Genomic DNA, 288,358 nt, shown 5'->3' with positions numbered 1-288,358 from the left:
AGAAATGTTCTTCTAACCAGAAGAGACACAAGGACTGTCACATGATCAAATCCTTATGATGGACAGTATACAAATCTGTCCTAAGATATAAGAAAGGAGTAATAGCTAGCAACATTAGCAATTTATTCAGTGGTTACCTAGGTCACTTACACTCTATTATTCAACATATGTGTTTTAAGCACTTACTCTACAGCAGGCTCTATGCTAAGTTCTGTGGTTGAAGCAATGAATAAGACAGAAACTATTCTTGTTTTTGTAGAACCTACATTTGGGCAGGGTGGGGGGTAGTGAGGGAGAGTGGAGCAGTGGGAATAGATAGTAATCAATTGAATAAATGAGCAAGATGACTTGAAATAGGATAGTGGTGAGCAAATAGATTTGATTGCTATGATAGCAACCCCAAATCACATTAGTTTATACAAGATAAAAAGTTTATCTTTAATCATATAACAGCTCAGACATGAGGAATCCAGAGAACAGGTGTGATTGTTCCACAGCTTCAGGAACACTGGTTCCTTCCCTCCTGTTGCTCTGTCATCTTTAGGCATTTCACTCATCTGCTTAGTTAATGATGGAATAATCACTTCAATCTTCTAGCTAGTCTGAAAGAACGGGCATATCCTTCTCTTTACGAGTAAGGCTCAGAGCAGCAAAAACGGCTTCTGTTCACTTCTCATTGGCCAAATGTTATCACGTGGTGATATCACCTGTCAGGATGCTTGGGAAATGTAGGTACAGCCATTCCTTAGTAAAAAACACAAAGTTCTATTACCTCAGAAGAAAGAAACAGTAGATACTGAGAAATAACTAGCAACACTTTTCACAGGTAAAATAAGTAACACAAAGGGTATATCAGTCAGATTAGTCTGAATGATGCAACAGTAACAAACAGCCCCCAAATCCTAGCGGCTTAAGATTTACTGTTGCTCACATGGCGCAATGGTAAAGAATCCACCTACCAAGGCAGAAGATGCAAGGGACTCGGGTTCAATCCCTGGGTCAGGAAGATCCCCTGGAGTAGGAAATGGCAACCCATTCCAGTACTCTTGCCTGGAAAATCTCATGGACAAAAGAGCCTGGCGGGCTACAGTCCACAGGGTCACAAAGAGTCAGACATGACTGAACACACATATACTCATGCTGCCCTGCAGATTCAGAGGACAAATGGGTCTCTTCTCATCACCATCATGAAGAAATTCATCTTACACATGCCAGTTACCAGGCCAGGGAGAAACAGATCTCTGGAAGGTCTTTCATTGGCAATTAACTGCTCAGAATAACTGAGATCATTTTTTGCCCACACTTCCTTGGCCAGAACTAGGGGCATGTTCCTACCTAACAATAAGGAAACAAGAGTATCACCCTAATGAGTCCACAGAAGGAGAAAGAATTAAAATATGTGGTAAATACTGCTCACTACCTGTAAGGGTAATGGGACACAGTAACTTGAATAGGGGGTTTACTGTAAATAGTCCCCAAACCCTTTCTGAGCAGTTACTGGAACTGAGGCTTGAATGTTAACAGGTCATAAACATTTGAAAAATCTGTAAAAAAGTATAATTTTATTTTTTAACTCACCATGGTTGCTATGTAGAGGGGTGAAAAAAAAGAAGTAAGATCAGAAGCTTTTAATTTTAATCAGGTCCCATTTGTTTACTTTTGCTTTTATTTCCAATATTCTGGGAGGTGGATCATAGAGGATCCTGCTGTGGTTTATGTCAGAGAGTGTTTTGCCTATGTTTTCCTCTAGCAGCTTAATAGTTTCTGGTCTTACATTTAGATCTTTAATCCATTTTGAGTTTATTTTTGTGTATGGTGTAGAAAGTGTTCTAGTCTCATTCTTTTACAAGTGGTTGACCAGTTTTCCCAGAACCACTTGTTAAAGAAATTGTCTTCTCTCCATTGTATATTCTTGCCTCTTTTGTTGAAGATAAGGTGTCCATAGGTGCAGTTCCATTGATCTATATTTCTGTCTTTTTGCCAGTACCATACTGTTTTGATGACTGTGGCTTTGTAGTAGAGACTGAAGTCAGGCAGGTTGATTCCTCCAGTTCCATTCTTCTTTCTCAAGATTGCTTTGGTTATTCAAGATTTTTTGTATTTCCATACAAATTGTGAAATTATTTGTTCTAGTTCTGTGAAAAATACCATTGGTAGCTTGATAGGGATTATACTGAATCTATAGATTGCTTTGGGTAGTATACTCATTTTCACTATATTGATTCTTCTGATCCATGAACAAGGTATATTTCTCCATCTATTTGTGTCTTCTTTGATTTCTTTCACCAGTGTTTTATAGTTTTCTGTATATAGGTCTTTAGTTTCTTTAGGTAGATATATTCCTAAGTATTTTATTCTTTTCATTGCAATGGTGAATGGAATTGTTTCCTTAATTTCTCTTTCTGTTTTCTCATTTTTAGTGTATAGACATGCAAGGGATTTCTGTGTGTTAATTTTATATCCTGCAACTTTACTATATTCATTGATTAGCTCTGGTAATTTTCTGGTGGAGTCTTTAGGGTTTTCTATGTAGAGGATCATGTCATCTGCAAACAGTGAGAGTTTTACTTCCTATTTTCCAATCTGGATTCCTTTTATTCATTTTTCTGCTCTGATTGCTGTGGCCAAAACTTCCAAAACTATGTTGAACAGTAGTGGTGAGAGTGGGCACCCTTGTCTTGTTCCTGACTTTAGGGGAAATTCTTTCTATTTTTCACCATTGAGGATAATGTTTGCTGAGGGTTTGCCATATATTCTGCACAACAAAGGAAACTATAAGCAAGGTGAAAAGACAGCCTTCAGAATGGGAGAAAATAATAGCAAATGAAGCAACGGACAAAGAATTAATCTCAAAAATATACAAGCAACTCCTGCAGCTCAATTCCAGAAAAATAAAAGACCCAATCAAAAAGTGGGCCAAAGAACTAAACAGACATTTCTCCAAAGAAGACATACAGATGGCTAACAAACACATGAAAAGATGCTCAACATCACTCATTATCAGAGAAATGCAAATCAAAACCACAATTTCACGCCAGTCAGAATGGCTGCTATCCAAAAGTCTACAAGCAATAAATGCTGGAGAGGGTGTGGAGAAAAGGGAACCCTCTTACATTGTTGGTGGGAATGCAAACTAGGACAGCCACTATAGAGAACAGTGTGGAGATTCCTTAAAAAACTCAAAATAGAACTGCCATATGACCCAGCAATCCCACTGCTGGGCATATACACTGAGGAAGCCAGAATCAAAAGAGATACATGTACCCCAATGTTCATTGCAGCACTATTTATAATAGCCAGGAGATGGAGGCAACCTGGATGTCTATCAGCAGATGAATGGATAAGAAAGCCATGGTACATATACACAATGGAGTATTAATCAGCCATTAAAAAGAATGCATTTGAATCAGTTCTAATGAGGTGGATGAAACTGGAGCCTATTATACAGAGTGAAGTAAGCCAGAAAGAAAAACACCAATGCAATATGCTGCTGCTGCTCCTAAGTCGCTTCAGTTGTGTCTGACTCTGTGTGACCCCATAGATGGCAGCCCACCAGGCTCCACCGTCCCTGGGATTCTCCAGGCAAGAACACTGGAGTGGGTTGCCATTTCTTTCTCCAATGCATGAAAGTGAAAAGTGAAAGTGAAGTCGCTCAGTTGTGTCCAACCCTCAGTGACCCCATGGACTGCAGCCTTCCAGGCTCCTCCATCCATGGGATTTTCCAGGCAAGAGTACTGGAGTGGGGTGCCATTTCCTTCTCCACCAATACAGTATACTAATGCGTATATATGGAATTCAGAAAGAAAGTAATGATAATCCTGTATACAAGACAGCAAAAGAGACACAGATGTATTGAACAGTCTTTTGGACTCTGTGGGAGAGGGCGAGGGTGGGATGATATGGGAGAATGGCATTAAAACATGTAAAATATCATATGCGAAACAAATTGCCAGTCCAGGTTTGAGGCATGATACAGGGTGCTCGGGGCTGGTGTACTGGGAAGACCCAGAGGGAAGGGATGGGGAGGGATATGGGAGGGGGGTTCAGGATGGGGAACACATGTACACTCATGGCAGATTCAAGTCAATGTATGGCAAAACCAATACAATATTGTAAATTAAAATTAATTAATTAATTAATTAAAAATAAATAAAAATTTAAAAAATAACTACTGAAAAAAAAAAAAAAAGCAGTAAGATCAGTTGACAGTGTTTATCATCTCAAATGGGCTTCCTAGGTGGTGCTCGTGGTAAAGAATTCACCTGCCAATGCAGGAGACATAAGAGACTCAGGTGTGATCCCTGGGCCAGGAAGACCCCCTGGAGAAGGGAATGGCCACCAGATCAGTATTCTTGCCTGGAGAATCCTATGGACAAAAGACCCTGGTCAGCTACAGACCACAGCATCATGAAGAGCTGGACACGACTGAAGCAACTTGGCACACACGCGTGCATCACCTCAAAGCAAACTTAATAGGTAAAAATTATTACCATCCCAGTTTAAGAGATGAACAGGAGCAGAGAGGATTTAAACAATTTACCCCAAAGCACACAGCTAGTAAGCACCAGAACTTAACAGCACACAATGTGACTCAGAAGTGAAGCTTGTAACTGATAAGTTATACTGACTGTCCCAGTCCTTGAGGTTGACCTTCTTGATTGGAGGACAGTAGGTTTGGGATTAGCTAACTAGAGTATGGCCTAAACTGGGGGGGTGGGTACACAGGAATGTGAGAAAGGAGCCCATTAGGGCTGCATAGCAACATGGGGTTGTCAAGAGATGTCTCAAAAAGCAGGTTGACTGTGAGTGCATGTCTGTCAAGCGGAGAGGGAGTAGAGGATGCAGTTTCTCAGTGCAGCGAACAGCATGTGCAAATGATCACAGCCATGAAACGCAGCTGGAGAGAAAGGGATATAGACAGGCTGTGACAGGGATGGGATCTGTGGTTTTATTCACCACAATAATGAAGAAACTCATCAATTATTCAAATTTCTTTCTGATTACAACCTCTATCACAAAGTGCTCCTTTTTACTATAGCAAAAAGTTTTACTGCAGCAAAGCCAGCTTCCAGAGTATTTCTGGAGATTTGCGGTGTAAACAGTAACACAGATCCACTGGGGCAATGAGAATGAAGCAGGGGCTGGAAGAGAATTTGACTCCGTCTTGAGCAGAAAGAAAACAACCCAGAAGTAACACACAAGAACCTGTGAGCCCACTATGTGTCCTTCAGCCTTATTAACTATTGCTTCTGGCTTGTACAGTGAGACTGTGAAAGAAACCCATAGTTGTAATCATCCGACTTGGGGAATCCCTGGACAAGAGCAAAGGGGGAGCCCTCTTGGAATATAAGCAGATGCCACCGGCATCAGAGGAATCTGGCAGAATACAGGGACCCTAATAAGCTTACCCTGGCCTCCAAGACTCTGAGGGAAATTGCATCCAGCTCATAATCTGACAATATTTCCACCGCACTCCCCAGTCTTCACTGCACTGCACCCTTGTGGGCCTTCTTATGACTCCTCGATGTTTCCCACGCATCCCCTTCTCAGTGCCTTTGTCCTTGGCTTCCTCTTCCACCGAAATTAGCACCTCTGACATTGTTCCTTAGTTTACTATCTTCATTATACTTACCACTGCTTGATATTACCGTGTATATTTATTTTCCTGTTTGCCTCCCAATGGAATATAATCTTGATGAAGACACGTGCTGTGCCTCATTGCTCAGTTGTGTCCGACTCTTTGTGATCCCATGGACTGTAGCCCACCAGGCTCTTTTGTCCATAGGGATTCTCCAGGCAAGAATACTGGATTGGTTTGCTATGCCCTCCTCTAGGGAATCTTCCCAACCCCGGGATTGAACCCAAGTCTCCCACATTGCAGGCAGATTCTTTACCAACTGAGCTACCAGGGAAGCCCGAGAATACAGGAGTGGGTAGCCTATCCCTTCTCCAGAGGAGCTTCCTGACCCAGGAATTGAACCAAGGTCTCTTGCATTGCAGGAGGATTCTTCACCAGCTGAGCCACCAGGGAAGCCACTGCCTAGGCTTTTTAACTATTATCTCACAAAGATTTAGAACAGAATCTATCACATAAACAGTGTTCATTACATATTTGTGAATGGATGATGGTTAGAATCAAGTGGCAGAAACAGGTAAGTGCAGGGGCTTGATCATAAGGGAACATAAAGACAACCCAGGTACTGACACGGGGGGTAAAAATAGAAACTTAAATTAAGTCAAAGAAATGGAATGTCACTTAGTGTCTGGCTGAGGCACCTTCTGTGGATTTTACATGGAGCTCAGAGTCGGGCCAAGCCCTGAGAGGGGCCTGAGAGTCCCCTGGATTGGAGACGTGTGGGTGTAAGGTAGATGACTATGATTTTCCCTTTGTAGATCTTCCTGAACTCAATTCACTTTCATCTGAAACCGTTAGGGGCTGGTGCCAAAATCTACCTCCAGTGTCCAAATCGTCTCCTATAGAGGTCTTCCTTCTGGTTTTAGAGCTTGGTGATATGAGACGACTGTGATCATAAACATCAGAGAAACAGAAGCCGGGGTAGCTGGCAGCATCCCTCAGTGCGTCATTCTGCCCACAGCCTGCGGTCTGCTAAGAGCCTGTCGGCCAGTTTGCTGTTCCCTTGGCAGGCCCAATTATCTCCATATCACAGCAACAAGCGTCCGGACCACATACCTCGACAAGCGCCACAGCTCATTAGGATGATTACACACTCCAGAGGTTGCCCCATGGCGGCTCAAGTCTGTGAGATAGACTGGAGCCACCCTTGGCTGTCTGAGGTCTCCACTCCAGGACTTCCACCACCCTTATCCCACACAACAGAGGAACAACTATATGAAAATGGATTTCGGTTGTAAAATCACCAACAAGCACTGTGTTTGAAAGGGCTCTGGATTTGGGGGGCCAAGATTTGAGATCTGGCCCTTCCTCTGCCTGGGATGGACTGTGTGACCTAAGGTGAGTTATTGAAGATCTCTGGGCTTGCTTTCTCCTCCATTAAGTGAGGCCAAGGGTGCCTGCCTTACCTCCCCAAGTTGTTATGAAGACTACTTGTGAAACTTGGTTTATTCTGTTGATTATCATTTGTGGTTATTTGCAGGAGGATGGGGCAAGGGAGGTCAATGGGCTGCTATTTGCCTTTCCTTAGGAATCCAAACTTATTACATAACACTTTCCTCTCAAGAATAATGCCTCCTCATTAGAGACTTTCAGATTTAAATTCAAAGCAATTTATACCAGTTGTTAATAAAAGCATTGACCACTGATCCAGCTTCCCTCTTTCAAACCGAATTTCTTTTCACCCTTTACACAAACCTTCATTCTCGTGTTAGATAGATGATAGGATAAGGTTATTACACTAATGCATGGATATTAAATATGCTGTCTTCACTTAGCACATGTGTATTTTCATAGAACTTTTTAACATTATCTAAGAAATGGTGTTAAACTTAGACTTTCAAGCGCAATGATCTATGATTGGGCATCTGAAAGTATAATATCTTTATTCCTCAAAGTAAACACAATTTCATTGACAACAACCCTCCAAAAAATTTCCCTGCCATACTTTCTGCCATTAGGCTCAGAGTCTCAGGTTTCTCTTTCTTCATTACCCACCCTAGTTCAGATAGGAAGATCTGAAAAGTCAACCTCAGAGGAGAGAGGACAAACTTGGTTATTCATTAGGTCAAGAAGGCTATTAAAATTAGGATGCCTAATTATTTTCCAAAGTCATCTTCACTTCCTGACTGCCATTTACTCCTTGTCTGCTTTCCAAAACCCAGTCTTGGACCTTACCGATCCTGGAAACATGTCCTATGGAGAGGAAAGAAGGGGAAAAAACAACCCATGTTGATCACATGTCCCATGTCCTGGAAACATGGGATAGATGCTGGCCTGGGAGTCACATAACCTAGTTTGGAAGCTTGGTTCTGCCACTTTCTTGACCTTGTCAAAGTCATTGACCCACCATCACACTCTGCCCTCCCCTTTTCTGAGCTTCAATTCCCTCACTACACAATGAGCAGGTTCAAGGAGGTGATGTCCAGACCTCCTCCAGTACCATGATTCAATACATTGTCCATTGATTTCATTTCAATTAATCTCAATTCAATCCAATTTGTTATATTTCAATTCAATTATTTCCATTTAGTTTAGTAATTCTATTTCATTCAGTTACAGTCATTTCAAATAAACTAAATTCCACTGACTCCAACTGGATCCATGATTTCCTGGCGTCCTTAGCAATTTCTAAGGCTTGAAAACCTAGGACTGAGATGAGGGGCATGGAAGGGTAGGCAGAAATTTGTCCATGGCCCCCATCCAAGTCTGAGTTACCACTGGAATGAATGCCTTTGGATCTTAGAGAAGAAAGCACAAAGCACTGGAAAGAATGTACCATTAGGAATGCAATGTGGCCTTGTGTGGCCCATGGGGTCCAGCACCCATAATGGGAAATGGATGAGTGAATGAGTGCCCATGGACATGAACATAAAAGCCCTTCTTTTCTCCAGACCTGGCTTTCTATGAGACCTTGGCCAAGTCACACCACCTCCTAAGCCTCATGAGACAGGTGAAGGTGCCACACTGGGCAGCCCGGATCTGAAGCCCAGGCCTGGAACTCTGAGTCCTCCCACGCCCTCCTGGCTAAGCTCAGAGTGTACCTTCAAGGCGGAGGGCTGGGAGAACAATGCGGAGAAATTGGCTCTGGCTGCTTCCCCAAGGGCAGAGCAGCAGGCGAGCAGGTGGAGCCCTGATTGCAAGGCCTGTGATGAGCCTAGAAGGGCTGATTAGCTCCAGCTTCTTAAATCAAGTGGCTCCAAAATCCCCCCGGTGCGCACCTCCCTCCCCTCCCCCCCCTCAGCTCCTGTCCCCAGAACTGCATCTTCTGCTTCACGTAGCAGCCACCCTCCTTAATCTGATTTTCTCCTTTGTTTTTCCTTAAGTGTCTTGGGATTTTAGAAGTTAGAAAAGAAAGAAGACAAATGTCTTGGGCCTACTCCTGATGGAGTTCTCTGATCTTCATCACATCTTCATGACCGTCCCCAGGAGATGGTGTTATTACCACTCCCAGTTTATGGATGACACAACCAAGGCTAAGGGAGGGAAGCCACTAACCCAGTGTCACATAGCCAGTAACTGCTAAACCTGAAAGTCAGAGGAGACGTCATTAGGCACAGCTGGGTAGCAGGTATGCCACGGATGCCAGCTCTCTTCCCTACCAGGGTCAGTCCCTCGTGTGCCCTGTGAGACCTCAAACTTCCATCGACTCCCAGGGCCTCTGGATTCTGGTCAGCCTGCCATCTGGGTTCTCTCCCAGGACTGGAAGCTGATCTGTCATTCTGAGCTACAGCCAGCTCATCTCAGGAAGCAGGGTCCCGTTTTGAGGCCTGGTCCATCTTGCTGAGGTTGAGGCCATGCACCATTTGGTCAGTAGTTAGGCTAACTCCCAAGTCTACTGTGGTGAGAGTCGAGTGAGCAAGGCCCTGAGTCAAACTGAACAGAAGGTGGGGTCAGTAGGCAGACTTTTCTCCAGAACTCCCAGAATCTTTACATCCCCAGGCATCCATTTGCAAGGGCAGTGCCTAAGGGATTCGTACCTTTCTCCCACCACAATACATCAAGTCAGAGCCTCTCCCCTTAAAGTTTTTATATCTCTGCAACAGAGGATGGGGTGCTCAAGGGTTAATCAGATAACCCCATCCATCCCAGAGCTACTCACTTTGTTATCTCTTCTTGGTAATTTGATTCTCTAAGCAAGTTAAACAAATTTAAGTCACTTAGAGAGGAAAGAAGGGGAAAAAACAACCCATGTTGATCACATTGGTACACAGAACAACCTTCTGTGGTGGTTCTCAAACCTGAGTGTGTATAAGAAGCCCCTGGGGTGACTTTGGAAAAGGCTAACCTGAAGACTCTTCCAGAGATTCCCACTTATCCCTGTGTTCTTTTATTTTCACTCATCGAGTACCGTTCTAGCAGCTGGAGGTATAGCAGCAAAAAGCCCCTACCCTTATGGAGTTTTCTGCTAAGTCGCTTCAGTCATGTCCGACTCTGTGACCCCATAGATGGAAGCACACCAAGCTCCGCCGTCCCTGGGATTCTCCAGGCAAGAACACTGGAGTGGGTTGCCATTTCCTTCTCCAATGCATGAACATGAAAAGTGAAAGTGAAGTCGCTCAGTCGTGTCGGACTCCTGGCGACCCCAAGAACTGCAGCCTACCAGGCTTCTCCGTCTATGGGATTTTCCAGGCAAGAGCACTGGAGTGGGCTGCCATTGCCTTCTTTACTTATGGAGTTTAGCAGAAAGGAATGGAGAAAACAGACAATAAGAAAATTTGTAAGTATACTATGCATCACGTAGCAAAAGTTTTACGGAAATATGGAGCAAAATAAGCAGTGAAGAGACTCTAATAGGAGGAGATCTAGGGACTGTACTTTAAACAGGTGCTTTGGGGAGTTCTAATCTGGGAATCTAACGGACACTGAAAAACATAGCCTTACTCTGTCAAAATATTTAGATGGGATTTCATTTAATGCTCACACAAATTAAGATGGTTATTGTTATTATTATCCACACTTAATAGATGGGAAGACTGAGGTTCAAAGAAAATGGAAATTTGCTGAAGTCATCACTGATAAGAAGTAGAGCCTGACTTCAGAGCCTGCTCTGTTCCAACACAGCACGTTAAAAATTAGTGAAAACTGCAAACAGATGCCTGATACAGAGGGGCATCATCTGCATTATTCCCAGTGTTGTCAAACCTTCCATGCTTGCAAAGCACAGTCTCATCCTCTGTCTCTTTTGAGGTTCACAACTCCAAGAAGGACAGTGTGGCCCCTCCTTCCTCTGTACCCCAGCCATGCAGACGTACAGTCTCAGGAACTTCCAGCTCCTTCCCCAAGTCCCTCAGATGTACATCTGCCCTGGAATTGGGAATAGTGTCACTGACAAACTCGGGGAGACCCTTGCATACCTAAGTGCCCAAATGGGCCTTTGGTCTTTCTTTATTCCCCTGGGTTACCCAAACTATACACCTGGCTGTTGGTATTGGTTTCCTGAAGCCCAGACGGCTTCATCTACCTCCCTACTGGCTCAGCCCCTCCCCTGAACAAACAGCAGATAGACGATGTCTGCCAACAGCAACAGTAAATATAACAATAATGAACAGGACAGTGGTTGCCACACAGTAAGCACTCAGAAAGGACTTCCCAAGTGGTGCAAGTGGTAAAGAACCTGCCTGCCAGTGCAGGAGACACAAGGGTTCAACCCCTGGGTTGGTAAGATCCCCTGGGAGAGGGCATGGCAACCCATTCCAGTATTCTTGCCTGGAGAATCCCATGACAGAGGAGCCTGGCAGGCTACGTAGGGTCGCATAGAATTTAACATGACTGAAGCAAGAGAGCTACCCCTTGCTCAAGGTCAGGGGCACCAGTGGGAGGAGCGACCCCATGTCCAAGGAGCAGCAGCTGCACAGGCACAGGAGGGCCGAGAGGAGCTACTCCACATTCAAGGTCAGGAGGGGCGGCCGTGAGGAGATATCCCTCGTCCAAGGTAAGACGTAGTGGCTGCACTTTGCTGGAGGAGCCATGAAGAGATACCCCATGTCCAAGGTAAGAGAAACCCAAGTAAGATGGTAGGCTTTACGAGAGGGCATCAGAGGGCAGACACACTGAAACCATACTCACAGAAAACTAGCCAATCTGATCACAAGGACCACAGCCTTGTCTAACTCGGTGAAACTAAGCCATGCCCTGTGGGACCACCCAAGATGGGCGGGTCATGGTGGAGAGGTCTGACAGAATGTGGTCCACTGGAGAAGGGAATGGCAAACCACTTCAGTATTCTTGCCTTGAGAACTCCATGAACAGTATGAAAAGGCAAAATGATAGGATACTGAAAGAGGAACTCCCCAGGTCGTTAGGTGCCCAATATGCTACTGGAGATCAGTGGAGAAATAACTCCAGAAAGAATGAAGGGATGGAGCCAAAGCAAAAACAATACCCAGCTGTGGATGTGACTGGTGATAGAAGCAAGGTCCGATGCTGTAAAGAGCAATATTGCATAGGAACCTGGAATGTCAGGTCCATGAATCAAGGCAAATTGGAAGTGGTCAAATAAGAGAGGGCAAGAGTGAACGTCGACATTCTAGGAATCAGGAAACTAAAATGGACTGGAATGGGTGAATTTACCTCAGATGACCATTGTATCTACTATTGTGTGCAGGAATCCCTTAGAAGAAATGGAGTAGCCATCATGGTCAACAAAAGAGTCCAAAATGCAGTACTTAGATGCAGTCTCAAAAATGACAGAATGATCTCTGTTCATTTCCAAGGCAAACCATTCAACGTCACAGTAATCCAAGCCTATGCCCCAAACAGTAACGCTGAAGAAGCTGAAGTTGAATGGTTCTATGAAGACCTACAAGACCTTTTAGAACTAACACCAAAAAAAGATGTCCTTTTCATGATAGGGGACTGGAAAGCAAAAGTAAGAAGTCAAGAAACACCTGGGGTAACAAGCAAATTTGGCCTTGGAATGCGGAATGAAGCAGGGCAAAAGCTAATAGAGTTTTGCCAAGAGAATGCACTGGTCATAGCAAACACCCTCTTCCAACAACACAAGAGAAGACGCTACACATGGACATCACCAGATGGTCAACACCGAAATCAGATTGATTATATTCTTTGCAGCCAAAGATGGAAAAGCTCTATACAGTCAGCAAAAACAAGACCGGGAGCTAACTGTGTCTCAGATCATGAACTCCTTATTGCCAAATTCAGACTTAAATTGAAGAAAGTAGGGAAAACGACAAGACCATTCAGGTATGACCTAAATCAAATCCCTTATGATTATACAGTGGAAGTGAGAAATAGATTTATGGGACTAGATCTGATAGACAGAGTGCCTGATGAACTGTGGATGGAGGTTCGTGACATTGTACAGGAGACAGGAATCAAGACCATCCCCATGGAAAAGAAATACAAAAATCAAAAAGGCTGTCTGGGGAGGCCTTACAAATAGCTGTGAAAAGAAGAGAAGCAAAAAGCAAAGGAGAAAAAGAAAGATACAAGCATCTGCATGCAGAGGTCCAAAGAATAGCACAGAGAGATAAGAAAGCCTTTCTCAGGAATCAATGCAAAGAAATAGAGGAAAACGACAGAATGGCAAAGACTAGAGATCTCTTCAAGAAAATTAGAGATATCAAGGGAACATTTCATGCAAAGATGGGCTCAATAAAGGACAGAAATGGTTGGATCTAACAGAAGCAGAAGATATTACGAAGAGGTGGCAGGAATACATAGAAGAACTGTACAAAAAGATCTTCATGCCCCAGATAATCATGATGATGTGATCACTCACCTAGAGCCAGACATCCTGGAATGTGAAGTCAAGTGGGCCTTAGGAAGCATCACTAGGAACAAAGCTAGTGGAGGTGATGGAATTCCAGTGGAGCTGTTTCAAATCCTGACAGATGATGCTGTGAAAGTGCTGCACTCAATATGCAGGAAATTTGGAAAACTCAGCAGTGGCCACAGGACTGGAAAATGTCAGTTGTCATTCCAATCCCAAAGAAAGGCAATGCCAAAGAATGCTCAGACTACCACACAATTGCACTCATCTCACATGCGAGTAAAGTAATGCTCAAAATTCTCCAAGCCAGGCTTCAGCAATACGTGAACCATGAACTTCCAGATGTTCAAGCGGGTTTTAGAAAAGGCAGAAGAACTGGAGATCAAATTGCCAACATCTGCTGGATCATTGAAAAAGCAAGAGAGTTCCAGAAAAATATCTATTTCTGCTTTATTGACTATGCCAAAGCCTTTGACTGTGTGGATCACAATAAGCTGTGGAAAATTCTGAAAAGATGGGCATACCAGACCACGTGACCTGCCTCTTGAGAAACCTATATGCAAGTCAGGAAGCAACAGTTAGAACTGGACGTGGAACAACAGACTGGTTCCAAATAGGAAAAGGAGTACATCAAGGCTGTATATTGTCACCCCGCTTATTTAACTTCTATGCAGAGTACATCATGAGAAACGCTGGGCTGGTAGAAGCACAAGCTGGAATCAAGATTGCCGGGAGAAATATCAATAACCTGAGATATGCAGATGACACCACCCTTATGGCAGAAAGTGAAGAGGAACTAAAAAGCCTTTTGATGAAAGTGAAAGAAGAGAATGAAAAAGTTGGCTTAAAGCTCAACATTCAGAAAACAAAGATCATGGCATCTGGTCCCATCACTCCATAGGAAATAGATGGGGAAACAGTGGAAACAGTGTCAGACTTTATTTTTGGGGGCTCCAAAATCACTGCAGATGGTGACTGCAGCCATGAAATTAAAAGACGCTTACTCCTTGGAAGGAAAGTTATGACCAACCTAGATAGCATATTGAAAAGCGGAGACATTACTTTGCCAACAAAGGTCTGTCTAGTCAAGGCTATGGTTTTTCCTGTGGTCATGTATGGATGTGAGAGCTGGACTGTGAAGAAGGCTGAGCACTGAAGAATTGATGCTTTTGAACTGTGGTGTTGGAGAAGACTCTTGAGAGTCCCTTGGACTGCACGGAGATCCAACCAGTCCATTCTCAAGGAGATCAACCCTGGGATTTCTTTGGAAGGAATGATGCTAAAGCTGAAACTCCAGTACTTTGGCCACCTCATGCAAAGAGTTGACTCATTGGAAAAGACTCTGATGCTGGGAGGGATTGGGGGCAGGAGGAGAAGGGGACAACAGAGGATGAGATGGCTGGATGGCATCACCAACTCGATGGACATGAGTTTAAGTGAACTCTGGGAGATGGTGATGGACAGGGAGGCCTGGCATGCTGCGATTCACGAGGTCACAGAGTCGGACACGACTGAGCGACTGAACTGAACTGAACTGATGTTTGATCAGTGCTTACTATGTTCCCAGTGTCAAGTTAGGCACTTTTTAAATTTAATTCTCACAACAGTCCTATGAGAGAGGTACTATTTTTTATTATGCTATTTCACATAAGAGTGAACTGAAACTTGGAAAGGTCAAGTTATTCGCTCAGGTTCACAAAGCTAGGAAATAGTCAAGTTTGCATTTGAACCCGTGTCTGTCTCATTCCAATACTCACGTTCTCGACCATGAACTATTATCAGGAAACTAGATTATATGATCATAATCTGCTCCCTGATCAGTTTCGCCCATCACCACTGCCTGGAAAACTCTGCAGCACTACAGGATACGCTAGATTAGCTGTCTTGAATAACAGAGCTGACTCAGAGCAAGACTGGGCTTTCTCCACCACGATGGCCTTTGTTTATACTTCAGACTCTCAGAAAGTTCATTTTTAGGCCAACCATATAACCAATGAGTGCCCCCTGGCCCTGACCCCATCAGCGCCTTCAGTCTCCTCATCAACCTGGTCTGTTGCCCCAGCACAGCTCACAGCTGACCCGATTGATGGTGGTTTGTAACAAAAATCTTTAAAACTCCAGCCTCTGAGAGGCAGATCCATGTTCTGACCCCTTGAATCTGAGTAAGCTTATGACTACTTTGACAAAGACAGTAGGAAGAAGTATTGCCATGTGATTTCTGAGGTTAGATCATAAAAAGGCACACAGCTTCATTCATTCTTGGAGCCCCAAGGAACACATAAGAAGTTCAAATACCTAGAGGCCATCATGTTGTGCCCAACCTACACCGAGAGTTAAATGCAGGCACTCTGGCCAACACTTTCAGATGGAGCCCAGCCTTCAAGTCATCCCAGCCCAGGTGCTAAACAAAAATCTTCAGACTTTCCGAATCTTCTCAGATGAGATACTGGACATTGTGAACCAAAGAAAAGGCATCTTCACTGTGCCGCGCCAACTTCCTTATCGAAAGACTCCACAAACATAATGCAGTGGCCGTTGCTTTATGTTACTAAGCTTTGGGGTGGCATGCTGCACAGCAGCGGATAGCTGGAACTGTCTCAGGCCGAGCCCAGGAGTGTAGTATAATAGTCAAGTGTACTGGCTCTGAAACCACAGAGAGCTGGGTTTGGATTCCAGGTTCTGCCATTTTCTAGACTAGGTGAGTTACTGCAGGCCCTTGAGCTTTACTCCTCCTGCCTGAAAAACAGTAATAATGATAACATTTCAACTCAAGGACTATTCTGAGGATTAAATGAGACGGTGTATGGAATACCTCACTGTCCAGTAGGTAGCAAGAACTCTGTAAATGTTGGCTCTGATTGTGTTTACTGTCTTATTAACTGCAGTTAATGATGTTAATACTTTATGGATGAGGAAATCAAAACTGAGAAGAGAAATGACTTCCCAAAGGTCACAACACTGATCAGACTTTCTAATCCCATGTCCAGAGCTTTAAAGCCTTGCTACCACAGACACAGCCCGCTTCAGGTGGAGCCAAATGATTTCCGAGGGGCCTGGGAGGTGAGAAAAACACCACTGATCTTTGAAGCAGCAGGAGGCACCAGAAGAGACATGGAAGAACTTCTCTCTCTGGGTCCCCAACTTCATAAAGCCCCAAGCATGACATTAGAGGGACGTCTTCCAAATGTATTCTCAAATCAGCTTCCCTCTAAAGCAAAGCTAAAAAAAGATGGGCACTCTAACGCCATCCCCTCACATGCCGGTAAGAAGCTTATTTGGCCCAGTGTGTGGCCACCTTCTGAGCTGAGTGGACAGGGCCTGCCGCTGGGAGTTATCTCTGGGAGCTCTGGGGGTGAGTGAGTCACTGGGATGATGGGGAGAGGAGGCAGGGGAGGAGCAGGGAGCCAGCTCAGGTGGCTGTGCATGAACAGGAACTCCTGCAGGGGTGAGGTGTGGGGTGAGGCAAGGAGACGCACAGGGTGGGTCCACATTTCAGAAACTAGAGGTTGTGAATTTGAGAGTTGGAAGAAGGCAAAGCGTTTTGTCCAAATTGCAGCATATTATAAATGAGAAAACTTGTAGGAACAGGGACAGAGGAAGTTTATAGCACTGAAAGACCACCTACACGAACTGGTTTTAAAAAAGATTCCTTAGTAGCCCAACCACGTATTCCCTGGGGGCTTCCCAGGGTGTGCTAGTGGTAAAGAACCCGCCTGCCAATGCAAGAGACGTAAGTGATATGGGTTCCATCCCACATAAGGAAGATCTCCTGGAGAAGGACATGGCAACCCACTCCAGTATTCTTACCTGGAAAATCCCATGGACAGAAGAGCCTGGAAGGCTACAGTCCAGGGGATCACAAAGAATTGGACACAACTAAAGTGACTTCAGCATGCATGCACACATATACTGCCTGGTGTAGGGGATGCAGGTGGAACCTCTTTTTTACAGATGAGAAAACTGAAGTTCTAGAGAAAAAGCCTCACACTGGCATTCACACAAGTTAGCTTGGAAGCTAAACTTAGAGCCTAGTCTTTTGATCATGGATTTCATCTACTTTAACCCCATATACCTTCCCTCCTCCATAAAACTGGAGTGAGATATTAACCAGCCCACTACTTTACTGCCCAGAAATTCACAAGGCGAGAGGATCTTTCTTCTGTAATTACAGGGGATGTGTCAGTTATCAGAGAATTAGAGACACAGATGTCTGTTGAGAATGGGAAGGGGAAAAAAAAAAACACACAGACACAAAAAAGGTGTGAAAATTAAATAGAAAAGATGAAGTTTTAAATTGGAAAGGATCACCTTTTGTAGAAGAAGAAACCAAAGCACAGAAGAGTAAAATGACGTTCCAGCTGGTGGAAGGTATAAAGCTGCGCAAAGTAAAGGGCAAGGCCTTAGGGTACCCAAAGGTCCGGATTCCCCTCCCGGGCTGGACCTGTGCCAGCCGAGCATCCTCAGGTAGAGCGTTGAAACTGCAGCGCCTCTATTTCCCCATGTGCATGATGAGAGTAAAAATAACCTCCTCATGTGGCTGCTCTGAGGACTGAACATAAAACAGCCTAGCAAGTGGGAGGTCTTCCACAACTCTTCTTCGTAAAGGAAGGACGCAAGACTCCAAACTTTCTGCTGAATGCAGAAGAATTGATGCTTATGAATTGTGGTGCTGGAGAAGACTCTTGAGAGTCTCTTGGACTGCAAGGAGATCCAACCAGTCCATCCTAAAGGAGATCAGTCCTGGGTGTTCATTGGAAGGAATGATGCTAAAGCTGAAACTCCAATACTTTGGCCACCTGATGCAGAGAGCTCACTCATTTGAAAAGACCCTGAAGCTGGGAAAGATTGAGGGCAGGAGGAGAAGGGGACGATAGAGGATGAGATGGCTGGATGGCATCACCAACATAATGGACATGGGTTTGGGTAGACTCCAGGAGTTGGCGATGGACAGGGAGGCCTGGTGTACTGTGGTTCATGGGGTCACAAACAGTCGGACATGACTGAGCAAGTGAACTGAACTGAATTGAAGACTCCAAACAGTATTCCTTAGTCCCAGGTTTTGTTAAAAAAAAGAGAGAGAGAGAGAGAGAATATCTAACAGTCTTGCTAGACCTCTATTCTCATCTTTATTTTTTTTTGATTTCTCTTCTGAAACCTTTATTTTTTTTTAGTTTTTTATTTTTTAAATTTTAAAATCTTTAATTCTTACATGCGTTCCCAAACATGAACTCCCCTCCCACCTTCCCCCCCCCCCCCACAACATCTCTCTGGGTCATCCCCATGCACCAGCCCCAAGCATGCTGCACCCTGCGTCAGACATAGACTGGCGATTCAATTCTTACATGATAGTATACATGTTAGAATGCCATTCTCCCAAATCATCCCACCCTCTCCCTCTCCCTCTGAGTCCAAAAGTCCGTTATACACATCTGTGTCTTTTTTCCTGTCTTGCATACAGGGTCGTAATTGCCATCTTCCTAGTGGCTACCAACTGGAGTAGTCACTGAGCTCACAATCTGCTCCTCCCCAACTTTGGGGATGTCCTTCATACACAGAGAGGGGCCCCTGGTGACCATTCCTTGTTGTCTCGTCCTGGCCCCACGTCATAGCTAACTGGCCCAGAGGTGAGCCCTACAGATAAGTCAGGTCAGTCGGGGGTCTCTCTGGAACTTTCACACCAATCCCTCATCTCCGGTGGGGGTCATGGAACACGAGCGGTAAGAACCACAGGAAGCCACCGTGTTCTGAGCCTCAGAAGGGAAGCCAGGGAGAATGGAAGTGGCCGACAGGAGAGTCACCAGGAGAGAGGCGACGTGGCTGGCGGAGCCACCTTCCAGCTGTGCTTGTGACCCACATATGCCCCTCACCCGAGGCTTGTGAGATGCCCCTGTGTTGTTCCAGGTGAATCAGTCTCTTGCCCAAGTATTTCTGCACACTGGATTGAACTGGGCGATGATTAAGGCTTCCTCAGTCCTTAGCCAGTTGTGATTCTTGAATGTGGACTGAATACCTACAGTATTCTCATCCTGGGACTCCAAGAATTAAGAACAAAGGAGCCTTTCAAGATCCCCAGATATTCAATTACGCCCATGCATGCATGCCCAGTCACTCAGTCGTGTCCAACTCTTTGTGACCCTATGAACTGTAGCTCACTAGGCTCCTCTGTCCATGGGGTTCTCCAGCAAGAATACTGGAGTGGGTTGCCATCTCCTCCTCCAGGAGATCTTCCTGACCCAGGGGTCAAACCAGCATCTCCTACATCTCTTGCATTGGGAGGCAGATTTTTTACCAGTGAGCCACCTGGGAAACTGCACTCCAATAAATAATAATAATAATAATAATAATAATAATAATAATAATAATAAAAACAGAGATAATAACCCTGAGATGAGGAATTTATAATTGAGCTTTCATAGCCACCTCCTTTTGACTGAGCTTCCAATCTTAAAATTAAGAGCATAAATAATACACCTCTTTACCATAGAGACTTATCAGACCCCTACTTGGAGGCATTAATTCTTTTTGCCATTTTTATAGACGTTTTAAGATGTGCTGTTCCTTCTTGACTTAAATCTCCATCTTCTTCAGGGAGACCAACCCTGGAAGAATCTGTCCTATCCCCACCCCTAGGTCAATCTCAAGCCTTCAAGTAAGAGTTTCAAGTTCTGAGGTGCTGATGCCTCCCTTGACCCTTAAGTCAACGAGTCCTCTTCCTGAAGCAGGAGGTCAGTTGGACCCACACTGTCAATGCACTCCTAAAACTGCCCACTGGGCTTGCCTGTGGGAAATCCTGCCACCCGACTCACTTGAACGGTGTTTCCAGCACCAGTGGTGAGTCAGTCTGGACACATCATGGGAGATGAGATCAGAAATGTAAAATACATGAGCCATGGCCCCCAGCAGGTCCCCACATGGGCAAAAGGAAGCCTCAGAAACAAGCAGTGGCAACCTTCCAGGGAATATACTATATTCCAGGTAGGCACAAAGTTATCTGAGGAAAGAAAGAGAGAAGTCGCTCAGTTGTGTCCGACTCTTTGTGGCCCCATGGACTGTAGCCCACCAGGCTCCTCCATCCATGGATTTCTCCAGGCAAGAATACTGGAGTGGGTTGCCATTTCCTTCTCCAGGGGATCTTCCCGACCCAGGGATCAAACCTGGGTCTCCCACATTGTAGGCAGATGCTTTACCGTCTGAGCCACCAGGGAAGTCCTGAGGAAAGGGAACAGCAATTGCCTCCAGGAGTTCTGAGAGGGCTTGCTTCCCAGAGGACACAGGAGCTGAGTCTTCAATCAGCTTGACCCCTTTGCAGGTCTGGAACCTGGGCAAGTGACCTCTGGCATGTCAGTTTCCTCCTCTGTAAAATGGGACAATAATATCTCCCCCACAGGTTTGTTGTGTGGCTTAAGTGAATTAACCCATGTAAAGTACTTGTAGTGGTTCTTGACACAAAGTAGCCAAGCTCATTAGCTGTTAACATTGAAGGGTTAGTGTGAGCGTGTCAGAGAGACACGCAGGGGAAGATGTTATAGACAGAGAGGAGAACACCTTATGCTTGGAGTCTAGCAAGTTATCTCTGGTGGTTGGAAAGTCAGTGTGTGGGGCTATCAGGAGCTGAGCTAACTTTTTCAATGAGGGGTCAGAAGGTAAGTATTTCAAGCTTTGTAGCACAAGAGAGAGTGTCCTCAACTCTTCAAGCAACCTTCGCAAGGAAAAAGGCTAACAGTGCCACATTTTGCTTCTGCAAAGGTAGAAGCCATTCTTTGCTCAAGGTAGACACAGGCTGTGGGCTGCATTTGGCCCACAGGCCGTGGTTTGCCAGCCTCTGCTCCAGGAGAAGGCCAGAGGCCAGGCTGGCAAGGCTCTCGTGGGCCTAAGGAGCCTGGGTTTCCCCAGGCAGGGGAGAGGTGAAGGGCTTAAACGAGGGACTTCGAGATCAGATTTGCTTGTGGCAACAGCAGTGAGGAGAATGGGTCAGGGCAAAGAGGGAAGTTTGACAGTCCAATTAGAAAATTACTGTGATTGCAGTGGAAGTGATATTTGTGCAGGGGCCATGGGGATAAAGAGGCTGCGATATTTGGAGGCAACACGAACATAACTGGCTGTCTAGTTTCAGGTGCTAAGAGGAAAAGAGAGGCAGAGCACTCAGGGTATCTGTGCATTCGGTGACAGATCAGCCTCTACTTAGAGAGGAAGAGAGTATCCCATCCCCGGAAGCATTCAGACAGAGCACAGATTCCTGCCTGACAGCTGTTCTGTAAACAGAAATGATGGAGACAGCAACAGATAGTCTCTCCTCGCCCTAAGAGTCCCTGACTCGATGCTTCTGAGGTCGTCTTTATCAATCTAACGGGAGAGAGCGATTTGTTTAGTCAATGAAGGATATAGACAAACTTCACTCTTCAATACAAATCACCTTAATTTTGCAGAAAGCTGTCTATTTTCTACAGCACTCACATCCATTATCTCTCTGAGGGGCCTGGGAAAGGACTATGAAACCTGAAAAATGCTAGACAAACATGAGATTGTATTATTATCATTATTATGTTACAAACACACTTCAACTGAATAAAAGAACTCTCTACTTTATTTCAGATTTAGCGCAGTTACTCTGCCTTTGGTCCAGTGAGTTATTTATTTCTATACCTGTTTCATCTCTTGGACAACACTTGGGACATAGTAATAATCAAAAGATGTTTGTCAAATCTTAACAATATGTCAAGAGCCAATTCAAAAAGCATTTGATCGGCACAGCCTTCTCCTATCACTGCAGGGAAGGCAAAACAGCCCCAGTGCTAGCTGCAGTTCCAATAGCAGCATCATTAATAATAACACTCACCATTTATCAGGATTCCCTGTGGGAGACACTGGTCAGGGCTTTGCAGACACTCTCAATTAAGGCTCTCAAGAACCGAATGATAAACCCTATGGTGGTGCCCATTTTACAGATGAGACGAGAAAATCAAGGCTCAGAAACAGCCATCGGCTTGCGCAAATTCATCAGGGTTAGAACTGTGCTTCCAAACACAGGTTGGTGTTAATGACCTAGATTTCCTCATGGACACAGGGAAGCATCTTTGTACATATTTATTTTAGGAGGGAGGGACTTGGGCTGCTCTGTGTGCCAAGACTGGTCATAAGGTTTTTTGTTGTAACTGCCTCTCCGTCTCAGGGTCTCTCTGGGAAACAAGCCTCTTGGCTGCAGACTCTCAGGCGGAAACCGCAGCGTCTGGTTCCCTGGGTCCAGCCGCCAATGCGGCTGCCGGCCAGCAGAGGGCAGCTGCGGGAAGCCGTCCAAGGACAGCCTCCGCCCGCATTAGAGCTAATTAAGCCGCGAGAGGCAAGAGGCAAGTGCATTTCTGCCTGATGAAAGCAAACAGATCTACTCCTGGGCTGAGCAGAGCAGGGATATCAGCGGGGAGGGACGTTTATCGGCTTCCAAGAAGCCGGCTAGATGGTGCCATGGTGGCTGCCTGCGACGGAACACTGGCTCTTGGGAACCAGACTTGGGGGCTTCCCTCAAGCCCCTCCTCTCTCGGACAGGACAATAAGAATCTGGCCCAGGGCTAGAGATGTTGTGAAGCTGACTGGGTGGCTGGGGCCAAAGGAGCAGACGGTTTGCGGCAGAAAAGCCAACCCAGACGTGCCAAGAGATACACGGGGATGCGTCAAGTGTGTGTTTACAAAGCAGTGAAACACACAGACGCTTAGGGAGACCAACGGTTGCTCCCGACTTTAAGACATAAAACTGGAACAATCCAGGTCACGGTGGTGGGTTGGGTTATGTGTGCACTGAATATGCATACAAGGTGTGTACACTCAAAATGTGTATGGGTGGAGCACATACACCTGCCGAGTAAATAAACTGCGCGTCCACTGATGCAGATGGAGAGTGGGGCAGGCGGCTGCACTGGTTTGAATTCAGATGGCCTGAATTCCAGTACCAGCCCTACCACAAATCCGTGCAACCTCGAGCAAGGGATAAACCATTCTGAACCTTGTTGCCTCCTTCACGAAATGGACCCCAGCTGGTTATGGAAACCATACAGTTTGGAAGCTCACTCAGAAGTTGGGGGACTAGATCAAGTTCCCCAAGGAAGACTGGGACTGCCCCTCCCCCATGTCTTTTACCAAGTCACCAACCTTAGAGGATGCAAAGGAGGTGACCCAGTCCACATTCCTGTCCCCAGATCAATACCCCAGGGATGTGCTCATCTATCCAGCAGTGTGGGAAACTGTTAAGTCAATCAGTCTGTGATTTTCCCCCTTTGAGTACAATCATGCTACATAAGTAATTCCTTGTTCCGTGCTCCTTTGCCACTTAACTTTAGCACAGAGAATAAGCATCTCATAAACATCTCTTTACAGGGCCACAGAGTGTTTCCTTATATGGATATCTGTACCCTTTCTGGTTGCCATTTGGTCCTCCCTACCACACCCCCGCCCCTCCTTTGGTTACTATAAATAACGCTCGGGGGGTGAGGGGAATCTTTGTGCATAGAACTTCTCTCTATTTTGGGGAATCTTCATTTGGAAAAAAAAAATGCCAAAATTAAATTACTAAAATTAAATCATATTTTGAGACTCATCATGTACATTGCCAAACTGTTTTCCAAAACGGCTGCCCTAGTTTACGCAGCTACCAGCAATGCATGAGCGGATCTCTTTCAGCCCACTCTCCAAAGCACTGGCCATCCTCCTCTTTCTTTGTTGAAACATTGTTAATTCAGGAGGCAAAAAGTGTTATCTCCTGGTTTTAATAAGCGTATCTTTGATTGTTAGAATGAACATGTTCTGCTTGTGTTTGTATGTGCTCCCTCTTTTGAGAATTGTCTCTTGGTGCCCTCTGCTCACTTATCGGCTGGGGTCTTAGTGAATTTAATTGATCTGCATGCACTCTTTCCTTAATAAAGATAGTAATCCTCTGTCATATTTGCTGTGGGCATTTTCTCCCAGTTTGCTTTATGTCTTTTCCTCTGTCGTCTCCTCTATCACTTCTAAGCTTAGACAGCCACCCTGTCCTCCAGAGACTTGATAAATATTCATTTCTAATTCCTGATGTTTTTTTCTCCTAGTATGACTTGGTTCTATAAGCTTGAGATGCCATGTGCCCATAAATCTATGATTTCGCGCTTCCTCAATGACCACGTACAGCCCTGGGTTATCTTCCAAGGCACAGGCTCCATAGTGTGCCTGAACCCACCCTCATCCTTCAGATTATGAGCTCCGTGAGGGCAGGGCTATGTCTGTCTCGCTCCCCCTGAATCCTGGGAGCCCAGCACGATGCCAGGCGCATAGTGGGCAAGCACTGGAGTGCCCAGTCATCTCCCTGAGAATGTGCTCAGGTTCTGGCCCCACATCCAGGCATGCAGAATGGGTGACCACAGGCGTGAGACCACTGAGGACAGCAGGGAGAGCATCCCCAGAAGAAAGGAGAGCAGCAACCGAGTTAAAGAGGTGGAGGACCACGGCATGGAGGAGACAGCTCCTCTCTGAGTTTACCAGCAGCACAGGCATGTGAAGCCTTAGCAGAGCCTGTGGCTGGAGGTGTAAGCTGGACCCAACAGATAAAAGGCTTTGAAAGCCAATTCTGGAGTTTTACCCATGGAAGTCCCATTTTCCACGGTGCAGCCAGAGTGATCTTCACAAAAGGCACATCTGATCATGTCACTCCTCTGCCTCACACTCTGCAAAGGCTTCCCCTGGCCTTTAGAGGACAGTTGAGAATCTTGTAATAGTCTGCAGGGTCCTATCTTTCCCACTCAGGGTACCATCCACCATCCTTCCTTTGCTCATCATACCAACCCCCACTCCATTCTTCAGCGCTGCCAAGCCAGTCCCATCGCCAGGCCTCCGTGACTGCTGTTTCTGGTCCTGTGGACCCTCTCCCCGCAGTGTTCCACACAGCTGCTTCCTTCGGCTACTGGGGTCGGAGTGCATATATCCAGTGTCGCTCACGCTCGTATCCCTTACCTTATCTCATCTCATCCCCTGGTTTTACTGTCTTCACGTAACTCAGCACTATCTAAACGATCTTCTTTGCTATCTTCCTGTTCATTTTATGTCTCCCCTTCTTGAACATAAAGCTCAGGAGGGCAAAACAACCTTTCCTGTCTACTTCCCTACTATCATTCCCCTGAGTAGCAGTGCCTGCAACGCACAGCAGGTGATGGGTAAATTTTGTCTGATTGTAGTATTAAGTCAACTCATGGGCAGCTGGAGCTCCTGGGAGGGTGTGTGTGTGAGTGTGAGTAGGATCAGGCATGTGTTTCAGAAAGACAGCCCTCCTGGCGTGGTGGAGAATGGTCTGGACTGGAGAAACTGGGGTAAGGAGACCAAATGAGGTGACATTCAGTTCAGTTCAGTTCAGTCGCTCAGTCATATCCGACTCTTTGCGACCCCATGAATTGCAGCACGCCAGGCCTCCCTGTCCATCACCAACTCCTGGAGTTCACTCAGACTCACGTCCATCGAGTAGGTGATGCCATCCAGCCATCTCATCCTCTGTCGTCCCCTTCTCCTCCAGCCCCCAATCCCTCCAGGCATCAGACTCTTTTCCAATGAGTCAACTCTTCACATGAGGTGGCCAAAGTACTGGAGTTTCAGCTTTAGCATCATTCCTTCCAAGGAACACCCAGGACTGATCTCCCTTATAATGGACTGGTTGGATCTCCTGGCAGTCCAAGGGACTCTCAAGAGTCTCCTCCAACACCCCAGGTCAAAAGCATCAATTCTTTGGCGCTCAGCTTTCTTCACAGTCCAACTCTCACATCCATACATGACCACTGGAAAAACCGTAGCCTTGACTAGACATTAAAATGACCTATATTAGAAACTTTTCTGAAAAAAAGATTTGATCCAAGGATAGCTAGACACGGAAGTGTGTTCTGCAGTTAATATTGGGAAGGGAAAAAAATCTGCACTCTGCAGTCACTGAAACAAATAAAAACAGCCCTCATTGTAGCTAACATTTAATACTGTTCATCTCATGATAGTGTCATCATCATTCAAAGCGACCAGTGGAGCAGACTGCTGTTTCCATTTGGCAGATGAAAACACTGAAGCTCAAGCAAGTTAACTCGGGGACCCTGAGTAGCTCCTGAGCCGTGGCTGTGGGCAGGAACCAAGGTCCTGAAGCTTGGCCCTGGGCTCTGCCTGCCGAGTGTTGGGGTGCCACGATTTCCCCACAGTGCACTCTCTCCACAGAACGGTGTGGTGGCTAAAATCCTGCCTCAGAGTTAATGAGACAGATGAAAAATCTCCCCTGGCCTTGGGGCCTGGAGCAGAGACCAGTGCCCCTTCCTTCCTTAAGAGAGTTAAAACATCACGAGTCGGGGAGGAGGCCATTTGCCGCCACATTAACAGTAAATGTCATTTACTCCAGTGATATCTCCATATCAGACTTTTTTATTTTTTCCTCCCCCGTGGGTGAAATTACAACAAAATAGAGCAGAGAACAAGGGAAGATGAGATAAACAAGGGTCAGAAAGAGACGGGGAGTGATGGCGCCGTTCTAGGAGGCAGACAGGCTGAGAGACCCAGATCGCCTTATCCCCTCCAAGCTGGAGCCAGCCACATCCTTCCCGAGGTAGCAATCACCAGTGGGTCATCAGGGAACAGAGGACAGGCTCAGTGGAGAAATCGCTGGATGCAGAAGCAGCAGCAGTTGGGAGAAGGGTCCGGAATGTCTTATGAATCTCCTGAATGGACTAGCTCCCCCACCCCGATTTGGCACGTTCAAAACTTACAAACTGTGCCAATGCTAGCTGCTTCCTGGAGCTGGCATAGGTCACACTAATCTCTTTAATCTTGAGCCTGTACCTACCGGTCATGTTTCTCTGGATGAGGAGAAAGAAGTGGCAGGCAGTAAGTCTCCCAGACCTGTGCCTGCCCTTGAGTGTGCAGAGCCAGGCAGGGGGTGGGGTGGCGCACAGATGATGGGGCCCATCTTAGTGGCTCCAAAACAGGTTAGATCAGCACCTCCCACCTTTTGGGTCTTTCCAGGCATTTGCATCCAAGTGCAACTGGCAGCCACTGGATAAGCCTTAAATGCTGACAGGGTCCCAAGAATAACACAATTATTTAGAGACAGTGTAGATAGGGGAATAAAGCTTGAGGAAATGAGGGCCCATAGCCCAGCCTCCCAGAGTATACCAACCAAGGAATCAGTCTGGACAAGAGCTACCAGTCAACTGATTCTTTTCTCCTTCCTTTCCTCCTTCCTTCTATTTTTTCACTCACTCATCGCTTCCTCTTCTTTTTCTCTGCCTCTTTCTCTTGCCTTTCCCTGGATCTGAATCCACATGTTCAGATCTTTCTCCTGCATTAACAAAACTGAATTCTGCCTTTACCACGCAGTTCCAGACATACTGCCTACAACTATTCTAAAAGAAATCGAATGGCTTCCTTTGGACTGTTGAGGGTATTACTGCCCATAGGTAAAACAGAGGCATCGCTTTAAGGTAGAAGTGTGTGTGTGTGTGTGTGTGTGTGTGTGTGTGTGTGTGTGTGGCAGCTCCTCAGAGAAAAGACGGGAAAAGGCAGAGAGAGCACCCGTCAAACTCACCCCTCCCTTCAGGAAATTGACGTCAGCTCGCAGTACACCGGGGGTGGAGCTAGTACTACCCTCAGGGGCTGCCCAGTCTGGAACAGGAGCTGCCAGCTGCCAGGATGTTGTGGGTGGGGTAACAGAGAGGAGAAGAGGACACACAGCAAAAGCAGTGCTCTTGGTATTATTTCTTAGAGTGGTTGAAGCCGTTCAGGCCCAAAAGGGCACGTGGAAAGCTCTGTGCAAGGAGAAAAGAGGAGGGTGAAATTCAAGAAGGCTTCCTGGCCATAGACCCAGGAGGGACCTGAAGGGCCCAGAGCTGGGTGGTAGGTGGTTTAGTCGCTCAGTCGTATCCGACTCTTACAACCCCGTGGATGGTAGCCCTCCAGGCTCCTCTGCCCATGGAATTTTCCAGGCAAGAATACTGGAGTGGGTTGCCATTTCCGTCTCCAGGGAATCTTACTGACCCAGGAATCAAACCCAGGTCTCCCACATTGCAGGCAGATTCTTTACCAACTGAGCTACGAGGGAAGCCAGTCAGGGCAGGGCTAGGACATATCCAGGTACGTACATGTATGTGTTTGTTGGGAAAAAGTGTTAGCTATTCAGAAACCACGTGTAGATGCCCGTCCTCAGACTTTCCTAGAAGGAAGACTCTTGGGAAGATCTGGATTCACTGAGAGCAACAGCTGTTGAAAGTGCAGATCAGAGAAGCAGAGGGCAAGAGGGCCAAAATCCGAGAAAAAGATGCTGCAAAGTACAGGTCTGATTATTACTCCGACACAGTGAAACTGACAGAGCAAGAGCTGATGGCCACTGAGAAGAAAGTCAGCCGTAACACACAAAGTCCAAGAGGAAGGGTGCACCACGGTGGTCGCAAGGGGAGCACCGGGTTCAGCCAGGAGGCAGATGGACTTGAAACAAACAGGGACAAGAGCCTTTATTGTGGTTTCCATGGGGAGGAATGGGTGAGGCAGGAACACCACGTTTAGGATTGCCCAGTTTACATATTCCAGCGGGCTCTAAGGCTCTAAGGAGCTGTCCTTTGTTACCTGGTACCTGTCCTTTGGGTGATTATGGCAGGAAAATAGTGGCCTAGAAAGCAAGGGTCAAATAAACGCTGTGGCTGGGGGTGGGGTGGGAGGGCTCTGTGTTGGGCTGTCGCATATGAAAGATGCACTTACAGGCAGGTGCTTTTCTATCTCTGGGAATTAAAGGCAGCCCTTCCAGAGTCAGCAAGGCCTCAAAATGTCAAAGCATCAAAAATACTAAAAAGGTGTGATCAATACAGACATTAAGTTCCTAAGGGTGAAAGTCTAAGTGGGGTGGGGGTGGGGAAAAAGCAAAGATGCACACACGGGTAAGCCGAGAAGACACAGACCCGAGGAGATGAATATGCCTGTGAGTGGGAGCTTCGGGGTGTCAAGGAAAGCTGCTGCTGCTGCTGCTAAGTCGCTTCAGTCGTGTCCGACTCCGTGTGACCCCATAGATGGCAGCTCACCAGGCTCCCCCGTCCCTGGGAATCTCCAGGCAAGAATACTGGGAGTGGGTGACCATTTCCTTCTCCAATGCATGCAGGCATGATAAGTCGCTTCAGTCGTGTCCAACTCTGTGCAACCCCATGGACAGCAGCCCACCAGGCTCCTCTGTCCACGGGATTCTCTAGGCAAGAATACTGGAGTGGGTGGCCATTTCTTTCCCCATTCAAGGAAAGAGCACGAGATAAAGAAAGACAGAGACAGAGGTGTCCTAACACAGGAATGGAGCATCCGAGAAAGAACAGATTAGAAACACTTAGGAAGATTTACTGCCTGGCATGGAAATCCCTCCTTGATTCAACAAGCATTGGTCATGTATGTTTTCAGAGTTGGATGTGAGGAGAGGCTGGTGTTATGACATATGAGACTGGCCTAAGATACCCCATTAACATTTAGATGTGATGTCTATATTCTAGTCCAGTGCACAGTTTTCAAATGTTTATGAGCCATGGAATCTTTTCTCTAATAGAGAGCTTATACAGAAGTCTAGTACATAAAAAGATGAGAAAGGACCCTGGCTGAAGATGAGGATCAGGGCCCTACCATCCCAGCCCCTCTCAGGCCCCACAGCGGACCCCTGGTCCCTTTATCTAAAGTGCAGAACTTTCCTGAGCATAGTTTGAAAACCTCTGCTCTGGGGCAGGAGTACTCATACTGACTAGAGCCAAATGTAGGAACAAGTTTGAGATGAACTGCAGGGCTGACATGCCTTCTCTTTTTGGATGGGGGTAGGGTATGGAGGGGTACCTTTAAAGAGGCCTCACTCTGGACAGAATGCACAGACCTGTACTTGGAGTACAGGGAAGAGGTTGAGAGAATGAGCTATCTCAGTCTTAGGGATGTGGGTTTGAAACGCACTTCTGATCCTTGGACTAATCATAAGAACCTTCTTGGCCTCAGTTTCTTAATCCACAGAGTAGGATACATAACATATATCCTAAAGCATCAGGATTAAACCAGAAAACGTACTTACTAGAGTGTTTACTTGGTAGTAACTTTTCAGTAATGCAGACTGTTATGATCATCCTCATTAGTATTATTCCCCAAAGGAACTAAGTAATTCATACTGGGTTGACCTCAATAAGACGTTTCTAGCTCCCAAGGCTGTACAAAAATAGAATAGGATATCTGATGGTGGCAAGTTGCCCAATTTGGGAGATGTTTAAGGAGGGGTTCAAGGCTACTTCCCAGGGATACTGCCAAGTGGACTAATTGATAAAATGAGGGGTAGGTGTTCAAAGGGGCTTACATGGTGGTGCTAGTGGTAAAGAACCTGCTTGCCAGTTCAGGAGAACATAAGAGACGTGGATCTGATCCCTGGGTCTGGAAGATTCCTAGAGGAGGGCATGGCAACCCACTGCAGGATTCTTGCATGGAGAACCCCATGGACAGAGAATCCTGGCAAGCTACAGTCGATAGGGTCACGCAAAGTCAGACATGACTGAAGCAGCTTAGCATGTACACACGCGGGGGTACATGGGTCTATTCTAGTTGAGAATCCAAATATTGTGGCTCCATAAATCTAATCCCACTTAGTTTTAAGATCTTTTGAAACCAAGATTTCATCAGTGTCCAGTTTGATGACCCACAGGGAGGCTGAAGGTGGGAAAATGGGGAAGGCTGGTGGAGTAGGGGTCAGTTCAGAATTCTATCAGTCCCACCCTCTACAGGGCTCTACAAGGCTCTCCAATCACTCAGGTGGATGCAACCTCCTGAAATATTAACAGGTTCTAGGCAATTGCTGCTTCCCAATGCAATTAGAACCTAATTTGGGGAAGTATGTTTTTCTGAAGAGGTTCATTAGCCAAACACAACCCCCAACTCTGCAGTTCAGGAAAGATGGATGGGTCCAATATGTAGGCACTTGGCTGATGCCCTGGGAGCAAAGGCAGATGCATTAAACTAGATGGAAACACAGATCACCTTCCATCTTTGGAGCAGCAAGTTATTGACAGCCTCCCCCATCTTAAGGTCCACTCCCCCAGCACACGAGAGCCTTCAGGAAGGCACGGGGCTGCTGCCACCCCCCACCCCCACCGCCACCACATAATCCAAACATTCACGAGGGCCTTAGAGGTCTTCAGTTAAGCAAACTCTAACCTTAGGAAAGGGCCCCCCTCCCAAAGACTTTGCCCATGTGGCTTGAGCACACAACAGGGGTGGGAGAGCCCACCCTGACTCCTGCCCAGGACACTCATGCTTTTCTGATCATAGAAAGTATCACCTGAGACATACTTCCCAGACCAGTAGGGTCATCCCCAAGTGAAGCTCTGTGATGAGTCAAAAACCAGAACAGCTTTCTAGTATTTTCCCTTCAGCTAGTTTGATATCGTCCTCTGGCTTCTCAAGAGAAAACACCCTCAATGCATTCCGATCTATTTGATTCTACCTAACTTCATGGGAAATAGATGGGAAACAGTGGAAACAGTGTCAGACTTTATTTTGGGGGGCTCCAAAATCACTGCAGATGGTTATTGCAGCCATGAAATTAAAAGACGCTTACTCTTTGGAAGGAAAATTATAACCAACCTAGACAGCATATTAAAAAGCAGAGATGTTATTTTGCCAACAAAGGTCCGTCTACTCAAGGCTATGGTTTTTCCAGTAGTCATGTATGGATGTGAGAGTTGGACTATGAAGAAACCCGAGCACTGAAGAATTGATGCTTTTGACGTGTGGTGTTGGAGAAGACTCTTGAGAGTCCCTTGGACTGCAAGGAGATCCAACCAGTCCATTCTAAAGGAAATCAGTCCTGGGTGTTCATTGGAAGGAGTGATGCTGAAGCTGAAACTCCAATACTTTGGCCATCTCATGCGAAGAGTTGACTCACTGGAAAAGACCCTGATGCTGGGAGAGATTGGGGGCAGGAAGAGAAGGGGACGACAGAGGATGAGATGGCTAGATGGTATCACCTACTCAATGGACATGAGTTTGAGTGAACTCCAGGAGTTGGTGATGGACAGGGAGGCCTGGTGTGCTGCAATTCATGAGGTCGCAAAGAGTTGGACATGACTGAGCGACTGAACTGAACTGAACAGACACCTATCCTTCTGGTTCTATGTGCCACCACCTGCTTTGAACACTCTCCTTTTAGAAGTCTCCTAAAGTATGGTTCCCCCAGTTGGGAAGTCAGGTGTCACCTGACAATCACAGAAAACAGCTGGCCTCATTCTTCCTCCATTCTGAACATTATACGATTATTCCTCATATACCATTTCCTGAGTGTCACTGTGTGCTAGACAGTATATGCGACATGTTTTAGTTCTTAATGCTACTCTGGTTCAGTTCAGTTCAGTCCAGTCGCTCAGTCATGTCTGATTCTTTGCAACCCCATGAACCATAGCATGCCAGGCCTCCCTGTCCATCACCAACTCCCGGAGTTCACCCAGACTCACGTCCATCGAGTCAGTGATGTCATCCAGACATCTCATCTTCAGTCGTCTCCTTCTCCTCCTGCCCCCAATCCCTCCCAGCATCAGAGTCTTTTCCAATGAGTCAACTCTTCTCATGAGGTGGCCAAAGTACTGGAGTTTCAGCTTTAGCATCATTCCTTCCAAAGAAATCCCAGGGCTGATCTTCAGAATGGACTGGTTGGATCTCCTTGCAGTCCAAGGGACTCTCAAGAGTCTTCTCCAACACCACAGTTCAAAAGCATCAATTCTTCAGTGCTCAGCCTTCTTCACAGTCCAACTCTCACATCCATACATGACCACAGGAAAATCCATACCCTTGACTAGACAGACCTTAGTTGGCAAAGTAATGTCTCCACTTTTCAATATGCTATCTAGGTTGGTCATAACTTTTCTTCCAAGGAGTAAGCATCTTTTAATTTCATGGCTGCAGTCACCATCTGCAGTGATTTTGGAGCCCAAAAAATAAAGTCTGACACTGTTTCCACTGTTTCTCCATCTATTTCCCATGAAGTGATGGGACCAGATGCCATGATCTTCGTTTTCTGAATGTTGAGCTTTAAGCCAACTATTTCACTCTCCTCTTTCACTTTCATCAAGAGGTTTTTTAGTTCCTCTTCACTTTCTGCCATAAGGGTGGTGTCATCTGCATATCTGAGGTTATTGATATTTCTCCTGGCAATCTTGATTCCAGCTTGTGCTTCTTCCAGCCCAGCGTTTCTCTTGATGTACTCTGCATATAAGTTAAATAAGCAGGGTGACAATATACAGTCTTGACATACTCCTTTTCCTATTTGGAGCCAATCTGTTGTTCCATGTCCAGTTCTAACTGTTGCTTCCTGACCTGCATACAGATTTCTCAAGAGGCAGGTCAGGTGGTCTGGTATTCCCATCTCTTGAAGAATTTTCCACAGTTTATTGTGATATGGAATAATTAAATAATTTTTCTGAGACCAAACCACTCTCTTTAACGTAGGATTTGAATCTAGGACTCCTTTTTAGCTACCAATCCATTCTGCCCTTGTCTGAGGTCAACTGCTGTTATTTTATGTGTATAATATTTTACACTTTGTACGAGTGTTTTTTCTTATTTTTTTCTTGTGGAAGGAACACTTAATATGAAATGTACCCTTTTAATAAATTTTTAAATGAACAATATGATACTGTTGCTCCCACATACAATGTTGTACAGTAGATCTCTTGAATTTGTTTACCTTCCTCAACTGAAATTTTATGCCCATTGATTAACAACTCCCATATCCCCTTTCTTCCAGTTCCTGGTGACCAGCATCCCACTCTTTGGTTTTATGAATGTTACTACTGTAGATACCTCACGTCGGTGGAATCACATAGTATTTGTCTCTGTATGACTGACTCATTTCACTTAACATAGTGCTCTCAAAGTGCAATCATATTGTGACACATTACAGAATCTCCTTTTCTTTAAAGGTTGAATAGTATTCCTTCATATGCATAAATCATGTTTTCTTGAGTCAGCTGTTTGTCAATGGACATTTAGATTGTTTCCACACCTTGGCTATGGTGAATAGTTCTGTGACAAAGACAGAGTGCTATCTCTTCAAGATCCTGATTTCAATCATTTTGCATAAATACTCAGAAGTGGATCTGCTGGATCATGAGGTAAGTAACAATCAAGGAAACGCAAATCAAAACCAAAATGAGATATTACCTCACACCTGTCAGAATGCTATTAACAGAAAAATAAAAGACAAGTGTTTGCGAGGATGTGGAGAAAAGGGAACTCATACACAGTTGGGGGGAATGCCAAATGGAGCAGCTGCTGTGGAAAACAGCACAGAGGTTCCTCAATTAATTAAACAGAACTACCATATACAAAACATTTTCACATGAAAATGATTTTATTCTCAAAAGGATGTTATACTTCTAGCCCTCTAAAACCTCAGTGTCTATTCTACATGAGATGCTCACAAGTCAGGTACACCTCATTTGATACTACATTTTTAACTTAAAAATTCGTAAGTAGAAGATAGAAATTTATGCACCCTTTAAATCTCACTTTGTTAAGAGTTGACCCATAAAGAAGACTGAGTGCCAAAGAACTGATACTTTCAAACTGTGGTGCTGGAGAAGATTCTTGAGAATCCCTTGGATAGCAAGGAGCTCAAACCAGTCAATCCTAAAAGAAAATCAATCCTGAATATTCACTGGAAGGACTGATGCTGACACTGAAGCTCCAGTACTTTGGCCACTAAGTGCGAAGAGCTGACTCACTGGAAAAGACCTTGATGCTAGGAAAGATTGAGGGCAGGACCAGAAGGCAACAACAGAAGATGAAACGTTTGGATGGCATCACCGACTCAATGGACATGAGTTTGAGCAAACTCCAGGAGAGAGTGAAGGACAGGGAAGCCTGGCGTGCTGCAGGCCATGGGGTTGCAAAGAGTTGGACACGACTTAGTGACTGAACAACAACTGATTATCCCACTGGTTGACGCGATTTTAAGTCATTATTTTGTCATCAAGTGTGTCTGCAGTATTTATGCATCTGACCAGCATCCCTTCTGTGTCGTCAACCAAACCATGCTCGTATGAATTGACAAGCACCAGGTCAAGGATGGAAATGTGTAACTTGCCCTGGTAGGTTACACTGGCATTTCAGCCAGTAACTAATACGCATAGTTATCATCTAGTCTAGCAGTTTCCAAACCATGATGACCTTGAGAATCAATTGGAGATCACTGTGATCACCAGATTTCACCCAAAGCCTCCCAGAGTATCTGAGGACAGGGCTCAGTATTTTGTGTTAATACATTGATGTAACTCCTCTGGAGATTCCAGTCATCTCTTGGGTTTATTTACCACTGATCTCATCCACATTTTTCTAACTCATCCAGAAGGTGTAAGGAGAAACTTGACCAAATTCTTTGCAGAAATCAAGAGATGTCATATTTGGAGTTCTATAATCTGAGATTCCATAATAAGAGAAAAATTAGGTTATTTTAATATGTAACTTAATTTTGGTAGAAATTCAAATTATTTTACAATACTTGATGGAGTTCAGGCTTAATTTTTTGTATATTAACCGATGGGAATTATAATATGTTTAATTGAAATCAGTGATTAATTCATGTTTATCTAGCACTGCACTTAATTTTACTAAGGAAAAATAAGAAACCTAAGAGAAGCTAAGTGACTTTCCCAAGGTCATGAAGTGAGTCAGTACAGAGTCTAAACTCTATCCAAATCGCCTGATTTGAGCTCATTTCTCTTTCCTTTACATCATGCTGTATCTCAAATTTATACTCGGCTTTGAAATTCATTGTGGTTTTGTTTGATTTACTGCATATCAGATGGCCTTCCTTATTCAATTTTGCTTTTGCTGATGTAAAAGTGAATTTGCATTCACTGAGAACATGCCAACTAATGGCAGAATGAAAAGGAGGGTAAAGAAAGGGAGTATCCTAACAATATTCCAAAGGCAATAAAGTCAAATTCAAATTTAAATATTCTGGAAGACAGACCACAAAGGTAACGTTAAATTCAAAATATGAGAGGATAGTGGAAAGTGTTCTGGATCACAGATCTTGTTTCGTGACTGAATAAATCAATACACTTTTTATAAGAATCCAGGTTGTGGGAATCTTATGAACCTCACTTTACTATAGAAAAGTATATTTCTAATAAGATAAAAGATTATTTTCTTCATTTTTATAAATAAAAATTAATGATTCTATGCATATGTTTTATTTTTTTTTTAGTTTTTATTTTTTAAATTTTAAAATCTTTAATTCTTACATGCATTCCCAAACATGAACCCCCCTCCCACCTCCCTCCCCATAACATCTTTCTGGGTCATCCCCATGCACCAGCCCCAAGCATGCTGCATCCTGCGTCAGACATAGACTGGCGATTCAATTCACATGATAGTATACATGTTAGAATGTCATTCTCCCAAATCATCCCACCCTCTCCGTCTCCCTCTGAGTCCAAAAGTCCGTTATACACATCTGTGTCTCTTTCCCTGTCTTGCATACAGGGTCGTCATTGCCATCTTCCTAAATTCCATATATATGTGTTAGTATACTGTATTGGTGTTTTTCTTTCTGGCTTACTTCACTCTGTATAATTGGCTCCAGTTTCATCCATCTCATCAGAACTGATTCAAATGAATTCTTTTTAACAGCTGAATAATACTCCATTGTGTATATGTACCACAGCTTTCTTATCCATTCATCTGCTGATGGACATCTAGGTTGTTTCCATGTCCTGGCTATTATAAACAGTGCTGCGATGAACATTGGGGTACATGTGTCTCTTTCAATTCTGGTTTCCTCGGTGTGTATGCCCAGAAGTGGGATTGCTGGGTCATAAGGTAGTTCTATTTGCAATTTTTTAAGGAATCTCCACACTGTTTTCCATAGTGGCTGTACTAGTTTGCATTCCCACCAACAGTGTAGGAGGGTTCCCTTTTCTCCACACCCTCTCCAGCATTTATTGCTTGCAGATTTTTGGATCCCAAACAGAAGTAATAAGAAAAGGTCACAATGTTAAGGAAAAAAGGAGGCCCACTTACATCATTGGACAAAACATTTCAATATAAAATCAGAAAAGATTTGAAAAAAATCAAGCAAACATTTAATGTATTCATAACTACTGTAACAGTGATGGTAATCCCAACAAGTAGTCATTGAATCTTTGCTCTGTATCTGACCCTAGGCAAAGCTCTTTTTATATATTTTTAGTCTTTATACCACATCTTGGAAGCAGGTTTGGGTTCCATCTTACAGACGGAGAAAAATACTTAAACTGTAAATGTTATATGGCACTCTGGGGTGAGACCACATTTATTTTGATTTGAGATTCAACTTAAAAATATATAAAGGAATAACTAAGCTGAATATCCAAATAAAGAGACAATGTGTGCCTGTTTTTAATGAACTAATTTAGGATGGTCTGGCTCTATGTATATGTATGCCTTGTTTTTCCCTGAGATTACCAAAAGAGCTCACTGATGGAAAGTTTAACTTTTGAGTGCACATAAAAAATATTACTAATGCTGAAATATGGCAGCATTTCCCTATATGACACTACAAATAGCTTGAATGACTTTGCTTCACCAAAACCCACCCTCATATTGAATTTTGGCATTCTGTGTATACAGCTGTAAAATTATTCTGAAATTATTCACTGTATCAGCAAATCTTGGCATATAAATGTGCTTTAGTTTTTGCCAGATTGAAAAAACTGACATGCCACCCTTTGGGGCACATTCTTTCTCACTACCTGTCTCCATTAACCATTGCAGGGAGGAGATGGCTAACATTTACTGAATGTTAAGTGCTCAGTGTTAAGCACTGGGCAGGAATGGACACCTTTTGTCCTGATCACAACCCTACAAGTCAGAGCACCAGTCTCTCTCTTTGACAGGAGAAGGCAAGTGTTCAGAAAGGACAAAATGTTTGTCCAAAGGCACACAACGGGCGAGAAGTAGCATCAGGACTGGAACCCCATCGCTCAGGCTCATTCACCTGTTGCAAGCTGCTTCCCAAAGGCGAGGTGAAAGCACAGAAAAATCGTGCAGGGTACTGAGGACCACACAGCAAGTACATGGTGGAGTTGGGGTCTTTGCAATATTGATATTTCTTTTTACTCAGGAGGGCTAGATGAGTTTTAATTGAAATAATGAGACCCTGAGTAAACTCCAATACTTTGGCCACCCATGCAAAGAGCTGACTCATTGGAAAAGACTCTGATGCTGGGAGGGATTGGGGGCAGGAGGAGAAGGGGACAACAAAGGATGAGATGTTTGGATGGCATCACTGACTCGATGGACATGAGTTTGAGTGAACTCGGGGAGTTGATGATGGACATGGAGGCCTGGCGTGCTGTGATTCATGGGGTCGCAAAGAGTCGGACAAGACTGAGTGACCAAACTGAACTAAACTGAACTGAGTACACTGCTTTTTGAAGTACAAATACCAGGGCGAGACAGTATCAATTACATGGCCCCTTTCCAGATCATTTCAGAAAGTGAATTTCTTGGCCCACCTCTGGGAACCTATAGGCAGGGAACAATGAGTACAGCGTTCAATGTATGGATCTCTGGGGAACTAATTTATGTAGGCGCTGGGGAAATGCCCAGAAGATCTGCAAATAAATCAGGCAGCATCCATGTAGTCAGAGTTCTGGTCACTGAGGCTAATGAGCCAGGCCTCTGTGCTCCCTCCCTTCCTTATCTACTCCAACAAGACAGGCTAAGCTGACCACAGGACAGACAGGAAAGAAGAAAAGCCAGGAAACAGAGGCCAAAGAGAGGGTGTTCCTTCCGGGCACGTCTAGTTGTCCCCGTTCACCATGCGGGCTGCTGTTTCCCTGGTCCTCATGATACACTCCAACTCCTTATCTCACACGTGGCTCACTGCACTGCCTTCCTGCACTGCTTTAGTCACCATCCCTCCAATCAGCTCTCTTGACCAGACCAGTAGCCAGAATAAAGCTAATCGTCAGGGAAATGCACACCAAAACCACAAAGAGATCTCACCTCATACCTGTCAGAATGGCTATCTTCAAAAAGAATACAAGCAACCAGTGCTGGTGAGGGTGTGGGGTAAAAGGCAGTAAGCTGGTGCAGACACCGTGAGAAACAGTAGGGAGGTTTCTTTAAAAAAAAAAAAAAAAAAAAAGGAAAAATAGAACCACCACGTATTCAGTCTTTGCGAGTCAGTGCAAGTGCAACTCTTTGTGACCCTATGGACTGTAGCCTGCTAAGCTCCTTTGCCCATGAGATTCTCCAGGCAAGGAATACTGGAGTGGGTTGCCATGCCTTTCTTCATGGGATCTTCCCAAACCAGGGATTGAACCAGTTTCTCCTGTATCTCTTGCACTGCAGGCAGATTCTTTACCCACTGAGCCACCTTGGAAGCCTACAACTACCATAAGATCCAGACCAAGTGAAGTCGCTCAGTCATCGACTCTTTGTGACCCCGTGGACTGTAGCCTACCACACTCCACTCCTCCATCCATGGGATTTTCCAGGTAAGAGTACTGGAGTGGATTGCCATTTCCTTCTCCAGAGGACCTTCCCAACCCAGGGATCGAACCCGGGTCTCCTACATTGTAGGCAGACGCTTTACCATCTGAGCCACAAGGGAAGTCCTACAACTACCATGCAACCCAGCTATTCTATTTCTTGGTTTATGTACATGAACAAAAAAACAAAAGAAGCAACTCAAAAAGATACATGCACCCCAATGTCCAAGGCAGCATTATTTGCAGTTGCCAAAATGCTGAAGCAACCTAAGTGTTTATCAGATGGTAAAGTGTCTGCGTGCAATGCGGGAGACCCGGGTTCAATTCTCGTGTCAGGAAGATCTCCTGGAGAAGGAAATGGCAATCCACTCCAGCACTCTTGCCTGGAAAACCCCATGGATGGAGGAGCCTGATAGGCTACAGTCCATGGGGTTGCAAAGAGTCGGACACGACTGAGCAACTTCACTTTCACTTTTCAAGAGTTTATCAATACATGAATGCATAAAGATGCGGTGCACACACACAGTGGAACATCACTCACCCACAAAAAGAATAAAATTCTGCCATTTGCAGCAACAGGAATGGGCTTGGAAGGCATTTTGCTAAGTGAAATAAGTCAGAAAGATAAAGATGCCAAACAGTGTTTGGTACCGTTTACATATGAGTTTTAAAAATACAATGAACTACTGAGTGTGACAAGAAAGAAGCAGACTCACAGACATGAAGAGCTAACTAGTGGTTAGCAGCGGGAGAGGGAAGGGGCGAGGGTAGTGTAGGGGCAGGGGCTTAAGAGGTACGAACTACTAGGTATAAGTAAACTACAAGGATATACGGTACAACATGGAATATAGCCACTGTTTTATAACTACAGGTGTAACGTAAGCTCTAAAAACTGTGGATCACCACCCTGTACCCCTGTACTCTGTGTGCGTGTTAAGTCACTTCAGTCGTGTCCGACTCTTTGTGACCCCACAGACTGTAGTTCACCAGGCCCCTTTGTCCGTGGGATTCTCCAGGCAAGAATGCTGGAGTGGGTTCTCATGCCCTTCTCCAGGGGATCGTCCCGTCAAGGATCAAACTCACATCTCTTATGTCTCTTGCATTGGCAGGGGGGTCCTTTACCACTAGCACCACCTAGGAAACCCATAGCTTATATATATTATACAGCAACTATACGTCAAGTGGCGGATTCATGTTGATGTGTGGCAAAACCAATACAATATTGTAAAGTAAAAATAATAATTAAAAAAAAGAGTCTCCAAAACTCATGTCAGAATCTGTCCCTCTCTTGCCCTAAACCTTTCTAACCCCCATGGCCCACAGGATAAATTCAGCATGGCACTTTAGATCCTGCTCTATCTGCTCCCGACGAGCTCTTCCCTGTATGTTCTTTCCCAAAGGTTGTCTCCACTCATCAGGGCTGGGATTAGGAAGAGGCACAAAACTGAAGGGGACTTCAAAATGTTCAATAATCATGATAACAAGTACTTTAATATAAAAATTTAAAAAAAATCATAGTTAAATAAATCCATGATGAGCAAATAGCGAAAGTTTAAATAAAAAGTGCTGTACAAAGCCATATTGTAGCCTGAGGCAAGAGGAAAAATCACTAATACCGATTCAGTTTTTATTTAAATTTTTTATGTTTTCTTCATTATGGATTTTTTCCATTGATTTTTATTTTTCTTAACTATTAATATTAAATATAAATTCTAGCCCTGTCTGTTAGATCTAAAATGTGACAGTGTCAAATTACAAAAGGCCTAGAAGAGCATGCAAAAAAGGTGTATTTAAGATTCTCTTTGGCCATTAGAGAGAGTTAGAATTTGGAGGAGGAGGATGCAATAATTTAGCCTGTCAGATAATTCTAGAAATAAAGAACTGGTCTGAAAGGACTGTGGTAAGGAGAGATCATTATTTGGCTTTTGCCGTAATTTTTCACTATTTCATGCCAATACTCTAGGAGTCTTAGTTACATATCTTTGCCCTTCACTGTATATGTGAGGAAGAATCAAGTGACTGGTGAGCAGAAACTGGAAACAATGGCTGAAGCAGAACCAGGGTTTTCTGACTCTTCATTTAATCATTAATTTATTCATTCAATAAATCAAATATTAAGTGCTTTGAAGTATGGTTGCCAGATAAAATACTGACTGTCCAGTTAAATTTGAATTTCAGGTAAAACTTAATTTTTAGTTTAAGTATGTCCCAAATATTGCATGGGGCAAACTTAAACTAAAAAAAGGATGGGAAATGTGTCTGAAATTCAAAATTAACTGAGCATCTTACATTTTCATTCATTAAATCTGATAACCTCACTAAAAGGCTACTGTGTTCCAGGAACTATATATACCAGGAGCGGAAGACATAAAGGAAAATGAAATACACTCAGATGTCATCTTTGCGGCACTTACAATGACTGAGGCAAGTATTAATCAAACTACTGCACAGATGACCCAAGATAGTGTATTGTGACAATTTTTTACTGAAGGAAAATTTTAGTGTTTGATCATGAGACCTAACCTAGACTGGGGCACTAGTCAAAGCTTTTCTAAAAAAGATATATGTGAGCTGAGATCTCAGGGTTAGGTAGCATTTAACTAGATAAACAGAACTGGAGAAGAACTTTGGAGGGAAAAGAATCAGTATGTGTGAAAGGATCTTGAAGAAGGAGGTTTGCTAAAAGAATGGAGAGAAAGCAGTGTTGCTGGACCTCAGAGGCAGAGGGTGATAGTGACTAGAGGCTGAGTTGGTGGGGAGGGGCCAGGATGAACAGGACCCGGTAGTTCAAGCTCAGATGCCAAGCTTTCTGTGGATAAATGCAATCACTGGGGAATTATAAGCTAAAGACTGAGATGATTAGAATTGCATTTTCCTGAGCATATATCATGATGTTGAAGCTGAATAATACTTTGGCCACCTGATGCAAAGAACTGACTCACTGAAAAGACCCTGATGCTGGGAAAGATTGAAGGCGGGAGGAAAGGGGGATGACAGAAGATGAGATGGTTGGATGGCACCACCGATTCATTGGACATGAGTTTGAGCAAGCTCCAGGAGTTGGTGATGGACAGGGAAGCCTGGTGTGTTGCAGTCCATGGGGTCTCAAAGAGTCAGACACGACTGAGTGACTGAAATGAACTGAACAGAGAATATATCTGGAGAGAACCATAATTCAAAAACATCCATGGACCCCAATGTTCACAGCAGTACTATTTAGCAAGATACGGAAGCAACCTGAGTGTTCATTGATAGACGAATGGATAAAGGAGTTGTGGTATATATATACAGTGGAATACTACTCAGCCATAAAAATAATGAAATAATGCCCATTTGCAGTGGCTTGGATGGACCTAGAGATTATCATAAGAACAGATGCACAAGCTGGATTTAGAAAAGGCAGAGGAACCAGAGATCAGATTGCCAGCATACGCTGGATCATAGAAAAATGAAGGGAATTACAATAAAAATATATATACTTTTGCTTCATGGACTATGCTAAAGCCTTTGACTGTGCGGATCACACAAACTGTGGAAAATTCTTAAAGAGACAGGAACACCAGGCCACCTTACCTGCCTTCTAAGAAATCTGTATGCAGGTCAGGAAGCAACAGTTAGAACTGGACATGGAACAGTGGACTGGTTCAAAACTGGGAAAGGAGTACGTCAAGGCTGTATATTGTCATCTTGCTTATTTAATTTACACGTAGAGTGCATCATGAGAAACACTGGGCTAGATGAATCACAAGCTGGAGTCAAGATTGCCAGGAGAAATATCAATAACCTCAGATATGCAGATGACACCACCCTTAAGGTAGAAAGTGAAGAGGAACTAAAGAGCCTCTTGATGAAAGTGAAAGAGTCGAGAGTGAAAAAGCTAGCTTACAGCTCAACATTCAAAAAACGAAGATCATCGCATCTGGTCCTATCACTTCATGGCAAATAGATGGAGAAAATGTAGAAAACAGTGTCAGATTTCATTTTCTTGAGCTCCAAAATCGCTGCAGATGGTGACTGCAGCCATGAAATTAAAAGACACTTGTTCCTTGGAAGAAGAGCCATGTCAAACCTAGATAGTGTTTTAAAAAGCAGAGACATCACTTTGTACAGACAAAGCTATGTTTTTTCCAGTAGTCATGTATGGATGTGATTCAGCCATAAAGAAGGCTGAATGCCACAGAATTGATGCTTTCAAACTGTGGTGCTGGAGAAGACTCCTGAGAGTTCCTTGAAACCAGTCCATCCTAAAGGAAATCAACCCAGTCCCTTGGATAACAAGGAGATCAAACCAGTACATCCTAAAGGAAATCAACACTGAATATTCATTGGAGGGACTGCTGATAATGATGAAGCTCCAATACTTTGGCCACCAGATACAAAGAGCTAACTCATTGGAAAAGGCCCTGATGCTGGGAAATATTGAGGGTAAGAGGAGAAGAGGGAGACAGAGGATGAGATGGTTGGATGGCATCGTTGATTCAATGGACATGAGTTTGAGGAAACTCAGGAAGACAGTGATGGACAGCAAAGCCTGGCATGCTGCTGTCCACAGGGTCACAAACAGTCAGACATGACTTGGCGACTGAACAGCAACAGAGATTATCATATACTAAGTCAAATAAGTCAGACAGAGAAAGACAGCCATCACATGACATCACTTACACGTGAGACCTAAAAAAAGCACAATACAAGTGCACTTATTGACAAAACAGAAATAGACTCACTGATACAGAAAACAAATTTATGATTACCGAAGGAAAAAGGGAGTGAGGGACAAATAAGTTTAGGATGAACATATACATGATGCTATACATAAAATAGATAACCAACAAGGACCTACTGTATAGCACAGAGAACTGTATTCAGTATCTTGTAATAACCTAAAATGGAAAAGAATCTGAGGGAGACCTGGGTTCGATTCCTGGGGCGGGAAGATCCCCTGGAGAAGGAAATGGCAATCCACTCCAGCACTCTTGCCTGGAAAATCCCATGGACAGAGGAGCCTGATAGGCTACAGTCCATGGGGTCGCAAAGAGTCTGAATCACTCTGCTATACATTTGAAACTAATACATATTTTTAAGTAGTTTTATTTACTATTTTTGACTGTGCTAGGTCTTCCTTGCTGTGCAGGCTCTTCTCTAGTTCTGGTGAGCAGGGGCTACTTACTCTCTGGTCGTGGTGTGAGGGATTCTCACTGCAGCGGCTTCTCGTGGCGGAGCACCGGCTCGAGGACGCATGGGCTCAGTAGTCGTGGCTCCAGAGCACAAACTCCATAGTTGCGGTGCAAAGGCTCAGTGCTGCGCAGCGTGTGGGATCTTCTCGGATCGGGGATTGAAACGGTGTCTCCTGCGCTGGCCGGCAGAGACCTGTTAGGGACCTCTATAGCAAAGCAGGCTTCCCAGGCGGTGCAGTGGTAAAGAATCTGCCCACCAAGGCAAGTGATGCAGGAGCTGTAGGTTTGATCCCTCGGCCTAGAAAGATCCTCTGGAGGAGGAAATGGGAAGCCACTCCAGTATTCCTGCCTGGAAACTTCCATGGACAGAGGAGCCTGGTGGACTATATAGTCCATGAGATTGTCAAGACACCACTGAGTGACTGCATGCGCACACAGCAATGCAGGGAAGAAACGACGGTGCTCCGGGACAAGATGCTGACCAAGGGTTAGAGAGAGATCTGAATGCCGTGTCCTCCCAGTTACCTTAGACTGTCAGATGAGTGAGGGTGACATTAGCAATCATGAAAATGGAAAGCAAAGGAGAGATGCAAAAGATATTATACAAGCAAAATTGACGGGACTTGTTCAATAAGTGCTTCTTGATTGATTGAATAGAAATTAGTGTCTGATGCCTTCTATGGGGAGGAAAAAAAGCACCCACATTATGCGACTGTTTAAAAATCGCTCCTTTATGTTCTCCCAGCTCTTTTAATGTCATCAAATGTCACCTCTTCTGATTGTGTGCATGTAACACTACATGTTATTAATCCTGCAGGTAGCAGGATGTGTAATTAAGCATATATGCATGGTGACTAACAATTAAGCACACGTTTCTTGTGGTGTGTGCCCTGGAGGATGCCTCCTGGTGTGCGTAATTATGCACGTGTCAGGTGACATGAAGTCACAACTCATTTTGAACAAGCTAAGGTCTCCACTCCTACCTCAGCCTGTTAATTGGTATTAATCTACTTCTTTTAGGAAAAAACATCTTTGGTCATTGAGCTTGCTCGACTCTGAGGCATGAGTTACAGAAACATCCATGAATATCAAAAAGAAAGCTCTATTTTCTTTCGACATATATGCAATTGACATACATCAGTCATCCAAAAGAGAATACTGGGGGTAAATTCCAAACAACATTCTACGTATAATAACATGCTTTTAGAATCAACAGAATGATACAGGTTCCCCATAGTCCATCCTATCAACAAAAGGCAGCCAGATATGGGGAGAGAACATGTTCTGTAGTTCTGAATGATCTTCAGACAGATCTCACGCCACTCTGTCTACCAACGGAGCTCAATTTGTCTGCCCAGAAGTAGTTTTTGAGATCAGATAGATTGAGCTCACAGAGAAGGCAATGGCACCCCACTCCAGTACTCTTGCCTGGAAAATCCCATGGATGGAGGAGCCTGGTAGGCTGCAGTCCATGGGGTCACTAAGTTGGACATGACTGAGTGACTCCACTTTCACCTTTCGCTTTCATGCATTGGAGAAGGAAATGGCAACCCACTCCAGTGTTCTTGCCTGGAGAATCCCAGGGACGGGGGAGCCTGGTGGGCTGCCGTCTATGGGGTCGCACAGAGTTGGACACGACTGAAGCGACTTAGCAGCAGCAGGTTGAGCTCAAGCCCCACATTGCCACTTACTAACTTCAGTGGACAAGTTTTTTTTACCTTCTTTAAGCCTAGGTTTTCTCAATTCCAAAAAGAAAATAATAATATAATGATATCATGGTCAAAGTTATTAGGATCAAATGGGATTGCATCAGAAGGCTTTGTACAGAGTAAGACAACATTTGTTAATTATGTAAATTTCACATACATTTTCTTACTTAACCCTCATCACAATTCCAGACATAATATTAATAAGTATTATTATTACAAATGAGAATGCTGAGGTGCAGAGAGGTCAGCAGTATCATGCAGCTATTAGGAAATAGAGAAACTCAAGCCTAGTTATGTCTGATGTAAAAATCCTATGAATGCTATATGGCACACTTTCTTCTTTGGGTTACAAGAAAATTTTTGCCTTATTGATAGTCATTATACACACACATTTAACTTTTGAGCCTGCTAAAAGCACTCATTGAAGAAAATAGAACATAAAAGTTAACAGTATAAGCTTAGGAACCAGAGACTTTAATCAGAGTTCTAGATCCATTACTCATTACTGATATAACCTTAGCAAGTTGTTTACCCTGAGTTCTTAGTTTCTTCATCTGGAATAGGGGGCTATTAATATCTTAATCATAGTGTTACTGAGATGTTTAAATGTAAATTTATATATAACAGTAACCACAAAACCTGGCACTTAGCATGTTCTCAATGGGAGCTGTCCTTCTAATTTTTCTTCTTCTTCACCTTTGTAGTCCCTCAGCATCAAACACCTTTGCATGTACAAAGCAGGACCTCAGTAACTGCGTGTAGAGTCGAGTTGGTTTGTACTAAAACCATCAGATCTGGAGTTGGAGTTTTGTAGCTCGAAACTCTATGAACAGTGGACTGGGCTTCTAGATCAAGAAGGCTTGTTGCTATCTCACCAATCTGCCAGAAAGGAGATGAAGGAAGAGGAAAAGACCCAGATTCCTGGATCTCCCAGCCCCAACCTGCTCCCCCTCATCCCAGTCTGGTGATTCCACTACAAAGCTACTAGCATTACACAAACACTGTCTGTCTCATACACTCAGCTATCATGTCAGCAGAGAGACATGGGGCATCAGGGTGACAGGAGGCTGTCATGAGGCTGAAAGGTTTTCTGTCTGTTCAGGAGAAAGATTTTGCTAGTGTAGGGAGAAGAAGAACACAGTTGATTTCACACCTTTGTTTGAAATGATCTTCATTCTTATGCTAAAGATGGAAGAACTGAGGGAGCTGGCGAAAGGAAAGAAGCTTGGCCATCTCACCCAGTGGCACCACCAGATCCACTGAGATGGATGAGAAGATTAGCTCCAGCCACGATCCCCCCGACCACTCATTCAGAAGATGATGACTTTCCCAGTACACTCTGGGGAGCCCTATGCTTGCTGATGACCCTGACCTGCTGGACAGAAGGCTGACAAAGCAAGTTCTCTCTCTGATTTCAGGAAACACCTAGAACCTCCCTCTTTCCCCATCATCTGCCCCCACTTCATGCTGAGTCTACATGTCTTCTGCCTCTGCTGCTCGATGTCTTAGTTCGGTCTTCCTTTCAGTGGCACTGGACACTGCCCATCTGTGAACTTGGTCCCAGACCCACTGTCCGGTGCCCTCTACTCCTACACACTTTGTGTTGGATGCTTTATGCAGAAGTACAACTTTTCTGCCCACATCTAGTACTTTAGCCTAGAAGGGATACACCCCACAAACACCCTGCAGAAAAGATGCTAATCTGAATGGTAGAATCTGACATTCTTTGGGCCTCATTTTTCTGGTGGGTCAGGTCACGGTTTTAAAAGATGAGGTACATCTGAATTTATGCTCATTCTGTACTATGGATCCCCACCTTTCTGAGTGAATTAGTGGGCAGCCCTCTTCACCCAAGAGCCCACTTGGGTAAGTGGACTCAAAGTCTGTTCTGTAGACTCTACCATCTATGTTCATATGTGTAGGAAATACTTCAGTTTATGACAGTAACCTTGTATACCAGTACCACTTACTGAAGATGCTTGGCATTTGGAGAGAGCCATATGGGCCCAGATGTTTAAGCATAAAGTCTGTATATTTTTTCTCCATTTCTCTTGTGAGCACAGTTCCCTCTTCAAAAAGTCCCAGAGAGATTATCATGAGACCTCCAGTCCCTACCCTAAATACTCTGTAGATGTGCCAATCTAGCTTTGGAGCCCTAGGGCTCATTTGGCTGGTCCTTAGGCAAATCAGATGGACACACAATACATGGACCTTTACCTTGCAATTATTTCATTTGATCTGGCATCTTGGTTAGTCATGCATGCAGATAACCATACTATCAAAGACAGAGATTTACGTATACAATTTACGTGGAAGTCGGGGTTGAAAGAGATGACAATACTGGGAAAGTCTCTTCAGATTCCAAGAATGTCAAAAACTTTATTCAATAAATAATGACTAATTTTCCATTAGGGACCAAGAACAATATTATGTACCAGGACTCAGCATGAACAAGGCATAGACAGCCCCTGCTCTAACAAGCCTCCAGGCTAATGCAAAATAGGTGAGTAAACAGAATCTGATCTGCCCAAGTGCCACTTAGGCACACACAAAGCCATGGCATTAAGGAAGGTATATTTGACTCCTCAAGGGTGAGTGCAAATGACATGATCCTCTACATAGAAAACCCTAAAGACTCCACCAGAAAATTACTAGAGCTAATCAATGAATATAGTAAAGTTGCAGGATATAAAATCAACACACAGAAATCCCTTGCATTCCTATACACTAATAATGAGAAAGTAGAAAAAGAAATTAAGGAAACAATTCCATTCACCATTGCAACGAAAAGAATAAAATACTTAGGAATATATCTGCCTAAAGAAACTAAAGACCTGTATATAGAAAACTATAAAACACTGGTGAAAGAAATCAAAGAGGACACTAATAGATGGAGAAATATACCATGTTCATGGATCAGAAGAATCAATATAGTGAAAATGAGTATACTACCCAAAGCAATCTATAGATTTAATGCAATCCCTATCAAGCTACCAGTGGTATTTTCCACAGAGCTAGAACAAATAATTTCACAATTTGTATGGAAATACAAAAAACCTCGAATAGCCAAAACAATCTTGAGAAAGAAGAACAGAACTGGAGGAATCAACCTTTCTGACTTCAGGCTCTACTACAAAGCCACAGTCATCAAGACATTATGGTACTGGCACAAAGACAGAAATATAGATCAATGGAACAAAATAGAAAGCCCAGAGATAAATCCACACACTTATGGACACCTTATCTTCAACAAAGGAGGCAAAAATATACAATGGATTAAAGACAATCTCTTTAACAAGTGGTGCTGGGAAAAATGGTCAACCACTTGTAAAAGAATGAAACTAGAACACTTTCTAACAAAAATAAACTCAAAATGGATTAAAGATCTAAACCTAAGACCAGAAACTATAAAACTACTAGAAGAGAACATAGGCAAAACACTCTCCGACATAAATCACAGCAGGATCCTCTATGACCCACCTCCCAGAATATTGGAAATAAAAGCAAAAATAAACAAATGGGATCTAATTCAAATTAAAAGCTTCTGCACAACAAAGGGAACTATAAGCAAGGTGAAAAGACAGCCTTAAGAATGGGAGAAAATAATAGCAAATGGAGCAACTGACAAACAACTAATCTCAAAAATATACAAGCAACTCCTGCAGCTCAATTCCAGAAAAATAAACGACCCAATCAAAAGATGGGCCAAAGAACTAAATAGACATTTCTCCATAGAAGACATACGGATGGCTAACAAACACATGAAAAGATGCTCAACATCACTCATTATCAGAGAAATGCAAATCAAGACCACAATGAGGTACCACTTCACACCAGTCAGAATGGCTGCCATCCAAAAGTCTACAAGCAATAAACGCTGGAGAGGGTGTGGAGAAAAGGGAACCCTCTTACACTGTTGGTGGGAATGAAAATTAGGACAGCCACTATGGAGAACAGTGTGGAGATTCCTTTAAAAACTGGAAATAGAACTGCGTTATAACCCAGCAATCCCACTGCTGGGCATACACACCGAGGAAACCAGAATTGAAAGAGATACGTGTACCCCAATGTTCATCGCAGCACTGTTTATAATAGCCAGGACATGGAAGCAACCTAGATGTCCATCAGCAGATGAATGGATAAGAAAGTTGTGGTACATATACACAATGGAGTATTACTCAGCCATTAAAAAGAATACATTTGAATCAGTTCTAATGAGGTGGACGAAACTGGAGCCAATTATACAGAGTGAAGTAAGCCAGAAAAAAAAATAAAAAACACCAATACAGTATACTAACACATATATATGGAAATTAGAAAGATGGCAATGATAACCCTGTATGTGAGACAGCAAAAGAGACACAGATGTAGAGAACAGTCTTTTGGACTCTGTGGGAGAGGGAGAGGGTGGGATGATTTGGGAGAATGGCATTGAAACATGTATAATATCATATAAGAAATGAATCACCAGTCTAGGTTCGATGCAGGATACAGGATGCTTGGGGCTGGTGCACTGGGATGACCCAGAGAGATGGTATGGGGAGGGAGGTGGGAGGGCGGTTCAGGGTTGGGAATACATGTACACCTGTGGCGGATTCATGATGATGTATGGCAAAACCAATACAGTATTGAAAGTAAAATAAAATAAAATCTGAAGAAAAAAAAGAAATGTTAGGGAGGCAGACAGGAACTCCAGTGAGAAGCGGGTAGCGTATGCAAAGGCAATGAGCCGACAGTGAATACGGCAGGCGGGAGGACCACATGGAGGCCCCGTCTGGGCGTGACGGGATGGAACAGAGGATGGGTAAGCAGCGCGCAGCGGTGTGCGCGGTCTCCAGAATGAGACCACTGGAGGGGAAAGCCCGGCTCTCTTCCTTCCTCCCTGGGGCTGTGCTACAGGTCCCTACCTTCTCTGAGCCTCAGCTTCCTCATGTGTACAATGGGGATCAGAGCAGTCCCTATCTCATTAGGATGATGCAAGGATCCAAGGAGTTACTGCAGACACTGTGGCTAGAACCCTCTCTGGCGTAGAGAAGGTGTTGAACACAATGGTGGCTAGACTCCATGGACAGAGAAGCAGACAGGAGCGGTTAGAAGCCTTCTGGGAGATGAGGGTGGTAGAGCTCAGATCCCCAGGGGCTTTGTTGGTTGTGCTAAGAAATAATGCCTGCACTCTGACCACAAAGAGCTGGTCGTCTGGAAGGGAAAAGACCATTATAACAGAGTGAGATAAATGTTGTAATATGGAGACAGGGTGGGTGGTGACGGGAAAGCTCAAAGAAAGGGCTCTAACCTCGTCTGAGGGGCCCAAGTAAGGGTTCTCAGAGTGGATGGTGGTGGGGTGAGGTCCAGAGGGCCAGGATTTTTGATGGAGGGATAATCTGTGATGGGAGGGAGGCTGAGCTCAGAAATACCCTGCAGGCAGATGCCATCTCCAGAAACAAATGCATATTCTAGCCCAGAAATTCTCAATATCCGGAAGTGGAAAGAGAGAAAGCCCCAAGCCCCTCCACTTCCTGTTTGCCAGGCAGCTTTGTCTCGGAGCACATTCACAGGCTCCCCAACTTGCTCTTCACCCCTTCCTGAAAGGTGACTCCTGAAGTCTCCCTTTGACAGAGAGGGCTCTGCCAAGTCAACTGATTTGCCCAGGATCATAAAGGTAAGTCGTGGAGCTGAGCTGTGAAGCCAGTCGTCCCTCTGACTTTGATGCCTGGACACTTCACCATTAAATTCAAATATTTAAACTTCAGGTTAGATGCTTCCCCGAGAAGTTTTATCCTCAGGAGACAAAGGAGTAAATGCTCCAGAAAAGAACCCAGGGGAGTCCATGAAACCAAGAGTCCTTGTAAAGCTCAAGTCTAGACACGCAGGGCCAGGCGTGTGCACCAGTGTGTGTGTGTGTGACCGTGCACCCGGGTGGGTGCACCAGTGTGTGTGTGTGTGACCGCACACCCGGGTGGGTGCACCAGTGTGTGTGTGTGTGACCGGCACCCGTGTGTGTGCACCAGTGTGTGTGTGTGTGACCGCGCACCCGGGTGGGTGCACCAGTGTGTGTGTGTGTGACCGGCACCCGGGTGGGTGTGTGTGCACAGGCTTCCTTACCAAAACCGTGTTCTCTTTGCTAGTGGTCGACCTTATTTAATAAATTAAGAAAGCTTGGTAGACAGGCAAACGGACTTACATATATATGCAGATGAGCAAACCTGGGGAAGGAGGGATAAAGCCATCCCAATAACCCTGGTGGTTGACGCTAATAAAACAGCTCTGTTGGAATAATGCAGTGCCTGAGAGATGGGGTGTAATATGGCTAAATGCTTTTACAGTTCCCCATTAAAGCAAGTGGATGGAAATTCATAAAATATTGATAGCATTTGAAATGTGTTCATTCATAGCTCTGCCCAGAATCTCAAGTGGTGGCTAGCCCAGGCAAAAACAGCATGCCCCAAGTAGCACAGCTCAGCACTCAAGTATGTGGGGTGTTATCTGGCCAACTGAGCCTGCAATGGGAGCGCTGTAGGGGGCAGAAGGAAGGGGCAGTGGGGTAGCACTCCACATTTTCCAGTTTCTGTGCCAAGCAAAAAAGTATAGACAACTCTGTCCTTAGGGCATGAGAAAAGCCTTGAGGCGAAATTATGTAGCCAGCTCAGCAAAATCAACAGGTGTGCAAACAGACTCATCATTGTTGTAACGCTGCTTCCCCGACTCCAACCAAGTAGCAGGAGCGAGGGTTTGAACCCACTACCCAGCTCCTGGCTGCAGCTGACGGTTCCAGGAGTGATCTGGCCAAATAAAGCCAATCCGGGATTTTTCTTGAAAAAGCTTAAATGGTGCTCCAGGGAGCTAGTCTGTCTTTGTTGATAAAGCTGAGTTGCTTGGTCACAAACCACTTCCAACCTTGCTTCACTGATAAGGATAAAGCCTTCCAAAAGAACAAAACCTGCACAAAGAGAAAAGCTGAAGCAAAGATGGAAACACCTTATGAGGTTCAAACCCTTGGTTTTATCATCCCATGGAAGCAACAGAAACATTACTCCAGCTGCAAAAGACAGGAACAAAAAAGAAAAACCTCCCAAATTTTCCCTAAGCAAATCTGACTTCCAGAAAATATCACCTTCCAACCCATTTTACCTTTCATCAATCATGGAATAATTAATAACTATATGTAATGTTTATTGATCATTTTCCCATGAACTGGATACTTTGCTAAATTTCTTAAGGATTTTTTTTCATTGACTCCTCAGAGCAATCTTATGAACTTGCTAATACTGCCATTTCTGTTTTACAGATGAAGCAATAGAGACTCTGAAAGGGGACACAGCTGATTTCTTGTTTATTAAATGGCAGGGTCAGGAGCCAACTAAGGATAAGTTTGATGCCAATGCAGTGTTCTTCGCCAGTCTACTCTACTTCCTTCCAAAAATGCTCCTAAAAATCTAGATTGACCATCCCAGAGTGGCATTTAACTATTATCTGGGTCTTGCCTCCCTTGAGCAGTTAGTTACTCCAAGTTCTGTGAAGCTTCACTCCCAAATACATTGTCACTGTCCCCGATACTTTCCCTGTCCTAGGTTGGGTCCTTACCACCCCTCAACTGGGGTGGGGCCACCTAATTATCTCTCAGATCTCAGTCTTTGTCAAAGAAAACCTGTCCTCCACTTTGTAAGTTTTCGTTTTGTTAAGTGCTGCTCTAATTGTGCTATTCCCTTGTAGAAAATCCTCAAGAAAACACATTTTATAACAGGCCAAAGTCAAATTACTTCATGAGACCATCAGTACTTTTCCTCAGTTCAGTTCAGTTCAGTTCATTCACTCAGTCACATCCGACTCTGCAACCCCATGGGCTGGAGCATGCCAGGCTTCCCTGTCCATCACCAACTCCTGGAGTTTACTCAAACTCATCTCCATTGAGTCAGTGATGCCATCCAACCATCTCATACTCTGTCGTCCCCTTCTCCGGCCTTCAGTTTTTCCCAACATCAGGGTCTTTCCAAATGAGCCAGTTCTTTGCATCAGGTGGCCAAAGTATTGGAGTTTTAGCTTCAGTATCAGTCCTTCCAATGAATATTCAGGATTGATTTCCTTTGGGATGGACTGGTTGGATCTCCTTGCAGTTCTCCTTCTATTTGCCATGAAGTGATGGGACCAGATATCATGATCTTAGTTTTCTGAATGTTGAGTTTTAAGCCAATTTTTTCACTCTCCTCTTTCATTTTCATCAAGAGGCTCTTTAGTTTTTCTTCACTTTCTGCCATAAGGGTGGTGTCATCTGCATATCTGAGGTTATTGATATTTCTCCTGGCAATCTTGATTCCAGCTTGCACTTCATCCAGCCCAGCATTTCTCATGATGTAGTCTGCGTATAAGTTAAATAAGCAGGGTGACAACATACAGCCTTGACGTACTCCTTTCCCAATTTGGAACCAGTCTGTTGTTTCATGCCCATTTCTAACTGTTGCTTCTTGACCTGCATACAGATTTCTCAGGAGGCAGATCAGGTGGTCTGGTATTTCCATCTCTTTCAGAATTTTCCACAGTTTGCTGTGATCCACACAATCAAAGGCTTTGATATAGTCAATAAAACAGAAGTAGATGTTTTTCTGGAATTCTCTTGCTTTTCTGATGATCCAATGGGTTGGCAATTTGATCTCTTGTTCCTCTACCTTTTCTAAATCCAGCTTGAATATCTGGAAGTTTATGGTTCATGAACTGTTTAAGCCTGGCTTGGAGAATTTTGAGCATTACTTTGCTAGAATGTGAGATGAGTGCAATTATGCAGTAGTTTGAACATTCTTTGGCATTGCCCTTCTTTGGGACTGGAATGAAAACTGACCTTTTCCAGTCCTGAGGCCATGCTGAGTCTTCCATATTTGCTGGCATATTGAGTGCAGCACTTTCACAGCATCATCTTTCAGGATTTGAAATAGCTCAACTGGGATTCCATCACCTCCACTAGCTTTGTTCATAGTGATGCTTCCTAAGGCCCACTTGACTTCACATTCCAGGATGTCTGGCTCTAGTGAGTGATCACACCACTGTGATTATCTGGGTCATGAAGATCTTTTTTGTTCAGTTCTTCTGCCACCTCTTCTTAATATCTTCTGCTTCTGTTAGGTCCCTACCATTTCTTTCCTTTATTGAGCCCATCTTTGCATGAAACGTTCCCTTGGTGTCTCTAATTTTCTTGAAGAGATCCCTAGTCTTTCCTATTCTATTGTTTTTCTCTATTTTTTTTTGCATTGATCCCTGAGGAAGGCTTTCTTATCTCTCCTTGCTATTCTTTGGAACTCTGCATTCAAATGGGTATATTTTTCCTTTTCTCCTTTGCTTTTGGCTTCTCTTCTTTTCACAGCTATTTTTAAGGCCTCCTCAGACAACCATTTTGCCTTTTTGCATTTCTTTTTCTTGGGGATGGTCTTGATCCCTGCCTCCCATACAATGTCATGAACCTTCGTCCTTAGTTCTTCAGGCACTCTGCCTATCAGATCTAATCCCTTGAATCTATTTTTCACTTCCACTGTATAATTGTAAGGGATTTAATTTGGTCATACCTGAATGGTCTAGTGGTTTTCCCTACTTTCTTCAAGTTAAGTCTGAATTTGGCAATAAGGAGTTCATGATCTGAGCCACAGTCAGCTCCTGGTCTTGTTTTTGCTGCCTGCATAGAGCTTCTCCATCTTTGGCTGCAAAGAATATAATCAGTCTGATTTCAGTATTGACCATCTGGTGATGTCCATGTGTAGAGTCTTCTTTTGTGTTGTTGGAAGAGGGTGTTTGCTATGACCAGTGCATTCTGTTGGGAAAACTCCATTAGCCTTTGCCCTGCTTCATTCTGTACTCCAAGGCCAAATATGCCTGTTAATCTAGGTGTTTCTTGACTTCCTACTTTTGCATTCCAGTCCCCTATAATGAAAAGGACATCTTTTTTGAGTGTTAGTTCTAGAAGGTCTTGTAGGTCTTCATAGAACTGTTCAACTTCAGCTTCTTCAGCATTACTGGTCGGGGCATAGACCTGGATTACTGTAATATCAAATGGTTTGCCTTGGAAACGAACAGTGATCATTCTGTCGTTTTTGAGACTGCATCCAAGTACTGCATTTCGGATTCTTTTGTGGACTATGATGGCTACTCCGTTTCTTCTAAGGGATTCCTGCCCACAGTAGTAGATGTTCACATTTCATATTTTGACTCTAACCCACCTCTCAAGACTAATTTCCACCAAGTCCCCATGACATTCCTTTTTCTCCATCCAAACTGGAAGAAGTTCTCATTCCTAACATGCACTGTTCTTGCCACTCGGCCTGTCCTCTTCTCTTTCTCCAGCAGAGCTGATCTTTTCACATGATCACACATTTTCTGAGGTGCAGTTCTAGAGCTAAAACCCAGGTATCCTGACACCTAACATCTACTCCCCATGGTTATTCATTTAATATTTTTCCCACATATATTCTTTAAAAGCATTCAGCTGTTTTGATTTGTAAGTCTGTGCTTCTCCCTTTGGGGATGAAGGCATTGAAGATCTCTGTTAGATGCACACGAAAAGATGCTCAACATCACTAATTATTAGAGAAATGCAAACTGAAACTACAATGGAGTATTACTTCACACCTGTCAACAAAAATCTGCAAACAATAAATGCTGAAGAGGGTGTGGAGAAAAGGGAACCTTCTGCACTGTCGGTGGGAATGTAGACTCGTGGAGCCACTATGGAGAACGGTATGTTAGTTCCTTAAAAAAGCAAACACAGAGCTGCTATATGATCCAGCAATCCCACTCCAGACATATCTCAGAAGAAAATCGTGATTTGAAAAGAAACATATACCCCACTGTTCACTGCAGCAGTATTTACAATAGCCAGGAAACATGGAAACAACCTAAATGTCCATTGACAAAGGAATGGATAAAGAAGACGTGGTACGTATATACAAAGGAATATTACTCAGCCAAATAAAATACTGAAATAATGCCATTTGTAGTGACATGGGTGAAGCTAGAGACTGTCATACTGAGTGAAGTCACCCAGTGAAAAACAAAACCCATATAATATCACTTATGTGTGGAATCTAAAAAAAATTGGTACAAATGAACTTATTTACAAGACGGTAATAGAGTCACAGACGTAAAAAACAAAACTTATGGTTACCAACAGGGAAGAAGGAGGAGGGACAAACTGGGAGACTGCGATTGACATTTACACACTGCTGAAACAGATGACTAATAAGAACCTACTCTTTATCACAGGGAACTCTACTCAGTACTGTGTAATGATCTATATGGGAACAGAGTCTAAAAGAGAGTCAATATATACATATTTTATATATATATATACAATTGATTCATGCTATGTAGCAGAAACACAACATTGTAAATCAACTACACACCAATAAAAATTTAAAAAGATAAATTTCAAAAATTTAAAGAGCAGAATCTGATTACAAAAATAAAAGCTTGTGCTCTGAAATCTTGAAAAAGAAAAAGGTCTCGTTAGCATACAGCCCCTGGGAACACAGACAACACTTGTTTAACCCACAAGATCACACTTCGTCACATACATAAGCGTCATATACTGGCACTTTTAAAGATTTCAGGATGATGTGATATAGGATATATACATTTTAACGTGTATAATATTCTGGCAACTTCCGGAAGTACCAGCATTTATGACATGCCCTAGGAAGGGTTCAGGGATAGTCACAGGGCGTAAGTAATCTGGAGGGATTAAAACCAGATGAAGGCACATTAGCTCCTTTGTCTTTCGTGCAATCACTCCACAGACAAAACAACTACCAGGGTGGACGTTTTCTTAAAGGATTTCTAGCTTCCCTTTCTATCCAGCATGAAACTCCCCTTCATAGGTATCTGCAAGCTGTTAGCCCACTCTCTCCTACACCTTTCCCAAAACAGACAGACCTCTGTGCCTGTGTCCCACACGGCAGTAGCAAGGCCCAGTGGGTCCGCAGATACAGAGACAAAACTGACTTCCCAGCAGCTCCAACCATTGGTCTCATTCTGCCTCTGAGATCCACCGAATGAGCCCTTTCTTCCCCACTGCTGTATTTTTTTTTAAAGACATTTGAACATGGCTCCTGTACAATTACATTTGAACCATGAGCCTGTCTTGTTCTCTGTGGGCACTCTCAACATGAGTTTCTCTCACCCAGGACCTAGCACTCCGACACGGAGGCCTTTCTCGGACTGATGACCACTAAAGTGGAGTAAACGTGCTAACCTACAAGATCCTCGGCAGACAATGTTTTGTGAAGCTGTGGCCTCCTGGAGGTCAGAGCAGGGATATTTTAGCTTCTGAAGACTTAATTGGGTTTTCCTAATGGCTTGAATTTCCAGTGGACAGAGATAGTGGAAACTAATGCAAGGAAAGAGGATTTCAATCAAAAATTTGATAGACTCACCTGCCAGCTTCAGTCCCAGATGGTGTGTTACACCCAGGTGCCTTGCCATTGATATCATAATCAGGCCCCCGGCTGAGTTAGCCAGGAGGTGGTTTCTACATCTAATGCAACCATAATTAAATCCTATTTCATCTTGAGGAGCACTGTTTGCTCGAAAGGCTCTCATAAAGCAAAAATTCTTTGAGGTTTCTGTTAAACTGGGTCACTTTAACCAACGCAACCTTGAGGAAGTCACCTCACCTCTCTGAGCCTCAGTTTCCTCATCTGCAAAGGGCAGTGATAACATCCGTCCTGCTTACTTGCTAGAGAGAGTCCTTGCTGCCCATGTACCCTTTAAGGCTTCCTCGTGACCATCGCTTTGACCTCCAAAATGGGTCTATTACATCATTTTCGTAAAAGAGTCTCCCCCGATTTCCTGAATTCCCAAACTTGAGTATGGTCTCACTGAGGTGCCCCCATGGCTTCCTGGAACTTGGAACTGTGTGCTCAAGTCTGAGTTCTCTTCAGGACTGTAAGTAAATCCCTCCTGTCTCCGGCGCTGGCCACTGCGTCTCTGTGTCTGGTGCCCAGTGAATGACACTCACATATTTACTGAAAGAGTGAATATCCTTTAAAACTGATAAAAGCACAAAAACACAAATGTAGAGGGATGAGCATGATATTCATCTGTAAATGCATATGTGTAATGGATGCTTTTAGTGAAATTTTTCAAAATAAGAAAGATTATCACTAGATCTTTACCTGGAGAATTCTGACTGTATAGTCCATGGGGTCACAAAGAGTTGGACATGACTAAGCAACTTTCACTTACAAAAGAAATGACACCTTCTGGTCTTCTACCTGTGAAGTCAATCCAGGCTCTGATAGCCAGAGGTCTCAATGCGAGCATTTAAGGAGCCCCTTTAATTGTAAGGGTGAGGAGTCTCAAAGGAGACTAAAGTTGGGATATTCATACACAGATGATGTACATTAAAGTACTCTGAAAGGTGGAATGGTAATGGGTGGCAGCATAATTTGTTGAATACTAATCGATTCAATGGACATGAGTTTGGGTAGACTCTGGGAGAAGGGGACGACCGAGGATGAGATGGCTGGATGGCATCACGGACTCAATGGACGTGAGTCTGAGTGAACTCCGGGAGATGGTGATGGACAGGGAGGCCTGGCGTGCTGCGATTCATGGGGTCGCAAAGAGTCGGACGCGACTGAACTGAACTGAACTGGGAGTTGGTAATGGACAGGGAGGTCTGGTGTGCTGCAGTTCACGGGGTCGCAAAGAGTCGGACACGACTGAGTGACTAAACTGAACTGAACTGAACTGAGCATTACTTGGGCAACAAATCCTTTCCACCACACCTCTTCCTCCTCAGTGTCAGCCACAGAGACGAGTCTCATCCTGGTCTCATCTCATTACAGCTGAATGCAGGTACAATGAGATCTGCTAGCCTGTGCCATTTACTAATATCTCTCATCTCCTGGGCTTCTTTGCCACAAGGTAATGGATAACCTTGGGAACCTGATGGATGCTCAAATATGTGCAACCTAGAAGTGCAGGTGAATTAGTGACTGAAGGGCCCCTAAACCACTGGAAGGATAAACACCTCCGTTGTTGTCCTTGGTCTGACAGTTGTGAGGTTCATTTCAAGATTTTTCAAGAGTTCCTAGTGAACTGGAGCATCAAGCTTTGGAAGCAGTAGCCAACTTAATTCCAAAACTGGACTGGTTTTCTCTGCACTCCTAATGACTTCCCAGTGCCTTACTCCTGATCACTGGGGTCGTCACCTGCAAGCAAGCGGTCATCTCAGGCCTGCTTTTAACGGCAGTCAAGGGCTTCCCTAGGGGCTAAGATGGTAAAGAATCTGCCTGCAATGCAGGAGACCCGGGTTTGATCCTTGGGTCGAGAAGATGCCCTGGAGAAGGGATTGGCTACCCACTCCCATATTCTTGCCTGTAAAATCCCATGAACGGAGGAGCCTGGTGGGCTACAGTCCATGGGACTGCAAAGAGCTGGACATGACTGAGTGGCTGAGCATGCACACACATTATCCTGCAAAATGAATCGTGTTACAGGTGAGCTTTTTGTGACTAGCTTCTGTTTTAGAGGTTCCTCTATGTATGTAGCAATATTTTGTTCATATTGGGGCTGAATAATATTTCATTATATGGATATACCATGTTTTATTAACCTATTCCCTGTGGATGGGAGTTTGTTTCTGCCTTTTAACTATTATGATACTGTTGCTCTAAATATTGACCCACAAGTAAGTTTCTATGTGGATATATGTTTTCATTTCTCTTGGATATTTACTGAGAAAAGTAATTGTTAGATTATGTGGTAATTCTGAGTTTAACTTTTATTTTCCACAGCATATCCTTATCAGCAATTTTTTTCTTACTGTACCTTGCCTAGACCTTGTCCTGTTGATATCTGTCACTCACGCAATGACTTGCATCTTAAAAGCATAACAATGTTTTTAAATGTAATAGAAGCTACAAAAGATAAATAATATCTTTTTGGAGAAAATAAGTGTAAATTTTGACACGTCAACATTATCAAGTGGGCATGAAGACGCACTAGCAAGGTTGATGCTACCTTTATCACACGGGGAGACAAATCTGGAGCTCTCGCGATAACAAAAAGGAAAGCAGGAGGGAAGGTAGAAAGAAGAGCGTTCCAAAAGGGAGTCCTAGGAAACGGGAGCGAGCAGACTGCTGGATACTGGCTGATGTGATTTCTCTGAATTTTTCTGTAAAATAGAGCATACATTCACATACTAGGACTAGATTGTTTCCATCATGACGACACTGGTGGTTGCTGATTATGTGGAAGGGGTTAAATTGTACACTAAGTGTGAAGCAGTATGAGACAGGAGCAAAATCCATGCAGGCTCTAAGAGGCAGAGAGATGACAAAGGTGAGCGCTGCTCTCTGCGGCGCATCTCACTCCTATCTTGAGTTGGCAGATACCTGAGCGAGGGCTTCGGAGTTCTTCACACCATGGTGTTCCTCACAAGGCAGGGAGTCCTCAAGGGGGTTTCTGGGGTGTTATCTATGCGTCTATGTTTGCTGCCGTCAGTTTCTTGATCAGATTTGCCAGTGGCTTATTTTACTGATATTTTTTCAAAGCACCAACTTTTGGATTTACTTATTAAAGTTTTCTATTCCATTAACTTGGAGAAGGCAATGGCACCCCACTCCAGTACTCTTGCCTGGAAAATCCCATGGTCGGAGGAGCCTGGTAGGCTGCAGTCCATGGGGTCGCAAAGAGTCGGACACGACTGAGAGACTTCACTTTCACTTTTCACTTTCACGCATTGGAGAAGGAAATGGCAACCCACTCCAGTGTTCTTGCCTGGAGAATCCCAGGGATGGGGGAGCCTGGTGGGCTGCCGTCTATGGGGTCGCACAGAGTCGGACACGACTGAAGCGACTTAGCAGCAGCAGCAGAAGCATTCCATTAACTCCTACCTTCCTCCTAATTTCTTTCAGTTTACTTTGCTCAAGTTTTTCCTAGCTTTATTGATTTGGGTATTTTATTCATTTGTTTTCATCTTTTACATTTTATTTATATTTTTATGACTTTTTTCCTCTGACAGACATTTCTTTTTATTTCATAGATTTTACATGCTATATTTTCATTATTATTATTTTAAAATAATTTTATAATTGCATTTTACTTTCCCCAAGATATTTTTAGTAACAGTTAAAAATATTCCTCTACCAGAGAAAACTTTTTACAATTTTTTATAGGTTCTTCTTTCATTAAATATCCTCATAAATGTTTGTTATTCCTATTCTTTGGACTTTATTGAGGGGCGTGTGTGTCTGTGTGTGTTTGTCTGTGTGTGTGTGTGTGTTTGTATGTGTATCCCAAAATATGGACAACTGAATGAGTTGTCAATTCAGTATACACATTTGAAAATAATCTGTATTCTCAATTACTAAGATTCAAAAATCTATTTTATTCATTGTGCTATTTAGGCCTTTTGAATTCTATCAAATCTTGTCCACTTCATTGTCTTGAGTTGAGCCAAGAATGTTAGCTATCGCCCTGAGATTCTATTCTTTATTATATCTCCCGTCTTGGCTGTGGCTTTGTATGCATGAATATAAATAATGACTCTATCTTCATTGGACTTTATAAAATTTAACATTATAAGTATTTTCTATCTCCTTTAAATATCATTGGTATCAATTAACAGTAACCAACATCCCAGGATGTTTGCCCAGGGACTTCCCAGGATGTGAAACTTTCAATGTTAAAAAAAAAAAGAAAGTCCAAACAAACGGGACACACCTGGTCACACTATCTTGATCCTGCCTTTTCTGATATGAATATTATGAACCTTAATTTAATTTTATTATTTATTTATTGAGACACAGTTTGCATACCAAATAACTTACCCATTTAAAGTTCTAGAATTCAATGGTTTCTGGTGTGTTTCACAGAGTTGAGCAACCATCAAGGCAAAGAATTATCAATCAAAAGGACCGAGGTTGGTAGATGCTATAACATGAGTGAGTCTTGACAACATTATGTTCAGTGCATAAAGGCAGTCACAAAAGAGGACATCTGTATGATTCCACTGATATGAAACAGGTTAGGAAAATCTATGAATAGAAAGTAGAGAAGTGGTTGCCTGAACTAGGAGTATTGAAAAAAATGGGAGTTGGCTGCTAATGGGTATGGGTTTCTTTTGGGGATAAGGAAAATATCCTCTGATTTATTTTCATTTTGCTGGTATGTATTTTCTGACCCTTTTATTTTTAACCTATGTTTTATAGTTTAAGGGTTTATATATGTGTATGTGTGTGTGTGTATATAAATATATATATATAATTTTTATAACAGTATATAGAACTTTTTTGTTAGAGAATCTGATTGTTTTAAACAGGAGAATTAAGCTCATTGCATTTATTAATATGCTTTTTTATATTTGCCCTCTGACATATTGTTTTATGTTGTATTTATAAATATACAACTACTTTTTATACAAACGGTCCTTCATAATGTGGTCTCTTCTCTTTATTTCTATCTTTACATCAACACTTTTATATAAGACTTCCAGTATCCATCTGATACCTCATTTGGGAAAGAATCCACCTGCAATGCAGGAGACCCTGGTTCCATTCCTGGGTTGGGAAGATCGCCTGGAGAAGGGAAAGGCTACCCACTCCAGTATTCAGGCCTGGAGGATTCCATGGATGGGACAGTCCATGGCGTCGCCAAGAGTCGGATGCCTGAACGACCTTCACCTTCACTTTCATCCACATTTGTGTGTGTGAGTGCTCAGTCATGTCCGACTCTTTGTGACCCCATGGACTGTAGCCCACCAGGCCCCTCTGTCCATGGGATTCTCCAGGCAAGAATACTGGAGTGGGTTGCTGTTTCCTACTCCAGGGGATCTTCCTGACCCAGGGATCAAACCCAAGAGATCAAATCCCTTGTGTCTCCTGTACTGACAGGCCAATTCTTCGCCACTGAGCCACCTGGGAAGCCCCAGTATCCACCTATTGGCTTGCTTCTGTAAATAATACTGAAATTTGCTAGTACCTTTCTTTACCACCTTCTATCCCAGGAATTGATTTGGAGCAATATCCTTTTATTTCTAGTTAATACCTCTAAAGTAATCATAAGCTGAATCCATCCTTTTGATGCTTTCCCCCTTTTAAAATGTAGTAGCTCTATTCCTACAATTTCAGTGCTATAGATGTTGTAGCCTGCGCCTTCTCCCTGTAACATCATTCATATGTAGTTCTACAGGTAGATATATATTTAGCGCTCCCCACCGGGCCTTACGTCAATGTCTCTCCAGTCATTTTCACTCACTTGTAGTTTAACTCAGTAAAGGCTCCTGGGAACAATATTTTCTGAGTTCTCGCTGTTGATAGCCATTTGTCTGCAGTCTTTATATGTGAATGTAAGTTTGGCTGGATTTATAATATATGACTCATGTTTTCTTTCCTTGAGTATCTTAAATATGTCACTCTATTGTCTCTGGATATAAAGTGTTGCTGTCAAGAAGTCAGATGACCATCTAATGTTCTTGCCTTCTTAAGTGCCTTAGTCCTTTGGCCTGGGTGCACAAAGTATTTTTTAGAATGTTTCGGAGCTGGTCATTCTAGGGCATTTTGCTTGGGTACATGCTGTTCCTTTCCAGTATGTGCTGTCAAATCTTACTTTTCTTCATCTAGCAAAGTTGTTTTAAACTGTTCTTTTTTTTTTTTTTTTAATCCCATTACTTTGGTGTTCTCTCTGAATTTGTATTATATATGTTGTTCTTTACCTTTTATTTCTGTCAATTACTCTCAAAAATCATTTTGATCTTTTTTCTCATTTGGTTTGATGTTTAAATTTTACTTCTTTTCATTTTTATTTCATGATGTTTTTATTCAGTCTTTATTCAGAACACCATGTACCCAAGCAAAATGACCTAGAATGACCAGCACCAAAACATTCTAAAAAAATACTTTCTGCGCCCAGGCCAAAGGACTAAGCTACTTAAAGAGGCAAGAAAATGTGATGGTCATCTGACTTCTTGACAGCAACACTTTATATTCAGAGACAATATAGTGACATATTTAAGATACTCAAGGATAGAAAATATGACGTTTTCTGATGTTTTTATTCAGTCTTGAGTTCTTTTCAGTTTAATCTTTATCTTTGAGAATTTTTTTCTTCTAATTCTTTTTTGAGTTCTATTAAATTCATTACTTAGTTTTTGTTTTACAGATTTTTTTCATTTCCCCATCATTATTTTCATTTATTTTAGTATATTTTGAAAAAAAATTTTTTTCATTACTGTTCAGTTGCTAAGTCCTGTCTGACCCATGGGCTGACTGTAGCATGCCAAGCTCCTCTGTCCCCCACTGTCTTCTGGAGTTTGCTCAAATTCATGTTCATATAGTTAGTGATGCTATCTAAACATTGCATCGTCTGTTGCCCCCTTCTCCTTTTACTTTCAATCTTTCTCAGCATCAAGGTCTTTTCCAGTGAGTCAGCTCTTCTCATCAGGTGGCCGAAGTTTCTCCAGCAGTCCTTCCAGTGAATTTTCAGGGTTGATTTCCTTTAGGATTGACTGGTTTGATCCCCTTGCAGACCAAGAGATTCTCAAGAGTCTTCTCCACCATCACAATTCAAAAGCATCAGTTCTTCAGCTCTCAGTCTTCTTTATGGTCCAACTCTCACATCCATACATGACTACTGGAAAAACCACAGCTCTGGCTGCCTAGACCTTGGTTGGCAAAGTGATATCTCTGCTTTTTAATACGGTGTTGAGGTTTGACATAGCTTTTCTTCCAAGGAACAAGTGTCATTTAATTTCATTGAAATTTTAGGCTACACTTTTGATCGGTTTTGCAGCTATATTTTACGGTGTATTTTCATTGTCATTGGAGAGACTATTTTCCTCCTTTATCTCCTTATTCTTTATCAGTAAATTTGTAGTAAACTCAGACTTGATCCCTTTCTGCTGCTAATTGTTATGTGAGATTAGTTTTCCTGAGCTTTGGGAAGGAGTAAAGGGATCGTGACAGACATTCTAGCTTCATGGATTGCTTCATGATGTGACCTGGTTTCTGAGGTCGCTGCTCTCTCCGCTGTTGTCTAACACTCTCCCTGCTGCATCGGCTCTGGCCAGCCTAACCTGGATTCTGTTTCCAGCAGTCTCCCACCCACGTGAGATTCCGCCCTCGAGCAGAGCCAAGCTGCTGTGTTTGTGCTATGCTTTGCCACTCCGTCTTGTCCGACTCTGCAGCTCCATGAGTTGTAACCTGCTAGTCTCCTCTGTCCATGGGGGTTCTCTAGGCAAGAATGTTAGAGTGGGTTGCCATGCCCTCCTCGAGGGGATCTTCCCCACCCGGGATTGAACCCAGGTCTCCCACACTGCAGGCGGATTCTTTACCATCTGAGACACCAGTAACAGACCACTGAATTCAGACTACGTGAGCCCTGACAGGCTACCCCAGGGATAAGTGCACCTCACTGCGTATGCCTGTGTGTTAGTCGCTCAGTCGTTTCCGACTCTTTGAGACCACATGGACTGTAGCCTACCAGGCTCCTCTGTCCATAGAATTCTCCGGGCAAGAATGCTAGAGTGGATTGCCATTCCCTTCTCCAGGCGATCTTCCCAACCCCAGGATCAAACCTGGGTCTTCCGCATTGCAGGCAGATTCTTTACCGCCTGAGCCACCAGGGAAGCCCTCACCGTGTACAGGAGTGTCCAAAAGCCCAGCAGTTAAAGCTGCTGTCCCAAATCTTTCTGACTGCTTTTTATTGAATGTCTGGTGGAGACTTGGCTCTTGTCCTGCTTTTCAAGCTATCAGAGAGTCTGTTGCGCCCCCCTGTATCCTGCCTCACAGTTTCTGATACCAGGCAGATCTCTGAGTGCCAGTGGATTGTCCGCATCTGCTTCTAACTCGAGGTTTGAAGGATACCTTAGGCTTTTGAAACGCAGATATTGTCAGTGTGTTTGGTTTTCGTATCCTAGCTCTGTTTTTATGGGAGGTTTAGAGAGATGCAAAAACTGTATCATCAATGTCAACTTCCCAGAATTTGCTGTACTGCCTTTTGGAGTGATCTTTAAAAGACTCATTTACAGCGACATCCAATGTGCAACTGCCACATCCCCGTGAATAATCACCGAATCTCTACTAAAGGTCTTTGCCTCATTTGTTACTAATTCTGTCACATGACCTCTATAAACTGCTATAAACATGCACAGTTAATGTTATTTGACGTTATTTTAGACAAATGTGTCTTATTCCTACACTAATTCATTATTCATTATTCAAAATGAACTAGCAAGAGAATCTATGTAAAGACAAAGAAGCAGAATTCCTCTTTTGGGAAAGCAGCACTTTCAGGGAAAAGGATCACCCATGAGCAGTGTAGTCACTGGACATGAGGCTGGGAAGTTAGGCTGAATCTAGGACACAGAGGGACCCAGGAGAGCGTCAGATCACAGGAGACACAGAGGCCAAGGAGCAGCCGTTCTTTAGCTGTTCAGAGAAGCAAAAGCTTGGTAAGGGTTTCCCAGACATCCTTCACAGGGGAGGGAGGGTTTGAACAGAGTCTGAGAAAGCAAAATATTTGGACAGACAGGGCGTTACAGCTGCCTATGTATATCACGGGAGTGGACGGAGGTGGGTTCATGGCAATTAGACTCTCAAGCACGGGTCTCCCATTCCACCTCCTGCCTGGCCGCGAAGAGACGGGGTGGGCTCCGGTCTGACTTGGCACTCCAGCAGCCAAAGCAGGGCTGCCCTGTCTCCTCTGCTTGCCAACCTGAGTGGATTCTGTTAAACAAAAGCATTTGAACAGTGCACAGTTTCGTGAGCTGCAGGCAGAGGACTCTCTGCTGCCCTTAAAGTGGGCACTTCTCTCCTTTTCTTATGAATGGAAGGTGTGACATCACACTTCTAGAGTCCAGCCAGATAAGCCAGTAAAGGCTAGGGCTCTGCTGATCTGGTAATAGACACCAGTAACACACCTACAATCCAGCCTCCTCAGGGCCAATCTTGGCAGATCACACTCTCCCTCTCTCTCTCTCTCTCTCTCTCTCTCTCTCTCTCTCTCTCTCTCTCTCTCTCACACACACACACACACACACACACACACACACACACACACAACTTCCAGTTCCCAAAGGACTGATGAGAAATACAGGCTGTAGTGATAAGAGACAGAAATGAGACGGTCACACTGCACAGCAAAACTTCCTGAACACTCCTGTGACTCTCTCCCTTTCCTGCCCTTTCCCCGGCCACGGTTATCACATCACCCCAGCGCCATCAGCACCACCAGCCTTCTGCTCAGCCCCTCTCCCCCCCTTTCTGAATGCCTTCCCCTCCCGTGTGTGTTGTTCTCCAGGTGGCACCACGCCTTTCCTTCTGAAAACATATTTAGCCCTCCCTCAGCCTGGCTTCTCCTTTTTGCCTCCTCACTCAACATTTTTAATCAGCAAATTAAAGTCTCCCTTCTGGACTCCGTTCTCCTTATGAGAAAAAGAAGCAAGGGAGCCTATAAATCGTGCTCAAAAATTGTCCCAACCTGGTGAGTGCACACTTTCTTTTGTGGCTTGGTTTTCAAGTTTTTGTAGAACTAAGAGTTTGCTTCAAGATGCTCGCTATCCCTTCCTCACTAGTCCATCAGAACATCCAGTAATTTTTTTTTTTCCCCCAATTGCAGTCCGGTACACTTGGCCTTCAGCTGGACGAAAGGCAGGGGGTAAAGCATGCTGTCAATTGCTTTCATTGCAACCTTGATATTATAGCCAAATGGTCATGGGAATGCAAGGTGCCAAGAGACAGTCAGAAATGTCCCAGCACCCTTAGTTGCGACTGCTATCCCGAGACTCAGAAAGACTTTTGTGGTTGCCAAACCCACGAAGTTGTATAAAGAACGGGGCAGATGTGCCACAGTCGATCAGAATGAAAATACTAGTGTGTGTGTATATATGTCTCTGCGTGTATGTGAGAGAGAAAGAGACGGACAGAAGCACCGCAGAGGAATCGCAAGAGTGCACAGGTGTTGGCGGGGATGGGGCAGTGAGGGCCGGGTAAACTCACACAGGCGTTTCTGACCGCCACAGCAAAGCATGGCAGAGTGCAGTGATGCAAGTCAAAACTTCAGCGTGAGACAGGACGGTCTGATGAAGGAAAGGGAGCATTTATTAAGACACATTCAACCATGTCTGTAATTAAATCCTTCCAAAAATCCATTATTATCCCTTCTGTGCAGATGAGTGAAATGAGGCTCAGAGAAATTAGATACTCTGCCCAAGGTTATACAGCAAATAAGATCTCTTGACTCTCAGTTCATACTCGGTCCACTTTTCCCTCACTGCTTCCTTACCCACCCCTCCCCCCCATCCGCTGACAGCTTTGAATTTCAGTAAAGAGAGCAGGTGAAGATGGAGCAGCCAGGGAGACGAGCTCCCTACAGCGCTCTCCCAAACCAGCGGCCCACCATGCTTCTTTTCTCGGGGTTGACAGCTGCAAGGCTAGCCACACCGGCCCGTCCAACTGGTTGGAAGAGGCAAGCAAGAGGCCCAGTCTGTGCCTTCTCTCCGGCCTAATCCTCTGCCTCCTTGTAATGTTGGGATCCAGCCCTCCCTTCTCCCCTGTCAGCCTCACCACCGAGGATAGCAGCACAGCTGGAAAAATAGATAGGTCTTTCTAACCCTCTCATGCGTGTGCCGTGGGGCCAGGTAGCTCTATAAATATGGTAATGGCTTCTCAAGCATGCCCGGACTGGAAATGAGACTGAGAGGCTTGAGCAAGGCTGTTCCCACCGATAACTGCTGCGGCAGTCTTGTAGGAGGAGACACCGCCTCTGAGCTGTAGGGTCAAATGAACTCCCCACCCTCTTGAGTGGATCCCCCCTCTCCTCCTCCCCTGCCACCCCGTTAATCGCCTGCACCCACCTGTTTACACTGATGACATCCACAGAGGGAAGAAGGCAAGCAGCAGCTCACGTTTAGTCTATTACCAGGAGGCCCAGACTTGTGATTAAAAAAAAAAAATACACACCAGCAACAACACAGCTACACCGATGTGTACAATAGGGAACCAGCTTGACAATTCCCTGCCACAGCCCTACTGAGTAAAACGACAGCCGCAGTAAAAAGCCAAATGCCCGCTCAGCCTAAACAAACAAGCACTCAGAGACGTTCTGTCTGTAACTGCCTTTCCTGATCTTCCTGGGTCAGGAAGACCCCTGGAGAAGGAAATGGCAACCCACTCCAGTATTCTTGCCTGGAGAATTCCATGGACAGAGTAGTCTAGCAGGCACAGTCCACGGGGTCGCAAAGAGTTGGACACGACTGAGGGACTCACCCTTTCGGTACTCTTGCTGGAGAATCCCGTGGACGGGGGAGCCTGGTGGGCTACAGTCCACGGGGTTGCAAAGAGTTGGACACGACTGAGCATGCCTGCTGTGGTGCTATACAAAAGCTTTCAGGTTTGATTAAGTCCCACTTATTTATTTTCTATTTTTATTTCTATTGCCATGGGAGACTGACGTAAGGAAACGCTAGTACGATTTATCCACCCTGCTCTTTCTTGCTGCTATGACCATTCCCTTGTGTTGCTTCAACAATGGCACAGTACCGCAGAAGAAAAGGCTTTTGAGTACTGAAAGTCTAGGACCAGAAGGTACCCAAGGATGAGGGATTACATGCCGGAGTTTTTACCCTTTGTTGTGCTGTACCATGTGATGCCGATAGACGCACCTTCTCAGGATAATGTTTTTACAAGCATACACCAGATTGCAAAATAATTTTACAGTATGAATGTGCTTTATAGTTTTTATTTAACTGATGGATGAATGAAATCAGGAAAGTGTCACAAACCAGTTCAAAGAGAGAATTCAAAGAGCAGAAACATATATGGGCAACTGGCACATTTGCTAAAATAAATGTGCTAATACATTCAAACCCTGCTCATAACTGGGGTGGGCAGGAAGTAGAGCAGCCAGGGAGAGAGTGGGGATCAACTGTATCTTCGATAGGACAAACTTTACCTCTGCGGACAAGAATCATTTCTCTTACTCTCCTTTTTCTCAACTTTCAGAGCTGTAAAACAGCTCAAAGTCAAGGAAAGATGAAAACTATAGAATCAGATCATCAGAAGAGGCACAATGGCCTGTCTGACATTCTATAGGAAACTAATACTCATTTTGTGCCATTTCAAAGGTGGTCATATAATTTTTTTCTGGAAAATGAAATAGATATAATCACAGAAGAAAGCAATCATATAGAAATACATTCGCTAAAATAGTTTAAATTTCTGCCATATAGTAATGTGTGTGCTTCTTCATTGTCACATGAGTTAACCTAATTCTGTAAGGACCACTGTAATGTTGGAGTCATGTGCATCAGCGCTATTTCAGGGTGTCGACAAGGACTATAATGCGCTATGAACGTATCATTTATTTCTGTATTTTACAAAGCCACAGGTATTGTTAGAACCAACGTGATTCGTGTCTTACCTTGGTAAGCGAAGGAAATGATACATGTCAGTCAGAATCCTACTAGGCCCCATGTAAAGAATCTCTGAATTTGATTTTATAAGTTTCCCCTCACTCTTAATGTTGAAATAAAAAATGATGACCCAAATTGGAAGAAGAGAAAAGATGTGAAGTGACACAAATTAAGTGAGTTACACATTATCGACGTGTCTGAGAAAGGTGTCCTTGGATCTGTCTCCCCCAGGGTAACCAAGGAATTAGAGAGACCCAACACTGGTTTAGGGGATCCAAGAATACAGAGTAAACATGCTCACATTTCTTGGGCAGAGGCCTAGAATTTTACAGGACCCCAGCACTGGGGCAGTCAGGAGCAAGACGGTCTCCTAGAGTTTACCGAAATGTCAGGACGATGTTTTCCGGGTGATAGTACAGATGTGTGAAGAGACGGTCCACGCAGAGAGGGCTGTGGCGGAGGAGTCGGGGGAATGCAGCAGGCTCCTCTGTCCATGGGATTCTCCAGGCAAGAATACTGGAGTGGGTTGCCACTTCCTTCCACCGGGGATCTTCCCGACCCAGGGGCTGGACCCCAGTCTCCTGCGTTGGCAGGCAGATTCTTTACCACTGAGCCTCCAGGGAAGCCCCCTCAGGTTCTCTGTAAACAAGAAAACGTGGCTTCAAGTCCCATCAACAGGTTCTCTGTAATCAAGAAAACGTGGCTTCAAGTCCCATCAACTTCCTACCCATCCTTAAAACTCTTTCCTGAGGCTTTGGTTTGGCCTCTCTATTCCCCACACTCCCTCCCAACCTACTAAATCCTATGTAAGCCTTCCAGAGCGCCTTCTCCTAAGGTGTTTGTGATGCCTGTGTGTGTGTGTGCTTCAGTCACTTCATTCGCATGAGACTCCTGGTGGCCCCATGGCCTGTAGAGGACCAGGCTCCTCCGTCCGTGGGGCCCTCCAGGCAAGAATGCTGGAGTGGGTAGCCGGGCCCTCCTCCAGGGCCTCTTCCTGACCCAGGGATCGAACCAGCATCCCCTGCATCTCCTGCACTGCAAGTGTAATCTTTTAACCGCTGAGCCACCAAGGAAGCCCAAGGTATTTGTGATACTGTAACTTGTGACAAGAAATTTAATCTTCATCCACAGTTTCAAGGCGCAGAGCTCCCATGCCTTTGGAACTTCCTAAGGAATATTCCAAACGATAAAAGGGACTTTTGTTATGTTAATGATACAAATTCTGGAAAGCACCTACACATGGGGGCTGGATGCCAGTGCAGCCCAGCAAGTGATTGTATGTGTGTGTGCTTAGTTGATCAGTCAGTCGTGCCCAGCTCTTTGTGATCCCATGGACTGTAGCCCGCCGGCTCCTTTGTCCATGGGGATTCTCTAGGCCAGAATACTGGAGTGGGTTGTCATGCCCTCCTCCAGGGCATCTTCCCAACCCAGGGATAGAACCCAGCTCTCCCACATTGCAGGCGGATTCTTAACAGTCCGAGTCACCAGGGAAGCCCATTAGAGGGTTTGAACTCAGTCTTAACACCGGATTGCCAGAGAAGTACCAGAACCTAGAGAGAGGTAAGGAAGGATTCCTCTGCAGGTTTCAGAGTGACCGTGGCTCTTCCAATACCCTGACTCCAGACTTCCAGCCTCCAAAACTGTGAGAGGAAAAATTGTCCGTTGCTTCCAGCCACCCAGTGGGTGGCCCCTTGTTTTGGGAGCCCTAGCAAACTAATACAGAGGCTTTCCAGAGTAAGTGACATTTGAATAAATTCTGAATTTCCAAACAGAAATACAAGATTTATTTGCCTAACAGATGTGGACCGCAGAATTTTTTTTGTTTCTTTACTTTTCCTAGTATTTATAAGTCAACCTCTTTCACGCTGACATTCTGATGCCCAGCCTCCCTCAAAAGATGAAAAGAGCCACAGGCCACCAAGAGCCGGAACTGTACTCCATGAAGGTCATGTGAAGGAACACGTGCTCCCAGGCTGCCCCATTTCCCAGCACTCACACCTGGTCCTCTCCACCGTTTATATGTCCAGCCTGGCGTCTGTGCCATCGTAAATGCATGAACTGGCTCTAAGATTTTTCAGCCAGAAGAGAGTTCAGAGGAGAAGTCTCTGCAGCTCTCCCCGGGAGCCCCCGTGCACGGCGCTGGTTGTCACCTGTCCTCCAGAGCCCTGGCCCCCTTGCCTGTGTTGGCAGCAGTTGGGGGGACGAACCCTATCCCAGTATCTTTAATTAAATCACCATTCCTCAGACATCCTCTGGCTCTGCAACTTATTACCATACCCTGGATCTTTCACCCTTGCTGCTGAATTCCAATGTGATGGATCTCAAGTCCCCTACGTGCTCCACAATTTGTTCTTTAAGTGGAAACGTTTACATTTTGATTGCCTAATATGTTTCTACCATCTTCCATCCAGCAGGATGTCAGGGCCCTCTGTACAGCACTCAGGAAAGGAAATGAGTTTAGACTGCAACCCCTTCATTAAAACAAAACTCAGGTCAAACCCAAAACATCCAAGAAACCTGCCAGGGCTGTATAATGTGACTATCCCCGCTTACCAGGGAAACCAGGTCTGAGTTTCTGCTTCACTACTTATTACCTGTTTGGGCAAACTACTTGACCTCTCACAATTTTCTCTGTAGTATGAACATAAAAAATCATCCAAGACATAAGATCTTCATGGTGGTTAAATGAGATAAGCATACACACAGTGTGCTTAGAGCAATGCCTTGATACAATAAGCACACTTTAAAATTGGCCATTGTTGTTACTCTAATTGTTATTGTTATCAGTTCCATTGCTGTTTTTATTGTTGCTGTTACTGTTATAGCAGTAATACTCCATTACAATGCTCCAAATGGGGTCAAAAAAATTCAACTGTGTAGAGTGTAGAATCACAGTATTGCAAAGTTTAAGAGAAAACTAATGTAAGGCTACAATGAAGAAGGGTAGTAAAAAAAATCTGCCTGTCCACGCAGGAGTGCAAGAGATAAGGGTTCAATCTCTGGGTCAGGAAAGATCCCCTGTAGGAGGAAATGGCAACCCACTCCAGTGTTCTTACCTGGAGAATTGCATGGACATAGGAGCCTGGTGAGCCACAGTCCATGGGGTTGCAGAAGTGGGGACATAACCCTAGCAACTGCACACACACACACACACACACACACACACACACGTTACATATGACACAATGTTATATCTGATGTAACATGATACCAGATGGTGACTGCAGCCATGAGATTAAGAGACGCTTACTCCTTGGAAGAAGAGTTATGACCAACATAGATAGCATATTCAAAAGCAGAGACATTACTTTGCCAACTAAGGTCCATCTAGTCAAGGCTATGGTTTTTCCTATGGTCATGTACGGATGTGACAGTTGGACTGTGAAGAAGGCTGAGCACTGAAGAATTGATGCTTTTGAACTGTGGTGTTGGAGAAGACTCTTGAGAGTCCCTTGGAGATCCAACCAGTCCTTTCTGAAGGAGATCAACCCTGGGATTTCCTTGGAAGGAATGATGCTAAAGCTGAAACTCCAGTACTTTGGCCACCTCATGGGAAGAGTTGACTCATTGGAAAAGACTCTGATGCTGGGAGGGATTGTGGGCAGGAGAAGGGGACGACAGAGGATGAGATGGCTGGATGGCATCACTGACTCGATGGACGTGAGTCTGAGTGAACTCCAGGAGTTGGTGATGGACAGGGAGGCCTGGTGTGCTGTGATTCATGGGGTCTCAAAGAGTCAGACACGACTGGGTGACTGAACTGAACTGAACTGATACCTGGTATGTCATCATGATATGTTTAGTTTTGTTTTTAATAGGGCTTCTCTGCAGTACATTTTCTCTGGGGAAAAACCTAACCTGTTTGACACCAGTTGGAGTCACAAGGTAGATGAGATATCACAGAAGAGCCCTCCCTGGCCAGAGGGTATTTGGAGAAGCCTAAAGCTGTGCACAGAGTTGTGAGCTATGATTTAAGCCAAAGACCATAAAGATGGATCCAGATGGAGGAAGTGTAGAGGCTCAGCAATGGACAAACTTCATGTGGGATGCCACCTCAGGCTGGCAGAGACAAAGGGATCAGAGCCCTGAATCATAATCTAGTTGACAAGTAACCTCCCTTGGGGAATCTGAGTAGCCTATGTCCTCATTACGTTGGAGAGAACTTTCTCTATAGTTTTTGCACTTTCTCTATAGTTACAACTTTACACCAGAGGATTGCCATTCTCTATGCAAAAGATGAGGCCATGTTAATACAGTGAAAAGTCTTAAATATGACCAGACCAAAATGGATATGAGGTAGTTATCTGTCTTGCCTTGCTACGAATCATGTAATCTGCCTAAGGAACAACTTGTTTCATGTCACTCCTCTGATCGACAAGCTTCCAGAGCTCCCCGTCACTGAAAGAGCAATGTCTAAATTCCCAGGATGTCTGCATGAGGCCCAGATATGAGAAAGACAAGTGTGAAAGTAAGAGAAGAGACAGCCGCGGAACCTCAACGTCATGTTTGCCATCCATGAAAACATCAGCCAGCCAGTCCCTCTGGTCAGCAACCTGCGCATCATCCTCAGGTCATCTCCATCTCCTTACATACCCAATCCCTCAAATAGTGAATTAATCAGTCACTGAGATCTTTTATCAGCGCACCTCCTGAACAGCTGTTGAACTTGCCCGTGTTTTCTATTTCCTCCACTGCTACCACAGTCCAGGCTTGAATTATAAGCCTGGCCATAATTTGGTTCCCCAGGGCTCTCCCATTTCTCCCTAAAAACCTATCCTTCATATTTATTTTCAAAGTGGGAAAAACTGATATGCGTGTGTGTGTGTGTGCGTGTGTGTGTGTGTGTGTGTGTGTGTGTGTATACACTCATGCAAGAGGAAAGTGGTGAGGAAGAAGGCTTGAATGGAAAAGAGAAAACTAATCATAAGAGCTAACTATACTGAGTGATTATTGTATGTCAGGTGCTGTGCTAAATGACCTATTCACTATCTCATTTAATTCTCCTCAAGCCCCTAGAGGTGGAAAGGCGAGGCTCCAAGGGTGTACTATGTTAAAAATGGCTGTAATACTTTATTGTTTTTCCCACTGAGAAACAGAATCAAATCCCTTTCTTTGAATCCAAACTGTCTTAATAACTTACTCAACCAGGTGAATGCAGCAGAAATGATGTTCTGAACCTTCTGAAGCTTGATCATAAGGAGCTTTTCTTGTAATACTCTCTATCTCTCAGAGCCTTGAGAAACTGTAAGAAGTCCAACAACCCTGAGAACCTGTGAGAAAGTTCTATGAGAACTAACTTACAGGAAGCACAAACCATGGGTAGACATTGTGGAGCACGGGAATGAAGCAAACCCTTCACAAGTGGATCCTTCAGATAATGCCACATGGATCCAAGATGAACTGCCCAGCTGAGCCCCGAATTCTTAATCCACTAAATTGTTATCAAAATATAATGGTTATCACAAACCACTAAGTTTAGACATTTTTTTTTTTTTAGAAAAACGTAACAGATAACCTGAATGGACAGGTTAACTTTTGACCAAGGTCACACAGTAGACTCTAGAACCAAGTCTCAATTCCAGGTAGTATGACCCCAGAGTTTGCTCTCTTAACCATGGAGTCCATCAGTTCAGTTCAGTTCAGTCGCTCAGTCGTGTCCGACTCTTTGTGACCCCATGAATCGCAGCATTCCAGGCCTCTGTGTCCATCGTCAACTCCTGGAGTTCACTCAGACTCACGTCCATCGGGTCCGTGATGCCATCCAGCCATCTCATCCTCTGTCGTCCCCTTCTCCTGCCCACAATCCCTCCCAGCATCAGAGTCTTTTCCAATGAGTCAACTCTTCACATGAGGTGGCCAAAGTACTGGAGCTTCAGCTTTAGCATCAGTCCTTCCAAAGAAATCCCAGGGTTGATCTCCTTCAGAATGGACTGGTTGGATCTCCTTGCAGTCCAAAGGACTTCAAGAGTCTTCTCCAACACCACAGTTCAAAAGCATCAATTCTTTGGCCCTCAGCCTTCTTCACAGTCCAACTCTCACATCCATACATGACCACTGGAAAAACCATAGCCTTGACTAGACGGACCTTTGTTGGCAAAGTAATGTCTCTGCTTTTGAATATGCTATCTATGTTGGTCATAACTTTTCTTCCAAGGAGTAAGCATCAAATTTTAATTTCATGGCTGCAGTCACCATCTACAGTGATTTTGGAGCCCCCCAAAATAAAGTCTGACACAGTTTCCACTGTTTCCCCAATACTCCTCCCTTAAATGGCGAATGTTGGTTAACTGAGTTGGGAAAGTCACACATTTCTGGAGAACAAGGCATCAAAGCACTAAAAGACAAAGGGAAAAGGGGAAAAGGACTCATGTTTATCAAGGAGATTCTGTGTATAGTCACTGTGCTAGAAATACTTTTTGTGATTTAATTCTTGAAAAAAAAAAAAAACTTTTAAAGCAGGCATTATTATTACCACCATTTCACTAAAAGAAAGATAGAAATGTGTTTTAGACTAACTTGCCAAAATCTGACATCCAGGAAGTCACAGGGTTGGATTTTAAACTCAGGTCAGGATCCAAAGCCAGTGTGAGCTTCGGGCTGGATGAGCTGCTAACCGAGTGAGTTTCAGGAGCAGGCCCCAGCACTGGATCTCCCAGAAGGAAGACATCCGTGCCTATGGGGCAGGCTTCTGTTCCAGGTAGGCCCTGAGCATGCTGAGGTCAGGAGTGAGTTATTTCACTTCCACATCAGAAGACAAAAACTTCTAATTAAAAGAAGAGAGAAAAAAACTAGCAGAGGCTGAGCGGGAAGTCCACGCCATCTGACAGTTTCAATTTTCACTTACGGCTTACTTTCACCAATTGATATCCTTCTCTTGCCTGCTGGAAAGAACCACTGGCTTCCATAAATCACCTTCCAAAGTCACAGGCAACTGCTGTTTTAACCCTCACTTGGACAGGAATTCAACAACAACGTATGCTATGTTTTGCTGATCACTAACTGTGTGTCAAAATCTATGCAGAGTGCACCCATTTGTAATCCTATTTAACTCCCACAAATCCCTCTGAGGTAGGGGCTATTAACGTCTCATTTAAAGAAAGTGAATCGAGTTTATGTGTTGTGAGACCACTTCCCAAAACCCTGGCCATGCTGCTATGCCCTGAGGCGCTCCAAGACCAAGTTAGTATTATTGTTGATGGTGGTGGTGTTAGTATTTTCTCTCTCCACTTTATAGAGAATTGACACTTTCTTGTTGTTCACTGTGCACCAGACACCATTCACCATTCTAAGTGCTTTCTAAGCATCAACTCACTTAATGACCTTCACAACTTCAATTACTTCCTGTAATTTTGCAGATGAGGATACTTAGGCATGGAGTGGAAAGAAATCTGCCTGAGGCACGCAGCGGGGAAGTGGGAGAGGCAGCTTTCAAATGTGCTGAATATCTCAGAGGATCAGTAGTCCAGGGAGGACATACAGAATCTCTGCAGTTCTTTAAGAGTGCATTCCAGAAGTTCTCAGCCACTGGCTGAAGAGCTTCCATTCTAGCCCAACTTACTGGCAACTGTGTGTCTGCTGATGCTCTTGCATCCCCCACCTCAGCAGAGCCTCCTGCCCCACCTCTGAGACTGGGCCCCCAGGGCTACCAAGAGTTGCCAGAACAAAACATAAATCAGTGGCAGGCTGATGACCACAGAAGCTCTTCTCCCGAAAGGCTGCTTCAGCCAGACCCTGCCCTGTCCATGCTGAGGCCCCAGCATTGTCCCCACGTGATCATACTACCTGGGCTAGGATACAGACATGTTATGGCAGGATGGCCTCAGTGAGGAAAAGGCGGTGTCAGTTTTCTGCACCTGACATTTCCACGCTCAGCCGATAAAGTAGAAGACAGAGATCACCAGTCATGGCAGGATGCCAAGCATCCCAGGAAAACATCTGCTGACAGTCAACAGAAGCTGCTCGGAGCTCCGTCCTTAGCCTTCTTTTTGGTGTCTTCCTCTGAATCTTTGCTCAGCTGCTGCTGATGTGTCGCTCACTGTCCACCCCGCCCCCACCCAGAGCACCCTGGACAAAGAGTGGACTGATTGTATAAAGTAACAGGCTCTGCACTGAAGGGCTCTTAGGGATTACTTCACCTTAGCCCATGATGTTGGAGAAGGAAATGGCAACCCACTCCAGTATTCTTGCCTGGAGAATCCCATGGACGGAGGAGCTTGGTGGGCTACAGTCCACGGGTCACAAAGAGACACGAATGAGCGACCACACACACACACACACACACACACACACACACACACACACAGAGCGACGCTGAGCTGCACAGAGTGAAAAGAGCTTCCTATCTTTCTGATTTGAGTTAGGACCCAAATCCTGGAATGTCCTGAGCCCCAGTTCATGTTCTTTCCAATAATACAGTCACTTCTTGGATTGTTAGGGGGAGTGAATTAAGAACAATTGGTCCGGTTGTCCAGTTTTATAGCTAGGAAACTGAGGCCCCAAGAGAAGGAAAGCCCTAACCATAAATCATGACCTTGCCTCAGTTATTTGCGTTCATATATTAATACTTCCCTCCTGCTTCTGCAAGTGCCATGAAACTATAGAGTTCTTGCTGGATTCGTCTTCATACCTCAGAAACAACAGGCATGGAGCAAATGCTCAATAAATCACAGTCAAATGGATGATGGATCTAAGAACAAATGAATAAATGCATAGGGGAATGAATAAATGGATGAATGAATTAATAAATAAATTTATCTAGCTTAACGTATTGCTTCTTATTGGGAAGAAATTCCTAGGGAAATAACACTTGAAGTTGTCCTTACTCGTGAGTATCAGAATTCAAGTCAATCTCAAATGTTTTCCTAAGCATGTGGCTTGATGAATAGAAAACAAGCAATCCATATCAGAGGTTCTTGATGGGAGAAGTTTCGATCTGGTAGTGTGGGACAGCTAGACAGGTAACATGCATTTCTTTTCAGGTTATTAAGTTCTCTTTAGACCCACCATCAAATTAATCCTCAAGAGAGCCCAGTGGTAAGAATATCATGTCCACTTTTCAGATGAGGAGACTGGGAATCGTGGAGAGAAAAGAACCAGCCCATAACCACTTGGATCCCTGGGGCAGAGTCAGGCTTGGACTCCAAGTCCTTCCATCCCTCTCTGCCAGGCGGAGCTGGAAACTGTGCTGGGAGTTGGAGGGGTCCTGAAGATCACCTTTGCACCATTAAACCAAAACCAGCTTGTGCCTTTTCCAGCAAGGAATCTGAAGTCAGTAGGTGTCTCTGCGCTGGGCCCCGCGGGCTTGGGAAGGATTAAACTACAGCTCCACAGACTGAGCTCATTTCTCACTCTGTCTCATTAGGAGTGGCCATCGGCGCCCGCAGCCGAGAGCCGGCCTGTCATCCACCCACAGCCCCCACTCTCCGGTGACAGCCCCGCTGGCTGCTCCATCCTGCATCTGATGTCAATTTCTTGGAGATGAATGGTGGGGTTTTTTCTAAGAAACTGAAATGTGCTGTTTTTTCAACCAATATTTATTGATCCCCTGCTGTGCGCACCTCTGTGTGCTGCTGCTGTGGGGAAGAAGAGAATAAACCGCCCTATGGTATGCTAAGCATGACACTAGGCATTTTAGACATATCCTCTGATTTGTTCATAGGGCTTCCCTGGTGTCTCAGCTGGTAAAGAATCCATCTGCAATGCAGAAGACCCCGGTTCGATTCCTGGATCGGGAAGATCCCCTGGCAAAGGGACAGGCTACCCACTCCAGTATTTTTGGGCTTCCCTGGTGTCTCAGCTGGTAAAGAATCCGCCTGCAATGCAGAAGATCCCAGTTCGATCCCTGGGTTGGGATGATCCCCTGGAGGAGGGCATGGCAACCCACTCCAGTATTCTTGCCTGGAGAATCCCCATGGACAGAGAAGCCTGGCAGGCTACAGTTGATGGGGTTGCAAAGAGTCAGACATGACTGAGCAGCTAAGCACAGAACAGCACCTCTTATTTATTAGCATCATTGTTATTGCTGGTGCTGCTGGCATTATCATTTAAGGCTACCATTTATTGAGCACTTACTCAGTACCCGAATCTTACCGGGCACTTTGCACTTCTTACATACTGACGAAAATTATGATGCTGACAATAACTGCAGAAGGTTGAATGCTGCTCTTCCCCATGGTTCATGCTCCCCTAGAATCTCAGAGTCTCATCTCAGATCTCATTTAAAAATGGGTCTTCCAGAAGAAACGAGGTGAGGACGAGGCCATGCAGGATTACGGTGAGACAAAACCCAATTCCTGGTGCCCTTGTAAGAAGACAGAAGTCTGGACACACACACAGAGAAAAGAACACTGCATGAAATTAGAAGCACAAAGGGAGAACACCCTGTGAAGACAGTCAGACACTGAAGTGATGGACTGACAAGCCAAGAGCACCAAAGACTGCCGGTGACCACTCGAAGCGAGGGAGGAAACAAGGAGCAATTCTCCCCTGTGCCTGGACGGGAACGTGGCCAAGCCGATGCCTTGATTTTAGACTTTCGGCCTCCAGAACCGCAACATGATCCATTTCCGTTGCTTTAAGCCAGCCGTTTTGGGATAATTTGTGACAGCGCCCCTAGGAAATCAACACAATGACTATATTTGTCCTTTCTTGAGTATTTTCCACAGCCTGCACTATGTGAGAATTTCCTGTGAATTATCTGCTGTCTCATCTTGAGCATAACCCATAAGCGCTCCACCCACCACAGTATCCCCAAGATGCTCCAACACCAGAAATCACTACCAACGGGTTATCCCTGTGAGTTTCTCAAGTTTTAAGTCCTGAGGAAAGAGTACAGTTGGCCCACCTCGTCTTGAGTCAGAGCATAAGTCATGGGTCACTGTGGAGCTAAGAATCTGTGGCTTTTCATTCAGCGGTCCACCTGGCTTAACCCGATCTTCTGTTGTCTAGTGTTGGTGAAAAAACAAGGAAGAAGATTAAGACGGGGATGTTTAGGAGATCATCACATAGTCTGTCTGGATTGTATTTTCCCACATTCCAAGAGACCCTGAGGTCAAGTACAGAAAATATGGGCTCTATCAAGATGAAAGCGTTAGCTGCTCAGTTCTGTCTGACTCTTTGTGACCCCATGAACTGTACCCCACCAGAAGCCTGGTGGGCTGCCATCTATGGGGTCACACAGAGTCGGACATGACTGAAGCAACTTAGCAGCAGCAGCAGCAACCAATTATTAATTTGAATCAGTTTGGTTAAACATTTATATTGTCAATCCAAAATCAGTGTGAATGATGACTTCAGCCATAAAATTAAAAGATGCTTGCTCCTTGGAAAGAAAGCTATGACAAACCTAGACAGCATATTAAAAAGCAAAGACATCACTTTCCCAACAAAGGTCCGTCTAGTCAAATCTATGGTTTTTCCAGTAGTCATGTACAGATGTGAGAGTTGGAACATAAAGAAGGCTGAGCTCAGAAGAACTGATGCTTCCAAACTGTGGTGCTGGAGAAGACTCTTGAGCATCCCTTGGACTGCAAGGAGATCAAACCAGTCAATCCTACAAGAAATTAACCCTGAAAATTCTTTGGAAGGACTGTTGCTGAAACTCCAATACTTTGGCCACCTGATGTGATGAGCCAGCTCACTGGAAAAGATCCTGATGCTGGGAAAGATGGAAGGCAAAAGGAGAAGAGGGCAGCAGAGGATGAGGTGATTAGATAGCATCACCGACTCAATGGACATGAATCTAAGCAAATTCCAGGAGACAGCAGAGGACAGAGAAGCCTGGGATGATACAGTCCATCGTTGTTTGGTCACTAAGTCATGTCCGACTCTTTGCAACCCTGTGGATTTAGCGTGGGGGCCGCAAAGAGTTGGACATGACTTAGTGACTGGTCAACATCAACAATGTATACCACTGTCTTCATACATAAATATCTTTGAGAAGTGTCCCACCCTAGACACGTCTGAGTTCTGTTAATGATGTTACTACAAGTATCATCCTGCATCTGATGGACTGGCTCCAGAGAGCTGGGCTGGTATTGTACAAAACAATTTGAGTTAGGGATTCCTGGCAGGCAGGCAGCACCAGAGCCCTGCAATGAATGTAATACAGCTCTAAACAGATAGCCAGGGGACTTCTTTTCTATATTAAACTATTGATTTTTTTTATAAACTAACAGTACAAAAGGCTAGTGAAAACAATTGCATTCCAGAACTGGACGCAAAACAAGAAAAAAATAAGTCACACATTCTTTGGCCCTTGTTGGTCACTTTCATGAAGTGACTTCCTTTTAGAGAAAAGATGAACTCCTTTATTTCTAGGAAGAGGAAGAGAGGGAAGCAGGGATGAAGGGAGGAAGAGAAGGTACAGTATGAGAAAAAGCTTTAAACTGGAAGACAGGAAACCTAATTTCTAGCTCAACTCAGCCACTGAGCAAATTCCTTCCTTTCTTCCAGAGAGCAGGTGGTAAAACTTGATGCTTCTACATTTGAGCAATCTGCATCTCTGTTATGGGAGGGAGGCAGGGAGGAGAGAAAAGATAGATGGAAGAAGAGATCTGAAAGAATGCACAGTGAGCCTAGGAAGAAATTTATGCTTGGATTAACTCTTGAGCTTCACCTGGACTCCAGCTCTGAGCCAGTGTTATCATCAAGGACCACTTGCCACTAGCCAGTGGTGGGGACCAAAGCTTATTCAGTTGGAGAGGGAGCCCTGCTTAACAAAACTAATCCAAGGTGCAAATATGGAATTCTGGGCCTTGGAAGGATCGTACAGGAATCCTGAAGTACCATGTTGGGCCTCAAGGAACCCTGAAATATAAGCTCCTCAGATTCAGGGTGACATCCCACTTGACTCCAGAGTTACGCCTTGGGTAGGGGGAGACCACTCAGAGAGAGCTGTTCTCCAGTTCATTTCAAGACTGACGTCTCTTCCTATGACTTCAGGCTGAGGTTTAGTCAGTTGTTTAAACTGAAGAGAGCGTCGGGTTTGGTGCTCTACGTACACCAGCTCGTAAAATCTTTACCTGGGGAGGGAGGGAAGATCATGGTTCCTACTCTGTGGGGACTTTACGGAGGTTTTGGAGCAAAGCATTTCTCCAAGAACCAAGTCAGCATTATTGAGACTGAGATGGTCTCTTTCCTGCACTTTTCAGTCATTTTCTGCAGTAAGTAATTTTGCTCATTGGGGCCCCATTAACTGTTACGTGCCAGGCACTGTGATGAGCTTTTGCTTTAGAGACACTGTGTCATTTACTACTCATAACAGTACCGTGACATAGACATGACTGCCCGCACACGAAGGATGTCACAAAGGTATATTTGAGGTGTCAGCAAGCCAGCTTGTCTCCTTGGAGTCAGGATAAAGTTGTTCCTAGAGTCTGGGCAATTACCTTTTCCAGAACTGATGCTTATCCAGCCCTGGCTTAGGGGCCTGGAGCCCACAGACATTCTGGAATCTGGAACCATCTCTCAGATGTCATCACATGAGCTGGCCACATGATTCATTTGCTTTCTTTCCACTTCAGGAGGACTGGCTTTTAGAGAGGTGGCATCATGGAAGCAAAAGCAAGACCTGGAGCTGACTGTGACTCAGATCATCAGCTCCTCATAGTAAAGTTAAAGAAAGCAAGGAAAACCACTAGGCCAGTCAGGTGCGACTTAAGTCCCCTATGAATATACAGTGGAGATGATGGATAAATTCAAGAGATTAGATCCAGTAAACACAGTGCCTGAAGAACTGTGGACAGAGGTCTGTGGACAGAGGTCTGTGATACTGCATAGGAGGCAATGAACAAAAACATCCCCCCAAAAAAAGAAATGCAAGAAAGCAAAGTAGTTGTCTGAGGAGGCTTTACACATAGCTGAGGAAAAAGAGAAGCAAAAAGCAAGGGAAAAAAGGAAAGGTAGGGAAAGGGCTTCCCTGGTGGCTCAGAGGAAAAAGCGTCTGCCCACGATGCGGGAGACCCGGGTTCAATCTCTGGGTAGGGAAGATCCCCTGGAGAAGGAAATGGCAACCCACTCCAGTACTCTTGCCTGGAGAATCCCACGGATGGAGGAGCCTGGTAGGCTACAGTCCATGGGATCGCAAAGAGTCGGACACGACTGAGCAACAACTTCACATGCCCAACTAAATGCAGGGTTCCAGAGAATAGCAAGGAGAGACAAGAAGGCCTTCTTCAATGAAGAGTGCAAAGATACAGAGGAAAACAACAGAAAGGGTATCACTAAAGATCTCTTCAAGAAAACTGGAAATATCAAAAGAACATCTCATCCAAAGATGGGCACAATAAAGGAGAGAAATGATAAAAATGTAATAGAAGCAGAAGAGATCGAGAAGAGATGGAAAGCATACACAGAACTACGCAGAAAAGATCTTAATGACCTGGATAACTATGATGGTGTAGTTTCTCACTCAGAACCAGACATTCTGGAGGGTGAAGTCAAGTGGGCTTTAGGAAGCACTGCTGCCAGTGAAGCTAGTGGAGGTGATGGAATTTCAGCAGAGCTGTTTAAAATCCTAGAAGATGATGCTGTGAAAGTGCTGCACTCAATACGCCAACAAATCTGGAAAAGTCGGCAGTGGCCACAGGACTGGAAGAGGTCAAGTCTCATTCCAATTCCCAAGAGGGGCAGAACTAAAGAATGTTCAAACCACAGAACAACTGTATTCCTCTCCCATGCTAATAAGGTTATGCTCAAAATCCTCCAAGCTAGGTTTTAGCATTACATGAACCGAGAACTACCAGGTGTTCAAGCTGGGTTTAGAAAAGGCAGGGAAACCAGAGATCAAATTGCCAACATTTGCTGGATCATAGATAAAGTAAGGGGATTCCAGAAAAACATCTACCTAATTGACTACGCTAAAGCCTTTGACTGTGTGGATCATAACAACCTGTGGAAAACTCTTTAAAAAATGGGAATACCAGATCATCTTACCTGTCTCCTGAGAAACTTGTATGCGGGTCAAGAAGCAACAGTAAGAACCCCAAATGGAACAAATGACTGGTTGAAAACTGAGAAAGGAGTATGACAAGGCTGTTTATTGTCACCATATTTATTTAACTTATAAACAGAACACATCATGTGAAATGCTGGGCTGGCTGAGTTACAAGCTGGAATCAAGACTGTTGGAAGAAACATAAATACATGAATGATGCCACTCTAGTGGCAGAAAAGCGAAGAGGAACTAAAGAGCCTCTTGATGACGGTGAAGGAGGAGAGTGAAAAAGGAGGCTTAAAACTCAATACCAAAAGAAAAAACCCCTGAGATCATGGCATCTGGTCCCATCACTTCATGACAAATACAAGAGGAAAACGTGGAGGCAGTGAGAGATTTCCTTTTCTTAGGCTCTAAAATCACTACGGATGGTGACTGAAGCCATGAAATTAGAACATGATTGCTTCTTGGCAGGAAAGTTATGAAAATCCTAGACAGCATGTAAAAAAGCAAAACATCACTCTTATGACAAAGTTCCATATAGTCAAGGCTATGGTTTTTCCAGTAGTCATGTATAGATGTGAGAGCTGGACTATAAAGAAGGCAGAATGCTGAAGAATTGATGCTTTCAAATTATGGTACTGGAGAAGACTCTTGAGAGTCCCTTGGAAAGCAAGGAGAGCAAACCAGTCAATCTTAAGGGAAATCAACCTTGGATACACTTTGGAAGGACTGATGCTGAAGCTGAAGCTCCAATACTTGGGCCACCTAATGTGAACAGCTGACTCACTGGAAAAGATCCTGATGCTGGGAAAGACTGCAGGCAGAAGGAGAAGGGGATGATGGCATCACTGATTCGATAGACATGAACTTGGGCAGACTCTGGGAGACGGTGAGGGACAAAGATGTCTGGTGTGAGGTGGTCCATGGGATTGAGAAGAGTTGGACATGACTTGGAGATTGAACAACAACTGTTATGGAAGGAGGGATACCCTGGAGACATGGTTTCAATCCCTGGGTTGGGAAGACCCCCTGGAGAAGGAAATGGCAGCCCACTCCAGTATTCTTGCCTGGACAATCCTGTGGAGAGAGGGGCCTGGTGCAGGCTACAGTACATGGGGTTGCAAAGACTCAGACAGGACCTAAGCGACCAAACATCATTACGGAAGGAAACAAAGCATCCAGGTGGATGCTTCAGTATTGCCCACCTTGGGCTCGAGCTTATATCTTATACAAGTTCTCTCTGGCCAGCATCACTGTGTTCTTCCCTCAACTACGACAACTGTTCACATGTTTGTACCATGCCAACTATGGAGACACCTAAATACTCACTCACGATTAAACGCTGCACTCAGTCCTTAACATTTCCAGAAGGCCGTTCCTCAACATGACAATTCTCCATGGAGTCTCCTCCTTCTGACCTTCTAGGACATTCTCTCTGCTTTTTAAAAAATTTATTTTAATTCTACAGGTGGTCCCTGAGGCTCCTTTGAGAACCAGTTCCCATGCTTGCGGCAGCAGTAACTCTCCAAGGTGCCATTTGAGCTCTCGGTTTGAGCTACTCCAGATGTAGCACAAGAGGTGAGGACTGCAGTGCAAGTGGCTTACTTTCCATGGGGAAGTAAACACGGGGCAGGATGGGCAGTGAGACAGGGGAAAGGAGGGCCACCAAATATGGTGTGAACCCTGGAGGAGTAAACTCCCTGTGGAAATGCAGGAAGCTGGTTTCCAGCAGACTCCAGAGTTATCCCACCCAAGAGGCAAAAGAGCTATGATATTTATATGTTGACTCCTGCTTAGTATCATATAGTAGGGTCATTCACATTCTCCCGCATATGTGGGAAAAGAAGGTTTCAACAGAGAAAGATCTCAGGCAGTTGGAGTCAGGCCAGGAGCACTGAAGTACTCAGGGCGACAGGAAAATGGGCAGGGCATAACTGGGATCTACAGCGTGTCTGCTTCGCCAGCCTCTCTGTAAGGGTCAGATATTTGACCTACAAAACAGGGGTTGAGAAAGCGAAATGAGCACTCATCACCCATGCAAATTGTCAGCAGAGCAGGCGGCACATGGTAAGCATCCAAACAAGGTTGACTGTCATTATTTCTTTTTCAACAAACACTGGATCTGTTTCTGAAAAACCCAAGACATATATACTTCCTAAGAGTGGGGAAAGTGAACCCCAAAATATCCAACGACTCCTTTGGAGAAATGAGACATCTTAGCAGTGGAGCGTGTGTGACTCTCCCAAGAGTGAAATTCAAGGTCACAGAAGTTCTCAGGTCAACATACCCTCCTCCCTGCAAAGTGACCACACAGCTGCGCCAGATGGAGATACGGGTAGACAGTGGTTTCACAGGTGATCTCTCATTATTGTCATCCCTTCGCAGACAGTGGCTATGAGTTTATTTTGTTTATACTGGGGGAGGAGCAATTACTTTTCTCCCTAACATCTCAATAAACATTATGTCTAAGACAAAATGTTGGGTAGAAGTTGAATCTGTATCGATATGTTCTTAGGAAATTTTGGGCTCATAAGCCTCTTTAGATGGCATCATGGAGGACTCAATGGATATGAGTCTGAGCAAAGTCTGGGACATGTGAAGGATGGGGAAGCCTGGAATGCTGCAGTCCATGGGGTTGGAAAAAGTCGGACAAGACTTAGCGACTGAACAACAACAAAGCCTTTTGGGTCTCATCAGTTTCTCTTTTTCTTTCTAAATATTACTGAAATTTACATCCAATAAAACTCACCTTCTTTAGGTGCATGGTTTGATGAGTTTTGGCAAACACTGAATCAACCCTGTAAACAGCTCTGCCATCAAGGTACAGACATTTCCTTTACCCTCCGACGTCCTCTCATGACCCTCTGTATTCTATCCCCTCTCCCAAGCCCCAGTACCAGGAAAGCACTGATGTGATTCCTGCTCCCATAGTGCTGCCTTTTCCAAAATGTCACATAAATGGAAACATGGGGTTTGTGGCTTACTGTGTCTGACTTCTCCATAGCATAAAGCATTTGAGAGTCATTCACTGTTGCTTATAACAGTAGTTTGCTCTCTTTTATCAGAGGAACAGCCTATCGCGTGGATAAACCACACTTTGTTTACCATTCAGCAGTTGATGGACACTGGGTTCTTTCCAGTTCGGGGTGATTATGAATAAAGCTGCTGTAACCATTCCCATACGTGTCTTTGTGTAGACACGTTTTCATTTCTCTTGGACAAATACATAGAAGTGGGAATCACTTCTATGGTGTGATAGACGGTGAGAGTTGTATGGTGTCATGGGCTTTACTGTGTCTCCCCAAAATTCATATGGTAAAGTCCTAACCCCCAGTGCTTCCCAATGCAACTGTATTTGGAATAAGTCCTTTAAAGGTCAAAAGACAGTTAGTGTGCATGCTAACATAATCTCCATGTCCTTATAAGAAAGGGAAACTTGGATACACAGAGCTGTCGGGAACGTGTGTACCTAGAGGAAAGTTCATGTGAGGACACAGCAAGAGCGCGGCCATCTGCACGCCCAGAAGAGCGGGCTCAGGAGAACCCAACCCACTGACACCTTACCCTGGACTTGCCGCCTCCAGAACCATGAGGGAATACGTCTCTGCAGTGTGAATCACTCAGTCTGTGCTCCTTTGCTATGGAAGCCCGAGCAAACAAATGCATATGATAATTGCATCTTTAAGGAACTGCCAAAATGTTTTCCAAAATGGCTGTGGCATTATACAGCCCCATAAACAACGTAAGAGTGTCAGTTTCCCCATCTTCTCCCCATTTTAATAGCTCGACAGTGATACCTCATTGTGATTTTAGATTTCATGTATGTAAATATAGGTGTATGTATATATAAACAAGTGCCTGCTTTTTAAAAATTTTACTTATTCATTGGCTGTGCTGGGTCTTCACTGATACTTGAGCTTTCCTCTAGATGCAGCAGGTGGCGGCTGCTCTGGGGCTGAGGGGCACGGGCTTTCTGTGGTGGCGGCTTCTCTTGCAGCGCGAGTTCCAGGACGCCAGGCTTCAGTAGTTGTGGTTCCCAGGCTCTGGAGCACAGGCTCAGTGGTTGCAGCGCATGTGGGCTTCTTTGCTCCATGGAATGCGGGATCCTCCTGGACCAGGGATGGAGCTCCTTCACTAGCAGGCAGATTCTTTGCCACTGAACCACCATGAAAGTGCTAGTTTGGATTTCTTTAGTGACTCACGATGCTGAGTCATTTGCTTTTTTGTTACCATATTTCTTTGGTGAAGAGTCTATTCAATTTTTTTCCCATTTTAATTTGTTTATATTCTTATTAGTGCATTTTGAGAGCTCTTTATAACCTCTAGATACAAGTCTTTTCTCAGTTACATCTTTGTAAATATTGTCTTTGCCTGTGCTTCACCCTTTCTTTTTTAATTTTTTTTTGAAGAGCAGCAGTTCCATAAAATCCATCTTAGGATTCATTTTCTCTTATGACTTGTGCATCTTGTGTCCAATCCAAGACAACTTCTAGTATAGCACCAGTTTTCCGCCTTGCTCCTCCTCCATGCCCCGTTTTCAGCGGCACAGCTCTGTTGCTGAAGGCAGGCAGTAGTTTGCCTCACTGGGGAGGAGAACACGTGAGTCTATCATCTCACAGGATGAAGGAGCAGAAACTCCTCTGGCTAGTGGACCAAAGCCATGTTCCCCTGCAGCACCTTCAATTAAAGCGGTGATATGCCGATAGTCTGGGCCAATCTCATCTGTTTTCCGAGCCAGGCGTGGGATAGACGCATGCAATGAAATAAACTCCCTTGACCAAGAACACTGGATAGGACTGAGACTAGGTGAAACAATGAAATAAAACTTACTCTGGCAGGCACAGAGAATGGGGTGCAGTATGGTGACTGAGGAGGCAAGGGCCAGCCCAGAAACATCTGGACACATTACAAAGTCGGGCCTTATCCTAAAATCACTGAAGGGCCACCAAAGAACTATAATGAGAACATAATCTGATGTGTAATCTAGATCATTCTGGTTTCAGAGTACAGAATTAACTAAAGGGAACAAGAGTAGAGGCAGGCAGACCACTTAGGAGCTGCTGGAGTAATCTTTTGCTTTTTGTTAATATAGTTGATTTACAGTATTATATAAGTTACAGGTGCGCAGCATAGTGATTCGATGTTTCCACAGAGTAGACTTCATGCAAAGTTACTGCAGAATAACGGCTGTATTTCCCTGTGCTGTACAGCAGATCCCTGTTGTTTATTTTACGTGGGGCAGTTGAAGAGATGGATCGACAGCTGAGCCTAGGGTGGTGGCCATGAGAATGGAGAAAGCACACTTATATCTTTAAGTCCCTTTAATATTCGGAAATTCTCGAAACGCCTCATAACTCTATGTCCTTAACAAACCAAGAAAAATGCTAACTGTGACTAATATCGCTAAACCATCTTGGATCCTTCTTTCTTCAGTGCATTTACCGCAGTAGCTGATCACACTCCAAAGTCACAGTGCCAGATGGGTAATATAATAAGACTGATATTTACATAGCCCCCATCTCCCAAAGGGAGGAGCACAACTGAACAACCGACAAACAACCCATTCCTATTTCCCTGATGACCACTTTGAGACAAACAAGTAAGCTCTTCCCACTCTGAAGAGTTCCAAGTTGAGCAGAAACTACAGGAAGTGTAATATATTTGAATTTTCAGCATTTGTTGAGAACTTGCTATGTGCCAAGCATGTCTTCACATATTATTTCATTTAATTCTCATGGTGACCCTATGGATTTAGACGTGCTTGTCCCAGCCTAGAAACCAAGAAAACCATGGTGCAGAGATGGAGTGACTTTTGCAAGGTTTCCCTGGGGGCTCAGATGGGAAAGGAATCTGCCCGCGATGCAGGAGACCTGGGGTTCATCCTTGGGTCAGGAAGACTCCCTGGAGGAGGAGATGGCTACCCACTCCAGTATTCTTGCCTGGAGAATTTCAACAACAGAGGAGCCTGGCGGGCTACAGTCCATGGGACCCATGAAGAATCAGACACAAGTGAGCAACCAACACACAGTCGGGAAATGCAAGCAGGGATTTGAGCCACAGGCTGTCTTGGGTCCCCTGGTATTTTCTTCCCGGAAAATGAAAACACCAGGCTTCCCATCAATATGTCACACTTGCATAGATGAAAGTAATAACTTTTAGAGACGTAAAACTGAAATAACATTAGGGAATTAGCATTCTTAATATGACTTGATGTCAGGATTAAAAAAAACCAACTTTATTAGAATCACTCTCTTTTGGGAAATACTGACCTTTTTTTAACTGATAAAGAAAATGCACAGGTATAAAGAAATGGTGACTTATCTGAATGCCACCATAAACCAATCCATTAAAATTTTAAGACGAATAATTAAGAGAAGTGAATTCAGGCTGCGAATTTTATTTCTTAAGTGAACAATACTATTCCCCGGATTTAACAAGGAAAAAAGTGACTTAGGGGGCTTCCCAGGTGATGCAGTAGTAAAAAAAAAAAAAAAAACCCTCCTGCCAATACAGGAGACATAAGAGACCCGGGTTCAGTCCCTGGGTCGGGAAGATCCCCTGGAGAAGGAAATGGCACCCACTCCAGTGTTCTTGCCTGGAGAATTCCATGGACAGAGGAGCCTGGCAGGCTACAGTCCATGGGGTTGCAAAGAGTCAGACACGACTAAGCGACTTTACACACACACACACAAACACACACACACACACAAAGTGATTTATACTGGTATCTGCTAAGTCGCTTCAGTCGTGTCCGACTCTGTGCAGCCCCAGAGACGGCAGCCCACCAGGCACCCCCGACCCTGGGACTCTCCAGGCAAGAACACTGGAGTGGGTGGCCATTTCCTTCTCCAATGCATGAAAGTGGAAAGTGAAAGGGAAGTCGCTCAGTCGTGTCCGACTCCCAGCGACCCCGTGGACTGCAGCCCGCCAGGCGCCTCCGTCCACGGGATTTTCCAGGCGAGAGCGCTGGAGTGGGCGCCATCGCTGGTGCCAGTGATCCTCAAACACAGCGTGTCACAGGTCTCGCTTAAAACATGAGAGGCCATTACAGACTGCCTCTCCCACAAAACGCCCCAAACGTAAACTCCAGTGTGTGATTTCAAGTGTTTTAGAGAACTCCTTTTATCAGTTCAGTTCAGTCGCTCAGTCGTGTCCGACTCCTTGCGACCCCATGAATCGCAGCACGCCAGGCCTCCCTCTCCGTCACCAACTCCCGGAGTTCACTCAGACTCATGTCCATCGAATCAGTGATGCCATCCAGCCATCTCATCCTCTGTCGTCCCCTTCTCCTCCTGCCCTCAATCCCTCCCAGCACCAGAGTCTTTTCCAATGAGTCAACTCTTCGCATGAGGTGGCCAAAGTACTGGAGTTTCAGCTTTAGCATCATTCCTTCCAAAGAACACCCAGGACTGATCTCAGATGATGTCTATCTATAAACTCAGATTAAAACCCCAGAACTGAAGTATTATGCCAATATAAACATTCGTATAGAGTTTGGGTTGATTTTTACTGAAAACTCACCAAACTAAGAATCAGAACATAAGACCCAGTTACTCACTGAATCATTCTGACCCAGGCTCAGTGGCTGCCGACTGTAATAGGATGTGTTCCTTACACATCAGCAGACCAAATAGGGAAGGGCCAATCCAGGCCATTTACTCTCTAGGACCCTCAATCTCTTTCTGAAACCCATGGGCTCACCTAGGAATACGCTTCTGCTGATTAAGACAAAAATTCAACAGAAAAGTAGAAACACGGGAGATGTCCTAATGCGCGCCCGCAGAACCCGTGCACTGATAGGTCTGCCATAGTCCATGGGCCAAGGCACATGCCACAGCCATTTAAACCCGCAGCGAAAGGAGTGGGAAAGCATGCCAGACTGGTTTTCTATGCTTTGTGACAAACTGCCACAAACCACAGGTTAAACAAAAACATGCTTATTATCTCATAGTCTCTATGGTTCAAGCGCCTGGGCAAGGCTTATCTGTGTTCTCTGCAAGGGTGTAATTAAGGTGCCGGCCAAGGCTCAGTTCTCATCTGGAGGCTTAACTGGCAACAGATTGACTTCCAAGCTCCCTTAGGCCGTCAGCCAGATCTTTTTCTTACGGTTCTGCTGCTGCTAAGTCGCTTCAGTCGTGTCTGATTCTGTGTGACCCCATAGACGGCAGCCCACCAGGCTCCCGTCCCTGGGATTCTCCAGGCAAGAATACTGGAGTGGGTTGCCATTTCCTTCTCCAGTGCATGAAAGTGAAAAGTGAAAGTGAAGTCGCTCAGTCGTGTCTGACTCTTAGCGACCCATGGACTGCAGCCCACCAGGCTTCTCCGTCCATGGGATTTTCCAGGCAAGAGTACTGGAGTGGGGTGCCACTGCCTTCTCCTAGGTCCAAGAACTCCAGCTCCTAGTTGCTGTCCACAGTCTACTGCCAAATGGACTCCTCCACCAGGAGTCACAGCAGCTCCTTCTTCACAGCGGCTTGCCTCTTCCACGCCAGCAATGGAGAGAGGACAAGTCTGCTGGCTAGCTGGAGTCTATACGACCACATCATCATATTTGCACTACACTCACACCCCATCACCTGGCCCCCATACTCTACGGCTTAGAAACATGTCACAGGTCCTGTCCACACTTAACAGGAGGAAATTACACAAAGGGCGTGAAGTGGGATCTTGGGGCCACTTCCCAGTGTGTCTGTTGCAATGTCTTTACTGTCTGATTTGAGGCTAAGAATCAATCCACCATCATATTACAAAGTGGCAGAAAGCAGTGGAGGGCCATGTTAGACAGGACAGACATGAAGACCTCTCTGTGGAGGTGGTATCTGGGAAGAGATTTGAACAAATGAAAAACCAGTGGTGCGAAAACAATTTGGAATTTCTAGAGTTTAGGAATATGGAAAAAACATTTGTGGAAAATATGCAAGACTCTGGAGCAAGGAATATGCTTTAAAATGGACCCTTGCTCAGCTTGTTCTCAAATGATGGCCCAGACACCAGAACTTTTCTAATCTTCCAGTTAAAATGACTGCTCAGATCGCTGTGCCAGAAACCTGTCTTCCAGACAATGGGTACCAAGCGGCTAATGAGATGGAGAGGAGATCATGAGAGGAAACACCGGCAGTGGATGCCCGATGGAACGTTTCCGTCTGTGATGTTCGCGGGAGCAGGGGAGGGAACATGTATAAGATACAAGGCTGATGGAGTCTTCAGAGAGACAGCAAGGGCCAGAGATCACGGCAGGTCAGGGCTACGAAGGAAGAGGTTTTGCTCAGCCTGTGGAGGTAGCGGAGTTGAAGGCCGAGGCAGCTGGTTAATTGACTGAACCGGAGAATCGGATGACTGCCAAACTGAAGAAGCAATTCTGTGAAAAAGCCAGAGTACTCAGACAGACCCAAATTACCCGATGTAAGCCATATAACCTCTCTGAGCATCAAACTCTTAATCTGTGAAATGGGAGGCTTGAGCTTAAGTCTGGGCTTCAAGCAGCATTGTGTGCTGCGAATCTTCTGTAAAACAGTAGGAATTATGATTTTTATGTTTCTATTAAATGTGTCTTGTGCCCAGTTACACTGCCTTTTAAAACACTATTAAGGTTAAAAAGATGATGAAGTATACGTTGATTTATGGTCTCCAGGAGATACTTCCAAAGGTCCTCTGCGGGTCTAGTGAAGTATTGAGCATAGCACTTGTTACATTATCAGATTTCAATAAAATGATCGCAATTATTATTATCAATTATATTGTTTTATGATTTTTCTTCAAGATGCTAAATGCAGCATACTTGGAAAGGCAGTATATTAAAATGTCATCAGTCACTACTTTTACAGCCGATTTAGTGAACCCCTATTAAGAGTCCAAGGAAGATAAAAGCTCTTTCCTAGTACATGGTCAGAGCCCCAATAATTCATTTTTAAATTAGTAAGAACCAGCTACATACAAGTCTCCACACTGACTAACGACTATTAACAATAATTTGTGGTTTATGTATAGAAATGCAAAACATACCAAGACAACATTGCAATTGATCATCTCGTGCTTTCTTCTCATCAGCCCTTGGAGGCAAACAGGAGAAACACTTGTTCCCCCTTTGCAGGTGGAAAAACTGAATGTTAGAGAGCCCAAGACATGTTTCCAAAGTTCCAAACTAAGTTGTAGAATCAGGATTAATATACATGCCAGGCCTTCTGATAAAACTCTCTGTATTCTATCCACAGAATCAGGAGTCCCATGACCTCAGGAGTTATTAAAATGGCAACCCTCAGACCTTGCTCCAAATATGTGTTCATCAGCAGGACAGAAGTGTGGTCCTGGGAGTTATTTTTCAAAGTCCCACCAGTAAATGTGTGGGGGCAGGGGGGGCAGGGAACTATGACATTAAACTATAAACTGTGAAAGGACAGGACCTCCGCCTTATTTCACCTGGGTACAATGTCTGGTGTGACCAACTCATACATCCCCATCAGATGAATGCATAGAACGGGTGGATGAGAGAAAGACCGTGATGCTTTGGCATTCCCTGGGAAGTCAGAAATAAATTAAGGGTAGTGGGCGTTTTGGAGTGGTTCAAAAACTGTAAAGGCACAGAGAGAATCACTGAGTCTAAACTTAAATTCAGCATTAATCTGTGTAGCTAGCATGTGGCAGGCACTGCACCAGACACTGGGAATAAAAGGTGAATAAGAAGCACCTCCCTTCGAGGTACTGACAGCCTGTAAACCGTATACACTGAAACCGAGGATGTCAGACAGACAATGCCAATGATGGTAAGCACCTTTGGTTGGCACTTTCGGTGCCAGCCCGTTACATGGATGACCTTATTTCAAAGTGCTGAAGGAGAGATGCAAAGGCTTTAGTGTTGCAGAGGGGAAAGAGACTGCCTTCACCTCCTTCCCAGGCCTGTTTCATCCACCTGCCCAGCTGCTCTCTCTGGGCGTGAGAGGGTACTTGCTGAGGCAGGAGCTCTCTGCGCCTCTTTGAGAGAGGCCTGTGATCAAACATCACATGTTGGGACAGTCCTTGTCTCCAGGTGGGAAAATTGAGACACAGAATTACAACAGGTCTTTCTAATTTTCCAATCAAGAAAGAGGGGGCTTTCTAGAATCACTGCTCCTTCACTTCGGTGAATAAATCCTCTGATGACACTATCCCTATTTCCTTTCCTGGAGGTTTTGTAGATCCTTAAAATTCAGCAAAAAGTTTTCGCAGTCTCTAGTAATAACTCAAATCCCACTTAGCCTCCTGAATACAGTTCGTTCCCTTTATTTTTACCTCCACGGCTCTCTGCTCTGTTGACTGAGAAGCTGGCAAAGGACAAAGTAGCCAAAGCAAACACTGCAGGACAGCTTTCAGGGCTCCCGGTGGCTCATGTCAGTGAATCAGGGGTTCACCACCTCACCCCTGGCCCACCTGGCCCCCTCATCCCCAGCTCATCTTCCTTCCAATACATACTGAGGACTCTCAACTTTCAAATGCAGAACTGGTTCCAGCCTACTATCCAAGGGTGAAAATGCAGGCATCATGGGTGGGTCCGTGTGCAGAGAGTCACCAAATGAAGACCACTGTGTCAGTCTGACAGCTGAGGGACAGACAGTGCTGCTGCACTGATTTTATCACAGCACAAGCAAGACGACAACCAGCCAGACAGACCTGGGGCTGACGGATTCATAAGCGCGTCTACAAGGCTGCGTTTTCATCCCGAGGTTAGCAACAATCTCCATCACGCCAAATTCAGCCATCAGTTCTCAGAGTTCATCTTACGAAAAGAGGGGTCTTGCCTATTTTATTCATTGTTAAGTCTCAAGGGTAGAAAGCAGTGTCTGGCAGAAAGCAGATGCCCTGTAAATATCTGCTGAATGGATAAGTAAATGAAGGAACAAAACCCCAAGTCTTGGGCATAAAGAAAAACATTCACTATAGAGTTAGGGTACAGAGAAGTGAATTAACTCATTCCAAACATATGATTGAGCCTTATGAACCAGTATTCAAAGAAGACTAGGACAATATTTCTGGACCCCAGGAGCCTCGGGTCACCCACCAAGCAAATTTCAGACGTTAGAACTCTGTAGTTTTGAAGAGGTTTCTCACCGTCTTTCACTGTCTGTTGCACTCCACACATTCTCTTAAGGGAATTGCCCATCCTGTAGCTGGGTGGATGGAGCATCAGATCAGGCAGCCGTCTTCTCCCAGTCACAGCTGGGAGCTGTGTCAGAGTCAGGCCCTAACTAAGAGGAAATTTTTCCATACACTGATAATCACCCTGCAAGTCACATGGCTAGCACGGAAAGATGAAGTGAGCCAGTAAGACCATCTTAGGAGCTTGAATGAAGAGATGCAGAATAAAACTCCAAGCAGAACAGGGGTCACAGAAGTGCAGAAACCCTGAGGCTGGATTGAGACTGATTTAAGGTTCATGGCAAGCCAGAGACCTGTGCGAGCTGAAGTTCTAGGGGACAGAAAGCAAGTAAGCAGCAGAGTCTGGAAGGGAGTAAGCAGAGGGGTGAAGAAGACTTGTGAAATGAAGAGAAAGAAAAGACTCAGCAAGAATGACAGAACAAGCCAGAGGCAGACAGAGCTAAAAGCAAATAGATCAAAGAGACCAAAACAAATAATCCCATCCATCTTGGAGCCACCCACATCCCCCTGCCTGAAGTCCAGAGGTTCAGTTTTTCCTAAGCTCCTGACCATGTGAAACCTTTCAACCAAACATCTCCTACCCTGTTCCTCTTGAGCAAAACTGAGTTATTCTCTCCTATTTGAGACTAAAACCTCTGCCTAAAGCACACTGTTTCTGAGAAGGAAGTCTCTGTGTACAGATTCCTCCAGGCATGAAATCAAGCTCTTGACCCATCCTCATGAGGTATCTATCTGCTTTCCTCTGTTCCTGGAGCAGTGGGGACGGGCTTCTTCAGAGACATCGTCATCTTTAAGAGTGCCCCATTTGCCTCGATGAACGCACACAGATAGGACAAGATCAGAGACGCCGTGAGTGTCTTCAAGATAGCATGGCTTGTTCCTGCCTGGGTTCACTGTGCCATATTCAGAGTCTGGCCCACAGTACACATTGTATTAACAGATCTTAAATGACTGAGCAGATATGTTTCATGAAGACCCCACAGCCCTGACATATTTTTTACTTCTTTGCCATTGCTGCTGCTGCTAATGGCAATGATCCTAATCATAATAACAGGACCGGTTCTGGAGTGCCCGTGTCTGCACTGTGCTTTCTGTGTGTTTATTACTTCTCTGAACACCATTAGTTTCCTTCATGGGTCTTCAGTAACTAAGAGATTTAGTTACTCTCTTCTCCACCGTAACAAAAATCTTCCTGTTTTCCAGAAGGAGAAGCACAAGCATTCAAGCTCTTTCCTCTTCCAGGACTATCAGCCTTGGAGGCTTAGAGGGCCTTGGGTCAGAGGAAAGGCATGGAGGGCTGGAGGGAGGGAGAGGACTTGTATTTAGAAAGATGATAAACTAGTCTATCAAGATGCAGAGAAGGCCTTTGACAAAATTCAACATCCATTTATGATAAAAACTCTTCAGAAAGCAGGAATAGAAGGAACATACCTCAACATAATAAAAGCTATATATGACAAACCCACAGCAAACATTATCCTCAATGGTGAAAAATTGAAAGCATTTCCCCTAAAGTCAGGAACAAGACAAGGGTGCCCACTTTCACTGCTACTATTCAACATAGTTCTGAAAGTTTTGGCCACAGCAATCAGAGCAGAAAAAGAAATAAACGGAATCCAAATTGGAAAAGAAGAAGTAAAACTCTCACTGTTTGCAGATGACATGATCCTCTACATAGAAAATCCTAAAGACTCCACCAGAAAATTACTAGAGCTAATCAATGAATATAGTAAAGTTGCAGGATATAAAATCAACACACAGAAATCCCTTGCATTCCTATACACTAATAATGAGAAAGTAGAAAAAGAAATTAAGGAAACAATTCCATTCACCATTGCAACGAAAAGAATAAAATACTTAGGAATATATCTACCTAAAGAAACTAAAGACCTATATATCGAAAACTATAAAACACTGATGAAAGAAATCAAAGAGGACACTAATAGATGGAGAAATATACCATGTTCATGGATTGGAAGAATCAATATAGTGAAAATGAGGATACTACCCAAAGCCATCTACAGATTCAATGCAATCCCTATCAAGCTACCAGCGGTATTTTTCACAGAACTAGAATAATTTCAAGATTTGTATGGAAATACAAAAAACCTCGAATACCCAAAGCAATCTTGAGAAAGAAGAATGGAACTGGAGGAATCAACTTGCCTGACTTCAGGCTCTACTACAAAGCCACAGTCATTGAGACAGTATGGTACTGGCACAAAGACAGAAATACAGATCAATGGAACAAAACAGAAAGCCCAGAGATAAATCCACACACCTATGGACACCTTATCTTTGACAAAGGAGGCAAGAATATACAATGGAGTAAAGACAATCTCTTTAACAAGTGGTGCTGGGAAAACTGGTCAACCACTTGTAAAAGAATGAAACTAGATCACTTTCTAACACCGCACACAAAAATAAACTCAAAATGGATTAAAGATCTAAATGTAAGACCAGAAACTATAAAACTCCTAGAGGAGAACATAGGCAAAACACTCTCCGACATAAATCACAGCAGGATCCTCTGTGATCCACCTCCCAGAATACTGGAAATAAAAGAAAAAATAAACAAATGGGATCTAATTAAAATTAAAAGCTTCCGCACAACAAAGGAAACTATAAGTAAGGTGAAAAGACAGCCCTCTGAACGGGAGAAAACAATAGCAAATGAAGCAACTGACAAACAACTAATCTCAAAAATATACAAGCAACTTATGCAGCTCAACTCCAGAAAAATAAATGACCCTATCAAAAAATGGGCCAAAGAACTAAATAGGCATTTCTCCAAAGAAGACATATGGATGGCTAACAAACACATGAAAAGATGCTCAACATCACTCATTATCAGAGAAATGCAAATCAAGACCACAATGAGGTACCATTTCACACCAGTCAGAATGGCTGAGATCCAAAAGTCTACAAGCAATAAATGCTAGAGAGGATGTGGAGAAAAGGAAACCCTCTTACACTGTTGGTGGGAATGCAAACTAGTACAGCCACTATGGAAAACAGTGTGGAGATTCCTTAAAAATTGCAAATAGAGCTGCCTTATGACCCAGCAATCCCACTTCTGGGCATACACACTGAGGAAACCAGAATTGAAAGAGATACATGTACCCCAATGTTCATTGCAGCACTGTTTATAATAGCCAGGACATGGAAACAACTTAGATGTCCATCAGCAGATGAATGGATAAGAAAGTTGTGGTACATATACACAATGGAGTATTACTCAGCCATTAAAAAGAATACATTTGAATCAGTTCTAATGAGATGGATGAAACTGGAGCCGATTATACAGAGTGAAGTAAGCCAGAAAGAAAAACACCAATACAATATACTGACACATATATACGGAATTTAGAAAGATGGTAATGATGACCCTGTATGTGAGAAAGCGAAAGAGACACAGATGTATAGAATGGACTTTTGGACTCAGAGGGAGAGTGAGAGGGTGGGATGATTTGGGAGAATGGCATTGAAACATGTATACTATCATGTAAGAAACGAAGTGCCAGTCTATGTTCGATACAGGATACAGGATGCTTGGGGCTGGTACATGGGGATGATCCAGAGTGATGATACAGGGTGGGAGGTGGGAGGGGGATTCAGGATTGGGAGCTTGTATACACCCGTGGTGGATTCATGTCAATGTATGGCAAAACCAATACAGTATTGTAAAGTAAAATAAACTAAAAATAACAAAAAAAAAAAAAAAGCAACACCAATTAAATTCTAAATGAGATAAATGGCATAGGGTTGTGTGTGGCTTCTCAGCCCTCACTGTGCATCAGAATCAACTGGGAACTTGTAAAAAAATGCCTGGATCTCCTCAAGTGAATACATGTACACCCCATGACCCAGAGGTTCCACTTCCAGGGAGATACTCAACAGAAAGACATGCACTTTTGCAACCTAAAGATGTGCACAAGAATTAACATTCTTGTAGCAACAGAATTTGAACTAGCCAAGAATGGGAAACATACCCATCCACAGCAGATTGACTAAATGCACTGCAGTGTATTCACACAACAGAATACAACAGCAAGAATGCACAAACCCTACCACCCTTCAGCAACATCCGTGAGTCTCACAAACACAATGGGAAGGCAGACACAGAAGCGTGTCAACAATATGTCTCCATTTATATAAAGTCAAAAATAGGGAAAGGGATGTCTGCTGCGTTAAGTCAGCATGGCTGTCCTTGGGCAGAACCAGTAGTAGCAACTGGAAAAGGATGCAAGGGGGCTCCCGGTGGGAGGGGGGTGGGTGTGGAGGAGACTGGGTCTGCTCTGCACACACAGGTATGTGTACTTCGTGACAATACACTTTGCTACACTCCATTTGCTCCCTTTTCCCTATGTCTGCTATAACTTATGAAAATGTTTGCTTAAAATAGTGCACATCTAGTCCTCAGGCTCAAGGATTATGATTCAGGTGTTATGGGGTGGGTGAGGCCCAGGCATTAGTTAGTTTAAAAAGCTCCCCAGGTGATTTTAATATGAGGCCAATTTGAAAATTACCAATTTAACTTATATGCAGAGTACATCATGAGAAATGCTGGACTGGAAGAAACACAAGCTGGAATCAAGATTGCTGGGAGAAATATCAATAACCTTAGATACGCAGATGACACCACCCTTATGGCAGAAAGTGAAGAGGAGCTAAAAAGCCTCTTGATGAAAGTGAAAGAGGAGAGCGAAAAGTTGGCTTAAAGCTCAACATTCAGAAAACGAAGATCATGGCATCTGGTCCCATAATTTCATGGGAAATAGATGGGGAAACAGTGGAAACAGTGTCAGACTTTATTTTGGGGGGCTCCAAAATCACTGCAGATGGTGATTGCAGCCATGAGATTAAAAGACGCTTACTCCTTGGAAGAAAAGTTATGACCAACCTAGATAGTATATTCAAAAGCAGAGATATTACTTTCCCAACTAAGGTCCACCTGGTCAAGGCTATGGTTTTCCTAGTAGTCATGCATGGATGTGAGAGTTGGACTGTGAAGAAGGCTGAGCACTGAAGAATTGATGCTTTTAAACTGTGGTGTTGGAGAAGACTCTTGAGGGTCCCTTGGACTGCCAAGGAGATCCAACCAGTCCATTCTGAAGGAGATCAACCCTGGGATTTCTTTGGAGGGAATGATGCCAAAGCTGAAACTCCAGTACTTTGGCCACCTCATGAGAAGAGTTGACTCATTGGAAAAGACTGTGATGCTGGGAGGGATTGGGTGCAAGAGGAGAAGGGGACGACCGAGGATGAGATGGCTGGATGGCATCACGGACTCGATGGACATGAGCCTGAGTGAACTCTGGGAGTTGGTGATGGAGAGGGAGGCCTGGCGTGCTGCGATTCATGAGGTCACAAAGAGTCAGACATGACTGAGCAACTAAAACTGAACTGAACTGAAGGTCTACAGGACTGGATCTGAGTCACAGCTCTGTGACTTGCTGTCCATGTGGCTCTGAGCTTCCCATCCCTCTGTGTCTCGGTCTCCTCGCCTTAGAGCAGGTATGGTGTTGCACAATTCACAGATACATTATAAGATTAAATAAGATAATACAGATGAAATGCTTAGCCTGCTCTTTGACATCCTCCCCCACCAAATATTCGGTGAAGATTATTATTATCACACAATCTTGTCCAAGATTGAGAAGCAAGTGTTTGTGGGCTCTGACTCAGATCTGCTAGATTTTAAACCACTGTTTGGATGTTTGCTTCTGTATCGTGTGTTGTCGGAGGACTCTGTGCCTATTCTCTCAAGGGACTATGACCCCGAGAGCAAAGAAGAGAGGCCCTGTTCCTTAATCACCGGGTGTTGATTAGGTCTGATTGCATGCTCCATGGTTATTATTGATCTCGGGAGTGATTGATGGTCACTGGTTGTCACGGTCTCATCTTTGCTATAATTGCATGAAATATTTGTTGGGGTTGAGCACCTCTTACTCAGATGCATTAACAATAATTTCCCCAAATGTGTTCCCTTGGAAGAGATTGAATTACTACCAAAGGTCCTGTGCATCTCCTCTGCAGAGCAGGAGAAAGTGCATCCATAAATTACTCAGTTGACACAGACGGGGACCTGGATGGTGGAGCAGCAGGCTGCAGATTCTTCTTCCCAGACACGTCTTGTCTAGTGGCGGGACTGACAGAGGCTCGAGGGGTGCCACCCCGGTCACGCTCGAGTGTGGCTCATGGTTCCTCTCAGAGGAGGAAGCGAACAGGCCGCTAACCCATGTCGGGGCTCTGGATTCTGACAGCAATGACTAAGGCAACTGGAAATTAATTTCCGTGCTGTGATAGCTCTCTGCTGCTTTGTCCATCTCTCCATGGCTGGAACGGCTGTGAAAGGATTCAGAGTAGAAACAGCATCTGCTAATAATGCTAACACAAAATGGGATCCAAATTCCTACTGCATTCCTGACTGGCTGTGCAGCGTTTTTCTCTCTGACCATCAGCTTCTTCATCTTTAAAATAGGGGCATGCTCACAGAACATGGGAATACATTTCCTGGCATGTATGTAAATCCCATAACCTCAAATCGGATTTAGATTTTTTTATAAGAATTACCCTGCCATAAATAGCTTGGTTTCTGAAACAAATTCATCTCAAATAAAGGAACACCCTTCAATTTTTAAAAACATTTTGTTGTTTTCAGCCAATGTTCAAAAACCAAGTTAATAAACATGTTAACTCAAATAGCCATAGAGGACACATTTCCTACTTTTGTTCTTAAAGAATTAATAAATTGATTATGCTGATTTCAACAGACGTCAGTTTGATTTTTCAAAAAAGTCTAACTGAATTATTTTCTAGTTACCCTAAAAAACACATTAAAATCAGAATTAAGCTAGGATATGAGAATTTAAGCAAAAATTACATCATCCAGAGGCAACAGACCTTATCAAGGAGGAAGAATCAGGTGTTATGCTGGTTTCTAGTTCCAATTATTTGAACTGTTGGGGTGATTACTGGGTTAAAACTGTTTTTTTTTGTGTGTGTGATTACTGTCTAATATAACCTTTTAAAAGATTTCATAGGCACATATATATATATATATATATATATTTTAATATTTATTGATTTGGCTGTGCCATGTCTTACTTGCAGCACACAGGACCTTTCAGCTGCTGTATGTGGAATCTTTAATTGCAGTAATGTGAACTCTTAGAGTTCTTTGACCAGACATGGAACCCGGGCCCCCTAAAAAGCATATATTATTATCCCTACTTAACAGATGGCAAAGTTAGGACAGTCAGAAATGCTAAATGAATCAACCTAAATTCACACTATGAGTCTAGCAAGGGTAAAAGATCAAACTCAAGTTTTCCTGAAGCCAAAGTCAAGGCAATTTCACCATATTAGGCTCAACTCTAAGCCTTCAGCAGGCACTGTCAGTATTCGCTAGGGAGTAAATGAAAATAACAACAACTGATTAAAAAAAAAAAAAAAACCTTTGCATCTTAATATCACTTAGCAAGTATAAGTTCCACATGAATTGATTTCTTCAGTGGGTTCAGGAGCCTAAGAGCAAGTTCAAATGCTACGCTCTTGTTACAGATATGTGCTAGGGTGGAAAAGTTTAAATAAATATATTGATTTCTTTAACAAAATATCTCAAGTACCTGCCACGTGTCAGGAACTGTACTTGGCACAGGAGGTAAATAGTGACCAACAACCCTGACCCTGTGCCTCCAGCTCACACCCATGCAGGAGGAACAGGGACAGAATGGAGATGAATTCAAGAATAGTGCAATCATATATTAATAACTGCAAATTTCGACAAATGTTATGAAGGAGCTCTGACTTAGTTACTCTGTGTAGATTTTAAGGTGGTATAAAGAAACGTTTTCCAGAGCACATGTGAAGAAATAATACTGAAACTAAAATTTGCAGTGGAAGTCAAATTTAACTGGCTAAGGGTCCAGATGGAAGGCATTCCAGGCAGAGGTAACAGTGTTTGCAAAAATCCTGAAACTTGGGCAGAGAAGAAACATAATGTTTCTGTGATTGCAAAATACGGCCAGCATGACTGGAGCGCAGAAACGAACGTGACGCATGAACTTTATTTTCGAAGCTGACCGAGACACTATCTCCCACATAAATGCTTTTAGAGAATATGATGTTGCCCTGCACGCATTCTGTGATACGATGATCCTGATCCCCTGCAATCTGATGTGACCAAGTAAACGTGGTTGCTATGACAGTGGGTCTTTCAGGGTATAACTTAGGCTTCTTGCCTCTTGGAAGCCAGTTTCAATGTAAGAAGTGTGCTTGTCCTGAGAACAACACATATTGGGGCCCTGCAGGATAAGAAATCATGAAGTGGAGCAGAACCCAAACCAAAGCACAGTGAAGTGTGAGATGTGCCCCACCCATGACTAAGGAAAAAAACCATCCTGGAAGTGAATCCTTCAGACCCAGCTGCCCCAGCTGATGCCATGTGAACCAGAGACAAACTATCCAGCTGAATCCGGCCTAAATTATTAACTCAAAAACTATGAGCAAAATAAAGAGCACATTTTAAGGCATTGCGTTTTGGAATGACTGTCTCTGAAGCAACAGATAACCAGAATCTGCAGGTGGGAACAAATGGAGACAGCCCAATAAGAAGACACAGGGACTGTTTACTCAGAACCTGATGCCAAATGGGAGTCAGTCAACATCACTTTTGTTTTATGAGACTCAAAGGAAGACAAGAGGAGGGGGAAAGCCTATAGCAGATAAAAGAGAAGCCTCGAGATGTGTTTTCATTGGAGACTTAGCATTACAAGCTAGAGACAGGCATCCTGTGTGATCGGTTTAGGGATCCTAGCTGGTTTTCTCTCGTTGGTCTCAACTTGGAAGCAGGGGCAAAAATTAAGAAAATTGGCAGTGATTGACCAAGTTCTGACTATTTGGGGCCAACTGTTGCAGAGGTGGTTTGGCCTCACAGAGTTCTATTATCTCATATGGTCTGGTCATTGGCCATTTATATATTCAGCATCTCAGGCAGCAATGTACCAGGTGAGCCTGCAGGAGTAGGCAAGAAGGAAACCCCAGCTCCTTAAGAAGTTTAGATATCACTAAGAATGTTGTTCCAGACATGTCAATTGTACTTGGTCTTCTGCTTGACCTACAGATACCTATACGGAAGAGAAGGAAAATTAAAGCTAAACCAGAAACCATGGCATCTAGAAACACCAATGACAAGCAACTGGAGATAAACTAGTGAGGCTGTTGGGATTGGGGAGGTTGAGTAAGAAGTACTGATAGGCCTTGATCGGTGAGTTTTAGAGTCAAGCAACAGGATTCAGAAGCAAAGAACAACCTAAGACCCAAGCAAATGTCATCAAAAAAGGGCTTTAGGCTCCAGACTTGGACCCAATAACTTAACTCAACAAATGTTAATTGATCACCTTTTAGACATCAGCAACTATTCTAGTGTTGGAGACATAGTATTGAACACAACAGTCAAATCCCTGCTTTCAGAAACTCTACAGTCTAGCAGCAAGAAGATAAATAGTAAAGATATAACAAGTAAATGACAAACCTACATAGTGTATTCAAAAACAGAAACATGACTTTGCTGACAAAGGTCCACAGAGTCAAAGCTATGGCTTTCCAGTAGTCATGTATGGGTGTGAGTGTTAGATCATAAAGGAGGCTGAGTGCTGAAGAATTGATACTTTTCAATTGTGGTGCTGGAGAAGACTCTCGAAAGTCCCTTGGACAGCAAGGAGATCAAACCAGCCAATCCTAAAGGAAATCAACCCTGAATATTCATTGGAAGGACTGATGATGAAGCTGAAGCTCCAATACTTTGGGCACCTGATGCGAATAGCCAGCTCATTAGAAAAGACCCTCGTGGTGGGAAAGATTGAAGGTGTGAGGAGAAGAAGGCAACAGAGGATGAGATGTTTGGATGCACCATCAGCTCAAAGGACATAAGTTTGAGCAAACTCTGGGAGACAGTGGAGGGCAGAGGAGACTGGTGTGCTGCAATCCATGGGGTCACAAACAGTCAGACACAACTTAGGGACTGAACAACAATAAATAACAAGTAAACTCCAAGAAAATAAAGCTCTGGGCAGGAAAGGGAGTGACTGGATGGTGGGGGCAACTGTGTGGATGAACTCAGAAAGGGCAGTCCAGGAAGGCCTTTCAGGGTGGAGGCATTGAACGGTGAAGAAGACCTAATGATGGAAACACCCAGGGAAAGGGTGCATCAGGAAGACAAATTGGCCTTGCAAAGGTCCCAAGGAAGAAGGGTCTGGGTATGTCCAAGGGCCCAAAACAGTGGCCGTTACACCTGAGGATTACGAGCCAGAGCCAGGTCCCACCGAGTGTTACAGACTCTGGGAGGAGTCTGGATTTCACTTAAATACTATGTAAACCCATATGCTGGCGAGAGAAGGGGGAGCGGAGATGGGAGTAGGAGGTACTAATTTCATCAACTTTCCTTTTGTAGAAGTTTACATCCCTGTTCCACAAAGACTAACCTTTAGAATATGCTAGAGTAGATGTGAGATTCAGAGAAGATTCTAGATTCTGACAAAAGAACCATACAAGATGCAGTTCTAGAATGAATGAGACTCTAGGGATGTTATCAAGGCACAAAGAGATGGAGTTTCCAGATGTAGGACATAGGTGTCAGACGGGAAATTTAAAGACTCAGGCACCAAAACCACGGTCAAACATCAGACTGACTCTTAACATTATCAAAACTCAGCTGCTGCTGCTAAGTCGCTTCAGTCGTGTCCAACTCTGTGGGACCCCATAGATGGCAGCCCACCAGGCTCCCCTGTCCCTGGGATTCTCCAGGCAAGAACACTGGAGTGGGTTGCCATTTCCTTCTCCAATGCATGAAAGTGAAAAGTGAAAGTGAAGTCTCTCAGTCGTGTCCAACTCTTCATGACTCCATGGACTGCAGCCCCCCAGGCTTCTCAGTCCATGGGATTTTCCAGGCAAGAGTACTGGAGTGGGGTGCCATTGCTACCATTTATTAAATATAAACTGTGTCCCCGATAATCAAATGTGCTGCCTTGCTAAATTTCCACAATCACTTTGTAAGGTTAATACTGGAATCCCCATTTTACAGATAAGAAAACTGAAGATCAGAGAATTAAAGGGGCAGGTTCAAATTCACTCAGTCTGTAATCCCCGTGTTGAGATTCAGACGTAATCTCCACAGTTGGTACTCTTTTTTTCAAGAATTGTGCACTTTATGGCTATGTTTTAATACTACGGTGCTTTACAGCTTAAACACTACATATACTGCTTCCCCAAGCAAGACAGTCTTAGCTTTAGTCACCTGAATAGTGAAAGCAGCTTTCTTAAACACCCCACCCATGAACAAATCCACACTCTGCCCTAAAACCTGGGAGGGGACCAAGATGCTCGCTGGTCTGAAGACTCAGGTATGAAAAAAAGATGAATGCGGTGGCCAGGAACTGAGCAGGCTCCAACATGCAGGCTCTTGTTTAGCTTGAAATCACCAGCAATGCATAAAGAGCCAGCATTTGGAAATGACTGAATTCCTCAGCTGCTGCCGTCTCCTGCCTGCCGCCCCTGCCAGCGCACAGGCACACAGACACACACGTACCCGCCTCTGCATATGCCCAGAGATAAGGTGCGGCACGTGTGCATTCTTTTCAGTTCCGCAGAAGCAGCAGATGGGTAATTGCAGCCCCTAAGTGCCTAATCTGCTCTCCGGGACACGGGCAGATTTCTGAGCCAACAAACTTAATTGAACTTTCTATTCCAGCTGGAAAAGGTTACCGAGTTGCTGCGCACACAGCACAGGCAGAATGAAAAGGTCAGCGGCTCGGTCCTCTTTGTAATGGATTGACCGAAGGCACACTGGTTTGTTTTTCTTTCCTCTCTCTTTCTCTGCCTCCCTCCTTTCCTCTTTTCCTCCCTTCCTCTCTCTCTCTCTTATTCCCCCTAAATCTTTGCCTACAGCCACTGGATTGTAAAATTTAATTAGCCTAGTTAAGGTTCCCTCCCCAAGCATTTAAAGACAAGCAATTATGCTGACACTGTTCATGGTCTTCAGAAAGGTTGCGTAAGCCCCCATGTGAGAGAGGGAGAAGAATTTTGTTTCACGGTAAGTGCCTGGGTTTCCTTTTAAAGCTCCTCAGATGCGTGGTCAAAGTCCCTCTAGGAAAGTGCACCTCGAAGTTTAGCATGTACAAGAGTCACTTTGAAAACTGGCAAATGCTGATTCCTGGGCCCAGGCACTGGAGATTCCCAAGCAGATCAAGGTGTGCTAGAGCTTAGTCGCTTAGTCGTGTCTGGCTCTTTACGACCCCACGGACTGTAGCTCGCAAGGCTCCTCTGTCTATAGGGATTCTCTGGCACCAATACTGGAGTGGGTTGCCACGCCCTCCTCCAGGGGATCTTCCCGACCCAGGGATCGAAGCCAGGTCTCTCGCACTGCAGACGATTCTTTACCATCTGAGCCACCAGGGCCTGAGAATCTGCATTTTATAAGTTCTCAGATTATGTTGGTCCTGGTCTCAGGACAAGACTTGGAGCGTTCCTGCTCTCCAATCCTGTCCTTCTGATCTTTTCTCATAGGGAAGTGCATCCGGAATGTCACCGCATCCCCAAATGCGAAAGACGAAGAGAAGGGAACCTTGCTCAAATCCATGTTAGTTAGGTTGCTCTGAAGACTGTGAAATTCTGAGTGTTACGCTTTAAGAAATCCACTGGAAGCTGGAGTCTGTCCACAGATACACAGCCTGGAGGCACGGTGGTGACACTGAAGCCGGACCTTTAACCACGGGGAGAATCTGAACACGCTGTGTGCTGGAGGCAGCCGGAGGATGCCGACTCTTGCAGAGAACCAAGGGATGTTTTTTTTTTTTTTTAGCTGAAAAGTAGATTTTTGAGAAACACGATTCCTGTCATCACATACCTGCAATGCTGTCGTGCAGAATAGGGATTAAGCTTTGTCACTGCAGCTCCAGAGGACAGAACCAGAAGCTGTAGGAGGGGGACAATTTGGACTCAATCTAAGGAAGCAATATAAGGAAGTGGTTTCTAATAATTAAAGCGGGAATTGAATCATTTGGTAGTGACCAATCAGAGAGTGGAGGACCATTTACTGGCGAGGCAGTAAAACAGATTGAAACATTACAAAGAAAGTTGGACTAGATAGCTAATTTCTCCCATAGCATTCTGCACACAATTAGCACTCAATAAATGTCAAAATAACATATCTCTCGATTTCCTGATCTTACATCCTACAGGATTTCTCAAATGAATCCCCCATGACCTCTTACTTGGAATCTCAAAGTAGCTTCTAATATGGCTTCCCTGCTTCAGTGTTTGCCTGCCATTAAAGCCATCCTTTATATGGCTGCCAGATAATCTATTTAACATGTACATATTACCAATCAGCCTGTGGTGAAATTCACTGTCTGCTTAATACACTTAACCATTTCCTCACTGCCCATAAAATGCCTGTCCCTCTACCTTGCATGGCATACAAAGCCTCTAGGACGCAGACACCACTTACTTACATCAGAGGCCTTAGTTCTTGCCCCTCTTTTCCTCCTGCAAAAGCAGCTGGTTTGAATTTCCTCTTACATGACAGGCTTGTAAGCACTGCTTAGTACAGACTGTCTACCTGGGATTTCTTTACCTTTTTTTCCTTGACCCACCTCTTACCTATTTCTCAAGACCCAATTCAAGGGTTAACTTTTAGAGGTAGCCTTCCTTGATACCTCAGGATCAAAATGAAAAAAAAAAAAAAAACAACTATTATTCACAGATAAGTGTATTTCCCCGACAGCTTATATGACAATGAAAGAAGAAACTCGCAACTACAGAATGAGGTAGTATATTCTCATGAAGATACAGTGAAAACTCAGGATGTGATTGTGCTTTTCAAGTCACTTGTACAAGAGGCTGTAAAGGCAAAAGTCTGTGGGGGGGCAGACAGGCACCTCAGGGGTACACCTGGCCAGGGCGAGGCTGCAGAGCCCTGGTAATGGATGGCCGTCCCAGGGCCTGCCTCTTCGGACTCTGACATACTGTTACCATGCGCACAGGACTGTGAGCCCAGGGTTTATAGTTCTTATCTTTCAAGAAAACACAGGTTTCTGTAGGGAGCCTCATGATTTCAAAATATTTTAAAACATTATATGGCACAAATACAGTACCTTCAGGGAAGATGTGACTCATACATTGCTATTTTGCAACCGCTGTTCAAAATGTTTTTTTTATGCTGGCATTTCAGCCTGTTATTCACCAGGCTGCCTCCATACAAGAACAAATGAGAATGGGTCACTCATCTATTAGGGGATGTGCGGCAGAAAAGAAAACCACCAATTAGGGTTTAAGATCACAAGTTTCCTTGAGTCAGGTCATCTTTAATGGTACCAGGTTATGTATACCCTTTCGTTTCCCCATGCCTCAGTTTCCTCAGCTGTCATGCAAGAATCCTTCATTTCTAATTCTGTGTATCTCAAAGAGTGTTTGTGAGGTTTAAATGACATAATGAAAGTGAAATTGCCTTGAGAAGAACGCTTGCAGGCGGAGGTGCTGAAACCTAGCTTCCTGTGGCAGAGGCATCTGGCACTTCTTAATGGCCTGATTCCACATAAGGGTAAAAATGAGGTCGTTTTCCAGCAATAGTTTCTTCTGTTTCCCATAAACACTCTAGTTCAAGACAGACCAGTTCGTGGGTGACGCTGAAGACTGATTGATGATTGGTTTCTCAACCCAGAGACCAACTGAAAGGACACACGTGCCTCCTCTTCCCACACGGATGCCTGAACCTTACTTTAATATATCGGGTTTCCTCCCACACAGAGCTCCGCCAGAAAACAGGGGTTCTTGTCTATTGTTTTGTTTTTGTTTTCTTCTTAGCTTGGAGAAATAAAGACATAGAGGAGAATCTCTCAGCGCAAGCAGGTGGCTTATACTGGAATAGCTGGAGCTGACAGTTAACCCTCTCTGTGCTATGCTTTAAGCAAAAGACTGAGATCAAGCCTTTCCAGAAGGAAAGACACTTGCCAGGAGGTCAAGTACTAACTGCAAATGGGTTAAATCTACACAGCAGAATGGTTAAAAGCACAGGCTCTGACGTGACTCTTAGTTTGGGATGAACTCTTATTTTCTTTACAGGACGTTATAGTTGATAGATTAAAAAAAAAAAAGCTGCAATTTTTTTGCTTCTCCCCAAATCCAAGCCCTCTGCCATGTGACTCTGTAGCCTAAGCCATCGATAGAAAGAGCTTGTTCACCCACTCCCTGAATCCGGGCTCTCTTTGCGACTGGACTCACCAATAGAGTATTGAGGGCCTTGCATTGCCAGTTTCAAGCAGAGACCTCGAAAGACCCTGAAGCTGATTCCTCTCCATCCACCTCCTCCTCCTCCTCTTCTACCTCTTCTCCTTCTCCCCCTCCCTCCTTCTCACCTCATTTAATTCACAGAAAATTCTAGGATGAGAAAACTGAAGCTCAGGGGGATTAAGAAATGCGCCAAGGTCGCAGAGCTAGAAGAGGGAGGAGTGGAGACTGTGGTCTGCTTCTGGCTGACCCCAAACCTCCCGGGTTTCACCACCATGCGACTCTGGATGGCAAGGTCTTGGCTGTCACTGAAATCATGCTATTGCTTCTGACTGAGAGGAAACCAAAGATTTGTTACTTTATAAATTCTTCCATCACTGCTGGTACCCTAGGAAGTCTGAGGTTTCACCCCAGTGAACTTCCCAGAAAGGAAGAGAATGCAGTTCAAAACCTTGAGGAAGGAAATGTCATGTGGAAGAAACACTTGGAGAGATGTATCAATTGCATATCTCAAAAATAACTGCCTGAGATTAGGGGAGGGGAACTTCCAGGCAATCCAGAAATCTGGAAGTAGATTCTTAAATGAAATAAAACCCTGAATGCCTTTTCAATCCACAGGCAGAAATCAATAGGCAGAAGTGTTCCTGGAAAATTAAAGTGTGAACTCTTTGAGGTCAAGAGTCTTATTTTTAACATCTGTTTTCTGCCCTCCTATCAGACTACAGGCACACTGTAGGTGCTTACTAGAATTAATTTGATTTAATTCAGAAATCAAATGACTGCAATAATATCTAAACCAATACCCTGAATCTATAGATATAAAAATGAAGCTTAGAAAGATGATCTGACTTTCCTAATAAAATTCTCCTAATTCTAAGCCCTGTTCACACTGCATATAATATTCAACCAATTGAACTGAAAATGAAATAAAAGAGGATACAGTAATTATTTCCAATCATAATCCTTGGGTCTGGGTGTGGTATAGGGAGAATTAGAGGTCACCTAATCCAGCAAAGCAGAGACATTACTTTGCCGACTAAGGTCCATCTAGTCAAGGCTATGGTTTTTCCTATGGTCTTGTATGGATGTGAGAGTTGGACTGTGAAGAAGGCTGAGCGCCAAAGAATTGATGCTTTTGAACTATGGTGTTGGAGAAGACTCTTGAGAGTCCCTTGGACTGCAAGGAGATCCAACCAGTCCATTCTGAAGGAGATCAGCCCTGATTTCTTTGGAAGGAATGATGCTAAAGCTGAAGCTCCAGTACTTTGGCCACCTCATGTGAAGAGTTGACTCATTGGAAAAGACTCTGATGCTGGGAGGGACTGGGGGCAGGAGGAGAAGGGGACGACCGAGGGTCAGATGGCTGGATGGCATCACGGACTCGATGGACGTGAGTCTGATTGAACTCCGGTAGATGGTGATGGACAGGGAGGCCTGGTGTGCTGCAGTTCACGGGGTCGCAAAGAGTCAGACACGACTGAGCGACTGAACTGAACTGAACTGAATCCAGCTCTCCAGTGGGTGCTTACCTCTTCGTCATAATTTCAGCTAAAGCTGCCCAAACTCAAGCAAACAGTATGAATGGGGGATTCCAGGTAATTTCAGGTGAAGGTAAATAGTGAGTAGCAATACCTCACAAAAGCATAATTTTTTCTTTTAACTATGGCTTTCTATTCCACTTTTATTTATTTTTTTTTAACTCTGTGCCAGGCGTTGTTTTATTTTTATTTTTTATTTTTTTTAGTTTTTTATTTTTTAAATTTTAAAATCTTTAATTCTTACATGCATTCCCAAACATGAACCCCCCTCCCACCTCCCTCCCCATAACATCTTTCTGGGTCATCCCCATGCACCAGCCCCAAGCATGCTGCATCCTGCGTCAGACATAGACTGGCAATTCAATTCACACGATAGTATACATGTTAGAATGTCATTCTCCCAAATCATCCCACCCTCTCCCTCTCCCTCTGAGTCCAAAAGTCCGTTATACACATCTGTGTCTCTTTCCCTGTCTTGCATACAGGGTCGTCATTGCCATCTTCCTAAATTCCAGATATATGTGTTAGTATACTGTATTGGTGTTTTTCTTTCTGGCTTACTTCACTCTGTATAATCGGCTCCAGTTTCATCCATCTCATCAGAACTGATTCAAATGAATTCTTTTTAACGGCTGAGTAATACTCCATTGTGTATATGTACCACAGCTTTCTTATCCATTCATCTGCTGATGGACATCTAGGTTGTTTCCATGTCCTGGCTATTATAAACAGTGCTGCGATGAACATTGGGGTACATGTGTCTCTTTCAATTCTGGTTTCCTCGGTGTGTAAGCCCAGCAGTGGGATTGCTGGGTCATAAGGTAGTTCTATTTGCAATTTTTAAGGAATCTCCACACTGTTCTATTCCACTTTTAGAATCAATTAAAATACACACCTTACAACATTAGTCTGAGGTTTAAAAAGCTTTAGTTTCTGGTAAGAAGCCTAGTTTTAAAGTTCATGTCCGGGCTTCTGCCACAAGCCTGCTCGTTCGGGGGCTAGGAATTCTCAGGAGGCACTGAGCCGTGGCCAGCTAGCTTCCTCAGACTCACAGGACCATCGCCAGTTAGCACTGGGAGGGACCTTGGCGATAATTTCGTTCCGGCCTCTCACTTTGCAGATGGAGAGACAGAGGGTTAAGTGACTTGCCCAAGGTCACATGGCTGGTTAAGGGCAGAGCTGGAGCCAGAGCCCAGTGCACCGGGCTCCTGGTCCCACCGTCCGTCCACACCCCGGCCGTCTGCTCAGGCCGCTCCCCTGCCGCCAAAGGAGCATAGCTCGCAGCGTCCAACCCCTCGGAAGGCAGAGAGTGAAGCCTGCCCTTCCCACCTCTCCTCTGCCATTCCCTTCCATCTAATGAATGGGGTGTTTCTGGTTCGACCATACACGCTAAATAAACAAAGGATGGTTTTTTACTTTCCCCTGAAACACCTGCTTATACCTGATGAAGTCTACTGTATGAGGCAGTGGGCAGTTCTCTATTTATGAACAATTTTGCCAACGATAAAATCATGATTCTCACACAAATATGAAACAAACACATGCCAAATATTTTATTTAACTCATGAATTAATGAGAGAACCAGTAAGATGCTACAACCCATTCAAAGCAGAGTCTGAGGAGCACACTTAGAAGACCAGGAGCGCTGGTGGAGATCACACAGAGGCCACTGCTGCTGCCGCCAAGTCGCTGCAGCCGTGTCCGAGCCTGTGCGACCCCACAGATGAGAGCCCACCAGGCTCCGCCGTCCCTGGGATGCTCCAGGCAAGAACACTGGAGTGGGTTGCCATTTCCTTCTCCAATGCATGAAAGTGAAAAGTGAAAGTGAAGTCGCTCAGTCATGTCTGACTCTTAGCGACCCCATGGACTGCAACCCACTAGGCTCCTCCGCCCATGGGAGTTTCCAGGCAAGAGTACTGGAGTGGGGTGCCATTGCCTTCTCCAAACACATAGAGGCAAAGCTGGCCAATATCCACACGGCACTTGCCAACTCCTCTCCACCGAACACAATCCGCATTTCTATGGACAATAAGCATTTGCATTAGTACCAGGTTTCTTTTTGCCAGGCAGTAAGTAAGATAGTTCAAAGACAATGAGAGGGAGATCACACCCCAGTAGGCTAGACAGAATCCTCAATAACTTGTTTTGCCCATACCGGAGTCTTCACAACTTTCCTGACAGCCCCAAGTGCCGGTAACTGTTTCCCTGAGGACGGCACCTCTGAACGTCAGTGGGCAGGAGGTGAAGAGAGCCACTGTTCTTCTCACACTCACTCCCTCACCCGGCCCTGCCTCGGGACACACACGCCATGGCCAGACGTCCCAGTCCTCCAGGTCTCTCTTAGCAAGATGTCAAGACTGTAAAAAGTCGGCACAGTCTGATCATATCTTCCTTTTCATTCTTCCCTGCTGTGCAACCTTTGAAAAGTCCCCTGACCTCTCTGAGCCTTAGAGTCGTCGGCAAAATGGGGTTCATGGTTTCTGACTCAGAGAGCTTTGGTCTGTAAGATTCACATGGAGTTATGGCTTGTTGGACCACGTTTTCTTGATTGGGTTTGTCAGGGACATAGGCTAGAGGTACACTTAGATTATTTGCTAGAAGGAGCATAAGGGCATATGTAAATAATGAATAAAAAGAGGAAATGTCCTATCAGCAGCACAGTCATCTCAACAGTCAACATTGTGGAGTATTAAGTAATACTTATTAAGTACTTACTATGTGCCAAGCACTGTGCCAAGTATTTTATTTGTATTGTTCTTTCATCTTTATCATTATCTTTTGAAGTAGGTATTCAATTATCTCCACTTCATAAATGAGGACACTGGACTGCAGACAGAGTAAGGAAAGGAAAGTGAAGTTGCTCAGTCGTGTCCGACTCTTTGCGACCCCATGGACTGTAGCCTACCAGGCTCCTCTGTCCATGGGGTTTTCCAGGCAATAGTACTGGAGTGGATTGCCATTTCCTTCTCCAGCAGATCTTCACAACCCAGGGATGGAACCCGGGTCTCCCGAATTGTAGACAGACGCTTTACTGTCTGAGCCACCAGGAAGTCCATCAGACAGAGTAACTCTCCCCAAATCCTACAGCTAATGAATGGTCATTCCAATATTCAAAAACATCATTCTTTTGTCCGAATGTTGCATACCCTTAACCATAAGCAACACGGCCTTACTGGAAAGTGGTTGAAAATCACCTGGAATGGTAACTAACTTGCACATTCTTTCTCTCTGTAGTAAACTCTGTATTTATACTGTCTCTAAAAAATTTCACTAGACTACTTCTCAGTATTAAATATAAAGCTTTCTTATTGGACAGTTTGGACCAGTCACTTCCAATGGAAATCACACTTGTTACTAACATTTTTTTTTCCCCCAAATAAAGGATATCAGGCCATTCTACATAGTCAAAGAATTCAGTAGGTAGAGACATTAAAAACACCAACCCTGGGGTCTGGCTGAATTTGTCTCACCACCCCACTCCCAGACCATACATTAAATGTGAGCTTTTAGGCAATTCATTTAAGCACTCTGAGTCTCAGTCTGCTAATCTACAAACTAGAAAAATAATAGTACTACCTCAGTGGGTGATTTTGAGGGATAAATAAACCAATTCATATAAGTACTTGGCCACTCACTGAAAAATAGCAAATATTCAGTAAATAACAGACATCATTAACATAGAATTTTCTGTTACTATTAACAGAGAACACTGCGCAAGGCATAACAACCAAAGCAAAAACAAGCTGGCTGCAGCTACGAGGCCCAAATGATAACCGTGTGAAAATAAGGCACCGGAGCCTATTAAACATATTTCTTTGTGAGTCATGAAATGTCATGCATATTAATGGTGCCTCATTTCTGGCCTCAGATGACTTGTATTTTGAGGATCTTAACATTTCAGGAGACAAAAACCACTATCTCAAACTGGCACACAAATAATGAAAAGGGTTGGAAGGCTTTGGGAGATGCCTGTCTCTACCAGAAACAAGAACCACCTCTTCTTGCTCCCCAGAGAGAAGGACACGTGTTTCGTCTATTTTCCTCTTCAAGGCCACATGGCTTCTCATGCCTTTTTCCTCCTGCCTGTTCACTCCATTCCCTTCTCTTCGAGTCCATCTTCCTCAGCCAGCTCTTCCAACTTGTGCAGGCATCCTCATGACCTCACCACACGACGACAGCCTCAGCCGTTCCTGAAGACAGCCCTTCTGGGAACAGAACTCTGAGCTCACTGACTCAGTCCGTATCCAGATTCTGAATTTCCAGGAGGAAGAATCATAGCGACGCAGGCCTCCCTCTGGGATACGGTTCCACAGTGATACTCCTAAGTGGTCCAGTCATCTCTGGCCACAGGGAGCCAGACTATACAAACGTATCCAGGCAGAGGAGCCCACTTCTGTGTGAAAGAAGGTTTCAGAACCCCCAAAAGGTAAAGTACTCTATACATCAACTCAGACCCACTTGATTAAATTTTTCAAATCGTCATAAAGGAAGTGGCTTTTCAGGCAGGGAACAAAGGGTAGAATCCTGACGAGGTGGATAGATTCTCACTTTAATTAATTAATGCTCTGATTATTTACAGTGTGTCCATTTCAGAGCCCAGGGAAATTTTTCCAGACAAATGATTACATTTCTTCATCCAAGAAACAGAATTTACATGTGCTGCGGCCGACAGTTCTGTCGCTGAGATGCTCTACTCAGCCACTGCCCTGGGTGTTTTGTGTGATGTTTTCGAGCTTAGGATTTGACTATATCTTGACCATATCCTCTGACATCACTGTGAACCAGTGGGGAAACTTGGCTTAACAGCATCTGACCGGAGGGTGAACACAGGGAGATTTGTGATATAAATATCTAGGGGCATTACTATTAATGCCATCCATTCAGCAGTGCAGAAAGAAATGTGCTATAACTCTCCTCCCAGAGCATACATATTGAAGAGAAGCATCCTGTACGAACTCATTTAGAGGGCCTTTATTTTGCTTATGCAAAGATAACTTGAAGAGATGGTGCTATATGCTGATTTTAAAAGGGTCAGTGAGGGTTTAGAAAATAATTTGAGACAATTTAAGACTCAGAGATTTTAAAAAACTAGTTGAATGGGCTAGGTTAATCATGGCAAACGTTTGGGTCTTGGAACAGCTTCCATCTGGAGTGGTGCAGGAAGCAGGGAGCTAGCCGGCAGAAGACCCGTGCTCACCTGGCCCTGATACTTCCTGGCTGCAGGGGCTAGAAACAGGCACTTCTCTAGCCTGAATTCTGTCGTGTGTGAAATGGGGCAATGCCCTTGTCACGGATACTTGTTAGGGTCAACGCTAATAAATTATGAAAGAACAGACAGCTAAGTTGTCTATAAATATGAAAAGTTTTAGATCCATCATCTCATCTTACTAATGAAGAGAGTGAGGACCTGGGGCGGCCGAGTTACTTGGAACTTGGTGTCACCTGCTCATACAGCTCACGTCTCAACGTCCACAAAATGCTGCCTTCAAGCCCCTAACAGCCTGTCGCTTACCTGACTCCGTTCATGGGCAGGCAGAAGAGTGCTTGAGGAGTCTGGAAACAGACCTCGTCTCAAGGGTTTACTGCCTACTAGCTGACTTAGTGGTAGACTAGATATTTAGTCATTCTAAACATAAATTTTCTCGTCTGAAAAATGGGTACAATAGTAGTAGGAAGTTCATAGAGTTGCTATGAGTTAAAGTATGTAAATAGTTGAGTGCAGCATTTGAAATACAGTAAATGCTAAATAAGCAGTTATTAAGATGGAGAAAAAGAAAGTATATTTCGTCCCTTTAAAATTTAGCTTCAATCTTTCTGTTGGGAGAATGGGGATAGGGAGGCTGCCCCAGCTCGCAGAGTTGAGGCTGCTGCTGTGGAGACAGCATTAGAGCATGGTAGCATCTGTGACCTTGGACAGAAGTCACCCAGAAGCACACACGTTAGTTGCAGTCATGTCACACGCTGGTCCTCCAAACGCTCAGCTTCCTACAAAGTGATGTTAAAGCCTCTTCGCCTGCCTTCATGAAGGAAAATGATCTGACTTTGACCTCTGCACGATTTTCCATGTTACAGTCCTTCCCCAGACAGAAACACTATACTAAGCTACAATCACAACAGATTTCTCCCGTTCTCCCTTCATTTTCTGGACTTTGCTAAATCTGAACTTGGTCCAGATGATCTTTTTGGAGTCCCTTCCCAACATTCTCAGCAAATATAAAATTCTTATTTGTCCCCCAAGGTTCAGTTCAAAAGTCACTCCATCATTAAAATCCTCCCTAATCGAGGTAAACAACTTCTTACCTTGCATTACTACTTCCTATGTTCCTTTGTTCAGACTCTCTTACTCTGCATGCCTGCCTTTACTGACTGAGAGGCAAGATCCAACATATGCTTCACGTTGGTATTACTTTAAATGCTTAGTGAACGATCTTATACAAAATAGGTGTTAAATATTGGTTTAAATGAATCAAAATTTGCTTTTGAATTTTTCAAATAAGTGCAAGTTTAGGGGAGATACATGTGTAATAACTTGGTTTTTGCCAATCTTCAGATGATGCCATTTGGGAAAAACAGAACTCCAAACTGGCTGGTCAAGGGCTAGTTATCTGCCAGTGACTGAGTTACCTCTTGCCTGTGGAGCACATGCCATATACCAGCCACTCTTCCAAGTTTCACGTATAACATTTCACTCTGACAGAAATTCAATGAAGCAGTTTCTACTATCACCCCACGTTACAGATCAATAAACTGAGACCGACTTAGAGAAGCTGAATGACGCGTCTGTGGCCCCACAGCTGAGACATAATGGATTCTAGATTTGTCCCCAGAATTCACACTTTTAACCACTGTTACTCCTCTTTGCGAGCCAGAGCAGCTCTCACCACACCTGAAATGTCAGAGGGATTCAGAACCAAGAACAGCACCACCTCCTGGGCTTGCTTTCCTTCTTCTTGAAATGCAGCCATCGCCGGTGGCCCTCTAAACTTTGTTCTGACCATCACACAAGCTCAACTGAGAATCAGCCAGGAACTGCATAGGCCAGCCTGAGGGGGGCTTAGTCAGGAGGGCTAGAGCCAGAACAATAAAAATGGTGATGCTCTGGTGAAATTTCCCTGCTATTTTGTCCCCTCAGTAAAACATTAAGATGGGCCGCAGGGACAGTGAAACAGCTCCCATTGCCCAGTTTCTCTGTCTTTCTGTAATGTAGCCAGAGACTTAAATACGATTGAGTTAATCTTTGAGGAAAACAGAAAATACTGTAACAATAAAGGCCGTAACATGGTTACAAATGAGAGCTACTGCTCCCTTCTGCATTCTAAATTCCAAGGATAATTCTGCAGAGCTTCATTACCAGAGTATAATTGTGTTATAGAACTCTAAATCACCCTGCTACACTTAACTGGCAATAACATTAAGATAGCGCAGATATTCATTTTAATTAAAACATAGCCTCAAACTATTTCCTTGCTGTAAGAGGCAAAACTTTCTCCCCCCCTCCACCACACACACAGAAACTTTCATTTGTTAGCACATCTATGGCCAGCAGTAGATAGGAGGTTTAAACACAATTAGGAAATCCCACCTTATAAGCCAGCAGCAGTTAAAGCTTTGCTGAGGAAGATGAATACCAGGGAAGCTGGTTCAGGTTTTAATCTTTTTCTCATATGGGAGGCCCTGACAGCAGTTGTTTCAGAAAGGATGGGGTTTCCAGATAATCAGTTCAAGAGTTATGCAAATAGGAATTGAGATATAGTCGTCCAGACATTAACAAAAGCCTTGGTAGCCCAGCAGTCTTCAAGAGCTTCTCACTGCCTCAAGCACAGACATTCATTCAATTAACAAGTATTAGCTGAACATCTATTTCACGCTGCACACTAGGGATACACACATAAATAGAACCTGGCTCCTTCCCTCAAATATATGGCAACTACTGAGGGAAACTGACATGTAAATAAGAAATGGTATTACAAAATGCTCTCTAGGAGATGTGGCCCAATATCTCTGTCTTTCCTCGGGTTTAAAACATCTGGGATGAATTTTGGGGTGTATGACACCATTTTCCAGACACACAAGTGAATAACAAGAGCAGAGGAATGGTATGCTCCAAAGCAGAACTGCATTAGCCAGTATAAACTATTCGGGAGATTCCACATGACTCGGTGTGGCTAGACTGTAACGTGTAAAGAGTTAGGGGAAAATCATGCTGTCGAGGCCTTGGTGCACTGACAGGGAGCTTGGGCTTCCACGCACAGGGGAGGAAGAGTTTCTGAAGGGCTTTCTCGGGGGAGCAATGAGGAGAGGTAAGCGTCGGCAGCAGCACGGTCCTGGAGCCTACAGCGCGGGCTGCTCACCTGGGATTCAAGACTTCGGGCCCCTCTCCGTCTAACACAGAGACAATTAACAAAATGCAACAATGGCAGTTAGATCGCCCAACACTGAGCAAGACTTCTGAATGCATACTACATGTCTGAGGATTTGCACGCAGCATCTTCTTTAATCCTTAAATGTGTAAGGATGAACACAGGAAACTCAGGCACAGAGCGACTGAATAAGCGGCCCACCAACACTGCCCAGACAGAACTGGGATTCAAGTCAAGTCTGTCTGGTCCCCCAAACCCCGTGCAGAATCGCAGTCGCACAGCAGAATCTCCAGTGTTTATTACCAGCAGTCACTTGAGTCATCTCTCCCCCTCTACGTCTCCTCACAGAAAGATGAGTCTGAGTATCGGTCTCTGTATGAAAATCAAGCCATTCGTTATCAATCATGCCCATGACCCTTGAACTCCTGGGTGTGTCTTCACTCCTCTCTATGCAGGTCTAAATCCAACTCACACTTTAAAATCAGACTCAAAGCTGACCTCTTCCACCGTGTTAACCAGAAACATTTGCCATAACCAATATCCTCTATCACATGCCATACTCTGGCATAGCTGCTGAGATTACAGAGATTACAGAGAGAATGATGACCCTTGTCTAACAATTTTCAAGTTCTAGGTTAAACAGCTCAGGATGGAACCCAGGCAGATTTACCCTACGGCTGGATTCATGTGGATGTCATGGGTACATTTGGTTATCGAGAACTTGACATGTGGCTAGTTCAAACTGCTATGTGCTTTAAGTACAAAACAGAAAAAAAAAATTGAAGACAGTACAAATAATGTAAACTATCTTCTTGCTTACTGTGTATCTTGATTATACATGGAAACTATCATAATTTACATATAATAGGTCATATAAAATGTATTAAAATTAATTTTGCCTGTTTGACGTTTCTGGATGCGGGTACAGTGATATCACTGGTAAAGAGACCTCCTGCCAGTGCAAGAGACACAGAGGTGCGGTTTCGATGCCTGGGTCGAGAAGATCCCCTGGAGTAGGAAATGGCAATTGCTCCAGTATTCTTGCCTGGAAAATTTCCATGGGGGTCACAAAAAGCCAGACAGGACTGAGTGACTGAGCACCGCCACCAATCGGAAGGTTACAATCGTATGTGACTCGGATTATCTGTCTATCGGAGAGCACTGGTCTACACGACGTGCTTCTAACCATCATGCTGTACTATCCTCCCAATCAATCAGTAAATAAAGATAACTGATGAGAAAGGTGAGCATTATGGTGTTAATACCATGGTGGGGCTTCCCTGGTGGCTCAGAGGTAAAGGATTCACTCTCCTGCTAATGCAGGAGACACAAGAGATGCAGGTTCGATCCCTGGGTTGGGAAGGCCCCTCGAAAAGGAAACGGCAACCCACTCCAGTATCCTTGCCTGGGAAATCCCAAGAACAGAAGAACCTGGCAGGCAACAGTCGATGGGGTCACAGAAGTGTCAGTGATGACTTAGTGACTGAAAACAAAGATAGAACAGAACAGAGATGGCATGGGTGAGAGTGACCCGTCATTAGACACGGTGGGCACGAAAGTCTGTCTGAAAATGTGCTCAATATTTGAGCAGAAACCTAGAAAATAGCCATGCAAGGGACTGAGGAGGTGCAGGAGATTCAGAAAGCTTACTGTTTATACAACTAACTTTACAGTCAATATCCATTTAACAATAGTTTTGTTTATGACTCTTAAACTTAACACAAGGGAACTGAATATAATAGACAGTACACGACTTAACAAAATTTTTCTTTGAGTTTTTCCGATCTGAACTTCCAAACCCTAACCTGAGACACTCATTTAGCATCTGTCAACCTTTTTGGCATCGATAAAGTGGAAAAAAATTCCCCCTAATTTATTACAACACATATGTGAAAAGCATCTACCGCAATGGGAGCATTTAAAATTTCCTTTACTTTCCCTTCTCTTCCAATCTGATTTGGAACTCATAGAGAACAGCTCGTCAACATCCTGTGTCTCACGAGCCCTCATGGACCTGCTCAGGAGCCTTGCACATGAGGAAATGTGCAGTGAAAGAGTTGAGTCAGCATTCTTTTCTTAAGTAAACAAAAGAAACAGAACAAGCACATTTATAAAGCTAGAGACGTTGGGGATAGTTTTGAGCCAGTTTTCGTAAATTGGACATTGTCCTCACATGTTCTGCTACCAGATTACTTCCACTTGTTTAAATATGGTTATGAAGTGCTTTTCCAATCATCCCCCTTAGTTACATTTGCAAAGCTTGTAATAGTTGAAAAAGTGCTTCCACATTCATTTGATCTTCACAATTGCACCATGAAGTCAGAAGAGCAGGAATCACTAGAAAACGGAAGCAAGAGATCAAGGTGCCTGCCCAGTGCAGACCTGCTCATAAACGGCAGGAGCTGACCCTCCAAGTTTGGGGCCCAGGCATTTTTTTTTTTTTACCACGTTAGAAAAGGCAGAGGAACCAGAGATCAAATTGCCAACATCCGCTGGATCATCGAAAAAGCAAGAGAGTTCCAGAAAAACATCTATTTCTGCTTTCTTGACTATGCCAAAGCCCTTGACTGTGTGGATCACAATAAACTGTGGAAAATTCTGAAAGAGATGGGAATACCAGACCACCTGACCTGCCTCTTGAGAAACCTATATGGAGGTCAGGAAGCAACAGTTAGAACTGGACATGGAACAACAGACTGGTTCCAAATAGGAAAAGGAGAACGTCAAGGCTGTATATTGTCACCCTGCTTCTTTAACTTCTATTCAGAGTACATCATGAGAAACGCTGGACTGGAAGAAGCACAAGCTGGAATCAAGATTGCTGGGAGAAATATCAATCACCTCAGATATGCAGATGACACTAAACTTATGGCAGAAAGTGAAGAGGAGCTAAAAAGCCTCTTGATGAAAGGGAAAGAGGAGAGTGAAAAAGTTGACTTAAAGCTCAACATTCAGAAACCTAAGATCATGGCATCCAGTCCCATCACTTCATGGGAAATAGATGGGGAAACAGTGGAAACAGTGTCAGACTTTATTTTGGGGGGCTCCAAAATCACTGCAGATGGTGACTGCAGCCATGAAATTAAATGATGCTTACTCCTTGGAAGAAAAGTTATGACCAACCTAGATAGCATATTCAAAAGCAGAGACATTACTTTGCCGACTAAGGTCTGCCTAGTCAAGGCTATGGTTTTTCCTGTGGTCACATATGGATGTGAGAGTTGAACTGTGAAGAAGGCTGAGTGCCAAAGAATTGATGCTTTTGAAGTGTCGTGTTGGAGAAGACTTGAGAGTCCCTTGGACTGCAAGGAGATCCAACCAGTCCATTCTGAAGGAGATCAGCCCTGGGATTTCTTTGGAAGGAATGATGCTAAAGCTGAAGCTCCAGTACTTTGGACATCTCATGCGAAGAGTTGATTCATTGGAAAAGACTCTGATGCTGGGAGAGATTGGGAGCAGGAGGAGAAGGGGACAACCCAGGATGAGATGGCTGGATGGCATCACGGACTCGATGGATGTGAGTCTGAGTGAACTCCGGGAGATGGTGATGGACAGGGAGGCCTGGTGTGCTGCGATTCATGGGGTCTCAAAGAGTCTGACACGACTGAGCGACTGAACTGAACTGGACTGATGTTAATCCCTCTAAGTCAGAGTTCTTTACTAATATTTTGAAAACTTTTTTATACTTCCCATGGGCCTCAACTACCCTTATATTAGTTTCCCTAAATCTAAATGTTTTCTTGTGGGCAACAGTTTGCAATAAAGCACTCAAAATGTGTTCAGCGACTGGGTACATTTGTCCTGGTTGGCAGCTCAGGGTTTGGATTTGTGTGTGTCTGTGTGTGCTTTTATTTCTTCTCGATTGCTTTGCAAAATCCAAGTTCTGAAGTGCTGATAAGGTGCGAAACTCTTCAACTTGCAAGAAAGGTACTCACCATCTACCTAGAAGTTAACTAGAAATACACTGAGATGAAAATAGACGAGGTTACAATGCCTCCAGGCTTCCAACTAGAGATTTCAAATATTTCTAATTTCTTCAATTTAGCTTCATTTAAATTTTACTGAGAGGTAATTGCACTGAATTAATATGGTTACAATTATGCTGAAATCAATCCATTAAGATCTTGAAAATTCTTATTAATCTGGCAGCAATGTTATGGATAAAAACAGAAATACATCCTTTATTTGGAGTGTAGATTAATATAATAAGAATGCTGCAGTTAATTTCTCCAGGATATGAGTTCCTTGAGACAAGAGACTATGACTTATATGTCTGTTTTCTAGTTTTCAAGTGCTGCTTTGAGTACATAAAGATAATATTTGCATGTAAAAGTACCTGGAACCACTTGTCTTCATTCCTCTGTCATCAAAGGGAACTTGACTCCAAGTCCTAATCACAGAGCCTTTTCTGAATTTATTGTTCCCCTTTTAATGTCTCTTTCTTTCCCATAAACAACATATCATCTCTTTTTTTAACTTTGTGCCCAGCACAATTCTCAGAATTCAGTAAATATGCTTAATAAACTACTAATGATTGTGACGGCAATCCCGACACGACAGTGGTGATGATTGCATCAAATCACCAATAACAGTGTGTGTTTAATATAGCACATGTCGCATAGACCTCACGATTCACTTGAGATATAGTTTAAGCTACAATCTAAATATTGATTCATTAAACCAAATATGGCATTTATCTACAGTGGATCTATACCTTATGATTACTGTCCATCAACACTCATCCATCCAGTGGTTATGTATAGGGACACACCGTCCACCTGCTGGTACGTGCTAGTGACTAAAACAGACACGTACACTGAAGTCGCGGAGCTCACAACCGAGTGAAAGAAGTACATGAGAAGGACGCAAACACACACTCGATTTAAAACCATAACTTACAAATACTAATGAAAATGGACAAGGTTTCAGAAGAGGAATAACAGGATGCACACTGGGGCCCGACTCTTCCTTTGTGGTCCTCAAGCAAGAGAAGGGCAGAGAATAATGCTGGCTAAGTCAACAGGGGCCAGATTATAGCACCTGCAGGCTCGGAAGGCACTGAGCTTTAAGTGTGCAGGGAAACCACGGGCACATTAAAGGCAAAAGCCTGGCTCCATGTGGTTTATGTGTCTAAAGCGTTCACTGGCTCTTCTGTGAGGAAGAGATTGGCTGAAAGCATGAGAGTCAGTGACGGCCACATTTTCAGTGGCCACTGCAGTAGCTCAGGAGAGAGATGATGCCGCCTTTGGGAGAGTGTGGAAGAGAGAAAGATCGGTAGGAGCCTATGGATCTGAAACACTTCTCATAAATAGGAATGACACAACTTTTGATGAGCATTTGGACGTTAAAGAGAGAACAAAGACTCAAGCTTAATTTTAAGGGTGTTGCTTTGAGCAACTGAATAATGGCAGTGTCATTTAATGAGATGGAAGGGCAGAGAAAGAACACAATTCTTTGCGATTTGGGGCATGTTAAAAAAGAGATGTCAGGTAGGTAAGCAGGTACACAAATCTGGAGATCTAAGAGCAATCTGTGCTAGAGACTGACATTTAGAGGTTGTCAGCACACACACAGCATTAGAAGCAATGAAAGCAGAAAGGGTCTTCTAGTGGAAGTTTACAGACAAAGAAGGAGAATGGGCCTGGGCTGCACCCACACCTAGAGGTCAGTTAGAGGAAGGAAAATACAAAGAAGGCCGAGAAAAAGCAGCGGGAGAGAAGAGGAATTACTAAAAGTGACTTGGGAAGAAAGAAAAATAACTTTGATTAAAGCTAAGAGATTTAATAAGATGTGGGTAGAAAAACTGCCATTGGACCTAATATTGAAATTATTGAGGTGGTTATAATTGACCTTGACAAGAGCATTTTCTTTGGATTGTTGGGGAAAATCCTGATGGGAGTAAACTGAGGCATGCTCGGGGATTGAAGTAAAGTCATTGTTGAGCAGACAGCAGCTTTTGAAGTTGGCTGTGAGAATATGGCACGAAGTGTGGTGGTTACTTATGAGAGATGTGGAATCCAGGAGAGTTATCTGAAGAAAGGGAATGGCAGAGTACATTTGTGAGGGGTGGAGATGGATCCTGGGAAGACTGAGTAAGGGACCTCTAATGTGGAAATAAGCCCTTCTCAGATGCACCAGGAGGAAGGGAAAGACAAGCACCAGGAGTGATGGTTTACAGATGCGGCACTTTTTCGGCTTCACTGATGCAGTATTAGTGAAGACTAGACGGGCTGGAAGGTGACTCACCCACAGGGAGCGGGTATTAGTGAAGACTAGATGGGCTGGAAGGTGACTCACCCACAAGGAGCGGGCAGCGTGAATACAGTTATCCCCTTATCTGAAGCAGCAAGCTGTCTGGAAAATTACAGCAAAGACTGGGGCACAGGGTTAGAAGTACATTTGAAGTCTGAGGTCCTGCTTTTCCCTAGATGTGTTCTGATGCCTGTGTCCAGGCACTGAGGAGAAATTCTGGATCAGTTTCATCTAGATAGCAGATAATGTGAGGTGGTGAGGAACAAAGACACGAAGAGCTTTTGTGATGTGGTCATTAGAATGACGGCCCACCGAATCCAAGCCATATAAAAAAAGCAGCAAACTTAAGGAAGCATCACAGAGGTGGGATCCGTGGACTGAAAGATAAGAAGACTCGAGAGTGCACGTCTGTGTCAGCTATTCTGAAAATGATGTGGTTTCAAGTAATGTGGCTCCAGGATGCGGTCACGGGAATAAGTGGCTGAACTGGAGCGGAAATAAAATTCACTGGAGGTAATTAACGTCAAGAAGTTGAGAGGTTAGAATGCTGGATGAGTTGGCCATTAGGATGTTTTCATTTCCAGGAATGAGAATAGATCACAGTCTAGAGAGAAACCATGACCCAGGAACCTAATTGGACAGTGATGAGAGTGCTGGTAGGTAACCGCAGTGAGAAAACAGGAAGCAATTAGTGTATTTCAAAGAACATAAACTTCTGCATACAAAGAGCTGACTCATTGGAAAAGACCCTGATGCTGGGAAAAACAGAAGGTAGGAGAAGGGGAAAACAGATGATGAGATGGTTGGATGGCATCATCGACTCAATGGACATGAGTCTGAGCAATCTCTGGGAGGGAATGAAAGATAGGGAAGCCTGGAACCCTGCAATCCATGGGATCACAAAGAGTCGGACGTGACTCAGAGACTGAACAGCAACAAGCTTTTGCAAAAAGCAGGAGAGCAGCAATGGGTGGAAGAAGTCTAGTTATCCCAACAGCTGGAAGAGTGTGACATGTGACAAAGAGCTGCAAAGAGCTCAAGCCAGTCAATCCTGAAGGAAATCACCCCTGAATATTCACTGGAGGGACTGATGCTGAAGCTGAAGCTCCAATATTTTGGCCACCTGATGCAAAGAGTCAACTCACTGGAAAAGACCCTGATGCTGGGGAAGATTGAGGGCAGGAGGAGAAGGGGATGACAGAGGACAGGCTGGTTGCATGGCATCACTGACTCAAAGGACACGAGTTTGAGCAAACTCCGGGAGACGGTGAAGGGCAGGGAAACCTGGTGTACTGCAGCCCATGGGGTCGCAAAGAGTCGGACACAACTGAGTGGCTGAGCAACAACTCAATGAGGCTGCGGAGGATACAACACCCTCAGGCAACAGACATATTTTAGGTGAAACAGGAGAGTGAAAGGAACATAGAAACTGTGGCTATCAAGGAGACCGCAGTAAGGGATACTGAATGATCCAGGGGAGGAGTTTGAGAATGTGGCTTTAGGGGTGAGATGATTAGACACAGAACTGCAAGAGTGTACAGCATGTAGTAAAGACCCTGGGTGTGTCAGCTGTTGTTGTTTCCCCCAATGCACATGGAATTGAAGGCAACGTATTACCAGGTAGCTTGGAATTCTGGCAGCTGTGTCCACACCATGCACAATGTGACTTCATCACGCGTCTACTTTTAATCTATTAACTCCGTTTCCCTAGGCAAAAGCAGCTCAGAAATAGAGATTATAATATTAAAAAATGATTATCTTCACAAATTAAGCATGGACAAAATGTTCTGTGCTACTAGGTCTCACAAACCAATGCAGCTAAAACTGAAACAGCGATGTCACCACACGGCTGCATTACTATTGGCAGCATCTACCAATTTGTTGAGTTTTGAAGCTTCTTAGGGTAGCATTTATTATCCTCAATATTTTCATGACTTGAATAATTACCTCTTTGAACCTTGGTTTCTTCGTGTGGAAAACAAAAATGCCACCTGTCTATATCACAAGGTTATCATGAGAAAGAGGAAGTGATTTAATAAAAACACTTAAAACACTACTATAAAGAATAACTGATGGATATTATTATCAGTCTCCCCCGTGTTCAGAGTATGGCCTGAGGAGGGAGGTCTGTCTTTTTATTGTTATTTGTAGATAAATCATCCGTATCTGTATTTCTAGCAGCAGCTGGCAGTAAGCTAAATGTCAGCGCTCTTCCACTTCTGCTCTCATATGAGGGGGACAGTCACCACGGGACATCCCCAGTCCAAAGTGCCTTATCAGAGAAATGGCCCCTTCCCTAATCCACTGCAGAGGGCTCTCGCTGCCAATTCTGTCCCACAAAACCCTACTGTTTAGAATCGGGCATGTTTCAGATGAGCTGGTGAACCTTTTTAGAAAACAGAGGCAACAGGCAGCAGAAGCTGCAAAGAGACATTCGACTGGGCCTCACAACGAGCGAGCCCACAGAGTGGAAAGCCGTCGGAAATCAGGCACTGCTCTCCTCGAGGTCATGACTTGGGGCCAGCTTAACTGCGTCCTTCACTGCAGACGGTCCTCATCGTCTCGGCTTGTATAGGACGTAGGCGCAGCCAGCCCAACCCCAGCTTAGTAAAACCTCCCGTTTATGACTGTGGGCTCACAGAGGTGAAGAAGACTGTTCCAATGATGGAAACACTGTGAATAATAGACATTACCCTAATGAGCTTCCAAAGTCAACAAACTGACAAATGTTCGTAAAAATGTATGATGAGACAGCAGCGGCACTCCAGGTTTTAATGTTTCCTTCAGTCCGAACGCTCTGCAGCGTAACAGGTAGGGGCGCAACCGTGCGGTGCCTAAGGCTCCAGTGTCCAAACATCTGGCTGCAGATCCTAGCACCGCCACTTAGTCCCAATCTGACACGGGCCAGCTGATAACGCCTCAGTTTCCCTATCTGTAAAGTAAGTAAATAATACGACTAGTACCTACATTATAGGGTTGTTGTAAGAATCATATATGTTAATAAACGCTAAAAGCACCCAAGTCAGTGACTGGAACATTTAGTGCCCCACTAAACGTTAATGATAATTGTTAGTCTTCAACAGTTTTTCCCATACTTCCCCAGAAGGGCTCAATCGCCCATTTAAAATTCCTCCATCGCAAGAAAATAGAGCACAGCTTGCAAGCTAAGTATTTTGAGCAGAAAAGTGGAAACAAAGTAGAGTGGAAGAGAACTGCCCAGAGGAATTCAGCCAGAATTATCCCCTGGTCCGAGATGACTGAGGAAGGGGCGGACAGCTGCCCCAGGTGAGACCTAGCGTGCATGGCATTGCTGTTCCCAGGAATCGTGGCTGGAAGAAAGACTCAAGTGAGTCTTTTCTGGGCTGAAAATAGTTGCGTTTGCCTAGACCAATCATTTTACCCACCTGAGCTCCAGCCGTAAAATGGAGAGACTGAACTAGATTGTTCTCAGCGATCACCTCCAGCTCCGATGCTCCGTAACCCCACGTTGAGTGCTCTGTTGTGTGCGATGATACAATATGGAAATTGCCAGTGCGAGTAAGTGAGACCTCGACATGAACTGAGCAGATAGCTGGCGATTACACAATGGGAAACGTCAAAAAAATAACCTCATGGAGTGGAAAGTATTGGACTGTCTGATTATGACTTACTCTCCAATATGAAGATATAACCATGCTTGGCCGCTCAAGGGTGAAAATGTGGTAATGTGTTAAAATGCTAATGAAATTGGAATCCTATAATAGATGTTTAGAACAGTTTAGGTTACCAAGACATGAGAAGTTAGAGAGCAGAGCTCGTAAATCCTGATGATAAGGCCAAACTCCTCAGAACAGTCAAGGCCTTTTTCAATCTGATTCCAACTCGCCTTTTGGAGCTCATCTCTCCTCGCACACATGCTTGCACCCTGTGCTCAATCTATAATGAGCCGTTTGACATTCTCCACACACAGCAGGCTCTTCTCTTTCATATGCACACAAATTCTGTTGCTCCCACCTCCATATTTCACGTCTCTCCATCCCACTGTTAGCATCTATTCCAGATCATCATCAGTCACCTCCCAGGATTACTCAGAGGCTTTCTTAACTGGCCAACCAGTCCCCAGTCTAATCCATTGTCCTTACAGCTACCTGAGTACTTTTCTTAATTGTGTAAGCCATCATGCTGTCTCTCTCGCCTAAAATTCTTCAATGACATGTCACTGCCTTAAGACAAAAATCTCAATGATTTGATATGACTTGCATGACCTTTCACGTTCCATCATTCAGCTACGGCTTCCAGCTCATCCTGCATCATCTGCTTCCTTCGATGGCATACTCCAGCCTTGCCGACAGAATATCACTCTCCCTAGCAAGATAAATTCTCTCTCACCCCTGGATCTCCACTTCCTGGTCCTTCTGCCTGCAGTCACACTCTCTCACCACCACTCGCCTGATTTAATTCTTCACAGGGAGACCTTCCTTCATAACCAAGGCTAGATTAAGTCCCTTGGCTGTGTGCCCTCACGGCTCTTGTATTTTTTCTAATGTAAGACTTTCACATTATTGCAACTATCTGTTGAATAGATTAATTCTATTTCTGTTACTTAACTGCCCCTTAGTCTTCTTTCCCAGGCATTTTTTTTTCCGCTTCCTGTCGAAGCCCAGCTGAAATGTTAAGCCTTAGGAAAAGCCTGCCTGGTCCCCCAAGACTATTTCTTACTCCTTTTTGAATGCTCTCATGGAAATCCACGCAGAAACCTGTTTGTCACAACAAATTCGCGAATTAGCAACTTGACGAAAGAGCTTTTCATAGTGCACCACAGAGAGACACGCGATTGGGTAGTGGTGCAGAGAATGACAGAAACGCTCCAGCTCTCAAAGAACCTGGGGACTGAACTCAGTGCCAAGACCCAGCTCCAGGGCACGGCAGAATGCAATGGGTGTTTTACAAGTGTCTGCGCACGAGCACACAGCCTTCTGAGATTCCAGAAGACCACTCTTGGAGATGATCATTTAGTCCTCTCAAACTCACTCGAGTATTTGAACGAGCACTTTGCTCGCCAAGCACCAATAATTCCACACCTTCCATGTTTAGAGCTCTCCGTAAAACGGGCCCAGAGCATAAACGCTATTTCCCTTTCTTTTGTAACATAATGATTTTCCTCTTGCAATATTAGTCAGTAACTAATGTCATAGCTGGACAACTGTTTTTTTTTTCTATAATTTTATTTATTTGTGTGCTTGCTTTGGGCTGGGCTGGGTCCTTGCTGCCGCGTCGGCCTCTCCTCAGCCACGGTGAGTGGAGGCCATTCTCCTGCTGCAGCGTCTGGACTCCTTACTGCAACGGCTTCTCTTGTTGAAGCGCTTGGGCTTCAGAAGTTGTGGTTCGTGGGCTCTAGAGCTCAGCTCAGCAGCTGTGGCACATACAGGACCTTCTGGGACCAGAAACCAAACCTGTGTCTCCCGCACTGGCAGGCGGATTCTTTACTACTAAGCCACCAGGGAAGCCCCTGGACAACTGTCTGTAATGACCTAGCATGTTAGAGGGATTGCTACACATGTCTTCAGATCATTCCCTTGAGCAACCAGTCACCAAAATGGCAAATTCATTTACTTGTCATAAAGCAGGAGCCAAAAGTCTCATTACAGTAATTGAGGAAAGAGGCATTTGGGTCTTCGTTGGTTAAAAGCTAAAAGGTCTCACATCTGGACCTGAAAGAGGAAGAAAATGGAGTCTTTCAGTCAAAGACGGTTTGAATAAAGCTAAAAGGGCCCTAGACAAGTTAATTATAAATCCGTGGGCTCCTAAGCAGGGCTCCTGCTTAGGTTTGGTTATATCTAAAGATATATAACCGTATCTATAAAGACTACTCAGTCTTGTTGAAATAGGCAGAACCAAGGGATTTTCCATGCCTCCGTTTCCCAGGAGTTTACTTACATCCAGGAACCCTATCTTCCCTTAGGCAGGCTGCTCATGGAGTATCTTGAGTCTCTGAAGAACTGAACTCAATGCCCACTTTGCCTTCAGTGAGTTTGCCAAGAATGGATGGAACGATTTGGATGGTAAATGATTGTTGTGTAACTCTTACTAATGCTGAGATTTCTGATCTATAAGATTTAAGCATCTGATGTTTAGACTAGGATGAAGAAAAATAAACATATCAATTACCTATTATGTTCCAGGTGTCATCCTCTAATATATGCCAAAATTCTCAAAATAATCCTGAAAAAATTTTAATCTTTATCTACTAATGAAGAAAACAAACCTCATGAAGTTAAAGCGAGCTGAGATCTAAAGATGAATCTGCTAAAAATCACTCCTGTGTTTGCTACACTGCAACAGCCTGCCCCTTTTCTCAGTATCCCACAGCCCTGTGTCGTGACACAATACCTCTCCTTCTTGGATGGATAGACAGGTAGAAAGATAGATAGATAGACAGACAGAGAGATAAAGATAGACAGATGTATAAATCTTGAATCTCCTCACAGAAACCATCCTACACCGCTGTTGGGAATATACATTTGTGAAGCCACTGTGAAAAAACAGTTCCTTGAAAGGAACTCAAAGGTTCCTCAAAAACGATTAATAAAAATAAGAGTTACCAGGTGATGCAACAACCCCACTCCTGGGCATATAAGCAGGAAAAACTGTAAAGATACATGCACCCCAATATTCACCACAGCACTATTCACGACAGTCAAGACGTGGAAATATATATCTGTATTCAATAAGGAAGATACATACAGTGGACTAGTACTCAGCCATAAAGAATGAAATAATGCTATCTGCAGCAACACAGATGGGCCTAGAGATATCATACTAACTGAAGTCAGAAAGAAAGGACAAACGCTGTGTCACAGGCGGGATCTAAAATATAGCACAAATGAACTTACCTATGAAACAGAAACAGACTAAGGTGTACAGAACAGTCCTGCGGTTGCCCAGGGGGAGAGGGTGGGGGATGGATGAGCTGGGAATCTGGGGTTAGCAGAGGCAAACGGTTATATATATGATGGATAAACAACAAGGTCCTTCTGGAAACCCTAGTCAATATCCTATAGCAAACCATAATAAAAAGAGATAGATAGATGGAACATATGAATACTGAATCACCTGATAATTACAAGTCATAAGCTTAGATTCATTTTGGTTTCCAGATTCACAACTTGGGTACACTTAAGATACAGACTAAGATGCAGTTCTTACCTATCCACTCCTCTGAGAGTAAGCCATTCAGAACAGCTGCTCAGTTCAACACGTATTGTAGGCACACAGCAAAGTCATCATTACGAACGTTTTCACATTTTATACTTTCCAAACTTCATGCATCAGTTCATTCTCCACCTAGAACGCTCTTTTCACCAACTGTCAATCACTGGAATTCCTTCCATTCTTCTAAGTCCAATTAAAATGCTTGTACTCTTAAGTCCATCCTTAATCTCACGTCCCGCCCTTCAGAAATGTGAGATCCTACCTCTCATTCTCTGAGTCACCTTTGTACATTATTTGGATTTACATTATGAACTGTAACTCTTCTTACCTTGAATTATGTGTGTGCCTGGCTACTTTCCCTACTAAACATGAAACTTTAAATACAAATCCAGCTTCCAACTTTCCCATCTATGCACTGTCAGATACCTGAATTCTTTCCCCTTTTGTCTCCATTATTAATGACTCAAAAAGTGATTCCTGCCCATTGGAAACTCCGGGGAAGTGTGGCATTCCCATGCCCCATAGCCAACCCTGCAAAGCAAACAGGTTAGCCAGTCTCCACAGGACTGGGTTTGCTTCTCAATCTCCCTTCAGTAGCCCCACTGTCAGGTCTGCATGGGAGGGGACGCACTGCCAAAGCAAAAATGAGATATCTGGATCAGTCAATGTTAGCCAAGGGCTATGATGTTGAAAATATTATTTGTGAAAGAAACACTGCCTTGTAACAGAACTAAAAGCACCCAGATTCTGAAAGGAATACCAAAGTTCTGGCTCTGAGAATATTTATATATTTCCCCTACTGCAGATTTCAGTGTTTTCCAAAATCAGACCTAGCTTAGTATCCATTAGAACACTCTCAGCCCACACTCCCCCACCACCATTATTCCAGCCTGTTCGTTAGCTCACTGATGATGGACAGAGAGCCTTCCTCTTCTGCCTGTCATCCTTCCTTCCTTTCAGCTGTCCTTTCTTCCTTCTTTTCTTTCTTCAATAATCTGTTAGAAACTCGCGTGAGATTTGCGTGCTATTCAGCCAATATTAAACTGGAATGTTGATTGCGGAGCTTGGGAATCTTCAAATAGTGCCGTGAATCTCTCATCATTAAAGTGAAAGTGAAAGTCACTCAGTCATGTCCAACTCTTTGCCACCCCATGGTTTATATAGTCCATGGAATTCTCCAGGCCAGAATACTGGAGTGGGTAGCTGTTCCCTTCTCCAAGGGACCTTCCCACCCAGAGACCAAACCCAGGTCTCCCACATTGCAGGCAGATTCTTTACCAGCTGGGCCACCAGGGAAGCCCAAGAATACTAGAGTGGGTAACCTATCCCTGTTCCAGCTGATCTTCCCAACCCAGGAATTGAACCAGGGTCTCATGCATTGAGGCAGAGATGGTAAATAATGTGCCTGCAATGCAGGAGATCCCGGTTTGGTCCCTGGGTTGGGAAGATCTCCTGGTGAAGGCAATGGCAGCCCACTCCATACTGTGGCCTGAAGAATTCCCTGGACAGAGGAGCCTGGCAGGCTATGGTCCATGGGGTCTCATCACTAAGGGCCTGACAAAGCACGGAACAAACTGACACTATTATCAGCTCTGGATTTAGCCCCAAGCCCCAGTGTCGAAAAGTCTAGCAATCTGGGCCCAGTTACATCATGAGAGACGCTGGGCTGGAAGAAGCACGAGCTGGAATCCAGACTGTCGGGAGAAATATCAATAACCTCAGATATGCAGATGACACCACCCTTAGGGCAGAAAGTGAAGAGGAACTAAAAGCCTCTTGATGAAAGTGAAAGAGGAGAGTGAAAAAGCTGGCTTAAAGCTCAGCATTCAGAAAACGAAGATCATGGCATCTGGCCCCATCACTTCATGGGGAATAGATGGGGAAACAGTGGAAACAGTGTCAGACTTTATTTTGGGGCGCTCCAAAATCACTGCAGATGGTGACTGCAGCCATGAAATTAAAAGACGTTTACTCCTTGGAAGGAAAGTTATGACCAACCTAGATAGTATATTCAAAAGGAGAGACATTACTTTGCCGACTAAGGTCCGTCTAGTCAGTTCAGTTCAGTCGCTCAGTCGTGTCCGACTCTTTGCAACCCCATGAATCGCAGCACGCCAGGCCTCCCTGTCCATCACCAACTCCTGGAGTTCACTCAAACTCTCGTCCATCGAGTCGGTGATGCCATCCAGCCATCTCATCCTCTGTCATCCCCTTTTCTTCCTGCCCCCAATCCCTCCCAGCATCAGAGTCTTTTCCAATGAGTCAACTCTTCACATGAGGTGGCCAAAGTACTGGAGTTTCAGCTTTAGCATCAGTCCTTCCAAAGAACACCCAGGGCTGATTTCCTTTAGAATGGACTGGTTGGATCTCCTTGCAGTCCAAGGCACTCTCAACAGTCTTTTCCAACACCACAGGTCAAAAGTGTCAATTCTTTGGCACTCAGCTTTCTTCACAGTCCAAGTCTCACATGCATACATGACCACTGGAAAAAACATAGCCTTGACTAGACGGACCTTAGTCGGCAAAGTAATGTCTCTGCTTTTCAATATGCTATCTAGGTTGGTCATAACTTTTCTTCCAAGGAGTAACCGTCTTTTTCCAGTGGTCATGTATGGATGTGAGAGTTGGACTGTGAAGAAAGCCGAGCACCGGAGAATTGATGCTTTTGAAGTGTGGTGTTGGAGAAGACTCTTGAGAGTCCCTTGGACTGCAAGGAGATCCAACCAGTCCATTCTGAAGGAGTTCAGCCCTGGGTGTTCTTTGGAAGGAATGAGGCTAAAGCTGAAACTCCAGTACTTCGGACACCTCATGCGAAGAATTGACTCACTGGAAAAGACTCTGATGCTGGGAGGGATTGGGGGCAGGAGAGAAGGGGACAACAAAGGATGAGATGGCTGGATGGCATCACCGACTCAATGGACGTGAGTCTGGGTGAACTCCAGGAGATCGTGATGGACAGGGAGGCCTGGCGTGCTCTGATTCATGGGGTCGCAGAGTCAGACACAACTGAGCGACTGAACTGAACTGATTTCTTTTTCCTCATCTTGTTTGTTCTAAATAGTTTTAGATTAAAGCCAACTATGGGGTCTGCTCTGTCTGTATAAATACCTGTAACAACCAAAGCCAATCCCTGAATCTTAGCACTAAGAGGTGAAGAAAAGTTGATCTGGCTCACCCCTCCCAAGACTATGGGAGTAGCCTGCAGTATATTCTGGGAAGAAAGAAATGAAACAGTGAGCTACAACCATAGTCACTTATTTAAAAAAAAAAAAAAACGCATAGTAGGAAAAAAATGCCCACTCAAAGTAAAATGAAGGAAAACAAAAATCTGAAACAGCTCAATAGGTAAATTTACATATGACCAATCCAATTCAGGGCTCCACCTTGGAGATGGAGGGAAATGCTTTCATCTTGATTCATTAGGGACAGCCTGTAAGTTCTTCCCAGAAATCAATAGGCCTGCTCCATGCCAGGCGCCATGCTAGGCTCTGCAGACAGAAAGATAAACAAGACCCAAGGTCTCTGTCCTGGAAGAATTTTCAGTCTAATGGGTAAGTCAGACAAGTAAATAACTCTAAATCTATGTAATGAGAAACAATAGTGGCAGAACTAATATCGAGCTGGTGGGCACTGGTATGACCACATGGGTTGATAAAATATTAAAAAGGGTCTGAGCCCTTTTGTAAATATCTGCTTTCCTGAGCCCACAAGGAAGCACTAACGTCCTCATGGCCCTTGTCAAACTTGGACTCTCTAAACCCCCTCAGACTTCACAGACCCATGGGCCCTTCGAGACCCTAACCCAGGTCACCAGGGTTGGTGACCATTCTGTTGGTCAATGTTTGAGATGATGTCAGAATAAAGATAAATGTGAAGAGCTTTTGTAGGATGGATGAGCAAAAAAAAAAAAAAAAAATTGCCTCTGGCTGAAAAGGTCACGTATAGTTCCGCAGAGCAGCGGACACTTGAGCCAAGTCTTAAAGACCGAGGAGAAGATAACCAGATGGGCTTTCCAGGCAAAGCTTACACCATGTCAAGGCAGAGATGGGATTTTTTCAATGGGTCTTGAATGCAAAACAAGCAAAGACAGTTGCAAAAAGAAGAGGATGATATCAAGAGATGATTCCGGGAATTAAGTCAAGGGTCTTATATGCCTTCCGTTTGTGGGTAACAGGAAGTTCTAATGAGGGTGTGACATGATAATTGCTTCTACTGTTAAGATGAATAAACGAGAGGAGCATCAGCCTTGTTCCATGTTTTCTTCATTGTGGGATTCTTGATGGGCCCACAAAGAAAAGGTAATATGTAAGTTCTCTCTGAAATAACTCAAAGAACTGAGAAACCTTTCCCCAAATCCCTCTCATTATCTACTATGAAGTTTTCAGAGCAAATCTCCTTTCTTCCCGCTCTAATTATTGAGGATATAATGTCAATATCTCTATTAAAAATTATGGCAGCTCTGATTAGTTTTTTTTTACATCAAAGCTTTGGTTGCAAGCAAATTTATGCAGGTAACACGATACAAGATTTGGAGCGTGGGTGTCTGTTCACCTTGACAACCTTAGAGACACAAGGCACTATGCACGGCGCAGAACCAAGGAACTCACTCATTCATCGAGATTTCCCTCCCAGTGCCTCGACAGACCAGGTGCTCAGTGTCCCCCAAATCTACCGATCTGTATTCTCTGTCAATTTTCATCTTTCTGAAACCAAGTGTTGTTTTTCCTCCAGAAGATGTAATTAATGTCTTCCTTCCCTTTGGCCATTTCAAACCTGTTCTCTAAAATAAAATAAATCCATCTTACTATCATTTCAAGGAGCAGAAGCCAGAATTCCAGAGACATACCAGGCCCCAGTGCAAAGGGAAACACCGGGGGATAGATCTGTATCTTGACCAACACTTACCAAATGCATATCAAGCTGTATTGAGGATCTACTGTCAATCAAGCACTGTGAGATCCCTGCTGAAATTCCCAACATAAAGCTGATACAGGCCCGGCCCTGACTCTCCGAGTTCTCTGCACATGAAGTATACACACAGATGAATCAGCAAGGTTGCAGCTTTTCCAGTACAAGTGGTCTTTTACCGAGGATATTAACTTAGATCTGTGACTCAAGGATATAGTTTGTTTCCCCAAGTATATCTGGTGGGCTACTAGTTCTGCAGCGTGTTAACAGGTTGATACATAAGCAAAAGGTTTCACTGATACAAATTCCATTTGAAAATCACTTGGTAAACAAGGCTCTTTACTGTGGGACTATTCATGAGCCTTTATCAAGCATATGCACATACTAAGCACATGTGCATCCCAATGGGGGAAGAGAGTCCCAAGTTTAATCAACCAGAAAGCCTTCTGCTGCAGATCACCTCAGGGAGGTTAAGGTGCTCCCAAGAACTCTCCGAAACCATGCTGATCAGCTCTGTTCTAGCTCTGGAGTGAGCCCATCATCTCAAGAGCATCCCTTGAAGCACTCCTTCTCATTTTCTTACATTTGCTCACCCAGGAGCCCATCTGACTTCATGCCCTAACCCCTCCCATCCCATGAGGACTTCCTGCAGCGGGTCTCAAAAATCTTGGCATCTCACTAGCTGGAAAGGCTTGATGGCATCACAGCTGGCAATACCACTGTGAATGTGTATGATTTCTAGACTGTTCAACAATACCATTCCTGCCAACCGTCCCTTCTTTAGAAAAGGGTGTGTGTGGGTGGGCGGGTGGGTGGATGTGTGTACACGTGGTGGCAGATGCCTTCTTTTACCTCCCAAGCTAGGAAAGTTCCTATTTATTCCTACCACTTGTTTCCTATTTCTAAAGTATGACAGATTATACTTGCTAAATTATTTTGCTCTTAGAAAACCTAAGGAAACATGTTTTTATGATAATGGAATCTGCAATTCCTTGCTAAATTCTTAGTTATGATAACATTCCACCTTATCAGAATACAGGTACAATAAGTTATATAAATCAACGTTCGGCAAATGATATTCTATGCTGACATTTCTGTTCAGGAGCTGGTATTTTATTTGGGTGATAGGCATCTACTGAATTTATTAAAAGTGGTTGACTTATCTTAAGAGGTCAGCTACTAGGGATGAATCCCTTTCTTCTCAAAACAATTTAGCTGCTTCTTGGTATTCTACTAGTCTTTTCTCAAAACTCACAGTTAAATATATATATATATATATATATATATATATTTTGTAGTTCATTTATTCACAAGTATTCCCTGAGTATCTATTATGTGTCTGACATCATGGTAGAAGCTTGGGGCCTCATGGTAATCAAGACAATGCTTAGATGTCTTTGTGGGATGAGGCAGATATTTCCAGTAAAACGTAGCTGAAGGATGTGGAGAAGCTTGAGGAGCAACACAAAATTTGGCTGAATAGCAAAACGGTGCCACCACAGCTGCTCCTCTCCCTGTCAACCACCATCCCAAGCCAAGCGCGTAGTAGTATTAGAACCATAACTCGTATTTTTGTGAAGCCAGGAGAGCTAATGAAAACACATGGGGCCATCATCTGAATGATGAATGTCTTCTTGACAGACTGAAGGACAGAAAGAACAAAGGGCTGAGTGGTGACTCAGAATTCCATGAACATTTCCCTTCAATGTGATTATGGAGAAGCAACCTTCATGACCCAGAAACCTTCTGTTATCTTTTGGAAGGCACAGGAATGCAATTGCCAAAAAAAAAAAAAAAAAAAAGCTCTTGATTTTTAAAGGATCAAAGTAGCTGAGATGCGAGATGGGAGGGATGAGAAGATCTCTTTTAAGAACGGATGGGCTCCTTCTTAAGACAAGTCCGAGTTTGTTTAACTCAAACCTGCATCAGAACCACCTGGAAGGCTTGTGATAGCAGAGGACTTCCTCTGCGGACTCACGGTTAAGAACCCACCTGCCAGTGAACCCCCTGCCTGCAGGGGACACTGTTCAGCCCCTGGTCTGGGAAGACTGCTGAAGGGCTGCTAAGCCCCGTGCAGCAACGACTGAAACCCACGTGCCCTGGAGCCCCGTGCTCTGCAAGCAGAGACGCCACCGCGTCGAGAAGCCCGTGCCCTGCAGCAGACGGCAGCCCCTGGTCGCTGCAACTAGAGAGAGCACACAGGCCTCAGCCAGGACCCAGTGCAGCCAAGAGTAAAAGCTGATTACATCATTAGAGTTGCCTAAAACCCCCAACACAGAGCAGAGGTCTCAATTTAGTAGGTCTAGGGTAGAACCCCGACATCTACATTTAAAAAAAAAATCCCAGATGCTGCTGGTCCAAGGACCACTACTCTCCACTGATATGGACATTCTCAGTTCCGTAAGTTGTTCCAACCGAAGAGCAACTAGTAAGTGAAAACAGTTAGGGCACCAATTTCAGGGTAGGAGGGTGGAGGAGTTGGCTAGATTGAATGGAACTGATATTTTTAAGAACTTAGTAGTAGAGCCAGGATCTTTCCAGGAGCTTGAGATCTTAATAATAATGTTATTGCCACATTTAAGCCCACCACACACCTGGTAGATGGGCACATGTCAAAGTGAAAATCAACTGATTAACCAAGGAACCAAAAAGATCTGTTTTCCTCACTGAAGACTTAAATACCATATGCTCACAATTCATCTGCATGAGAATTTTGTTTTTAATACAAATATGTATTACATGCTTCCCAAGATTCAACTTTAAATAACTAGAGGAGGCTGGGTCACCCCTCTTGTAAGATAAGAATAATAATGTTACCACTTACAACTTGGCCAAATAAGAATGATAGTTAATACACTTGAACTGTAGGGGAGGGGTAATTTCTCCCTTTCTCTCTTGAGTTCCTGTGGCTGGACTAATAATAAAATTGACACAAGACAGATTAACAGGTGAAAAGGAACAAATTTAATTCATGTGTGTGGAGGCAACAAAAATGGAGCCTAAGAAGTGGTCAAAGCAGGCAGCTTTTATACTTTTTAGACAATAAAACAAATCCGCGAGGAATTAACAGGACAAAGAAATTTAGGCTTTGGATGATTAATTAGTGGAGAATCTAAGCAGAGTTTGAACTCAGACAATAAATTAGTGGGAGAAGGGGGTGACAGAGGATGAGATGGTTGGATGGCATTACCGGATCAATGGACATGAGCTTGAGCAAACTCCAGGAGATAGTGAAGGACAGGGAAGCCTGGTGTGCTGCAGTCCATGGGGTCACAGAGAGTCGGACACGAGTTAGCGACTTAACAGCAATAAATGAGTGAAGAAGTAACAAGGCTTGTTTTCCTGAATTTCCCGTCTCTGGTGACAAGGATGTCTAACTTCCAGTACAAGGAAGACACCTTTCATTTAGGAGGTGTATTTCCCACTTTTTAGGGAGACAGAAAGAAGGGTTAAAGTGCCTCTCTTGCACAGGCTGTTTCTTACGCAACTTTAATTCAAATTAATCAATATGTCACTGAGGCATACGTTAGGGCAGCCTGCCCTCTGCCCCTCGAGTTTCTCTGAAGTCCTGCTTACAGTGAGGGCCATGATTAGTGCCACCGGATGGCACTAATGGATGATTAGAGTCCATCACTGTTTGAGTGTTTTCTTTCCCCTTAAGACTGTAAACTTCATGAAGATTAGGCTCAGTCTTCACTTCTCACTATTGTTACCTCAGTACTTAGCACAGTAGCTTCTTGCACATAGTAGGTGCTCCATAAACTGTTAAATAAATTGACTTGTCAAGTAGAGCAAATAGCCCCATGTGATTAAGGTAGCCTAAAGGCCTCCTTTCCCAGTGAGTTCCTTTATGCTTGAGGATGCCTGTCAAAAACCCAATACAATCCTTGGAAGGGACTGGGTTACTTTATTAACATCTTTGCATCAATTACTCAAAAATCAATTGGGCCTCAGGGTTCAGCCTCCACCTCTGTCCAAGAGGGCTCCTCCTTCTTGGGGATGGGGCCAGAGGGATAGATCCCTGGGAGAATGCTGGGGGGTGGGTGTGGGTGGGCAGGGGATTGAGCTGGTTGGGGAAGGGAGAAGAAAGTCATGGGTCAAGAAAAAGGGCAGCTTAAACGCTTGAGTAGCTGGGTGGGAGAAGAGGAAAGGACAAGGCTCTCATACCAAACTGTCTCACTGGAGGACCATTTCTGCTGGAGGCCATCCAAGATACAATAGCTTAAACCATTTTACTTTTTGAGTGTTTCATTCTTAGAAGCACAGGACTACACAGGCCTGGGGGAACTTAAATTTCTTCTGATTAACACTTTAATGTCTCTAACCAAACTCCAAACAATTACTGTGATCATTTGCTGTATGGCTCAGGAAACTCAAACAGGGGCCCTGTATTAACCTAGAGGGGTGGGATGGGGAGGGAGAAGGGGGAGAGGTTCAAAAGAGAAGGGATAGATGTATACCTATGGCTAATTCATGTTGAGGGTTGACAGAAAACATCAAAATTCCATAAAGCAATTATCGTTCAATAGAAAACAAATAAAAAAAATTTTAAATAAAAAAGGAAAGACCCTCTTGGAACAAATCCAAAGTCCAGGAATCTATTTCATCAAGGGACAACTCATTCAATTAAAATATCCCATCATCCATGCCCCCAAATCCATGCCCTGAATACCCACACTATCCTCTCTTTCCCAACACACATCGCACAGTGCACACCCCACTCTTAAACACTCAACAGAGACTTTGAGCAGATCTTCCTTCCCCATGTAATCCATGAAGATCTGATAAAGGAAGGGACAGCTGGGAAAGGAGGTGATATAAAGACTGAGTCCTCAAATTGGAATGGCAACGTCAGGCCCATCCTAGTCCTTGCAGGGACCCACCCAGAGGGCTTCCTTCAAGAGAAATCCTGTTTTCCCTGTAAAGCTCATCATCAGATGAGTCCATGTTTTATTTCTGACACAGGCCCCCTCCCCTTCACAGAAACAGCTCTGTGGATTCTTGCCTTTGTTGTTCTTAAATCCCATAGAAAGCAGTGTGTATTTAGACCATAAACCTCATTTAAACAGAAACATCTCTTCCAGGCTTCCCCACAAAACACCAGGGATGGGAAGTCACAGCCTGCCTGTTCCCAAACTCCACTTTGGAGGAGAAAATCATCTGCGCTTGGTAAAAGGACCTACAGATGGCCAGAAGAACCAGGCAGAAAAGAATGGCTAGGACAGATAGTAAAATGGCTTTGTGAAGGACAGTCTTATGGGGATAGGACAGAGAAGAAAAAATACAGGCTGCCTAGGAGAAACTCATGGATTGCAGACTTAATTACCAGCCTGTTCCTGCAGAAGGAAATTCACATTATCTGATACAGGCTCACAAGCTGATAAATATTTAATGGCCAAATAATGAATCTTGGCATAAATATTTAATGGAGCAGCATCAAGGTATACACGGGTAGGGAGTGTGCTGAGGGAAGGATGCTCCAGTAAGAGAACTGAGTTGGAACAGGAGTAGAGACAGGTCCGAAAAGAACCAGTCTCTCTGAGGGGATACCGGGTCTCCTTTGAAACTAGGTTGGTTCTTTTAAATAAAAGAATAGATGAGCTGCTTTGCAAAATGTAAGCCCGCTGTGGAAATAAGACATAGTATTTTTATTATCACTTTTAAAGTTTATTTTAAAGACATCCTTAGACTACATACCTGGAAGATGGTAATCACTGAGGGAGTTAGCACAGCAAAAAAAAGAAAAAAAATCCAGGTGGGATGAGATGAGCAGTCCCTTGAGAGGTTACAATTGTTTTCACAAGCAGATGGTGCAGCTCTCGGGAAAGTTCTAAGAACAGCTTCTGTTTATCTTGAACCAATCATATGGTCAAGATTATATGAGTGCTAGGATCACAAAGCGGAGAAGGCGATGGCATCCCACTCCAGTACTCTTGTCTGGAAAATCCCATGGACGGAGGAGCCTGGTAGGCTGCAGTCCATGGGGTCTCGAAGATTCGGACACGGCTGAGCGACTTCACTTTCACTTTTCACTTTCATGCATTGGAGAAGGAAATGGCAACCCACTCCAGTGCTGTTGCCTGGAGAATCCCAGGGACAGGGGAGCCTGGTGGGCTGCCGTCTATGGGGTCACACAGAGTCGGACACGACTGAAGCGACTTAGCAGCAGCAGCAGCAGGATCATGAAGAGAATAAAGATAGATCTGTCCCTATGATTATAGACGGTACCACTGGCCAGTGAGGTTGCAGGTTAGAAATTGCCACATAGTATAATGAGTAACAGAACAAGGAAATCGCTCCAGGAGCACCAGGCTAACCAAGGACTAAATCAGGGAAGACTTCCTGGAGGGAGCAGCTTCCAGGTCCCATCCTGATGGGTGATCTGCTCACTCTGTAAACACTCGTTTACTCAGCAGGCTTTTCCCACGCAATGAGAAAAAGAGAGAGACCTGGGGGCATGAAAGGAGAATCCACAAGATGACAGTTAGAAGGGTCTTGAATGCCAAGATAAGGAATTTTAATTTGAATTAGTAAATGATAATTAAAGCCAATATACACTTGCTGATGAAGAGTGTCTGTGTTCATCTGTGTTTGCACACTGATTTCCAGTCCTTGGAAAAGTATATCCTCACAGCTGTGTGAAGTATGGAGCATGTAGAAAGCAGAGCAGAGAATGACTCTTCCTGAAGTTCCTCGGAGAACTTTAAAACAGGAGCCAAAAATAGACTGAAGCCCCCCCCTTACTCCCTGCTTCTCTCCACCATCTGTCAGCCCCACTCCCCTGGGGAGAAGCTAAGGCTGACGGCAGCAGAGTGAGGGAACAGGGGTGTGGGTGGGGAAGTTTTCTTATTTTTTCTGCCAGGCTGAGTTATTAATTAGCTTCTCGGAAGGTACAGGAACAGTGAGCTTTAGTCTTCTCACTTGACAAATATTGCACCAGAGAGGCCACCCAAGCCACCCAACACCTTCTTCATGGGGCAGAGCCAGATTCCTCAGGCCATCTGGGACTCTCTGCTGCTGCTGCTGCTAAGTCATTTCAGTCGTGTCCGACTCTTCGCGACCACATGGACTGCAGCCTACCAGGCTCCTCCGTCCATGGGATTTTCCAGGCAAGAGCACTGGAGTGGGCTGCCATTGCCTTCTCCAGGGATTCTCTGCACCAAGTTCTTACTGTACCACTCTACATGATCCAAGCCTCCTCTTTTAAGGGGATGGAAAGGGGTATGTTTGGGAAAGATGAACAGGGGAGATCTTTGTGGTAGGTTTTCCCAGCTGTTTGGTAAGCCAAGAAGCTAGGTTACCTAACCTCCTTCCCAGGAATGAGCCACAGTCCTCACATGAACTTGGAAACAGATGCTGTTTACTTCAAGCAACACAATCCTTCCAAATCCTGATACAGGATAGGCAACTGAGTCTTTCATCTCATAGAACAAAGACCCCTAGGGAGGTAGGCGGATGGATGGATGCTCCGTCTCTTTCTCTGCAGGCCTGTTCTCATCTTTCTAATTTCTTCCACCCAGCCTTCAGTTTGACCTAGACTCTGGTAAGAGGAGGTGGAGACCAGCTTTGGGGGCACCCAGAACTCAGTCCTCTCTGAGCCAGCACTCCGACCTCTCTCACTCCATCCCCCAGAGAACTAAGAGCATCACCACCAGGGGCTGCATCTGGGTTCCATCCTCCTCCTTTGCCTGGTGAGGACGGAATAGGGCCCCCAGTTCCTCCTTCAGCATTGTTTAGGGTTCTCCCCAACCTCACCATCACCAAATGCTCATCCCAAGACTTAAGCGTACTTGGGAGGGCCCAAACACTCTCCAGGAAGATGAGACTCTGAGAAGGACCGCCTGCATCAGGACACAACCCTTCCTTTGACATGAGTACCCAACAAATATCTCTGTGTTACCCAAGTACGAGGGCTGCACTGAGTTCCAGGACAGCCAGAGCACCTTTCCTCATGGGACTTCATAGTTTAGGCGGGGAGAGATGCACTCAGTGAAATCACTGTCAATAATAGTTGTGTATAATGCAACTGAAACCCAGAGAGACAACATGCTGAACTCAGAGTTTACAGTAAATCTGTAACAGCGTCAAGATTCAGACCTGCTGGCTGTAGCTGCCCCACACAGACTCAGAGAAAGCACATGGGTGATCATTTAGACAAATGCCTGGACGAAGCCTCCCACTCCCCCCCCCCCCCCCCCCCCCCCCCCCCCCCCGACCCCCACGCAGGAATTCCCTGAGTCTGGTCCTCCTCTGCCTGCAGTGCCAGGAAAAAGTTCAGAATCTTCTATTCGCCTGCCACTTATTTAATGGAGAAACCACAGACAGTTGCCTGTCCTCCCCTGCTGCTTCTCAGGATGGGACAAGGACCCAGGGAGTCTGTTCTAATGGACAGGTCTAAGAAATGACTGCATACTCAGAGGTCAGGAGCTTGGATGGACCTTCATCTTCTGGGGTATCCACACCTTTTTCCTCTTTTAATTGTTTCAAATGGAAGTCATAAACAAAATCCCAAATGTAAACTTGACCAAAACTGAGCTTCCCTGACTGAATTCAGGGGGGAAAGCTTCAAGGATCATAGGTACCCAGCCCCTTTTTCCTGGGCAATGCTCTCTAGGGACTTCAGGAACTGGGGATCAGAGTCTAAAAAAAAAAAAAAAAACAAAAAAAACAGGAATAATAATGGTACCTGTCTCACACTCTCATTGTAAGGTTTAAGTAAGATTATGCTTATAATCAGTTCAGTTCAGTTGCTCAGTCGTGTCCGACTCTTTGCGACCCCATGAATTGCAGCACACCAGGCCTCCCTGTCCATCACCAACTCCCAGAGTTCACTCAGACTCACGTCCATCGAGTCAGTGATGCATCCAGCCATCTCATCCTCTGTAGTCCCCTTCTCCTCCTGCCCCCAATCCCTCCCGGCAGCAAAGTCTTTTCCAATGAGTCAACTCTTTGCATGAGGTGGCCAAAATACTGGAGTTTCAGCTTTAGCCTCATTCCTTCCAAAGAACACCCAGGGTTGATCTCCTTCAGAATGGACTGGTTGGATCTCCTTGTAATCCAAGGGACTCTCAAGAGTCTTCTCCAACACAGTTCAAAAGCATCAATTCTTCAGCGCTCAGCCTTCTTCACAGTCCAACTCTCACATCCATACGTGACCACAGGAAAAACCATAGCCTTGACTATGTTTCACGTAATTGCCTGAACTGTTAGCAAGGGCTCAGAAAATATTTTCAGTCTCATCTTCCCAGCATCAGCACCAGCGTTACCATCCTTATTTCAACTGTTATTCACTTTGACAAAACTGATCCCACTCCTCCTGGACATGCACTGGAGTGATGCAACCCTAGAATGTGTCAGAAGCCACGTGTGATGCTAAGGCGACATTGAATCTATATGTGAGGACAGCACAGAGTAAGCCTAGTTGAGAAATGAAGAGAGAGATTCTGATGACACTCTTTGGGTGCCTTTAATAAGCCACATGAGTAAATGTTTACCTTGTGAACTTTTCAATTAGTGACCTCTCCTTCTTTAACACACACACGCGCACACACACACACACACGTGCGCAGGTAAGAGGTGCAGACACAGAAGGCATCTTGCCTGCAGCCCTGTGGTCTCTGGAAGGAGAACTCGGGTAGCCTGCCTCTCATGCTTTTTCTTCTTTGTCTCACAGACTGCATTTTCCAAACAGCCTTTGCCTTCCTTAGTCTCTCTGAGAAGTCAGGGATCGCTTATACGCCCATTTGTTCTTCTTCCAAACCCAAAGCTCACAAACAATTCCACGGGAATGTGCCTTGGCGGGGGAAACAGTCCAATTACTGATCTAATGAGCCAGTTTCCCTCTCATCCCCCGTAAAGGCATGTGCGGCCTCAGTGCTCCCCAGGCCCTGCTCAGATGACTACAGAGAAATGGAGAAAGAACCCTGTTTGGCAGTTCAAACTCACTTACTGCACAGGCTGGAAAATGAAATGACTGATACCATGTAATTAGACCTTAATTATTTATCATTTTTGGTTAATTACTGCCACTTACAAGTTAACAGGTTGTAAAACTCTTGGGCTGTGTTTATTAAATGTTAGGCGATCATTAGCAAAAAGTGCCATCTTCCAGTGTTAATGAAATATCCGTAAAAATCTGTGACCACGAGCAGTGTAGGACTTGAGGCCACTAGGGAGACAGTTACATGGATTTATGGCTAATTATATATATATATATATATGTATACACACACACATATATATGTGTATATTTATATTTGGAATCTGTGTTTCCAGGTTAGAGAAGGAGGCTTGAATTGAAGGCTGCAGTGTCTTCTGGGCTCTCCTATTATTGCACAGGGGCACAGGGAATACAAAACAGAGGTGGGATGGGGGTTTAAGAAAGAAGCTGGAGAAAGAGTGGTGAAGGACAGCTCTTGTCTCAAAACATGCACCTCTCCTAAGGGTTCCCTGTCTAAACGTCAGCTATTAGAAAGCCATCCCTTGGAGTGTGATGCTATGCAAACTATGCAGCTGTCCCTCAAAAAGCAAATATCCTTGGGAGCAGTTCTTTATAATTAGGTGGAAAATGTGTCTCTGCAGTAGCCCTTATGAAAAAGAACTGGTACCTTTCACAAATAATCAGCGCAACATGACCCCACAGACAAACAAGCTAAGTGAGCATTCAGTTCAGTTCAGTTTAGTCGCTCAGTCATGTCCGACTATTTGCGACCCCATGAACTGCAGCACACCAGGCCTCCCTGTCCATCATCAACTCCCAGGAACTACCTAAACTTATGTCAATTGAGTCAGTGATGCCATCCAACCATCTCATCCTCTGTCATCCCCCTCTCCTCCTGCCCTCAACCTTTCCCAGTTTCAGGGTCTTTTGAGTCAGTTCTTCGCATTAGGTGGCCAAAGTATTGGAGTTTCAGCTTCAACATCTGTCCTTCCAATGAACACCCAGGACTGATCTCCTTTAGGATGGACTGGTTGGATCTCCTTGGGAGAGTCCAAGGGACTCTCAAGGGTCTTCTCCAACAACACAGTTCAAAAGCCTCAATTCTTTGGCGCTCAGCTTTCTTATAGTCCAACTCTCACATCCATTCATGACTACTGGAAAAACCATACCCTAGACTAGACAGAACTTTGTTAACAAAGTATTGTCTCTGCTTTTTAATATGCTGTCTAGGTTGGTCATAACTTCCCTTCCAAGGAGTAATCATCTTTTAATTTTGTGGCTGCAATCACCATCTGCAGTGATTTTGGAGCCCCTAAAAAAATAAAGTCAGCAACTGTTTCCCCATCTATCTGCCATGAAGTAATGGGACCAGATGCCATGATCTTCGTTTTCTGAATGTTGAGCTTTAAGCCAACTTTTTCACTCTCCTCTTTCACTTTCATCAAGAGGCTTTTTAGTTCCTCTTCACTTTCTGCCATAAGGGTGGTGTCATCTGCATATCTGAGGTTATTGATATTTCTCCCGGCAATCTTGATTCCAGCTTGTGCTTCTACCAGCCCAGCATTTCTCATGATGTACTCCGCATATAAGTTAAATAAGCAGGGTGACAACATACAGCCTTGATGTACTCCTTTTCCTATTTGAAACCAGTCTGTTGTTCCATGTCCAGTTCTAACTGTTGCTTCCTGACCTGCATACAGGTTTCTCAAGAGACAGGTCAGGTGGTCTGTTATTTCCATCTCTTTCAGAATTTTCCACAGTTTATTGTGATTCATACAGTCAAAGGCTTTGGCATAGTCAATAAAGCAGAAATAGATACTTTTCTGGAACTCTCTTGCTTTTTTGATGATCCAGCGAATGTTGGCAATTGATCTCTGGCTCCTCTGCCTTTTCTAAAACCAGCTTGAACATCTGGAAGTTCACAGCTCACATCTTGCTGAAGCCTGGCTTGGAGAATTTTGAGCATCACTTTACTAGCGTGTGAGATGTGTGCAATTGTGCGGTAGTTTGAGCATTCTTTGGCACTGCCTATCTTAGGGATTGGAATGAAAACTGACCTTTTCCAGTCCTGTGGCCACTGCTGAGTTTCCCAAATTTGCTGACATATTGAGTGCAGCACTTTCACAGCAGCATCTTTCAGGATTTGAAATAGCTCACCTGGGATTCCATCACCTCCACTAGCTTTGTTCGTAGTGATGCTTCCTAAGGCCCACTTGACTTCACATTCCAGGATGTCTGGGTCTAGGTGAGTGATCACACCATCGTGATTATCTGGGTCATGAAGATCTTTTTTGTATAGTTTTTCTGTGTATTCTTGCCACCTCTTCTTAATATCTTCTGCTTCTGTTAGGTCCATACCATTTCTCTCCTTTATTGAGCCCATCTTTGCATGAAATGTTCCCTTGGTATCTCTAATTTTCTTGAAGAGATCTCTAGTCTTTCCCATTCTGTTGTTTTCCTCTATTTCTTTGCACTGATCACTGAGGAAGGCTTTCTTATCTCTTCTTGCTATTCTTTGGAACTCTGCATTCAGACGCTTATATCTTCCCTTTTCTCCTTTGCTTTTCGCCTCTCTTCTTTTCACAGCTATTTGTAAGGCCTCCTAAGTCAGCCATTTTGCTTTTTTGCATTTCTTTTCCATGGGGATGGTCTTGATCCCTGTCTCCTGTACAATGCCACGAACCTCTGTCCATAGTTCATCAGGCACTCTGTCTATCAGATCTAGTCCCTTAAACTATTTCTCACTTCCACTGTATAATCATAAGGGATTTGATTAGGCCACAGTGATATGGGCACAGGGCTGGACAAAAGAAATAAAACCACAGGCACACCTAGGCAGGAGTCACAGATTCAGCCCTGGAGCCCACATTCGAAAAGGACAAAATGAGTTCTGGCAAATGAACTAGATAACGAGAGGACAGAACTCATTTCCCAGGAAGACTCTTTTTAAAGAACTGAGAATGTTTAGCCTGGAAAATCAAAGGCTGGTTGTTGTTCAGTTGCTAAGTCATGTCCAACTCTTTGTGAGCCCATGGACTGCAGAACCCCAGGCTCCCCAGTCCTTCACTATCTCGTGGAAGTGAAGTGAAGTGAAAATCACTCAGTGGTGTCCAACTCTTTGTGACCCCATGGACTGTAGCCTGCTAGGCTCCTCTGTCCATGGGATTCTCCAGGCAAGAGTACTGGAGTGGGTAACCATCCCCTTCTCCAGGGGATCTTCTGACCCAGGGACTGAACCTGTGTCTTCCGCATTGCCTGCAGTTTCCTTACCATCTGAGCCAGCAGGGAAGCCCCAGAACAGCACAGTGATGCACTAACATGGCTTAACCGATCTGTGTGTTTCTTCCTCTCTGTCTTTACCTGACGTGACACCTGGACAGTGCATTAAACACTATAATTTTCCAAAGAATCCCAGAGTTTGCTCAAATTCATGTTAACTGAGCTGCTGATGTCATCCAACCATCTCATCCTCTGTTGTTCCCTTTTCCTCCTGCCTTCAATCTTTCCCAGCACTGAGATCCTTTCCAATGAGTCTACTCTTTGTATCACATGGCCAGAGTATTGGAGCTTCAGCTTCGTCATCAGTCCTTCCAATGAACAGTCAGGGTTGATTTCCTTTAGGATTAACTGGTTTGATCTCCTCAAGAAACCCATGAACAGTATGAACCAGGCGAAAAGGTTGGTTAGCTTGAAAATTATCTTCAAATACCTTAAAAGCTTCAAAGAGGACTGGAAACAAACATATTCTTATGTGTTCTGAGAAAGCAGGTTCAATGGATAAAAGCTGCTAAGGGGCAAGCTTCATCTTGGAAATGTTTCAGAAAGTAAGAGTCATCCACCAATGGAATGAGTTCATACAAATGCAGTGTGTTCATCTTCTTAGAGGAAAGTAAGCAGGACCCTGATGATCACCGAAGGTAATAATCACGTAAAGATATTGGAGGAATTGTTTCACTAGATGGATGGATGAATGAGAGCATTTTAAATGTTTAAAGTTTTATGACTTGAACTCATTAATACTTTAATGTCAATTATTTGATTCCATGTCTTTCTCTGACACTAGGAACTGGGAGCAGTAAGCGACCCCCAGAGAGCTGAGAGTGGAGTAAAGAGGTATTGAAAGATGAAAACATGTACGGAGCATAGTAGTTTACACTAAGGCCGATGCAATTCTGGGCTTCCCTGGTGGCTCAGACGGTAAAGAATCTGCCTGCAGTGCAGGAGACCCCGGTTGAATCCCTGGGTCAGGAAGATCCCCTAGAGAAGGGAATGGCAACCCGCTCCAGTATCCATGCCTAGAGAATTCCATGGAGAGAGGAGCCTAGTGGGCTACCATCCGTGGGGTCGCAAAAGTCAGACATGACTGAGTGACTAACACTACAGTGCAATTTTGGACAATTTGCTTTCTTTGTGAGGAAATGAAGTTATTTCCTTAGAGTACAGAATGAAGCAGGGCAAAGGCTAATAGAGTTCTGCCAAGAGAACACAGTGGTCATAGCAAACACCCTCTTCCAACAACACAAGAGAGACTCTACACATGGACATCACCAGATGGTCGACACTGAAATCAGACTGATTATATTCTTTGCAGCCAAAGATGGAGAAGCTCTATACAGTCAGCAAAAACAAGACCAGGAGCTGACTATGGCTCAGAACATGAACTCCTTGTTGCCAAATTCAGACTCAAATTGAAGAAAGTGCCACTAGACCATTCAGGTATGACCTAAATCAAATCCCTTATGACTATACAGTGGAAGTGAGAAATAGATTTAAGGGACTAGATCTGATAGAGTGCCTGATGAACTATGGACGGAGGTTCATGACATTGTACAGGAGACAGGGATCAAGACCATCCCCATGGAAAAGAAATGCAAAAAAGCAAAATGGCTGACTTAGGAGGCCTTACAAATAGCTGTGAAAAAAAGAATCGCAAAGCAAAGGAGAAAAGGAAAGACATACCCACTTGAACGCAGAGTTCCAAAGAATAGCAAGGAGAGATAAGAAAGCCTTTCTCAGCAATCAATGCAAAGAAATAGAGGAAAACAATAGAATGGGAAAGATTAGTGATCACTTCAAGAAAGTTAGAGATACCAGGGCAATATTTCAGGCAAAGATGGGCTCAGTAAAGGACAGAAATGGTATGAACCTAACAGAAGCAGAAGATATTAAGAAGAGGTAGCAAGAATACACAGAAGAACTATTCAAAAAGATCTTCATGACCCAGATAATCACGATGGTGTGATCACTCACCTAGACCCAGACATCCTGGAGTCAAGTGGGCCTTAGGAAGCATCACTAAGAATAAAGCTGGTGGAGGTGACGGAATTCCAGTGGAGCTATTTCAAATCCTGAAAGATGATGCTATGAAAGTGCTGCACTCAATATGCCAGGAAATATGGAAAACTCAGCAGTGCCACAGGTCTAGAAAAGGTCAGTTTTCATTCCAATCCCTAAGAAAGGCAATGCCAAAGAATGCTCAAACTACTACACAATTGCACTCATCTCACATGCTAGTAAAATGATGCTTAAAATTCTCCAAGCCAGGCTTCAGCAAGATGTGAACCGTGAACTTTCAGATGTTCAAGCTAGTTTTAGAAAAGGCAGAGGAATCAGAGATCAATTGCCAACATCCACTGGATCATGGAAAAAGCAAGAGAGTGACAGAAAAACATCTATTTCTGCTTTATTGACTATGCCAAAGCCTTTGACTCTGTGGATCACAATAAACTGTGGAAAATTCTGAAAGAGATGGGAATACCAGACCACCTGACCTGCCTCTTGAGAAACCTGTATGCAGGTCAGGAAGCAACAGTTAGAACTGGACATGGAACAACAGACTAGTTTCAAATAGGAAAAGGAGTACATCAAGGCTGTATGTTGTCACCCTGCTTATTTAACTTATATGCAGAGTACATCATGAGAAACGCTAGGCTGGAGGAAGCCCAAGCTAGAATCAAGATTGCCAGGAGAAATATCAATAACCTCAGATATGCAGATGACACTACCCTTATGGCAGAAAGTGAGGAAGAACTAAAGAGCCTCTTGATGAAAGTGAAAGAGGAGAGTGAAAAAGTTGGCTTAAAGCTCAACATTCAGAAACCTAAGATCATGGCATCCAGTCCCATCACTTCATGGCAGATAGATGGGGGAACAGTGGAAACAGTGTCAGTCTTTATTTTTCTGGGCTCCAAAATCACTGCAGATGGTGACTGCAGCCATGAAATTAAAAGACACTTACTCCTTGGAAGGAAAAGTAATGATCAACCTAGACAGTATATTAAAAAGCAGAGACATTGCCAACAAAGGTACGTCTAGTCAAGGCTATAGTTTTCCAGTGGTCATGTATGGATGTGAGAGTTGGACTATAAAGAAAGCTGAGTGCCAAAGAATGGATGCTTTTGAAGTGTGGTGTTGGAGAAGACTCTTGAGAGTCCCTTGGACTGCAAGGAGATCCAACCAGTCCATTCTAAAGGAGATCAGTCCTGGGTGTTCATTGGAAGGACTGATGTTGAAGCTAAAAACTCCAATACTTTGGCCACCTGATGGGAAAAGCTGACTCATTTGAAAAGACCCTGATGCTGGGAAAGATTGAGGACCAGAGCAGAAGAGGAGGACAGAGGATGAGATGGTTGGATGGCATCATCAACTCGATGGACATTGGTTTGGTTGGACTCCGGGAGTTGGTGATAGGGAGGCCTGGCGTGCTGTGGTGCATGGGGTCGCAAAGAGTCAGACATGACTGAGTGACTGAAGTGAACTGAAATTATTATTTTCTGACTGTTGAAAGGCGAGAGTGTACAGTGGGGCTTTATCATTGCTAATGAAAGAGAACAGGTTCTGTCCCAGGGTATCTGATAACTCACTCTGGAGGCTGGGTTATGCCCTTGTCTGGGCCTTAGTTTCTCTGTCGGTAAGCAGGGTGTGAAGGGTGATGTCCTTCAGGACCTTCCTATGTCTGTCATGAAATGGTTCTGGGTTCTAATGCGGAAATAGTTCTGTGTGCTCAGTTCCTCCACCAGACCCACCCAAGCCCCTGTTTCTTCACTTAGAAAGCATAGAAAATGAAGCCTGTCTCTCAGCTGCCTCTCCAAGATGCTGTCAGGAATAATGAGGCTATTTGCCGTGCCTCCAAGTTCAGTGTTGAATGTTCAGTCACCATTGAGAGACAGTCGTATGCAGGCATTTCAGGTGTATAATATTAAAGGCACAGAAAAGCATAAAAAGGTTTGTAATTAAGATAAAAAATCAATGAACCTACCCTTCTGTTTTATAAGTTCAGCCCAAGCAAGTGACAAGTGGCTGCATTCAAGGTCACAGTGTATATATTTGTAGATTTATATGTTTAATGTGAAATAAAGCACTTGAAGGAAACAAAAAAGACTTGCTACCAGTCATGGGTTTGGCCAACATATAAGAAGCTGCCACTGTGTGCCAGGGGCATTGTGAGGCACAGAGGGTAGGGCTGGATTGGTCTCTCTCCCCAGAGACCTTCTAGTCTAGTGGGTGCAGTTGAAATTGCAAAAGACGAGCTGCTAGACACCAACAGAGACTGGCCACTTAACTCTTGAGCCCCACCGCTTAGTAAGGTCCTTGAACAAAAGCACCCTGCCCCTACGAACAGTGGTACACTGAAGCACAAGAGGAGATCAGAGGAAGCAGCAGCTCCTTCCAGATGAGAAACAGACTGTTTCATGGAGAAGCCTGACTCATGGAGCCTCGGAAAAAGAAGAGAACACGGCAATAGAACTTTCCAGACGGTGGCTTCAGCAACACTGATGTCACGAGGCAGGAAAGGGTAGGTCAAGCACACAGAACTCACTCTGATAGCTCCATCCTTCCTTATCCTACCTGTTTACCTGGCCTCCACTGACTCCTAACTGATGTCTTTGCCTTCAGTTTCCCCAGAGCTGATCTATCCTACCCATGTCTGCTGGCCTTATCTTTCCAAAGCACAGTTACAATCATGGCACTGCCCTGGTCAGAAGCATGAGCTGACTCCCCACTCTCAGTTCAGTGAAGTTCAAGCCCCCAAGCCAGCACCTGAGCCTTTGTGATCTGGCCACAGTGTTTCCGAATGAACTTACTTACCCAGCTCTGTCTCAGTCAGAGCTGAGATGGACTTCCCTGCCCTCCGTTATGGATAATCCTTTGTTGCTTCCAAGTCTCAGCTTGTGCTCTTCTTTACAAATGAAAACCCTTCCCTGAATATCATCAGGCCCAGATTTCATCCACACCTCGAGGTCTACATCTAGTACCTCTCTTTGTGAAACTTTGACCTGAACGCCTAAGGAAGTCGTCTGTGAACTCCTGTTCCTATGCCCACACCACTAACAGCTCGTACCTCCCTTTTTAGCTAAATGGGCACATGCTTTGTCTTTCCCCCTAGACAAAGTAAAATTGCCTTGAATACAATTTCTTGACAATAATCTAAATTTCACCAGAACTTAGCCCAAGACAGGGACCAGGGGAGTCCTCCATGTAAACGCAGTAGAGCGCTACGTTTTTTCTCAAATTCTCTGAGCTTCTCCCCCGGCTGTGTGTGTGCCACTCCGCTCTCTGTTGACCAGGGCCAACTGATACAAAGGCAGAGACCCCTGATAAAGGTGGGCCAGTTAGACTCCTGCTGTGAGCACAGAATGAAGAGAGTGCTGGAAGACAGCTGGAGCTGGGTCTTCTCATGGCAGGACCCAAGGAAAACCACAGACATCGAGCTGCTCAGGTCTTTGGAATGCCCCTACTTCCTTCCAGGGTTTTCTTTTTTCTGGGGGGTTGGTTTTCGGTGGTTCTTATACCGATCATTGTATTGGTTTGCCGGGGCTGCCAGAACAAATACCACAAACTTGAGTGGCTTCACCAACAGAAGCACTGTCTCATGGTTTAAGAGGCACAAAGTCCAAGATCAAGGTGTCAATAGCTGGTTCCTTCTGAGGTCACTTAAGGGAGGATTCGTTCCAGGCCTCTCTTGTTGGCTTGTAGATTCTGTGTGTCTTTTCATGTTGTATTATCTCGGTGCGTGTCTGTCTGTCCAAATGCCTCCTTTTGATAAGGACATCAGTCGTATCAGAATAGGGAACCACTGGACTCCAGTATTGACCTCATCTTTGCTTAACTAACAGCAGCTTCAAAGGTCCTGTTTCCGAATAAGATAATGTTCTGAGGTCCTACAAGTTAAGAATTTTGAGGGGACATGATTCAACTCATAACATTCTTTCTAGCTCTTACAAACTGAGTTGTTGCGGCATCATTCCAATACCCTCTCCTTTGTTTTCTTGAAAATATTCAGAAGCGGGTTGCTTATAAGCAAAGAACCTTGACGGATAATGTGAGTGAACGAACAAATGGATATATGAGTTAGTATTAATTTTAAAAAGTAAGTATATAAATAGATGGGTGCATCAGTGAGTAGATACACGCATGGGCGAGTGAGTGAATATGGCCACAACCTGGCTTCCCTTCCTGGGTATCCTCTGTTTTCTTCATGTCTCCTCTTTAAGTAGAAGTTATCAGTACCATGGGTCAGGGTTGGGCCAACAAAAGGCTCACCAGGGTCCCATCACCATCACCCTCCTTTTAGTAACCTGTCAACCAGAGGATTTCATTAGAACCAGGACCAAGGAAGATGAGATACCGTCTTTCTCTAAGTCTATACTGCTTCAGGGAATGAGACAGAACATCAATTACCTAGGAGAAGAGTCACGTTTTATTCAGCCAGGGAACATGATGGCAGGGGTTTGTTGGGAGGGGCAGGATGAGAGGGATGAATGTGGATGTGAGCTTTTCATAGTCACTACTGGGACAAAGAAGCCCGCCCATCAGTTAATTTTAACAAATACCACCAAGTAGTGACAGCTCCCCCAGAGGCCTGTGTCTGGTCTCTCTTCCTGGCATGTTAATTGGAAACTGAAATTGGTGTTGGAGGAAGTTAAGAGTCTCCACTTCCACAACTCTGCCCATGGAATACAGAATCCCAGGCAATTTGGAGGGCTTAGGAAACGACCTTGACCTCTCGCCATCCCTTTCAGCGGGACCCTTGGGCATCTGCGTCCCCCACGGTGTGCAGGAGGCCCCATCTGGGGACATGCTGAAAGCTTGCCCCACAGCCCCGTGCAGAGGCGCTTACTCTGCGCCCTACCATCACTCTGCTGCAGAAACACATTTCGGAGCGGCAGAAATAGGACCCACTTGCTTGACAATATGTCCTCTCTCAGATGCCTCTGGCACTGAGGCAGGCACTTTTCTTCCTCTCTCTTTCCTCCTTTGCTTCCCTCTGCTTCCACCAGTTCTCTCTCCTCCTCCACGCAGACCCTGGTAACACTGACCAGCTGTGCACTAGATATGAGGACTGCGGTTGGGAACTTTGCACTGCATCCCAGTCAGCGCACCCTTGTGTCCGTTATTTTCACTAAACAGATAAGGAATCTGGTGCAGAAACAGACCTTTCTGAAAAGTGTTTTTCTGGTACTTTCTATCATGATGCACTCCTTATTCCTTATATATCACTGTTTAATAGTATCTGGCTTATTATTTGCACATTAGTTATCAGTATTGGAGAAGGAAATGGCAACCCATTCCAGTACTCTTGCCTGGAAAATCCCATGGACAGAGAAGCCTGGGAGACTACAGTCCATGGGATCGCAAAGAGTCGGACACGACTGAGCGACTTCCCTTTCACTATCAGTATTACCATAAGAAGGAAAATTCCATGTAGATATCAGGACTGTGCCTATATTGGGTTCTAGGTGCTGCTCAATCTGCTCAATCAGGTGATTGAGCAGCACCTAGAACCTGATACTGAGCAGGCACTCGATACATAAAGATATGGCTGTGGTCTCTGATGATTGGAAAAGGCCTCCCTAAAGATGCAGAACATATTCTGTCTGTGCTTTGAAGGATTGGCAGGATTATAAAAAGCATTCTGAACAGAAGAAACAGCTTGAGGAAAAGTTTAAAGGTAAGAACCACAGCGCTTCCCTTTGTTCATGTGTGTGCTTTTCAAACACACACACGAGGGCTCCAGACTTTTTTCATGGATTTTTTTTTTTATAAAATACGGAGTTGAAGCTTGGTAACAAGAAACTCTTAATGGCTTAGGGTAGGTCGGAGAGCAAAAATCACTCATTTGAACTAGAGCTGGTAGAATGAAAGAGAGAGTACATTCGAACGCAACTTGAAATCCTCACTTGGCCACAGATAGCCTACAGCATGACAGGGAAATTCAGGGCTTGAAAGGATTACAATCCTCACTGTTTATGAAGCCTAGTCCAACCGCCTCTGAAGGGTGTTGGTGTTGCCATTCTTGTCCTCATTCCTATGAATATACCATTATCCAACAGCAACTAGAGTGGTGTTTTTAAAAGGCTGAGTCTGATACCCAATCAGATCTCTCCAATGGGATCCCATCACCCTAGAACAAAATCCTAAGTTTCACCCTAGCCTGCAAGACTGACATGGCCTGGCCTCTACACCGACCTTACTGTTCTTAGAACGTGTCAAGCACATCCCCACTCAGGACCTTTGGACACGCTGTCTGCTCAGCCTGGAAAACTTTCTGCCAAGTGTGTGCATGTCTCACTCTTTGTCTTCGATCAGTTCTTTGTTTAAAAGTTACCCCTTCAGAGAGGCAAACTCTTATTGTTCTACCTAGAACAGCACTATCTTGCATAATGTCCCATCAGATGCTGTGTGGTTTCCACTGTACTTATATGTCTGATACTGCTTTTGCACTTGTTTACCTGTTTATCATCTAACTCCCTAGGTAACGTGTATGTTCCACGGGGATAGTTCTATTTGGTGTACTTCTGTTTAGAACAATTCCTGGCACAAAGCGGATATTTAATAAATAAGTGTTACATGAATGAACAGAACCCAAACTACTTTATTCTGCAGTCTTAGAAAAAATGTATACTCTCATTTTGCCAGTATTTCACAGCTGGGTGATGACTGAGCCAGAACTTAGGTACCCTACTTCCCAATTCAGTCTGCTTTCTACTGCTTTCCCAGCGATCTGGAATATGTCTTTTCTTTATCTATTAGATAGGTATAATATCTCTACTCTGCCTTCCCTGAGAAGCAATATTATATGGATAATGAGAAAGTTTCCTGTAAAGTAAACAAACACAAGTGGTTGCATGAGAATTTAAAGAGGCAATGGTGAGGAGAGTTGTAATTGATTAGCTAGCTAGAAGGATGGCTGCACTCCATTCCTCAGGGCCAATGATCCCCTGCACGTCACCATCCGATGCACCCCAAGCCCCCAAGGACCCCTGATGGAACAGCTAACTAGGGCGCTGAGTGCGGAAGCCAGAATAAATCCAGTTGGAATGAAACATCCAGCACATTTTGGGAAACATCTCAAGAATAGTTTTCAAGTGGGATGGTGACCAGCTGTTCTGCCTCTCTGCTCAGGAAGGGGGGAACTACCATGGGATTTAGAGACTAGGTGGAGGAGAGATTATACTGATTCGAGGGAGCCACGGTTTTTAAGAGGCAGAGAAGGAAGAGCGGGTTGAGGACTCAGCACGAGGCTCACCCTCTAGCCACCTTTTAAAAGCAAATCTGGCCGCAACATCTCTGTGTTTGCAACTCTTCAGTGGCTCCTCGCTATCCCTGGAATAAACTGCAAACTAATTGGCTTGATACTAAAAAGCCTCCATTAATTGACTCCTCGCATCCTTTTCAGCCTCATTTCTTGCCACGCCTTGAGTCACACTATACTGTCCAATATTATAGACCCTGTATTTCACACACAAGCCCCAGTGCTTTCCCCCTCTGCGCTTTTCCTTTCATACTTCTTGCTCCACAGAGAAACATCTACCTCCTCGTAGCCAGAATAACTTATTCTTATTCTTTCAAACTTAGCCCTGCCTTTATTTCCCAGCAAGACTTTCCTATAAGTACATACTCTACAAACAAAAAAGACATGTGCTCCCCAACTTCCCATGCACAGCTCTGTAGAATATATGGCAGAAACTACCTTTGGCTTTGAAACTTTCTGCATGTTCCTAGAACGAGAAATGGCCTGGGGGTGATAAATGTGTATCAACATCCCAAATACTTATTATTTCAGTAACTAACAATTAAAAAGAAGACCTCTGATTACTGTCAGGTAGAATCAATTTTCTCACAGTCACTGAGGTATGCGGTACCTTTGGGGCTCTCATGTCGACCAAGAGCTGTACATTCCATCAGGCAGTTTCAGGGCCATTATATCAAACCATGGTTCAGAATCCTTGACTGTCAATTTAGAGACTGCTCTCTTTTCACACACCTTCTCCTACGGCCATTCAGTTGCTGAGAGAACTGATGCCAACAGTGGAGTTCCAACTGCATGTGGGCATCACACAATAGCCCAAATGCCACGACAATACCTGAAGCCAGAGTAAAGGGGGCGGCCTCGTTTGGTATATCCTGACACACTGTGAGAGAGAGGGAGATACTCAGAACAGAAGCAAGCAACCGGGAAGCAGAAGGTCCATGCATGGGAGGGCAGGGTCCTAGCACTTATACTAGAGTTCAGGGGAAATCATTTCAGCCCGTGGGTGTATAATGATTCTATAAAAGCTGCACATGACCTGATAAGAGATATGGGTTACAGAAGAAAAATGGCGGATGTGGACCAATACATAAACTGCTATGGGAACGAGGGCTCTGCGGCAGACATCCATTAAGGACCTCCAGTTGCTGTTCATGGGGCTGTATCCTCTCTCTGAGCTGGAAGGAGCCCACCCACCACTCTCCAGCCTGTCCCTGAGAAGTTGTCAGATACATGCTAGCCCCCCTTTCATTTAGGCTTCCCAGGAGCAGTTACCACAATGTACCACATTGCCCTGCTCACCTTCTGCCTTTCTCCCTAGATATGAGCTCCCTGAAGTGGGGGACATTACCTTATTTACCAGATCTGTTTTGCTAAAAAGCACTAAAACCACCATCCATATGGCACATAAATATTTTAAGCATCTACTATTTACAGGTATGGTACTCAATTCTAAGGATTCTAGGAAAACAAACAAAACCAAAATATGATCGCTAGCCTCAGTAATCTTACAACCTAATGGGAGAGAAAAACAAGTAAACAGAAAGTATAATACCATGTGGTTAAGTGTTATTATTTTCAGAAAGTGTCCTTTCTTTATTACAACTTCTTGTATACAATCACTCCCATCTCATTTCTCTGTCCTCCTCATGGAGCCTAACATGTAACCTGGAATATCTGAGGGGTTTAGAAACACACAGGAGGTACCATTAATCCAGTCTTTAGACTCAGAAAAGGCTTTTTGGAAGATCTGTCATATAAGTTTAAACAATAGCATACAATAACCCATAAGAACAGTGAAGCTGTGGACAGATGGGTTGGGGATACATTTCGAGAATGCGGAATGTCACGTGAACTGGCTCATAGGCAAGAGAACATGGAGACAGAGAGTAGCCCAGGCTATACTGCAGAGGAGCCAAGGTATCTGTGACTGGAGAGATGGTAAGGAAAAAAAAATTACCTTTATTCTGTGTATGATTGAAAGACATGAAAGAGGTTTTGCCGAAGACTAGATATTAATAATCAAGTAACACGTGTTCATATTTACTGAATGTAAGAATTCAACAAATGACCAATGGATTTGTTAAAATGGGATTCTGGGAATATTTTTCCTAATAAAACATGTTTGACATTATCATATGGTTTCTGGAACAGGATGGAAAGTGGAGGATGAGCGGTGCAGCTCAGCTCTGGAGGGTGAATGTGGGTCATCTTCCGGGCTCAGCTGCTGCTTAGGGCAGAGGGCAGAGGACAAATTGAAGGGTCTCACATACTCCCCTCCAGTTCAGTCATTAGGCAGCAGTATACTAAGTACAGAACACACAAAGATGCTGAAAAATGAAATGTGAATCCCCTGCAATATAGTTCAGTTTGGATCTACCGAAAAGTTCAGGGCACTTTGGTGATCCATACTGAATTATTCAGTGGAAATTAGAAAGGTCGTAAACCTATTCCAAACCTCAGAGGTGGTGACCCTGAGGAAAACATATAGAATCAATCCTTGGAGTAATCCTGGGATGGTACATCTTACAGAATAATAGGTCCTAAGAACAGCAGAAGCTGACATTCAAGTGAAACATTTCCCAAGTCCCTCAGATATTCAAGATTCCACATTAGGTACCATGGAGGACAGAGATAAATAAAATGGGAGTGACTATACAAGCAGTCCACAATCCCATAGTGGGAGATCCTTAAGAAACATAATTATACAACGCCAAGTCCGGCCTGAATAGAATCAGAGGGAAAATAACAATGGGAAACTTTCTATTAGAGGAAATAAGAATGTTGTGTAGTGAGGACATAGCATTTTCCTGGGTCTTTAATGTAGGATTTTGATAGACTGAAATGGTGAGGTCGGGGCGGGGGGTCACCCTGGGTTGAGGAAATTAGGTTTGCAAAGGCACATGGTTGAAAACACAAAGGTCATGTGCTAGTGGAGGAAAGGAGTCTGGTTCGACTGTGAGGTAGGGAGTGAGATTGGCAGTTAACGGCAGTTGAGGTTGGAAAGAAAGTTTGCAGTCAGACATGAAGGTTCTTGCAACTCTGGCTCGGTAGTTCAGAGTTTATTCTCCGGCTGGTGGGGAAAGCCAACAGATGTACCTGAGTAAGAAACACACAAGGCTAAAGGATAGTTGGTGAAAGTATTCTTGTCTTTCTCGCTGGAAGTTTGATGTTCACGATTCTGAGAAAGGAGGCATTGGGACCCCTGGTTCCAGTTCTCTTTCAAGGAGAGCTAAGGCTTAGAGGTGTGGGGGGTGCTATCCACTCCCTGTTCTCCATCCAGGTGCCAATGGGTCCGCGTGAATTCTCGTTTCATTACAGAGGGACTGAAGCACCAAATGAGCCGTCAGGTCCTAATGGGTCTGGCTGCATCTGGAGTCAGCCCATTAAGCAAATTAACGAGCAGCTACAGTTAGGGCTTCTGGTCCTGCTGCCGCACACATTTGGACAACAAATCGGCATCAGTGGCAGCCAGAAGCCCCAGAGGCCAGGGCGAAGATGGAGGTGGCAAGAGAAGAAAAGGCCCCAAGGGAGACATCCTGTAGCGTTTACGACGTGGTGAATTTCCTGTAAAATGAGACGCGAAGGAAAGGAAAAGAGAACATCTGATGTACTTCCACCTTGCAGTCTCCATCTGGGAGAAGCCACACGTTACGGGTGGAACCATGAAGTCTTTATTGGACTAGAGTGGCCTGAACATTCAGCTGGGAACAATTTTCTCCAGAATGGAGAAATCGGCCAGGTGCTGTTTATCATTCTTACTTCTCTGACTCCACTTCTTTCTCCAAAGACCAAGGCAGGGCAAAATACAAATGGGTGACAAATGGTCCCTTTCTCTAGGAGCAATTCAGAGTTTGGCCACCATTACCCACACAGAGTGTTTCTTTGAGGCCTCAAGATAGGATACCAATTAGGAAATGCAAAGCAGTCCTACCCTTTAAGGGAATGGGCATCCAATCCTGCTAGAGTCCCACCCATTTTCAACTAATGGTTCTATGTCTGAGTACCTATTACATGTCAGGGACCGAGACAGATGTCATCACATATCTTTTTCAAGGCGTGGTCAAGCACAAAGAAACCCAAGCAAGACCTGGAGATCTCAATGCATCCCAAGCTGAGCTCAAAAAGAATAAACAAATTGTCCAAATAAAATTCCAATTCTAGGACAGATTGATAGGAAGTCATAAAGTAGACTGAAAAAAATTTTATATACTAATAGACCTTGCAAAAGTTTTGGAATCTGGTTTAGCCTTTTTATTTTAATCCAGAACATGGGCCTGTTTCTAATCACAGAGTACAAGACTAGGCATTTTTATTCTAAAGATGCAAAGAGTTAACAGGAAGAGGAAAACCAAGACATGACACTGTTTTCCAACATGTGATGACATGTTTTTCCAGCTACAGGATAGAGAGCATGTAATGAAAACCAGGACTCTCTCATGTTCCACTCCTTCTACAAAAATCTCTAATGGAGCACTCCCAGGCCACCCTATGCCCCTATGGACTCCATTACGCCTTCAACCCACGCCAGGGTGCCTCAGGCACGGAAGTGAGGCTGGGGGCCTGACCTTCCTCTCAAGGGGACACTCAACTGTGTTTAAGAATAATCTGAGGACCTTCTAAAATGCACATCACAGATACAACTCCGGAAGTTATACGGGATATGGCAAACTGATAGCAGAGTCACCCAGGATTCTTGATTCCCGGCCCACTGCCCTTCCTGCCCTTCCAGCCACATCCCACCCAGACCCGGCCACCCTGCAGCTCTGTTCCCTGGGGTGAATTCCAGTGTCCCTTCTCTCCTTCTCCTTCTTAGTTTTCTAAACGAGCCTGCTCCAAATGTGAAACTGGCTCCTAGAAATCAAGCCAGGGAATAACCTATTTCTCACCGAGAAGTAATAATTATGGCCTTGGAAGGATGCAATCTGCATACATTATTGCAAGTTATGCCAACAGAATGTCAACATTTGTGTCAGGAGGAATCTTGAGCAGCAATTACTCCAGGTCCTGGCTTGGCATTCTGAGGCAGGGTTGGCGGTACTAATTGCGGAGGAGGTGAACTGGCAAATGGCGGATGGCGGGTTGCACAGAGGGGAGACAGACAGGCAGCCACAACCTTGAAGGTCAGCATGTGGTGGCGACGGAAATGAACTTGGGACTGGGAGTGTCGCCGGAATCGTGGTGATGGAGCCGTTCTCTACTAAGGAGGCAGGGAAGCTAGTCATAGGCACAGTTACTTTCTGGCTCCACGCTTTTCCCTACTGTCATAGGTCCACTTTTTCTTAGACACTGAGGACGTAAGACTGATTTCTTCTTCGGAGGGAACAGGGGCAAGGTGATACATTCCATCGATGCTTCCATTCATGCAGCCATCTGTTTACTGAACACCTACACACACCTGTCACTGTGTTAGGAGCTGGATTCAGAACAGAAATAGGTTCAGCCTTCACTCATAGTCCAGTGGGGAGACAGACTCATAAACAAACCATTATAACACAATATGCTAAGTCTTAAAACAAATAAACTTACAAGATGTTCTGAGAGGGTGATGACGATAAGGAATCGGGGCCACAGGGGAAAAGTGGGTACATTTTGGGAAGGCATTAGAATTTGCACAGCAAGGATGAACAATTGGAAATCTACCAGTGGCAGAATTCTCAGGAGGAGGGAGGGGATTGGTTTACACAGTAAATGAAACTGCAAACTCTACCACTTTTAATAACCAGTGAGAACTAAATCTAAGGATGAGCAGTGTGATATAAAAACAGACATGTGTATCCAGAGACGTGGCTTAGTGGACAGAAAAGGAGTTGAACAGCTTACCTGTACCCCTGCCTCTGCCACACGGGAGAGGTGGCTGGCATTATACGGAGTAGCTACCAAACACTGGATATTTTACAGGCAGTACCTTACTCAGTAGCCACATAATCTTGTCCTAAGCCATTTTACAGTTGGAGAAACTGTTTGGAAGAAGATAAAATTTTTGCCCAAAGTAACATGGCTGAAAAAGACGAAAATAAGAGCAATTTCTGGATTTCAAGCCCATGCTTTTCCCACTATCCCACACGGCCAAGGGCTTCCCTTGTGGCTCGGCTGGTAAAGAGCCTGCCTGCAATGCGGGAGACGTGGGTTTGATCCCTGGATTGGGAAGATCCCTTGGAGAAGGGAAAGGCTACCCAATTCAGTATTCTGGCCTGGAGAACTCCATGACCGTATATAGTCCGTGGGGTCGCAGAGTTGGACAAGACTGAGCGACTTTCACTCACACTCACTCACATGGCCAAGACAAGCCACCCAAATGCCATAACTCCTTTGCCTCATTTGCAAACAAAATGATCCCATCAGTTCAAGGCTTATCATGTTTCTATTAAGGTGCAACTAAGCTGCAGAGAACAAGTGAAAGCTACTCCTGGGGACCTAGGAAGAGGTCAGAAAACAAAGCGGCCCGCCACTACACGCGCTTCTTAGAAGTCTCCTGTTCCACTTACATCAAAAATACCTGAAAATTCCGCCACCCCCCTGTACTGTATACTTGTCTGAACGGACATAGCTTAGATGGGATATAACTCAACATTTTTTGGGCCGAAGCACTGAGTAAAACGAATGCTTCAGGAGGCAGTCATCCAGGTCTATGAACGTGATGGAGGAGGAACCAGTAGGACCACTTGGCCTGGTGCTCCAGTTTCAGGGAACCACAAATTTTGGTTTCCGTGTAGCAGCAAATTTGTGCAGGGAAATAAGGTGAGATGGCATCAAAAGAGTTGCTTCCAAACAAAATCTTCAGTCCCTAGAACTTCGTGAATCAGAGGGTGAGAGACGAGGGTTGCCTCACTGACCAGGGCCTTAAAAGCAGAAAACCTTGGCAGGTCTCCCTGCGGCTCTCTGGAGCCCAGGCACAAGCAGCTCACCCTGTGACTCCTCCCCTGTCCTAGGGCACCATGCAGATCCCTGGTGGAACTCACCTCCTACCTAGACGAGCATGGCCCCCAAAGACCTAAAATGTTCCTGGCAGTCATTTGATTCCCCATCACTGTGAATGTCTCACTCATCAAGGTCCTTGGGCTAAGATCAGTCATGGTTCTGGGGGAACAGTTACACTTAAACTCACTGGGAGGAAGAGGCATGAAAAGGGAGACACGAAAACATGTGGTTTCGTCACTGACTATACGACCCTACCTCTTGGAGCTTCAGCTTTTTCCCTGTGAAGTACCCAAGCCATGTGATCATGGAAGTTCCATTCCAGCGGTAGAAGGACATGATCAAATATTAAGCCTACCAACTAAGCTGTGATTCTGTTCTGCAAAAGTGGATCTATGTGGGAGGAAAGGGCATTTAGGGAGCTGAAATAATTTCACATGAGTGGCCACCCAGGGCAGAGTTAATCTCTGGAGTCAAGGATCAGGGCTTGAGCTGGAGAGTGCTGCAATCACTTGTCACATATGCTGACCGTGCCAAGCTTAAGAAAGAGGCTGAGGAGTGGGACGCCAGGGGGTCCACAGGGCTGCCTGGTTATATCCTCAAGCCCAGCATAAAGAACGAGGAAATAGGCTTAATTAGTGACCCCTCAGTACTAGATGAGCAGAGGAGTCAGCGAGGCTGCAGATTCCTGGATGTGACATCCTCGCAGGGGGCGGGCCCAGCAGTGGCGGAAGTGACATTCTCGCAGGGGGCGGGCCCAGCAGCGGCGGAACCAGGCGGTGGACATCTGTGATCAGCACGCCTGCCACCTTGGCTGGCACTTCCTGATTGGTTTCTGTCCCTTGGACTTGGGTAGTTTTCTCCCCAGGACCTGTGTTTAATTCCTTCAAAGGGAGCAGCAAGTGGCAAGGAAAGGCTTTATCACGATCAGCAGCTGACTAGAGTGAGGTCAGAATGTTGACTTAGAAAATTACTGTTTTTCTAGAGTCTGAATAAATCCAGTACCAGACCCAAGGCCTTTCAGTTTTAGAGAATTTAATTTAAAGCAACTGATTTATCCATTGTGGACAGGTAGGCCCTATAAAGCATTTTTTGGACACGATTTACAACAGGTCTTTTCCCCCTACTAACATGGTTTAAAAAAACAAACCACAGTTGCTGACAAACTCTCCGGATCTGTGCAAGGAGCCATGTTCCGTCAAAAAGCGCTCATGTCAAGAGATAAAAAACAGAAAATGATGCCCTGCACGAAGAAAGGACAGGGAAGAGCAGCTGTCTCCAGCCACCCACAAGAGGGAGCCCAGATTTGGTTATGGAGGCAGTTGGCTTTGATTACTCACAAGTTTTCTTTCAATCACAGCCAGTACACTAAAGAAAAGAGAAGAAAAGTTACAAGTCCAGGAAAAATTCAAGTTCCTTATTGATTTCTTTCTTTTTAAACTAGGCAGAGAATCAACATGAAAATATAGTTAAGACTGGGAGGATGGGGACAAAGGTGTGGACTGCAGATAAGACAACACAATGTCCTAAGGTAGGGAAAAAATGGAGAATATTCCAGAGAAAGCTTGAATGACTAGGGAGGATCAAGCACTAAGAAAGATCATCAAATTCATGTTGAGGTTTGCCAGAAAACAACAAAATTCTGTAAAGCAATTAGCCTTCAATAAAAAAAATTAATTAATTTTTAAAAAGATAATCAAAAGAGGAAGTCAAAAGACTTTCTCTGTTACGGTTCAGATAGCAAATATCTTGGGTTTTGCAGACCAAGCAGCCTCTGTTGTGTTTACTCAACTCTGCCACAGTGAACGGAGAAGGCAATGGCACCCCACTCCAGTACTCTTGTCTGGAAAATCCCATGGATGGAGGAGCATGGTGGGCTGCAGTCCATGCGGTTGCTAAGGGTCGGACACGACTGAGTGACTTCACTTTCACTTTTCACTTTCATGCATTGGAGAAGGAAATGGCAACCCACTCCAGTGTTCTTGCCTGGAGAATCCCAGGGAAGGGGGAGCCTGGTGGGCTGCCGTCTATGGGGTCACACAGAGTCGGACACAACTGAAGGGACTCAGCAGCAGTAGCAGCAGCAGCCACAGTGAAAGCAGCTACAGACACTATATAGATGAATAGGCATGTCCAAGCTGCAATAAAAATTTAGCTAACAAAACAGGTGGCAGTCAGATTTGGCCCACGTGTTACAGCTGGCCAATACATGATGTGAAGTGTGCAATGATTCCACTTTTCTCTCCTACAAAATAGGCTGTTCTATCAGGTTGATGATGTGATCACTAATCTAGAGCCAGACATCTTGGAATGTGAAGTCAAGTGGGCCTTAGAAAGCATCACTACGAACAAAGCTAGTGGAGGTGATGGAATTCCCGTGGAGCTGTTTCAAATCCTGAAAGATGCTGCTATGAAAGTGCTACACTCAATATGCCAGCACATTTGGAAAACTCAGCAGTGGCCACAGGACTGGAAAAGGTCAGTTTTCATTCCAATCCCAAAGAAAGGCAATGCCAAAGAATGCTCAAACTACCGCACAACTGCACTCATCTCACATGCTAGTAAAGTAATGCTCAAAATTCTCCAAGCCAGGCTTCAGCAATACGTGAACCGTGAACTTCCAGATGTTCAAGCTGGTTTTAGAAAAGGCAGAGGAACCAGAGATCAAATTGCCAACATCTGCTGGATCATGGAAAAAGCAAGAGAGTTCCAGAAAAGCATCTCTTTCTGCTTTCTTGACTATACCAAAGCCCTTGACTGTGTGGATCACAATAAACTGTGGAAAATTCTGAAAGAGATGGGAATACCAGACCACCTAACCTGCCTCTTGAGAAATCTGTATACAGGTCAGGAAGCAACAGTTAGAACTGGACATGGAACAACAGACTGGTTCCAAATAGGAAAAGGAGTACATCAAGGCTGTATATTGTCACCCTGCTTCTTTAACTTCTATGCAGAGTGCATCATGAGAAATGCTGGACTGGAAGAAACACAAGCTGGAATCAAGATTGCCAGGAGAAATATCAACAACCTCAGATATGCAGATGACACCACCCTTATGGCAGAAAGTGAAGAGGAGCTAAGGAGCCTCTTGATGAAAGTGAACGAGGAGAGTGAAAAAGTTGGCTTAAAGCTCAACATTCAGAAAACGAAGATCATGGCATCTGGTCCCATCACTTCATGGCAAATAGATGGGGAAACAGTGGAAACAGTGTCAGACTTTATTTTGGGGGGCTCCAAAATCACTGCAGATGGTGACTGCAGCCATGAAATTAAAAGACGCTTACTCCTTGGAAGAAAAGTTATGACCAACCTAGATAGTATATTCAAAAGCAGAGACATTACTTTGCCGACTAAGGTCCATCTAGTCAAGGCTATGGTTTTTCCAGTGGTTACGTATGGATGTGAGAGCTGGACTGTGAAGAAGGCTGAGCACCGAAGAATTGATGCTTTTGAACTGTGGTGTTGGAGAAGACTCTTGAAGAGTCCCTTGGACTGCAAGGAGATCCAATCAGTCCATTCTGAAGGAGATCAACCCTGGGATTTCTTTGGAAGGAATGATGCTAAAGTTGAAGCTCCAGTACTTTGGCCACCTCATGTGAAGAGTTGACTCATTGGAAAAGACTCTGATGCTGGGAGGAATTGGGGGCAGGAAGAGAAGGGGATGACCCAGGATGAGATGGCTGGATGGCATCACGGACTCGATGGATGTGAGTCTGAGTGAACTCCAGGAGTTGGTGATGGACAGGGAGGCCTGGCGTGCTGCGATTCATGGGGTCGCAGAGTCGGACACGACCGAGCGACTGAACTGAACTGATTCTTAGGGACTTCACATATATGACGCCCTAAATCCAGGGTGTTTTACTTCCAGTCTTCCCAGCTGGCTTCTTGTATCCTTTAAAGTCAACTTAAATGTTCCTTTTTTGGAAACACCTTCTCTAACCACACTCAAGAGCTCCCTCTCCCATATTCCATATTCTGTTACTGAACTCTCCTTCATTCCTTCTTAGTCTTTATTCCTTCTTGGATTTGTATACATGTTTGGTTACTTACTTACTGTATCTTGCCCAGGAGGGTCAAAACTCTGCCAAATCCTTTTAGGCCGCTATACCAAACTTTAGCAGAGTATCCAGTGTACAACAGGACCTCATAACTATTTACTGACTGAGTGAAGGTCAGTATCTAATTTAACATTTATTTCAGACATAGATAAGTGGAAAGATTGATTCAGAGACCCAGTTTTTCCATCTGGAGAGCTACATGATTCTGAACATGTAGGTTTTTGTCAACTGGTCATGATCCTCTGGTGATAGAGAAAAAAAATAACTTCTCTGATGAGTAAGAGGTTATTGTGGACTGGCCCCTACCCCCAAAATCAGGGGATAAAGGTTCACACCCAAAAATGAAACATGTTGGATACAGCCAGTGTTACTTTGAGGGGATTAAATAATTAAAGTATCACTTCTGTGATAAATAACACCAGATCTGTATTCATTCAATATCTATTAAAGGCATCACTAACCAGTCATTGATTTTTTAAAAAGACCATACTAACCAAATAAAAAGTTAGACCAAATGAGGCAACAAGCCTTCATGGAAAGAAATCCAGATGTGGAAGCAACTTCCTAGAAGTATAGAAATGGAAAAGATGACTCTGAGGGGTGTGTGTGTGTGTGTGTGTGCTTGTGTGCAGGCACATGTGTAAGTACTTAATCTGAAAAAAGATGACATCCGTGCATAGATAAAGAGGAAGTGGTGGTGAGAGGACTAGGTAGCTGGCGAGGTTCTTGAGAGCGGCAGTATGGTGCCATGAATTGCTCATGGGGTTTGTAACTTCACATACTTGGGCAGAAAAGTCAACTACAACACTTCCTAGCTGTATGACACCGATCAAATGCTTTAATTTCTCTGAGCCTTGTTTTCCTTATCTTTAAAATGGGAATGACAACCTCTACTTCATCTGGCTCTCATAAGATTTAAAGATTTCTGATGTAAGGTCTGTGACAACAACAGGGCACTTGCTACTGCTTGTTGTGGTAAGACGCCCATCACACAAGAGTGGCTAAATACCATGGCAACGCATAGCTTCAGGGACGTGTGGACTCGCTGGGCCCTGGGAGGCGTCACTTTGTAGAGTCTCTGGAAGCCTGGCTGGTGCTCATCTTCAGCAGCAGAGCCTCCTCCCTCCTTGCATCCGAGGCGGTCCACTCTGATGGAGACACATGCCACTTCCAAGCCCCTGCTCAGGGGTCTCCAGGGAAGCAGCAGCAGTGTGGGAGCTTGCCCTGTGCTCCTTCTGCCTGAGAGGCGTTACGTACATAGGAAGCTGCAATTACTATAATTAGCTGAGCTTCTGGCTCCTTAACAAGAGCAGTCGCACCTGACTGTCTAAAGCAACTGACCCTGAATCTGGCCATCTGAGCCCTTGGAGGAAAAAAAAAAAAAAAAACAGACAAGGAGGCACGGTGGAGAGAATTGGGTTGATCAGAGTGTAGCCAAGTACTCACGGAAGCAAAAGAGCTGCCTCCAGCTGGGGGCAGCAGCAACAGGGTGGAAAGCCAAAGTCTAGCACTCAGTCACTGTTGATGATTCTTCTTGGCAGGGGACAGCTGATGACTGATACGGCATCTGGATGACAGAAGCACGATTTTCACGCTGCAGGAAATGCCCAGATTCAGGCAGCTAAAAGCTTTTGTTTGAGATTTGCATACAAGCTCTGCTGCTTACTAGCCGTGTGTCCCTGAGCATACGTCATCACCTCTCTGAACATTTTCTCCACTGCAAGGGGATGTTATGAAGATCCAGTAAGAAAATGGATGCAAAGGGCTGAGCACAGCACCCGGCTTCTGGAAATGATGTTATGCATCACTTTATTTAATCCTCACAGCAGCTCTCTCAGTGGGGACCATCATTCCTATTTTATAGGCTAGAGAACAGGCTCAGAGAAGGTTGTAAGTCCCGTTGGCCATGGCTTGGGCGAGATTTCCGTCTACACTGGGCACGCCTTCAAGTGATGGGGTCAGAGAGGACAACAGCCACAACAGAAACATCACCAGTAATGCTGGTTACAACCACCGTCCAGGGGAAGCCTTTCTGTACCAACATCTGTTACAGGTGCTGTAATAACTGTACCATTTAATATTCCCAATTACCCTGTAAGAATTACAGCACTTAAATCAGTGCCTTTCAAACTTCAATGTGCAAATGAATTACTGGGTATCTTAAAACAGTGGGTCTGAGAAGGACCTGAGGTTCAAAACCTCTGATAAATTTTCAGGTGATGTTGATTCTGCTGGTCTGAGGACCACACTTTGAGTAACAAGGGCTTAAGTGACCAACCCAAACTCACTCAATTATCAACAAACAGAGACAAGATGGGAAGCAAGGTCTGACTCCAGAATCTATGTTCTTTTTTCTACCTTAATAATTGTGGTAGATTTTACAGAGGAAGTGGCTCTGGAGAAGGTCCTTGAAAGACTGCCCAAGAAAATAGGTCCCCAGCCCCCAAGACTGCTTCAGTGGATAGACAAGGCTTATTTTTAATGAACAATATCCATCTACTTTCTAATCATGTACTCAGTTTCTTAAATGCCACTGGTTTATGTCAGTGGGTGAACTGTCTCTGCCGCTTTCTTTACACATTTGCTTAACAAATCCTTTTACTCATAAGGTAAAGACATTATAAACCCTGAGTTACTAAAGTGAAAATGAGGAACTTTTACCATATTCGATGCAGGTTTGCTGCAACGCTGATGTTAGATACCCTGTCCTAACTCAGGACTGTGGGTGAGACCTATAGGTCCAGCCTAAAAGGTGGTATTTGAGAGCTTTTAATTGTAAGAGACTACTTTCTTAGTCAAAATCAGGGTGATCTTCACACACAGACTGAACCTCAGTCAGCCTTAAGCTCTCGTGCTTTTGCACCTTGCACACCTGCTGTGTCAGAACCAAAACAACCTTTAAATAAGAAAATGTTAGACTAAGAAGGGGCTTTTAAAAATATGCCACCTACAAGCGATATATGGTAAGCTCTAGAGCAAATGCAAGGAAAATAAGTAAAAAATATTTTAAAAGTTAAAATATTACACCAGAAATAATCACTAAGTGCTAAAGAAAGTCATAAAGCAGGCAGAGAGGAACAGAAAAACATGAGGCATATAAGAAATGTATTTCACCATGGCAGTGCCTTCGCGGACTCATTTTGCAGTGATCGGGCAGAAAACTCCACCATGGTTTCATTTTGATTTTTTGAGGAAAGTCTTACTATGCACACCACTTCCCGCTGGGATAGCAAACATATTATGTTCACCATAATGAAACTTTGTAAGAATAACCCTAAAGATTAGTTGCACCCCTAATGCCCAAAATGATCCCAAAAGATATTAGGCAATGCAATAATAAGAAAAATAAGAATCAAATGTTGGAAAGAAGGAGACAAAATAATAAGAAGCAAGGTGGCCTACATGGCAGAGAGAACGGATGATGAAGTCACACACAGATTAAAACCTTGGCTCTCCCACTTACTATCTGAGAAACCCTGGGCATGTTTATTAATCTCAACGCTTCAACTGCTCCACCTGTAAAATTCATATAGTGATAATGTTAATAATGGGACCCACTCACAGGATTTGTGTGTGTATAAATAGCTATAAAATGCTTGAAACGCAAGTGCATGCATAAGTATTTGCTCTTATTCAGACAACATGATTATCTTCACAGTTCACATGAAAAAATCCAAAGCATGCAATGGTCTAATCACTAGAACTAATAAAACAGGACCCCGGGAAAAGTTCCTGCCAGAACATCAGCATGAAAGGACTGACTGTGTTCACGCTTGCAATAGTCAGTGCAATAGCGCAGCCACAATACAATAACAAAAAGAACAAAAGAAGAGACATTGACCTGTCCACACTAGGCAGATGCTAAAAGAGTCTGACTGTGAATAATCAGAGAGGGAGTTAAACTGGGAAGAAAGGAGGGAGAAAGGGTGGTCTTCCAGAACGAGGTGTTCTCTGTTTACTTAGCAGAGACAGAAAAGGGAGATCCAGAGGGCCTGGATTGCATCTGATTTCTGAGGCTGTTACCAGCGAGAAAAGCTCATGTGACCAGTGAGTGTGTCAGTGACTGGAAACTCCTCACCATCCTCAAGGCGGGAATCACAGCAGGAAATGCACACATCTACCCTCACTGCTTTCACTGCCCCCATAATCTCTCATCCTATCCATCCCACAAACACACACACATCCTCCTTCTTACCCTGATTGTTCCTGCTTCCCCTTGACCATATGAAAAATTCCGCCTTATTTCCCGAGACCTCAGGAGACGCCTCCTCTGTAAATCCTTCCCTGGTCACCCCACGGAGAGTCCAGAACCTTCTGCCTCGCCTTTTGTCCACATTACGGTTATGTTTGTCTGAAAAAGGAACCAGAGCCTGGAAAACCTGAGCAGACATTTCTATTCGCCAACTAATTGCTTGATTTATTCCCTTTCTTTATATTAAACCAGACAGATTGGGAACGCATCGCATATTTCTTCCAGAGAAAGCAGAAGGGCTTGTGATGAGGCCAGTCTCTCAATACTTCAGACGGGGGGATTCACCCCTGAATTCCTTCAGCAACCAACTCCCAGATGAGGATCTACAGATGTTCTTAGCTTCATGGGAATACAAGGAGAAAAGTCTTCAGTGAGGAAATGAGGCAAACACAGAAACAGAGACATTGTGTTGTCTCAAATCCTGTTTCCTCAGGAATTTGGACTTGGAGCAGATGTTTGCAAAGTAATGTTCAGCTACGAGAGCAGGAAAATGATGAACTATTCCTGGGCAATCCAAGGAAGACATGAAATGCCAAGGGATGTGCTCAGCTTATTCTCATGCTGCAGACGCTTGGGCCATGTTTAGAAAATCCATTAAAAAAAAAAAAAAAAGGCTTCAGCTTCAATAAGGAAGGAGCTGAGAATGGTGCAAGATAATGATGCTTTCAGCACCGAAAACTGAAATCACTTTGCCCTTTGAGTCAAATGATTAATCCACAAAGATCTGGAAACCAATATTCAGCTGTTCAAAAGGTATCTCTTCTCCCTTCATTCACACATTCAAAAAATATCTAACCACATGTAAGGAGACAGAGATGCAACACTTGACTTGCTCACTTAGCTTGCTTATAGCTTAGTAGGGTCAAAAACAAATAATCTAAAAATAACTATGGAATTATAAATATGATTGGTGTGATGAAAGAGAGGTACAGGTGGCAATAAGAGTGTACAGTTAAGGGATGAGCCTAGTTCAGAGGTGGGGAGAGACTGTAGAGGGACCGCATCCCTGGGAAATGATATTGAACCTGAGACTGAAGCATAAGAGGATTCAGGCAGGTCAAGGGTGGGGTCAAGGTCCTTCAAGGCCATGAGTAGCATGTGGAAGAATCTCTTAAGGTGGGAGGTGTTTGGAAACTTCAAGAAATAAGAGAAAGTCAGCACAGCGGAAACAGCAGGTGGTACGTATAGTAGCACAACTGAAGTTGAGATTATATGCATCAAAGCCTTAGAGACCATGATTGTGGGCATTATCCTCAGAGCACTTCAAGAAATTGAGTTGGAAGATGACAAAATCTTTGACTAAGGAGGCAAGAATATACAATGGAGAAAAGACAATGTCTTTAACAAGTAGTGCTGGGAAAACTTGTCAACCACTTGTAAAAGAATGAAACTAGAACACTTTCTAACACCATACACAAAAATAAACTCAAAATGGATTAAAGATCTAAACATAAGACCAGAAACTATAAAACTCCTAGAGGAGAACATAGGCAAAACACTCTCTGACATAAATCACAGCAGGATCCTCTATGACCCACCTCCCAGAATATTGGAAATAAAAGCAAAAATAAATAAATGGGACCTAATTAAAATTAAAAGCTTCCTGCACAACAAAGGAAACTATACGCAAGGTGAAAAGACAGCCTTCTGAATGGGAGAAAATAATAGCCAATGAAGCAACTGACAAACAACTAATCTCAAAAATATACAAGCAACTCCTGCAGCTCAATTCCAGAAAAATAAACGACCCAATCAAAAAACGGGCCAAAGAAGTAAACAGACATTTCTCCAAAGAAGACATACGATGGCTACAAACACATGAAAAGGTGCTCAACATCACTCATTATCAGAGAAATGCAAATCAAAACCACAATGAGGTACCATTGCACACCAGTCAGAATGGCTGTGATCCAAAAGTCTACAAGCAACAAATGCTGGAGAGGGTGTGCAGAACTTGCATTTCAAAATTTCTTCCTAACAAGTTTTTGTTGCAACGCTCAACTAGAGGTCCCCATCCATACTGAAGCCCTGAAACTATTCCTTCTCACACACATATCTCAGCTGTATCACCTTCCACGACACCTATTTTTTCTCTTTTTCACCCCTCAACCCAAATATTTAAATTACTCTACTTTATATGATGTTATTCTTCAATGTAATAGTTGTGCCTTTCTGTGAGATATGAAATCTCCTCAAGAAGAGAAACAGCTGACTCTTCGAGTTAGAAAACACCTAGCAATCATTTAGCCCCCAAACCCACGCTATTTAAAAATGAGCTTGAAACATTTCTGAGAAGAGGTATGTCTTCTCTGCTCGAATACATCTCAGCGATGGGACACTTCCTGCCTCGGATATGTGACTTAAACAGTCCTCTTGTGGCTTTATTTCACCATATTAGCATTATACATGAATACTACCCCATAATGCTATCCTTAATCCTTCTCCCACTGGAAAATGAGAAGATCCGCTTTATATATGTATATATATTGGAGCTCAGTTGAGTCAATACTGTGTTAGTTTCAGGTGGGATTCAGTTATACATACACATGTATCTATCCTTTTCCAAATTCTTTTCCCACGTATGTTATTACAGAATATTAAGCAGAGTTCCCTGTGCTATATAGTAGGTCCTTGCTATTTATCTATTAACAATAGAGAAGATTGATGAAACTAAAAGCTGGTTCTTTGAAAAGATAAACAAAATTGGTAAACCTTTGAAAGTGAAAGTGAAGTCGTTCAGTCGTGTCCGACTCTTTGTGACCCCATGGACCGTAGCCTACCAGGCTCCTCTGTCCATGGGATTTTCCAGGCAATGGTCCTGGAGCGGATTGCCATTTCCTTCTGCAGGGGATCTTCCCAACCCAGGGATGGAACCCGGGTCTCCTGCATTGTAGACAGATGCTTTACCATCTGAACCACCATTAGCCACACTTATCAAGAAAAAGAGAGGCGGCTCAGATCAATAAAATTAGAAATGCAAAAGGAGAGGTCACAATGGACACCACAGAAATACAAAAGATCTTAAGAGACGGCTATGAGCAAACATCAATCAATAAAATAGACACCCCGAAGAACAGGACAAACCCTTAGAAAGGTACAATCTTCCAAGGCTGAACCAGGAATAGATATAAAATGTGAACAGATCAATCACAAGTAATGAAATTTAAACTGTGATTTTAAAAATCCCACAAACAAATGTCCAGGACTAGATGGCTTCACAGGTGAATTCTATTAAACATTTAGAGAAACTATTCCAAAAAATATTTCCAAACTATTTCTGAAACTATTCCAAAAAATTGTGGAAGAAGGAACATTCCCAAACTTTTTTTATGAGGTAACCATCACCTCAATACCAAAACCAGACAAAGATGCCCCCGAAAGAGAGAAAATTACAGGCCAATATCACTGCTGACCGTAGACACAAAAATTCTCAACAAAAGCAACACTTTTGTATACATGGAATACCTTTCCCCATCCCCTCACTTTCAGTTTGCATGTGTCCCTAGATCTGAAGTGGGTCTCGCAGACAGTACATACATGGGTCTTGTTTTTGCATCCATTCAGCCAGTCTCTGTCTTTTGGTTGGAGCTTTTAATCCATTTATATTTAAGGTAATTAACACTACGTGTGTTCTTACTGCCATTTTGTTGATTGTTTTGGATTTGTTTTTGTGGGCCTTTTTTTTTCCCTTCCTCTTTTGTTCACTTCTTTTATGATTTGATGATTAATTTTAGTGCTGTGTTTAGATGCCTTATTCTCTCTTGTGTGTACATCTACTGAGCTTTTCAATTTGCAGTTACCATGAGGTTTTGATATAGCAGATTACATATAGACAAGATTATGTTAAGTTTCTGGTCTTTAATTTCAAATGAATTTCCAATATCCTGCATTCCTGCTCTCCTGTTTTCACAGCTGCTGGTTTTGCTAACATACTTGCGTGCAGATGATTTCCTACCTTTACCACAGTGTACTTTTTTCTGCCTTTACTAATGTACTTTTCCATTCATAATTTTCTTGTTTCTAACTGTGGCCTTTTCCCCTTTTTTGAAGTACTATAATGCTTTTTTTTTCTTTTTTTAATTTAAACTTATTTATTTTATTAGAGGCTAATCACTTTACAATATTGTATTGGTTTTGCCATTTTGTTCCACCTAGAGAAGTTCCTTTAGCATCTGTTGCAAACCTGGTCTGGTGATACTGAATTCTCTGAGCTTTTGCTTCTCAGCAAAGCGTTTGATTTTTCCACCAGATCTGAATGAGAGCCTTGCTGGGTAGAATGTTCTTGGTTGTAGGTTCTCCACTTTTGGCACTTTAAGTTTCATCCTGTTCCTTCCTCTGGGACACATTCCTCTGATGTTTCATTTTGTTTACCTTTCTGCGACTGCAGTTTCTATTCCGCAGGCTTGTAGTTATTCTTGCTTCTGCTGTCTCCCGCCTGGTGGATGAGGTTTTCTAAGCGGCCTGTTCAGGATTCCTGGTGAGAGGGACTGGTTCCTGCCCACTGGTGGGGAGAGCTTGGTCCTCTGGCAGGCAGGATCGTGTCAAGGGTTTTGTTTAGTGGGCAACTGTGTGCTCAGGAAGACTTTAAGCACCCTGTCTACTGACAGGTAGGACTGTTTTCCTGCTCTGTTGGTTGTCTGGCCTGAGGCATGCCAGCACTGGAGCCTCAGGTCGTTCAGTTCAGTTCAGTTGCTCAGTCTTGTGCAGCTCTTTGTGACCCCATGGACTGCAGCATGCCAGGCTTCCCTGTCCATCTTCAACTCCTGGAGCTTGCTCAAACTCATGTCCATCGAGACGGTGATGCCATCCAACCATCTCATCCCCTGTTGTCCCCTTCTCCTCCTGCCTTCAGTCTTTCCCAGCATCAGGGTCTTTTCAATGAGTCAGTTCTTCAAATGAGTCGGTTCTTTGCATCAAGTGGCCAAAGTATTGGAGTTTCACCTTTAGCATCAGTCCTTCCAATGAATATTCAGGACTGATTTCCTTCAGGATTGACAGGCTTGATATCCTTGTGGTCCAAGGGACTCTGAAGAGTCTTCTCCAACACAGGCTTTTGGGTGAGGCCGAGTGTTGGCGAGAAAATGGCAGCCTCCAGGAGGGTTCATGCTAATGAGTACGCCAGCGAACAACCACCGCCAGCATGTCTGCATCTGCAGCAAGCCACCGCGTTCGTGTCCACAGGAGAGCCTCCAATACTAGCAGGTAAGTCTGGCCCAGTCTCTGAAGAGATCACTGCTTTCTTCCCTGGGTCCGGGTGCTCACAGGACCTTGTGAGCATCCTCCAAGAATGGTATTTATGTTTCCTTCAATCCTGTGGAATTCCTGTAATCAAACCCTGCTGGCCTTCAAAGCTAGATTCTCTGGGGTCTCTTCCTCCCATTGCCAGACCCCTAGGCTGAGGAGCTTGACGTGAGACTTAGAACTTTCACTTCTGTGGGAGAACTTCTGTGATATAATTATTTTCCAGTCTGGGGTCTGCCCACCTTGCTGGTATGGGATTTGATTTTACCATGATTGTGCCCCTCCTACCACGTGAGTAATGTGTCAATCAACTTTATGCACTCTCTGCTTTGTAATAATCCTACCAAAAACAATATCAAATACATCGTTTGACTTAAGAGTAAGTATGTTAATATATATTTCCCCCCATTAGATACCTGACAAATGCTTCTGTTTAAGGATTCCTCCCTAGATAAACAGAAATACTGCACAAGCCACAATAAAATAAAGCTGGGAGGGAATCTGCCCTCTAGAAGGGGCAAGGTGCTGAGAGATAAAGGTTTTGCCATACCCTCATGGAGCAGCCCATTTAGAAACAAAATGTTCCCAGCAGAACAGGAAGTACAGCTAAGTCTCATAAGTTAATCCCCACCTTCCCATCTTCAAATCCTCTAGGTATTATCTTTTAGAAGATTTAAACACATTTCTGAAATGACAGGACTGGGTAAAAACAAACTAAATGAAACGAGATTCACAACGATGGAATGACACTCAGACAGGAGGACTGCCACTCCCCTAGGAGGGGAGGGCTTCCCAGCTGAGCCAGAGAACCTTTTCCATAAGGTGAAGCCTTTAGGTGAACATTCCCGGGCTGCCATTCTGTCTGACTAGCTGAGTGATCTCAGGCAAATCAATGAAGCCCTCGGGACCTCCATGCCCGCGTTAATTTTAATGTAAGACAGCATCTTAAAGGGAATGTTTGCACCAAGCCCAGTGGCTGGTCCAAACCACCCAACTAACTTAGTCACCACTATTATGAACAGCATTCCTGCTGCAGATAGAGCAAAGTGAACCAGGAGGGAAAAGGGCAGGGCACAACCTTCGAAAGAATGACATAGCCCAAGGACACAACATAAAGTGACTAGAAAGAAATGGGTCCAAGATGGCAGACAAGTCAACTTCAACTAGACTTTAATCCTCAGTGTGGGCTCACTGCAACACATCAGCAAGCTAAATGCTACATTCAAAGGAGACACAACAGTTCCAAGACGACCATCAAGGCCCAAAAGTGAGTGGTGACCCAATTCCTGGAAATCTCTGCCCTGCCCCCAAATAATTAGAATAATCCTCCCACTCTTTAGCTTGTGAAATTACCCACCCCATAAGAACTAGTGAAAGTGATGTCGCTCACTCGAGCCCGACTCTTAGCGACCCCAGGGACTGCAGCCTACCAGGCTCCTCTGTCCATGGGATTTTCCAGGCAAGAGTACTGGAGTGGGTTGCCATTGCCTTCTCCCTAAGAGCTAACACACCACATTTCAAGGCTGCTCTCACCTTCTGGGTCTAGCCCACACTCTGGAGTGTGTTTACCCCAAGGCTGCATTTAGCCCTCTGAGATGGCCCACACTCTGTCTTTGGAGTGGGTTTCTTTCTAAATAAATCACCTAGCACTTTGTCACTCACTGAATTCTACCTGCCATGAGATATCAAGTGCCTCAGTTTAGGTCCTGAAACCAGATGTGATCTCAATTGGAAGACCATGGGTTTTGGCTGGGTTCAAGCCAGAGCCACATGGATTAGAATACAAGCAAGGTTTTGGCTGGGTTCCAGTTCTGGCACATGGGTTCAAGTCCCAATCTGAGATGAACACTTTCAAAAGGACATCCCAAACTCCACTCAGCACTAGCTAAAATGCCAGTGGTCCCTCTTACACAGCCAGTGCTCCATCTCCAATGTGCGGAAAAAGTGGTCAGGGGCATCAGAAATCTGGACCGAAACTATTTGGATACGCTAAGGAGCTTCAGAATGAGATTCCTAATAGGATGATTCTCTACCACACGATAGTTTTCACGGGATAAAACTATGGCATATCTTATCATAAAACTGACCTTACAGCCAACTCTTCCTCATGGGACCATCCTTCCTGCCCTGACATTGCCCACTGCTGTCCGTCCACAACCACCTGCCAGGCATGGCCCCCTTTAGTATCCCTCTGTAAAGCCAGGGCAGAGAAGGAATCCGAGCAACCAGAGCAAGAGGAGCCCAGCGTCCACCTCCTGCCCAGCACCCCAGACCCACCCCAATCAGCACTGCACAGCCGACCCCTCCTGTTCACGTGAGACCCAGGGTCTGCGAGGCACCACGTGCGGTGTCCTAGGTGCAGCCTGCCCCTGCAGGAGAGCCTGAGCTCACGACCCTGGGACCAGCCCAGACCTGCCCAAGGACTCCAGGTGCCTGGACTAACCGCCCAGGGGCAGGAGAGAGCCACCTCGCCGTTGCCCCTAGTGAGCAGGAGCCCCACCGGGAGGAGAACCCACACTCGAGGGTCGCCCCCAGCACGTACAGCTCACGCACACTCAGCGTTCCAGCGGGCGTCTGGTCCGTGGCTCCTCCGCCAGGTGCAGTCATCTGAGGGCCAGGCGTGGCCCGAGGCAGTGAGGCGCTGGATGGACTCTAGCGCCTGCCGGGCTCCGTCATGGCTCTGGGGAGCAGAGTTGGCGAGCTCAGTCAGCGTTTGGGGTTCGGGTTACCCTGAGACCCAGGTTTCCATCAGCCGAGTAAACTCCTGGAGAGTTTACCATAGGGCTGTTTGCCACTGGACGGATTTACGACTGGACCCTGGATACACGTCTGCAGCGTTTACATGTGGCTGGGTGGGTTATGATGGGGACGTTTACGACTGGACCCCAGGTTTACGTCTGGGGGCGGGGTTTGTCTGGGAAGATTTAACTCTTAAGATCCACTACTGGGCCCTGGGGTTTACATGGGGTAGGAGGGAGGCAGCTGGCCCCCAGGTTTAGGTGTGGGCCTGGGTTTACCTGGGGGCCTGGTGTGATTTCTGTGCAGGGAGTTACAGGGCCTGGGGCCTATCTGGTGTTTACATCAGGCCCCAGTTTATGTCTGAGGCCCTGGCTTTTGGACTTCTACCAGGGGCCTCCTGTAGGCCATCCAATGCTGTTGGACTAGTGTGGCTCATGCTCCTGGGTCCCTCAGCATTGTATGTATTTACACACTTTAACAACTCTTCCTGAGAATCCAGCTTTCAACCAACCTGACTCTTGGTGCTGAGTGGGATCCCCTTTTGAGACACTGTCAGGACTTGGCACACCCTCAACTGCTGGGCGCCCTGATGGTGAAATAGACTACTCAGATAATCACAAAATTTTAGGAAACAACCATGAGCTAGGGCAGGGTGGAACAACAGGGTTCATCTTCTACAAGGAAGCACCCCGTTGGAAGAAGAGGTGCTTCACCTAATACACAGAAACCAACAGAGAGGCTCCTTCAAAGTGAAGGAGCAGAGCCACCAATGTATCCTGGATGCCCTGGGGCTAAGGCTGGGCCCAAAGTGGTTGTAACTGCTTGGACTTGCTCTTCAGGAGCCATGAGCATATCTTGACTTCAGAATCTTGCAACACCTTCCATTTAATCTTATTGTGTGAGATGCAAGTGCTGAACTCCCTGGTTCTAAAGGGGCTTCCCGAGTCTAAAGAATCTGTCTGTGATGCAGGAGACCTGGATTCTATCCCTGGGTCAAGAAGATCCCCTGGAGAAGGATATCTTCAGAAACCCACTCCAGTACTCTTGCCTGGAGGACTCCATGGACAGAGGAGCCTGGTGGGCTCCAGTCCAAGGGCTCGCAAACATTCAGACACGACTGAGAAACCAACACAGCAAAAACAAAGTCCTTCCAGCGACATCTGACGGACCACATCTTTGTGCAAAGTGAGGTCTTCTTCCCCTGAGAACCACTTCCTTCAGATCTCAGTATCTCGACTGTCTGTTGCATTCCTTGATAGACTTCTCTGTTCCTGAATAAATCAAAAATACACCTTCCAACTTTTCATAGTGAAATCTATTTGTCATTCTTCTTCCATCATGAACACCCCATGGGCTTACCGTCTACATTTTGCTGTTAACAATTTCATGATGAGAGTTGAACATTTTGTTTGCCAACTAACTTGGTCTTTCAGTCCGTCCAATTTCTGAACTAGAAAATTTTTGACTAGAAGAAAAAAACTGTCTATTTATTCAACCCCAAACTCACAGGTTCATTGACCACCATCCCCAGTACACCCTACCTAACTTTGAATAGTAGCTGTGTTGGCTTCATCAGGAATGGTATGGGAATAATATTACTGCATTGCCTGTTCTTCTAGAAATTCAAAAATGTGTTTTATAAAGGAACATGCAAAAAGTATGACTGGCTCCATTAGCAGCCATTTTGATAGTTTGATGAGTCATAACAACTATTTTATATTTTCTGTATTTTATTTTTTAATTATGATCATCAGTAGAATACCCAGATTCCATTTAGCTTAAGTTATTTTTTTTTTTAACTTTGAAAGCGCTACTGGGAAGAGTAGAATTCAGTAGACAGTCTATGATTTTGGATATTTTGAAAGAAGAAAGAATTGTATAACCTTTTCAGCACGTCTTCCCCTTTCTGTTTTTCCCTTACCTTGATTTCTTATACTCATGTTTCAAGGGATTTCTTTAGGAAAAAAAAAAAAAAAAGCAATTGCTTTCTAGATGTTAACCATTGAGGAGTTTGAAAAAACCCTCCAGATGGGAAATATATATGAAAAATCTCATTGCAGTGAAAAATAAATCCCTCAAATAGAGGTATGTAATGAAACACCTAATTCACTCCAACTATACTGGTCATGTTGCTGCAATATTATAATGCCAGATGACTCTTTTAGCACCATGGACAACAGCTGGCTTTCCATCAGAAATGTCTGAAAATGAATGCAATGCTGTCCTCTTCCAATAGAAATTTGGCTAGTATTTGAAGTCCATTACATGGCATACTTCTCATATTCATGCTCAGCAACTAGTGATTTTTAATAAAATATTTTTAAAGTATTTTATTGCATTTATTCACCAAATACCTGGCTTTCTACATGACGTGATGAAACACTGAAAATCTCCTTCAAGAGTCATCTAGTTGCAACAACAAAAATCATTTTCTGAGTCTTCAAATTTTGTGACTTCTCTGAAACTTTGACACTAACAATTACATTCCTTATAGCAGAATTCTTCCCTTTAGCTTTATTCTCCCACAGCCACCATATATCTTGTTGGTCTGCACTCCTTCCTGGCACTCCAACTTCTGCCTCATCTTTTTCCATTCCTTCACTTATCTGGGGCTTCCTTGGTGGCTCAGATGGTAAAGAATCTTGACTATAATGCAGGAGTTCCAGCGTTCAATCCTGGGTTCAGGAAGATACCCTGGAGAAGGGAATGGCTACCCACTCTAATATTCTTGCCTAGAGAATTCCATAGACAGAGGAACTTGGTGGGCTACAGTCCATGGGGTCACAGAGTCCCACACAACTGAGTGACTAATTTACTTTTACTTTACTTATTTTAACCTCTCAAGTTCCCTGCCTTTCCCAAAGTATGTTATTTTCATTACTTTTCTCCTCAGTACTCTCTTCTTTGTAAAGCAGTTCCATGATTTCCATCATCACCTCTGTACTGATGACTCTGAAATCTCCTTTTCTACCTTTGACCATCCTTCTAAGCACCTCTGTTAGATTTCCAACAACCTGCTGGATCACTTCCAGCTACTTGACTGATACTACAAATATGTCTGAAAAGAAGTCTCTCCTTGTCCCTTAAAAACCTGTGCATCTTTCTCTGTTCCCCACTTATTTATTATATTTGTACTTTATGACACTTGAACTTTCTTCTTTTGAATAAACTCTTTTTAGTGGCTAAAAGTTATTATTTTTACTTTCTTCTCTTCAGTTCAGTTCAGTTCAGTCACTCAGTCATGTCTGACTCTCTTCGACCCCATGAATCACAGCACGCCAAGCCTTCCTGTCCATCACCAACTCCCGGAGTTCACTCAGACTCACATCCATCGAGTCGGTGATGCCATCCAGCCATCTCATCCTCTGTCGTCCCCTTCTCCTCCTGCCCCCAATCACTCCCAGCATCAGGGTCTTTTCCAATGAGTCAACTCTCTGCATGAGGTGGCCAAAGTACTGGAGCTTCAGCTTTAGCATCATTCCCTCCAAAGAACACCCAGGACTGATCTCCTTTAGGATGGACTGGTTGGATCTCCTTGCAGTCCAAGGGATTCTCAAGAGCCTTCTCCAACACCACAGTTTAAAAGCATCAATTCTCTTACATCCAAACAAATGTCAAGTCTGTTTCATGTGAGAGTGCAATGAGACTGTCCATGTTAACCAAAACAGCTCATCAATGACCTAGATTTCATTTCCCATAGGGACAGAAAGCACACATGCTTTACCACATTATCATCATTCACTGGCTGTTGTATCCAGCTCCAAGGCCAGGGAGCATCGCTGTCTCACGGAAGAACTTCAGTGCGCCCACCTTAGTGTTTCTGCCCTGTTTCAGAGCTCAGGTCCTTTCGCCTGTTCTCTTGCAGTAAACCAGTGCAGCAGAGGGAACTTAAGACAGAAACTCCTAATGTGAGTTTCAGCCTCGTAGAATGACTACAACTGTATGAATTCTGACGGCATCAGAATTTTCCCAGAGGTAGAAATGGGGTGGGAGTGAAAGATGTCACAGGTTTGTGATAAAAATGAAATGAAAGCGCATAGCAACGTGATTACCCAAGCTCTTAGTCCAGAATAAGGCTTCCACAGATACCAGTTTCCTCCCTCTCCCATTCCAACAAGGACCTGTTTCTGGTCCTTGTATTCTAACCCATATTAAGCAGTTTTGCCAAACTGGTCTTTTCATACTGTTCCTCCAATAGTTTATTTTGGTCTCCCTGACTGCCAAATGGCATTCAAATTGCTTAACTTAATTATTAGCTGACTGGCCCCAGTTGACACTTCCAACCTCATGTCTTATTCTATCTCACTGAAACTAAAATATTAATAAATACTAGCCTAGACTTTGCATTTCCCAACACCAGGCTTCATTCATGCTGCTTTTGTTTGTTTGTTTGTTTTCTTAAAACCAGGGATGCCCTTCACATCTCCAAATCCACGTTTTAAGTCCCAGTGCAAAAACTACCTCCTTCATTACCATGTGCAGAATTCTCTCACTACATAAGACCTTCTTTTTATTCAGAATTTCCAAAGTGATTTACTTAGGTTTTTAACATGCCACTTAATATGTTTTACTTTTTTTTTACTTCATATTTATGATCATTATTCATATTCTCAACTGAACACTATGTTTTTGAAAAACAGAAAGCATGAAGTCATCATTTCCACACATACACTCTATATAACATGATGCCTTTGCATTGTAAGCATTCAATAAATACTTGGCATAACATGAATATCCTGTCCATTCTCTTCACATTTGTTTATACCATCTCATTAGAGATAAACTCTTGCAATCAAGAAACGGTCTCAATGATGAAGAAGCATTTGAGGTATAACATCCGTGTTCCTATAAATACCCATGTTAGTTACTTGCTGTGCAGTTGCTCAGTCATACCTGACTCTGCTCGATCATATCAAACTCATGTCCAGTGAGTCAATGATTCCATCCAACCATCTCATCCCCTGTTGTCCCCTTCTCCTCCTGCCTTCAATCTTTCCCAGCATCAGGGTCTTTTCTAATGTGTCAGCTCTCCACATCAGATGGCCAAAGTATTAGAGCTTCAGCTTCAGCATCAGTCCTTCCAGTGAATATTCAGGGTTACGATGGACTGGTTTGATCTCCTTGTAGTCTAAGGGACTCTCAAGAGTCTTCTCCAACACCACAGTTCAAAAGCATCAATTCTTTGGCTCTCAGCCTTCTTTACGGTCCAACTCTCACATCATGAGTCATACATGACTACTGTAAAAACCATAGCTTTGACTAGATGGACATTTGTTTGCAAAGTAATGTCTCTGCCTTAAATAAGCTGTCTAGGCTTGTCATAGCTTTTCTTCCAAGGAGCAAGAATCTTTTAATTTCATGGCTGCAGGCACCACCCACAGTGATTTTGGCGTGCAAGAAAATGAAGTCTGTCACTGTTTCCATTTTTTCTCCTTCTCTTTGCCATGAAGTGATGGGACTGGATGCCATGATCCTGGTCTTTGGAATGTTAAGTTTTAAGCCAGCTTTTTCACCTTCATCAAGAGGCTCTTTAGTTCCTCTTTGCTTTCTGCCATAAGGGTGGTGTTATCTGCATATCTGAGGTTATTGATATTTCTCCCGACTATCTTGTGCTTCATCCAGCCCACCATTTTGCATAATGAACTTGGTTTATAAGGGGGTCTAATAACTTGAGGGATGGACTTTGAACTTCTACCCTTCTCAGGTCAGGATGGTTCTGGCCCAGACTGGTCATATATATGCAGCAAGTCCCCTACATATGAACCTTCAAGTTGCAAACTTTCAAAAATTCAAACATGCGTTCACATATCCAATCACATTAGCCAGTTCCAATGTCTGGCATCCATTGTCACATGCATGCATCCTCTACAAGTGATTCTGTGAGCTTTACTGTACAGTACTGTATACAGTACAGTAGAATAGTCTCTTTATTTCAAGCCCAGGCTGGCTGGAAGCAAGAATAAGAGCAATGATATACAGCCAATTGTGTTAGTTGGGTACCTAGGCTAACTCTGTTGAACTTATAAACAAATTGGACTTACAAACATACTCTCTGGATGGCATTCGTTTGTATGTAGGGGACTTGCTGTATACCAGAATCTTCCCTCTGCTCCTTCCCTTCCCAGCTAATTGAATAAACTTCTTCCATTAAATAGGCATGTTCCTCGACCTTGGAGCCAGATGCAGTCCTGGTGGACAATGATAATGTGGTAAAAGGGAAGCGTGTGTGCTGTCTCCTGTGGGAAATGAAATCTAGGTAAGGAATGAATTGCTTTGATTAGCATGAACAGTCTTATTATTGTTTTTATTTTTGAAATGTCATTGCATACAATAGAAGGAAAAAGTTATTAACCTCATTATCCCAGCCCTCCTAATCATTTTCCCTTCTCCACTCTCATCTTTTTGTCTTGAGGAACATGATAGTATTTTGTCCTGAGGAAGATTAAATTGGAGAAAGGGACTGGAAGAGTTTAATTTATAAGATCTTGGTGAAAGAATGTCTCTTGAGACATACTTAGACTGGGACCCACAGTCTGGTTCTACAGAGGAAGAAATAAAATTAAAATCCTCTAGGATCCCTTCAGCCTGTATTTTTCAAGTAGAGTCGGCCCTCTGTATCTAGCGGTTCTGTATCTCCAGGTTCCACATCCGTGAATTCCATTGTGCTCGGTTGTTCTGCAGATGCGGAATGCTCAGATACAGAGGGCAGAATGTACCAAGCCATTTGGTATAAGGGGCTTGGACATCCATGGATTTTGATATCCATGGGGGTCCTGGAACCAGTCCTCCTCAGTTTCCAAAGTTCTATCCGTAGCCACAGATATGAGGGCCCTAGCTGCTGTATCTGAAGTCATCGAGAAAGGGAGAAGGAACCGTCGAGCAGGTGCAGGGCTGTGTTTGCAGCTGGAGAAGGAAGAAGAGGGAAAAAAGAAAATCGCTTATCCCTGGGATAAAGGCTTAGCCAACATCTTTCCTTTCCTGCTTTGGTACCGGCAACAAAGACTTAAGAGGCAGGGCCGATTGGACGAAGGCGGACAGCACAAGACATCTAGAAACGTGTAAGAAGCTCTGAAACACTCTGCGGAGATATTCTCAGCTATGTATTCCATGGAACCTAAAGGTCTCTGGATAGGTCTTTTCTTTTCCTTTATCCTGCCTCATCTTGGTCCAGCAATACCTTCCGTTTAGGGGATGCATGTAACAGGGATGGGCAGAGACAATGCAGCCGTGGTTGAGGAGTCAGAGAACTATATGCTGGGCTCACTGTGGAGTGCAGATGGGGAGCACCACGCCTTTGGGCTCCTTTTAGGTGGTCCAAAACTATCCCTAGGAAAGAAAGCCAGAGTTCAAGACAGCACTAGGAAATGTTTTGTTTTTCCAGCAATGTAGCCTATGTTTAGAAGATAGGTTCAAAAAAACAGCATGCTAGGATTTGATCCTGCATCTGCCACTAACTAGCCATGTGGCCTTGGTCAAGTCACTCAGCCTCTCTGTGCTTCCGTTTCTTCAACTGTGACATAGAAATAACAACAGTTACCTACCTTCTGTGAGTTGATGTGAGGGCTTAAATAACCTGCTTCACATAAATCATTTGGAACAGCATCTGGTCCTTAATAAGTTCCATTAAATTAGTTACTTTCTTCCTCATTATTCTTTGGTGGTATTTGGTTGGAGTTTAGTGAGACCAAAACAATCCTGCCACAGAAATTCTTATTACACTTGAATAATCACACACAAAAATTTTGTGTGACTATGAGCTTCCCTGGTGGCTCAGCAGTGAAGAATCAGCTTGCCAGCGCAGGAGATGCAGGTTCAATCCCTGGGTCAGGAAGATCCCCTGGAGGAAGGTATGGAAACCTACTCCAGCATTCTTGCCTGGAGAATTCCATGGACAGAGGAGCCTGGTGGGCTATAGTTCATGGGGTCGCAAAGAGTCAGACACGACTTAGCAACTAAACAATAGTGGCTTTTCTGTAAGTACATGCAATGAGGATCTGTTTGCAAATTTGACCCCTCATATCTTGCATTTTTCTCAAGAGATGTGTTGATGTCCTCTCCCTTGTAATCAACACCAATTAAATGATGATCCTTGAAAACAGAAGCATAAATGAGCCCCTCATGCATAAGTTGGTAACACTCCATCCATTCTGTGGACATATGGGCTTTAGCTGCAATCTAGTTCCTGGAAACTGATTTATAATTAAACCGTTTTACTTGCTTAGAAAATATTTCAACTTGTGTTGACTTAAGTCACAATATTTGGAAAGCACCACATAAAAAACAAACTGTGTTATATGTGAGGGAAACCAAGTCTCCCTGGCATAAAAACAACACAGAGGTGGACAGTTGATCAGGGGACGTGGTCAGTTTTATTCTCCAGACTGCCTCTGAGGTACCTAAATCCACATTTCCTGAACCATCATGGTAATTAGGCCAGTCTCTGGATTTGGGCTAAATGATGTGGGTAATGGTGACGGAAGCCTTTTCCTGAGGCCAGATTTACACTCTCATCTTGGCAGAATCAACTATTTGCTTTGTGATTGTGGAAACATTTGGAGAGAAACATTAATTTTCCATCCATTAACTTTGGTGGATATGAACACCCCAGAGGGAAAGATGTGTGAAGCGGCTTAACAACCTTTTGGCTGTTAGGAAGGTAAAAATGTTTCTAAAACATTTTCTCTTTGCAAAGGGAAAAAATAGAACAGGAGAAACAATGACTGAATCAGGGAACATGCTATCTTCTAGAGGTATTTTTGTAAATGTTTGCATCACCTCAAAATGCTTCACTTTTCTGTAGGCATGACCTGTTGGGTTTATTTGCTACCTGGGTACAAATTAACCCAACGGCCAGTCCAAGGATTTAATAACAGCATTGTTCTTTTTAATTATACATTTTCTCCTCTGTAGGCCAGATACCTTGTTAATAACGACTGAGCAAAGGAGAAAATTGTGGGTTGAGCAGAGAGAAGAAAAACCAGTGGATAAAATCATAAAATTGATTTTGTTTTTGTATTGTAATCCTTAGGCTTTAGGCTGTCTAAAGCTGAAGCCACACCCAGGGTCTTGGAACTGGTGGTATGTGAATTGGAAGAGAAGGCACAAAGGGGAGGGAAGATGGGGTGATGGAGACAGGTCAGATGACCTCTGTGTTCTGGGGTGGAATGAACCAAAGTCAAAGTAAAGCCACAGAGCCCTGACTGTTTTTTCATTCCATCAACAAATAAATCCCTCATATCCTGCATTTTACTCAAGAGATGCATTGATGCCCTCTCCCTTATAATTGATACCAATGAAATGACGATCCTTGCAAACAGAAGCATAAATGTGACCCTCATGCATAAATAGCCACTGTATACTAAGCCCCATGCCTGACACAAAGGATACTTTGAGGAAGAAAGATGTGGTCCTAGTCTCCCGATGGCTTACAGCTTAGTGGAGAAATCACACGAATAGCTGAAGACACAATAAAATAATAACCATTATGACAAGTGCTAGAGAGAAGAGAAGAAGCCAGTTGAGGACATGGGCCAGGATGGTCTGGCTCAGCCTGGAGACTGGAAGGGCTTCCCTGAGGAGAGAATGTATAATTTAAGGTCAAGGGGTTCTTCAGTGTGGTTGCGTGTGTGAATGTGTGGGGGCAGGGGGCAGGGATGTGGAGAGGGTTGATGGAAAGGAAAGAATCTGAAAGCTCTGGGGAACGGGGGACCCAAGCAGAGGCACTGGCTGAAAGGAGCTTTACACATGGGAGACGGCAATGGGAGGGAGGCGTGAGGACGGTGGGAGGGATGATGAGTGGGATTTGGGACCTGGGGAAAGGGTGTAAAAGCCCCCACCTCCTCTCTGCTCCATTATCCCAGAAAGAGAAGGAGGCTTTCCTTTGAAAACTGAACATATCACTGACTTTCACCCAAGACCTTTTCTACTCAGATCTTTCCGCTTCTCAATCACCGTGATATACCAGAAGGCCCAACGCTCTCCATAATAATTCACTTGCAGTTTTCCTTTGCCCTTATTGGTTTGTACAAAATTAGATGTAAACTCTGTTTTTGAGAATAGCTAGGAGACACAAAGTTCTGGTTAATAGAGAAATGCAAAGCATGACACGTGACTCTGATTTTCAAAGACGTGGTACTCAACCTGTCTCAACAGAGAAAGAGAACAAAGGATGTCAAAGCAGTGGGGGTGGAGGGCTGCAGAGTTAGGGGGCTCTGCTGCGGCTCTGTTGTGATGCTGGATTGAAACCCTGAACAAGTGAACAGGCAGATTAGAAAGAAGGTGAGAACACGGGTTTGTAGAACCCAGTGATCCTGAGTGTGAACCGTGCTCCCATGAGCCCGAGTCTCTACCTTAACTGCTTTGAGACTCAGTCACCTCATCTGTGAAGCGGAGATAAAACGCCCACTTCACATGGTCATTACAACGATTAAATGCGGTCGATTAAATGCTGAGCAGCTTACCACTAACAATTACTTTTCTGTTTTGTTTTGTTTTTTCTTTCCGGTACACCCAAGATAATAGTGCCTTTTGTGCTTCAGGGAGTTGCTATAAGGCTCTCAAAAATGAATGCGTGTGTCAGATCAAGACTTCAGTTCCTCTCACTTAACAAATATGTATATTTATCCTTACAGTAGAAATAGGAAGAACAACAAGCAACCGAAAGAAGAAGGTGCATGTGAAATGTATAATTTTAAAAAGAAATGATCTGAATGTCATCCTTATTAATATTTCTATGCTAGTGTGTGTGTGTGTGTGTGTGTGTGTGAGAGAGAGAGAGAGAGAATAGACTCTAGAATGCTGTGGCCCCTTTATTCTATTGCCATAGCACCACTGTATCGTAGAAGTGGCTACAGAAGGTATTTGGAATTGAGTTAAATCCACGCTGACCCCAGGGCATATTGTGGAATCTATGTTCTCAAGATAAATCCAGGTTATCAGCTTGTTGACTTGTAACTTTTTTTTCCTTTTCATTTTTCTATAAAAGCAGAATGTAGACAAGGGTAAATGCATTCTCGGCAGGTAATAAGGGGTTTGGGTTATGGAATGGCAGGTGAGCTGGCTTTTACTATATTGTCCGTGTGCAATTGTGGTCCAAATATCTCTGCTTAATATGCACCTCTGGATTAGGACATGTCTCATTTATGATTCAGTCTGTTCACAGATCGGCAGAAGGACCTTTCTTGACAATTAGGCAGAGTTGGGGGTCATCGTGTGAATTGATTTGAGAGGCACTGACCATGTTCCCCAATTATCTCTCCCACGGGCGATACAGTCCCTAGAATTTAATCATTAAAATTGATTCCTCTGGGTCTTGACAGCATTTCAGTGATAGGAATAAAATGCAAGAGCTAAAATTCACCTTCCTTATTTAATAAATGAGAAAACTGAAGCCCTACAGGAAGAGCCTTCCTTCCTTCCAAGGTCAAACGTTAAATTTCAGATGGCGTCCATCCCAAGCACCCAGGCTCTTGGTGTCCTGTCTAGCAAGCATCCTCCTGACCCGGCAACTTTCCTGATGCTCGGAAGTCCTGAGAGCCCAGGAGAAGCCCCCATCTGCCTTCCTCCATGAGAAAGGAAGAACTTCAGCTTATCCTTGGACTATTTTTGGTGCCCCGACTGTGCTCAGGACGAAGCAGAGATGCTGATGTTTTCTGTTTCTTTACAAGAGAGAGCCCAACTTGCTGAAACATAAAAATTAAAAAATCACAAATATAACAGCTTTTTATAAAGGAGACTATCTGGCAGAAAATTCATTCCCTTGCAGGGAAATGGGATTAAACAAGTGATGAGGAAAAGGCCTGGATCAGCAGCGACCGTTTCTAAACTGAGACGTGGACGGGTTCGTGCTCTGCAGAACAGAATGGCAGGTGAACTGTTATCAAATGTAAAAACACATTTCCTCTGCAAGTACAGGAGTGCAGTCTCGCCTACACATCGAAGATGCAGTGGAGAAATTCAGAGACTCTGTCAGTATTAGAGTGGGGAGAGGAGACTATACTGACTAATAAGGGTTGAGATGTTACTCACCTACTGTGTGCTAGGGACTCTGTAGAGGAAGCCTTTAATTCTTGCAACAACTATATGTGGCCCATGTCTTTATTGTCCCCATTCCATAGATGAGAAAACTGGAGCTTAGAAACTTGACCAAATTCACAAAGCTAATGCATGCCAACAGAGGATTTGAAATCAGATCAACCTGATTTCCAAAACCCCAGTACTCTGAACAGCTTCCAAATTGATAGTCATGTCCCCTCTAGTCTTTTCTAAGCTCTGTTTCAATAAACCATCCCATTCTTGGCTAAGGCTCGAAAATTCTGTGCTCATTTCTTTATCCCTTAAATGGGTATTGTGAAGATAAAAATGAGTCTATGATAGGAGCATGTCACAAACATGACCTTTAATAACCACTACTATCGCGTGACGATATTGGTGGGCACATCTCACTAAGAGCAGGATTGGCACAGAAAAAAACGTGTTTGCATGTACATTTGTTTGGAGGAGAGACTAGAAAATCCTTTGAAAGACTTTCTGTAATGGTCAGTAAGTAATGTGAGTAATAGCTTCTGTAGGAAGAGAAGTTGCATTTAGGTATTATTAAATACATTTTAAACACATTTAACTCACAGGGAAAAAACATCCAATTTGTAAGTGAGATAGAACTGCATTAATGGAAGGAATTTTTCTTACTTTGGTTATACAGATGACCAGCAAGGTTCAAAGGAGAGAGACACGGGCCAAAAATGAGCCCTGGGCTAGCGGGTACCATAGCTCTGCTCCCAGCCAACTGTGTGGCTTGGAGCAAATCCCTTCGCTTCTCGGAGCATCATTCTCCTCATCTGTCATCAGGTTAGATGCTTGCTCAGGTCCATGCAAGTTAAAGTTCTACAAAATGTACCAGCTCACTCTGCTGATCTCTAGTGAGCCAGGAAGGGGTAGCAGGCAAGTGGGCCCATACATCTAGCACACACCCGTTTGTCTCCATTGCCAAAAAAAAAGGCACCGTGCCAATCTCTGAAGGGGTCCCTGAGATAAAAGAGGAGGCGTCCTGTTGGGTTGATTGCTGGTGCAGAGGGATTGTAAAGCCCCACAAGAGACCCATTGACTTGGAAACGTTTCTCGTCTATGGTCATTTTCAGTAAAAATATAAAAGAATCTTCTCCCTTATTATTTTCTTTCTTCACAAAGAATTGAAAGGCAAGACCAAGGAGCAGCATTCCCCAGAGCGAGTTGTTAGGCAAGGAGAAAGAAGTGCCTCTTGCCCGTTCCAGCCTGCAGAGAGCATCATTGTCAGCCCAGCAGGTACAGGGGGAGCTGGCACGGGAGCAGAGCACAGCTGGACCCCCTTGCTTTGAAAAATCACAGTTGAAGTTAGGAATCAACGTGGACCAGACAAGCTGCAGACCCAAGTACTGCAGAAGCCAACCTGGCAACAAGTCCTGGTCCCCGTACCCAAGAGATAAAACAGAAGCAACACTGCAACGTCCCTCTCTTCCTTCTCTGCCCATTCTTCCTTCCGTTCTCAGCCCAGCAGCCTTCTTTACTGGCTGCGTTGCCCTCTCCTTGTCCCTAATAGCACCCTTCTGTCTCTCCTGCCTACCCCTTCCTCTCTCTCTTTCTTTAATATTTTTTAAAGATTTTTCTGCTGTGGACTGTCTTTAAAGTCTTTGTTGAATGTGTGACAATATTGCTTCTGCTTTATGTTCTGGTTTTGTAGCCAAGAAGCATGTGGGATCCTAGCTCCCCATTAGGAGAGGCGAAGTCTTACCCGCCGGACCACCAGGCAAGTCCTCCTCTTTCTCCCTTCTGTTTTCTCTCTCCCTGAATTCTGCATCATTCATCTCTTTTTTTAATTTCTCCTGCCTGGGCCCCCTCATTCTCTAATTTGCCTTTCTCTCTCTCTCCTTCAATGCCATTATTGCTGTTATATTGAGCTTATCTTTAAAATGGTTAGCCTAAGACACATATGGCTGAGGGCAACCAGTGAATCAGTACGGTAGTTTGTTAGAAAATCTTCCCTTTATTATTACTATTTCCACCAGCACCCTTTGTATCTCCTGAGATGTTTTCATCCCTTAAAATTACACGAAGCTAAAGCATCTTCACTCTCCTTCCAATGTAAGGAGACCCACTGACTCTCTCGCTCTCAATGTGTATCTATCACACACTGTGGATATTTCCTAAAATACGGCCACATTGAGGCTGGTAAGGCAGCAGGGAAGTCCAGGGGTTCTCAAGTTAGGAAATAGTCACCTGGCCGACACTTACTACTTTAATTGTGGGCAGTGGTGTGCAGAAGAATGTGTGCCTTTGCAAGGTCAGTTTGGGGACATCTTCTCTGTGGAATTTGCCAGCAGAAAAGGAAAATGATGATCCAGAGATTGTATATGACAGCTTCTATTCATTGATGCACTCTGGGTTAGACATTGATAAATCAGCCTCATTCAGGTTATTTAACTCTCAATTATCCCATGCATAAATACACTTGTTATTTCCATTTTACAGATGAGTAAGACTTCAGAAGTTTAGAAACTTGCCCAAGGTTAGACAATTGGAGAATGATGGAAAAAAAGATGGTCACTTAGGCAAGGGAGACCAGGCAGGCCTGAAGCAGTATTTAAATTGAGTCTAACAGCCCTCCCTGTGAAACCTATTCCTTAAGGGTCTATACAGCTTAACCATGTTCTTCTCTTAGGGGGCGGGGGGAAGCATCTTTCCAGGACTCAGTTTTTCAATGGCTGCTGCTGCTGCTGCTGAGTCGCTTGAGTCGTGTCCGACTCTGTGCTACCCCATAGATGGCAGCCCACCAGGCTCCCCCGTCCCTGGGATTCTCCAGGCAAGAACACTGGAGTGGGTTGCCATTTCCTTCTCCAATGCATGAAAGTGAAAATGAAAGTGAAGTCACTCAGTCATGTCCGACTCTTAGCGACCCCATGGACTGCAGCGCACCAGGCTCCTCCATCCATGGGATTTTCCAGGCAAGAGTACTGGAGCGGGGTGCCATCGCCTTCTCCGACGGCAGCATGGAGTAAAGAGAGCTCGTCCTACACCACAATCAGATAGACTACTGGCTCTTAGCTCATGGCCTGTGATTTCTAGAAGCTCTTTCCTATGGTCACAGAAGACCCACAAGTGGATTCAAACACACAGATCTGAGCTGTCTGAGCCAACAACTAAAGAACTCTTGAAAATACCACAACCCAAAATGTTGACCTAGAGTCAACTGAATATTTCTCTCCTCTCTCTGTGTGTGTCTCTGTCTCTCTGTCTGTCTCCCTCCACACGTGCATGTGTGTTGAGACAGATACAGAGAGAGAGAAAGAGGAAACAAACCATCTATCACTTAATGGATGATACATGCTGAGAACCCTGCTAGGGATTTTTAAATCCATTATCACATTTCATCGTTTTGATAGCCATGCAAACTAATCATTGTTCTCTCCATTTTTTAAATAATAAAACTGAGATTTAGAGGGATGAAGGAACTTTCCTCAGGTTGAAAATCCACCTTTATACCCTTTGTGTTCTCATCCTTATTTCAATCTATGGGCTTGGGATTCAGAAAAATTAACTGAGTTGCTGAAGGTCATGTTACAGTTGTGGCCAGTTAATATCCCTACACACACACACATACACACACACACACACACACACACACACACACACACACAAACCTACGTACATACACAATCTATTTTGATTCATAGGGACTGAAAAAAAACTGGAGAGAGACTGAAAACAAACTTAGGTCATTTTTAATTTATTATCTTTGTCTGGGAATTTTTACATAACATTGATAAAAGATTTTCCCCCTCTTTCCTACACCTAGAATTGCAAGCCAAGATCCGGGTAATGGGAAAAAAATCTATTAAAAACAAGATCCTCACTACTTTATGGTAATTAAAAGCAATAAATATTCTTGCCCACAATGCTAAAAATCTCAAATAGCCAGTGGGTCAATACTGTTTCCCTGGTTAGGATGGTAATAAATCTTTATTCCTTTTGAGTCAAAATAAGGAAGGCATTTTATTCATGAATTCCATGACCTGCGACTGCGACATTTTCAAAACAAACACGGCTGAAATGAAGAGTTTCTCCACCAAGTACGTTTATGTGCCCTCTTCCAACCTGCTCCTCTCACCAGCAAAGCTGCTGTGCTGGCGCGGTCTTTTTATTCATGGAACAGCAATTTCCTGCTCCTGCGCCAGAAGGGCAGAAAGGCGCGGGGAGGCACTCGTCACCAACCCTGTAGCCTGCACATTCTCTGTCTGAAGGAAGACGGAAGGATTTCACTCTGGACCTCTCAAGCTTGTCTTCTTTCTCAAAGGCTGTTGCTTGACATGAAAGGCCTTATTAGACGCATCATGACTACTTTCTTCCCCCCTTTTTAATCCAGTCTAACGTCTTGATTGTTACCCTTTTGACAATGGGTGTTTTCCCAGATTCAGGTCTGGCCTTGACTTGGTGTCCATCTGTAATCAGCAGTGCCCCTCTCGGAAGGTGGGTTGCCTCTGGCCCCTTTGTAAGTAGAAATACAGAGTCAGACTTGCACACAAACCAAGGGGCAAGGAAAAACTCGTGTGCTGAGTCCTTCCTTCAAGGGGTTCTTTCAAGGGAAGCGATGTGACCTTCAGGAAGTCACTTCATTCTCTGGGCCTCAGTTTTCTCATCCTTTCTACAAGAGAGTAGGTTTTCAGAGATCCACTGTCCCTGTATATTCGGTATCAATTCCTGTTGAGATAATCGGTCCTGGCCGGGGGTGGTGGGGGTAGATGGGAGGGAAGCAGAGGTATGGTAAAAACAGAAGAGCAGTTTCTTGAAAGTTGAGCAGCTCTGTCTGACAAACCCACTCTTCTCCCTTTGGCAAGAAGCATGGATCTTCCTCTGCCTCTTTAGCACTGATCTGATACATAAAGCTTCTGCTAAGTTCAAGTCGCCTCGAAATCACCACTCTTGTTGGGGTGACTGTGGGGTAACTTTAACATTTAGCTAACACAGCACAATGTGCATCAAACTAGCTTAGAGATAAACACATGGATGTTCATAAGACATACACAAAAACAGCAGCATTGGGAAAGATTTCTGGTCCAATTTACTTCTGTGCAACAATGCACATTTTATTTTCTATGGGGGGAAAGCACCTCAGAGAATAGGTTTGCTGAATACGATAGACCCTTTTCATGCTTATTTATTGAATCACAGGTAGGCTATGGGATCCTTTATGCTAAAAAGGGCTTGGGGTAAATAGTGAGGAATGTCAAGAGAAACTGCATATCTCTGAATAACACTATAGAAAAGTCGCTGGTTAAAATGAAGACGATATAGCAAGCCTCATCGCCTGCATGTCACTGTCTTCGCACTTCATTATTCAGCGTCACTCTTGTGAATTTGTACCACTTGGCATTACTTTTTCTTTAGGAAACCTAGGACAATGGATAGAGGGCCAAGCTAGGACTCAAAGGCAATGCAAAGTCCCCGCCCTGCTTACAGTGGAGAGACTGAAACTGGGTCAGAGAATCCAGGCTCAGTAGCCAGCATTCACAGTGGATCACAGGACTCGTGAACAAGGAGGGGGACTCAGTCACTGTCAATAGGTCTTAGGCAGAGATCTGACGGAAGTAAAATGACGTGAAAGTCGGTCAGTCGTGTCCGACTCTGCGAGCCCATGGACCATACAGTCCATGGAATTCTCCAGGCCAGAATACTGGAGTGGGGTAGCTGTTCCCTTCTCTGGGGGATCTTCCTAACCCAGGGATTGAACCCCGGTCTCCCACACTGCAGGTGGATTCTTTACCGGCTGAGCCACCAGGGAAGCCCATTTTAAACATGTAGTATATACACGTTAATGCTACTCTCCCAAATCATTTCACCCTAAGACATCTTAAAGTTAATAAGGTTAATCCCTCCTCCTTGTGCTTCCTCCTCAAATAAATTTCTTTGATTGAAACATCTTTGTTTCTGTGTGCTTAAAATTTGAGATATGGTCAAAGCAGGGATACAGAATTATCAAGTTAGAGCGGAAGGACGCGGTAGGCAGAAGAAGCAGTGTAGAACGGCGGTAAATACAGTGGATTTTAGAAATGATTTCCCTTTACAGTGGAGGATGGTGAGCATGATGGTGGTGGTGACGCTGATGAAGACCTATTGATACATCACAGGGATATTGTGAGGATTAAAAGATAATGAATAAAAACGTGCTTAGCACAGTAGCTGCCACAGAACAAATGTCCAAAAAGTGGAAGCCCTAAACTGGAGGGATTCTGACCTCACACTTGCGGCAAGGCAGCATTGTTTTTAAAAGCCCTTTTCCATTTACACCATCTCTTTCCTTCCTGTTCTCACGTCCCGTTAACTGTGAGCAAGGCCACTGTTAAGGAAGGTCCCTTTGCTTCCCCTCTCGGGTCCCCTTCTTCAAATGCCAAAAAAAAAAAAAAAAAAAAACTGTGACAGCAGACGTGCTGCCTGACCCTAAAGCTCAGACAAGCACGATTTCACCCATTCCTCACTGCAGGGTCTCATGCCTCATTCAACTTGAGTAACTCTTAGGGCTTGATCTAGACTGCAAGTTTTCCCAGTGAAAAGACAATGCCTTTTCTTTCGTCCCGTCTGCTTCCCAGCTCAATTCCTTCAACACCATTATCCTGGGCAGCCCAGTATGACCTAGGTGTAAAGATAGAGCAACAAATAAGCAAAGTTCCTGCTCTCATGAAGCTTAACTTTTAGTGGGAAAGATAGATAAAACCGGTAACACAGTGAATGGACATGACAGATTCCGTTAACAAGACTCATGCAGAAAATCAAGAAAGGCAAGGTGAAAGAAATGGCTGCAAGCTTATTGACCTGGGGACCCAGAGAAAAGGCTCAAAGAGGTAATAATTGGACCCAAGCACAAATGGTGAAAGAGTCAGCCATGTCAATTACCTGGGAGAGCATATTCCAGACAGGGAAATTAGAGCAAGGCCCTGAGGTAGAGTGAACTCAAAGTGTTCAAAGAGTAGGAAGAAGGCTTATGTGATGGATGTGTGGCTAGGGAGAGATGGAGTGTCGTGAGCAGAGGCCAGAGTCCACAGCCAACTGTGAAGAGAACTCTACAAACATTTAAAAGAGATTCAGTGCCTACAGGTCTGTCCACTTTGCAGAGCGAAGTTTAAAGATCTCTTTTGCGAAACAGAAATAGAGACACAGATGTGCTGAAAAATATAAAAGAACAGCAAATAAGGAGGGGGGGGATGAATTGGGAGGTTGGGGTAGACATATATACTATGTCACATGTACGTCATACATATGTCACACATATGGTATTATGTATAAAAAAGATAACTAATGAGAACCTGGCTAGCACTGCTGCATGCCCAGTGGGGACCTAAAGGGAAGGAAGGGCTTCCTCGGTGGCTCAGAGGTAAAGAATCCACCTGTAATTAAGGAGACGCAGGAGATGCTGGTTCAGTCCGTGGGTTTGGAAGATCCCCTGGAGGAGGGCAGGTCAACCCACTCCAGTACTCTTGCCTGGAGAACCTTATGGACAGAGGAGCCTGGCGGGCTGCAGTCCGCAGGGTCGCAAAGAGTCAGACACGACTGAAGTGCCTGAGCACGAAAAGAAGGGAATCCAAAGAAGACGGGATATATGTGTACAGACAGCTGGTTATTTTCTCAGGCTCCAAAATCACTGCAGATTCTGACTGCAGCCATGAAGTTAAAAGACACGTGCTTCTGGGAAGAAAAGCTATGACAAACCTAGGCAGCATATTAAAAAGCAGAGACATTACTTTGCAGGCAAAGGTCCATCTAGGCAAGGCTATGGTTTTTCCAGTGGTCATGTAAGGATGTGAGAGTTGCACTGTAAAGAAAGCTGAGTGCCGAAGAATTGATGCTTTTGAACTGCAGTGTTGGAGAAGACTGCTGAGAATCCCTTGGACTGCAAGGAGATCCAACCAGTCCATCCTAAAGGAGATCAGTCCCAAATATTCTTTGGAAGGACTGATGTTAAAGCTGAAACTCCAATACTTTGGCCACCTGATGCAAAGAGCTGACTCGTTGGAAAAGACCCTGATGCTGGGAAAGACTGATGCCAGGAGAAGGAGGCAACAGAGGATGAGATGGCTGGCTGGCATCACCAACCCAATGGACATGAGTTTGAGCAAACTCCGCGAGAAGTTTGTGAAGGACAGGGAAGCCTGGTGTGCTGCAGTCCACGGGGTCTCAAAGAGTCCGACACGACTGAGCAGCTGACCTGAGCTGAGAGCTGGTTCACTTTGCTGTGCGGCAGAAACTAACACGACATTGTAAAGCTGCTCTAGTCCAATAAAAGCTAATCAAAACAAAACAGCAAAAAGAAAATACAATTAAACAAAGTATAAGCTAAGCTGAGCCGCTTCAGTCGTGTCCGACTCTGTGCAACCCCAGAGACGGCAGCCCACCAGGCTCCCCATCCCTGGGATTCTCCAGGCAAGAACACTGGAGTGGGCTGCCATCTCCTTCTCCAATGCTTTAAGGTGAAAAGTGGAAGTGAAGTCCCTCAGTCGTGTCTGACCCTCAGCGACCCCATGGACTGCAGCCTACCAGGCTCCTCCATCCATGGGATTTTCCAGGCAAGAGTACTGGAGTGGGGTGCTATTGCCTTCAAATAAAGTATATTTTATAAAAAAAAAAAAAAGAAGAAGAAGAAGAAGAAGATTCAGTTCATGAGCTTGAGAAGGCCAATGTGTAGATGGGGAAGCTCTATTCAGGGAGCACAGCCTACATTTTTTTGCCTGCCCAGCCCTCCCAGGAACAGTATGCACGGAGCTTATTTCTGTTTGACAGCTCAGCAAGTTAGCATCTGGTTGTCAAGGCACTAGTGGAGGAGGGGCTGAGCAGGATGAAGCCATCCAGCATCAAGGGTTAGCATCAGCATCTTGGGAGGGAGAGGGGAAGAACCCTGTAAAAGCACTTAAGAGGCTCCATCTTGGCATGGGAGGTAGCTGGAAATTCTGATTTCCCCAGACCAGACTACTGAAGCACAGTCCGGGCTGTGGTTGTTTACATTCCCCTAACAGCCTTGTTTAAACAACCTGCCTGGATGCAAATCGGCCTGTGGTTGCAGTGGAGGCGGTGAGGTGTGCAGCTGGCGAGGACTGGGGGATTGGTTCTGCTTGTGTAGTGTTAACACGGATACACATGACTGCTTACACTCCTGCAGCCCCGGGGGAAAATGAGAACACGCAGTCCCTGGGACCCTTGTCCTGTCCTTTGCCTGAGAGAGACAACAGAAGGAATGGGGTGGACTTTGACTCTTGCCAGCCCTTTCTTCACAATCCGCCCCTGAGCTTTTTTCCAGCCCCGTCGCCCACCACATCTTTTATCCTCCCAGGCTGCCATGCATGCTCTGGTCCAGTCACTCCTGGCTCTGAACACATCATGCCCCTTCGTGCTTGCTGCTCTAGCTCAGGCTGTTTCCTCTGCTCACAATGCCCTTTGCCCTTTCTCTGAATCGCTCTCTCTCTTTTATCCCAAAGTGTATTCTATGTACAACTGATGGGGCATCAGATGGCTTTAGGTAGTACACAGACAGAATTTTTATTGTATGCAATATATATTTCCTTAGGTCTCAGGCACTCTGAACAAAGACACTGCATGTATGATAGTAGAGGTGGAATGTAGTTTGGGCCAATATCTTGATGACTGTGTAGAGATCAGTCATTTGGGAAACACTGTTCTTCTTTATCAGACATGGTCTGTCTCTTATCACATCGGAGACATGACTGGAGTTATTTTGCTCTAAGGTTCCTCCCTTAAGCTCTAAAGTTCACACCTGCTGGCTATGCAGCCTTCCTTCATTCTGCCATCTGTCCGTCCTCTATTGCATGACCTCATGGTCCCTGAAAGCTGTAGCCTTCAGAACTGGGTTGTTGTTTGTTTTGTTTTTTTTTTTTCCCCCAATCTGAAATACTGCCATCACCAGTGGAATACACCAATGTCCGAGGAAAACTCTCCAACAAACCAGCCTCCTCCATTCCTGCATCCCTCCCCCATTTCTCCCTTCTCTCTAAATCCTGGCACCCTTGAATCTGTTCTCCACTGCTGTAATTTTGTCCGTTTGTACAATATAAATAAAATCATGCAGTATATAATCTTGCAAGATTGGCTTCTGTTGCAGAGCACAATTCCCTCGAGATCTGTCCAAGATATTTTGTGAATCAGTAGTGTTTCCTTTTCAATGCTGAATAGTAGTCTGTGATACGGCAATAACAGAGCCCTGTTGTTTGTTTTTTTGTTCTGTTTGTAATCATCCATCTGCTGAAGGACATTTGAATTGTTTCCAGGTTTGAACTATTATTAATATTTAATAACACTAAGAATAAAACTGCCATGAACATTTATATACAAGTTTTTGTGTAAAACTAAGTTTACATTTCTCTGAGATAAATATTTAAAATCAATTGGTAGATCTTGGTAAGCGCATGATTAACTTTATAAGAGAAGGCCAAAGTAGCTGCACAGTTTTCATTCCTGCCCTCAGAGTACGTGTGATCTGGTTTCTGCACATCCTTGCCAGTATTTGGTGTTATCTCTATGTTTGATTTCAGCTGCTCTGATGAGCGTGTGGGGACAGCTCATTGTGGTCTCAGCCTGCATTTTCCTCACGGTGCTGCTGAGCGTTTTCCCATGTGCTTATCTTCATTCTTCAGTGAAATGTCTGTTTATGTGTTTTGCCCATTTTCTAATCGGGTTGTTTTGTTTTCACCATTTTGCTTTGAGAGTTCCTCATATATTCTACAGAAAATACTCCTGCAGGGTACGCGGTTGGCGAATAGTTTCTCTGCGTCTATAGCTTGGCATTTGAGTCTCTTTGCTGGGCCATTCACAGAACAGTATGTCTCACCATTCATTTAGGTCTTCTGTAAAGTTTTGTAAGTGTCATTTACCAAGCTGAGGGCATTTCCCTCATTTGCTAGCCTTTGAGAGCCTCTATCAGCAGTGGGTGTTGGATTTCGTCAAATGTTCTTCTGCATCTAATCGGATTTCTTCTTCACACAGCGTGTGTGCGTGCTCCATCGCTTCAGTCATGTCCGACTCTCTGCGACCCCAAGGACTGCAGCCCTCCAGGTTCCTCTGCTGATGGGATTCTCCAGGCAAGAATACTGGAGCGGACCTTCCCGACCCAGGGATCCAACCCACGTCTCTCGTGTCTCCTGCACTGGCAGGGGGATTATCACCAGTGCCACCTGGGAAGCCCAGTTGATTAAGTATGTATGTATGTAGTCATGAATGCCTTTCTCAAGTCTTTAGAATTAGGTAGAATCTCACTGGAATTGAGACAAGATGATGAATTCGGATCCCTCCCCATCTGGATGGAAATCTGAAACAACAGCGTGTAAGGTGGGCTTGAGTCACTGCGCTCACTGTTCCCATCCATCTCTCCATCATCTGTTTCCTCTCTCCCCTCACCACCACCACCACCACCTAAATAGAAACACTGAGATCTTCCTTTGGGTAGTCATAGCTTATAGCTCCTCATAGCTCAGTTGGTAAAGAATCGACCTGCAATGCAGGAGATCCCGGTCCGATTCCCAGGTCGGGAAGATCCCCTGGAGAAGGGATACGCTACCCACTCCAGTGTTCTTGGGCTTCCATTGTGGCTCAGCTGGTAAAGAAGGCACCCACAATGCGGGAGACCTGGGCTCAATTCCCAGGTCGGGAAGATCCCCTGGAGAAGGGATAGGCTACCCAGTCCAGCGTTCTTGGGCTTCCATTGTGGCTCAGCTGGTAAAGAAGGCACCTGCAATGCAGGAGACCTGGGCTCAATTCCTGGGTTGGGAAGATCCCCTGGAGAAGGGAAAGGCTGCCCGCTCCAGTATTTTGGCCTGCAGAATTCCATGGACTGTATAGTTCCTGCGGTCGCAAAGAGTTGGAGACGACTGGATGACTTTCACTTTCCCGTGTAAAATAGATAGCAGGAAGCTGCTCTGTACACAGGAAGCTCAGCCTGGTGCTCGGGGATGACGTAGAGGGGCGGGATAGAGAGCGGGAGGGAGGCTCAAGAGGGAGGAGACGTAGGAGGACATGCGGCTGACTCACTTCGCTGCGCAGCAGAAACTGAAGCTAGCACAAAGCTGTAAAGCAATTACACTCCAACAATAAAATCAAAAGCAAAACAGCAGCAAAAAAGTAAAGTTCTAATAAAATAAACTCCTCCCTGAATTCCTTTCCAAACCGAAACCTTATTCATTCATATAAAGACGTCTTTTCTTTAGTAACATTATATGAACTAGTAAGCTGTATTTCCCTTTTCCCTCTAGCCACCTGAGAACTTGGAATTAAATTCATTATCTGATCCTAGAAAGTATCTTCAATCAATCATTCATTCATTCTATAACAGCAAAACAAAAGCGATAACTATACATCTCTGTATAGACACAGATATACAGCATAAACAATTTGATAAGCACTGTTTAACAAAATAGGTCAAATAGAAGCCTGGCAAAAATTTATCCTCTGCTCTCTTTGGTTGTTTAACTCTGTCTTTACATTTATTTTACCTTTTTTTCTGTTTCTTGAATTGGCCACTAAAATACTTACAAGTTTGTAGAACATCAACCTAAATAAACAAAATCATAATATTATGTTATAATGACATAGAAGTAAAAATAGTTTAACCTCAGAAGTCCTAATATGATAGAAGCATATGTGTGGCATCCTATACATATAATTTTATTTTTTAACATTAACAGTCTCATTAGTCAGAGAAGTCTAAGAAATGGGGCTTCTTCAGAGGTGGAGCCAATTCATATTTCTTAGTCAAATGAGGATGTTAAGTAAATACAGACCAATCGTTAAAAGTGTATTTGACTAGAGGCAGTGTATCGCTGGACTTGTGGGAATGTGTATTTCATCACTAAATGACAACAGGCAGCCCTTTCCATACCAGCTGGTTGCCAAGGCCTATCAGTTCTATTCTGAAATGACTCTCCAGTTGATCTTCACCACTGCAGCTTTGGTTTATACCCACTGAGCTATTCCTGCAGCTTCTTGCACATAGTCATCACCCCTCCCAGCCCCTGATTGCCACATTCTGTACCTTTGATCTCTTGCATGCCATTTCCTGTTCAGTCAATATCTTTGGTTCCTAAGAACCTGGGTTTCTTAGCTTAGCATTTAAAACGCTGTACAACCAGGCCTACCGCATGTATCACCCTCGACTTACCCACCCTCTATGGACCAGCTGGTAGTCCTTAGCTCTTGACAGAGAGGAAGAGATGGTTGGGATCCCAAGCCCAGAATCTTTTATCTTTGAACAGCTGCCTGATGTGATCGCAGATTCCAGAGACATGAATCGGAGGCTAAGCGTTCAGGCTGCACAGTCCAGTGGTTGCACCACCTTCTGCTTTATCAGCCTCAGATGCCTATATCTTCCCCTCAGTAAAATGAGGATAATAATAGGACCTAACTTACACGATGTTATTGTGAGGATTAAATTGTAAAATGCATATTAAGCCCTAACACAGTGCCTGACACAGGGTTATAGCTCAGTGTACTTGCCTGCATGCCTAGTCACCTCAGCTGTGTCTGACTCTCTGCAACCATGTGGACTGTAGCCCACCAGGCTCCTCTGTCCATGGGATTCTCCAGCAAGAATACTGGAGTGGGTTCCCCTGCCCTCCTCCAGGGGATCTTCCAAACCCAGGGACTGAACCCACTTCTCCTGCATCTCTTGCACTGCAGGCGCTTTCTTTCCTCACTGAACTACCTGGGAAGCCCATAACTCAGTATAGTGAGTGAAGTGAAGTGAATTCGCTCAGTCGTGTCCAACTCTTTGCAACCCCATGGACTGTAGCCTACCGGGCACCTCTCTCCATGGGATGCTCCAGGCAAGAATACTGGAGTGGGTTGCTATTATCCTTCTCTTAGAAGAATTTGCTCCCAAATCCTATGTGGCCTCCTAGTTCTGATGAGCTATGCTGGACCTGAGGCATGAAGGTTGAAATCTGCTAAGATACTAACTCAAAGCTGACTCAAATCCATCCTTGAGCCCTTTCCCCAAGCCACACCCTAATCCTGACCCTTGACATCCTACCATTCTGATGGTACTGGGAGGCATGGAAAGTTAAGCCTGAGAAAAATCACCCCCAGTAGATAAGCTGGTTTGATGGTGTTGAGTTCTCTTAACTTTTGCTAGTCTGTAAAGCTTCTGATTTCTCTGTCAAATCTGAGCAAGAGTCTTGCTGGGTAGAGTGTTCTTGACTGTAGGGTCTTCTGTTTCATCATTCCATCCCCTTCCATCATTCGTTTCCCATCCCCTTCTGGCTTGTAGAGTTTCTGTTGAGAAATCAGCTGATAACCTTATGGGAGTTCCCTTGTATGTTATTTGTTGTTTTTCCCTTTTCGCTTTGATTATTTTCTCATTTAACCTCTGTCAGCTTGATTACGATCTGTCTTGGTATATTCCTCCTTGGGTTTATCCTGCCTGGGACTCTCTGTGCTTCCTGAACTTGGTTGACTATTTCCTTTCCCATATTAGGAAAGTTTTCATCTATTATATCTTCAAATATTTAAAAAAAAAAAGGATACAAATGCACTTATTTACAAAATGGAAACTGATCCACAGATTTCAAAAACCCGTGGTTACCAAAGGGGAAATATGGTGGAGAGGGATAAATTAGGAGCTATATATAAAATATGTATATATAATATATATTTAAATATAATTTTAAAATATATTATATATATAATATAAATATATATTATATATTATATATTAAGGAGCTATATATAAAATAGATAACAAGGACCTATTGTATAGCAAAGGAAATTATACTCAATATTCTGTAATAATCTATATGAGTAAAGAATCTGAAAAAATGAATATATGCTTGTGTATAACTGAATCACTTTGCTGTACACCTGAACCTAACACCCCGTTGTATCAACTATATGCCCATAAAAGTTAACACGACAAAACCCAGAGATGAGATGTGCCTGTACAGTGCTAAGCAAAATAGACCCCTGCTGGCTCGGATGGTGGAGAATCTGCCTGCAGTCCTGGAGACCGGGGTTCAGTCCCTGGACTGGGCAAGTCTCCTGAAGGAGGGAATGGCTACCCACTCGGGTATTCTTGCCTAGAGAATTCCATGGACAGAGGAGCCTGGGGTCACATAGAGTCTGACATGACTGAGCAGCTAGCACATGGCACACCGATCTCATAGCAGACAAAACAGTGTGGGAGGGAGGCAAAGAAACAAAAAACAAAGAAGGGAAAAGTGGGGAATTTGCTATAAAGGAACTTATCAAAATGTCACAAGAAGAACAACGCGGGAGAGCGAGCCTATACTGAGTGGAGCTCATCAGGTTAGGCCTCACTGAGGAGTAATATTTAAACTGAGACTTGGAAGGCAAGTAAAGTTAGAGGGGTCAAAGAAGGCAAGGGTTTCAAGCAGAAGAAACAGCATGTGCAGGAGTCCTGAGGATGGAGCAAGAAAGAGGACCAATGAGGCTGGAAAGTGGCGGGCAGCAAGCAGTGCCGAAAAGGACCGTGGGGCGGGGAGGCCTGGGAAGGAGGAGATGCATGCATGCTCACAGCTGACTCACCTGGTGTGAAGCAGAGCCCAAGGCAACACTGCAAGACAGTTGCACTCCAATTTTAAAAAAAGAAAAGGATCCCGGGGCAGGAAGCAGGGCGAGGTTCCCTATTCCCATGCGAAATGCAATTTGAATGTAGTTTCTGTGAAGCTTCCCAGGCTACCCCTGCTTCAGAACTTGCCGCGCCTCCTCTGCGGTTCATATGCGTGCGCGCTCAGCTGTGTGTCTGAGTCTTTGCAACCCCACAGACTGTAACCTGGGCTTCCCTTGTGGCTCAGCTGATAAAGAATCCACCTGCAGTGGTGGAGACCTGGGTTCGATCCCTGGGTTGGGAAGATCTCCTGGAGAAGGGAAAGGCTACCCACCCCAGGATTCTGGCCTGGAGAATTCCATGGGCTGTATAGTCCGTGGGGTTGCAAAGAGTCAGACACAAATGAGCAACTTTCACTTTTCCACTTTCTTTCCGTCTGTAACTCACCAGTCTCCTCTGTCCATGGGATTCTCTCTGCAAGAATACTAGAGTGGGTTGCCACTTCCTCCTCCAAGGGATCTTCCTGACCGAGGGCTCGAACTTGTGTCTCTTGTATCTCCTGCACTGGCAGGCAGATGCTTTACCACTGTGCCACCTGGGAAGCCTTTTATGGTTCATATCTCAGCTCTTTTTGTTTTCTGGAGTATATGGACATTGTCGTGCATTTCTACCTCCTAGTTACTAGAGACTTAAAGCTAGGAATTAACCTGCCTCCTCTGCTCCCTCTTACATAACGCCCAGGACAGAATGGCTATTCAGTGTATGGCCTCTGCATTTCTTTGTGAGATAAAATATTCAAGTCCAAATGACTTAGAACATAGAGAGATTTTCCTAAATTGTGTAGATCAGAGTTTTTGCCACTCTAACAGGGTGAAATGTGTTCCATGTTTCCTTGTAACTGCCCATGGCTCCCTGTTCTTCTGTTTTATTTCCAGCTGTGTTGCCTAATTAATTTCTTATTAACATTTTTCAATCTGAGATGCTACTAATAAGCACCACAGCACAAATTACTTGATTCCAAGTCGGCCATTTTTATAGGAGGAAGCCACTGAATGCTGTGAAGGTCAACAAATAATGAATGACCCAGGAACACTGAGAAGCTAGTAATTATTTAAAAACAAAATATGGGTCATAAGATGGATGGAATCACCTTGAATCATCAGCCTTGGGTATCTTTCTACAAAGAAATTCTGGTGAATATTAAAATCATCTTCCCCAGCCATTGAGTCTGGTAAAAAGATAGGGATGGTGTCTCTAGCCAGTATTGGAACATTTCTCTAACTAGCCATCAGCCTTGCCTGAATACTCCCACTAGCCAGTAGGAGTGACAGTCTATGGAGAAGATAAATTTTAATTCTGAAAGGTCAAGGGTCAGAATATGGGATAAGGACATACCTCCCCAGTGTTTCATTAACCCCTGGTGTAACATTTGATGGCTTCCCAGGTGGCGCTAGTAAAGAATCCTCTTGCCAGGGCAAGAGACATTTGAGACGTGGGTTTGATCCCTGGGTCAGCAAGATCCCCTGGAGGAGGGCATGGCAACCCGCTCCAGTATTCTTCCCTGGAGAATCTTATGGAGAGAGGAGCTTCGTGGGCTACAGTCCATAGGGTTGCAAAGAGTCAGACACAACGGAAGCAACTGAGCACACACACACATAACATGTGATGTACATGGATGTTTCATGTCAGTGAATGGTCTGTGGTCCAAGAAATGAGATAATTCTAATTCACATAAAAACTAGAGTTTCTTTTCTCCTGTAAGGCTTGTAGGAGCCTTTGCTATCCCACGACGCATTATGAGTTACGCAGATAGGGATATAGTGTTCCACACTTCACAAATACTTTTGAACCATGGATTATTTTTCCGGTGTGTGTAGATCTATCACAATGACTCATAAGAACAATTGGAGAAATCACAGGGTCTGAGTATTTTAATCCCTAAAGTAACCACATGGAGTGGAAACATCACAGGCTTTGGATTAGAAGGCCTGGGTTCAAGTCCCGGATGAGCCATTTAAAAATATCCCTTCAGGGTGTCACTTACCCTTGAAGCCTCAATTTCTTTACCTGTAAAGGAAATTGAAATCATTAGTTCCAATTTCACTGGCTTAATGGGATGATTAAATATGTTAATAGACATTAAAGGCTTTTTAAGAGGGGTAAGCACCATGTAATTTTTGTTTTTATTATTAATAAAGTTCAATATCAAGGCTAAGCATCCAGGTGAGGATAATAGCAAGCTCACCAGAGTAGGGAGATTTAAGGTAGAACCTAGGAAGGAAGCAAGGCGGTGTTCAGGCTGTGAGCACGTGGGCTCCTGTGCACGGCTCATTGTCAGAACCACAGAGGGCTCTGCCTGGCTCTATGGCTCTCCTAGACACGGGATTCCTCTGCCGGGCTGTGACCTAAGGCAGCCCACCCCCACCTTCTGGGTTTTCTCTTCTGGCCATAACAGAAGATGAGATTTATCTAACAAGGAACCATCATGGCTCATATGGAAGGTTAAGTCTATCTAAAAGAACATGAAATATGTAAGGCCTGTCAGGAACCTCGAATCTGGTGAGTTCCTTTTCCAGACCAGGTATTTGTACCTCTGGCCATATCTCTCACTAGCATAGCTGCTTTCCTTGAAGTCTTTGCTATGAGGATTGCAAGAAAGATTGCTTCTTCTTCCGCCTCATCTTGAATCTCCAGATGCTTTTCTCCTTTTCTCTTTCTTACTCAGAAAATTTTACTCCCCTGCCTTTATCTTGGCCTCATAGATACTTGAATTGCTGCTTGTATGTCAGTCTCATTTAAAAAAAAGGAAATATATACTCATCTGAATGCAGAGTTCCAAAGAATAGCAAAGAGAGATAAGAAAGACTTTCTCAGTGATCAATGCAATGAAATACAGGAAAGCAACAGAATGGGAAAGACTATAGATCTCTTCAAGAAAATTAGAGATACCAAGGGAACATTTCATGCAAAGATGGGCACAATAAAGGACAGAAATAGTATGGACCTAACAGAAGCAGAAGATATTAAGAAGAGGTGGCAAGAATATACAGAACTATTCAAAAAAGATGTTCATGACCCAGATAACCATGATGGGGTGATCACTCACCTAGAGCCAGACATCCTGGAATGTGAAGGGAAGTGGGCCATAGGAAGCATCACTACAAACAAAGCTAGTGGAGGTGATGGAATTCCAGCTGAGCTGTTTCAAATCCTAAAAGACGATGCTGTGAGAGTGCTGCATTCAATATACCAGAAAGTTTGGAAAACTCAGCAGTGGCCACAGGACTGGAAAAGGTCAGTGTTCATTCCAATCTCAAAGAAAGGCAATGCCAAAGAATGCTCAAACTACTGCACAATTGCACTCATCTCATACGCTAGCAAGGTAATGCTCAAATTCTCCAAGCCAGACTTCAACAGTACATGAATCATGAACTTCCAGGTGCTAAAGCTGGATTTAGAAAAGGCAGAGGAACCAGACATACAAACTGTCAACATCAGTTGGATCATCGAAAAGGCAAGAGAGTTCCAGAAAAACATCTATTTCTGCTTTATTGACTATGCCAAAGCCTTTGGCTGTGTGGATCACAATAAACTGTGGAAAAATCTTCAAGAGATGGAATACCAGACCACCTCACCTGCCTCCTGAGAAATCTGTATGCACGTCAAGAAGCAACAGTTAGAACTTGACATGGAACTACAGACTGCTTCCAAGTTGGGAAAGGAGTACATCAAGGCTGTATATTGTCACCCTGCTTATTTAACTTATATGCAGAGTACATCATGAGAAACACTGGGCTGGAAGAAACACAAGCTGGAATCAAGATTGCCAGGAGAAATATCAACAACCTCAGATATGCAGATGACATCACTCTTAGACAGAAAGTGAAGACGAACTAAAGAGCCTCTTGATGAAAGAGAAAGAGGAGAGTGAAAAAACTGGCTTAAAACTCAATATTCAGAAAACTAAGATCATGGCATTTGGTCCCATGACTTCATGGCAAATAGATGGGGAAACAATGGAAACAGTGACAAACTTTATTTTTTTGGGCTCCAAAATCACTGCAGATGGTGATTGCAGCCATGAAATTAAAAGATGCTTGCTCTTGGAAGAAAAGTTATGACCAACCTAGATACCATATTAAAAAGCAGAGACATTACTTTGCCAACAAAGGTCCGTCTAGTCAAAGCTATGGTTTTTCCAGTAGTCATGTATGGATGTGAGAGTTGAACTATAAAGAAAGCTGAGCACCAAAGAATTTATGCTTTGTAACTGTGGTGTTGGAGAAGACTCTTGAGAGTCCCTTGGACTGCAAGGAGATCCAACCAGTCCATTCTAAAGGAAATCAGTCCTGACTATTTATTGGAAGGACTGATGCTGAAGCTGAAGCTCCAGTACTTTTGCCTCCTGATGCCAAGAGCTGACTCATCGGAAAAGATCCTGAAGCTGGGAAAAATTGAAGGCAGGAGGAGAAGGGGTAGACAGAGGATGTGATGTTTGGATGGCATCACCAACTTGATGGACATGAGTTTGAGCAAGCTCCTGGAGTTGGTGGTGGATAGGGAAGCCTGGCGTGCTGCAGTCCATGGGGTCTCAAAGAGTCAGACTCAACTGAGCAACTGAACTGAACTGAACTGGTATTAGTCTCAACTCTGGTTAAGCCACCCAGGATGGCAACAATGCCTCCCCACTCCTGAGTCCAATCAGATCATCTAAGTAATAATCCTTGTCCTGACATGGATCCTGAAAAAACATCAGGGAAAGTTTGAAGTATGCACAGGATTTTAATGCTATTAAGTCTGGATGTGTGTGAAATAGCAGGATCACTGATACACAGTTTCAGCTATATTGAGTAGGTCCTGCCAAACAGATAAAGAAATTCTTGCTATGTTCTCTTTATAGACAACAATAAAAGGCATAGTATGGAAATCGTTTACCAAAGCCTAAGTTTATATCCTGTCTTCTGTGACGTCAGAGCTAGGGTGTCTAGAAACTACATTTCCGGGCTCCTTTGCCAACTCTCTGGCTTTTTGCTAAGATCTGACAAAGTGCTTCCCGGGTGGGTCCAATGGTAAAGAACCGGCCTGCCAATGCAGGAGACATAGAGATATGGGTTTGATCCCCGAGTTGGGAACATTCCCCTGGAGGAGGAAATGGCAGCCTACTGCAGGATTCTTCCCTGGAGAATCCCATGGACAGAGGAGCCTGGTGGGCTTGCTGTCCGGAAGTCGCCAAGAGTCAGACAGGACTGAAGCGCCTTAGCACGCATGCGTGGAGGGAGGCTGGGAGAAACGGTGAGGGAAGGGGCCGCTTCTCCATCTGTTCTGTCGTCGAAGTCATTGCCACGGGAGCTGCTCCAGCATCAGGCTTCTTTCTTCTCTTCTTGGGGTGCTCTTATCGGGCCTTTTCAGAGCGTGTACGGCTCTTCTATTTTCAGAGGTCTGACCAGCCGCTCTGGTTACCCGAACATGTTCCTTCGGTTCTCCGTCCCTAAACTTAGTAGCCTCTCTCAGCATGTATTGTCTCTGAAATAGTCTTAGTGTTTCCCTGTTTCCTCGTACAGCTCTAAATCTGGCAGAACCGATCTCCCGTGTTAGACAGCCTTTGTTGAAAGACACAGTGTGTTTCCTGCTTTCCTGACCAGATCTTGACTGATAAAGTGTAGTGGTCCCTTCAAGCTGTAGGTCAATACCCACGGCTACAGAAGTATACAATTTAACCCTTGGTGCTTTTGAAACATTTTTATAGCCATGCACTCATTTTGGAAATAAGATGTATGTAATGGACCCTCCCCTTAGAAACCAAATTCACAAAATTCTGAATGTAGTACCAAAAAGTTTATAGATTCTGTGAAGTGCTCCCCATTAATTTCCAGATAACACCCAATCTAAAGAGATATAAAGGTTTCCAAGAAGGTCATTAAAATTTAAAAAAATGGCCATCTTTCATTTTCAGTGTAACATTTCTTTAGGCATATACCAAAATTTCCCCATTTAAGAAAGAATATAAGGACCTCCACAGTTCTCACAACAGCAGCTTCATATTTTGATTGATCGCCTTGCTCAATCTTATTTGTTCTTCATACAATTACATAGGTAAGTCATAGAAAATGCTATTTCATTTTACCGTTTATAAAATTCTAAGAAATGTTATGTGAGCTACTCATACTCATAAAATTAGAAATGATTGAGCCAGTGTTTGAATTTTTAAAAATAGCATGCATCCTAGCCCAAAGGTTTTTTCTCCTTTATCTTGAGGAAGAGAGAAAACAGTTGAGGAAAAAAGCAAGAGATCTGCGGCGCTAGAAAACTGTATTGCCATAAATAAATAAGCAGGTAGATGAGTCAATAAATAAACCTCTATTACAGATTTTCAAGTCTTGCTGCATATATTCTGGTGTCAACAGAAGGTATGAAGGATACTGGTCTATAATCCTGAAATTAGACCTAAACTAGGTTCTCCATAGGAAGACCCGAACTTAGAAGAATGGGTAGATTTTTAGGAAAGGGGATTCCATCACGCTATTTATCTTTTAAAGCATGGGCTTTGAAATCAAATAGATCTGAATTCAAATCAAGGTACTGTTATTTATCAGCTGTGTTTCCTTATGCAAATGATTCAACATCTTAGTCTTCAGTTTTCTAGTTCTGTAAAATTGGTACAGTATTATTTAATAACAGTTAATACTAAGATGAAAAAACTGTGGAAACATTCGGCACGGTGCTGGAGACACAAGAGGTTCTCAGAACCTTCCTGTCTTTCTCTGCCTAAGCTTTCAAAATCATTCCAATGATAATTTGGGGGTGGGGCAAGATTCAGGATGCTTGCCTGCTAAGTTGCTTCAGTCGTGTCCTACTCTTTGTGACCCCATGGAGCCTGCAAGGCCTCTCTGTCTATGGGATTCTCTAGGCAAGAATACTGGAGTGTGTTGCCTTGCCCTCCTCCAAGGGATCTTCCCAACCCAGAGATCGAACCTGGGTCTCCTGCATTGCAGGTGGATACCACCGAGCCACCTGGGAAGCCCCACGATTCAGCGTTTCCTCACATAAATAATTGTCTCTGCAACTCCAAACTATACCCTGCTGTTTCTTTATCAAAGCAGACAGGTAATTTCTCTCAGTGCGTAGTCGTCATGAAGCAGACTGTACTCTGTGTTTTACTTTCTTTCTTTGTTCTGCTGGTAACACTGGAGCCTCTTCCAGGGGAGCGACTAATGCAACTCAGCTGAAGCACTTGCAAAATGTCTTCATTTCTCTGATGAGACTCTTATTCAGCTTCTTGTTCCCACCCCCTTTACAAGAACCGCCAAGGGGCCATCCTTAATGGAGACCCTGCAGATAACGCTGTTCTGTCAGGAGATTCTTCCAAGCACTTCACAAATAACACAGGACTGGGTGAACAGCTCAGCTTTTCCAGGTCATTAAACCTTGCTTAACTATTTTTCAAATGTTTTGGCATCAGTGAAAAAAATCCCAAATGCTTTTGGGGCCAAGGACTGGTTCCATTAATATTTCACACTCTGAATGTGTTAGGGATTCATTTATTCTGAAGTCATCTGTCAACTTTTCTCTAAGAGATTTTTGATGCCCCAGGAGCTCCCCCAAGTTCTCTGTGAAAATTGCTAAATTTTCTCATCCATCCTCTGCCTATCTCCTAGCCTCAGACACTATGGATGACCCCAGGAGCTGGATGTCTGCACTTAAGCATGAAAAAAGGACCCTCACAGCGGGAGTAGCTCATGGTAAAATTATTTAGAATATTGTTGAGACATTTATAAATGAGATATTTATAAATGGAGTTGTGAATTTTGTGTGATTTTCGAGGATGAGGCAATGGGATAAATCAACTGTTTCCCTAATAAGATTGTTATCTTTATGTAGGGATGTATCCTTTTAATGTCAGCAAGACTTTGGATCCTAGCCCAGAAGATCCTACTTCTGAGAGCTCCCCAGATCAAGCAAGTCTAAAAGATGAATCCATGGGGTTCTGACCAAGGTGATCATTTCATGGGTCTCTGAGAGGAAAGCTTCTTTGTTCCCATTGAGGATATAATTTGTACTCTTACTGCATGTGGGCTCTCTGTGTGTAGACTAATTTTTGGCTCATGTATCATATGTAAGGACTGCTCAGAAAATAATTTTCAAATAAAAGTGCCCACTTACACATGGACTATTTCTCAATCAGCTTGTTCATCCTCAGTGAGTAATCACCTTGAGGAAAACTGAAGCAGAGGTCTCAAACCTTCTAATTTCTCTTGTACCTTCCCCTTAAAGGAGAAAATATTTTTACACACATAACACACAAACACACACCCTTCTAGGGGACCTCACTAAACCAGCACCCAACTTTCATCATCTCTCAAATTCCTTAACCCAGTAGGAAAACACATGTCTCCAGAAAGCTGATCAAGATTAATGCTGATATAAACAGTGGTAGGGTAATAAGAAAGCACTTCTGAAGAGAGCAACATCCATCCTCAAATTGTGTAACATGGAAGCTGCATACCAAGAAAGCGCTACAGTAGAAACCAGAAGTTCAGTTCAGTTCAGTTGCTCAGTCACTTCCGACTCTGCAACCCCATGAAGCGCAGCACACCAGGCCTTCCTGTCCATCACCAACTCCCGGAGTTCACCCAAACCCATGTCCATTGAGTCAGTGATGCCATCCAACTATCTCATCCTCTATCAATCCCTTCTCCTTCTGCCTTCAATGTTTCCCAGCATCAGAGTCTTTTCCAATGAGTCAGCTCTTCGCATCAAGTGGCCAAAGTAGTGGAGTTTCAGCTTCGTCATCAGTCCTTCCAATGAACACCCAGGACTGGTCTCCTTTAGGATGGACTGGTTGGATCTCCTTGCAGTCCAAGGGACTCTCAAGAGTCTTCTCCAACACCACACTTCAAAAGCATCAATTCTTTGGCGCTCAGCCTTCTTTATAGTCCAACTCTCACATCCGTACATGACCACTGGAGAAACCATAGCCTTGACCAGATGGACCTTTGTTGGCAAACTAATGTCTCCACTTTTTAATGCTGTCTAGGTTGGTCATAACTTTCCTTCCAAGGAGTAAGAGTCTTTTAATTTCATGGCTGCAGTCACCATCTGCATTGATTTTGGAGCCCCCAAAAATAAAGTCAGAGACCAGAAGACCTGGATTCTAGTTTCAGTTCCATCGTTTGCTAGCTGTGTGACCTTGAATATGTCACTAAACTTCACTGAGTTGTGGGATTCTCGTGAGGAAAATGAGAAAGTTATTTCTGGACCAAAACTGATGGTGGATCTTTAGAAAAGCTTTGGAATTTGGAAAGTAAGCTGCACTAACAATAACGTGACACAGTTCAGACAGATCATTTTATTCCCATTTGACAGACTGAAGAAACCCAAACTCAGAAAGATAAAATTGCTTTTAATGATTCAAAAATATCAAGAAGTAGAACTGAGGCGTGTAACCACATATCTTGAGTTTCGTTTGAATTTTGCACTGTAGCATGCCGTCTTTCTCCCACAAAGGAAACAAATTAACTGCAGTGTGACTCTCCCATTCTTGTAAGTTATTGACTTTGATTTTATTGTGATAAGAATATTTAATATGAAAGCTGCTCTCAACGAAATTGTTTAAGTGTTGGCTATAGGAATAGCATTGCACTGAAGGTCTTTGTTGTTGTTCAGTTGCTAAGTTGTGTCTGGCTCTTTGCTACCCCGTGGACCGCAGCACTCCAGGCACTTCTGCCCTCAACTATCTCCCAGCTGCTGCTGCTAAATCGCTTCAGTCGTGTCTGACTCTGTGCGACCCCATAGACGGCAGCCCACCAGGCCACCCCGTCCCTGGGAGTCTCCAGGCAGGAACACTGGAGTGGGTTGCCATTTCCTTCTCCAATGCATGAAAGTGAAAAGTGAAAGTGAAGTTGCTCAGTCATGTCCAACTCTTCTTCGACCCCATGGACTGCAGCCCACCAGGCTCCTCCAACCATGGGATTTTCCAGGCAAGAGTACTGGAGCGGGTTGCCATTTCCTTCTCCAACTATCTCCCAGAGTTTGCTCAAATTCATATTCATTGAGTTCATGATGTTATCTAACTATGTTATTCTCTGCCACCCTCTTCTTACACCTTCAATGTTTCCCAGCCTCAGAGTCTTTTCCAGTGAATTGGCTCTTCACATCAGGTGGCCAAAGTATTGGAGCTTCACCTTCAGGATCAGTCCTTCCAATGAATACTCAGGGTTGATTTCCTTTAGGATTGACTGGTTTGATCTCCTTGCAGTGCATGGGACTCTCAAGAGTCTTCTCCAGCACCACAACTTGAAAGTGTCGATTCTTCAGCACTCAGCCTTCTTTAGGGTTGAACCTTCATATCTGTATATGACTCCTGGGAAAACCGTAGTTTTGACTATACAGACCTTTGCAAGCAAAGTGATATCTTTGCTTTTCTATGTATTGTCTTAGTTTGCTTTCCTTCCAAGGAGCAAATATCTTTTAATTTTGTGGCTACAGTCACCGTCCACAGCGATTTTGGAGCCCAAGAAAACAAAATCTGTCACTGGCTCCACATTTTCCCCTTCTATTTGCCGTGAAGTGATGAGATCAGATGCCATGATCTTAGTTTTTTGGTTGTTGAGTTTCAAATCAGCTTTTCACTCTCCTCTTTCACCCTCATCCAGCTGATCTCTAGAGCTTATTTAACTTGCATAACTCAGAACTTTGCGTCTGTTGAATAGAAATTCGTTTCTCCCCACCCCACCCCTGGCAGCCTCCGTTCTCTGAGTCTATGAATCTGTTAGATATGTCAGGAGAGTAGGATCGTGAAGTATTTGTCCTTTCGTGACTGGCTTCTTTTGTAGCATAATGGCCTCAAGGCTCATCCATGTTGTCACATATGGTAAGGTTTCCCTCTTAACTTCTAGCCAACATTTATTTGTCTGTTCTTTACTTCATTTATCTCTCTCTAGTTTTATTATTTCCTTCCTCTACTAACTTTGGCTTAGTATTTTTTTTTCTTTTTCTAATGCCTCAAGCTGTAAAGTTAGGTTGTTTATTTGAAAATTTTCTTCGTTTTCAACATAGGCCTTTATTGCCATAAACGTCTATCTTAGCACCGTTTTTGCTTTATCCTCTAGGTTTTGGTGTTTTATATTTTCATTTTTGTTTGTCTCAAGATATTTTCAATTTTTCTTCTTGATTTCTTTTTTGATGCACTGGTTCTTCAGAAATGTGTTGTTTAATGTTCACATATTTTTGAATTTAATTTCCACAGATTTGTAACTTTTCCAATCTTTCTTCTGATGCTGGTTTCTAATGTCATCCCATCTAGACAATAATGTCACTTGATATGATTTCCACCTTCTTAAATTTGTTAAGACCCATTTTGTTGCTTAATACGTTATCTGTCCTTGAGAATGCTCTTTATACACTTGAAAAGGGACGTATAGTCTGTTGCCTTTGGGTGCAGTGTCCTGTACATACCTGTCAGGTCTGTTTAGTCTATAGTGCCGTTCAAGTCCACCGTTCCCTGATTAACTTTCTGTCTGGATGTTTTATCCACTATTAAAAGTGCAACATTAAAGTCTTCAGCTGGTAATTATTGCTGTCCATTTCTCCTTTCTGTTTTGTCAGTATTTGCTTATATATTTAGGAACTCTGATATTGGGTACACATATACTTTTCATTGTCATATTTTCTGGGTGAATTGACCATTTTATTATTATATAGTGTCCTTTTTGGCTCTTGCAAAACTATTGTCAACTTAAAATAGGCTATTATAACTGCTGCTGCTGCTGCTGCTAAGCTTCAGTCGTGTCCGACTCTGTGCGACCCCATGGACTGCAGCCCACCAGGCTTCCTCGTCCCTGGGATTCTCCAGGCAAGAACACTGGAGTGGGTTGCCATTTCCTTCTCCAATGCATGAAAGTGAAAAGTGAAAGTGAAGTCGCTCAGTCATGTCCAACTATTATAACTGCAAGATGTTTTATGTAAGCCCCATGGTAACCACACACACACACACACACACACACACACACACACACACAAAAACAAACAGAAAAAACCTGTAGAAGGTACGCAAAAGTAAAAGAGAAAAGAATTAAAGTATATCAATATAAAAGAGTCAATAAAACACAAATAAAGACACAAGAGAGGAAGAAAGGACAAAAGAACTACAGGGAAAACAGAACTATTAACAAAATGGCAATAGTTCTCGATCAATAATTACTTTAAATGTAAATGGACTAAACTCACAAATCAAAAGATACAAAGTGACTGAATGGATTTTTTTTTTAAGACTCAACTAAATGCTATTTATAAGAGACTCACTTTGGATTTAAAAACACACATAGATCGAAAGTAAAAGGATAGAAAAAGACATTTCCTGCAAATGGTAACCAAAAGAAAGCAAAGATAGCTATATTTATATCAAGTAAGATAGATCCTAAGTCAAAAATTGTCACAGCTTCCTTATTGATGCCTTCCTTGTGAGAGATTCACATACGCTAAGAAATACAACATAGTATCTCCGCTGCTTCAGGCAGATAAAAGCTTTGGGAACTTTGTATTTACCTTTTCATCTCAGCATGGCTATAAAAGAATATCTGTTCACACAGGTGTTACTCTTTAAGCAGGTCTTTTTGGCACAACCAATCGAGGTTTGGCAGCTGCAAGCTTAGGGATAAACCATGACATGGGGATGCGGGGAGAACTGAAGACGCCATGAAAAGAGGGGTAAATCTCATGCATGAACTGAGGCATAAGAACAGGATCCGGAGCGGGCTCATGATGACTTCCGCTCGGATGCATAAAACCTGAAGGTTTAAAGGTTTCTATTTTAGACCACATCGTATTGTTTGCAAACTGATAACATCAAAAGAGTCACATCAAAGTGTCCTAGTTTCATTTTTCGGTCCTCTTCTACAGCATGTGGGATCTTATAAGCCTCCTGGATTTTACCCCTCGGCTAGTCCCCTTCCATATATGCCTACACTTTCTCAGAACCTCCCCATACTCTCTTAAGCTTGTGGGCTTGACCGGGACATTCTATGTCTCTGCTCCTTTTTGTTTGGTTGGTTTTTTCCAGGATGCCTTGCAGAATCCATCCCATTTATCTCTATTTTCCCCATCCCCTGATCTCTTCACTTATTCTCAAGTATCCTTATTAATTCTCACATGAAGAGGGCTACACAATATGTATGCTTTAGAAAAATCAGTGTAGTCTGCACACACAGTAGGCAGTCAACTGGTAACTGAATTAAAACAAGACGGAAGTGAATTGCAAGATGAGCTCTCTAAGAAAACACCTCTGCTTTTGGAACATCTGCCTGGTCTCTCCTGGAGTCCACAGTCCTTTTTGCACGAGAACCGCATACAAACACACACCACGTACTCCATTAGGAGGACACAAGCTGTGCATGAGGGTGTGAGGGAGAGTTTATTTCCACAACAAGCGGAACATCAAAATAGCTTCAGAGCCCATTGCAGCAGGAGCTTCAGCTGCAAGATAAAGAACAGGCTAGCAGGGATGTGAATGGGAAGAGAAAGAAAACAAATCCACAACAAAGAAAGAAGGGACCCCAGGCTGGGCAGCAGGGCAGGAGGGAGACAGACATGACACCCTGTATCTCCACATCAGAGCTAATCACAGAGGTTGCTGAAGAAACATGACAACTGGCATCCATAAATCAAAATTATGATTGGAGAACGTGTGTTCAAAATGATTAATGCAAATTTGTTTACCAAAAAAAAAAAAAAAAGGCTGATGTAAGTATTTCTTCCCTCAAAGTAGAAAGTCCAGAACCAGGACCAGGACTGGTACCCCCATGCCCATCAAGTGTAAATGGCAGAGAGCCTGGCAGGGGGCTCAGAAAAGTAGGAAGTAATAGTGATCACCTTGGCCTTCCCCATCAAACTGGAGTCCAAATCGCAGCTGTGTGACTTGGGGCAAGTCACTGAGTATCCCCAACCCCGAAGCAAGGGTAAAATGGCTTCCTTGAAGGACCAATGACATAACCAAAAGTCCATCATGCAAAGCCTGAAAACGAATATCCAAGTAAAACTAAGGCAAATCTTAGAACAAGTGGGGAAACACCTCAGAGCCTTCTGCAGAATAAAGAAAAAAATAGTAAACTATTAATCTCCATTCATGAAGCTTTCCGGGTTCTAAAAAGCCCCTTGATAGCTGTTGCTTACAACTGCCTTGTAAGGTGGGAGACACAGGGATTATTGGTGGTGGTGAGGCGGGCAAAGAGAACAGAGCTGGACCCCACTGAGCTCAGAGCCTGCCCCTGAGACCTGCTGGCTGCTGGCCTTGGGCACCTGCTCACCTGTTCAGCTCCAAATCCATGGAGTGTGAGTATCAATGGTTCTTATGTCATAAGATTGTTGACGGGATTAACTGAATCAATACTAACATGCTTAGAATAGTGCATGGAATATATTAGGAGCTCAATGAATATTAACTCTTAGTATTATCTTTCTTGTTTTAAGTGAAAGTGTTAGTCGATCCATTGTGTCTGACTCTTTGAGACCCCATGGACTGTAGCACGCCAAGTCCGTCAGGCTCTGTCCATGGGATTTTCCAAACAAGAATACTGGAGTGAGTTGCTTTTTCCTTCTCCATTTCTTAATTATAGAACAGCAAAAGCAACTCAATCTCAGAGAGACTTAGGCATGTGACCAAGGATTCCCAGGGAAGAAGTAGGGATCTAGGCTCAAATTCAGGGCACTGGACCTCAAGGTCAGGGAACTGTCTGCAGCAACGCCTCCCTAGACACACTGCTGATGGCCTGCTGTGGGTAAGACAGTCAAGGTCTGCAGGGCTTAGAGCCTCGCCAAGCTAGCTGCAAGGAAGGTAAGGAGGAAACATCTGCTGATGGATCTGAAAAGCAGAACCAGACCAGTGGAGGCATGAAGGACACTGAGTGTGAAATGGTGGGCAGGACGTCCCTGAGGGCGTTCCTCCCGCGTGGAACCTGCCCCTCAACTTCCCGTCATACTGCACCTGCCTAAATCCTACACGTCCTTAGACATAACACCTGGAGTCTTGAAAAACAAAACCAAACCAAGGGAAGATTATGTGTGTGTGCAGATGTGTCTGTATTCTGTATCTACCGATCTGTGTGTATGTTTGTATGGATGGATGAATGTATGTGTGCAGGTATGTAATATATATATATATGTGAATATCTTTATTTTATGAAGTTGTCTCATGCATTGTAAAACTGACACTTCCAAAATCCATAGGGCAGGTTGACAGACTAGAAACCCAGGTGGGAGTTGGTGCTGTAGTCTTGAAACAGAGTCTCTTCTTTGGAAACAGTTTTTGTCCCTGAGGCCTTCAACCGATGGGTAAGGCCCACCCACATTACTGAGGGGAAGCTCCTTCACTTAGAGTCGACTGCTGGTAGTTGTTAAGCACACCTACAAAATGCCTTCACAGAACCATGTAAGTAAATGTGGTTCAATAACGGGGTACTTGAGCCTGATGATGGTGGCACATTCAGTTAACCACAGATGTCAACATGGACATTCCTTCCTTGAGCATACCTTCCCTGGCCCCTCAAGCTAGATCAAAGCCCCCTGTTGTAGTCTGATGGCAGCCTGCAGCTCTCCTCCAAGGTATGCACTAAGATAACCACAGGATTATTTGCTTATGGTATAAGTACCACCATGGCGGGCTTCTCTGGTGGCTCAGCAGCAAAGAATCCACCTGCAATGCAGGAGACACAGGTTTGATCCCTGGATCAGGAAGATCCCTGGAGGACACAAAGGCAATCCACTCCAGTATTCTTGCCTGGGAAATGTCATGGACAGAGGATCCCGGCGGGCTACAATCCATAGGGTCACGGAAAGATTCGGACACAGCTTAGCGACTGAACAACGACCACCACCGCTACGGCAGGGACGGTCTCGGTCCTCAGGACCCGTGGAGCCTAGAGCAGCGCCTCCTCTCAGAGCAGACTCACGTTAAGCTGCATACGTGGAAGTTCAGCTTTTTTGAGAATTGTTCTCTAGAGGCCATGATGGCAACTTACAAATGGTCTCTCTGATTCTAAAACCTCTATTTATTCTCTTTAAACCTGCTCATCGCCTTTCAGAAATTTCGTAAAACTGATATGGAAGAAACATTGTTTCCTTCTTAGAAAAGAGAAATCTGACCAACTGTTTTCTTCCCCACATGGATGGGAAGCTCGGCCTTTGGGGAGTCAATGGAGCGTGATAGGAGGGGTGGTGTCAAAAGTCTGGAGAGAAATGTTCAGACCAGTTTTTTTCCTTCCTATTTCCTTCTGTGCTCGATAACTCCCCTTCATGTATTAATTGCCTGTTTGGTTCCTTTGTTCCTTGAACATTTTTAGATCCTTAGTTCAGAGTAAGTTCCCTTGTTATCAGCGTCAGCCGGGCCTGAGTCAGGGTTTAGTGCAAGTTTGGGTGAGTTTAATCCTGGCTTCCTCAGGGAAACAGCTGAATGCTGTTGTGTCTTCAGTGTTTAGGATGATGGAGCTCCATTCTTCAGGGAGCAGAATTCAGAGATGTGATGGAAGCTCACCAGGCAAAAGGAAGAGACCAGGAGTGAGGACTGTTTAACTGAAGGTAAATTTGTATGAAGTAAGAGTTACAAATTTTATTGACTTACCTGTTATCCTGGGGGACAAAGAGAGGGTTTTATTTGGAAAAGTTCCTTAATAAATGTGTGGGATGGAAGATGGGGCCACACACGTGATTATTAGCTGGTACTGAAGTAGCAGTTGAGGAAGAGATCAATCGTTCTTTATAAAAAAGGAGAATTATTGGGCAGGCCAAAACATTTGTTTGGATATTTATGATTGTGCTTATGGAAATATCCAAATGAACTTTTTGGCCAACCCAATATTTGAGATTTCCTTGACAATACAGGTGTGCGGAAGACCATGCACGTGGTGGAAGGCTGGAAGTTGAGGATGTGGCTTTTCCTCATCCCCACAACACATATGCACACATTCACACCCTCGAGACATCAGCAGTGGCTGCCTAATACACAGCGCCTGGAGTGAGCAGTGCTTGAGATTATTCTGAAAGTCAGAGATGAAGCTGAGCCTCGCATCAGGGTAGACGTGATGCTCAAGAGTGTTCTCAACAACGCAGGAGCCCTGAGTCCCAGGTGGTGCTATGGATGTAAGCGCACCAGAAATTTCCAGGTATCTTGGGAAAGGCTTGGGTATCCACAAAATGAAAAACAAATAACTTTATCTGAATCTCAGAGCAGCTGACAACTCGCTAATGAGCAGGATAACGTATTTACCTCTTTAATCACCGTCACCACTCCACCAGCACATGGTCGTCCCCACATTATGGATGACTGGGACTAGCCCTCGTGGAGATCAACTCACACAGACAGACTCAGGGCTCGAACCCAGGCTGCCTGACCAGCAATCCCATCATAAAGATAACTTGTGTGCCATGCCTGTGCTTGTCCTGGGTGCTTTTTATTCTTTAACTCATTTGATCGCTAGTTCCCATATAGGAAGCTGGATGGTAGAGGAAGGAGATGGCTTTCCCGGGGTCAGGCAGCTGGTGACAGAGCCGGAGCCATACGCACACAAGCTGTGCCAGCCTGCAGGAGTTTACCCGCTAGGATGTCCGCCTCTGCCTTCCTACCATGCCCCGCCATCTGCAGCCAAGCATTCTGCTGCTCACTCCTTTCCAGCACCAGACAACATCCTTGTCTCCCCTCTGTCTTAGCTGCTATCTCCAGGCAGCCAGTTATCAGTTTATATCTCCCTGCTACTGGCTGCTCCATACATTATTACACTTTCATATCTCACATGTCCTTGCATTCAGTTTTGATAGGCATCCAGTTTATGAAAGGCCAAACCGATGGTTTATGCTTTGATTTCAAAAATATTTGCATTAGAAATTCCAAAACCCCAACCAGAGGAAAATAAATTAGCAACGAAAAACGCCTTAGGTGTCAGGTCAATAGCTTCTGAAAGATACTAGACACAACTGTTGGAAGCTTTTATTAGAAACCCATCCAGCTGTTCATCTACTGATTTATTTATTCAACAAACTTTTGTTGAGCTTCTGCTACAACAGGAGGAAGTGGATGAGATACAGGGATGATAAGGACACAAGCTTTGTCTATAAAGAGATCATATTCTCCCAGGGAAGCAGAAATCTATTTAAAATGGAGAATTTTGTAAGAGGGGTTTTTAAGGGAACAGGGTATCTGCATACGTGGTGAGATCATTGTTAATGGAAGTATTCAAGGAGCCCAGGCCACCCCTTGTAAAGGATAATCATAAATGGAATTCAAGCATCAGATATTTGTTTGGACCAGACAAACTTTAACTTTCCTAGAAGTATTGAGAGTCTATAAGAAAAAAGCAGAACTAGTCAAATGATAGTAGGATCTATCGGGTGTACTATAACACAGATCATGGAAGAATTAATTTCAAGTAGTGTAAATAGGGAAGGTTCACACAGTATGGGGCGGGGGGGAGTGAACAAAGAGATGGTTAATTTGAAGCCAAAAGACTCATAGATTTCAAGGTCCTTTGCTTTCCCAAGTTGTTTAAACTTTCTGAACTTTAGTCTCCTAATCTTCAAGATGAATTAATTTATCTTCCCCTACCCATTTCTTCCTGCTTCTATGAGGATCAAATGAATGGTACACAAAGCATGAAGTAGTATGCAAATTTAAAATGTTATGTCAATATAATGTCAAATTAAAAGCTTAATACAAAGGGACCAAATATTAATGGGGAAATATCAGGCATCAATAGGCAGGTGTGTGCCATGCTCAGTCATATCTAAATCTTTGCGATGCTGTGGACTATAGCCCACCAGGCTCCTCTGTCCATGATATTTTCCAGGCAAGAATATTGGAATGGGTTGCCATTTCCTCCTTCGGGAGATCTTCCCAACCCAGGGTTCAAACCTGGGTCTTCTGCTTTGCAGGTGGATTCTTTACTGCTTGAGCCATCAGGGAATAGACAGGATGCATCTTTTAATTGAAAACTTTCCTTGAAAATTTCATCCCCTAAACTATAACCACATCACACTGACAATAGAACATCATTCTTCAATTAATCACAATTCTGGTATCAGCACACTGTTTTCCTGGTTGCCTTGGACAAGATTACTCAATTCCTTCTTTCATTTTACCCTATGTTGGTCTTTCCAAAACCTATTTTCCATCCTGCCATGTAAAAATAAATATTTTCCTATTTATTGATTCTCCCATTGCTGAGGCAGACCCAAGGAAAAGGACAGGTGTGGGAAATAAAATGTGTTTTCATCTGTGCAAAGACACACTAAAGTTAAGATAGACACAGAATCTCAAATACCAAGGACAAATATGTAACCTTTCTAACTGAAATTCTGCTAGTGTCCACTGAGCACTTAGTGTGGTCAGCCGTGCTTGGGGACATAAAGGTGAACAGGACATAGCTTCTGCTCTCAGGGAGCCCATACATTGATGAACACTCTTTGAAAGTGATCAAGATTAAATGGATCGCAAATCAAGATAACTATCCCAGTCCTGAAGTTGATGCCGATTTGCTAGTTGACCTCTTTTTAGACATCTTATTGCTTTGTGTCCATCCTTTGTCTGCACTAAATGAAAATCCATACAACGTTGTTTTAAAACTTGTTGGAAACATTCGCCCCCTACCAACAAACCACTGGCGAGCCCTAATAAAAGAATAAAAGGAAAATAACATTCAACCTCTCTGATGAATCATTTATGCACTAATTATACAGCAACTTTATTCTGCAACTTACACAATGAAAAGAAATACTTGAATAAATTATGAAGTGAAGTCGCTCAGTCATGTCCAACTCTTTGCGACCCCATAGACTGTAACGTACCAGGCTCCTCTGTCCATAGGATTTTCCAGGCAACAGTACTGGAGTGGATTGCCATTTCCTTCTCCAGGGAATCTTCCCAACCCAGGGCTTGAACCCAGGTCTCCCGCATTGTAGACAGATGCTTTACCGTCTGAGCCACCAGGGAAGTTATACATATATATGTATGTACATATATATATATATATATATATTTATATTCTGTTTATCCAAATCTTCTAATTACTTATTTTTGACCTTGCCTGGATTTGGAATGATTGTCTGCTGGAACTACATAATGGAAAGATACAGAGATTCCTGGCTAATAGCTTCCTGGTGGGATGTTTATTTTGTTTACAATAAGAAAAAAAAAAGATCCTCGTGTCACAGTATGGTAATGTGTTGTTGTTGTTGTTGTTGAGTCTCTAAGTTGCGTCCAGCTCTTTGCAACTCTTTGAACTGCAGCACACCAGGCTCCTCTGTCCTCCACTCTCTCCCAGGCTTTGCTCAAATTCATGTCCATTGAGTTGGTGATGCTATCTAACCATCTCATCCTCTGCTGCCCCCTTCTCCTTTTGCCTTCAATCTTTCCCAGAAGCAGGGTCTTTCCCAAAGAGTTGGCTCTTTGCATCAACTGGTCAAAGTATCAGCGCTTCAACCTTAGCATCAGTCCTTCCAATGAATAATCACGGTTGATTTCCTTTAGGATTGACTGGCCTGATCTCCTTGCATTCCAAGCAACTCTCAAGAGTCTTCTTTAGCACCACAATTTGAAAGCATAGATTCTTTGGCACTCAGCCTTCTTTATGGTCCAACTTTCTTATCTGTATGTGATTACTGGAGAAACCATAGCTTTGACTATGCGGACATTTGTTGGCAAAGTGATGTCTCTACTTTTTAACACACTGTCTAGGTTTGTAAAAGCTTCCCTTCCAAGGAACCAGTGTAGAGTGATGTACATTCCAACTGTTCCTAGCAGTTGTTTTCTCATCTCTCTCTCCTTGCTCCCTTTCACACACACACACACACACACACACACACACACACACACACACACACACACAAATTCTAGTGAGAGTGAAAGGCTCCAATTGGCTGCTAGTTGACTCCTGTACTGATTAAGTGTCGGGTGCAGTGGTCTAAGGCAGGGGTCCCCAGCTTCTGTGTTCTAATGCCTTATGCTCTGAGGTGGGGCTGGTGCAATAACAATAGAAATAAAATGCACAATAAATGTCATGTCCTTGAATTGTCCCAACATCATCACCCCCACCAGGTCCATGGAAAAATTGTCTTCCACGAAGCTGGTCCCCAGTGCCAAAACCACTGGGGACTGCTGCTCTAAGGCAAAGAGAAGTGAGCTGTCAGCAGGAGCCTACCTGTATAATTCCTGTTTGCTGCCTACTAGTTATTCATAATACCACTTCCCGTGTCTTATCAGAACCGATGATACAATTCTGTGCTTCAAGGGAAGTAGGCACCATCTCAGCTCAAGTCATTGCATCCTGAGTGGCATGAGGCAATCAGGTGAGCCCTATTCTTCTTGCCCATGATTAATTAACCAAAGACTTGTGACTCAGTATTGGTCATTGAGACATGGAAGGATGCTCTATGCTGGGGCTTTTAGACAAGGATATCTTAATCCGAAGAAGGAAAGAGAAGGTGGTACTTTCATGCCTCTGAATATGTGATGTCTGAAAGTGACACCTGGACCATCTGTAGCCAGTATATGGACCCAGGAGGGCCATAGAGAAGTGGTCCAGGAACACTTGCAACCCACTCTACCTGTGAGCTTCTCATTATAAGGGGGGATGAAATGTGCCCTTTGGCCTCAAGCCCCCTTATTTATACCCTCTGTCACCAGCAGCCCAAATCTTCCTGACGCATATCCCTATCATATGCTCATAGTGAGCTGGTGCCTCGCTGTCATTTTGAACTCTGTCAATAGTAACACAGGCAGAAGCATCTCTCTAGTTCCACAGCAAAGCCTTCCGAAGGCCCTCACAAGGGGATTATTTTCTATGTTTGAAATGTAGTGTATCCTGTTTGTGGTAGTGTTTACAAGAATCTATGCATGTGTTAACACACATAGAACTGTACAGCCCCCAGAAGTGAATACTACTGCATTTGAAAACAGAAAGACCCCACAAGGGTAGAGCACAGATTCAAGCCTCCATTTGTCTTACCCCAAAGCCAACTGCTTCCAAGTGCTTGTCAAGTCCAATGTAAATAGCTCCATACTTAGAGCCAGAAGGCTGCAGTTTAAATCCTAGCTCTGCTACTTGATAGCTCCATGACCTTATGCATTCCGCTTCTCCAATTGAATTTATTTTCTCAGCTACCAAATGCAGATTGTAACTGTCTGCCTCTTCCATCTTTGAGAGGGAGTGTATTGAACAAGAAAATGATTTGGGAAACATTTTTCAATATGTGGTGAAAAGCACAAATATTTTCTATCATAACTGTTTGAAAAATACCCAGTCCTCCAGAAGTACTCAGGCTGAAATCCTCTCATGCCTCTGGATTAAGCCAAGGAGAGAAGGCTCATGGTGTGACTACTGTCACCATCTTCAGCCTGTACCCAGGGGCCCACCAGCCGCGGCGCTCTTGCCTTATTTAGGTCAGCCCCCTCAACTCTCTGTTCCAACTGGAGCTGGTCCCTGGGTTAAAACTGTTTAACAACTTTTGGGCTATCCTTCCAGTTTCCTCCAGTCCTACTCAGTATCTTCCCTTAACATGTCTTTTCTTTTTTTCTTTTCAGGTAATAGAAACCCAGCTTTTTAGTTTGGCATGCCGAAACCCAGAAATAAAAGCCTACGTTTCTCAGACTCCCTTGCAGCTAGTTGCAGCTGTATGACCAAGTTCTAGATGCAAGTGGGTGCTATGTGGAACTTCCAGAAAGGCCACGTAAGGAGAGTGGATTCATCTTGCAGTCTTTCAGCCCTTCTACCTTTGCAGTTTTTACAACTTGTATTAGGGAATGCAATGGACAAAGACCTAGACAGCATATATTACTGTGGACTTGCCTGAGGATGAAATCAATATCCTAGAAGGGTAAAGCAAAAGGATAGAAGCCTGTATTCTTGATCACACTTTGGAGGCATTACAACAGCCATGAAAACCATCTACAGATTTCTTTTCAATAAAATAGAGTAAGTAATTTAATTTAATATTAAGTGGATTTAAATAATAAGTAGATTTTAAAAGTAAATGGATTTAACTTAATCCACTTTGTGGATCTCTGCTGATCTTAGTTAAGCCCAATAAATAGAGATATGTAAAGGAGAGTATATATTGTATACAATATAGTATATAGAGTATGTATTGCTTCATATTGAAGTAATCAGTACACAGAATATTGTTCTGAAATATTTTGAAGATGTCTTGGGCCAAACTATGCATGATCATTTGTAGTATAAGCCTCATAACATTTAGCTATCTTAGCACTCCACTCCATAGAATCTAAATGGAAGAGGAGAAAAAATATATCTGTGGATATTTTGGGGCTTGCCTGGAGCTCAGACGGTAAAAAATTGCCTGCAATGTGGGAGACCTAGGTTTGATCCTTGGGTTGAGAAGATCCCCTGGAGGAGGGCATGGCAACCCACTCCAGTATTCTTGCCTGGAGAATCCCCATGGACAGAGGAACCTGGCAGGCCGCAGTCCATGGGGTCACAAAGAGTTGGACATGACTGAGCGACTAAGTGTAGCACTGTGGATATCTATGGGTGTTGAGAGATGTATATCATAATATCACTATTTACTGAGTACCTACCGTGTGCCAGTGTCACTTTGTATTAACTATCTCCAATTATTACAGAAATACCACAGTACAGTTCAGTCACTCAGTCGTGTCCGCACTTTGAGACACATCATGGACTGCAGCATGCCAGGCCTCCCTGTCCATCATCAACTCCCAGAGCCTGCTCAAACTCACTTCCATCGAGTCGGTGATGCCATCCCACCATCTCATCCTCTGTCGTCCCCTTCTCCCCCTGCCTCCATTCTTTCCCATCATTGGGGTCTTCTCCAATGAGTCAGTTCTGCCCATCAGGTGGCCAAAGTATTGGAGCTTCAGCTTCAACATCAGTCCTTCCACTGAACAACCAGGACTGATCTCCTTTAGGATACACTGGTTGGATCTCCTTGCAGTCCAAGGAACTCTCAAGAGTCTTCTCCAACACCACAGTTCCAAAGCATCAATTCTTCAGTGCTTAGTTTTCTTTATAGGCCAACACTCACATCCATACATGACCACTGGAAAACCGTAACTTTGACTAGACAGACCTTGGTCGTCTAGTGACAAAATACTTGACATTAACTCCATTTTGTGGGTAGTGACACGGGGGCTCAGAGAGGTAAAGTAAATGGCTCATCCTCAGACAAATAATAAGGGGTGGATCCAGGATTCCATGCAACTCTGTCTATATCAAAAGCCATGTCTTTTCCATGACACCATAGAAACTGAGTTAATAACAACTTTGGTTGCACGGCCAGCAAAACATCCCAATAAGTGTTGAGAGAATACATAACAAGTAGCTGCGCTGAATACAATTACTAGGTAGGGATTTCTTGGAACGACTTTGCATACTTGATGACTTTTTAAGCACTAGATCTGAAGAGCATGAAATGCATGAGTCATGGCTTTTAAGGAACAGATGGTTAGTGGTCTGTGCTATTTCAGTGACAAAGTTTCAAGCCGACTAAGGATAACAATAACACTGGTCTCTTGATGTTTGTTGTCTTCAGTGCTCGATTCCTCCTCATAACTGTTGCCTCAGCATCTCTGCTCTGAAATCACACCCTGACGGTCATTCCTCTGAAGATGTCTTTTCATCGAATCATTTTTGTGAAAGGCATTCCCAGTGATGTTTGTATTCACTAACATTCCATGGATTTCTCACAACCCATATCCTAAAACTGTCTCATCAGAAATGTGGGGGAAACATTTAAGACTGTTTCTCAGGATTGTTGGCTCTGAGTTTTAAAAATCATCAGTTATGGAGTCTCAGGGTTGGAATGATACTGGAGATTATAATGAAAGCTGGTGTTTACACTGTATTCACTTTGGTCCAGAGATTTGCATGGATTATTTTATTTAATCCTTTATCAACACCATAAACTAAAGGGTATTGTTACCACCAATTGGCAAATTATAGAGGGGCTGGGCGATGCCACAGAAGGGAAAACGTTAGATTTGAGATTATCACCCAAAATTCTTGGAAGAGATCTTGAAAGCGGAGGAGGTATAGTTATTGAAGGCAGTTTAACAGCTGCCTCAAACATCACCCTCAAACATCTTTGCTTTACTATAGTAAAGGTCTACTACTTATTCCCCTTATAGTTCACTAATGGTTGACCAGATTCTAATGCCTGAGTGTCCACCTCTGGATCACCTGCATTTGATCCAGAGAGAAAGGAAAAGAGAAATATAGTGAAGGTTTGCACAAAAGGTTTTGGCAGCCTAATCTGCATATAGCAGACATGTTTGTTGCTGTTGTTTAGTCACTAAGTTGAGTCCAACTCTTTCACAACCCCGTGGACTGTGGCCCACCAGACTCCCCTGTCCATGGGATTTCCCAGGGAAGAATACTGGAGTGCGTTGCCATTTCCTTCTTCAGAGGATCTTCCTAACTCAGGGATCAAATCTCCCTCTCCTGCATTTCAGGAGGATTCTCTCCCAGAAGTAAAATGAAATTGGTGTAGTGAAACATTGTATACTCTCTATCACAGTAGATATTTGATGTTGGTGTGATGGTGGAAAAGGGAAGAGGTAAGGAAATGTCAGATAAAGGGATAATTTGAGAAAAAGCATAGTGGTCTGAAAAATGCAATCAAGTTTGAGGAAACCATCAATAATTTTATATGGTGGAAATCTAAGTTGGTGATTTGAGTGATGATTTGAGGTGCCTGATAATTCAGAGACTTGGAACATATACTAAGGAGTCTGGACTTTATAGCTAAAGGGAGCTTTGGAGAGGAGTTTTATCTGGTGGAAAACACAATCATGTGTTTAGGATTCTGTGATTAAGAACAATCATTCTGTGAACAGCATAAGTTGGTGGCTAGAGAGAACAAGACAAGAGGCCAAAAGTTCAGTTAGGGTAGGACAAAGTCATAGATATAAGATGTCATAAGGATGTTTACAGTGATGTCAGAAAGAAGATAAATGACATGAACTAGATTAAGGAGGTAGAAGAATAGAATTATAGGAGTTGACAAGTGACCATATTCTCTTTATTACCCAATTCAGCTTTGCAATGAAGGTAATTATTATCTCCATTTTATAGATGAAGAATCTGGCCTCAAGATAGTTCAAAGACTTGCCAAAGTCAAACAGTTACTTTCTATCTGAGCCAAGAGTCCGTCTCTACAGCTACAGTATCCAGCTCTACGGCTCCTGTCTTTCCATCTCACCATCTGGAAAACCTCAACTATGCCCTGTCTGTAAGAGCCAAGTGCACGTTTTTGAACGCTCACTCCTACCCTCTCTGCATATCCTGCTTCTCAGGAGAAAATACTCCAGATTTCTCCAATAGTGCCTTATATCCCCTCGCCTAAGTGTCTTCAGCCTTCTGGTCACATGCATCTAGATGAATTTCAAACAGCCCAGGTCCACTTGGGCAGGAGGCAGAGGGGGTGACAGAGGATGAGATGGTTGGATGATATCACCAACTCAGTGGACATGAGTCTGAGCAAACTCCAGGAGACAGTGATAGACAGGGAAGCTGGAGTGCTAAAGTCCGTGGGGTCACCAAGTGGTGGACATGGCTTCCCGAATGAACAACAATGAGCAGGTCACACTTGAGCTGGAGAGTTCCTCCCTGAAACCAATACTGTAACTGTGAGGTAAAATACTGAAGCAGATGTTCCACTATTTTTCCAACTCATCAGAAACACATAACATCCAGATAGCTCACAAGTACTTTCTAAAGTAATTTTATTATTCTTATTATTTTGGTGATTCTACTGCCAAAAATTCTATTATTTTAGTGTGAGTGATCGCAGTTACAAAACTTGATGAGCCATTAATTGTTTCAAAATATGGCTAATGCTTTGCCTGTATTGGGCTAGTCCCACCAATCCATTTGTAGGTAGATAGGCAGTTATATAAATCGGGTCTTTTCCACCTATGGAATCTAAATTACTTTTGATATATTGCACTTTGTACACTGGATGAGATGTTTAGATAGCATCACTGACTCAATGGACATGAACTTAAGCAAACGCCAGAAGATAGTGGAGGACAAGGAGGCCTGGCATGCTACAGTCCACGGGGTCACAAAGATTTGGACGCAACTTAGCAACTGAACAACAGCAACAGCACACTGCCTGGTAAATTCTTTAAACAAGTAAGTAGTAATAGCTCCTAACAAATGGTTTTGAAAAGGAAGAGGAGATATGACTTAGATCCCAGCTCATGAAATCCCCGACATTAAAACCTACTCCTCCTCTGGTTTTTCCATTATCGATGAGTGGTGTCCATCAGTTCTTACCCAGTTGTCAGGCTACAAGGCTGGGACTCATATTTAACTCATCTCTTTGGCTCATCTCTCACATTTAATTAATCATCAAATTGATTCAACTTCCTTAAAAAACTCAAAGCCAAACAGTTTTTTTATTTCCACTGTCATTGCCCTAGCCCATGACACAGTTGTTTCTTCAATAATTATAGCAAGCTCCTAATTAGGCTCCTTGAAATTTGTCTTTGCCTTAATCTAGCATCCCCTTTGCAGCCAGAATGTAGATCTGATCAACCTGTTCTAAAGTGTCGATCTGTTCTCATCATATACCTTGAAACTCTCCAGGGCCCTTCCCACCAATACCCACAAATACACCCAGACATGGTATGCAATTCACTCTGTTATCTGCTCAGGGTTTATACCTCCAGCCACCCCCTTCTGGTCCAGTGGTTAAAAAAAAAAATCTACCTGCCAATGCAGAAGACATGGGTTCAATCCCTGGGTCAGGAGATTCCCTGGAGAAGGAGACAACAACCCACTCCAGTATTCTTACCTGGGATATCCTATAGACAGAGGAGCCTGGTGAGCTACAGTCCATGGGGTCACAAAAGAGCTGGACATGACTTAGCGACTAAACAAGAGCAACAACCTTCTCACCACCTCCTTCATTCTCTCACTCCAGCCATACATAACACCTTCGAGTTGCCCAATAGTAACCTGGGTTTTTTTTTTTTTCACCTCCAGTTTTTTTGCCTGCAGTTCCTTCTGTCTGTAATACTTCCACTTACCTTTTTCCCTGGTTAACTCCTATTTATTCTTCAGATCTCAGTGTGTCTCTTATTTCCTCTATAAATCCTTCTTTCCCTGACCTCCAAAACTGAGTCTGAATTTCAGCATCTTCTCTGTCCCCTATTTACTTTACTAATCGCCATATCCTTGGTACCTAGTATTATTTGCTGACACAGTGTCATCCCGCTGGAAATATTTTTTGGATGTCTTCAGTTTCATAAAAACACAAACAAATCCTCCCTTAGAAAAGAAGACACAGTCAGGAAAGACCTTGTCTGTCTTCAGGATCGATGTGTTGTGTTAATGGAAAAGATCTCCAAGGTAAAATATAGCCGAAGGAAAAGGGAAAAACAAAACTGAAAAACAGCAGAAGATTGCGGGCTCTGAGGCAGACAATTGAGATACAAGAAGTCAGCTTGGGCCCGGATGATCGGGCAAAGTAGCTTCAATCCTCCCCATGCAGCAGGGACGGTGGTGACATGGCTTTAAAGTGTTCAGAGTTCCAATTAGCACTGGATGTATTTGTTCATTCATTCATTCATTGATCCACTCATCCAGTCTCAAAATGATGCTGAGTATCATCTATGTGCCAGAACATTAGCCTAAGAACTCTGAATTCTAAAGGGATACCTAGAAAACGCATGCATTTAGAACATACAATTTTAAGAGAACTCACAGAAGAGGCTTAATAGAGATACATGCACCAAAACTCTACCTAACTCAGCCGGGAGGAGACAGAAAGCCCTGCTCTGGGCACCTAAGGGCCAGCTCCTACCCTAAGCTTTACTGTCTTCTTGCTCCAATCTTACCCTATACCTGAGATGGTTTTCTTCAGTGAAGACTCTTAGAGGCAGCCTTGGACCTATTAGACACTGAATTATAGACTTAGACAAGGCTGTGGTCCTAGTGTGATTAGATTGACTAGTTTTCTGTGATTATAGTTTCAGTGTGTCTGCCCTCTTGCAACACCTACGGTCTTACTTGGGTTTCTCTTACCTTGGACGTGGGGTATCTCTACATGGCTGCTCCAGCAAAGTGCAGCCACTGCTCCTTACCTTGGTTGAAGGGTATCTCCTCACCGCCGCCTCTCCCGACCTTGAAACTAGGCCCTCCAGCGCCCACACAGCCACCGCTCCCTGGACGTGGGATCGCTCCTCCTGGCCGCCTCCCCTGGCCTCAGGCAGGGGTAGCTCCTTTCAGCTGCCGCCCCTGACCTTGAACATGGGGTAGCTCCTCTCGGAGACCGCCCCTGACCTCGGACGCGGGATAACTCCTTGTGACTGCCGCCCCTGACCTCGGATGTGGGGTAGCTCCTCTCGGCCGCACAAGAGCAGACACACTGAAACCATAATCACAGAAAACTAGTAAAACTAATCACACTAGGACCACAGCCTTGTCTAACTCAATGAAACTAAGCCATGCCTGCAGGGCATCCCAAGATGGGCGGACATGGTGGAGAGGTCTGACACAATGCAGTCCACTGGAGAACGGAATGGCAAACCCCTTCAGTATTCTTGCCTTGAGAACCCCATGAACAGTATGAAAAGGCAAAATGATAGGATACTGAAAGAGGAACTCCCCAGGTCAGTAGGTGCCCAATATGCTACTGGAGATCAGTGGAGAATAACTCCAGAAAGAATGAAGGGATGGAGTCAAAGAAAAACAATACCCAGTTGTGGATGTGACTGGTGATAGATGCAAGATCTGATGCTGTAAAGAGCAATATTGCATAGGAACCTGGAATGTCAGGTCCATGAATCAAGGGAAATTGGAAGTGGTGAAACAGGAGATGGCAAGAGTGAACATTGACATTCTAGGAATCAGCGAGCTAAAATGGACTGGCATGGGTGAATTTAACTCAAGTGACCATTATATCTACTACTGTGGGCAGGAATCCCTTAGAAGAAATGGAGTAGCCATCATGGTCAACAAAAGAGTCTGAAATGCAGTACTTGTACGCAGTCTCAAAAACGACAGAATGATCTCTGTTCATTTCCAAGGCAAACCATTCAATATCACCGTAATCCAAGCCTATGCCCCAATCAGTAACGCTGAAGAAGCTGAAGTTGAATGGTTCTATGAAGACCTACAAGACCTTTTAAAACTAACACTCAAAAAAGATGTCCTTTTCATTATACAGGGCTGGAATGCAAAAGTAGGAAGTCAAGAAACACCTGGAGTAACAGGCAAATTTGGCCTTGGAGTATGGAATGAAGCAGGGCAAAGGCTAATAGAGTTTTGCCAAGAGAATGCACTGGTCATAGCAAACACCCTCTTCCAACAACACAAGAGAAGACTCTACACATGGACATCACCAGATGATCAACACTGAAATCAGACTGATTATATTCTTTGCAGCCAAAGACAGAGAAGCTCTATACAGTCAGCAAAAATGAGACCAGGAGCTGACTGTGGCTCAGATCATGAACTCCTTATTGCCAAATTCAGACTTAAATTGAAGAACGTAGGGAAAACCACTAGACCATTCAGGTATGACCTAAATCAAATCCCTTATGATTATACAGTGGAAGTGAGAAATAGATTTAAAAGCCTAGATCTGATAGATAGAGTGCCTGATGAACTATGGATGGAGGTCTGTGATATAGCACAGGAGACAGGGATAAAGCCCATCTCCATGGAAAAGAAATGCAAAAAGCAAAATGGCTGTCTGAGGAGGCCTTACAAATAGCTGTGAAAAGAAGAGAAGTGAAAAGCAAAGGTGAAGAGGAAAGACACAAGCATCTGAATGCAGAGTTCCAAAGAATAACAGGAAGAGATAAGAAAGCCTTCCTCAGCGATCATTGCAAAGAAATAGAGGAAAAGAACAGAATGGGAAAGGCTAGAGGTCTCTTCAAGAAAATTAGTGATACCAAGGGAACATTTCATGCAAAGATGGGCTCAATAAAGGACAGAAATAGTATGGACCTAACAGAAGCAGAAGATATTAAGAAGAGGTGGCAAGAATACACAGAAGAACTGTACAAAAAAGATCTTCACAACCCAGATAATCACGATGGTGTGATCACTCACCTAGAGCCAGACATCCTTGAATGTGAAGTCAAGTGGACCTCAGGAAGCATCAGTACAAACAAAGCTAGTGGAGGTAATGGAATTCCAGTTGAGCTATTTCAAATCTTGAAAGATGATGCTGTGAAAGTGCTGCACTCAATATGCCAGCAAATTTAGAAAACTCAGCAGTGGCCACAGGACTGGAAAAGGTCAGTGTTCATTCCAATTCCAAAGAAAGGCAATGCCAAAGAATGCTCAAACTACCGCACAATTGCACTCATCTCACATGCTAGTAAAGTAATGCTCAAAATTCTCCAAGCCAGGCTTCAGCAATACATGAACCATGAACTCCCAGGTGTTCAAGCTGGTTTTAGAAAAGGCAGAGGAACCAGAGATCAAATTGCCAACATCTGCTGGATCATTGAAAAAGCAAGAGAGTTCCAGAAAAACATCTATTTCTGCTTTATTGTCTATGCCAAAGCCTTTGACTGTGTGGATCACAATAAACTGTGGAAAATTCTGAAAGAGATGGGAATACCAGACCACCTGACATGCCTCTTGAGAAACCTATATGCAGACCAGGAAGCAACAGTTAGAACCGAACATGGAACAACAGACTGGTTCCAAATAGGAAAAGGAGTATGTCAAGGCTGTATATTGTCACCCTGCTTATTTAACTTCTATGCAGAGTACATCGTGAGAAACGCTGGGCTAAAAGAAACACAAGCTGGAATCAAGATTGCCAGGAGAAATATCAATAACCTCAGATATGCAGATGACACCACCCTTATGGCAGAAAGTGAAGAGGAACTAAAAAACCTCTTGATGAAAGTGAAAGAGAAGAGTGAAAAAGTTGGCTTAAGGCTCAACATTCAGAAAACGAAGATCATGGCATCTGGTCCCATCACTTCATGGGAAATAGATGGGGAAACAGTGGAAACAGTGTCAGGCTTTATTTTGGGGAGCTCCAGAATCACTGCAGATGGTGACTGCAGCCATGAAATTAAAAGACGCTTACTCCTTGGAAGAAAAGTTATGACCAACCTAGATAGTATATTCAAAAGCAGAGACATTACTTTGCCAACAAATACCCTTCTAGTCAAGGCTATGGTTTTTCCTGTGGTCATATATGGATGTGAGAATTGGACTGTGAAGAAAGCTGAGTGCCGAAGAACTGATGCTTTTGAACTGTGGTGTTGGAGAAGACTCTTGAGAGTCCCTTGGACTGCAAGGAGATCAGCCCTGGAATTTCTTTGGAGGGAATGATTATAAAGCTGAAACTCCAGTACTTTGGCCACCTCATGTGAAGAGTTGACTCATTGGAAAAGACTGATGCTGGGAGGGTTTGGGGGAAGGAGGAGAAGGGGACGACTGAGGATGAGATGGCTGGATGACATCACCAACTCGATGGACGTGAGTCTGAGTGAACTCCGGGAGATGGTGATGGACGGGAGGCTTGGCGTGCTGTGATTCATGGGGTCACAAAGAGTCAGCCACGACTAAGCGACTGAACTGAACTGAACTGAACTGAACTGAACTGAAGATTTAGATGTAAACGTGGCCACGAGGAATAGATAGGTCATGTTGTTCTCCATTGTTTGTAGGATAAAAACTGTCGAAGAAAGGAACTCATATCAAGATTCTAAAACAGGGGTTTAACTATCTGTTCAAATGTGTCTTTGATCTGGTTATTCGTTCTCTCTGAGTCTCAGATTTTTTTATCTGTAAAAGAGAAACAGTCACCCATAAACAAAAAATATTAGAGTTGGAAGAGCTCTTTGAGATGCTCTACAGAACATCTAAAGAATGTCAATGGGTTTATCTCAGAAACAGAATCCTTAGATCATATTCATTTTGGGACAATAGCTGCCAAACAGGTTTCTTTGCTTCTGGCCTTTCCGCAGTTTTTAATGTCCTCAGGTGTGCTGTGCATCTCTTCGAGATGCGTGTGGTTCACGTCTTTCTCCAAACATGGTTAACCACAGAGCCCTTTAATCAAGAAGTATCTCATGGGACCAGCGCTGGGTGGGACACAATGGATCTAGTCTGACCCACTCCTCCAGAGGAGGAAAATGGGTTTCACAGCAAAGATGCAACTTGCTCATGGTCACCCAGCTAGTGCGTGGAGAACTAAACTAATTTCCTGGCTCTGTGGCCAGTTATAGTTTCCAGTAATTATGGAGAGGTCTCCTTCCCAGGGCTATTAAAAAGTTCCCAGCAAAGCCCAGTGCTGGCAGAACCTTTAACTCCATCAACATTTACTACAAGGCCATGATATAGAGACATAGACCTACTTGATGAGATATGTGAGTGAGGCTCACAATCTCCACCATCCAGAAACTGGACTAGCCCTGATAGACACCTACCAGAAAATGTGTCTGCTTTTGTTTGCTTGTCATTGTTCTCAATTTGCTTAACCTCTTTGGCTCCAAATTCTTTGCAGGTCATTTGTTGGTTGAACCTTCCATTTGACCTTCTCAAAGGGATTCACTAATAATTTGAAACACTTGCAAAAACAGAATGCAAACAAATGCTAAACAGAAATCTCTGTGATCTACTGGTTAATATGGAATTAGAAGTAAGATGCAGTTCCTTCAAGCCCAAGAAACTCACTCTGAACCAGCACACCTAATAAACTGGGAGAAGAGAAGGCCCACAAACTAAAAAGCAACATTTGAAATCTAATCAGATATTCTCTCAATTTACTCACCACCCCTGCGGTGCTATCCAACTTTATTAGGATTTTATTCTGATTTCTCTTTTAAAGTGACATTTACATTAATTTACAATACTAACACAAAATCCTATTAAAAATGAAAGAACTTTTATAACTTTATTATTTTTTTCCTGGTTACTGTCCCTAGGTTTTCAGCACACTAATAAGGAATCTTTTGTTTTATTTCATGTCTGAGAGAGGAATTGTGAAGTCTCTTCAAGGCTATTTCATGCTGGGTTGTTAAACACAGTGGGGACGCCTGACTTGGAGGGTATGTGCTGTAATTGGCTGCAAGGGCCAGGAAGTTAAACTTTCTCATTCTTTCTCAGTCTCCTTTTATCCTGAGTGTCTCGCAAGTTTATAATCATTCTCTAGTTGGGCTCTGATTTTTAAAGAACAACAAGAACTCAGCTAGAAGACAGTGAACATGCTGGGTCATCTCCACCTCCCAATTTGAGCGACCCCATAATCACATTCCTCAGAAGTGACCTGGCAGTTTCCTCATCTCTCCAAGTCTTCAGGCCACACAGAGATCAGTCACGGTCTACGTGAGATGGAAGGGAACCCTGGATCATCACAACCCCCTTCATTTTACATGTGAGGAAATGGAGGTCCAGAGACAGAAAATGATCTCTTCAAGATCACAGAGAAAGAAAGAAGCTGAGTCAAAACTGAAATCCAGATCTTTTAGCTCTCTACCCAATGTTGGTTCTTCTTCCCACTGAGTAAAGTCCTGGGGTTCTTTCAAGCGCAGAAATCAGTCCAAACAATGTCTCTGAGCCAGGGTGAGTACCAAATCTATCTAATGACCCATGGCTTCAGTGATCAGAAGCACTTTCTGCTTTTCTTGTAATTTTTTAAAATTTCTAATGAACACAGATGATGAATTACACCTGGTCTCCATGTTTACTTCTCTGTGTGAGTTCCACAGCAGCTGAGTTGATAAACAGTTCAGTATGTTTAAGGTAGATGCTAGTTCTATGGGTAAATCAGCCAGTCCTTCTCAATATTCTATCCCAGTTATTCCTAAAAGCCACCCATTCCAACACCAAAGTAACCTTGCCCCTGACTCAGAATCTCCATGTAACAAAAGGTGAAATTAGAAAATTTAAGAGAATTTCTTTCACAGAGCCTGTACATATCTCCTAAACATATGAAAACATATTTCTAAATATACCAAGGGATTTATTGATATACTTATCCCACTGAGATCTATTATGCAACTTCTATATGTCTCTTCATGTAGGGGGTACATGGTTACAAAGATGAACAGCCCAGACTCTGACCTTGACTGACTCGTACTCTGATAAGCAAAACCAGTCTCTGAGCATTTAATAGCAACTACATGAAAAACTCAAATTGAAGGACATTGTACCAAATGCCTGGCCTATACTCCATAAGATTTTAAGGTCATAAAAGTCAAGACACACCAAGAAATGGATTCAGACTGAAGAAGACTAGAGTGACATGATAGCCAGATGCAACACATGATCCTTGATTGATTGTTTCCATTAAGAAGGAAGATACTGGGAATTATTAAATGGAATCTCTGGACAAATGGCATACAAGGGTTTTCCATCAGTTCAGGTCAGTTCAGTTCAGTCACTCAGTCACGTTTGGCTCTTTGCAACCCCATGGACTGCAGCACACCAGGCTTTCCTGTCCATTACCAACTCCCGGAGTTTACTCCAACTCATGTCCATTGAGTCGGTGATGGTGTCCAACCATCTCATCCTCTGTCATCCCCTTCTCCTCCTGCCTTCTATCTTTCCTAGCATCAGGGTCTTTTCCAAGGAGTCAGTTCTTCACATCAGGTGGCCAAAGTTTAGAGCTTCAGCTGAAACTCCATACTATTCTTATAATTCTTCTCTTGAGGGTGAAACTGTTTTAAAATACCATGATTTTTTTTTAATAAAATGATGATGATGGTGAGAACTTATGACAAATACCATTAGATGAATGGCATAAAGAAAAGGTCCAGGCCTTCTTGAGAACAAAAAGGTCTTCCCAAGGAAAGGGACTATTCAGACAAGCCTAGTGGATATATTAGAACAAAAAAGGACTCAGTTTGGCTCTCTGCCCTCAGAACAGTGGAGAAACATGGTCCCATTTTGCAGACAAGAAGCTTGAAACTCAAGACAGTGCAACTTGGACAAGGTCACCTTGCTAGTGATAAGAGTTTCTTCCAGTTTGCACATTCTCTCGCTCGTCCTCACTCAATAGAGGCAGTACCCTCCAAATGTGCCAATAAGGTAAATAACACCCAAGAAATCCTCCAGGACCCAAGATTTATTGAGATCATAAGTAACCCTTGCTCAGTAAAAGAATCCACCTCCCCACTCGGCTGCCTTCCCATCGCCAGCCAGAAACTGTTGCAATCTAATGCATTTATATGTTTTGGTTTCCTTAATTTATTTCAGGCACCTCATTTTCCTGGAACAAGTGCTGTTATTTATGATACAGCAGCAAACACTTTACATTTATAGAGGTTATGAATTTTAGTAATGGTTTTGGTGGCAATTTAATCTGTCCTAACTATGAGGCATTTTACAATGACAATTAAATTATTATTAAAAAATAAACCTCAAATGACATCCTTATCACTTATCAACATATCAAAAGTTTCACTGAGTTGCATTCTGGGTGGGTCGTAAATATCCCAATGTAGTCTTAGTGAATCCATGCCATAAACTTGAGTGAACTTAATTAACTTCTACAGTATATTTAAAAGAAAACTCCTCACACATTTTGATGTCGGGGAATGAAACATTATTTGAAAAGTGGGTTTATTACATTCCATGGTGCACACTGATATTTAATATTTAAAGACTCTTAAATTTGATGTACTGTGCTGATAGCTGAAGGGTTTAGTCCCGCAGTGTGGGAGGGTGAGATGGCAAATTTCTTTCTCCAATTCGGAGAAGAGGTTTTTATTTTCCTGGCCAAGCCCCCTGTACCCTGATCTATTAAAATCCATACTCAGAGAACTGTCAAGAGTGCTAATGTATACTTTATCAAATTAATTTTAATGTAGGCTGGTTGAATAGCTCATTCCCAGGCTATGTTCTAAATTGTTGCAAAACAACTCCACTCCGAATTAGCTGGCGTGCTGCTGCATTGATTTCAGCAGATAATATGTCAGCAAAGTATCATTGTATACAAATTTAAAATGAGGGGTTTTATTTTTTTCTCCGTAGAGAATCTAATAAAGAAAAAAGAAACAGTCAGTCCTCACCCACTTTCTGATCTGAACTTATAGACGCTGGCGGAAATAGAATTATTTTGTTGGGATCCACGTTTTGATAATTATTCCAGACAGCAATAGGAGCCTGATTTCCAAAATCAGCCTGGACATTTGACTTAAATAAATCTTGTCTTTTAAGCCCACATTTCCATGAGCTTAAATGACAATGGCCAAACATTGACAGCAGATGATTCTCCCCTGGAAGGTAGAATTAGAGACAATTTTGTCAAAACAGTGGAAGGCAAGCATCCAATAAGAAAATACAAGGTTTGCCTATATTAAATCACTTTAACCAACTTGCTCAAACTCATTGCAGAAGAAAATACGTGGAAGAGTCTTCCCAGGTAGATTCTTTCCAGGACACTGGAGGGCGTGTTCGGGAGGGCAGCTTCCTCTGCTTTCTGGATGATTCACTCAGAATTTCCTTCAATGACTCCCAAGTGTCCTTCATCCGACTTCTTAGGCAAAATGATTTGCGTGGATGTATACTTGTATTTCTGTGTATTTATGTACCTACAGTGTTGTACACCTACTTTTACATTTGTAACTTCATAACAAAGTCTAAATCACAAGGCTGTGCTTCTAGGTTCTGTTGTCTGCTGATTATAATCTGCTTTCAGCAAAAACCCAACAAATACAAACCACAGCTTTCTCTTTTATAAAATAAGAGGGTTAAACTGGCGATGTACAAAGTTCTTAGTTTCAGCTCTAAGAAAGGAAGCCACACTAGAGGGGTTTTAGTTCCAACCATTGTTTCTTGCAAAACAAAACAAAACAACAAACGTAATGAGTAGCTCCCATGTGTTGGGCACTGGGCTAGCACTGGATGTAACTGTGGGAAAATTACACAAGAAGCCGATGTTCTTGTAGACCCCGTAGACGGGTGAACTGGCTACTGTTTTGAAAGTGGTGCTACCATTTATTTATTTATACTTAACTGGCTCATTTGATAGTCTTCAATTTCTGTGTCTGAAAAGTAGAAATTGAGGCAAAATTTCCTTTACGGTTACTCCATCCTTCATCCTTTTAAATTCCAGCATGCCCTATTTCTTTACATATGTCTCCCATCTCCATTACCAAATAAAAGGCAGCTTCGGCTCCCCTTGACTAAGTGGAGGGTGGTTTCTAGGTGGAGAACAGAACACTTGCCAGATGTGGGATCTAACACGACTCCAATACTGAGCTTATGATTCTGTCTCTCCTCGTCCCAAGTTCCTTGTGCTTCCACAGACCTGAACTATTTTTCATAAGTATGATATCTTCCTATAATTATACCAGTCCTCATAAATTCTATTCCAGGGCCATCACTGCCCAATTTGGCATGAAGATACATGTTTACATTTAAATGCAACAAGAGATTCTGCAATAGAAAAAGACTGAATGAAGGAAACCTGCAATACTGCCAAAAAGTGCCAAGGAAGGGATTTCTACTTCTGGTTATGGCGGTCTAGTTTGTTTCAGACCAGTGATCCTATGGAGAGCGACCAGAAAATTATATCAATTTGGTCAATTATAAAAACACTAATCATTTTTGAAGACATCTGAGAACTACTAAGGCTTGAAAAGCTAGGATTCTAGAGAGAAGGCGAATCTAGAGGGGCGAGCCAACCATTTGGTGCTGTTTTACTTCTAGAGGTATCTGATGACTCCAGTGGGGCATCTGAGTAGCACAGAAGCTAATCGCAAAGTGGTGAGTTAAGTGGCCAAGAATTTGAATGGAGTAATCTTGTGAGGATGAAGTAATTAAAATTGGAGTTCAGGGCTTGCCAAGGAGGAACTTTTTCTTGGGATTTTTGAAAGACTCTATCCCAAGAATAAGGTTAAATGAGAGCTAAAGAAGCTCTTAAAACTTCTCTGTATAAAACTATAATGGTAGATACATGTCATGTACATGTATCCAAACCTATAAAATGTATAGCACAAAGAGTAAGCCCCAATGTAGACTGTAGGAGTTAATGATATGTCAATACAGGCTTCCGTGGTGGCTCAGATGGTTAAGAATTCACCTGCAGTGCAGGAAACCTGGATTCAGTCCCTGGTTTAGGAAGATCCATTCCCTGGAGAAGGGAATAGCTACCCATTCCAGTATTCTTGCCTGGAGAATTCCATGGATAGAGGAGTCTGGCGGGCTACAGTCAATCAATTCTATAAAAAAAAATATATCACTCAGATGGGGGAGATCAATCATGGGGGAAGCTATGCATGTGAGCAGGAGGTGTATAAGAAACCTTTGTACCTTCTTCATAATTTTGTTCTGAATCTAACATTACTTTGGAAAAAAATGTCTAGTTCCTATACACTAATAATGAGAAAGTAGAAAAAGAAATTAAGGAAACAATTTCATTCACCATTGCAACGAAAAGAATAAAATACTTAGGAATATATCTACCTAAAGAAACTAAAGACCTATATATAGAAAACTATAAAACACTGATGAAAGAAATCAAAGAGGACACTAATACATGGAGAAATATACCATGTTCATGGATTGGAAGAATCAATATAGTGAAAATGAGTATACTACCCAAAGCAATTTACAAATTCAATGCAATCCCTATCAAGCTACCAGTGATATTTTTCACAGCACTAGAACAAATAATTTCAAGATTTGTATGGAAATACAAAAAACCTCGAATAGCCAAAGCAATCTTGAAAAAGAAGAATGGAATTGGAGGAATCAACTTGCCTCACTTCAGGCTCTACTACAAAGCCACAGTCATCAAGACAGTATGGTACTGGCACAAAGACAGAAATATAGATCAATGGAACAAAATAGAAAGCCCAGAGATAAATCCACACGCATATGGACACCTTATCATTGACAAAGGAGGCAAGAATATACAATGGAGTAAAGACAATCTCTTTAACAAGTGGTGCTGGGAAAACTGGTCAACCACTTGTAAAAGAATGAAACTAGATCACTTTCTAACACCGCACACGAAAATAAACTCAAAATGGATTAAAGATCTAAGTGTAAGACCAGAAACTATAAAACTCTTAGAGGAGAACATAGGCAAAACACTCTCCGACATAAATCACAGCAGGATCCTCTGTGATCCACCTCCCAGAATTCTGGAAATAAAAGCAAAAATAAACAAATGGGATCTAATTAAAATTAAAAGCTTCTGCACAACAAAGGAAAATATAAGCAAGGTGAAAAGACAGCCTTCTGAATGGGAGAAAATAATAGCAAATGAAACAACTGACAAACAACTAATCTCAAAAATATACAAACAACTTATGCAACTCAATTCCAGAAAAATAAACGACCCAATCAAAAAATGGGCCAAAGAACTAAATAGATATTTCTCCAAAGAAGAAATACGGATGCCTAACAAACACATGAAAAGATGCTCAACATCACTCATTATTAGAGAAATGCAAATCAAAACCACAATGAGGTACCACTTCACACCAGTCAGAATGACTGCGATCCAAAAATCTGCAAGCAATAAATGCTGGAGAAGGTGTGGAGAAAAGGGAACCCTCCTACACTGTTGGTGGGAATGCAAACTAGTACAACCACTATGGAAAACAGTGTGGAGATTCCTTAAAAAATTGCAAATAGAGCTGCCTTATGACCCAGCAATCCCACTTCTGGGCATACACACCGAGGAAACCAGAATTGAAAGAGACACATGTACCCCAATGTTCATCGCAGCACTGTTTATAATAGCCAGGACATGGAAGCAACCTAGATGTCCATCAGCAGATGAATGGATAAGAAAGCTGTGGTACATATACACAATGGAGTATTACTCAGTCATTAAAAAGAATACATTTGAATCAGTTCTGATGAGATGGATGAAACTGGAGCCGATTATACAGAGTGAAGTAAGCCAGAATGAAAAACACCAATACAGTATACTAACACATATATATGGAATTTAGAAAGATGGCAGTGATGACCCTGTTTGCAAGACAGCAAAAAAGACACAGATGTGTATAGCGGACTTTTGGACTCAGAGGGAGAGTGAGAGGGTGGGATGATTTGGGAGAATGGCATTGAAACATGTATACTATCATGTAAGAATCGAATCACCAGTCTATGTCCGATGCAGGATACAGCATGCTTGGGGCTGGTGCACGGGGATGACCCAGAGGGATGTTGTGGGGAGGGAGGTAGGAGGGGAGTTCATGTTTGGGATCGCATGTACACCCGTGGTGGATTCATGTCAATGTATGGCAAAACCAATACAGTATTATAAAGTAAAATAAAGTAAAAATAAAAAGTTTTAAAAAATAAAATAAAATAAAATCACCTGTCCCTCAAAAAAAAAAAAACAAAAACAAAAAAACAATAATGAAGAAGCTCTTAGAAGAACTAAAACCAGCTTGACTCTAAAGCTTCAATAGCTATATTCCTCCAAACTTCAGAATGAGGTAATTTGAATTGGATCCACCATTTTGGATGCACCAGACTAGCTTGGCCATCCTGCTAATTCCATGCCAGTTTTGCAAAAAGAGTATGATGAGTGAGCTAAAGTTTAATATAGGAAGACTAAGTTTAGAATTCAGCTGAGAATTCCATCTCACCTGTATGAGGCTGCTGCTGCTGCTAAGTCGCTTCTGTTGTGTCTGACTCTGTGCGACCCCATAGATGGCAGCCCATCAGGCTCCTCCGTCCCTGGGATTCTCCAGGCAAGAACACTGGAATGGGTTGCCATTTCCTAGTAAGCAATAAACCTTGACATCCCAGTGACTCAACACTGCAAATGTTTGTCCTTTCTTCAGTCTGTGCTGGTTGAGTATCTTTTTTGGTGTCTTTTCTCAGTAATGCCTCAGGAATTTCTACCCAGGGGTGCCCCCATATTAAACCAAAGACCTTTTGGTCACCAAGAAAAGGAAAAGAGAGGAAGAAAAATTGCATGAGATTTCAGAACAAAGACTGAAAGTTGAGTACCACCATTTCAATCCACACTCTATGGACCAAAACCAAATTGGTCCCAAATAACTTCAAGGGAGGCTGGGAAATGTAGATTTCCTTTAGGTCCAAGAATTGGGACTGGTTAGCATCAAGCCTGTCTCTGCCAAAATATTGATGTCTAAGTTGTGTCCATTGTATATGTACTCAAGCTTAGAGAAGACAGTGACTTTTTCATTATGTTTTGCTTTCATAAGGATAAACTATATTTTGAATTTCTCCCATGGACTTTATTACAACACAATTAAACAAGATAATACTAACAAAAAAAAAAATCAGACCAGCAGTTCATCCTCTGAAAGAATAATTTGTTTAGACAAAACAGAAACTACCAATACAACAAGAGAGTCCCAGTGCAGATTGGCTACTTAGAGAGAGAACTCTCCGGCGACTCAGTCATACCTGATAGATAGCCATGCACTCATGTCTCCTGACACTCTCCCAAATATATCGTTATATTGGAGACTCAGGCCAGGAGGCTGAGAACTTGGAATAATTTTTTTTTTCAATAAAGAATATTCACACATTGAACTTGTATTCTCATCAGAGTGGTAGCAGGGACTTCTGTAGCTCCAGGAAACTCACTGATCTCATCTGATTGTTAGAAAAGTGGATTAATCAGAGTGTCCCAAAGTGGGATATAAAAAGGTAATTCACCCAAGGTCAGGGGAGGTGACGAAGAGGAGCTACCCCATGTCCAAGGAACGGCGGCTTCATGGGCACAGGAGGGCCGAGAGGACCTACTACATGTTCAAGGTCAGGAGGGGCGGCCATGAGGAGATACCCCCCGTCCAAGGTAAGAGAAACCCAAGTAAGATGGTAGGTGTTGCAAGAGGGAATCAGAGGGCAGACACACTGAAATGATACTCACAGAAAACTCTCCAATCTGATCACACTAGGACCACTGCCTTGTCTAACTCAATGAAACCAAACCATGCCCTGTGGGGCCACCCAGGACAGGCGGGTCATGGTGAAGAGGTCTGACAGAATGTGGTCCACTGGAGAAGGGAATGGCAAACCACTTCAGTATTCTTGCCTTGAGAACCCCATGAACAGTATGAAAAGGCAAAATGGTAGGATACTGAAAGAGGAACTCCCCAGGTCATTAGGTGCCCAATATGCTACTGGAGACCAGTGGAGAAATAACTCTAGAAAGAATGAAGGGATGGAGCCAAAGCAAAAACAATACCCAGCTGTGGATGTGACTAGTGATAGAAGCAAGGTCCAATGCTGTAAAGAGCAATATTGCATAGGAACCTGGAATGCCAGGTCCATGAATCAAGGCAAATTGGAAGTGGTGAAACAGGAGATGGCAAGAGTGAACGTCGACATTCTAGGAATCAGCAAACTAAAATGGACTGCAATGGGTGAATTTAACTCAAGTGACCATTATATCTACTACTGTGGGCAGGAATCCCTCAGAAGAAATGGAGTAGCCATCATGGTCAACAAAAGACTCTGAAATGCAGTACTTGTACGCAGTCTCAAAAACGACAGAATGATCTCTGTTCATTTCCAAGGCAAACCATTCAATATCACGGTAATCCAAGCCTATGCCCCAACCAATAACACTGAAGAAGCTGAAGTTAAACAGTCGATGAAGACCTACAAGACCTTTTAAAACTAACACTCAAAAAAGATGTCCTTTTCATTCTAGGGGACTGGAATGAAAAAGTAGGAAGTCAAGAAACACCTGGGGTAACGGGCAAATTTGGCCTTGGAGTATGGAATGAAGCAGGGCAAAGGCTAATAGAATTTTGCCAAGAGAATGCACTGGTCATAGCAAACACCCTCTTCCAACAACACAAGAGAAGACTCTACACATGGACTTCACCAGATGGTCACCACCGAAATCAGATTGATTATATTCTTTGCAGAAGCTCGAAACAGTCAGCAAAAACGAGACCAGGAGCTGACTGTGCCTCAGATCATGAACTCCTTATTGCCAAATTCAGACTTAAATTGAAGAACGTAGGAAAAACCACTAGACCATTCAGGTATGACCTAAATCAAATCCCTTCTGATTATACAGTGGAAGTGAGAAATAGATTTAAGGGCCTAGATCTGATAGATAGAGTGCCTGATGAACTATGGATGGAGGTCCATGACATTGTACAGGAGACAGGGATCAAGACCATCCCCATGGAAAAGAAATGCAAAAAAGCAAAATGGCTGTCTGAGGAGTCCTTACAAATAGCTGTGAAAAGAAGAGAAGCCAAAAGTAAAAGAGAAAAGGAAAGATATAAGCATCTGAATATAGAGTTCCAAAGAATAGCAAAGTGAGATAAGAAAGCCTTCCTCAGCGATCAACGTAAAGAAATAGAGGAAAACAACAGAATGGGAAAGACTAGAGATCTCTTCAAGAAAATTGAGATACCAAGGGACTATTTCATGCAAAGATGGGCTCAATAAAGGAGAGAAATGGTATGGACCTAACAGAAGCAGAAGATATTAAGAAGAGGTGGCAAGAATACATAGAAGAACTATACAAAAAAGATCCTCATGACCAAGGTAATCACGATGGTGTGATCACTCACCTAGAGCCAGACATCCTGGAATGTGAAGTCAAGTGGGCCTTAGAAAGCATCACTACGAACAAAGCTAGTGGAGGTGATGGAATTCCCATGGAGCTATTTCAAATCCTGAAAGATGATGTTGTGAGAGTGCTGCACTCAATATGTCAGCACATTTGGAAAACTCAGCAGTGGCCACAGGACTGGAAAAGGTCAGTTTTCATTCCGATTCCAAAGAAAGGCAATGCCAAAGAATGCTCAAACTACCACACAATTGCACTCATCTCACACGCTAGTAAAGTAATGCTTAAAATTCTCTACGCCAGGCTTTAGCAATACCTGAATCGTAAACTTCCAGATGTTCAAGCTGGTTTTAGAAAAGGCTAAGGAACCAGAGATCAAATTGTCAACATCCACTGTATCATCGAAAAAGCAATTGAGTTCCAGAAAAACATCTATTTCTGCTTTATTGACTATGCCAAAGCCTTTGGTGGTGTGGATCACAATACACTGTGGAAAATTCTGAAAGAGATGGGAATATCAGACCACCTGACCTGCCTCTTGAGAAACCTGTATGCAGGTCAGGAAGCAACAGTTAGAACCGGACATGGAACAACAGACTGGTTCCAAATAGGAAAAGGAGTACATCAAGGCTGTATATCATCACCCTGCTTATTTAACTTCTATGCAGAGTACATCGTGAGCAACGCTGGGCTGGAAGAAGCACCAGCTGGAATCAAGATTGCCGGGAGAAATATCAACAACCTCAGATATGCAGATGACACCACCTTTATGGCAGAAAGTGAGGAGGAGCTAAAAAGCCTCTTGATGAAAGTGAAAGAGGAGAGTGAAAGAGTTGGCTTAAAGCTCAACATTCAGAAAAAGAAGATCATAGCATCTGGTCCCATCACTTCATTGGAAATAAATGGGGAAACAGTGAAACAGAGTCAGAGTTTATTTTTGGGAGCTCAAAAATCACTGCAGATGGTGACTGCAGCCATGAAATTAAAAGACACTTACTCCTTGGAAGAAAAGTTATGACCAACCTAGATAGTATATTCAAAAGCAGAGACATTACTTTGCCAACAAAGGTCCATCTAGTTGAGACTATGGTTTTTCCTGTGGTCATGTATGGATGTGAGAGTTGGACTGTGAAGAAAGCTGAGCACCAAAGAATTGATGCTTTTGAACTGTGGTGTTGGAGAAGACTCTTGAGAGTCCCTTGGACTGCAAGGAGATCCAACCAGTCCATTCTGAAGGAGATCAGTCCTGGGTGTTCATTGGAAGGACTGATGCTAAAGCTGAAACTCCAATACTTTGGCCACCTCATGTGAAGAGTTGACTCATTGGAAAAGACCCTGATGCTGGGAGGGATTAGGGGCAGGAGAAGATGGGGATGACAGAGGATGAGATGGCTGGATGGCATCACTGACCCGATGGACATGAGTTTGAGTGAACTCTGGGAGTTGGTGTTGAACAGGGAGGCCTGGTGGGCTGCTATTCATGGGGTCGCCAAGGGTTGGACACGACTGATGACTGACCTGAACTGAACTGACTGTGGCAGTTAAGTTTGGGAAACACTGTGTTCTAGTTTTATTGCTGTTTTTGCTATCTTTCCTGCAGAGTCTTTAACATTCCAATGTGAATTGTAACTGTTCAAAGTATAAAAGTGTGTGTGTGTGTGTGTGTGTGTGTGTGCATAAGTGCACACATGCATGTACATTGGGGTGAGACAAAGTTGAGATTTTAGAATAAAGCATTACCCATACTTATTTGGACAGATACAAGCTGGAATCAAGATTGCTGGGAGGAGTATCAACAGCCTCAGATATGCAGATGATAACATTCTAATGACAGAAAGTGAAGAGGTACTAAAGAGCTTCTGGATGAATGTGGAAGAGGAGACTGAGAAAGCTGGCTTGAAACTCAACATTCAAGAAACTAAGATCATGGCATCCCTTCCCATCACTTTGTGACAAATAGAAGGGGAAAAGGTGGAGGCAGTGACATATTTTATTTTCTTGGGCTCCGAAATCAGTGTGGATGTTGACTGCAGCAATGAAACTAGAAGACTCTTTCTTCTTGAAAGAAAGCTATGACAAACTGAGATAATGTATTGGAAAGCAGAAACATCACTTGCCAACAAAGGTCTATATAGTCAAAGCTATGGTTTTTCCAGGAGTTATGTACAGATGTGAGAATTGAACCATAAAGAAGGCTGAGTGCCGAAGAAGTGATCCTTTCAAAATGTGGTGCTAGACTCTTGAGAGTCCTTTGGACTGCAAGGAGATCAAACTAGTCAATATTAAAGAAAATCAGTCTGGAATATTCATTGGAAGGACTGTTGCTGAACCTGAAGCTCCAATACTTTCGCCACCTGATGTGAAGAGTCAACTCATTGGAAAAGACCCTGATTCTGGGAAAGACTGAAGGCAGAAGGAGAGAGAGATGACAGAGGATGAAATGGTTATGTAGCATCACCAATTCGATGGACATGCATTTGAGCAAATTCTGGGAGAAAGTGGAGATCAGAGGAGCCTGGCCTGCTACAGTCCTTGGGGCTGCAAAGAGTTGGACATGACTTAGCGACTAAACAACAACAAAAATTCCTCACAATTGCTTGGACAGATACTATAATATTTTATAGTATAGGAGACATGGGGATGAATGGGCTCTGATGTCCTTCATGTATATAGCAGTAATCCACAGCTTTGATTTATCTCCAGATGACTCCAGACATGTCAGAGCTTCCAATTCACATGCGTGCAGAGTCAGAAGTCTGGGGGAAATGTGTGAAGACTAGTGTTACCCTAATTGTTCCATCTAGGGTTAGCGTTCTCTAAGGTCCCAGGCTGGCCTAAATTTCTATGAATTTATGAATCTACACCTTTTGTTGATGGGAAAATTCTTTCTGTTTTCAAGTCTGAACTTGCAAACCTTACCCTCCAGGCTTCAAAATCTAACAAACCTTTAGGAAATAGACAGTAAATTTTTAAAGTGAAAAAAAGACAACATGTTGTTCTTTAGCAGATATTACAGGCTAAGCCAGGAATACTGCTCCTGTGATAGCAAAGATTCATCTTCAATCCTCCATGCGCGTGCAATCAGTATAATCTTTCTGCAACACACATCAGATAAAATTATTTCCTCTTCTTAAAAAAACAGATAAGCATCATTCATATGATTTCCCATAAAAGTACAAATCTACTCTCATGGATTCTAAGACCTTCATAATTTAATTCTTGCCATGCTGGCTCATCTCATCACTAGAGTCTATCCACCTCTGTGCTCACACTCCCCACGCCAACTCAAACATGTTGGGGAAAAAGAAATGTTCCTCAATCCTTCTAGGATCTTCTGGCTGGTCTAAGAATTAAATTGACGAGTGGTAGATTAAAAGGAGAAAATCAAACCAAGGTTTATTAGCATGCACACATGGAAAAGTGAGTAATTCACCAAAATGATAGAAGCCTTCACCTTACATACCATTTTAAAGACAAAACAAAAGGTTGGAAGTAGCTGTTTGGAATTTCCAAATGGAGGAAGACAATTCACATGGAGACGGAAAAGCAAGTGTTCAACCAATGTTTGCTGAGCCAGGAATAGACAATGGGACAGAGTAGACTCCGAACACTAGGCCCCCACACTCCTTACCAAGCCTATGCGTGCGTGTGTGCCTGCCTGCTCAGTTGCTTCAGTCACGTCCAGCTCTTTGTGATCCTATGGACTATAGTCCACCAGGCTCCTCTGTCCATGAGATTTTCCAGGCAAGAATACTGAATACTCACCAAACCCATAGTCTTTGCATATGTTGACTTGGCCAAACAGTTCATTCAGGCTTTTCTGTAAAATATTGCAAAAGAACTGTTTGGCCAGCCCGATGTGTCTGGGAATACAGAAGCAGAAGATATTAAGAAGAGGTGGCAAGAATACACAGAAGAACTGTACAAAAAAGATCTTCACTACCAAGAAAATCACGATGGTGTGATCACTCACCTAGAGCCAGACATCCGGGAATGTGAAGTCAAGTGGGCCTTAGGAAGCATCACTATGAACAAAGCTGGTGGAGGTGATGGAATTCCAGTTGAGCTATTTCAAATCCTGAAACATCCTGCTGTGAAAGTGCTGCGCTCAATATGCCAGCACATTTGGAAAACTCAGCAGTGGCCACAGGACTGGAAAACGTCAGTTTTCATTCCAATCCCAAAGAAAGGCAATGTCAAAGAATGCTCAAACTACTGCACAATTGCACTCATCTCCCACGCTAATGAAGTAATGCTCAAAATTCTCCAAGCCAGGCTTCAGCAATACACGAGCCGTGAACTCCCAGATGTTTAGAAAAGGCAGAGGAACAAGAGATCAAATTGCCAACATCTGCTGGATCATGGAAAAAGCAAGAGAGTTCCAGAAAAACATCTATTTCTGCTTTACTGACTATGCCAAAGCCTTTGACTGTGTGGATCACAATATACTGTGGAAAATTCTGAAAGAGATGGGAATACCAGACAATCTGACCTGCCTCTTGAGAAACCTGTATGCAGGTCAGGAAGCAACAGTTAGAACTGGACATGGAACAACAGACTGGTTCCAAATAGGAAAAGGAGTACATCAAGGCTGTATATCATCACCCTGCTTATTTAACTTCTATGCAGAGTACGCTGGGCTGGAAGAAGCACAAGCTGGAATCAAGATTGCCGGGAGAAATATCAATAACCTCAGATATGCAGATGACACCACCCTTATGGCAGAAAGTGAAGAGGAACTAAAGAGCCTCTTGATGAAAGTGAAAGAGGAGAGTGAAAAAGTTGTCTTAAAGCTCAACATTCAGAAAACGAAGATCATGGCATCTGGTCCCATCACGTCATGGGAAATAGATGGGAAACAGTGAAAACAGTGGCTGACTTTATTTTAGGGGGCTCCAAAATCACTGCAGATGGTGACTGCAGCATGAAATTAAAAGACGCTTACTCCTTGGAAGAAAAGTTATGACCAACCTAGATAGTATATTCAAAAGCAGAGACATTACTTTGCCAACAAAGATCCGTCTAGTCAAGGTTATGGTTTTCCAAGTAGTCATGTATGGGATGTAAGAGTTGGACTGTGACGAAGGCTGAGTGCCGAAGAATTGATGCTTTTGTTGGAGAAGACTCTTGAGAGTCCCTTGGACTGCAAGGAGATCCAACCAGTCCATTCTAAAGATCAGTCCTGGGTGTTCATTGGAAGGACTGATGCTAAAGCTAAAACTCCAGTACTTTGGCCACCTCATGCAAAGAGTTGATTCATTGGAAAAGACTCTGATGCTGGGAGGGATTGGGGGCAGGAGGAAAAGGGGATGACAGAGGATGAGATGGCTGGATGGCATCACTGACTCGATGGACATGAGTTTGAGTGAACTCCGGGAGTTGGTGATGGACAGGGAGGCCTGGCATGCTGCGATTCATGCGTTCGCAAAGAGTCAGACACGACTGAGCGACTGAACTGAACTGAACTCTATTGCAAAGGAACATACTCTTTATGTAAATTGTTTAGGAAGCTAAGGGGAGCTAAAAAGAGAGTATTATGTTGCCTAAAAATAATCTACCTAAATTAATCTTCATGCCAAAGAGACACATTTAGGGGTAAAAATTTGCTCCCCTACAACAAGTAAGTATACCCTATGTGTTCACCATACCCACACTCCTACCATCACCTCAGCCACTAGATACGGTACGTCATCTCTACGCCTAGCCCACAGTCGTCACCTTCATCCTTAGGGTCATTAGGCTATCACTATGCCCACAAAGTAACAATCTCTGCAACTGCTGGATATCCTATGATATATCCGTTTCTACCCACCCATCATCACTTTGACCATGAGTTATCCTCTGCCAGCACCTAACCCTGATGTCACTATCCTTTCCCTAAAGACGGCAAGTAAGGTCACCCCACTGTGATTCGGGCCATCAGTTTTGCCCCCTGGAATTTTCCTTCAGCTTTCTCTTTCTGGAAAACGAAAAACTTATATTCACCTGTCAAGGTTTAACTGTGCTTCAGAGAAGACCTTCCCAATCTTCACCACGTACAGTGGATCCGATTTACTCCAGCTTCCTTTCTCAAATGCACACTGCCTGTGACGCTTCCATAGTTATATTTAGTAGAAAGTTACTGTCACTCTTTATAATAATGGGCTTAACACTGACCAAGTAGTTACAAGGTGTGGTCTCTGTGTATTATCTTTGTTAGTGTTCATATTAGTCCTAATGAGATAATGATTGATACTATTTTTAACTTTGTCTTCAGTTCAGTTCAGTTCAGTTGCTCAGTTGTGTCCGACTCTTTGCGACCCCATGAACCGCAGCACGCCATGCCTCCCTGTCCATCACCAACTCCCCAAGTTCACTCAAACTCATGTCCATCAAGTCGGTGATGCCATCCAGCCATCTTATCCTCTGTCCTTCCCTTTTCCTCTTGCCCCCAATCCCTCCTAGCATCAGGGTCTTTTCCAGTGAGTCAACTCTTCACATGAGGTGGCCAAAGTGTTGGAGTTTCAGCTTTAGCATCAGTCCTTCCAATGAACACCCAGGACTGATCTCCTTTAGGATGGACTGGTTGGATCTCCTTGCAGTCCAAGGGACTCTCAAGAATCTTCTCCAACACCACAGTTCAAAACCATCAGTTCTTTGGTGCTCAGCTTTCTTCACAGTTCAACTTTCACATCCATATATGACCACTGGAAAAACCATAGCCTTAAATTTGTCTTACAGATGAGGAAACTAAAAGTCATACTGACTGAATAAACATGATTAGGACTGCACAGATACTCTAGACTGGAGCTAGGATTTAAATCAGCATCTGTAAGACTCTACAGTCCCCGTCCCTCATGAATGGAGAGCTGCATTTGACCCCTGCTCTGCCACTGAACAAGTTTCTGGGGCCAACCAGTTAACCTCATAGAGCCTCAGTCTCCTTGTCTGAAAATCTGGCTAACCCCTCCCTGGTTCCTCACTAGGGTATTGTGATCATAAAACGAAATAATGAATCTGAAAGGGCTTTGCAAATGCTAAAGTACTATGCAAATGCAAGCTAATTAATTAATGAACTCATTAACATGTTCTCCTGCTGGGCTGCAGTTAGGGCCAAATTATAAATAATCCTCATCTTCCTGGGAATTTAACCAAGAAATTTAGGATGGTGGGAGGGAGAAAGAAGGCTGTGGACCCAAATCTAAAACTCTGCACACGCTAAGAAAAGCAGTCTAACTCAGAAGCATTCCCTCTGCCAGCCACAGAGTTATTTTTTATTTTGAACAAAGCATATGGGGGTGAAAGATTTCAGAGGGATAACAAAATCCTTCTAATATGCCCATTAATAAAGATGGTCCAGCGTGTCATCATTTTTCCCTAAATCCACTGATCTTGTGAAGTGGGGAGGCCCCCATAGTAAACATGTAGGTCTTCATTACTTATTTATATTTAGCAAGAAGTCTTATTATGCACCAGAAACTATTCTAAGTGCTTTACAAGTGTTAGCGTGTTTCATCCTCCTAAGGACTTTATGAGTAGTCATGCTCTTCTCCCCATTTTACAGATAAAGTAAGATACAGAGAGGTTAAGTCATCCAGGGTAATGCAGCTGGGAAGGCGTGGAGGCAGGATTCATATCCACGCTGTGAGTTTCAGCAGCCTTGCTCTTCACCTGTGCCATAGTGCCTGTCTTTATGCAGCCACACAGTGGTCTGGCAATTCATCCACAGAGACATCCAGGACAGTTTACCAGGGGAAGGTGCTGGACAGACAGTAGCAGTCAGTGTTTATCACACACTAATTATATGCCTATAGAAAAACTACAGGCACAACCCCATTGAATTTTCAAGGGTGTATTAGGAAGATGGACATAGATCTGCAAGTGTTGTTTCTCTTGGCATCTGCAACCTGCTGGGAAGTTGCTTTCTGCTCTCCCTTTCTATGAACTTGGAAACTGATCTCCCCTGAGGCCGAGGTTCCTATGGTTGTGGGGTGCTACTTGCGGGGGAGAAGGGAAGCTCTGGACCAGGAAGGATGCTCTGCATCCTTGTCACATTCTCCAAAGAGCTCTGCAGGAATAAAGATAATATTCTGATCTAATCTTTCTGACTAGATGTCTCTTTCTCTGTTGGTTCTGAGCAAAAAAAAAAAAAAAAAAAAAAGAGGCAGGGGCTGGGGGGAGGGAATGTTGCTTACTAATAAGACCAAATCCCAACAGATGAGAAAATTGGAGCTAGAGAGTTCCCCTGCCCAAGGTCACAGTGCTAGGATGTGGAGGAGCTAGGACTCAAACCTAGCACTATAATGCTCTTGTGTTTCCATCGATTCCAGAACAGGACAGCTTTAAAGTGTAGATGGTCAGGAACGAGCAAAGATCAAATTCTGTGGCTTATGATAATACTGGCTATTTTTATAGTAATATAGTAGTTTCATTTATGTTGATTTGATTTCGTTTTGGAAAAGAAAAAAAAAAGTCACTTTCCACATATCAGGCTCTATAACGATAAAAGATTTTACCTAAAGTCTTACACGAAGAAGTAACAAAAAATATGTACCTGAATATAGATTTGTCCAACTCTAAAGTCAACAAATCAAAAGTTGACCCTTTTGAACTGCAGTGTTGGAGAAGACTCTCAAGAGTCCCTTGGACTGCAAGGAGATCAAACCAGTCCATTCTAAAGGAGATCAGTCCTGGGTGTTTATTGGAAGGACTGATCTTGAAGCTCCAATACTTTGACCACCTCATTAGAAAAGACCCTGATGCTGAGAAAGATTGAAGGCAGGAGGAGAAGGGGACGACAGAGGATGAAATGGCTGGGTGGCATCATTGACTCAATGGACATGAGTTTCAGCAAGCTCCAGGAGATGGAGAAGGACAGGGAAGCCTGGTGTGCTGCGGTCCACGGGGCTGCAAAGAGTCAGACACCACTGAGTGACTGAACAACTGCAAAAACAAAGTCAACAGTTAATCCACTCTATATAATACATGATTTCCGATGTCTTAAATGTCATAGTAGCAACATTTAAATAAAATGCAACTAAAATAACCAAAATGAGAGAAAAAAAAAGCAATGTCATCCACAATCCCATAATCCCCTTACCCTAATCAATCAACTGTGATTATTTGTCCACATTCCCTTTCAATTCTTTGTGTGTTGCTGCTGCTAAGTGACTTCAGTCGTGTCCAATTCTGTGCAACCCCAGAGACAGCAGCCCACCAGGCTCCCCCATCCCTGGGATTCTCCAGGCAAGAACACTGGAGTGGGTTGCCATTTCCTTCTCCAATGCATGAAAGTGAAAAGCGAAAGTGAAGTCGCTCAGCCGTGTCCGACTCTTCGAGACCCCATGGACTGCAGCCTACCAGGCTCCTCCGTCCATGGGATTTTCCAGCCAAGAGTACTGGAGTGGGGTGCCAGTAGGCAACTGTAAAGTTCATGTACATACAGTCATAGAATTTCCCTGAAAATCTATGACATATTCAGGACTAAAATTTCAATAACTGTATAAAATTAACACGTTAATGTTATTTACTAAAACATGTCCTTTGTATTCTACACAGTCTCTGATATTGTGCTCTTATAAATAACATAGTGACTATTGTGTGTGATGAATATCTTCCAATAAAGAACTTTGATCTGGGGAGGGGGATAGTTTCCTGAGCGTTGATCTCGGTGGAGGGTTTTCCAGGTTAGATTGCTTCCGTTTGGACAACGTAGAAATGGGTCTGACACAAGCGTTGAACGTCTCCCATAAACCTCATCCCACTTCTCCTGACTCACTGCAGAAGATGCAGAGAGAGCTGAGGAAGCACGCCAGCCCATGATTAGACCAGTCAAACATGTTTAAATAAAAAAGAGTTTAGAATATTCAACAGGATCAAAGATGGAAGATTACAGAGATTTGGAGCCCTTTAACAAATATTAAAAGTACATTTCCCCACTCCATTCCTGATGGTGCATCAAGCATGGAAGAGAATCAGACAGACATGGCATTCAAAAGTCAGGGGCCTTTATCTTTGTGGCAGCACCATCTGACAGGTAAGGGAAAAACACATATTGTGTTTACTTGAGAGGAGGGGGAAATAGAGTTACGTACTAAAAATAGGAATCAGCAAATTGAGGAGCCACCCAGATAATAAAGTTGTAAGATGTCAGAGCAGGAAGAGAATTTGATAACTGAGACCACCTGCCAAGAGAGGCAACTAGGAATTATCAAGGAGTGTAAACTGGCCTCTAGTCACCATGCATCCCAGGCAGAGCCCAGACCCTCTGGCTTCTGTCCAGTGCTCTTTCCAATGACCTACACTGCATCCTCTCATAATAAAATGGGGGCTAGCAGACAGCCACCACAGAAGAGCTTGAGACATCCCAAGTGCCACTTACTATTAGGCGAGCAAGGGGTTACATCAAACAAGCCAAAGTTTACTCCCAGTCAGAGAATTCTGGACGGCCCCAACAAGCGTTTTCAGAAAGGGAAGTGGCCTTCCTTCCTTGGGACAGTTGGGCGGTTTGTTCCTCTCTCCCTGAACTCCCTGATGCCCTGCAGGTGGCACTTCCCATCAGTGCCCATCAGCCTCCCTTGCCCACTTCAGTCGTTGGTGCCTGTTCTCTTGGCTGCTGTCCAGTCTGATTGGCCAATGTCCAGGCTGTAACTGCCGTCAAATATTTTGAATGTCACCCCTGGCATTTGCCAAAGTTTTCCTGTGAAGTACTATATTCACAAGACCGTCTTTAAAAGAGGAAAAATGAATTTGAGGACTGGATGAATAAACTAGCCACTGAGAAGATCTGCAAGGAAGATTCTGATTAGCTGTGTTTAACTCAGTGTTTCCCAGCTTATTAGACCATTCGGGAGGAGTGCTGTTTCTTCCTGAAATTTTCTTTTTCGGTTTCAAGGAACACCGATTACATTCCTGCGGAACTCGGGTTAAGGAAATGAATTTCCATTACCCAGTGGCACGTGTGTCTGAAAGTCACATCTTTCTGCAGAAGAAGACGTAAATGAAGTCCAGCTTTGGGAAGAAAAAGTATTGGGGATTGGTAAAAATATTGACTTGTATTGAAAGTCTGATTTCTCCCCTTGACCTTGAGGAAATGACTTAAATTGTCCTATGCTTGATTTCCTCATCTGAAAGACAGGCTTAGCAATACTTCCTTATCAAGATTACTGTGAAGATGCTAAAGATAAAATATGTAGAGTATGGATCATGATCATGGTATCTGGCAGATGGTAAATACAAAGAAGCATTCGCTGTTGTCATCTAGCCCAGAGCACCAGGGAGGGTATCCTTGACAGAGAGGCCAGGACTCCGGAACTGCTGCTGCTGCTGCTCAGCCATGTCCAACTCTGTGCGACCCCATGGACTGCAGCCCACCAGGCTCCTCTCTCCATGGGGATTCTCCAGGCCAGGATACTGGAGTGGGCTGCCATTTCCTTCTCCACCTCCAGAACTTCAGCCACATAAAAGACAGGACTGAACTAGGCTGGGGGACAAGGTGGCACTGGAATGGTTTGAAGATGTTTCATGAAACTGGAGTGAGCAGTTGAGCCCTGACGGAAAGACCCTTCTCCTTCTGCTCATTAAAGACAACTGCCTTCTTTAGAATGCTGGCTGCCAGGGACTGCAGGGAGGGAGGATGAGGAGGCCTTCTTCAGGGAAGTTTCAGTTTCAGCTGGGGAAGATGAGAAAAGTTCTGGAGATGGGTGACATGTTGGTTACATAACAATGAATGTATTTAATACCACGGAACTATGCACTTTAAAATGGTACACTTTGTGTTATGTATATTATACCACACTTTTCAAAACATTAAATAATTGTTCTTTTTCATCCAAGGGGTGCATCAGCTCACCCCCCTTCACTCCGTACAAGTCCACATTGCTGGTGGAGATTGCCTTCCCCAGAGCATGCTGGTCCTTTCTCAGCTTCCTCATCCCATTTCTTGTTCCTTCTAGGGTTTCTCTTCTTTTCCAGCCAAGCCTCCAGATGGTATTTCAGTAACTCAGCTAAACATCCTCCATCACAGTCTTTTTCCCCCTTCTCCCCCAGTTCACTTAAAAATAAATTGTCTTTTTTTGTAATTCCAGACAGAACATGAAGCTCTCTCTCTTTTACACTGCCAGTGAATTCTAAGTACACAATTATGCAGGGAATGTCTTTAGATTCACCAGCTTGAGAACTTTTAAACATTAAGCTCTGAATCAGATAACAGCTTTCATCTCAAGAACAGCTTTACACAGTACCTAAGTAAAAGCTTAACTTATAAAAAAAAATTGTTACCAGGGGTATAACAATGTCAAGGTAATAAAATGAGTGACCGCAAAACCCTCCCAAATAAAACACACCCCCTCCCAAAATTAAATAAGAGTATTTCTAAAGCAACTGATGGCTTACTAGTTTCTGTTGTCCATCTCTGCATGTGATGCTTCAAAAAAAATCCAAGTGACCTGAGTACACTCATGTCCCCCTCCCTATCTACCTATTAATAAGATTTCACCATGTAAAACAAGCCAGACAATTACCATGCCCCTGTTGGCTGTGGTTAAGACTTAATTGGATGACTGTGTTCAATTCTGAGCATCATGTTTTCAGAAAGGAAAGAAAAAAGTGATAAATTGGATATAGTTCAAAGGAAAGCAAGACAACGGATGAAAGCGGCTTGGAAAATAAGACCCAGTTGGGAATGTTAAGGTAATTCTGTGCATTTTCAGCTCAGCGAAAAGATGGCTGGGAAATAATGGAAAACTTCTGATGAGTCAATTCAGACTGGTCTCTAAGGGCATCACGCACGGTAAGAAGAGAAGGGAGGGAATCTTGTTCAATTCTTTCTCTGCAGCTCACAGCACGGGCTCTGGCATGGAGTAGGTGTTCAGTAAAAACCTTTCTTGTTGAATGCCCTCTAGAGAAACACATTGAAGTGAGATTATGAAACCTGCTCGGGCTGATGCTTGAAGGTCAAATCTCCTTTTCTAGAAAGGGTTGAATGGTAGGGCTTGATCCCCAACAGACATAATTCAGGAGAGATAAAATCAATTTTCCCCATTAAACCAGTCGTGGATTCAATAGCTTATCCCAAGCCTCCTGCCAACCCTGATAACTCAACTCTCTGTACCTGTAGCCACATTTGTGGTGTCACTTAAAAATTTACAGCTCCCTGTGGCCTGCAAGGTTAAGTTCAAAATCTGGAGGTCTGCTGGTGTCTACATTATAGCTCAAACATGCCTTTCTAACTAGCTGCCTCTTCTCCCCTCTTCACGTATACCTACTCAGGCAGACTGTCTGCACATGGCGCCCATCTCCATCTTTTTTCAGCCTGCAACATCTCAGAAAATCCCCCATTTTAGTCTCAGAGGCACTGCCTCCTAACTACGTGACCTTGAGCTAATTGCTGCCCTCTCTAAACCTCGTTCCGTGACTTGTAAAGTGATGGCAATAATAGGTTCTATGAGCCTTAGGGAAGGTCATGCATAATATATGTAAGGTCCTTAGCACTGCGCTTGGCACATAAGAGTCCTTCTTTATTTTTTCTGTTTTTGATGATGCTATGTTCTTTTTCCAGAATGTCCTTCAAGCTTGCTCTTCACCAGTTTGCTAAATTCTGCCCATGCACTGAAGCCCAACTCAAATCTAACCTTATTCACAGTTTTCCATGAACACCCTCGACTCCAATGATCCTACCCAAGTTCCGCGGGTGTGGAGCATTCATTCTCCAGACTGGCTCACCGGACGCTCGGTCATCTCCACTGAAGCATCGCTGCCCTCTCTTTAACTTGTCCCTTGGGCTCAGCTCCCTGCACAACAGAAAGAGGCATGATATAAAGTCCCAACCCTCAAGAGGATGGCAGAGAGGAAGCGTTTATATGCATTTATAGAGCACTGCCCCGGGCCAGCTACTTTATTCGGCACTTTCACGCACTGTCTTCCTATTAATCAAAAAGCTAACAGCGGTGGCCCTGAACCATGGCTGCATATCAGAATCACGACGAGAGAATGTTCAGTGTGTGCGTGCCCCACGATCTAGTCCAGACCAGTTTAAGCGAAACTTCTGGTGAGGCCTCAGTGCTTTATATAAACTCCCTAGGGGATGTTCATGAACACCCAAGGGCTAGAACCTCTAGCTTACACTCACACACGTGTGCACACGCAGGCACACGTAGAAACATCCTCCGTAGTTTATCCTGATGATACTAGAGCACTCAACTGCCCACACTCTCATTTATTTTTCTTCACTCATTTGTTCATGTAACGCACACATTTCAGTGCCTCCTATGCACTGGTAAAGCTCTTCGCTAGGTGCAGAGAAAGACAAAAGATAACTCAGAGATTCTGCCCCTAAAGTAGGTTCCATAGTAGTTGGAGAGAACACTTTAATACACTTACTATATTTAATCACAGGTAAGGAATGAGGAATCCCCCACCCCCACCCCGCCGTTACCATGAAGTGTCTTCCAGCTAGGTAGGCATTACAGAGAGGCATTGGGATAAGAAGGATTTGAGTTCATGGCAGAAGTAGCGATGCTGTTCTAGGCGGGAAGAAAAGCCCCAGCGAAGGCAAGGAGGTGGGGAGGTGCTGGGTAATCACAGGCAAGGCTGGGGCTGGGAGGCTGGCCCAGGCCCCCTTCCTTCACCTGCACGAAGAGGCTCTACTCTTTGCGTAAACGTGCTTTGCTCACGGCTACCAGCTTCCCTGAAAACCCCGGGTTTCACTGCAGCTCTTACAGAGCAGGCTCAGAACTTAACCACTCTCTGCTGTCATATCCTCCCAGGCCAATCTCTCTGAGGGACTAAGAAGGCATTTGTGAGGCCAGTTGGGAGTTCTTTTTCTCCCATTTCAACATTTCGGAGGCCCCATTCCCTGGCCTATGGAGTCATTTACTGGTTATTACACTCAGTGGGTGGAAAACACATGGTCTCCCTGGGGCACTGGCATTTTGAACACTCAGCAGGAGACACATTGCGAATGGGTTCTTGAGAGGCTGGAAAAGGCACAGAAGGAGTCATCCATTTGAAGATGCCCTGCTCATCTGGAGAGGTTGATGCAGTTTCTAAGAGCAGGGTACTTTGCAGATGCCTGGGGTAATAGCAGGTGTCAGAAGTGTGGATCCTGGTCCCAGACTCTGCCCATGGATACAGTGACCTCTGCCCTTCTTCTTTTCCTTAGGGACTCTGAGTTTCCCATCTTTAAAGTGAAGGATATGGATTAGATCATAATTGAGCATTTTTATTATAAAAGGTATCACCTCCTGTGGATTCACAGATAAGCATCATCACACTTAACTCTCCCAACAATCATATGAGAAAAGTAGAGGCATTGTGAGGGCTTCCCAGGAGGTGCTAGAGGTAAAGAACCTGCCTGCCAATGCAGGGGACGTAAGAGACACGGGTTCGATCCCTGGGTTGGGAAGATCCCCTGGAGAAGGGCATGGCTACCCACTCCAGTATTCTTGCCTGGAGAATCCTGCGGTCAGAGGAGCCTGGCGGGATATGGCCCACAGAGTCCCAAACAGTTGGACACGACTGAAGCAGCTTAGCACACATGCCCCGAGGCATTGTGTCCATTGTACAGATGAGGAAACTGGGGCCAAGACCCCAGAACTATAACTAGAACCTGGAGGAAAACAATGCTTTTCAAACTACAGACTTTAAAATTTGAGGGTTGTGACCACTACCTTTTTTCAGTGCCAACAAATGAATTAGAAGAGAAAAATAAATGTGAGTCTCTCATAATGATAAGTATTGCCTTGAGAAATTTTTATTTCAGTTATTCAAACCACACATACATGTTTTATGTTTAATATATATTTCAATCATATGCATATACACCTACATATAGGCACCAGATCAGAGTAAAAACCTTCTTAGCATTCTGGAAGCTGTGGTCAAAAACAGCGGAGAAACACTGCTATAAACAGCGCATGGCTCTCCCCGGATGACTTGTGTGGAACTTTCTCCACCTTCTAGCACAAACGATTTGTAAATCTGCCACTTTGGAGGATGCACGGGGCTGTGGTTATGCTGATGGCCAAGAATGTCTGTTTACATCAAGTGTAGGGCCTTTTAGACCTGGGTCACCTCCTTCTTATCCTACTGGAGCAGCACGCCTCAGTCTGGGGGTCAGGGAGACCTGTGTCTGGGGGGAACGCCAGGGCAGAGGTGGTGGAATCCTGCAGAAAGGGATGGGTCCTCCGGGATTCCCAGTCCAGCTGGAGAACAGAAAGCCATCTGGTAAATCACAAGACGATTTTTGTGGTTGCCAGACGCACCCTATCAATATGGGAGATACAGACAGTCTTCACCACATAAACAGGTTATGTTGCCAAAAGTTCCTCTGAAACTCAGATGTTTGGAGTTTGGAATGCATCATCCCATAGAAATAAGAATATAAATGGAGATTAGGTTTTCATGTTATAAAACTCAGAGGGTGTGTGACACTTAAGTATAAATTTCTTACACTTCTGGAGTCCTAATTCCTCATTGCCAAATGACTCACCAAGAATGACCTTTCTATAGCTGAGCTGGAGTCGATGTGAGGTGCTGTGCGTGCCGAGAGTCAGATACAAGGTCACTGTGGCTGTTTTAACATCAGAGCAGAGAAAATGCCTGTGACCTTGAGCACTTGAGTCCTCAGAATCTCAGTTTCTATCTCTGCAAAAATGTGGTGAGACTATCTACCCCTCAGGTTATTACAGACAGACTTGGGATCGTGTACACAAAGCACCTCGCATAAACCCTAACACAGGTGAGTGTTTAATCAATGAGGGGCAGGTCTTCGCCATTTCAGGAAAGCTTGCCCATTGCTGCATATGCTTTCCGGGTTGATCTGAATCAGCCCCTATAAATAATCATGCACCAGGAAAGTCAAAATTAACAAGTGTTTAGCAGATGTCTCCCTTATGTTCAGTCCCTTGATTGGTTCCATGTGACATAAATGAGAGGTAGATGCTAAGGTCCCTTGTGCTAAGAACGTGGTAGAAATGTCGTGAACGTCTGTGTGTGCATGGGATCAGAAAATGCCGCACAGACGGTCAAGAAGCCAGGGAGAGAGTGGGCTGGGGCATGTTTCAGGCCAACCATGTAAATCCTTGGTCCAGCTGAAAAGCATCCCTACTAGCAAGATGGAGATGCAGATGAAGAAATGATCAAGATAATGTTTAACCTTCACCAATTATGAAGAGTCCCCAGGGAAGACTGCCAGGCTGCATGCTCCGCAGAGGACCTGTCCAGAGGCCAACGGCTGAACTTTGCAAAGGAGGAGGAGACGGATTGCCACGAGATTAAAGTTCTCTGTGACGTCTCAAGTTTCACACAGTCTCTACAATACTCAAGATGATCTCTCTGGGGAAGGTGAAAAGAATTATAATTACATCTGTGAAAAGGGCTCGAGAAAGAAAAAAAAAATCCTGCCATATGGTGTGTGGAAAATGTTTTGGAACTGAATAAATAACATGGTGGGTGTTCTGCCCTCCCCCCATTTTTGTTTATACATCTATGTTATGCAGGCTGACTGGTGAACATGGCTCAGTTTTTCTTCCAGGATAGAAATGCTCTGGGTGATTTAATTTTATGACCATTAATAATACGGGTCTCTCTCTGCAAGCAAAGACATTTACAAACTTGTAATCAGATTTTGTGATTTGGGTGTAAACCAATCACCCACAAGAGGTGAGGAAATATTTTTATCCAGCTTTCCTTTTGCAGTAAGCTTGCATGAAATGCAAAAGGGAGTATAGAAAAAGGTCTAGGATCCCAGAGGGAAGTGGGATAGGGGCAAGGGAGGGTCACTGGTTTCAATGGCTATTTCATTCTCCTGTAAGAAATTTTTGAAAGCTGGCCACTCATCAGTATTAGCCACCAAATGTGTCCCAGGCCCAGTCCAAATGGGATCTGGCTGCATGTTTCCATCAAATTGATGCTGTCTATGTCCCTGCACCCATTTATCAGATGAGAAAGCAGAGGCCAGGGAAATAATCTGCTTCTGTTAGCACAACTAACCAATAGCTTAGTTCAGATATAACCCCTTAACTGTCTAGAATCCTCCTTTCACTCTTACCACCTCACCCCTGCACCAGAGACACATCCTACAAAAGGAACACCACTTAGAAAAAAGTGCAAGCATTTATACTGCAAGACAGACTGAGCCAAGCACTATCAAAGGTGCACTAGAATCCTGCAATAAGATTGCAAATTGGGGAGTTTTCAAAAAAAAAAATTAATGGTTAATATTTAGGAATTTCTTGGTGTAGTAAGTATTTTATTACCCATTAATCTTACTTAAAGAGGTGGGAGTACCAGACCATCGTAGCTGCCTCCTGTGAAAACTGCATGCAGGTCAGGAAGCAACAGCTAGGACCAGACATGGAACAACTGACTGGTTCAAAACTGGAAAAAAAGTACGTCAAGGCTGTATACTGTCACCCTGCTTATTTAACTTATATGCAGAGTACATCATGAGAAACTCTGGGCTGGAGGAAGTACAAGCTGGAATCAAGATTGCAGAGAGAAATATCAATAACCTCAGATATGCAGATGACACCACCTTATGGCAGAAAGCGAAGAAGAACTAAAGAGCCTCTTGATGAAAGTGAGAGGAGAGTGAAAACGCTGGCTTAAAATCAACATTCAGAAAACGAAGATCATAGCACCGGTCCCATCACTTCATGGCAAATAGATGGGGAAGCAATGCAAACAATGAGAGATTTTATTTTCTGGGCTCCAAAATCTCTGCAGATGTTGACTGTAGCTGTGAAATTAAAAGATATTTGCTCCTTAGAAGAAAAGCTATGACAAACCTAGACAACATATTAAAAAGCAGAGACCTTACTTTGCCGACAAAGATACATCTAGTCAAAACTATGGTTTTTCCAGTAGTTACGTTGGACCATAAAAAAAAGCTGAATGCCGAAGAATTGATGCTTTGGAATTGTGGTGTTGGAGAAGACTCTTGAGAGTCCCTTAGACTGCAAAGAGATCCAACCAGTCCATCCTAAAGGAGATCAACCCTGAATATTCAATGGAAGGACTGATGCTGAAGCTGAAGCTCCAATACTTTGGCCATTTGATGCAAAGAGCCAAATCATTGGAAAATATCCTGATGCTGGGAAAGATTGAAGGCAAGAGGAAAAGGGGATGGCAGAGAATGAGATAGTTAGATGGCATCAGCAACATAATGGACATGAGTTTGAGCAAGCTCTGGGAGATGGTGAAGGACAGGGAAGCCTGGCATGCTGCAGTCCAGGGGTTCGCGAAGGGTCAGGCATGACTGAGCCACTGAACAACAAGTCTTACTTAATCTTCATAGAAATCCAATGAGAGAGGCACTGACATTTAATTCTGATGAAAGGCGAAGAAGCTCAAGTTCAGAGAGGTAAAGCAAGTGGCCTTTTCCCTGTCACACTTCAAAAGGTGGAAAGACATTTAAGTGGATTGAGGGCCTACCTGACCATAGGGCTCCAGTGTGTCAAAGTTTATGTGGATCTTAGTGTAAAGGGCCAGCCTCTCAGGCAGATGGCCACTGGCGGCATCCAGTCCCCAGAAATGTTCTGTTTGATCTTCCCACCATTGAAACAATTGTCAAATTGTTACAACCCATTGCCTGTATTTAAAAACTGGAATTTTTTCACACAAAACTCCAGACTTCCATTTTATCTTGAAAAATCAGAAGCTCTAGCAACACTTGGCCTGCATTCTCACCCATATGTTTCCGGTCTGGTTCTACAGGCACTGGAGTTTATAACCGTATAGAAATGAGTGTATGTTCCATTGTTATTATTTATTCATTGCTTATGCATTAAGGGACCAAGTTGTTGATTAAAATGATTCTTATTTTTTTCCGTAGAGAAATCCATTGGATCACTGATTCTTCTAGCACTTTGTGGACTTCTAAGTATAAAAAGTTCTGAGAGCAGAAGGGAGAACACTCCAAAATATTTTTCTCAACTTCTTTCAGCCCTTCTTGTCAAAACTTCAGGCACAGCGATGCATCTTTGGGAAAGCTCTTTACTCCCTTTCTCTTAAGGAGATAGTTCCAGATCAGAGTGCTAGGTCGCTTCAGTCATGTCCAACTCTTTGTGAGCTTCTAGACTGTAGCCCACTAGGCTCCTCTGTCCATGGGATTCTCCAGGCATGAATACTGGAATGGGGTGCCATGCCTTTCTCCAGGGGATCTTCCCTACTCAGGGATCGAACCTGTGTCTCTTATGTCTCCTGCATTAGTAGGCAGGTTCTTTACCACCTGGGAGCATAGGATGTGCCTATATATGTCAGAGCAGGAGAATTTGGGCAAGATCTTAAGGTTCTGGACTCAGCTCTCCCCCTAACCTCCCAGATGTGGTTGGGCAAATCTGCTAACCTTCTGGTCTCAGTTTGGAAAATGAGGCCACGATAAGGGGGCTAGGTTTTCTTCTAAGTGTTGCAAGTGTGACAGTTTTAAGCACACAAGGGACATTAGCTGGCTAAGGTTTGAGATGATCGCTCTGGTGGCTGCATAGAGAACAGGTCTGGTGGGGAGAGGTTGGGACAAGGAGAGATGATCTGGAGGTAGCTGAAGTTGCCCAAGCTACCTGGGGATGGAGGTGGTGTATTAGTTACCAATGGAGATCAGAGTCTGATATGGCTCTTATCTGATATCAACCAGACTACATCCCTCTTGGGGGAATCTAGATGGAATCCATTTTCTTCCCTTTTCCAGCTTTTAGAGGCCACCAGCATCCCTTGGCTCCTGGCCCCTTCTTCCATTTTCGAAGTCAGCAATGAAGCATCTTATCTCTCAGACTCCAATCCTCCTATCTCCCTCTTCTAAGGACCCTGTGACTGCATGAAGCCCGCACGGGTAACCTAGGATAGTCTCCATCTCAAGAGCCACAGCTTAATCACGCCTGCAAAGATGCTTTGACCACATGGGGTAACATATTCACAGCTTCTAGGGCAAGACCAGTTGGGGGGGAGCAATTATTCTGCACATGAAAGGGGAAACAATGCAGATGGAGAGGGTGGATTTTGTACATACTTCAGAGGTCTATATTCAGTGCGCTGTAGATTCCGTGCATTTTTCCTGACTGTCTGTTCCAAAATTTCTAAGCATTTCTTACATGTTTGTAAACCCCAATGGCGAACAATCCTCTTAAGAGGAGCAGTCACTCAATGGCAAGCAATCACGGAAAAAGGGAAATCTTACCTAAACACACACACACACACACACACACACACACACACACACACACACACACACACACACACATATCAGTACATGTATCAGTTCAGTTCAGTTTAGTCACTCGGTCGTGTTAACTCTTTGCGACCCCAAGGACTGCAGCACGCCAGGCTTCCCCGTCCTTTACCATATCCCGGAGCTTGCTCAAACTCATGTCCATCAAGTCTGTGAAGCCGTCCAACAATCTCCTCCTCTGGTGCCCCCTTATCCTCCTGCCTTCAATCTTTCCATGCATGAGGGTCTTTTCCAGTGAGTCAGGTCTTCACATCAGATAGCCAAAGTATTGGAGCTTCAGCTTCAGCATTAATTCTTCCAATGAATATTCAGGACTGATCTCCTTTAGGATGGACTAGTTGGATCTCCTTGCAGTCCAAGGGACTCTCAAGAGTCTTCTCCAGTAACTCTTTGTAACTACAGTTACAAAGCATAAATTTTTCAGTGCTCAGCTTTCTTATGCCAACTCTCACATCCATGTATGACTACTGGAAAAGCAATATCATTTACTAGATGGACCTTTGTCAGCAAAGCAATGTCTCTGCTTTCTAATATGCTGTCTAGGTTGGTCATAACTTTCCTTCCAAGCAGCACGCGTCCTTTAATTTCATGGCTGCAGTCACAATCTGCAGTGATTTTGGAGCCCCCCAAAAATAAAGTCAGCCACTGTTTCCCCTGGTTCCCCATCTATTTCTCATGAAGTGATGGAACCAGATGCCATGATCCTAGTCTTCTGGATCCTGGTTTTCTTGGTTTAAAGTTAGTTTTAAACAAACTTTTTCACCCTCCTCTTTCACTTTCATCAAGAGGCTCTTCAGTTCTTCTTCGTTTTCTGCCAGAAGGGTGGTGTCATCTGCGTACTGAAGTTATTGATATTTCTCCCAGCAATCTTGATTCCAGCTTGTGCTTTATCCAGCCCAGCATTTCTCATGATGTACTCTGCATAGAAGTTAAATAAGCAGGGTGACAATATACAGCCTTGATATACTCCTTTCCCAATTTGGAACCAGTCTGTTGTTCCATGTCCAGTTCTAACTGTTGCTTCTTGACCTGCATACAGATTTCTCAGGAGGCAGATCAGGTGGTCTGGTATTCCCATCTCTTTAAGAATTTTCCACAGTTTATTGTGATCCACAGAGTCAAAGGCTTTGGCATAGTCAATAAAGCAGAAATAGATATTTTTCTGGAAATCTCTCGCTTTTTTGATGATCCAAAGGATGTTGGAAATTTGATGTCTGGTTCCTCAGTCTTTTCTAAATCAAGCTTGAACATCTGGAAGTTCACGGTTCAAGTACTGGTGAAGCCTGGCTTGGAGGATTTTGAACATTTTGAACTTTACTAGCTTGAGATGAGTGCAACTGTGTGGTAGTTTGAGCATTCTTTGGCATTGCCTTTCTTTGGGATTGGGATGAAAACTGACCTTTTCCAGTCCTGTGACCACTGCTGAGTTTTCCAAATTTGCTGACATATTGGGTGCAGCACTTTCACAGCATCATCTTTTAGGATTTGAAATAGCTCAACTGGAATTGAGCTAGCTTTGTTCATAGTGATGCTTCCTAAGGCCCACTTGACTTCTCATTCCAGGATGTCTGGCTCTAGGTGAGTGATCACACCATTGTGATTATCTCATGAAGATCTTTTTTGTATAGTTCTTCTGTGTATTCTTGCCACCTCTTCTTAATATCTTCTGCTTCTGTTAGGTCTATACAATATCTGTCCTTTATTGAGCCCATCTTTGCATGAAATGTTTCCTTGGTATCTCTAATTTTCTTGAAGAGATCTCTAGTCTTTCCCATTCTATTGTTTTCCTCTATTTCTTTGCATTGGTCACTGAAGAAGGCTTTCTTATCTTTCCTTTCTGTTCTTTGGAACTCTGCATCAAATGGGTATATCTTTCCTTTTCTCCTTTGCTTTTGGCTTCTCTTCTTTTCACAGCTATTTATAAGGCCTCCTCAGACAGCCATTTTACTTTTTCGAATTTATTTTTCTTGGGGATGGTCTTGATCCCTGTCTCCTGTACAATGTCATGAACGTCCTTGCATAGTTCATCAGGCACCCTGTCTATCAGATCTAGTCCTTTAAATCTATTTCCCACTTCCACTGTATAATCATAAGGGATTTGATTTAGGTCATACCTGAATGGTCTAGTAGTTTTCCCCACTTTCTTCAATTTCAGTCTGAATTTGGCAATAAGGAATTCATGATCTGAGCCACAGTCAGCTCCCGGTCTTGTTTTTGCTGACTGTATAGAGCTTCTCCATCTTTGGCTGCAAAGAATATAATTAATCTGATCTCGGTAATGACCATCTGGTGATGTCCATGTTTGGAGTCTTCTTTTGTGTTGTTGGAAGAGGGTGTTTGCTATGACCAGTGCATAGAGTATATAAAGTGAAAGTGAAGTCGCTCAGTCGTGTCCGACTCTTTGTGACCCTATGGACTGTAGCCTACCAGGTTCCTCCGTCCATGAGATTCTCCAGGCAAGAACATTGGAGTGGGTTGCCATTTCCTTCTCCAGGGGATCTTCCCAATCCAGGGATCGAACCCTGGTCTCCCGCATTGCAGGCAGACACTTTAACCTCTCAGCCACCAGGGAAGCCCACATAGAGTGTATATATATATATGTATAGTGGAATGCTTAGATTATTTTATATCTATAGGTATATGTGGGCATAGTGAAAGTGTTAGCCACTCAGTCCTGTCTGACTCTTTGCAACCCCGTGGACTGTAGCCTACCAGGTTCCTTTGTCCATAGATTTCTCCAGGCAAGAATACTGGAGTGGCTCAAACGCATACATGTGCATATATATGAATTACTGTATCATATTAATATTACATTATTATATTGAATGCTTGGATATCATGCTGGCTCTAGCACTGACCATCTGCAGCGTTTGGACAAGTCATCCATCACTCCTAGGTCCCAGCCTTCTGGCGTCTCAAATAGCATCCTCGATGTCAGTCCTGCTATTCTTAGGGTTCCCGGTGGAGAAATAGGATCTTGCACCCAGAGGAACTTGGTATACAGCGCAAGACTAGATGAAGCTCAGAATGAAAGAGTGAAGAATCATCTCTCAATTTGACATTTCGATCATGCCTGTTTTCTGCTCCATTTGGATGCCCTGTCCTGGTTCCTTCCTGTAGAAAGATTCAACTCATGTAGGTTTAATCTTGGTGCTGACAGGAGGGTCAGGAGACCAAAAAGCCCTGGGAGGTTAAATGAATTACTTAATTTCATAAAGGAAGTGATCAGAAGAATCAAAAGATGAAAAGAATCAAAAGGAAGCGCTGCAGTCCAGGGTGTTCCCTGTGCTGTGGACCGGTTGCTCTCTTATTCACCAATGTGAACAGAGACCCTTCTTCTGTGTGCCTGGCCCCCGGCTCAGTGTCTTCTAAGCTTTCTCACCCCATGTAATTCTCAAACCAACTGCCTGGGACTGCCCCACTTGAGACCCTTTCACAGAGGGTACCAGCCTTAGAGAGGTTTAACCACTTACCCAAGATATTGTCCAGAGAAGGCAATGGACCCCCCACTCCATTACTCTTGCTTGGAAAATCCCATGGACAGAGGAGCCTGGTAGGCTGCAGTCCATGGGGTCACTAGGAGTTGGAAATGACCGAGCGACTTCACTTTCACTTTTCACTTTTTTTTTTTTTTTTTTTTTACTTTACAATATTGTATTGGTTCTGCCACACATCAACATGAGTCTGCCACGGGCGTACACGTGTTTCCCATCCTGAACCCCCCTCCCACCTCCCTCCCTGTACCGTCCCTCCAAGTCATTCCAGTGCACCAGCCCCAAACATCCTATACCGAACCTGGGCTGGTGACTCGTTTCATACATGATATTATACATGTTTCAATGCCATTCCCCCAGATTGTCCCACCCTTGCCCTCTCCCACAGAGTCCAACAGACTGTTCTATACATCTGTGTCTCTTTTCCTATCTTGCATACAGGGTTGTCACCATCTTTCTAAATTTCCATATATATGTGTTAGTATACTGTATTGGTGTTTTTCTTTCTGGCTTACTTCATTCATTCTGTATAATAGGCTCCAGTTTCATCCACTTCATTAGAACTGATTCAAATGTATTCTTTTTAATGGCCAAGTAATACTCCATTGTGTATATGTACCACAGCTTTCTTATCCATTCATCTGCTGATGGACATCTAGGTTGCTTCCATGTCCTGGCTATTATAAACAGTGTTGCAATGAACATTGGGGTACACGTGTCTCTTTCAATTCTGGTTTCCTCGGAGTGTATGCCCAGCAGTGGGATTGCTGGGTCATAAGGCAGTTCTAGTTCCAGTTTTTCAAGGAATCTCCACACTGTTCTCCATAGTGGCTGTCCTAGTTTGCATTCCCACCAACAGTGTAAAAGGGATCCCTTTTCTCCACACCCTCTCCAGCATTTATTGCTTGTAGACTTTTGGATTGCTGCCATTCTGACTGGTGTGAAATGGTACCTCATTGTGGTTTTGATTTGCTTTTCTCTGATAATGAGTGATGTTGAGCATCTTTTCATGTGTTTGTTAGCCATCCGTATGTCTTCTTTGGAGAAATGTCTACTTACTTCTTGGCCCATTTTTTGATTGGGTCTTTTATTTTTCTGGAATTGAGCTGCAGGAGTTGCTTGTATATTTTTGAGATTAGTTGTTTGTCAGTTGCTTCATTTGCTATTATTTTCTCCCATTCTTAAGGCTGTCTTTTCACCTTGCTTATAGTTTCCTTTGTTGTGCAGAAGCTTTTAATTTTAATTAGGTCCCATTTGTTTATTTTTGTTTTTATTTCCAATATTCTTGGAGGTGGGTCATAGAGGATCCTGCTGTGATTTATGTCAGAGAGTGTTTTGCCTATGTTCTCCTCTAAGAGTTTTATAGTTTCTGGTCTTACACTTAGATCTTTAATCCATTTTGAGTTGTGTGTGTGTGTGTGTGTGTGTGTGTGTGTGTGTGTGTGTGTGTGTGGTGTTAGAAAGTGTTCTAGTTTCATTGTTTTACAAGTGGTTGACCAGTTTTCCCAGCACTACTTGTTAAAGACATTGTCTTTTCTCCATTGTATATTCTTGCCTCCTTTGTCAAAGATAAGGTGTCCATAGGTGGGTGGATTTATCTCTGGGCTTTCTATTTTGTTCCATTGATTTATATTTTTGTCTTTGTGCCAGTACCATACTGGCTTTGTAGCAGAGCCTGAAGTCAGGCAGGTTGATTCCTCCAGTTCACTTCTTCTTTCTCAAGATTGCTTTGGCTATTCGAGGTTTTTTGTATTTCCATACAAATTGTGAAGTTATGTGTTCTAGCCTTTGTGGCTCAGCTGGTAAAGAATCTGCCTGCAATGTGGGAGACCTGAGTTCGATCCCTGGATTGGGAAGATCCCCTGGAGAAGGGAAAGGCTACCCACTCCAATATTCTGCCCTGGAGAATTTCGTGGACTGTATAGTTGATAGAGCTGCAGAGAGTTGGACACAACTGAGCGACTTTCACTTTTCACTTTCATGCATTGGAGAAGGAAATGGCAACTCACTCCAGTGTTCTTGTCTGGAGAATCCCGGGGACGGGGAGCCTGGTGGGCTGCCATCTATGGTGTCACACAGAGTCAGACACGACTGAAGTGACTCAGCAGCAGCAGCAGCAAGATAACATCACTAGTTTGTGATGCAACACACAGGAATGTCTGGAAAGGAAGCTCTTATTTCCATTATTAGATCTCCATGTAAGGATTTTATCCTCCATGTCATAGGTGTAGAAACTGGGGCTTGAATAGATTGAACAACTTGTTCAAGGTGACAGTATCATAAAGGGGTTTCTGGATCTCAAGAGCAGGTCTTCTACATCCATTTTAGTTTTGTGAGAAACCTTAAGGTCACTTAGGTCAATTTCTTCAATCCCCTGGAGGGAAACTGAGATCCAGGTGGGACGTACATAGTCCAAGAACACAGAAGGACGAGGAGGAGAGACGTGGGCATCAGACAGACCTGATTCACATCGCAGTTCTCCCATTTACTTTCTGTCTGTCCTTACGGGGCTTTTTAAAACAACTTTACTAAATGGTGCAGTTTTCTTTTCTGTCCAATGAGGATAATAATACTGCACATAAATTTTTGTGAAGGTTTAATTCAATATTAAAAGTGCCCATCATGTAGAAAATGGTGGTCCTCAGTGACACAACTAAATCTGGAGTCTAGGACTTCTCTCACAGCCTTGTGTGTTCCAGCAAGACACTCATGTCTCTTTGGAATGACTGGTCATATTTGCTTTTGTGATGACTTACAGTAATGCACAGAGTGTTCCCTAAGTCTAAGCAGTGTGATTTCTGAAGCAGATTATATGCACTAATCACATTCTCTTAGACCTCCCATCACCTTAGCCAATCTCTCCTTGCTTTAACAGATACAGCGAGGGTCACCCTTGGCAACCCCGAGTCTACTGATACCATTGCTCAGGTTGGAGTTAGAGTCTGTGGTCGCAAGGGTCACGCTGTTGCTTAGTTGCCCACTCATGCCTGACTCTTCGGGGACCACGGGCGGTCGCCCGCTAGCCTCTGCCCATGAGGTTTCCCAGGAAAGAGCACTGGAGTGGGTTGCAGTTTCCTTCTCCAGGGGATCTTCCCCACTCAGGGACCGAACATGTATCTCCTCCATTGGCAGGTGAGTTCTTTTACCACTGAGTCAGCAGGGAAGCCCAA

The sequence above is a fragment of the Ovis aries genome, chromosome 2, assembly GCF_016772045.2.
Source record: "Ovis aries strain OAR_USU_Benz2616 breed Rambouillet chromosome 2, ARS-UI_Ramb_v3.0, whole genome shotgun sequence".
In the NCBI taxonomy this organism is placed as follows: Eukaryota; Metazoa; Chordata; class Mammalia; order Artiodactyla; family Bovidae; genus Ovis; species Ovis aries.
Note: the sequence above shows the minus strand (reverse complement) of the source record.